Source organism: Podarcis cretensis (genome assembly GCF_951804945.1).
Source record: "Podarcis cretensis genome assembly, chromosome: 2".
NCBI lineage: Eukaryota > Metazoa > Chordata > Lepidosauria > Squamata > Lacertidae > Podarcis > Podarcis cretensis.
In genome coordinates this window covers 67,385,240-67,673,597 of record NC_137171.1, presented here as the reverse complement: position 1 = coordinate 67,673,597, position 288,358 = coordinate 67,385,240, and the positions used below count along the sequence as shown (strand labels likewise).

The following is a 288,358-nucleotide window of genomic DNA, read 5'->3' as shown; positions in this document are numbered from 1 at the left end:
ACGTTTCCTTTTTATCTTGTTCTGAGGAGTGCCTGGATGTGGATATACAACTTGAAGCTTAATCCAGAAAGAACACATGTGATCCAAGTCAACAGAGCATTCTCCTTGAAAATTGTGGGTTCTGGAACTAGTCTTGACCCTGGGTGTCAGTTGTTAGATGTAGTCAAGAGCACCTATGTCCAACTGAGGCTGATGAGTCAACTGTACCCACTTCTGCAGACTTCAGACGTGGCCAGAATGACACACGACTTGGTTACATCATGTCTAAACTATTGCAATGTGCTGTGGGTAAGGTTTCCTTTAAAGAGTGTCCAGAAACTGCAAATGATCCAGTCTGCGGTGGGCTAGGTTGTTAACTGGAGCTGTACATCAGGAGTAGGCAACTCTCTTATTGAAACAACTGCACTGGCTTTTATTTGCAACACAGTTCAAAGCAGCAGAAATAGGGAACCCATGACCCTCCAGGTAGTGGGCTTCAATTCCCAGCATCCCCTGCTAGCATGGCCAATGATCAGGGCTGGTGGGAGTTGTAGTCCAACAGAATCAGCATCTGGTGGGCCATAGTTTCCCCATCTCTATCTTACTGCTTGGGATCAGTTTATCTGAAGATTATCTGAACCCGTTGTCCTATTAAGTGCATTATCATAGGCCCTCCTGTGTGTCCTAATGTCTCCAGAAATATATCTAGTTGGGATCAGCAAGAAGGCCTTTTCAATGGCTTCACTCAGACTCTGGAACTCCTCCCTCTTGAGGGAGGCTCATCTTGTCTCCTCCTAGGATGCTTGAAACCTTCATTTCTAGGGTTGCCATATTTGAAAATTAAAATTCAGGACACCCTGAAAGTCGTTGAGCCTTTTTTAGGAGGATCGCCAAAATTGTTGAGCCATATTGAGCACTTCCCACCAAGTTCAGTCTGTCTCCACCTGCCTGTCTTCTTACTTTCAGCCTGTCCATGGGGTGGCCCTCACTGCCAGCTTCCTCCTCCTTACCCTTGGTGTTGCCTTGGTAGAATTCAGCAAGGAGGAGCATGGGGCCAAAACTAGAATGATTTGGACCTCCTTCTGATTGGCTGTGGTTCTACTGGTTGTTGGTCTCTCTGCCTTCTGCCCTACCAATCCCAGTGGCCACCAGCCACCACTGTTTTCTTTTTAAGATGGTTTGTGGGGTGTGAAAGGGTTTAAGATCTGGTTTTATCGCTGGGAGAGGTCTACTTGTTTCAATGACGACCTTTTATCGTTTACCTATTCTGCTGCAAAAATATTTAAGTTTTGTTTTATTTGTTCATAATTCCTCAACAATCACTCCCTTAAGCCTTTATAAGGAAAGGTGGGGCAGAAATGTTTTAAATCAATATTTGAAGCCTCACTTGGTCACAATATGTTCAGGAGCAAAGTGATCCTTTGCACTTTGTAAATCTCCGCAATTTCCACTGAAGGCTGGAATGCCAATTTGGACACTTCTCTTTGCCGCATGATTCATGTGTGATTATGTTTTCCTTTGTAATTTTAATGTACTGCTGACTCGCATGACATCATCTCTTTTTGCTAAGCCTTCCCTAAAATATGAGCATTCTCATTTGAATTGCCATGACTAAATATATTGGAAGCCATTTAAAGTTCTAAGTGCATTAAACTGGTAACATGCAATTCCTCTATGTTCCTGTTGCCAAGCTGCGTAGTAAAAGTTTATATGATTAAAGCCATTTAATGTATGAAACAGGCACTCAATGAGACTGAGCACACTAAGTCAGTTTTTCCAGTATAACGCTTGCCTGGTTGTTTTGCATTGTCCAGAGTTCGGGAAATGTCTTTGCCAGGAGAATCTGAAATAACCAATACAGATGAATACGAAAAAATGCCCTGGATCTTAAACACATTACCTCATACGCTGAAGCATCTGAGAGGGCAATGTCAGACATGAGAGTCCAAGTATCAATTGTGAATTTTATTTTAATAGATTAATAACATCTGTGGCTACAGTGTGGGACTTGGAATAATAAAAAGAGTCATGAAATAGCTAATGGGTGTTCAAAGTGGACGGTTCAGAGAAGGATGATTAGGAACGGCCTCCCACTTCTTCTGCATATCGCCTAACATGAGTGGCTGGCTTGTGTATTGCATTTTTCATTTGTACATTTGTTTTTCATTTAATACTTCCTAAGACTTGCCTAATTGGTAAATAAATTTGGTTCCTTAACAAATAGAAAAGTCTGTTTGCTTTGACCAGAAATGGGCTTTCATTCTGCTGCTGCTGCTGCTGCTGCTTCTGATTTTTGATTAAAGAATTAGAATGCACAAAACGAAGTGGCCTGCTTTCCCAGGTTTTTACTTTATCTGTATTTATTTTTCATTTCTGTTGCACCTTTTGGACTCACAGCTGTCCATGGAGGCACAGGTCAGTTCTGTGTCCAGGCCAGCTGTCTACCAGTTTCATCTGGTACGTAGGCTGAGACCCTGCCTGCCCACAAACTGTTCCACCAGAGTGGTGCATGCTCTAGTAATCTCCCACTTGGACTACTGCAATGCACTCTACATGAGGCTACCTTTGAAGGTGACTTGGAAACTATGACTAATCCAGAATGCGGCAGCTAGACTGGTGACTGGGAGTGGCCGCTGAGACCGTATAGCACTGGTCCTAAAGGAACTTCATTGGCTCCCAGTATGTTTCCGAGCACCACTGAAAGTGTTGGTGCTGACCTTTAAAGCCCTAAACGGCCTCGGCCCAGTATACCTGAAGGAGCGTCTCCATCCCCATCATTCAACCCGGACACTGAGGTCCAGCGCCAAGGGCCTTCTCACTGCGAGAAGCAAAGTTACAGGGAACCAGGCAGAGGGCCTTCTCAGTAGTGGCACTCGCCCTGTGGAACACCCTCCCATCAGATGTCAAAGAAATAAACAACTATCTGACTTTTAGAAGACATCTGAAGGCAACCCTGTTGAGGGAAGTTTGTAATGTTTGATGTTGAATCGTGTTTTTAATATTCTGTTGAGAGCCACCCAGAGTGGCTGGGGAAACCCAGCCAGATGGACGGGTATAAATAATAAATTATTATTATTACTTCCAATCCAAGGAACCTGGGGTGCCTTACAGGGATCTCCTTCTCCCCATTTTATCCTTGCAATGACCCTATGTGGTGGATTAGGCTGAGAGGCAGTGATTGGCCCAAGGTCACCCAGCGAACTTCATGGCTGAGTAAGGATTTGAACCATTGTCCCCCAGGAGCTGGCAATGGCTTCATGTCCAGTTTGCACTCACATGGATGTGCAGTTTGTGAGAACTTTTGCCTCCAGGTATAAGTAGCATGCATTGCTGCTGTGACTTGCCCAAATGCAGCAGCTTGGAAAGGGACCTCAGGTAAGGATACCCGGCTCCAGTGAGTATATCTCATCCTTCACATTTTCAAATAGGCCACTGGGAAAAGCAGAATACTACACTAGACAGACCGCTGGTCAGATTTCATCTGATACACAAAGCTGTTCTAGCATTCTATTCCATTGGGGTCTGTATATTTCTTTAGAGCATTACAATTTAAACAAAACCATATTAAATTGCATAATAGCTTCATTGAAACAGTTTCTCAACCGCCTCATTTGCCCCACCCCCTGAAGGTATAAGCAAGTGTTTCCCTGAAGCTAAAACCTCTTTTTCTAATTGGTTGAAGAGATTATGTTATGAATGATTGTTAACTCATTTTGCAGGAATTTCATATCATCTACACTGTCAAGTGTTTGACTTATACATCCTGGCTGTAAGTTCAAAAGTGAAATTAATATAAGCAATGCTTTTTGGTTATGGGGCTATGGAATTATAAGAGGCCCTAAAGCCTTGCTTAATAATGGTGTGAGTTTGGCCATTTGATGACTATGAATTGGGTCCATCGCTATGGTTTTGCTTAAAGTGTCACCTGATGGGACACTTCTTTGACAAAAAAACCTTTAATGGTGGTTGATAATTCTTGAATCAGCAATTCACCTGCAAGGTTAGAGTTCTGAGACTAGAGCTCTGCAGATATGTGTGTGAGAAAGAGCAGTTTTCAGTTTTAATGAATATAGACAGAGGAGGGGAGAGAGGCAAACAAGAGTGACAGCTGGAAATTGAAGACGACACAAGTTTATAAAGACCCCTATATTTTGAGGACTCCCTTTCCATGTATGAACCTACCCAAACTTATCAGGGTCTGAGGTCCCCTTCAAAAGATGTTCAGTGGGTGACAAGATCAGGTGCAACGTAACCCCGAAAGCTAATTTACATTTTGCAATATATCGTATTTTTCCGTGTATAAGACTAGGTTTCCCCCCTAAAAAATAATGTCAAAAAGTAGGGGGTGTCTTATACATGGGGCCATCTCCCCCCATTTTCTTAAATCTGAGTCCCCCAGAATAGGGGGCGTCTTATACATGGGGGCGTCTTATAGACGAAAAAATACGGCAATTACAGAATATGAGGCAACTTTTTCTGGAAAATAGCTCATCGTCAATAGCATTCCTGGGTCACCAACATGTTGCCCATGAGTACAATGGCACCTTTGTTTTAAAAGTGATATTTGGTGTCTTAAAAAATAAATAAATCACAGATTAATGTTGAAATGACAGTAAACAAGCCCGTGCAAAAGTGAAATAAACAGATCCCCCCAGTCCTAGCAGTTGGATTGGGTTGTCTGTCCTCTGTGTTATAAGAGATCGAAGACAGGCATTGTGAATCAGACAGGAGTAACACTGGGCTAAAAGCTGACCACCACCCCTTTCTTTGCCTTGCAACTAAACTCTTGAAAGGTATAGGAGGAGGTCAGGAGCAGCTGAGTGGAGGTCACCTTGTGAGATTTCCATGCCAAATCCCCATCAGTCACAATCTCTGCATTTGTGAACATCTGCAATCAGTCCCATGGCTTCCCATTAGGAGGGTGGGGGAACGTCCATAAACACTCATGAAGAATTGTCATGGACATTTATGTTTATCTGCAGGCTATATGAAAAGCACATGTGAAAATATCAGCATAAGAAACAGTGCCAGCAACCAAGAGATTAATCAGCCTAATTGAAATTGCCAACGTTTGCACAATTGCCTCGAATCAGCAGCCAAACTATTCACTCCTCACCGAGGGCACTTTTGCTGGTAGCTGTGGAAGTTCATCTTTTGCACAACATCTCTCACAAAATGATGATATCCAAAGGGCGCAGAGAAATCATAAATAATTTTTAAAAGTAGACATATCTGGGACCTGTTTCAAAATGATGAGCCATGTTCTTAACTGGGCAAACATGGCACAAAAATGCTCTTGACATATACAACTTAAATAAAATGTAAGCTAGCTGTGTTTCCTCAATCACGTGAGGTTCACCGTTCAAGAAGATGCCTCTGCGGTGTTCATGATGTCAGTTCTGTGTACAACATGACAGAGCCATTACCTTTCTCGTTGCTGGCAGAGTCCTAAACTTCAAGGATGAACCAAACATTCATTCTCTTTTGTGTAAGTATCAGTGTGGGTCTCAGGCACCTTTGTAGCATCACACAATAGAAGGCACTGTTAGGCGTCTGCAACAGTGAAAGGTCTTCAACTTGACATTTCTCTTGGGGCATTCAGTCCCAGAAGTCAGGGTTCAACTCCTTTCTCCTTCAAGAGGACTGCAGAGAGACCAGTGAACTTTTTGCTCTTTTCCTCCTGCAGCTTCAGAGCCTGAGTCAATGTCTCTGCCCAACTTATTAATAATGGTAAATGTCAAGTCTTTTTTCCCTTCAGTCCAGTAGCATAGGCCTAAAAGGAGCGGGGCAGAATTTTTTTTGAAATGGTGGAATTCTAAATTAATGTTCCATTCTTTAGGAACATAGTTAGTATATGAGGTTCACAGGTTGATAAACTGGCTCCAAATGCCTCAATAGTAGATCTCGTTGCTTCCAAAATGCCACATACCCACTAGAAACATTAGCGTTTAAGTTAAAATGCTACTATGTAGGCCATGTAGTACTTTCTTTTCCCCTGTCAGCCTGAAGAAAAGTTGTTATCCAAAAAGCAAATGGCCTCGTTTCTCAGATCCAGGTTACCTAAAGGGCTGTCTTGCTCCATGTATCCCTGTTCCTTAAATGGGGCACTGCTGGAAGTGTCACATACCTCACTGGTGCACTTAGAAACCAGGCTTTTAGCATTGTAGCTCCAGCCCTCTGAAATCACTTTTTGGAGAGGAAGGTTTGGGAGATAGATCCTTACCCTTTTGAAGCAGAGTTAGCACAATGGTGCTTGCTTTAAGCACATTAAAACTTGGTTAGATTTGCATCTTCCCTCATCCACCTTTAAATGAACATTCCCCTCAAAAACACTTAGGCTAGAATAAATCACAGACACTTAGCTTTGCAAATACGTGAATATTTTACTTACAGAGTTTTCAGAAGTTACAACAAGCAAATCTCCATCCATTAAAATGAAGATGAAAGATGTTCCAAATGACTTTAAAAGAAATGGAACTGGCTTACTTACAAAAGGACTATGGAATATTTGCATTAGCAAAGATGCAGGCTGTAAAATCTCCCTTTTGGAGGAGATTCAGTTCTCTTCTAGGAAGCCATGACCGCATGGCTTCTTGCTTGTTTCAGGAAGCATAAAGAGAAAAAGACTGAGAAGGTGGGGGGCAGAGGCTGCTGAGTACTGCTAAGCCACACCCATTCTGGTAATTTGAACTCAGGGCTCCGGTTAACCCTTTCACGCACACAAATGTGCTTCAATAACTGTATATAACAACATCACTTACCAATTGAAATGAGACAAGCACCTTGATGTTTAGGCAGTTCCTGAAATAGTTTTTGCTTGAGAAGGCTTTCTCTGAAGTGTGACCCAGTCATTTTATGCAACATGAACTGTACATTTGTGGAAATGGTTTTTACTGTTTTTAGTTTATTGAGTATCTTTGTATTTTATCTTATTACACACTACTTCAGTAGCTTCTGGCTGTGAAACAGTTCATAAATTTGCAAAATAAAAAGGAAGCAAGATAAAAGTCAAGAGTCATGCTCAGAAGCATTGCCCCCCCCCCTTGCTGCATACAAGGAGAACCTTTCGTAGAAGGAGCAACATGGCTTTCTTGTAGAATAACATGGAAAGCAGGTAATTGTTAAGGTGAGTAAACTGCCTCCAGGCATCACCTATGAATAAGAGAAAATATAATTAAGCCATATTACAAAAGCCCAGCAACATATTTAGTTAGCTCAGGATCATTGGAGAGCACTAGACAAACTCTTAACAACTGCTTTCCCCCCCAAAAAAAGGAAAGATACAAGACTGTGCCTCACACTCCTTCCTATAAGGAAAGGAACAGTTAAGGAAGTTGGGTATGTTTAGCTTGGATAAGAGGAAACTGAGAGGCAATATGATAGCCATTTTCAAATATCTAAAGCAGAGGTCAGCAACCTAAGGCCCATGGGCCACAAGCAGCCCAGGGGGGTCGTTTAACTGGCCCACGAGCCGTCCCCAAACTAAGCCGTCACCTGGCACAGTGCGGTGTGGGGACTCGCTTTTGCGGCACCAGAAATCGCATCTGCGCAGATGCCGGAATGATCCAAATGATCCGGTTTGAAGGACCCCTGATCTAAAGGGCTGTCACATGGAAGATGAAGCAAGCTTGTTTTCTCCTGCTCTGGAGGGTTTCAAGTTGGCTTCAAGTTACAAGAAATGAGATTCCGACTAAACATCAGGAAGAACTTTCTGGCAGTAAGAGCTGTTAGAGAAGACAGTGGAACGGACTCCCATGAGAGGTGGTAGACTCTCCTTCCTTGGAGGTTCTTAAGCAGTGGTTGGATGGGCATCTGTCATAGATGCTTCAGCTGAGATGGGTTTGGACTAAATGATCCTCAGGGTCACTTCCAGCTCTACAATTCCATGATTCTAAGATTTGGACAAAGATCCTGAAGATGCTACAAGCACAAACAATTACAAGTTGTAGAATGTTTCATATATGACACGTTGCAGTTGTGTGGCACATTAGTGCACTGTTTAGTGCTTTGGCTACTTCAGCATCACATCTCATGCAACGAAGAGGACCTGGCCTGTTCCGCGCTGCAGGATTAGTCTCCATCCATTAGTCAGGCTGCTTTCCCAGTTCGAGCCATCTTAGCAGGTGCACTTTATTTATTGTTTAAATATTGTGGAGATGGATCTGTTGCTATGCCATGAACTTAGTTTTTCCACAAGCTAATGCTTTATGCTGGGCTAATGTGATTGGTGCACTGTGAAAAATGCTGGAAGCAGTAGAAGAAGCCAGCCTGCAGCTGAGCAAACGATCTTTAATGAATGATTTATTCAAGGAATTTAGGCCTTTCCATCTGACTGTCAATTACTAGTGGTCAAGTTTTGCTTTTTACAAGTCAATTGTTTGACAAAGGCTCAGTGCAAACATACCAGAATAATATTTCAATGTCTTTGTTTTGATGATGTCTGGCCATTCACACAGTTAATTGTGACTTCCCCTACCCATTCAATCTCTCCGGCAGCAATCCTGTACCAATTTACCTGGGAGTAAGTTCCACTGAGCTCAGTGGGACGTACCTCTGAGTAGACATATTTTCAACTTTCAGCTAATCCTAATAAAATCAAATGAGGATGGAAAGATTTAATCATTTAAAAAAACCAAACACCTTACTGCATGATCCGTGAATGATAAATTGGCAAATTCAAAACTGATAATCAAATAGTATTGTTTCTTTATTCTTAATGGATAATCTTTCAGAGTGATGACACTTCTGTACTAAAAGGCTCAAAATTCTGTGGTTGGTATAAATACTATGAAAACAATCATATTTACATACCTGTATTTAACTTGCAACATTTGGATGGGGGGGGGGAGTGGGAGAGTTTCATTATTCAGGAACTGCAGTTGCACCAAAGAAGAACAAATGATCCAATGACGTATGGAAGGTCAGTAGAGAAAATGGCCAAGGGGTTTGGAATATGAGTCCAGCCCTCCTCATCAGTTACTCATATGAAGAGGAAAAGCATGGAGAGAGTCTATGAAGATAAGAATATAAGCACATAAGATGAGCCTATTGGCTCAAGCTAATGTCCCCTGTTCCCACAGCATCTTTGGTCTCACAGTGGCTACCCACATGCCTGTGGGAAACCTGCAAGCAGGACCTGAGCGCAAGAGCACTCGGCCCTCCTGAGGTTTCCAGCAACTGGTTTTCAGAAGCATTACTGCCTTCAACTGTGGAGGCAGAGCCAGCATGTTTTTGGCCCTGTCTTCGTGGCACATATCTCCCTCAGCCCTGCCCCTGCCATCCATGAGTCAGCAAGGCTGTCTGAAGCAAGGAAGCCTTTGGATGTTTACCTCTGCAGGGGAAAGCAGAATCATTGAAGACCACCATCCTCCTGTTTTCTCTGCTAGAAGTTCCATGTAAACTACGGAATGGCTTGATAAGAAGATTAAACAAATTCACGGAGGATAAGGCTATTTGTGGCTACCAGGCAACATGGCGGTGGTCTACCTCTACTCTTGGAGGCAGCATGCCTCTGAATACCAGTTGCTGTAAACCATGGGAGGGAGAGTGCTCTTGGGCGTGGGTTTTGCTTTTGGGTTTCCCACAAGCATCTGGCTGGCCAGTGTGAGAATAGGATGCTGGATTAGACAGGCCATTGGCCTGATCCAGGAAGCTTTTCTTATGTTCTTATGTGAGGGAGGTTCTGCTCCTAGGGACTCCAGATCCCAGCCAATATTGATGCAGTAAGTAAAGAGGTTAAACATGTGGCACAGATTTTGCCCCTGAGCTGCTTTCTCTGTGGAGTCCCCATTAAAAATCTGTGTAGGTGAAATAAAAATAGGAACTTGGTGAGATAAGGACAGGAAACAGCATGTGCTGTATTGCTCCCTGCTACCAGGGCAGAAAGGATCCCCAATGTTAAAAGGACACCAGTCCTAAACATACGCATAAACATAGCATTGGTCAATTATGCTTTCTTCCCACTAACACGGGCACAATCAGCCTCATTGTTTCACTTGAAGAACACCTGAATGGTCCCACTGCAGTGGAACTGGGATTGATTGGAAACAACAATTAGGTCCTGCCAGCTAGGACAGGGAAGATACAAGAGAAGATATTTTCATGCCCTAGACATTTATGCAAATGGCCTGTTTGCCTGAAATGATGGCAGAAATGCAAACAAGGAGGGTAGGGAGAAGGGGGACAGCAAACATTTTGTAGTCATTTTTCCTGCAATCTATGCACAAAGCCCACTTCTATGTAACAAAGTTCCTTTTTAAAAAAATCAGATGAAATGTTTAGTGACAGCAGCTTTTACAAACCTGGCACCCTCCAGATGTTTGGGTCTACAACTCCCATCTGCCATGCTGGCTAGGGCCGATGGGAGTTGTAGTCCAAAGCAAAAGGTTGACAAAGACTGAACAACACCCTCTACTCTCCAAGTGGGGCATCGTTGTGGCAGCATTTTAACAAATGTTCATCTAATCCAAAATATCAAGTGTTTGCATGTCCTAAAATATTGGATACATTAGCACCATTCTTTGAAAAGTTGTCTCTAGGAAGGGCTGGGGTCAGTTCATTTGACTGCTATGCCTATACTACTGTTTTGAATTGTCGGTTTTATTCTTAATTGCTTGTTTTACTTGGATTACGTTTCGTAAGCCACTCTTGGGAGCCTTGCACAGAAAGGCAGGGGAGCCTTTTAACAGAAAGAAAGGAAGGAAGCATATTGCTGGCAGTTATCTCAAAATTTGGAATTCCCCTTGGAATTCTGTCCCATTGAACACTGGACAGGCGCCATCTCCCTTGTCTTTTTAGCACCTACTGAAGACCTTCCTTTGCCAACAAGCCTTTTACACAGAGCTCTTTGCCTGTCTGCATCTACTGGAATTGGTTTCTTTGCTAAGGGCTTTGGTGCCCTGGGCTGTTTTAGGAGTAAGGGTGGGCTATAAATCAGGGTTGCCATATTTCAAACAGTAAAAACCAGGACACCCCAAAAGTAGTTGTTGAGCTTTTTTTTCTTTCACAAAAATGCCAAAACCATGCGATTTTTTAATTGACTTGCCTAAGATCCAGGATGAAGCACCGCCCCTCGGATATCAATTCCGCTTTTGAAATCCTGGTACTTATGGCTGCCCAGTATAAATTTAATAAATAAAATTTAGATTAGATATCTGGATTTGGGCTGCCTAAGTCACTGAAGGTTCTCTGGGAATTCTTTGGTTCTGTTTTTATTTATAACATCTCCTATGGCTACTTTGGGACGCAGGTGGCGCTGTGGGTTAAAGCCTCAGCGCCTGGGGCTTGCCGATCGAAAGGTTGGCGGTTCGAATCCCTGCGGCGGGGTGCGCTCCCGCTGCTCGGTCCCAGCGCCTGCCAACCTAGCAGTTCGAAAGCACCTCCGGGTGCAAGTAGATAAATAGGGACCGCTTACCAGCGGGAAGGTAAACGGCGTTTCCGTGTGCGGCTCTGGCTCTGGCTCTGGCTCTGGCCAGAGCAGCGATGTGACGCTGGCCACGTGACCCGGAAGTGTCTCCGGACAGCGCTGGCCCCTGGCCTCTTAAGTGAGATGGGCGCACAACCCCAGAGTCTGTCAAGACTGGCCCGTACGGGCAGGGGTACCTTTACCTTTACTTTATGGCTACTTTAGGTCCTTGAGCAATGTCGTGAAATGGGGCCTGATCAGTACAAACATTGGGACTACAATCCAGACACTTCACCATAGCAGGACAATTCGTTGTTGAACATAATTTCATAATTCCTGGGTTGGATATAGATCTTGGTGACTAATGATGCTTATCTCCCCAATGAGGTGATTACAATTCTGTGAGTTCTTCACCGTCTCGGTTTTTAATATGATCACCTCCTCATTCCTTGCCTTTTCTGCACCTATCCACCCTTCTTCCCTCTCACAACTAAGTTGGCTTTACTGCTGGCCCAGGGGCAACAGTGGTGGCGGTAGGGAGGGATTGAGGTGTTTATCATATGTGAAATGTGGGTGCAGTCGTTCCAGTATTCTGCAGCACACCACTAACTGAAGTCCTTGAGCTAAACTTGGCAATATAGGGGCAGAGGGGGTGGGAGACTGTCACAAGTAGGGGGCAAATCTGATGCACTTCATTAGCTTGTGTTGGAGTGGAGAGTCATTGCATTGTTTATTGTATCTGAACCTTGGAAAACATTCAAACAGCTCCCATTTTCAATATTACCTTCAAGGAAACTAATGCCCTACAGTGCATGTGACGTTACTGTACTGGAAACAATGTTTAAAATCACATTAATAGAAGTCATTAAAATCGAGCTTTTCCTCTCTGCTGCAGTCACACTCAACCCTTTTTCAATTGCCTTTCGAGCTAAATAATTGTAGTGTGGTATTCACACTATTCCCTTGGTAGCCTCTATTCTAAGCATTGGGGGTATTGTGGTAATGTTATATAATTACAAATGGCAACACAGAAAAGTTTAAGAGGAACCGCTGTGCGTACTTACAAACAGTTGGTATTCTATGTGTAACGTCTCACATACTAATAATCTCTGGCACATTCTTGGACCTGTTTCATAGAGGAGCAGCTACAAAAAAAAATCCTGATGGTAACTAAAAACAAAACAACCCCAAACCATTTATGTGCATGCAGTGACAGCAAAGAAGGTTGCAAAAGTAAGAGAATTTACAAAACAAAACAAAAAAAAGATCATTTACTGGCCCTTGGCCTAATTCTGCTTCATATTTAATCTTGTATATCTTAAAACAATAAGGAATAACATAGGCTGCTGGTGATGTCCTTTTCCATGTAACTTTTATTCTCCATTATCTGCCAACCAAAAAATAAACAGTCGATAACATTCTAGCATTGCTTCTATAGACCAGATTCTAAAAATGCTAGGTTGTTGCAGAAGTCAAGAATGAAGATGTAAACTCATCCCATCTCCCAAAAGAAAAAAAAGTAGTCAAATAAATAAAACCACACATATCAGCTTCCATCACTTTTCCCACAAGAGTATAGGAAACTGCCTTATACTAAGTTTGTTCACCTAGTTCAGCGTTGTCTAGACTGCCTTCCTTAATTAACACTGGCAATGGCTCTTCAGACTTTCAGACCTGAGTGTTTGCCAGATCTACCTGGAGATGCTGTGGATCAAACCTGGGACCTGCATGCAAAAAGCTTGCCCCACCAGTTTCTCATGGCATTTGTCATGCATGCCTATGTGCAGTGTCCCGTGGAAGCAGTCCCATGTCACCTACCATTACTTCTTCTGGAACTGCAACATCCCAGTAAGAGAAAAAGAGTAGTGGGCAGGGCTCACATTGAGTCTCAGTCTTGAGTGTTGGGTCTCAGTATGCATAAAACCCATGATGGGAACTATGTAGAGAAGATGCTATCCTGAAGTATTTTCAATGATCTCTGGTTGGCTGCAAAAGTTATGGATTAATTCTAAGTCACACAGGCATTCCACATGATGTGCAGCAATCCAACTCTAGCAAACTCACTTAGTGAAAAGTAGAGCTAAAATCCTACTCATTAAGGTAGGTGAGAGAGAAGGGGAGGGTACATAATTCATTAATTCTGGAACAGGTCAATATTTTTAGGTGTTAACCAAATCCCCAAATATTTTACTTTTTTCACAACCTCTATCTCTGTCTGTTGTTGCATTGTTTCTATCTTATTTTGTTCCATATTTTTAGCAATTATTTTGGTTTTTTTCTTATTCAATCTAAAACCTGCCATTTTTCCAAATTGTTCTATTTCCTCCAAGACTTCTTTTACACTTTCCAGTGGTTCTTCAATTGTTATAACCAGATCATCGGCAAAGGCTTTCACTTTATATTCATTCTGCCCCACTGTTACCCCTTTAATTGATTTATTTTGTCTAATCGCACTTAAAAAGACCTCTAGGACCGTTATAAATAATAATGGTGAGAGCGGACAACCCTGTCTTGTTCCTTTTGATATTTTTATATCCTCTGTAATTACCTTATTGACTAGCAGTTTAGCTCTCTGTTCCTTGTATATTGCCTTAATTCCATTGAAGAACTCTTTCCCCACATCCATACACTCTAATTTTTTCAGCATAAAATCCCATACTATATTATCAAAGGCCTTTTCTGCATCCACAAACATTAATATCGCTTGTTTCTCATTCCTGGCAGTCAGATATTCCAAAATATTAATTATATTCCTGATATTTTCTTTCATTTGTCTGCCTGGAAGGAAACCTGTTTGATCTTTATGAATGATTTTCAACAGTATCTTTTTCATTCTCTTCGCTAAAATTCCTGCAAATATTTTGTAATCCGTATTCAATAATGAAATAGGCCTATAATTTTTGACTTGTGTTAAATCCGAATCTTGTTTTGGAATCAAAGTGATAAATGCTTCTTTCCATGTATCTGGGATCTCTCTTTCTTTTAAAATATTATTCATAACTTCTTTCAATGGTGTCAACAATACATCTCTCATTTCTTTGTAATAACCTGATGTAAATCCATCTGGTCCTGGGGCCTTTCCTCTCTTCAATTCTTTTATACCCTCCTTTATCTCATCCATTTCTATTGGGGCATTCAGCTGGTCTTTTTGTTCTGTCGGGATCTTCTGCACCTTTTTTTCTTTTAAAAATCTTTCTATTTTCTTTATATTATTCCTTTCTTTATTTTTATATAATTGTCTATAAAAGTCCACGAATCGTTTTCTGATTTTTTTCGGATTAACTATCTCTTCACCATTTACAATGATTTTATTAATTGTGTTTTGTTCCTTTCTCTTTTTAATTTGCCATGCTAACCATTTGCCTGATTTGTTAGCAAATTTGAAGTTTTTCTGTCTCAACCTTTTTATATTCCATTCCACTTCTTTGTTTATTATCATTGCAAATTGAGTTTGTAAGGTCTTGATTTCTTGTTTGATTTTTAAGTTGTTTGGTTTTCTAATTAGTTTTTGTTCATTGTCCATAATCTGCTTCAAAATTTCTTTTTTTCCTTTTTCTCTATTTTTATTCCTCAATGGGTTCTGCTGAATGAAAAAGCCTCTCATAACTGCTTTACTTGCGTCCCAGACCACATTCATTTTTGTCCCTTTGTTGATATTATCCACAAAATATTCCGTTAGTTTCTTTCGTGCTTTTTCTAAAGTTTGCTGATCATCTAATAAGTATTCATTGATTCTCCATCTATAAGTCCTTTCCTCAAAACCTTTTAATTCCATTTTTATTGGATTATGATCCGAGATTACTTTAGGTTGTATTGCAATTTGTTGGATTCTTGGAGTCAGTTCATTCGAAACCCATATTTGATCTATTCTTGACATTGACTGATTTGGTTCTGAATAATAAGTGAATTGCTTCTCCAATGGGTGTCTTGAGTCTCCAAATATCGATCAAACCGCAGTTCTTTTTTTTTTTTAATAATATTTATTAAAAATTTTCCAGAATAAAATGGAAAGATAGCAAGAAAAAAACAAAAAACAAATATGATTTACACTTGGTTTCAGTGGCATCTTTCCCGGACTTCCCCCCCTCCCCCTCTTGTATTCCATTTCCCTTAAATTGATTCCACAGATTCTTACCCCAAATTTTAAAACCTTATTTGTAATTTTAAATAACCCATTTATTCCAAATTAATTTATCTTATTTATCTTAATGAACCATTTCTCCTTATATTTTATATAATTCCCTAAGATCGACCCCATTTCCCTTCCACGAATTCCCCTATTTTCAAACAACAAACATGAAAAAAGAAAAGAAAGAAATAATATATAATTTTACAGCCTTTGGATTCCAAATCTCTCCCCCCCCCCATTCCCCGGTTCCAATCCCCAAAGTTCATCCATTGTCTACTGCCAGCCTGGTGTATCCACGTCTATATCTCAACTCCACTTTGCCGTCTTTTGATAGCTCTTAATTTCAGAAAGTCCAATCTCGAAAAAACTCTCAGAAAAAGTCATTGTTCTTCCATCCAGACCTCTATGTTTAAGAGTCTAACTTAAATTCTATTTCTTGGTCCTTTTAAAGTCTGGATGTTCCAAATACTCCGGCTTCAAATTTGGTCCAGCTCTTATTCCTCAGGTTGCTTTTTCCTGTTCTGCTGCAGAAACCTTCTAATTCAGAAACTTCTTGTTCTCCACAGAGGCTTTTGTTATTCAGGAACATAACTTGCGTCAAGTCCCTTCCTTTCTTCAATAGATAAATCCATTGTCTCCTTTAGTATAGAAACCTCTGTAGACAAAATAATGCTTCGTTTTTGCAGCTTTCCCAAGAGATAACAGATCCTGCTCAAATTCATAGTATTTTTCCACTTGCTGCTACTGTTGCAATGTCCCAGCCTCCCTCTAGAGGGAATATGGTAACTTAATTTCTTTCAAAATCAGACCCAAAAGTCAAATAACTTGTTGCCTTTATTTCCAATAATTTATGTCCAAATTGTAACAAATCTAACCAGCAAAGCCATCGTAACAAAGTTCTCTTTTATTTTCCTGCTTTGACAGCTACTTTGACAGCTGTCAAAGTTTCTGTGTCTCTTCACCAGTCTCTCATAGCGGATCGTTCCCGGTTCCCGGGGGGGTTGCATTTTAGTTCCCACAAATCAGTCTTCTCCTCCAGCACAATTATTGTAATTTCCCTTCGTGAAGTTAAAAATTTTTCTCAGGTAAACAAGTTCATCTCTCGATCTTAGTTATCAAATCCTTGCGTTGAGCCATCTACAACAGGGGGGGGCGGACTTCCTTTTTGCACTCCCCCCGCTCGCTCCAAATTCAAAGATCAAATTTCCCTTTTAAGTCCAATCAATTTACTCACGTGTTGTTCCTTTTAGTCCAAATCCGAAATTTTCAAAGAAGAAGTCGTTGCTCTCCGCCGAATGGCATGCGGCTTCGCTGGGCAGGGGAAGCATTGGACTCACAGCACCACACCCCCCGTCACCCGCTCCGCAGCCTTTAAAAAGGCTCCTTCGCGGGTCGGGGGGGCGCAAACGGTGCCCGCCGAGTCACCAAGTCTATGGGCATCTCCGCCCATGGTTTTTGAGGGTCCCCGCGTCGCCGGCACGGCAGGACCCGATCCCTACCCAGCCGACTCCCTCTGGAGCTCGGAGGGAGTCCGCCATTCGGCGATGGCGCCGACCCGGAAGTGATCTTACTTTCATTCTAAATGCACTTTGTACTGTTTTTACAATTTCTTCTGTTGGTAGCTCCAGCCATTGCGCTATCTCCATAATCAATCTCTCTTTAATATCTTCATTCTGTATCTCCGGCACTGATCTCAGCCTCAGATTCACCTCCCTCTGTCTCAGTTCATTCATAGCTATCACATCTTTAATATCTTCCTGTGCTTTATTTATTTCCATCATATCCACTTTCATCTTCTTTTCTTCCCGTTTCACCTCTTTCATTTCTAATTTAACCTTTTTCATCCCTTCTTCTAATGATAAAGTTCTTTTTGATACCTCTCTTATTTGTCCTTTCAATTCATTGACCATCTCGTCAATTTTTTTGTCCATTTTGCCAATTTTACTATCCACTTGCTCTAATTTTGTTTCCAAATTCTTTTCACTTTGTTTAATTTCTGCAAACATTTTCAATATTTCTGCTTTGAAGTCCGATTCTTGCTTAGATGCTCTCCTTTCTGTTGGTGTCACCCCCTCCACCCCTTTCTTCTGTTGGTGTGCCATTTCTACCTTCTACAACCTCCCTCACCAATCTTTCACCGAACTGCCTTACAGTACAAAACCTTGTTCATTAAATTAGCCAATAATCAATTATCGTATACCAAATTTGAGTGATAAACTTTAAACAATTTTTACAATTTCAGTTATTGATTTATAATATGTCCACTTCCAAAAAAGTAGGTAGTAGAATAGGGGTAGAGTAGTAGTGGGTAAAAAAAGAAAAAAGAAAATACAGTATGTAGAGAGGGGTATCTTTTGAGAGAAGGGGTACCCAGATAAGTAAGTTGTCGAGTTATCTCCTTTTAATAACTTCAAAGGAGAAAAGGAGAAGCCAAATCCAAAATCCAAGCCAAAGTACAGGACACAGTACAGGACAGTCTTCTTGCCCCCAATCGGGCTAATCCTTAATTATAATCTTCTCTTGCGCTTCCTCCCATATAAAATTATAATCCAATTATAATCCAAAAAAATCGTAATCCAAATATTTTCTTTTATAATTCAAATATAATGTCCAAATATATTTATTTTTCAAAAATATTTTTTCAAAAATCCAAATATTTTATAACCTATAATATCAACTCAGAAGATTGATTCTTAATTGTCTAGTTGGTATTAATTCCAGACTATAATTAAATACTTTTAAAGATGAATCAATAGAGTCCCAGAAGGAGTATTCCACGTAGCACACAAAACATGAAGTGGGAGAAGTCAGATTTCCTGTTTCTTAAAAGTATTCCACTGGTAAGGAAAATCATAGAAAAACAAGTTGTAATGTCTCATTCCAACCACTAGGGAATTGGAGTCCGGATAAGTGGCGTAGAACTAAAATTCATATAAGTGTCAGTCTCCAAAGGAAAAAAATAAAAATAAGGGGGAAACCACCTCAGTTCCAAATTATACTATATTTAATTTTTTCTTCTTAAGAGTCTATATCGACCAAAAGATGAAAAGAAGCTTTAATTGTCCCTCTGCTACAGCAGCCTTTTAACTCTTAACAATGGAGTCGAAAGCTTTGTCTTTAAAAGTGAAAGTGGGAAAACACTTCAAGCCTTATATATCCTCTGCTACACCAAAGACGTCTATTTGCCACTATAGTAACTTTCTGATCCCCCTTTTACTGTAATAATCTTCCTGTGTCCTTGTAGCCTCTTCCAAAGTCTCTTTTATACTTTTTAACTTTAGTTCTAAAAGTTTAGAGAGAAACGGAAACAATAGCCGCTAGCGGCAACTCACTTTCAATTTCCAGCTCTGCTTACAATGCTGCGTCTGCGCTGATTCCAGATGACAGCTGAACTCTGTATTAATCCTTTTTAGTTATGGAGCCTTCCTCAATGTTATTTCTTCCAAATTATAATTTTGTTGAGTCCGAATTTCTTAAATTTGAGAGCGGAGCGCTGTTCCTTGCAAGGTCGGGGCTTCGCTCATCGGCCATAGCAATGCCTTCCCGATAGCCTGCTAATCCTCCCTCCGTGCTCTTCACCCCTTTTCGGGGTTACCTGACAGCCGGTAGGTTAGCTCTAGGCACTGCCGGGAACCTGACCCTCTGAACACCCTCCAGAGGCTTTATGGGGGGGGGGTTATTTCGCCCAATAACCCCCCCGTTTCGACCGAAATAGCTGGGATTCCTCTAGTGGAAAAATCCCTCGCTTGCGACGGGCTCGCACTCCACCGGAAGTTCATTCATTAAGAACCCATTAAAGCCCCAGAGCTCTTGAAAGAATAGCACTAATTCCTTATCAGACAGTAGCATACACATTTTCTGTGCCAGTGTGACTGGTAAGGTTGGGATCAGTGGTGGCTGTTGTTTTGCAGGCTGCCTGCAGCAGCTAATTAGGTAGGGTCCAACACTCCAAAGTCCAAAGAAATATTCTTCTTTTTTCTTTGGCGATCACTTGTAGCCAAGTGATCATGGTTTTAAAACATGGTTTTAAAAGTGAGTCCGTAAGTGACTGTGGAGGCCAATTCTGGATCCACGCATCCTTCCACAGTGGGGACATAGATTTCCAGGTGGGAGTTGATCATGGTGAGGGTTTGCCAAGCGTGCCTTCCTCTTAACACGTTTCTCCCTTTCGCCTGAGTTTGAGCGTCTTCAAAGCCCATGCCATCCTTTGGTAAAGGATGTTCTCCAATTAGAGCACTCGCAGGCCAGTGTTTCCCAGGTGTCAGTGTTCATACTACATTTTTTTAGATCTGCCTTGAGGGTTTCTTTCATAGAATCATAGAATCATAGAATCATAGAGTTGGAAGAGACCACAAGGGCCATCGAGTCCAACCCCCTGCCAAGCAGGAAACACCATCAGAGCACTCCTGACATATGATTGTCAAGCCTCTGCTTAAAGACCTCCAAAGAAGGAGACTCCACCACACTCCTTGGCAGCAAATTCCACTGTCGAACAGCTCTTACTGTCAGGAAGTTCTTCCTAATGTTTAGGTGGAATCTTTTTTCTTGTAGTTTGGAACCATTGCTCCGTGTCCGCTTCTCTGGAGCAGCAGAAAACAACCTTTCTCCCTCCTCTATGTGACATCCTTTTATATATTTGAACATGACTATCATATCACCCCTTAACCTCCTCTTCTCCAGGCTAAACATGCCCAGCTCCCTTAGCCGTTCCTCATAAGGCATCGCTTCCAGGCCTTTGACCATTTTGGTTGCCCTCCTCTGGACACGTTCTAGTTTGTCAGTGTCCTTCTTGAACTGTGGTGCCCAGAACTGGACACAGTACTCCAGGTGAGGTCTGACCAGAGCAGAATACAGTGGCACTATTACTTCCCTTGATCTAGATGCAATACTCCTATTGATGCAGCCCAGAATTGCATTGGCTTTTTTAGCTGTGATCCTGTCCTCTGGGGTGTTAGCCACTTTGAACCTCTTTTGTTGACCACCAGCATTACACTTATCATTTTAAAGTTCGGAATAGAGTAGTTGATTTGGAAGACGATCATCAGGCATCCAAACAACAAGACCAGTCCAACAAAGTTGATCTTGAAGAATCATTGCTTCAACAATAGTGATCTTTGCTTCTTCCAATACACTGGCATTAGTTCGCCTGTCTTCCCAGGTGATGTGTACAATTTTTCAGAAACATCGTTGATGGAATCAACGGTGGCAAAGAAATGGCAAAGAAATATTAATCTACCCTGTACACACCCAATGCTGTGAACATGAATGAAGTTCGGTCCGCTGAGATCAGAGGGCATTGACATCTATATTATGGATTTAAACTCATTTTAATTGTCATTTCCACTATCTAGGGATCCCTAGGAGCTATTTTCTGTGAAGAGCTGTAGGGATCTCTGACAGAATTTTCAGCCACCAAACTACAATTCCCAGGATTTACTGGGGAAATCATAGCAGTTAAACTGTTATAAGAATGAAATGACACTGTGGTGTAAACTCTCAATGTGTTTAGAGTTAAGGCAACAGTGACAGAGAGTTATTGGGGCATACAACTTTTCAGGCTTGAAGGTTCATGCATGATATTTTCACGAATATGAACAGAAACAAAGAGAGAGTGCACATTTTTATGCAATGAGTTATTTGTAATTAGGGAAGGCCCCAAAGGAAGACTCTCCCTAACTTGCCCCACAATACTTAGGTCAGCCATCCTGACTGAACTGGCAAAGTAATGGTTGGCAACCACTGGTTATGTTGGAACTAAAAGGAAGGCAGCTCAAAAACTATTTTGCAGGCTTCCACTCCTGTTGCTGACTGAGAACAGAAGTTGTCTCCACAGCTTCAACAAATGCTTGTAAATGTGATTTTTGCTTTCATTAAAAACGGAGTTAAATTAAAGCATATAGAACTTAGAGGTTTCGAGGGGGACTTAACTCAACTTGTTAAAACCAGATGTTCCAAAGAATGGGACATATCCACAAACATAACACATGGAGATAGCTATTCAGAAGTATGTCACTGCATTACTTTAGCTTTACCCAACAGATTTTCAAAAATACATTATATAAACATTCTGCTGAAGCCTCAGTTCTTTGGATTATCTGATTGCCATATGTTCATCTCTCTCGTTTTGTACAATTGAAACTAATGAATGATTCCCACCCCCTTGTACTGGGGCCAGGAATAATGCAGACCAGACTCTGTGTCAGTTTCCCCACCCATTTCTGTCAAAGCATTTCAGCCAGCTCTTCCTTTATTCAGGTATTCTTTGTTATATTTGTTATATTTTTATTCCTCAAAGGAGCTCAGGGTTGTGCTCCCTTCCTTGTTTTATACTAACAGCAGCCCTGTGAAGCTGATGCCCCAAGAGAACCTTAATAACCTGTATTCTAAAAGATGCTCCATTGCATCTCCTGGAGCAAATGCTGCTGCCAGTCAGTACTGGGTAGATAGGTTAATATTATGACTCAGTGTGTTACCGCTTTGCATATTTGATATCAAACAGGCATCTTCACTGTACTTTTTTTGGCACCTGCTAAAAACATTCTTTTTTAGGCAAGCCTGCCCAGAGGCTTAGCATGTTGAGGTGAATTTTAATCTGTTTTAGTATCTTAACTTTATTATGTTTTAAAGTATCGTTTGTAATTTTTTCTTGATTTTTAAAATCTTTTTCTAAACCACTTTAAGGTTTGTTTTATATGTATATCTAATATAAATGAACAAATAAACATTTCATTCATGTTTGCTAATATTTATATGCCACCTTTCTTCCATTATGGAATTTAAGGCAGCATACACAAACGATTCCTGTCCAGGCAAAGATGAAACCCAGAATTTCTTAGCTTCAATAAAGTTGATGTATCATCCACATGTAGACCATGCCCTAGGACTGTAGGACTTCTTTCTAAGGAAGGAAGGGGATTCTGCAATTTATCCCATTACCAGTCTGTATTTGCAACCAATATGCTTCTCTTAATGGAGGGATGGAGAACTGTGGCCTTCCCTGATGTTGGCTGGGGCTGATGGAAGTTCAACAATAACCTGCCCTGCAGAGGTGCCCCTGGCTTGGCTTGGCTTGGTTTTCAGTGCTGCTTTAAGGAAGTACCTCTTTGCTCAGTCTTTTGGAATAGATAAATGACCAGCTGCTATTTGAATGTATCAGCTTCTGTGTTACGATTTCTAAAAGAATATTATTTATGTTTCAATTGGGGCTGACTGGCTCTGTTTTATGTTGGTGTTTGGCTGTAACCTGCCCTGGGATCAAGATGAGGGGGTAATAAATCAAAGGAAATAAATACATAGTGATGTTTAAAATATGACAACAACAACATCCTGTCCTAATGCATAGTTTAAAAAAATAAATAACTCACTTCATGACATTAAACATTAACTGTTATCTGAATTTTAACTTCCTTCACAGCAGGGATTCAGGCAAGGAATTTTTATTACCGTGACGTTCATTGATGAGCTCTCAGGCTACAGATGTAAGGTGGTGGTGGTGAAACTGAATGCAGTTCAATTGCCACATCCAGTGCCCTGGCAGGCTCTTGCCAACGAGGCAGTAGCAATGGTGGAGGAACATTCCTCCCACTGCTGTCTAGTGTTAACATTCTTAAACCATTTTAAAAGGGAGGGAGAGATTTACACTTGCTCTGGAGCATGTCTAAATTCCAGTGGCGCATCCTGTCCATCATCCTGTTCTCATAGGTGGCCAACCAAAGCTCCCAAGCAGGACCTGACTGTTACACCATTCTCCCTTCATATAGCTGGCATTCAGTGAAGGCAGAGCAAAGCCATTGTGGCTAATGACCATGGATTCAGCATGAATTTGTTGAATATTCCTTTAAAGCCATCCTTCAGATGCAAGCAGTTTCCTGGTCTTCCTCAGATGTTTCCTGGTCTTCCTCAGCATGCCTCCAAACACAACTGACACACACACAATATTTTTTTTGTCCTACTGAAGTCAGAGCTCCAATGTCAGTTGAGCCAGGGCATTTGAAGCTTCAGAGGTCATGGGAAGGGGAAATGTGATGTCAGATCTCCCTCTCTAACCTGTACAGTGTTGATCAGTGTTGATAACTGATATGTTATGGCAACTGGGTTTGCATGATCCTTAGAATCATGGAGCTGACAGGTACTACAGCCAGTCCAACCTCCTCCTAATAGAGGTAATCCAAGTCACAGAATAAAAGAAACTGTTTCTTTAAAAAAATAAAAACCCTACTTTCAATTAATTAAGATATATTTCGGTCATAACCCAACAGAGATTCAACTTCTGATGAAGTGGGCTCCAGTGCATGGAAATCTATGCAGGAATATTCAACACAGAGTTGAGTGTCCTCATGCCTATTGACTTCACTGGGTATAAAACACAAATAACTCTGTGCTGAATTGTGGCCCCCACATTCTCATTTTCTTCACCATGGGTCTGGTTTGAGTTAGAGATGCTGTGCTTGGCAGGTCACCAAATGGGTATGTTTACATGAGTGTATGTGCTTGCCAAGTTACAACCACTAGAGCAGCACCCAACATGGCTAGCAATGTTCAACACCACCTACTTTAAGTAAACTTCACTTTGGATTCCCCCCCCCAGGCATTTGCCACAGTACAACAGAGAGCTAAGTGAACGTAAACCCACCGATCATCACAACGGATCTCCATGCAAACCTATGCCTGTATATGCCAAATTAAGGCCCACTGAATCAAATGAGGCTTACTGCCAGACAAGTGGGTATATGATTTCAACTTTAATCTGATGCTGAAGTGGGACCAAAATTACATGTGTGTGTCTCATCTCTGTGTGTAAACAGACCATTTTGGAAGCCAGAACATGTGCATTTCTGCCAATGAGGATGCCAACCAGTTCAAGTCCAAAAGGCATTTCATTCTCTTTATTCTAATGTGCTTATGTTTCCCCCCGAAATGATTCTTTTACTTCTGGAAAACATTTAAAAGAGAAACAATGCAGTTTTTCTCCAAAGAGCGAGAAAGACAGAGGGGTGTGGGAACCATAAAACCAGAAGAATAGAGGAAGGTAACTACATAAAATGTGCTATGGCTTAACTGGACTAACTTATCTCAGCACAGCTTCACAACATCAATTCGTGGCTTATACAGGCTTGATTCCTCTTTCCATCCAATACACTAAGGACTTGCATACTAGTTCAGTGGATTTTCTGCACAATTACAGATTATTGCCATGGCAACCTACTGCATCACATGACAACTTTGTTACCTCCGAGACTAGAAACAGCCATTAAAGAAATACACATAATCTAGTAATGGGACTTTTTACTGTTGGCCTCACATTGTTTTAAGAGTAATCGTTTGCTTTTCCAGAGACGTGTTTTTCCTCATTTTGGTTGTGGTTGGGGGTTTTTTAATCACATACTTTTTTTAAAGTTTTCTGTAGCAATAAGTTCCAGGAAGGTAGCCATATTAGTTTGTTGTAGCAAAAACAGCAGAGAGTTTTGCGGCAACTTAGACTATGGGTCTTCAGCTACATTTTACTCAGAGTAGACCTACTGAAATTAATGGACCTAACTTTATAATTTTGATTAATTTCAGTTGTTTTACCCTGAGTAAAACTTATTTGAACATCACTCTAATAAATTTACTACGTTCATATTGATACTCTCCTTATCCCCAAATGAAGCTCCCTCACAACACAGATTTTGTCCTTCTCCTGCTTCCCTCCTTTTCTTTGTCCTGAAAATACAGATACACCACTAAAAGGAGGTAAATTAATGCCATCATCCAGAACCACCTTCCTTACTTTCTTTTTCTTAAAATAATAATAATAAGGTGCATCTTGGGCCTTAAAATTGCCCAAGAAAGTGAAACGAATCTTCTGTTGTTGAAGCAAAAGGAGACAGAGGCAGCAATGGTGCCTATTCTTCTTAGGTTTTGGTGTTACTTATAAATCGTCAGGAAGCAAGCTTCCTTCTTGCATTATGTAAGAAAGGTTATACTATATTTCAAACAGTAACAACTAAAGCAGATGAAGATGACTTCCAAACAGCTTTAAAGTGCCTCACATATTTAAGTCCTCTTCCAAAGATTGTGAGTGGCCATAAAATGTGTAAAGGGAGCAGACAGGTGTGTAACAGCCCCACTTTCAGTGTCCCAACCATTCCACCTCCAACTTCCCCACATAGGAAGGAAGATCTTAAGAGGGCTTCCAGGCACATTTGTCTGAACATGTTTAGAAGCCACCACACCCCGTAACATGACATTATCAAGGTTTTTGATAGTATGCCCCCTCCTTCCACACACTATGCTATGTCACAAAGAATATAAAAACTTGAAAGCGTTGCATGTAATAATCAGCGCATGGAAGATCTGTCGCTTGTCCTGGTGTTCATCAACACTTCTGTGCTAGTAAAAACGTTCCAGAGTTGTGTGTGCTGTGTGAGTTGTGTTGCATGGGCACACACCATTCATTCCCTCTCCATCGCACTTCTGCAAAAGATTGGTGTTTTATATTTCTAAATTCGTGATAATAAAGAACTGGCAAATAAAACACTGGGAAGTAATGAGTAATGATTTAATGGAGGACTGGTACAGACAAATATGGCAAATCAGTTTAATGGAGAAATTAACACGTTATACAGCTGAAAAATATGGACCTCAAAGATTCATTTCTTTTATGGTGGGAAGGAACATGTTGACAGGAATGTGATATGGACATTATCTCTGTATTTTATCTTTCATGGTGGGCTGACTAAACCAGAAACTGAATGTATGCTTTGTGCACCATTGCTGTTACATGAAATGATGTGTATACATATTTTAATTATGTATATTAATCATAGGGAAATTAATAGACTGACAATAGATTCTCCTCACCCCTATGAACAATTAATCTAAAGGGTTGGTTCTCAAATGGCGTGAGTTATTCATCTTCTCAGTAGGCTCTGCTACCTTAGCAAGTTTTTTTTTTTTAAGTCTGTTTGCCCTCCTTAGGTGTGCAGCTTTGAGGGCTGGCACAGCGTCTCACCTGTGAACCAGCTTATTGCCAGCCGGATTGTGCTCCTGTCACTAAATTGACCAATGGCGGCAGGAATCTAGGGGGCATTCACCTAAATGTGGTGTCAACTGAACAGTAGCAGAGCTTGGCACTGTACCCAAGGGAAGGATAAACACCTGGCCAGCAGGGCCTTTCAGCCTCTCTCTCGCCGTGCCGGTTCTCCCGCCCTAATCCCGCCCAGATTAGGTTTTTTGCCAATGGTACAACCTTGCTATGGACAATGTTGGTCACTGGATTCAGGGGCCCGAAAGGAATTTTTTCCCATCTGGCAAATTGACGCCACCATTTGAGTTTTTATTTACCTCATAGCAATCGTCACAACTTTGTAAGTTGGATAGGCATTGGGTTAAGCCTAGTCTTGGTTGGAGGGAAGGTTATAGCCTCTGTTTGCCCCTCCATAGGTAATGGTATCCTGTTAAAAGGATCCAGGAGGAGGGGCTCCTGGCTGATGCCCAGATGGGGGCTAGGGCCATTCCACTCCAAAGGGGACCACTTGGGGGAAGGCTCCGATTTAACGTAGCTCATAGGGCGTCTCCCCCCATTGGCCACACCCTTAGAAACACTCCCAGTGGGCAGACGGGAGTGACATATGCTGTTGCTTACCTCCATGCCTATGGCCAAACCTTTCACAATAAAGTTGTGGGCTTATTTGATCCCAAAACCCCAATATGCTGTGTGTTGTCTAGTTATCTGCACCTTAGGGGATAGGGTGGCCACGGGGCCTCACCACGCAAGTGCCTCCACAGCAAAGTATCTCTGAACCTGGAACATTTGCATGACAGTCAGAACCTTTCATCATAGCCTGACTGGCCCTCAAAAGGTGATGGTGGACTGAGGTGATTTAAGACATTAAAAAAACAAAAACACTTCTGTTTCTATTATGATGAATATGCTTCCCTATTCTCAACCCTTTTCCCTGATAGTTTCTCAAGCAAAAGTATGTGGATTTCTGAGCTATCATCAACAATTTTTGAATTAAGAAATAGTTTTCTCCCAGGAAAAAGCATTCTGGTTTTTCATGGTGGTGGGTATGTAACTCATTCCTGTTTTCTGTTTCAGTATATTTTCTTTGTGTTAAAGAGCTGTTGATGCCTCAGGGAAAATTCATATACAGATCCTATCTAGAAACAATTCCCTTTCTCTGAGTAATATCTTTATTGTGCTAATTTTACAGGTATTTGCATGGCTTCAGTTCAGATTCTTCTCCTACATACTCTAAAGTAAATGGCGGGGCATCATTTTTTTTCCTTTTTGGCCTTGTTGAGTTGCACTAAGTAAAGCCAGAAAAAAGGAGGAAAGTGATTTGAACTGATGCTTTTCATGTGAATAGCCTCCATAATAAGGAATAAGCAATGCATCTATTATAAAATATATCCCAGATTTGTTTCTTACTGAACCCCCTCCCTTGCCGTTAGTGGAAATTCTGCCTCCATCCAAGTTAGTTTTCTTAATGAGGCTATTGCCTCTTGTAGTTTTTCCTATTTAAATGTTTCTGATAAAGAAATACAATTTTATCATATAGCTTCATTTAGGAACATTTTCAAATTTGAATGCATGCATATTTCCATACCCTCCAGTGGCTTGTATTTAATTCTTGCTTAGCTTTTTTTTTTTTTTTGGGCATGTTTTTCAAGCAAGGGAAAGAAAAGATCAAACCATGTTGCTGCATTGTATAGTGCTTTAATTTCATGCACACGAGGCAAGCATGAGGTCTTTGGTAAAATGTGGTTTTGTAGCTTTCAACCCATATTGTGAAGAGTTGCAGAGATCATTCTTCCTAAAAATGTCAGCTCAGCGCTAAAGCCATTAAAAACAGCAGCAGCAGTAAGCAAACAGATCATTATGATTGTGGCAGTGTTAATCCCAGAGGGTTTTTTTTTTAAAAAAAAAAAAAGGAAAAGTATTAATATATAAAAAAACCAAGAATGGTTTTATATAAATCTATTGGGTGATATTCTACTAACAAGTTCCATCAGGGCAAGGATTTCCACTTGTGCAATGGGACATTCTCTCCCCACTCCCCACCCTGCACACCCCCACACTCACCCTGCTCCAAAGGGTTGGGAGAACCCCTAGAACAGAATTAGGGGGTGCTTGGGGAGGGGAGGGAAGCAAAGGAGGAGAACATTCTGTTGTGGAAGCAGAAATATTTGCACTGATGGAACAATAGCCTTAGAACTATGTTGCATTCCACATGATGTCTATATAAATACTAAGGAATAGGTAAATTCAGCATACCCATCCAAAAGTGGTACAGAGAACAGGATCAAAAATGTTCAAGGGTATCAGAATGGTTGGCAAGCGGCTCTTGTATTTCCTTACTAATGGACAGTTAGTATTTCTTCAGTGGGCACAAATGTCTAGCTTTGCCCAGCTTCAGCCCCATCTGGCTTGACCAATGACCAGGAATAATGGGAGTTATAGTCCAAAACCTGCTGCCTATTCCTCCTCCCATTACTTCCTTGGTCCTATAACGCGTGAAATTTAATTTCTGACTGCAATTGCTGCTCAAACTATAGTTTGCTGTGATGTCTCTGATTTGATCACTAGTGCAAAAAAGAAAGCAGCCAAAAGATGGTGGTTCTCAGGACAGGATCCAAGGTATCTCAAACATTCTGAAATATAATATTAGTTTAAATCGAGGTGACTTACGGTAAAGGGTTGGGGAAAAGGAAAGGAAAATGCATTTAGCTCATGAGCAAAGTTTTTTTTTAAAAAAAGAAGAGGGCAAGAACTCATAATGATTGAAAAATGGCCCGAACATAAACAGGGCATTAGGTAGAATTAACAGACTACACCTCCAAGCCATCAAAAATTCCCGGTTGAATAAAAGATGGTTTTCAAAGACTCCAAGATACCTCAAGGCCAACATCTCTCCTGAAGACAGGAGCTGATTGGAGCTGAAGCATTTCCCTTCTCGATGCATTTGAGTGAGCATTTTAAATCTCCAAAGATTGAACTATAAAGAGAAATTAGTTCATTAATAATTCACAGGCTTCAAGAAGGGGAAAAAAATGTCAAAAGCGTATGCTCATGAACAAAGCTGATGTTGTCCCCCCACCCTACCCAGTTTGGAATGGAGCAACATGTAGGAATGCCATGCTCAGAAAATTTAATTCAGCATTGTTGTCTCCCTCCCCACCCCCCTTTACCCATGTAAGCATTTATTCTGACTTCTTTGCAAGCGCTGAAAGTTCTTCAAATCCCAAATGACTTATGTGAAACATTAAAAGCATGCTATCATCTTCAAGTCTTTAATAAGCTAGGACATTTTCATGGCATAGTTGTTATCCCACAGCTCTTAATTTTTAGTCTGGGAGTTAGACAACATTTCCACAGGCTGCAAAAACAAGTTGTGCCCCTGAATCGGCAAGCTGTATAAGTGTGTGTCACATTTTAAACCTGCGAGGAATCTTGATAGAGTCAGTGCTCTCTTTCTACTACTATCAACTGTTTGGGAGCGGGTGTTTGTCATATAACACAATGCCTATCAATGTATCCTGCAGTGCCATTGTGTAAACCCACAGAGCAGAATACCATCCTATACATTAACAGCGAACGAACTGGCTGCATCCATTTGAAGCACATTACTTCCCTCACAAAAATGCTGGGAACTGTAGCTTCTTCCTCACACAAATAAAATTCCCAGCACCCTTAACAAACTACAGTTCACAGGATTGTTTTGAGGGGGGGCACCATGTACTTTAAATTGATGGTGTGTGTGTGTAGCCGTTATTTGAGTGCATGGAGCATATTGTTTAAACTATGGGATTTGCTCTCTCAAAAGGCAATGATGGCCACCAATTTGGGTGGCTTTAAAAGAGGATCAGACAAACCCATGGAAGAAAAGGCTACTAGTCACAATTGTTCTGTTCCACCTCCACTGTCGGCGGCAATACGCCACTAACTGCCAGTTGCAGGAAAATTCAAGTGTGAAGAGTGCTGAAGGCATCTGGTAGGCAACTGTGAGAACAGGATTCTGGGATAAATGGGCCTTTCTCCTGATCCAGCAGGGTTCTTCTGGGAAGCCTGCAGCAAGATAATGCTACATGACCTTCCAATTCGGAGAGTCCCAAGCTAGACATTATGGGACGAGAGGGGAAAGAGGCATGGGGCTGCTATTTGGGTGGTACCTGCTGTGATGCCTAGTTCCAACCTAAGAACTCCCCTTCCTCTTGAGTAGAAGAAGACCCACGTTTCAACTGGACTCTTTCTGCATCCTTTATCCCTGCTGCTCCTGTACAATAAGAGCGCAGCAATTAATAAAACAGCCCTTGGTTACTAGTTAAATATGCTGTTTACATTTGTTTCTCACTTACTAATATTCCTTGGAAAGATAATATTACTACTGTGGGAAGGAATCTGATGAGAAAGACTGAAGGGGCTCCTCCCAGCAATCAGGAGATGATTATGAGGATAAAACAAAGAAGCATTTATACTCTTGAAGGGCTGTCCAACTGTCCAGACCCTGCGCTGTTTCCAGAACCCTAACACAGCTGTGATTCCCATGAGAATCTGTACTGACTCATACTACAGGCCACTCCTAAGGTTAATCCCACTGGATAGTACTTGGCCTGCAAATCATTGCTCTGTGAACATAATATATTAAAGTGTGTGCACCCCCCTCAACCCACTGAAAAATAACTTTCCCCTACAATGTGAAGTGGAGAAAATTTTGTGAAGGCCTCATACAAGCCTACATAATAATAAAGTTTTCGTTTAGATCTTCTAGGGCCTTTCCTGTGTTCTAAATGGACTGGGACAATCTGAATTTTATTTTTGCACTCTGAAGGTCAGAAACAGGAAATCAAAGTGGACCCAATATTTTGATGTATTTTCAATACATTTGTTTTTATTGTGTTTTTATTCTATTTCATGGCATGAATTATAATCATTGCAAGCCTCCTTGACCGGTCAGTAGGCACGAGAAGGGGGTAACTGAAATCGCCATATAAATATAAAGCTAATTTATTGCATGCTCCTATACACCTGTTTTCAAATGTAAGTCCCATTGAGTTCAATGGGGCTTACTCTCAGGTAAGAGAGAGTGGCTATAGGACTGCAGCCTTAATCATGCTCGTTACTTTCCATGGGACAACTCTGAGTAAATGCCAACTATTGTAAGGGCTCATCCACACTTCCACTTGTCCCGCGCCTAAAAAGCACAGGTCAGAGCAGTTTTCCGCCTGATCCACACTTTCTAGGCACAGATCTGAGTGGTTTCCCCCTTGCCCCACTCCATTCCCAAGGGAGACCTGCTTGTTAGCTCTTGTTGTTGTTTAGTCGTTTAGTCGTGTCCAACTCTTCGTGACCCCATGGACCAGAGCACGCCAGGCACTCCTGTCTTCCACTGTCTCCCGCAGTTTGGTCAAACTCATGCTGGTAGCTTTGAGAACATTGTCCAACCATCTCGTCCTCTGTCGTCCCCTTCTCCTTGTGCCCTCCATCTTTCCCAACATCAGGGTCTTTTCCAGGGAGTCTTCTCATGAGGCGGCCAAAGTATTGGAGCCTCAGCTTCAGGATCTGTCCTTCCAGTGAGCACTCAGAGCTGATCAGAACAAATGACAATCCATGGAAAACACAATTGCTGTTTTAGCCAACTGAGTGCTAAAGAGCACTTTTCCCAGGAGAAAGCAGTGGGACAAGAGGAAGTGTGGATAAGCCCTAAGTTTTGTTTTATTTAACCCAAGATTCCAAAGTTGCTGGTGTGCAGCTGCAGAGGTGCATTGGCTTATTCAATGAACCGAATGAATTCAACTGCAGTGCCTATGGACAGCCATCCTGGAACCCTATGAAGATTACTACCAGGATAAAAATAAAAATTGACAACAAGCAATACCGTTGTGTGGAGTTCAGCTGAGCAAAGCCACTTCTTATATCTTACCTAGAAACAATTGAAAAACAAAGCAGCTATTTAATTTTTTTAAAAAATAATGACATCAGTCATGTGGGTAATAAAACATCCTGCTATATAAACCAGAATTGAATCCTTGACCTTCAGATGTCCTTTTCTAAAGGCCCATCATTCATTCTTCAGGAGCAACTATTTGTCTGCTTCTAATTCCATTACTAGAGATAGACTTCACATATTGGCCATTAAGTTAAACAGCTGTTCATTAAGCTGCTGGAAAAGAATAGCAGCCCAGTCTTGTGTTGCTGCTGGCCAAGGGAAGAAATTTCTGGTCCTGGAAAATGAAGTATTGTGTGCTGGGTCCTCACAAAGGACGGAGGGTAACTTTGTTCAGTCCACATTTTAAAGCAAATCAATCTAATCTGCATTCCCCAGATTTACAGTATATGTGTACTGGATTGCAGTTAGCAATTGTATTGCATGTGTCTCTAAAATTCCGCGATGCACTTTCGGTTCCAAAAATGCATACAAAATGGTGTAGATTTTGCGGGGAGGGAAAGTGTATTTGGGGAAAGGAAGTACATAGAAAAGCATTCTAAAATTATATATTTGGAGGAAATGCACACAAAACCCAAATTTGGAACAGAAGTGCATACATAATATGTACAATTTTCCTGTGACTTTTGTGTGAAATCTGCAGAAACAGGACAGAACGGACTTGTGACTGTGTGCATGCAACACTCGCATGGAACGGAAATAGACTGAACTATCCATCCCTCATTCCCAATCATTCAAAGCCAGAATATGCACCAGCATAATGGTTTCAAGGACCTCTGGAAAATATAAATAATTATAAATATAAAATGATGATGTAATTATTCCATGCCCCATCCACGGATTGTTTCTGTCTACTACCCACAGGAAACAAATTTGTGTTGGGCTGCTTTCAATGCAGGGCCCATACTGAGCCAGCTAAGCACTAGAATACTTAGTAACCATAAGGTGTGTGGTCTTTCTTTCACTAGTAGATGGCCAAAGAAGAAGTACTGTGGTACCTTGGTTCTCAAACTCCGAAAACCCGGAAGTAAGTGTTCCAATTTTCAAACGTTTTTCAAAAGCCGAACATCCAATGCAGCTGTCGGCTATTGTTTCCAGGCCCCTTATTTTTGAATATTTTGCTATACTTTTGCTATAAATTTAGGCATCTGAAGGCCAGGACAGTTGATACTGTTGTCATTAATCTAACTCAGGAAATAGTTCGTAAAGTTTGTTGAACAGAAGCTTTAAAGAACCTTTGAAGGGAAGTGTGTGTGAGAGAGAGAGGGGGGGGGACAGAGACAGAGACAGACAGACGGACAGACAGAGAAAGGATTTTTCAAAACTAACAGTTTTATGAACTTCAAAGGTTTTTAGAAATTAAAATACTGTTGCAATTTTGAAACTGTCTACAGAAAAACACACACACTTCAGTCAGTCCTGTTGCTTTGTATTTGATGACTAGGGCAATATTGCTCACTTAATTAACATTGCCGTGATATATTCAATATCTCTTTCCTCTGTTCAGTTGAGGGATTTCTTAACAGGGAACAGTTGTGCACAGTTTGTCAGTAACAGCCCAACAAATGTAGCAAATCAATTCTAAATAAAGTTCAAAGAAGTGCACCCCTCCTTCCACACACAGAGACACACAAGCTCCCATCACAGATGACAAAGTGTTATTAATGAATAATGGAAGAAAAGGAAGCCTAGAATGGATTTTACACCTGTTATTCAATATCCCAATTAAGTTAAGCAGCTTTTAGTGGTAAATAAAAATAAAAATAACAGTGCATATCTACTCAGAGAAGTAAGACCAGTTAAATACAATGGGGCTGACTCTCAGATAAGTGGGCATAGGATTGCAGCCTATGTTCCCAGAAAGTGGAATTGATTGTAAAACTATGATGGGAATTGTAGTTCTGTAAGAGGAATAGCGGTCTCCTAACCATTCTCAGCACTCTTAACAAACTACAGTTCCCAAGATTCTTTGGGGGAAGTAATAGCTATTTAAAGTGGTATGATGCACAGTGCACAGTGCAAATGAGGCCTCTGCCTCTCGCAAGGTCCAACTGCAATCAGATATTGATTATTCAATAGAATTCCAGCTGCTAAGATATTGGTTGCTTTTTCCTCATAAATAAGTATTGATTTAGCTATATTACAGCTTCTTTCAGTCACTTGGGCTCATTACTTTATTTCCCAACACTTGATTAGGGGATTCTTCTGTTTTCATGGCCTTTGACATGGTATTTATACAAGAAAGCATATCTCAGCGCAGACAAAAAAGAGAGCAAAGACAAAGAAGAAAGAAAGAAAGAAAGAAAGAAAGAAAGAAAGAAAGAAAGAAAGAAATCATACTTTAAACTCCTATGTTGAATTAACTTTACACCTTATTGTACTTAGATTACATGTTACTTAAGTACATTTATTTACCTGCCAATGTCCTTTCTCTCATTATAACGGCTAACATTCATTCTTTGTGGATCAGAGAACAGAGAGGAAAGGAAGAGAAACAACAGCAATTGGTTCTGAAAAATTTCTTCCAACTTTTATTGTCAAGAAGGGGTTTCACCACCAAGTGAGTGAAGTTTTGGAATGGTCTTCCTAAAATAGGATTAAATAATTTCATTATTATTATATTATATTATATTATATTATATTATATTATATTATATTATATTATATTATTACCCACCCTTCACCATAAAGTCCCAGGGCAGGTTGCATCAATTTAAATATAGAATATGAACATTAGTTTAAAATCAATTACAGTCAGAAGAATAGGATGGGTCTGTGGGGGGACACACACACACACACAGAGAGAGAGAGAGAGAGAGAGAGAGAGAGAGAGAGTGAGTTGGGGTAGATGGGTGCATCTTCCACAAAACTATAGGTCAGTGAAGATGGGACACGGGTGGTGCTGTGGGTTAAACCACTGTGCCTCTTGGGCTTGCCAATCAAAAGGTTGGCAGTTCGAATCCCCATGATGGGGTGAGCTCCTGTTGTTCTGTCCTAGCTCCTGCCAACCTAGCAGTTCAAAAGCACGCAGTGCAGGTAGATAAATAGGTACCACTCTGACGGGAAGGTAAACGGCGTTTCTGTGCGCTGCTCTGATTTTGCCAGAAGCGTCTTAAGTCATGCTGGCCACAGGACCTGGAAAAACTTTCAGCGGAAGCTGACAAACGCCGGCTCCCTCAGCCTGTAAAGCGAGATGAGCGCCGCAACCCCAGAGTCATTCGCGACTGGACTTAATTGTCAGGGGTCCCTTTACCTTTACCCTATAGGTCAGTGATGGCCAAACTTGGCCCTACAGCTGTTTTTGGACCAGAACTCCCATCATCCCTAGCTAACAGGAGCAGTGGTCAGGGATTATGGGAATTGTAGTCCCAAAACAGCTGGAGTTTGGCCATCACTGCTATAGGTGGAATCCAGTGTGCCACAAAGACAATTGTTCCATAAGTGGAAGGATTTCTATTTGCACAATTGAATGTTCTCTCCTCACCCTATTCCTTGTTTATATTACAGGATTTTAAATTTCTTATTTTAGATTAGTCATTTAACAAAGGAGAAGAAGTGCAAGTGGTATGCATGAGTCAGGTCCCTCTAACAGGTGCTGTTTCCCAACCCACCAGCAGTTTCTTCCTGTTTCCTTTCATAAGAGCTGCTGAGAGGCTGGAACTATGAAATCCCAGGTGACCCTGCATTTCCAGTGCAAGATGAGGAAGTGGAGAGTGATTCCTGAGACCTTGTTCTGGATCTCATTGTGGCTCTCGTATTATTCACAATAACACACTCAGAGCAGCCTGGTTGGGGGTATCGGCTCCAGAAATGACAACCACCACGTCAAGCTGTTGCCCTTGTTTCTTCTTTTCAGTATTTCGCATCTCCTAGGTTTCTGCTCACTTTCTAGCAAATTTACATCCCAATTTCCCAACTCTAATCCCTCTTTCACAATCTAACCCGGGGTAAGCAACCTAAGGCTGGTGGGCTGGATGCGGCCCAATTGCCTTCTCAATCCGGCCCGCGGACATCAGGAATCAGCGTGTTTTTTCATAAGTAGAATGTGTCCTTTTATTTAATGCTTCTCTGGGTTATTTGTGGGGCATAGAAATTCGTTCATTATTTATTTTTTTCAAAATATAGTCCAGCCCACCACATGGTCTGAGGGATGGTAGACCGGCCCACAGCTGAAAAAGGTTGCTGACCTCTGATCTAACCAGATACTGATTTCCTTTTGACACATCTAGTCCAAGACCTGGTCACCAAAATCTGGTTTTTAAAAAGTGGGGTTTACCTCCTGAAAGTTAAGCCATCAAATCTTTCAAGCTATGCTTGCAGTGCTGTGTTTGTTTTATCATTCAGTATCACTATAAAAAGCAACACTTTTCAAACTTATCTTCAAAGATTGAGATTTTTTCTTAAAAATATAAAGCGGTATAGAAATGAAATGAACAATAATAAGAAATAAAATTAATGTACTTACATAGTGCTCCTGTTCAGTAGGGGTATTTATATTTGTGTGTGTGTGTGTGTGTGTGTGTTTTGAATCCCAAAACATTCTCTAAAACAATCCTAATCAGGGGAGGAGAAAAATATTTCCACATAAGAGTTTGCATGAGGAATAAGTAGTTACTTCATACCACTTTTGCTAAACTAACTCTATGCTTATTCATGTTTATTTATTTATTTTAAAAATACTTCTACACCATAATTTTTATATTTTTAAAAAAGCAAAGCTGTTACACACACAAACTAAAAAAAAAAGCACATAAAATTTAAAATGGATCACCAGATATCTATTGCGTGTCGAGGTCCCCAATACACCCCAAAGGAAAACGCAATTGACACTTAATTTTTGTTTAAATTTTTTGGCATAATTTTGGCCACAACTTTATTCAAATACAGCAATGTGAGTGGTTGCTTAGGCATTGGTAGCACTAACTGCCCCCGCACGGGGACAGCTCTGACATTCGCACCCCCCGCGAAGTCAGGAAGGGTAAGTCACCTGGGGAGAGAGACGGGACTGGGAACCATGCCTCACCTCTCCCCAGCATGCTCCCAGGGGCTTGTGTGGCCCTAGCCCCTTGCCAGGGGGTTTCGGACAAAAGCATGGGGGAGCCCCTGGGTTCCTTTAACAGTAAAACCCTTCAGCAGCAGCAGCAGCATTTTGGGGGGCAGGCACAGCCAAATCCATACCCCCCAGCAACCAATTCCAAACCAATGCCTAACCGCCAACTGAGCACTGAAGCTCATCGCCAAACCACTCACAAATGCAACCCTTCCTTCAATCCCAAAGCAACCGCATCCAGCCAGGTGTCGTTCCCCATAGGGGAAAGATGCACCCCATCTGCCCTAAAGAGGGCAACAGCCTTGAAGGAAATAGCAGGGTGCAATATCACAGAACCACTGTTATTTTATTTTATTTTATTTATTTTTATATATTTTATTTTATTTTATTTATTTTTATATATTTTATTTTATTTTATTTTATTTATATATATATTTTATTTTATTTATTTTATTTTATTTATTTTATTTTATTTTATTTTATTTTATTTATTATTGTATTTATTGTGTTTTATTTTATTTTCCACCGCCTTATTAACATGCTTTCTGGCCTCCTCGGTGGTAGTTTGTCTAGGCATTGGTTCTGACTATCTGCACCTGACCTCAGCAGAGCAGCACTGATGACTGGGCCCCACCATATCATCAGTACAAGCAAACATTGTGGGGGAGCAATGAACCAGGATCAGACTCAAGCGCACCCCAAATGCTCCAGGGACCCTTGCGTGGCCCTACTCCTTGAAAGGGGTCGACAAAAGCATGGCGAATCCTTGGATTCCTTTAAAGGATTACCTTTGCGCATTGGAGGGGACAGGTGCTCCAACCCCCCCCCCCAGACCACCTTGAACCAATGCCTTAAATTATTTTGAGTCCAGGGAGAGCTGCCATCAACTCATCCAAGTCCTCCTGCATGCAGGAACGCAAACTTATGCTGTAAGAAGACGGCAAGTCATTCTCGTCCAGCTGCACCACTAGCACTGCGGGAGGACCTGCACATGTCACACTCGACCGCACCAAAGGAAGGAACTCCTCCCAAAGCATTCCCCATCTGGACACCCAGTATATGTTCACTTGGGCAGGAAGACTGAGATGGCGCCCCAGTCCAGACTCGTCAGCGCGCTTGCCAGCCCAGTGTACAATGCTTTATTTTTTATTTATTTTATTTTATTTATTTATTCATTATTTATTTATTTATTTATTTATTTTATGTTATTTATTTTCCACCGCCTTATTAACATGCTTTCTGGCCTGCTCAACCGCCAATCCAAATGTGCACAGCTGCTCCTATGAAAAAAGGAAATAACAGACAGGCATCAGGACAGACATCATTGGTGACACTTCCTGATGTAACCCTTGTCAGCATCAGACTTCCAATGACCCGTATTCACAATCCTGTCTACTGACAGGCCCCCAGTGTGCAGCCTTTGCAGCAGCCCTATTCAGAAGGAATGAGGCGTGTTCAACGGTAGGCAAGCCTCAGGCCGTAATAACTGGTGCACGACGTAAGCACATTGATGCCTGGCTAACGGGAACCAATTTTCATGCACTAGGAGCGGGCCAGCCCCCAGGGGAATGAAAAGCCAAATATTTCTAGCATCCATAACTGAGCAAGGGCCCTCCTCACCTGTGAGAGGAAGCCTGATGGTGGAACTCCTGCCCACTAGGTCTGTTTTAGAGTTCCCAACTCTAATGACCAGCTCCAAGCAGATAAGGAAAAGTCCTGAAGCAATAAGCCTCCAGACTCTCAGCCCCGTGCTGGTTCCAACACAATTTCCCCAACCCTCAGTGCACCAAAAACGCAATGGAATACTGAAAGGAGTATCGCCTTGATCTTTAACCAGCAGACAAGTTATAACTTGTTGCAGATACTGCATAGGTAAAAATTGACTGACTTCCTGCCCACTGTCGTATGAGGTTGGAGCCTATTCCAACTTTCCAAGGCCCTGTGCACGACAGACTTTATACAAGGGTCTCTGAAAATTAAAGCTTTACTATAACAGACATTGCAGTGGACTGAATACTTCTGCTCTTAAAAATCTTTGACTCATTGCAATATTAAAGGAAGCTCAAAATGGTGCTCCTGCCCAACGCTAGATTAAAATTCGTCCAACAGCGCTGCACACACCCAAAATAAAGCCACCTTTGGGGATACTAAAACGAAAGTGACTCCAGCTAGGCTGGGAACAGTCCTGACTAGCCCCAAAATTAACAAACAGGCAAAATGAGGGAAACCTTTCTACAAAAGAAAGCCCTAATGGGGGCTCTCTCCCTACTGGGAAAGGCAAGCCAAGGAGGATTATGCACAGGCAGCGCTCACAGGTACAGGGAGGATCTTCTCAAAGGGCAGGGTAAGGGGTGGGGTGGGAAATCAAAGAGGAAAAGAAAAGGGGTGGAATTAAATTAATTAAGGGACTAGAGAGGATTAAAGAGAAGGGGGGAAATAAAAAAAATGTAACCAGACAATGAGAAGATCACTCCACAGTCCAAGTGCTCCTGGTGATCAGAAGCACGCAGCGAAAGAGGACGTCCGTTGCTGCGTGCCTTGTATTTTAACAAATACGGCTGTCTATCACTAAATGGCAACATCTAAATTTCCCCAGTAACAGCCCGCCCCTGCTTATGAGTTGGCCAAACCATCTGCCCAGAAACAGCAAGGTGTCTTGGAATCCCCAACCGCAACACGTGCTCTCCGTGATGGAGAACACGCTTTACAGAAATTGTTTTTCTTAATGGTCTACAGAACATGAATCTGGCAGTGAAGCAAAGTTTTCAGCAACTGTTTAAAGATGATAGAAGGTGCGTGCTGAATCCAGTGGCGTAGCGTGGGTTGTCAGCACCCAGGGCAAGGCAAGTAATTTGCGCCTCCTAACACGGTTGGGGCAGAGAGCTGCGAGTGCGAGCGCGTGCCCCCAGATGTTGCGCCCGGTGCGGCCGCCCCCCTGCACCCCCACACTACACCACTGGCTGAATCTCTATTGAAAGAACACTCCCCAGGACTGGAACAATGACACTAAAGGCTCAGTTTCATGTTGATGTCACATGATCTCACTAATTGCAAAGTTTTAAAAATTGGGCTACCTACAGATCTTCCTGAAGCTGGGACATTTACACCACTTGACAGCAGAGAGAGAGCTCAGTCGGTAATTTGCGAGACTCTTAATCAGGGGTCAGCAAACTTTTTGAGCAGGGGGCCAGTCCACTGTCCCTCAGACCTTGTAGGGGGCCGGACTATATTTTGAAGGGGTGGGGAAAATGAACGAATTCCTATGCCCCACAAATAACCCAGAGATGCATTTTAAATAAAAGTACACATTCTACTCATGTAAAAACACGCTGATTACTGGACCGTCTGCAGGCCAGATTGAGAAGGCGATTGGGCCAGATCCAGCCCCCGGGCCTTAGATTGCCTACCCATGCTCTTAATCTTATGGTCATGGGTCTGAGCCCCACGTTGGGCAAAATATTCCTGTCTTGAAGGCTCCTGGACTAGATTACCCTCACAATCCCTTCCATCTTTACAATTCTATGATTCAAAGCAGTTAGGCTGGTAGTTCATCCACTTAAGTTTCTTTTCGGTTGTATCTTGATTTGGGACCTTCATGAGGATTTGAAGCATGGCAGCAGCACATCTGGATTCTGGAGAACCAATATTTCTTAATTTGACTAAACAGCCTTAATTTCTAAGGTGATGAAGGTGACAGAAAAAGAGTGCATGCAGGGCCAGAGACCTTCTGAGGTGCAGAGCCCCCCTGTGGCTAGCTGAAGTGTTATAGCTTTGAACTTTTATACAATTTTCTATGCACTTGAGAGAAAATACATAGCTGTCATTGTCTCATGCAAAAATAATAATTAAGGAAGAATAGTAGCTCTCGGCATGCAAAAACTGAGAGCTAGAAACATTTTAAAACTGAAGCATATGGGTTTTGTTTTAATAAAATGAGCTTTCATAATACATTTTGAGCAACAGTGCCAAGCACTGTTTGACCTGGGCGGGGGTCTTTTCTTTCATTAAATTGTCATTTACCCCTTTTTTGTATTAATTCAGCCAAATCACTAGCATGCTAACTAAACCAAAAGCAAACAGGCTGAAAAGATGTTAGTTTTCCTTGCCTTGCCATAGGATATTGTTTCAAACTTTTCTTTCAGATCGTTTTAGGCAGGACATTCTTCAGCTGTGCTCTTGGCACTAGTAGCTTGTTGGCATGTCATCTCATGAGGTAGATTCCTCCCCAACTTTACACATAAGGGAATTTACATGTGCAACTCCTATTAGTGCTGACATGCTTCTGAGTTAGCAAATGTTTATGTTACTCCCTGACTCACTGTTCATTATGCAAGGGGGAGGGGTGGATGGATGGAACGTAATCTATCCCCTGCCCTCCAAAAATTGGCTCTGGGGACATTAGGAGAACCCCCCAGAACAGCATGAGTAGAGAGGAGACGGGAGATTCTCCACTGAGCAACCAGAAATGGTTTCACTGGTGGAACATCTGTAACAGTGCTGTGTTGAATTCCTCCTGGTGTTACAATATAGTTCATTAGGCCCTGTTATGATAATTATGGGTTCATTTTTTCTCTCTTTATAAGTGGAAATATATAAAAGTGTCCCAAGATCCACATGCTAAAGTAAAATATGTTTGAATCACTGGGATTGGCTTGTCTACAGTAAGGTGGGAAACCTCAGGGTTGGGCGACCAATGCTGTCCTCCAGGCCTCTCTATTCAGTCCTCAAAACTCTCCCTAAGTCACATAAGTCTCACCTCTAACCAGCCTCGCTCCAGGCCCTCCTTGAATGCTTTGGCCTGGATGAAACACATCATTGAAGATAATGCGTCTTGCTGAGAGAGAGAAAGAGAGAGAGAGAGATTAAAAACCTCTGGCTTTTATATAGCTGGAATACCATATGCTCCAACATTTCTGCAATGAAAATAGGGGCGTTCCGAACAACAACAACAGCAACAACAACAACAAAAATCCCACCCATCTGACTGGGTTGCTCCAGTACTCTGGGCAACTTGCAACATAAGAAAACATTAAACATTATAAAACATTATAAAACTTCCCTATACAGGGCTGCCTTCTGATGTCGTCTAAAGATTGTAAAGTTACTTATCTCGTTGGCTTGGGGGGGTCACATAACTCCATACCCTCCAATATTTATCAAATGAAAATAAGGACTTCCTATTCAATATTAGTAGTAGTAGTAGTAGTAGTAGTAGTAATAGTAGTATGTCGCCCATTAAACATTAACAAACATCCCTATACAGGGCTACTTTCAGGTGTCTTCAAAAGGTTGTATAGTTACTTATCTCCTTGGTTTGGGGGTCACATAACTCCATAACCTCCAACATTTCTCCTAAGGAAAAGTGGGGCGTTCAGGGATCAAATCAGAAAGCAGGGTGGCTTCTGTAAATATGGGACTGTTCCTGGAAAATAGGGACACATGGAGTGTCTAGAACACAATATACAAAGGTAAGACACACACTTTGGCCTCTGGCCCCACCCAACACTGGGATGCGGCCCCTGGAAGGTTGCCATGCAAGAATGGGGCCCTCGGATGAAAAAAATGTTCTCAACCAATGTTGTACAGTCAATGTAAATTCCAGCAAAGAGAGGCTCTTGGTAACTCTAGGATGCCTGGAGCCAACTGAGCTTGCTTCTTGCCCACTTCTAAACAGATCCAAACATTTGGCAATGTTTACAGGCCAGTTTTAAAGTCAGGAAACGGACCATGATAAATGCACACATATTTTGTGACCAATGTTAAATGGTTTGTGGTGATTTTTTGGGCATAAGATTTCCAAAAGGAATGTGGTAAATATAATAAGTGGGAAAGTAGGATATTCTATTATGATGTCAAGTGTATTAGGAATTGTGGATGATTTCCAATTTGTTCACAAGGAATTAGTCTGGTATTTAGTATTCAGAGCTAAATTTGCAAACACTTTGTCTATTGAAGAATGGTTAAGAACAATATGAGTCTCATTAAACTAACACATTATGTTAAATTAAGGGAAGAGATGTGGAAAAAGAGTTTATTGATTGAAAAGAAGAATCAGCTTATCGCCTTTTGGAGAAGGTATAATGGATCTTTCAATTCAGGTTTTTTTTAATGTACTCAAACATTATCAGTTATTTTATTAATAGCATGTGCTAATTGTCAGAGAGTTTAAATTTAATACTCTCTGTCAAATTTTATATGAGGAATTTGTATATTATGAGTCTGAATGGGAAAAAATAAACACTGGTCACAAAAAGATGTGCACACATTTAAATGAATTAGCACACTAACAAAAGACCATCTTTTCTCCTGAGAAATGTTGTAAATCTTGAGCCGTGAGACAAAAGCACCTGAATTTGTTTTCCACTTCAGATTCTGTCTGTGGGTAGATTTATTCTAGATCGAAATTCACAGTAAGACTGATTACTTCTGACTTGCTCTCCTTGCTCTTCTATGTGTGTTTTCACATACATGTGTATTGTAGAGCATGTACTTCCTCTTAAGTATAAACCTCCTTTCGTGGAGGCACCAAAAATGGCCTCTGCAATCTCTTGAAAAACCAGGATGTTCCATTTTTCCTGGGGCCCCTGGCAGGTATGCAGATGCTCTACCACTGGGAACTATTACTCCCAAATAAGTGGGTATAGGATTGCAGCAGAAATGGATTTAACAGTGGGTCACAAATACCAAAGAAGACTGAATATATGCAAACCTAAAGGCTAGAGGGGCAGGAGGTAAGCACAGGGCAACACACTGGTTGCTCGTCATTTGACTATGGCTTTGACTATGGCTGCATCCAGACCAGATGATTTTAGGGTTCACTACCCCCCCCCCATTTCTTTTTTGTGCTATCCTTCTCTCCACCTAAACACAGCTTCTCCTCTGCTTGCATAGTAATGAAATGAGGGTGATTCTCACCTAGTCAAGCAGATAGCAAACAAGTTTTGCAGCAATTATACATAACCTGTATCTCAAACTTGCTTCCTGTCCCTGTGGTTAAATTTAGGAATAGTCCATTTGATTAAAGAAACATTGGTCATACTTTATATTACATGCCTGGTGTAAGGATTTAATTTTGACTTAATACGTTATTGATTGCATGTTATTCACCATTTTTTTTTTATTAAAGCTATATTCGTTGAAGTTTTGCAGCTGTGTCAGGACAATATTCTATGCAGAACTGGAATTGTCAACAGGATATTGTTTAGTGACTCTGACATCATGCATTCGGTTACATATTTTCACATATTCCATATCCTTCACTTTAAAAGAAACAGAATAGTTACAGCAAAATGAAGCTGGAAGGGAAATCTGCTCTGTGCTCTCACAAGCCCAGAGCACTGTACTGCATCACATCAAGAATGTGAAGAAATTTGACCCGTCACAAATTTTCTTGTTTAGCATGTCTAGAAATCACGTAAGTTGCCCAAATTCTTTCAGAAGATAGGGGAATGAGCCACCATTATCTGAAAATATATACAATTATGACATGCTTGGCATTTCCACTGGTTGAGATCATGATTAGCAAAGCTTCAACCTATACAGTGTGTGGCAAAAAAATAATTATTATTTTTTCCGATTACTACATTCATTTATCCCTGTGTAAAAGAGGAGTTTCAAGAAGTGAAGTTTCTTTTTGAAAAGCCTTGGAAGCTGAAGCAGGTTATCCAAAAGACAATGGATTTCTGAATTCCTTGTGTTGTTATTAGGTAATGGGTGTTGCTGTTGTTGTTGTTCCTAAATCACAGCTAATTCTACCTTGCAGTTACACCCTCTTCCCATCTGGACCTGTGTTTTCATGTCATCATTTTTTGATGCTGTGAAGACTACTTGAGCGATGACAACGTCAAAGAGCTAAGGAGAGGTGATAGGAGATGGTGAAGATATGAAGCTTTCCCCTCCCTCAAAAAAGTCTGTAATAGCACAAATAGAGAGCAATATTATTTATAAACATTTGAAAGGTAAATGGATCTGAGTTCATGCAAGCTGCGTTTGAAAGTTTTCCCCGGTGTGAAAATCCCTAGGTCTGTCCCTGTGTTCAAAGCTTTCTGTTAGCTTACACTAGTCCTCCTTCAATTACGCTTTCATGCAAAGAACTCTATAAGCCCAGGAGCAGTTATGATGATGCCGACATGGGAATCTGGCAACCCTATGAATACCTTGTTTGTCTCGTTTTACAGTTATATTTGGAGATAGGCCCAGGAGGCAAAATTCCCATCCATTATTCATTCATTATTCCAACTGCAGTGGCACCTAAGGACCCCAAGCAGGCCTCAGGGCCTCATGAGAGCAGGCAGCGTGAAGATGAAGTACACAAAGGCACACCCTGCCCCAGAGAAAACATAATCTAATATTTAAAGAATATGCATCAAGCAAATAAAGAAACAGGGAGCTTGCGAAGTGGTGTGGGGGGGGGGAGAGAGGGGACGAGGAGGACAAACAGGCAGTGTGGGTTAAGACGGCAGGATGTGAATCTGCACAGATACACAAGCTCGAAAAAGGACTATATTAGACTCTGCTGTCATTCTAAAATTCCTTTCCAGTTAAGGAACACAAAACAAAGCTTGTAAACATCCCTGGTACAGCAGATCGAATAGAGCTGCGGTTCCCAACCTAGTGCCTGTGGGTGCCATAGAGCCCTCAGATACCCCTTTGGCCTCCTTTCTCCCCAAACTGTATTTTATTTTAGTTTGAACTGAGGTTTTAGGACTTAAAAAAACCAACCCCACACCACACCATTGGCAGAGCTGGGCTGGCAGGAAGGCCAAGTGTATTGTAGGTATCCCACTCTCTTCTAACTGCAGAATGTCTCTGGGCCCACTTTCTTATCATAGGAAAAGAAAGAAGGGGTCAGAAGCCCTATAAAACTCTTCAGAAATGGAAAGGAAAAGGCCCCTGCTGCTGCCTGGTAAATTCAGGGGAGAAGGGTTGTTTTGCCTATTGGGCGGGTGTACAGTAGAAGGCTAAGTGTTTTCTTAGATTTGTGTGTGTGTGTGTGTGTGTGTGTGTGTGTGTGTGTTGGGCCTTTTCTTTGGGAAGGAGTATTGCCTGGGTTTTGCTTTTTTGTGAGGTGTGGGTGTTATGCCTGTGGTTTTCTTTTGGGTGGAGTAGGGAGTACTCCCAGATGATGAACCTTCAGCAGTAGTATATCTCCATCTGGAGCAGGTCATTTACCATAAGCACCTCCATCATTCAGCTTCAGTTTTCTGGCTGTCATCCAGCCCAATGCTGCTTTGTGGGATTGACTCAGCACAAAGACAGCTACATCTGTTTCAGATGATATAGAAGGACAGAGCTGGGGGTCCTCCACATACTGATGGTGGCTAGGTGCAAACCTCCTGGTGACCACACCCAGAGATTCATATAGATGTCCAATAGCACTGTGAATGGAAGGGAATTCCAGGGGCCTCTAGAATGCAACTGCCGGGGGGCTGAGCAGGAGTCTCCCAATGCCTGTTTCTGGAAGCAACTCTGCAGGTAGGAGCAGAGCCATCATATCGCTCTGTCTCCAGCTCCTTGGCAATTGGATCCCATGGCCAAATCTATCTCTCCCCCAACCCCCATGTGCTAACTCTGAAAAGTGATTGAGACCGCCTGTTAATGACCCGATATCTTTATGTCATGTTCACTTATCAAAGTTGGCCAGCACAGGTGGAGGGAAATAGTGACCAAGCAGGATCACTCTTCGCCGATCAGCTGATGGGCAGGGGATTCACTGTGCCCATCAACTTCCCCTCATAAGGTGATGCCACCTGATTGACAGGTGAGCATATTAAAATGGTTCCAAACTGGAACCCCCTGGTGTGCCAGGATTGGTCCATGAACCAGAGGTTCCTCACCCCTGCCATGGTTAATGGTATCAGAAGCCACTGAGAGATCTCAGAGAGAATTAACAGAGTCACACTCCTCCCAACTCTCTCCCAATGCAGGTTATTAATAAGAGTGTCCAAAGCTATGTTGGTGCCAAAGCAAGCCTGAAACAGCTTCTCCCAAGCTTGCCAAAACTCTCTCAGGAACCTGGTCTAAGCAGTGGCTATTGACAATCAGGAAGCAGTTCTCAGGGTTAGACTTCAGGGTCCATGGAGGGCTTCATGAAGGAAAGAGAGCACCACCACCTCATTTAAGACAGCTGGAACAATCCATCTGGTCTTCTGTGTTCACATTCAATCTCTGCTCAATGGAAACTTCAGCCCAGGTTGAAAATATAATCATTTCTGTCCAAATCAATAATGCTGATGATTTTAAAAAATACACACACACAAAAAACACGTCTGCATTATTTCCAGGGAAGGCATTCAGTGCCTGAATTTGACTTTAGTGGGCAAATCTATAAAATCCAAACAGATAATTTTTATTCTTCTAAGTGTTTTTGGGAGTGGGCTCAAATATGGAAGTGCTGGTATTAATTTTTTTTGTTACAAGAAGCATGGTGGCAAAATAAAAACTGATTTTACATGGCAGCTGAAGGATGCTGATCTGAAATGTATTGGGACAATTATATTTTACAGTTTTCCTAAATAGGGAAAAAGTTGCCTGGCTTTACTTCCCCCACCATTCAGGCCCTTTAATTAAAGCAGTATCACGGATTGCCTGCATTGTAATAAAACTCCACTGCATATCCAGGTACCAAGGGATTTATTAACTTGTACTTAGCTCTAGCAATCAGCAGCCGTGGTTAGATGTGCCTGTTGATGATGACATCATCGTTTTTGGCAGCTCCTTTCTATGAGTGTTGAGTGAGGTAATGTCCCCGGTATTAAAACTGACAGCATGATTAATAATGATGGATTCACCGACTTTGTGTGTGAATGATCGAAATTGGTAGTCTATTCCTTCCACCTGGGATTACTTAGGGATCATCAAAATATTAACTTGGTCATCAGTGGACCCTACACAAACAGGGTATGTTAGGAGGCATAGTTTATGTATACACAAAGTGCAAGTGGATTCCTAGGGAAGATGTTTTTGTGCAAATCATGACACTGTGTAGATGCCAGCAAACCACTGTGATTTTTAGTGGACAGTTGCATTGGCTACTGCAAGCTACCAAAGGCCTCTGCGCCACATAAAGCAGCCCTGCTCATGCCCTCTTAGCTCTCTTGCCCTTGTGGTGGTAGCTGAAGGAGTCCATACCAAGGAGCAGTGGGCTGATGCTACTTGACCCTGTGATCTGCCCATGATTTCAGCCCTGGGTGGATGGCTTAGCCCCGGAAGGCTCCATGGAGGGCATGCATCTGAATCAGTGGGCTTCTGCTAATATATTTACTTTTCTTTAAATATCTATATCCCACCTCAGTCTTGATCCAGGAGACAACATACTTAGGATACAATAAAAGGGCACGCACAAAGGATTAAATCCAAAGTAATAAAAACGGTGGTGACAGCAGGACACAAAACATAATGCACTGAAAGTCATTTCAAATAAGCAACAGAAAACATACTCCAGAGATTCTAAATCCCCTTAAGTGTTTTCACAGGGAAAGTGCCTTTAAAAGGAGGGTGCTGATGAACAGCTAGAAAAAGGTGAGTGTAATAAGAGCTTGTCTGCATCAGACTAAAGGCTCATGGAGTTCACAGTGGCCGAACCAGGTGTTTGTGGGTAGCCCAGAAGCAGGACCTGAGGGCAACAGCACTCTTTGCTTGTGATTCCCAACAATTGGTATTCAGTACATAGGCAGCATGGCTGGTAGACCTCAGTAGCCTCATCGCCAACTCATGGCACCACAATTGAAACACCCCTTTCTCTCATTGTCACCCACTTCACTTTGAGCCTCTGGAGAATATATCAATAATCAGGCAAGTTCAAATCGGGTAGGTATCCAGATGTAGCCATTTGGGGCTCTGTAGGTCAATATTAGCATTTTTAATTGTTCCTTAAATTGGTAGCCACTGACACTTCCAATTGAGTACTGGCTCTTAAGTATGAACATCTAGGAGCAGGCTCACTCCTGAGTTTAAAATTTACAAAGCTAAACACTTCTTGATGGATAAACTGAGTGAGTGACAAAATAATCAAACTACCAGCTTGAATAAAGATTGACTCAACCCACACCAGTCTATGTGCTCATGTGAATTGGCTGCCACACAGCTCCAGTTGACCCCATGCTCCATCTCCTTGTGTTTCTGAGCAAAGAGGTATTGTCTCAACCAAGCTGAAGAAATGGAAATCTGAAATCATGAGGGGAAGGAATGAGCAAACCTTGGGTCATTGTTTAATTTGCTAAAAGAACAACCCCACCTAAGATTCCTTCTGCCATCTGCCAATGATGACAAAACAGTGAAAGATAAAGACAAATATGCCTCAAAGATGGAGCACAGCTGTTGTAAAAGCAGGGAAAAAAAGGCCAAAAGGAGCTACGTTAATAAGAGCAATATGCTTGCTGTACACTCAGCCTAGTGCTACTGAGTCCAGCATTCCACACTTATTTCTTTGCCAGCTTTGTCCTTGAAAATACCTAACAACAATAATACATTGTCCTCTTAAAGCCTCTTACAGCCAAGGGTATCAAAGCAGTTTGTAATCACTACTGGATTAAGTTGCATAGCAGCACAGATGAAGGATTATGGAAACCAAACAGCCAAAAGAGGGAGATCACCATCCATGGTTTTTCTGAGAATGTTTCTGGAGACATGTCAAATTATTTCTCTCATTCATTAGTCTTCTCCATCAGTTAATTCCTAATGTGCTCTCTATTTTCCCATTGACTTCAGCAATGTGGAATTAAGTACTTGTTTAGCAATGCACTCTGGCCAAATATCTGATGACTGTAATCTAAGGGTGTAGTCCTTGTCTTATTATCCTATTACCATGCACATTATTCTAGGTGCAATCCTCCTTTCCAGACTTTCCAAATAGTACCCTATGAGCAAACTCCCATTTGTTGGCCTACAAATGATGCTAGTGTAAAAAAACATACAAAAAAACAAAAAAAACCCAAGCCCAAAATCTCACATCTCTCACAAGATATTAAGCTTTTCCTATACACAACAGCAGCAGCAAGAATTTTATTAGCACAGAAGTGGAAACGAGGAATTACCGACAAAGGAAGAATGGCAATTGAAGCTAATGGAGTATGTGGAACTGGCCAAAATGACAGGAAGAATCCGAGAACAGTGGGACCAAAAGTTCATCAAGGACTGGACCAAATTTGTAAATTATTTGAAAGAGAATTGTATTCAATCAAATACGCTGGTAGGATTGCAAGAAGCTTTGTAAGGAAAAGTACAAAAACCACTGCAGATAAGAATAAGAATGTATGATGTTTTAATGTTTTTGATTTTAAAGCAATGGTTAAATAGTGAAAATGCAGAAATATGAAATGAAAGATAGAAAATCATAAGGAAGGTTTGAAGGAATTCAGGGCCCTAAAAAGCCAAAATGTATAATATAGGAGGAGATATTGCAATGGAAAATGTATAATATAGGAGGAGATATTGCAATGGAAAGTATTATTGTATAATAAAAATGATATGGGGGGGGGGGAATCTCACATCTCTCAACTGCATCAGCAAGGAAGTTGATAGCTAAGGGCAGCCCTCTCAAAGCTGTTGACCTCCAGTGCCCATCAACCCCAGTCAGCAAGGTCAAGAGTTAGGAATTTGTGAAGTTGTGGTCCAAAAACATCTGGGAGTCACCTTGTTGGGTAAAGCTGGTTTTCAGGGAATAATGAATACTATTCCCATTTAATGTTGTGACCTACACTTCAGTGTAATAAAGCCGTGATCACTCCTGCTCTGTATTAAAATATTTGGATATGCAGGTATTTGGTAACCGTTGCCTACTTCCCACTGCCAAGCAAAATATTAAATGTAAAGGTAAAGGTAAAGGGACCCCTGACCATTAGGTCCAGTCGTGACCGACTCTGGAGTTGCGGTGCTCATCTCGCTTTATTGGCCAAGGGAGCCAGCGTACAGCTTCCGGGTCATGTGGCCAGCATGACTAAGCCGTTTCTGGCGAACCAGAGCAGCGCACGGAAACTCCGTTTACCTTCCCCCTGGAGAGGTACCTATTTATCTACTTGCACTTTAGCGTGCTTTCGAACTGCTAGGTTGGCAGGAGCAGGGACCGGGCAATGGGAGCTCACCCCGTCGCGGGGATTCGAACCACCGACCTTCTGATCGGCAAGTCCTAGGCTCTGTGGTTTAACCCACAGTGCCACCCACGTCCATTAAATGTACACAAACACAAATTAAATGTACATTCATTTCTGGCGTGCTCTGGTCCATGGGGTCACAAAGAGTCGGACACCACTAAATGACTAAACAACAACAACATTCATTCCGCCTCTTGTCTGTCCACTCGCCGGCAGAAGCTGCCACTCGCCCGCCCAATTATCGCAGTGTCAGTCAGTCACCAGCCATTGCAACCTATAATACACCCAATAGCCACTGACAGCCACAGCAGCAACCAATCAAATGTCCACCCTATGCACTACCCATGTATAAGATGACCCCCACTTTTTAACATGATTTTTAAAGAAAAAAAACCAGTCTTATACATGGAAAAGTACCGTATTCACAACTGTCCCACCTCCTCCCATATCTGCTATAGTGTCTGTGCTGGACAGGCTTCATAACAACAGCTGAAGTCAGAGCATTCCTACCAGGACTGACTTTCTGGCAGCCCAATCAGTCACATGCTTTTTCTGCTTAGTTGCCATTCTGTAGTGCTGGATTGGGATTGCCTGAGCGGGGCAGAGAGGTGATTGGTCAGAGAGCAGGAGATTGACAGCTATGCCTCCATATATTCAAGGAAGTATAAAATTGTGGGTCAGGAAAAAGTCTGCAGCTTTAAGACTGTGAGGATGATTAAACAAAAACAAAAACTTCTTGCCATTTTTAGTGGGAGGGCTGTGCCCCAGTAGCTCCATATCAGCAGGGTGCAAAGTTGGATCTCTGAGTTTAGTGTGCCATTCCAATCTAGCCCAAAGACATTTGGCTAAAAACATCTTTGTTTTTAATAATATGTGTTTAGTAGCGTTCTTTTGGGGGGGTCATATTTATTGCTATACATACATACCCTGGTAGACTGAGGATGCTGTGCATTTGCTAGCAGTCTGGTATCTACTTCTGGACTGGGTACCATGTTAGCAGGATAGTGCTGAGTGATGTTTTCTGGAGCTGGACTAAAGCAGCTAGAACCCTGACCCACACAATGAAGCTACAATCCTAACCCCACTCAACCTGGGAGTAAGTCTCATGTCTGATTCCACACTTGCTTTTCCTCTGTGCTTTCCAGGCATGTTCCACACTTTGAATCTCCGTCTCAGAGTGCTTTTTGTTTGCTTGAGCTTTTATGCACTTTCCTCATGAAAACCCATTATTTAAAGCTGAACTGGATCAAGCGCCAATCTGCAGAAAAACCTGAATTGCCATTTGTTGTGCTTCAGCTTTAAAGAGCAGGTTTTCATGAGGAAAACTCTGGACAAGGCATGAGGACCTGTGCCTTGAAAGAGTAGAATGAAAGGTCAATGTGGAGATGCCCTCGCTGAATTCAGTGGAACTTACTTTTGAGTAGATATTGTCAGGCCCGCAGTCTCAGTCCCCACAGCTGGAGCCACAGAGGTAAAGTGGGCAGGGCAACATCTGTGACTTTTATCCTACAATAGGCTGAACTCTAGCCACATGCAAGTCAGAGATTTCTACATACACATGCTTCATATACACATCTCTCCATACTACACCTTGGCAAGTATGAGAATGATCAAAGTTCAGGGATGCATTCCAAATGGGCAAAAGCACTCAACCTAGGCACAGAGAAAGACTTGTGAGGACTTAGGGGGAGAGAGAGTGTATGGCCCATAGAGAATCCCCCAGGCTTGAAGATCCCCACTGTCCTCATCAGCATTTTGTTATTGATCTGATGTTCCTATTTCTAGCACTGAGACTTAATTCTCTGCTACCTTGCAGTAAATGAGTGAGCAGCAAAGCCAAGCCTTCTGCCAGGCACCAATTTATAGAACGAGAAATAAAAGAAGATGTAATCAGCATGAGCCATCAAGAATTATAACAAAGGTGAGACATTTCTCGACATCACACACTGACTTCATTGCATTCAATGCTGCTGGGCCAGGGGATGTTTCCTGTGCTCCCAAAACCACAAATTAAATGTACAGTACATTCATTCTGTGTGTGGGGGGAAAATGAAATTCTTTCTTCCTTCCTGTTGGAAAACTCTTTGGCAGTAATGCTTGGATTGTTTTCTTTGTAAATTACATTTTTGCTGTTTTCAAGATGTTTTCCTGACTTTCTTGAAATTTGACCCACTTAACGAGTAATGTAGACCTTGTTTCCATGTTCAGAGGGGAGGGGGAACTCTCCCAGGGCTGCTTGAGAGTAATGATTAAAACTTCCATGTGTGCAGCAAAGTCAGCCACTTTTGCAGAGAGCAGAAAATAACCTCTCATAACCGAAGGACATTTCTCTCACCATTGGATAAACAATGTGAAATCAGGGGCAGCCAATCCTCGTCTCGAGTCCAGAACTAACACCTGATTTTCATATTCACTGAAGAAAGCCATCTGATCACAGGTGAGGCCCTGATCCAGTGTTTAATAATATCGTTTAGCAGGAAGCTCAAATGGTAGAGCAGGTATGTGTTCCTTGCGCTGGCATCATACTGCTTACTCCTTATGAGCACATGTGCACAAACACTCTTGCTCATTCCCCTTGGATACTCCTTGGTCCAACAGTAATATATGCACAATTCCTACCCATTGCAATGGAGAAAAGGCAGAGGAACAAAGGAGACCAAGAGGTATTCATATTTATACATGCTATTTTGTGAACTTCTTGTTTTTATTTTGTTAATCACAGCCTAATGTTGGAGGGGGCGACGTAGCATGAAAAGAGCTGTAGTAGCACACAGCACAGCCTAGTACTGGAGAGGGCTGTAGCCTGCTGAAGTAACCCTCTCCTCAGCAGACCATTCAGCCTTGTTCTTATTTGCATTACCTGTACTACAGTGACCACTTTATCTGCATCCTAGTCCTGAAATGTCAGCACAAAACATTTTCATAGTAAACAGGTGCCTTGTGAAAAGAATGCTTCATCTTCATGGTGTTGCAAAATCTAAGTTATGTGGTGTGGTTATGTCTCAGAGTTGGATACTGCAGCTCTCCTCGGCTTAGCATTATTCATGCATCATTATCACCACCATCACTATCATAATCACAATTGGTGATAGCCAACATTAGCCAAACTCAGCATATACTCAATTGGTGTATTCCAGCGTAGCACTAAGTCTCTTGTTCTGTCAACGCAATTATTCCTTCTTGGGCAATGGAATGTTCTCTCCCTCTGCTTCCCCTCTGCACTGCTTAAATTGCTTCTAGGAGTCTCCCCCCCCCCAAAACCCTCTGGAGCAAATATCAGGAGGTTGTAGTGCACACAAAGGGGGGTGAGAGGGGTGGAATACCATTGTGCAAGCAGAAATCCTTGGTAGTTGAATACTGCCCATTCAGTTTACTCTGAGTATACCATGAATCAGATTCTTGGGTCAAGGCCTCAGCTGCGATCAGAGGACTTCCTTCAGTAAATATGAAAATCAGGTGTTAGTTTTGAACTCCTAACAAAAAGCCACAGAGGCCTCATGGGGGCTGATTGCCACTGATGCCACACTGTTTATCCATTGGGAGATTATATACAATGGATCTACTCTCAATATTACTTAGATGGACAACACCCAATATCTCTAGCATGCATATAGTGTCTTAGAATATTCCAAGTGCTTCATGTAAATGTCTTGAAAAGGAAATACATATATAAAGAATACTAAGTATTTAGGTAGAGCACTGCAATTACTCAAAGTTTTTATTAGTGGTGGGCCTGTTTCCTCTGGCTCACCTCATAAGGAAATCCATTTTCCTGAGTGTTCTTGAAGAATTCTCAGGGTAAACTCAAGGACTTTCCAAGAAAGTTGGCTTGTCCAATGTAAGGGCAAGCCAACTCTCCCACTTCAGTTATTATTTTGTTGCCTTTATACTTAAACTTCCTTCAATGAATGAAGAGAGTGGTTTAACCTCCCCTGTAAAATAATGACTTGCCCAGAGCCGTGCCATGAGTTTCAGAGCTGAGCAGAATTGGTTTGTTTGTATTCAGTATTTGTATACTGCCCAGTAACAAAAGTTCTCTGGGTAAATCCAAGAAACACCACACACAAAATAACAACTGGTTTGAAGACTGAGTTTCCAACTGTCAGTCCTCCACTCAGTTTCTGAACAATATGGACTCCTTGAGGAAGAATCTGATTTTAAGGCTGAGCTATTTCCAACTTGCCAATACCACACTGGAGTTCTGCCAGCAGGGCTGTAGAGGAGCAGGACTGAGGCCCGGAGGGAGATGTAGCAGCTTTTTCACATTGTGGCAACTGCAACAGCCTTTCCCTGCTCCTTTGTACTTGTAGCTTACCACTGCCTCCTCCACTTCTGTTCCTGCTTCCCACCTGCCCAGCTGCTGCAGTGTTGCCACTGCAGAATGCCACACTGACTGTAGCTACCCATGGTGTTGTAGTCTCTGACAAAACAAAAGAGTGAAATCATAAGAAGCAGCTCTGCCATTTGGGGATCTCAGAAAGAGATTCAGGGCTTGGGCTCTGCTTACCCATATCAAGAGATGCCCATAACTCCAATGGGGGGGCAATACAACTCTAGAGAGAGGGGGTGGAGCATTCATGATCAGGGAAGGAGCCTACACACTTTTTGGGAGGAGGTGTTGTTCAAATTTCAATTTACGTGTTCAGACCCAGAGACCTCCCCCCTAAAAAAGTCACACTTGACTCAAATTTTAGTTTTGGTTTTTGGCAGAATTTAGGCCACAACTTTATTGATTACAGTAGGTGAGTGGTTGCATAGGCTCTGGTTCGACCAGCTCCCTGCACCCTTGCAGGCATCGCTCACCCAGGGCACCTGCATAGGTCAGCCAAGGGTGTACACCTGGGTAGGCAAAAAGCCGGGAACAGACTATGTTCACCTCCCAGATGCCCCCCTGGACTCAGGCACGGGCACAACCCCATCTCGGGGATTGACCAAACCATTGAGTCCCTTGATTCCTTTAACAGAATACCCTTCACATAGGGATGGCGAGAGCGTTCTCCCATCCCTATTACCTGAACCAGTGCCTATTCGCAACCTTACAAGTTGTGACGATTTGCTACAAGATAGGCGAAACCCAAATGACAACAGCCAATCAGCCAAGTGGGAAAATTCCTGCCGTGTCCCTGTCACAATGACAGACGACACACGGCGGCATAGCAAGGTCAATCGCAAAATGCCCTAAAAGTAGGGAGAGGTGGGCAGGTCTTCTGAATGCACGAGCCGAAAGAGAAGCTCTGGGTCACATGCATGGGTATATATAGGTCCCTTGATCCGTTCAGACTGTGCCCCATTGGCCAGATTGAACCCAACATCGAGGGACCCACCAATCAGGTGTTGTGGCTGACCAATCTTACCCACCCACAGCACAGGTGGTCAGCCTCCAGGTCTCACCGCAACATGTGCCCCCTTTTAGGGAGGACACGATATATGAATAGATAAACTGAGAGCTCCCAAATAAATAGTGCATATTGATGGTAACCCATATTCTCAGCTAATACTCAGGGTTAAGTCAGTCTCCAACCCAACTGCTGGAAGAGTGGGAGGGAGGGAATAAACAAGAGCAAAGCTTCATACAGTAGGAGAGCATGAGTAAAGCTTCCCATTGCTTTTCTTCTGTCACTGCTGTGGCTTGTTCACAAACTGGCACCAGCACTCCAGACAGAGATGCCTTGCAGGTTACAAGCAAGGACCTTGCACTTCCTGGAGGAAAGCAATTCATCTGGGACAGGATTAAAGCTGTGTTAATGCCAGAGAATGTCTCTGACAGGCAGGCCACCTGTCAGGCAAGCGAGACACATTCTATTTGCTATTCAGATGGAAAGAGAAAGGCAAGCCTTCCAAGTTCTAAAGGCAAAGTAGAGAGCTTTCTGCATGTGTGGTTTATGGAAGTGAAGTGGAGAGGCTGGCATTCTGAGGACTTTTCTGAATGAGAACATAGGGAGTTGCACTATATTGGGTCAGGCAGCTCAGTGTTGTCTACACTGGCAGAAGCTCTCCAGGGTTTCAGATAGAGATCTCTCCCTGCCCTGCCTGGAGATACCAGTGATTCAACTTGGGTCCTTCTGCATGCAAAGCTGAGGCTCTATGGCCCTTCCCCTAAAGAAATAAGAACACCTTTTGCTCCTATCTTTTCAAAGCAGCTGTGGAAGGATTTGGGCAGGGGTTCTGATTTGGCCTGCGAAGCCTTTTCTCCCAAACCATAGCCACCTGACGTCATAGCTCTTCAGTATGTGTCAATGCAGTAACTGTTTCTTTCTCTTGTCCACACCCCTTTGCCAATATTTTCACCCCTGAACGCTTCCAGCAAGTAAGGCGGCAACCAAGTGTCTGTAGATAACAATCTGGACGTAAAGCATTTTCTGTCATCACACTGGAGAACCTATGGTGGGCAGACATTTGGGGACTTTAGGCCAGTGAGTTACATATAACTCTGTATCAGGAATGGGCAACCTGTGGTACTCCATATGTTACAGGACTGCAGTTTCTCCTATTCTTGGAGAATGGCCATGCAGGCAGGGACTGATGGGAGTTGGAGTCCAAGGGCTTCTGGAAGGTCACCCCTGCTTTGTTCAGTAGGTAACATTCTAGCCACGCAAAACTTAAAGGTGAGTGCAGAACACAACCTCTCCATTCTCCATATGGACAAGCAAGACTCATTTTCATGGTTCAAGGGCACATTCTACTCAGGCAAAAGCACACAAGGAATGTGCAGGGTCAATGCAGGTTATGGCTGAAGGAGGGATGTATGTGTCCCGAGAGTGGACAGAGAGGACTAGAGAGCCTCGTTCAGTTCCTTGGCCTGAAGACTCCAGCATCTAGAGAACAGGAGTACTGGACTGGCTCCACTGGTACAATTTGCAGTGTGTTGACCTCATTGCTGCCTTGTCTCTCCTGCCTCCCACCTCTCCCTCCCACTAAACAACAGCAACCTATTTGCCAGAAATTAATGCAGAAATTAATGTAAGCTGCTTCCTGATATGGGTATTGGAAACATTGCAAAAGAATTGGGGTGCTTTTAGGAGGGTACTTCCAGTGCACAAAGAAAAGAAAGACAGTGTTGACACCCCCCCCTTCCCAGCCCACACAAACAAGTTCCCTCACCTGAAATATTCACAGATGAACACAGATTTAGCAGAGCTCTATTAAAATGTGCAGGTAGTTGTGTCAATAAGAAATGAGTGCTTTCTTATTTTATAATACAATGGCAGTGCCTGAAAGAAGCCAAATCTCACATTTATTTGCAGAGAAGCCTACTAAAGCCAGAATGGGTATACAGATGCTTATTGCGTGGACAGGCAGAGTCCCCAGATCCCGAGCGGTCCCCCCCGTCATGTGGAATAACGACTCTAGACAACGTGCTATGGGATTAAATTGGCCACAACTTTATTAAATTTCAAATGTGGGTAGACCTTGGCTCAGGCATTGGGCGTTCTCCCTCCCTAGTCCCCAGCCGGGGACCTAGGGAGCATCAGGGTTATCCAGTGTGTGTGGGGGGGATGGGCCGGCTCTGGAGAACATATGTTCAAGCAGAGATAGCCGCCCCCGTTACGCCGCCGCAGGGGAGAGCAATGACAACCTTTCGGCGTACGGCCAAAGCCTCCCTTCAAAAACCCCTTTAACGGGGAACCCTGGTATCGCCGCCGCAAAGAGGAAGATGGACTAAAGGATTCCGCCCAAGGCCTGATACCGCCAAAGTTGTGACGTTTTGCTACGGGAAAGGCGAAACCTGCCAATGCAGGGAAATTCCTTTCCGGCCCTTTAACAGCGACCTTATCATAGCAGCGCCCGCATACCTGTGGAGACAGGTTAACCTGCAAAACCTATGAAGAAAAGTTAACCTGCAAAAGAAGACATTAACTGAGGGTGGGTAGGGTGGGAGAAGCTCTGGAGCCAAGTGAGGATTACCAATTAAGATCCACCCTCTATTATGTGGGCAGGTAATCCCTCCCCCTACCTGGCCTGGTTTCCCTGGCAACGCTTCCCCCAGGTGGGATTGGGCAACTCACTGGGGTAGGCGGGGACCTCCAGGTATCCCACCTGAGGGAAGGCAAAGCCTATGCTGATGGGGCCACTCCGGATCCAGGGCTGCACGCGTCCACACAAAGGGCGCCCCCGTTTTAAGTGGGGAGCGGTCATTGCGTGGGCAGGCGGAGTCCCCAGATCCCGAGCGGTCCCCCCCGTCATGTGGAATAACGACTCTAGACAACGTGCTATGGGATTAAATTGGCCACAACTTTATTAAATTTCAAATGTGGGTAGACCTTGGCTCAGGCATTGGGCGTTCTCCCTCCCTAGTCCCCAGCCGGGGACCTAGGGAGCATCAGGGTTATCCAGTGTGTGTGGGGGGGATGGGCCGGCTCTGGAGAACATATGTTCAAGCAGAGATAGCCGCCCCCGTTACGCCGCCGCAGGGGAGAGCAATGACGACCTTTCGGCGTACGGCCAAAGCCTCCCTTCAAAAACCCCTTTAACGGGGAACCCTGGTATCGCCGCCGCAAAGAGGAAGATGGACTAAAGGATTCCGCCCAAGGCCTGATACCGCCACCCAAGACCGCAAAGATTGCGGTCTCGCCGCCAAGACTACCTACATCTGAAAATCCCCTTTGCCATCCTCCAACCAGTCTATCAGGCCATGCCTGATGTCGCTCAGCCAACGCTCGTTACCACGGTCCGATAGGTGCACGCCATCGGGCCGAAATAGCTCCTTCATGTAGACTTTAATGTTGGGGTGTTTCGTGACCTGACCTCCCATGCGAGTGATTGCAGAGCGCACTGCCCTATTGATTTTTTCAATGGTGTAATTAAGTGTAGTGGGTTTGATGTTGCTACGCCAATGTAAGCGTGGCAGAAGTTCGGACCAGAAAATCATGATGTTGGGGTGAGCGGCATGTACGCTTTCCAGGTCCGCGATCGCTGTTTTGATCAGAATTATGCTTTTTTGCACGACCAAGTCATTTTCGCCAAGGTGGAGCACAACCGCATTTGGCGGAACGCAAGTTCGTGACGCAACCGAGGGAGCAGGGCATCCCATCGCATTCCACGTTGGCCGAACCAGGAAATGGAGATCTTTGGCTGCAGACCCAGATGTTCTCCACCTGGACCAGTAGTGGCATGGATGGCCGCCCAATGCACTATGCTGTGGCCGAAGATCCACACATGTTTGGGGGTTGAGCCTGAAAGAAAGGATTATATGGTATCTGTCAGTGTCTGCTGGTTGTTTCGAATATAGCCTTTGAAGGCAGCTGAACGCCACCACCCCATTGTTTTTATGTGTTCTGCCGGGAGGCCGCTCGCAGCTGCCGAGGTTGCTGCACCAATACGAAATGAATGCCCGGAGAATTGTGCCGGGTCGCCTCCACAAGCATGGATGGCCTTACGCAATATTGAGACAAATTGGCAACGGGTCATGGGGCGGCCTGATGCATGAATGAGGAGGGGGCCTGGTCCCGGAGGACGTACCTTCAGGAATTTGCGTGTGTCCGCGACAGGGCATGGTCCAGTGTGTGGGGAGGCGGCTAGACTTAGCGTGGAACCCCTACCTAGTTGATCGGTTTTGGAGGCTCGGATTTTGACTTGTATCATGTGTCTGTCAAGGTTGATATCAGCCAGAGACAAGCCCCTGCGATGAGGTGACAATGTGCCCCCTATGCACTCCCCGATATGGAGTGCACCAAAGAAGGCCAGGGAGAAGGCTGCCCTGAAGAGCCTGACCTCATAGTTGGACCAGCAAATACTGGGGAGCGCATCCCAGATCAGCTGGAGGATTTCTATGGTTACTGGCCTCCTCTTATCTGGAATGGGCGGGTGGGAGCAACGCCACCCTGCAATAAGCTTCCTTACGTGGGAGCCAAGTGAGGATTACCAATTAAGATCCACCCTCTATTGTGTGGGCAGGTAATCCCTCCCCCTACCTGGCCTGGTTTCCCTGGCAACGCTTCCCCCAGGTGGGATTGGGCAACTCACTGGGGTAGGCGGGGACCTCCAGGTATCCCACCTGAGGGAAGGCAAAGCCTATGCTGATGGGGCCACTCCGGATCCAGGGCTGCACGCGTCCACGCAAAGGGCGCCCCCCGTTTTAAGTGGGGAGCGGTCATTGTCCTTTTTGGTGTCAGCTTGCAGAAAAATCCCCATCAAATGGCAGGTGAGTTTGCCATTATTTACTGTGGGTGTGTCAAAGAGTTATAAAGTGAGAAACACCTAAAATACTTTCTCCTCCCCCCTCGTACTGTCATGAGAGCACATTGACATATCCTGCAGCATGTTTATTAAAATTCAGCATTGTTCCAGCTTGAATGGCATTTCAATGTAAAAAGAAAAGTAATTTTGTTTGATTTGTACTCTTTTCCCCAATGGCACACAAGAAGGACGTGTGGGCTGAGGATTGCAAGCCTGCTGTTCTGTCTGCTGAAAAATGAATATGCCCCAAGATTTAGTTTCCTGAGATGAAGGGAAGCAAATGATGTGTGCTACTGGCAGGATAGCAGCACATGGGGTAGGGAGAAGGTAACTGGGAGAGCTGAGCAAATGATTAAATCTCTCTGTTGTGTAGGGTGCTAGAGTTGTTAAGTTAGGAGAAGGGCAGTAACTCAGTGGTGGAGCATTTGGTTGTATGCAGAAGGTCTCAGGTTCAATCTCTGATATCTCCAGGTGGGGCTGGGAAGGATTCCATGCCTAAAACCCTGGAGAATCACTGCTAGCCCGTATAGACGATGCTGAGCTAAATGGAATTGTGTGACTCAGTAGCTTCCAATATTAACTTGCTTCTAATGTTTCTTAACTCTCTAGGAAACTTTTTTATTTTTTTGCAGTAAATACAATGTCAGTGGCATAGATAGAAAATGCAGAGGTCAAGTACATTGCCAGTATTCAATATCCACATTCATTTCATAGAAACCATGGAGCTGGTTTCATAAAAGTGTCAAGTTGAAAGAGACCCAAAGGTTTGTCTAGTCCAATTTGAAATTATTCACTTTACAATGGGGATTCCTACTAATGCACCTACAGGTAATTCTAGATAATTTTTTTAATACAATTTTTCTGCTTGGTTTGTTTTAATTTTTGATAACAAGACACAAAGAACCACGTGGAGCAAACCGTTTAAAACAAATAAATAAATAAAAGTGACCGAACGTCCCCTCCCCTCCCAGCAAATAACTGCCGCAACACAGCTTCACAACCAGAAGGGTGAACTTGATCCTACTACACTCAACAGAATTATAAAGAAATTCTAGGACAGAAAGCCTCTTTCGCAGGGCAAGAAAACTTTTGACAACCTGGAGGACGTGTTTTGGAGCAACACCACTACAGCTGGCTTCTCCCCAACTCTTTGTTTTGCTTTGTTTTCCATTTAGCCTGATGGAAGAGTTATGGAGAACTCAAAGCTTGTGAACTATTCTGTGATATTTGGGTTGGCCTAATACGGGATTTGGATTTTTTTTCTTATGGGCCAACACAACTCCCTTTTGTAACACAAGGAGGTCAGTGTGGAGACAATAGGCATTAGTCCTCTCCCTTCATACTTTATACCAGTTTGCTATTGTTCAAAAAGGTTGTATATCTTGTGAAGTATTCTCTGCATTTTCCCTATGCTTTTTGAAACTCTTGTCTAGTGTGATCTCTAATTGCCTCTTTTAATCTAGCCAATTCAGTATACTCTAACAGTTTGTCTTGCCATTCCTTTTTTGTTGGCACAGTTTCTTTTTTCCAGTTTTTAGCAATTAGGATCCTTGCCACTCCTGTGGCACAGAGGAATATTTTCTGATCTTCTCTTGCTATACCTGTGTCCATTATCCCTAGTAGAAAAGCTTCTGTATATTTCATAAAGTTATACTTAAACATTTTTTTAAGCTCGTCATATACTGTGTCCCAGAAGCTTTTGATTTTTTCACAGGTCCACCAAACACGTATAAGTGTCCCCTCTGTTTTACCACACCTCCAGCACAGATTTGTTTTTGTCTTATACATTTTAGCTATTTTGGTAGGTGTTAAATACCATCTATAAAACATCTTGATTAGGTTTCCCCTCAATACTTCAGTGCCCTAAGATACATACCTGGACTTGTTTTGATTAATGTCTGCAGGAGACTTTGTGGATATTTTAGTTGCAATTATAAAAATCTTAATAATTATTCATAAAGTAAACAGTTTATAAGAGGTATATAAGGAGGCCAGACAGATACAGGATAAAGGAAGTCTTTTATTTCGTTGTTTGTATTGTTGTATGTTATGCTCACTCTATGTTATGTTCACGTTTAATGAGGGTGGGTTGTGTATTGGGGGTGGGGGGTTTATGTTATGTTGTAAATAAAATTCTAATAAAAATTTAAAATCTTTTTTTTAAAAAAGATTGTATGTCATTCAATAAACCCTTGATCTTCTGAACAATACATCTACCCTTGTAAGTCGCTTCCGAGGAAACTTTCTACATGTCTGTTCCACATGCTTAATCCTGTCCCTACCCTATCAAAACTTGGGAGGAGGTATCCTAGACTCATTTATCTGGGAATAATGGGGCATTTTCTGAATAGGATTGGCTTTTTTTTTTTTTTTTGGCAAGTTTGAGCATTGTTCTTTTTAAAAAAACCTAACATTAATTTTCCAATTATATCCAACATATTTTCCTGGACACCAGATTGGAACAAAAAGAAATAGATCCACAGTAATAAGTTTATTTTATTTTTTCCAAAAAGCAACTCTTATTACTTTTTATTGAATATTTTTTCTGGCATGAATTGTTTCTGAATATTATTTTTCATAATGTACAGCAGATATTCTGATGCCCAGTGAAGAAACTGAATCTCAGTATTAAAACTTATTTATTGCTTCATAAATAACAATGTTTAAAACTATGAAGAAGAATTAGCCCTACTTAATGTCTACAGCTAATAAATGTCTGTTGACCCATTATGGATGCATAAGGGGGGGGGGAGAATAAAAGACCACTGTCACCTGTGACCTTAGAATCAAAATGGAAATTAAGAAACTAAATGCCTTTCTGAAGGCTTGCTCTTTGTTAAGTCAATTGTTTGTTGAGAGAAATCCTACTCCATATCTTATAAGATCATATCTACATAAGACAATCTAGTTCTGTTTGAAGTAGCTCAGAAGTAGGATGACCAAATATATATTCGAAAGTAGACAAATAAAGCAAATCCTGGGTAATCAGAGGCAAGAGATAACGGACAAAAGCCACCAGCAGATGGGTGAATGTAACACTGAATCAAGACCAAGAGTTCCAAATCACAAGCAGTAATAGGCTAATTTGGCTTAAATCTCCCTCGTTGCTGTGCTTGGTCTTTACAGTCTTTACAGATTTTAAAGCTGAAATGGATGTTTTTGGTTCGCTAAAATGTATGTGTGGGGCAAAATGAGAATGTTGGGTATACTTTTACTGGCCTGTCTGGAAGATAGACCAGCTGCCTATTCTGGACAGAGTGGCCCTCCCTTTAAAGGAGCAGGTATGTACCGTATTTTTCGCTCTATAAGACGCACCAGTTCACAAGACGCACCTAGTTTTTGGAGGAGGAAAACAAGGGAAAAAAATATTCTGAATCTCAGAAGCCAGAACAGCAAGAGGGATCGCTGCACAGTGAAAGCAGCAATCCCTCTTGCTGTTCTGGCTTCTGAGATAGCTGAGCAGCCTGCATTCACTCCATAAGACGCACACACATTTCCCCTTACTTTTTAGGAGGGAAAAAGTGAGTCTTATAGAGTAAAAAATACGGTAACTTGCTCCTTTAATCCAGGGTACTCCTGGATACACCTTTGTCATTGGAGGCCCAACTGACCTCTCAGAAATCACTCTACCAGGTTCATCTACAGCCGTATCTGGATCATGATCACTTGTTCACTGTATTCCATGCAGCGTTTAACCCACTGGCGGACAAAAGTGGGGGTGATCTGCCCCGGGTGCCAGCTGGGGGGGTGACATCGCAGCCGCCCCCACCCGCCAAGGACACTCACCACTCGCTGTGCATGCCCCGAGATGCGCACCACTTGCCTCACACCCTCTCAATACGCGTCACACCTCCTGAGACGCGCACCAGCCACGCCCCCGGATGTACGCCACTCCCGGTGCTGGAGCAGGTAGCTTAGCCACTGGGTTGACCTCAAGACTGGATTACGCTCTACGTAAGGCTGGTCCAAAAGCTCCAAGTGTTGCAGCATGCAGTGGCTGGATGACTGGTGATGGCAGATGGTCAACAGCATGTAACACCTCTCATAAAAAACCTAGACTGGCTGAATAGATGCTGCCAGGCCAGGTTCAAGTTTCTGGTGTTGATATACAAAGCATTGACCAACTTAGGCACAGGATACCTTGGAGGAATGCTGTTACTTATCCTCTGCATACTCTTCCAGCAGAGACTCAACAGGCATCCTCATTTTTTACTTGCAAGCATCCTTGAAGACCTTTTTATGTCAACAGGACTTTGCAGCTGTTTATTTCTTCTTCTTCTACTACTACTTCTTCTTGTTAGCAGCTAGTCACCTTAATGATTATCTGTATTTTTAAAATGTCATTTTAGGTTTTAACATTGTGCACTGCCCATACACACACACACACACACACACACACACAGTATTTCTGTAAATAAATAAACAACAACAAATCTGGAGTTGTGAACCAATTTACCCCAGCTCTAACCTGCAATGTCTCAAAGCCGTCACTGTGGCAAACCAAATAGTAGATATTATAGTAGATAAGAGTTGGGGGAACTGTATAACTGGACTCTGACAAGATTTTTAAGGTTCAAATTATAGCAATGTCATCATTTCAGCATCTCTCCAAAATCAGACTCACCCTCATATATACTTATGAGGCAGGCAACTAAAGAATAAGGATACTGAGCATGTAAATAAATGGTGTATTGGAAGCATTCTAAGCTCACAACAGTTCTGAAAGGTAGTACAGTATTCTCCTCCATGCAGTCCAGGCGAACAGAGGGAAGGAAAAGGCTGTGAAATAGTCTCCTGACAAAGGCTGCCTAGTAAGTTCATGGTTTGTGAGATCTGATCCAGGGGCTTTCAGCTCTCTGATCACATTCTTACATCACTATGCTAAACCAGCTACAACTAGCATCCTCTACTTCATCCTTTAAAATATTATGTATGTTCATGCCAATAAAAATGCTGACATTTCAGTATGCTGATAATGACTCCCAGGTCTTTCTGTTTTTCCCCAGCTAAGTCACATGGAGGCCAGCACTGCCTTCACTGGGGCCCCACCTGATGGCAACCAGGGCCTTTTCCCAAAGCTGCTGCTTGCCACCATGGTGCCACACATTGCCTCCCTCTCTGCTGCTATGATATCACTAGTCTGATATCTGTTGGGCACTCTTCTCCAGCATCAATCTGCCCATCCATTAAGATGAATGGTATGGAGATCTTTGTCTGGGTTTCCTGAAATCTAAAGTGTGGCCGGTGTCAAATGGAGAAACCAACTTTTCAGTTCTGGCTCCTTGACTTTAGAATGCCTTCCCCAGGGAGACCTGTCTGGCACCAAGCAAAAACGGGATCTGTTTCTCCAGGCTTTAAAAAAAACTGCTATTACTAATGTTCTTAAACTTAGAAATGTTTTTGATCTTACTGTCTAAACAAATGGGCTATTGCTATTCTTGTTTGTTGCATTAGTTGCTATGCTTTTTTCTTGGTAAGCTTTATTTTATTAGTTTTTACTTTTTGATGTACTTTGTTTATTACCTTGTTAGATTATCGGAGATTATTTATGTTATGTTGGACATACTGGATATAACTAGTGTAAATAATAAGAAATGAAACATTTCAGCATGCTTTGGAACATAATCCAAATTTGCACTGGGTATCGAAATCCCATTTTTCAATTTGCCAGTATTTATCCTGTGGCTTATCTTAAATACAGACATAGTTCTATAAGAAAGGAAACCCGTCAGATTGTTCATAACTGCATGATTATTCCAGAATTGTGACCTCTGGGCCTTTAAGATAAATTTGATGCTGGAAAGTTCCCCATTGTTTTTCACAGTGGGCATTATTCCAAGTGATGGGGACTGCAGACAACATGACCTCCTCTTGTCATTCTAACATCAAGACAATAACAGCAGCTGATCCAAAGTCTGACATCTAAGGGATATCATTATCTAAGTAATAAGTCAATATGCATGACAAACAACCTTTCATCAAGTAATCACTTTTACCCTTGAACAAGTAAAACAGTATGGAGGACTCCAGGTCAGTGCAACAGCAACAGACTGATCAAATTATTACTGTGACTATTATGGGACTATGAACAAGCAACATCTCCTGACTGCTCACAGAAATAAACAGAGCATGTTCTTCTTTTACCAGCTGCAGTGCTAGATGTGGTAACAAGTGAACAGGAGAAGGCAGTACTGAATGTCATTGCTATGCAAGAGAAAATGTGGCCAGTTTCTGACCATTATACTTTATGCTTTGTCATTTCAATATTAGCGAAGTCGATGGCCCTACAATTTTTTAAGAAGAAAGTTAACATAAAGTTCATTATTTCTCAAAGGAAGCCTTCTGTGTGATCTTAACAAAGAATATATATATATATATATCTTCACATCAGTTGCAAATATTTCATTTCAAACATAAAGTACAATCCCCTTATAATAACCAGCCAGCTCATGCCAAAATTGGTGCCTGCTTTTGGTTATTATATTATAGACCGCAAGGGTTATTGTGCATAATTAAACGGGGTGGGGTGGGGGTGGGGGAGAAACTCTCCAACCTGGAATTATAAAACCGTCACCACAATCCAACAATTCCACTTGATGTGTATTAAGTCATTTAATTTATTTTGTTTTCTTCTTTTAAAGGGAGAGGGGAAAGCAAATGAGAGGAATTTTTTCCCCTGCCTTGTAAATCATAAAAAATGCATGAAGGTTTAAAGCATGCCAGAAACAACCCGCACATTCACTTAGGAGCATATGCAGAAGAAACCTACTGCATTAAAAATAAGAAAGAAGGTTTTCTGAAACTGGCATTGCATTCTATCAAAATAAACACTATACGGCCTTTGGGAAGGAAATGCTTCAGGGAAGTAAGGGGTATCTACTAGTTGCAATGTACTTTTGCTTAAAAAGGGGTGGGGAAAACGCAGTGCATCTGCCTTGTAATAATTTAGTTTGCCAATGCTGTGAATTTTGCAACAGCCCATAAAATCTTTTTAAAGGTTCATCCTAGAGGAGATGGAAAGGTGGAGAAGTATACTTTCCTGTTCTTATGTGTGGATCATGGAGTTGCTGGTGCAATTTCTGCCTCCAGATAAGGCAACCACAGTGTCAGAACTCACCAGGTCAAACATGAGTATATTGAGAATTCTACACATACCTGAATTGTGTCTTGCAAACAATGTGTCTGATAATGCTGGAGGTCCTCAGTTAGAGATGAGACAGCCATCTCTTGGGGATGCTCCAGCTCTAGATTTCCTGCACTGAACAAGCAGGTGGTTTAGAAGGCCTACCTATGGGAACCACCCCACCTCTATGACCCTATGATTTATATAGTAGCATAAGTGTTCACAATGCTTTCCAGGATAACATAAACTGAATATAGGTTCCTGACCCAAGGAGCTAATAATCTAAATTTAAAGACTGCATGTCAGGAGGTTGGGAGGCTCCTTCCTTGGAGGTTTTTAAGTAAAGGTTGGATGGCCTTCTTTCATAGATGCTTTAGTTGAGATTCCTGCATCGCAGGGGGTTGGACTAAATGACCCTTGGGATCCCTTTCAACTCTACAATTGCATGATTCTATGTGGGCAGAAATACCAGATTAAGAGAAAGAATGATGGGAAGACAAAGTATCATTTCAGAGAGAGACAAGGAATGGGAAAAGCAAGGTAAGCAATGGATGAGTTTAAGGAGAGCACTAGAAATCTTCTAATATTTTTGCCCAGGAGTGGGGTAGCAGGGCACTCACATGACAAGATGTTTGAGGGGCCAACAAGCTTAAATAGGAGGGTAGCTACTTATCAGCTTGAGAGCTCATTCAGTTCTGCTATATGAGATAGAGATCAAAATCACTCCCAGTCATTGATTCTCTGGGATTCTGGAATATCCAGCTGCCCATGTTAGGGGCAAAATTCTAAAGCAGTGTTCATAGAATCGATGTGTGAACCAAGAAATACCTTCGTTTTAAAATCTTTGAAGGGATGCTATAAAAATAGCTCTGATTTTGGTGCCAAAACCCTTTCTTGTGCAATATAAACACTGAAAAGTCCTGCAGGTTACCCGCATTCCTCTATGAGAGAGATGTGCCACATGAATGTAGGAACTTCTCGTTGCAAAGTGCTGAGTTGTTTCACTTTTCTTCCTAAGGAGCCACTTCTGTACATACATACACTTTCCTTAACTAGCATCAATAACAACAGCCTCTGTGGCATTTTAAGAGATTAACATATTTATTATGTTATGAGCTTGTGCGGCAACAGAGCTCAGTTCATTAGGTGCCTTTCTAATGAATGGCTGTTGCCATTCACGCTTTGATGACTTCCAGATTTGACCATTGTAATGTGCTCTATGTGGGGCTGCCTCTGAAGATAGAAATTTAGTTAGTGCAGACTACAGTGGTCCACCTGTGTAACCAATACTCTGATACATCACCTAATATCCTGTTCATTTCTAGGTTCAATATTCAAGTACTAGTTCTCACCTTTCAATCCCTGTTTAGCTCAGGTACTGATTATCACAGGGAATGTCTCCTCCTGTGTAGGCACGTCCCCAGTACCAGTTAAGATATTCTGTGGAGGCTCTGCTCCAGATTCATGGGGGCTGGGGGCTGGATTAGCAGATTTGGAAGCAACATCAGTGCTATGGATTTCTCTCTCAAAGTAAGTTCATACAGTTTCCACCTTGCTGGTAGGTAAACACTTTTTTTTGGTCTCAAGTGGCATTAGGGAAAATTGCTCATTTTCCCTTTCTCAGAGGGAAGGTTGGGTGATGGTGTGCCATGCCCCAAAGGGAAAGGCAGAGTGCCTATGTGGACCAATGGTTGGATGCATGTGTCCATTGTGGCAATGGTTAACGGAGAAGGACATGGGCAATTTGTGAATGAAAATAAATTCCCCGTCCGGAATATTGGGTCCAGCAAGCTTCCCAGTTCAGCTCCGTATCCCTGGAAGCTCTGAGCTGGCCTAGCAGAATAATGCAGCGGTCCTGAGTCCATGTGAGAAAGGGATAAATCAAGTCCAAAAGACAGATCGTTTCTTATCTCTAGAAGCGTTTATTTACAAGCCATAAATCAGTCTCTCCATCGGAGACCTCCGCCATTCTCCAAAGACATTCCTCCGTGCTTTCCAAAAGCACACAGACACAGCCTGTCTGTTTAGCTGTGTCTCTCAGCGTCTCTCGGTAGAACTGAAAGTAACTCTCACAGACAAAGCCTGTGACGTAAAGCCCTGCTTCCGGCCCCTCCCAGATGCAGGGCACCACGGAGTTTTAACCCTGTCTGTTCCAAACTCCACAGGCAAGTGGTATATGAACAACCCATCCACCCCTTTCCCAGGGACAGAGATATCCAACCCATCTTACTGTGCTGGGGTGGGTAGCTTGGGCAGATGTAGCTTTCCACCCAGCTCTCCTAGTTGAGCTGCAGATCGTCTTTGGAAAATATGTCTGATTAAGATTAAGCTTTTGCTGGATCAAATAGTAGCTCTCCCAGCATAGAAGAGTAGAAAGCATAGAAGAGTATAGAAGAGTAGAAAACAGCAAGCATGGGCCTGCCTCTTCTGCCTACCTGGTGCACATGACTCAAGTCTACCATCACTGCACATCTATGCAGTGACAGAACATGACTGAACATGCCCTACAGCGGAACGGAGCAGCCAAGCATACTAGGACTCAATTTCTTGACTTTAAGAAAGCCGACTTCATAAAACTTAGGGAAGTGCTGGGTGAGATCCCATGGACAGTAATACTAAAAGGAAAGGGAGTTCATGATGGCTGGGAGTTTGTTAAGAGGGAGATAGTAAAAGCACAACTTCAAGCAATACCAATGAGACGGAAACATGGAAGGTGCCTAAAGAAGCCAGGGTGGCTATCTAAAGAACTTTTAACTGAGTTAAGATTAAAAAAGGATGTGTACAAAAAATGGAAAAGGGGGGAAACCACCAAAGAGGAATTCAAATAAATAGCCAGCACGTGTAGACACAAAGTCAGAAAAGCTAAAGCACAGAATGAACTCAGGCTTGCCAGAGAGGTTAAAAGCAACAAAAAAGGCTTTTATGGGTATGTTCGTAGCAAAAGGAAGAACAAAGAAACAGTGGGGTCACTCAGAGGAGAAGATGGTGAAATGCAAACAGGGGACACAGAAAGGGCTGAACTCCTCAATGCCTTCTTTGCCTCAGTCTTCTCCGATAAAGAAAACAATGCCCAACCTGAAGAATTTGGAGCAAATGATTCAGCAGAGGAAACACAGCCCAGAATAACTAAGGAGATAGTACAAGAATACTTGGCTAGTCTAGATGTATTCAAGTCTCCAGGGCCAGATGAACTGCATCCAAGAGTATTAAAAGAACTGGCAGATGTGATCTCAGAACCACTGGCAGTCATCTTTGAGAATTCCTGGAGAACAGGCGAAGTCCCGGCAGACTGGAGGAGGGCAAATGTTGTCCCTATTTTCAAAAAGGGGAAAAGAGAGAACCCAAATAATTACCACCCAGTCAGTCTGACATCAATACCAGGGAAGATTCTGGAGCATATCATTAAGCAAACAGTCTGTGAGCACCTAGAAAGGAATGCTGTGATCACCAATAGTCAGCATGGATTTCTGAAAAATAAGTCATGTCAGACTAACCTGATCTCATTTTTTGACAGAATTACAAGCCTGGTAGATGAAGGGAATGCAGTGGATGTAGCCTACCTTGATTTCAGCAAGGCATTTGACAAGGTGCCCCATGATATTCTTGTAAAGAAGCTGGTAAAATGCGGTCTTGACTATGCTACCACTCAGTGGAATTGTAACTGGCTGACTGACTGAACCCAAAGTGTGCTCATCAATGGTTCCTCTTCATCCTGGAGAAAAGTGACTAGTGGGGTGCCACAGGGTTCTGTCTTGGGCCCGGTCTTATTCAACATCTTTATCAACAACTTGGAGGATGGACTCAAGGGCATCCTGATCAAATTTGCAGATTACACCAAACTGGGAGGGGTGGCTAACACCCCAGAGGACAGGATCACACTTCAAAACAACCTTGACAGATTAGAAAACTGGGCCAAAACAAACAAGATGAATTTTAACAGGGAGAAATGTAAAGTATTGCACTTGGGCAAAAAAAATGAGAGGCACAAATACAAGATGGGTGACACCTGGCTTGAGAACAGTACATGTGAAAAGGATCTAGGAGTCTTGGTTGACCACAAACTTGACATGAGCCAACAGTGTGATGCGGCAGCTTAAAAAGCCAATGCAATTCTGTGCTGCATCAATAGGAGTATAGCATCTAGATCAAGGGAAGTAATAGTGCCACTGTATTCTGCTCTGGTCAGACCTCACCTGGAGTACTGTGTCCAGTTCTGGGCACCACAGTTCAAGAAGGACACTGACAAACTAGAACATGTCCAGAGGAGGGCAACCAAAATGGTCAAAGGCCTGGAAACGATGCCTTATGGGGAACGGCTAAGGGAGCTGGGCATGTTTAGCCTGGAGAAGAGGAGGTTAAGGGGTGATATGATAGCCATGTTCAAATATATAAAAGGATGTCACATAGAGGAGGGAGAAAGGTTGTTTTCTGCTGCTCCAGAGAAGCGGACACGGAGCAATGGCTCCAAACTACAAGAAAGAAGATTCCACCTAAACATTAGGAAGAACTTCCTGACAGTAAGAGCTGTTCGACAGTGGAATTTGCTGCCAAGGAGTGTGGTGGAATCTCCTTCTTTGGAGGTCTTTAAGCAGAGGCTTGACAACCATATGTCAGGAGTGCTCTGATGGTGTTTCGTGCTTGGCAGGGGGTTGGACTCGATGGCCCTTGTGGTCTCTTCCAACTCTATGATTCTATGATTCTACATGTTAAATCCAAAGCACATAGGCCAAATTTTCTGCCGATCCCGTGATTTTTTTCTTAGCAACACAGGAATGCTAGGAAGACCAAGCCTACACTCAGTCCTCTTGAGGCAGTGAGTTGGATTGGGGGTGGGGAATGTATCATAAGAACATAAGAAGAGTCACTCTGGTCAGGTCAGACCAAAGTCCTGCATTTGGGTCTGACCTCCCAAAAAAAGCTCAACAATTTTGGTCAATCCAGTGGTTGGATCACTGCTGCCAGTGTTTTTATAGTGGGAGTAGATTGCCGTCTCTTGAAGGTTGGACATCCCTGGTCTATGGGAAGCCCACAAGTAGGCCTGTTTTGTGTTGCCTCCTTCTGGACTTCTCACAGAGCAGACACACGAAGAAGGGCCTCAGATGATGATCACAGGGTCCGGGTCAGTTCGTATAAGGAGAGGTGGTCCTCACTGCCTCTTGTGAGAGCAAATCCCACAGTTCTGCTGGGTGAAGAACTATGCACTGTGTGAAGAAGTACTTTCTTTTGTTTTCACTGAATCTTCCAACCTTCAGCTGTGTTTGATGGTCCTGGGTTCTGCTTCCATCTGTCCACTTTCTCCACACCAAATGTTTTCCTTTCTGCACAGGAGAGTTGTGGTAGCCTTGTCATCTTTTGGGGTGTTTATTTCTGCCAAGGAAGGGTATAATTCCCTTTTAATGAGAACACAAAAAGACATCATCCGATTGAATCCCCCTTTTCATATCACAAAAGTACTCCCATTGGGGATTTTTACCCTGGTTTCAAAATATGTGGATTTAGTAATCATGTTCCAGATTTAGGGTTCTCTTTTCACCTGATCTCTCTGGCTAGCTGTTAAGAGAAGGTTGCATAACTGCAACCTCCCCCCTTCCCCCTGTGCTCTCTTTCCCTTAATGATGCCATTTCGTATCATAGTCACTAAGGTTGGCCTTAGTCAGCAATTTCCTACCTTTTGATTTTCTTGCCCCTTTTGTCAATATTCATTTTAAATGCTTGAAGTCAGGCTCCTTTTCAGCTGACATGGCTCCATAGCCTCCCACACCCTTCAGGTGTATAACTGACAGGTGACCAGTAGCGCATCGGGAGACTTTAAATGAATCCCAGAAGGCAGTATTTGTATAAGCATGAAAGGGCATCCCAGCCTTTCTGCTGAATAAAGGATGTGATCATAATTATAGGGAGTTAATACAAAAGGACTTTCTGCTAGCCAGGTTTTTGATCAAAAGATGTGAGAGCTTAAAAAAATCACGTGTATATGGCAAACATGTTGTTCTGCTGACTTTGAGAAGGAGCAGCTGCCAATTAGTGAATCAAAAAAACTAGCCATTGTAACACATATTCATGTCCTTCAGTTTACAAGTGAAATTAGTGATTCACACACATTGCGCCAGAATACATTTACTTCAAATAAGTCCTGTGCAGTGCAGTCCTAGAGATGTCTGCTTGGAAGTAAGTTTCCTTGAGTTCAAAGGAATTTAGATGAAAGTTGAGTGTGCATAGGATTGCAGCACAATCCCCTCTGCATTTACTCAGAAGAAGCCCTATTGTAGTCAGTGGGGTGGAAATGGAAGCTCTTCAACATAACAACACAGATTTGCAATAATGGTGGAAGGACCATAGTGGTAGAGTTTTTGCTTTGCATGCAAAAAGTCCCAAGTTAATAGAATCACAGAATTGTAGAGTTGGAAGGAACCCAGAGGGTCATCAAGTCCAACCCCCTACAATGCAGGAATCTCAACTAGTTCATACATGACAGATGGTCATCCAACCTCTGCTTAAAAATCACCAAGGAAGGAGAGTCCACAACCTCTCATGGGAGTCTGTTCCAATGTTGAACAGTTCTTCGTGATGTTTAGTCAGAGTCTCCTTTCTTGTAACTTGAATCCATTGGTTTGGGTCCCAGCCTCTGGAGCAGGAGAAAACAAACTTGCTCCACAGCCCTTTAGATATTTGAATATGGCTATCTTCTCTCAAGTCTCTTCTTATCCAGGCTAAACATGCCCAATTCCCCCAAACATTTTCACACCCCTGATCATCTTGGTCATCCTCCTCAGCACACCTTCTAGTTTGTCAATATCCTTCTTAAATTGTGGCGCCCAGAATTGTCCACAATTTCCAGGTGTTGTCTGATCAAAGCAGAATAGAGGGGGGCTATGACTTCCCTTGATCAGGACGCTATACTTTTGTTCATGCAGTCTAGAATAGCATTTAGCCTTTTTTTAATTTTTGCTGCTGCATCACACTGTCGAAATGTTAAGCTTCTGGACTACTAAGACCCCTAGATCCCTTTCACGTGTACTACAAGTAATCCAGGTGTCCTCCATCTTATATTTGTGCAGCTGGTTCTTCCTACCTAAGTGTAGAACCTTATATTTTAGGATCCTTTCCTTCATTCTACAAATAATCTCGTCCAACCCTATGATTCTGATTTCAGCCACCCCATCCCAAATAAAACAGCTCTCAAGTACACATATAATCTATTCCTTCAGGAATGCAGAGGGAAGAATGGGCTGGACTGAGAATTAAGGGGGTGGACATTTTTGTGGTATATTCCAAACCAAATTGTATTTCATTTCCTTGCGATTCCCCCCTGCCCCCATCCCCACCCACACACTTCATGATGAAAAGAGAAGTTTATGAGGGGGGAAACGTGGTTGCTGAGGAAGACTTGAACAAAGTTCCCTTGGGATTAAGCTGCTGCAAGACAGATGAACTCACTGAGTGACCTTGGGAAAATCTTTTCAAGGCAAACACTCCTGCTGTTGGAATCAATTTGGGTGGGGTGAAACAATATTAACGAGAACACAATCAATTTAGTTTCTCAAAAAATCATCATAAACCCCTTCAGTCTTCCACAGGAATTGCAGCACCTCACAACTTTAGAACACTTCTCTAGTGTTCCAACACTGAAGGTACTTGGCAGGGAAAACATTGTTTGAGACTTTGAGTAAAAATGCAAGTCACAAATGGAGCTCAAGTCTTTGTACCTCTCTGTACATACACCCAAAATGGATAATGTAGCTTTGGGACAGGGGTTATCATCCCTAAACCGTCTGATACTCTAAGTCCCCCCCTGCTGACACCAGACAGCTGAGGCAGTAACTGAGGTTGGCACTCACCCCACAACCCCAACGTCCACATGCCAGGAACTTTAAAGCTTCTGAGAAGGAGGTCTGCTCTCCCTTTTACAGATCAAAAAGTCATCTGAGAGGTAAATTTTAAGCGGAGAAAATGCTTTCACCTCCAATACCCTCATCCAAAGGTCCTTTTAGGGACACCGACTTTCTTCAAGGATCCTGGAAGAGACAAAATGGAATTAGGCTGTGTTTGTGTCCTCCCATTATTAGGTCCTAGGTCTGCCGCTTGCTTCCTGTCAGGCTCAGCCACCCATCATACCAAAGTTTTGCACCCGAACTCTGCTCTCTTGCTGCAATGTCTCCCTAATCTGACCTCTCTTTCTATTTCTCTATCAACCTACCAACCTACACACACAAACACACACACATTTACCTAGGCTGTTTCCCCTGATATGCAGAAGCCATTATCGTCTCTTGGAAATGGTACATCTAGGAGGCAAAGTACAAATGTATTGTTTTGAACTAGGGATGGATAATTCTGTGAATTATGGTTTCTCTCCGTTTCTTCATCTTAAGTTCAGTTCTCCACATTTTCACATATGTTTGTCATTTTTTTAAAGTTCTCAAATGTTCTTATGACAACCAACATTTTAATGCAAATGTATCCTATTGTACAAAGTTTTGCCCATATTACTTGGCTGGAAAACTGCATTGCAAAAATTGGAGTATGAATCACATTCTTCTCCAGCCTTCATCCAGATGAGCAAGAGGTATCATCAGAGTTCAAGGACAAATTATTTGAGCCAGGCAGAAAATTCTCAAGGAAGGTAATATAAAGCCCTACACAGCTTAGGCCCAAGATCATATTCCCTCCTACACACTTGTATGAAGTTCTGAGCTCTTTGGGGGAGGACCTTTGGGGGGGAGGAAGAAGGAGAGGGCCTTCTTGGTGGCTACACCCAGACTCTAGAACTCCCTCCGTGGAGAAGAAAGACTGGCTCCCTCCTGGTTGTCCTTCTGCCAGCAGGTGAAGACCTTCTTGCTCCAACAAGCTTTGGGGAACTGGCTGCTTTTAATGAAACAGCTAGTGCCATGCTGTTTTTTCATGGTAATTATTTGTATCTTTTAAACATATTTTATATACATATATCATTCTAATTCTATCCGTGTTTAATTATTTTTTAATTATTATTTTTTTGTGTGTGTTTAGCAATTCTTGTTTTTATCTGTAAGCCATGTTGAGTCCCATCAGGAAAAAAGGCAGGGTGTAAATAAATTCATGAAGTTGTTGTTGTTGATGATGATGATACAAAGCAGGGCTGAGAGGGAAGGCCTGGATAGAGGAGGTATGACTGATAAGAAATGACCTGGCGGTAGTCTTGAGGGCTCCATTCATTTTGCCTCTGAGTCTGAGGTTCCCCACCAGCCTTTAGGATCTTTAAAAACAAACAAGCAAACAAACAAACAAAAAACACCTTTTGCAGACTTGGGGGTTCCTCCCAGTATGGTGATGTGTCTCTTTTGCTTATCAGTGGCCAATTTTACATCCACTCCTGCCAGTCCTCAGCGCTCAAACGCTCTCTTAGTTGGAGTGAAGATGATGAAGATGTAACTTGCCCTGCAATGCTTCCCAGCTCTCTCCAGCAAAAGCTTAAGTTCCCCTTTCTGTCAAATACACGGTGAGAAGCTCTTGGGCTGGAAAGATGCCGTCAGTCAAAATGTTGCCTCAAAACAACATGCTCTGAGGTTTGCTTGCTCTGTGTAATTTCAAAATTATCCGACGACAATGAGGATGCTACACATTCCATGCAAAGTTTTAGGATAAAGGGGAAAAGTGACACACATCCTGAGATGCAAATGAAGACAAGCAAAGCCCCATGTATTCCGGATGAAGTCTCTCCAGCTGCCTGTGTTTGGCTGAGGATGCTGTCACTGTGAGTGATTATCCTACAGTGCCTCAGGAAAGGGCTTTTGTTTGTATTTCAGGTAGACAGCTTTACTGCATTATATATGATCCTGGTGATTGTTACCAATATCTGCTTCACCCTAAATACAGTGTGGATGTTCATTGCTTACACGACTGTCATCTCCACCATTCACACACCCACTCAAGGTGTCGCATATTGGTGCCAGCAGTTACAAATCAGTACAAATGAGTCCCTATGTTTAAGAGGTCAGAAATGGAGGGGGAGTGGATTCGGAGCAAACTTTCCTGCATATCTGTGAACAAATCGGAAGAGCCAGTATCTCACAAGCAGAACAGAAATCTTGTCCAGTGGGTCATGTCTATATCTTTGGTAAGACAGGGTTTGTTCTGACAGGCTTTCATCAGATTTATGACACATACAAGTCATACACAAACAAATTTTATCTGCTCATTACGGAGTTTTCCACACATGGCACATTTCAAACTGGGAACATGTGCGAAAGCATTGGTTTTGGTTTTTTGATGAATCTGTTTTCAAATGTCTTTTCGTGTTTAGGAGGGGTTGGAAGATGAAAGAGAAATCATTGGATTTTACTGTCTGATCTCAAACTAAAGCAGCACAGCGGGTGGAATTTAGGGTCAGATGAGCAACTCTTTAAAATGACATGACATCATGAATGTTCTATATTTATGCTCCTCTCTGTAAAGCTCCTATCAAATCCACTCAATCTGAAGGTCAAAATACAGTAGTAGTAGTCCCTGACTGAGCAGTAGGTTCAGCTTGGCACCTGAAAATCAAAATGGACTTTTGTTAAAATATATATATATCCTTGTCACCTTCCATCACTTTGACAGAGGTTGAGGGAAGGAGATCCTAACTAACAAGCAAGCTGTTATCAAGATATGTGAACTAGGACAAAACACAATTGTGTTCTGCCCTTGCTTGCTTTCTGTCAATTCTTGAACTGGTGATGTGTGTGAATATATATATATATATATATATATATATATATATATATATACACACGCGCAAATCTGCTAAGGAGAGTATGATTCAAAAATAACTTAGTAGCACACTGCCAAGATGACAGAGCCATACCTTTCCTAGGATACATAAAATAAAACTGCAAGCAAGTACTTTCTGAGAACCAGTGTGATCCCAGTGAACTGAGGGAGGGTTCGAGCCAGAGCTGAGAAACATGACATGGGTTTTATAAATCAGCTTAACCAAGGAATAGGGGACCACTTAACACACAGTGATTACCCTACAGAGAGAATGCTCTGGTGAAGAAAAATAGTGTGTCCACAGCCTGCATTCATTGAAGTGCAATGCATTTACTTCATAGTATTTACACACAGTGGAAAAGATAGGCATGTGTTTATCACATGTTATGGTGGTGTACATGCAATTTTCCTACAGTAAAGTGATATCTTTGAAGCAAAATTGCCATATCTCTCTCAGTGTATAGCCTTAGGAAAGTCAACCTCAGGTTTTTTTTCTTACCATCCCCAAAATAGGAATATGTATAGTGACATTTCTGAAAGGGGTTGTTGTGAGGATAATGGAGGCAAAGTGCTGCAAAGCATTGTCTTTCCTTACCTTACATTCCCCATAGGGCATGTATAGCATAAATGTGCAGATTTACATTGAATGGAATGAAAGTTTTTCTCATCTATAATCATTTGTTCCAAGGGAAAAATTTGTTTGAAGGGGAGGGGAAGGAGAAATCTGTACTTTTAATGTTGAGAAAACAGATGGAAACTGTTGACAGCTTTCCAACTGGAGCTAATAGGAATGAGTCCTGGAGAGGTGAAGGCAAATGTCAACACGGTGAGTCATTGGAGAGCAAAGAGGAAAAGCAGAAGGCCATGAGATGCTCTCAGATGAAATCCACCTAAAGAAGGGAAGGCAAGTTCACCCCTTGAGCTGCAGCTCATTAGCTTCCAAACCCTTCCAAGCTTGTTTTCAAAAGTAGGTGAACTTTGTGTCAGCATCGCAGCTGTAATTGCAGCTTTCCCTAAACACTGTCTGCTAAAATTCATCAGCTGTTAGCTTAATAAAAAATGTACACAATGAAGCAGACTCCTCTGCTATCAGCATGTGTCCTGGGTGGCATTCAGTCAAATGGAAGGACATTTACGGACAGCTTCAGATTGTTATGCTCTATCAGCAAAATGCTGCGGTGGTTTTTCATAGAATTATAGGAGGAGGAGGAGGAGTTTGGATTTGATATCCCGCTTTATCACTACCCGAAGGAGTCTCAAAGCAGCTAACATTCTCCTTTCCCTTCCTCCCCAACAAACATTCTGTGGGGTGAGTGGGGCTGAGAGACTTCAGAGAAGTGTGACTGGCCCAAGGTCACCCAACAGCTGCATGTGGAGGAGCGGAGACGCGAACCCGGTTCACCAGATTACGAGTCCACCACTCTTAACCACTACACCACCCTGGCTCTCCAGGGAAAGGACCCCAATAGACAGAGTGGAAAGGACCCCAAGACTCATCCTGCCCAACCCCCTGCAATCTCTAACAGATGGCCATCCAACCTCTGCTTAAAAACCTCCATTGAAAGGGAGTCCACCATCTTTTGAGACAGTCCATTCTACTGTTGAACAGTTTTTACCATCAGCATGTTCTTCCTAATGTTCAATTTCCATTCCTGCAATTTGAATTCAATGTTTTGGGTCCCAACCTCTGGAGAAGCAGAAAACATATTCACATGGAAGCTCCATCTTCCATGTGACAACCCTTCAGATATTAGAAGACAGCTCTAATGGACTTGGATAGGACCCTGGCATGGGGTCAAAATCCACAGTTAGTCACTTGGGGTATGTTCCCTATACCAGATACAAACTGCCCTTACTATAATGCTCGTACTAGCTGCTGAACAGGTGGGACACATGGCCACCACCAATTGAAAAATGATGACTTCGCTAAAGCACTGACTCAGCACTGCAGTGATGTGACTAAAGGTGACATCACAATAAAGCTAAAGGCTTCTCTCCATGAAATAATGCTTCTCTAGGGAATAGTTTCCGTAATTTCATTATGTGTATGTATGTGTGTCCTTTAACCAGCAGACGTTCTTCAATCTAAACTACATTAACTATGACAATAGTATGCAAACTAGTTTGCCAGATTAATTGACACACAGCTGCCACTGCCAGAGTTTGTTGCTCATTGCTCATTTTTGATTTCTGTGGAAAATGGGAAATCCAGAAAGAAAGAAATTTCTCCTTTCAGACTCCATTAATTATTTTCGAAGTTCTGGTTTGCTAGAAAATTGTGACAGTATTGTTACAGGTGCAGCACAGAACCCCCACATGTTGTAGAGACAAGCTGTGCAAAATGATTCCCTCCCATGGAATGACATGACTACTGATGTTGTCATTAAAAAAATGTTGGGCAGAGCATGGGGACACAGAGTGCTACTGCCCTAGTACAAACTTCCCAAAACTGATGTCCTTCACATGTTTTGGGCCACAACTCCCAACATTCCTGGCCACTGCTTTCGCTGGCTGGGGCTGATGGGAGTTCTAGTTCAAAACTTCTGGAGGGCACCAGGTTGGGGAAGACTGCCCAACCATTTGGAAATAGAACCAATGCTACTGAATGAAAACAGCAAAACCAGGTAGGCACAATAATTGCATCCACTTCTTCAAGGACTCAGACTTCAATAAATAACTCTATGAAATATTGTGCTGGGAACTTTAACCTTTAACTTTTCCCATTTCCTTTTGTTGCTAAAGAGAATGATATGCATATTCTAGCTTTAAGATTAACTGGGTAGCAATGACTGAAAAGATCCCACTGATTAAAAATAGAATAAAAACTGCACAGACCACAAGAACATTTCATTTTATTGTGCCCTATTGTTTTTTAAAGATTGACTGGAAAGCTACAATTTAAAACCAGCTCAGAATGTGCGCATTGAACTCACAAAACAAACTGGTTCCTGTCGAATTCCCATACCACTCACTGCTCCTGACACTTTCCACTCCTGAGTATGCCAGCATATCCCACTTTTCTAAAATCTGAGATGACCAATTCAAAATGACACTGAGCCTCTCTTGCCTTCCACACATGCTAATGGAACATGGATAAATAATAGCACAACTATTGCTAGAGCTGATCTCTACTGGCAGAAGTAGTCTGACTGAAGCATCAGCTTGTAAAAAAGCTAACATGTCACTAAAATCTGTGTTTTAACTTTGGGGTGTGTGTGTGTGTGTGTGTGTGTGTGTGTGCCCAGCTGTGTTTCAGTTGCATTTATGTGGCTCTGGATTTTATGCTTTTGTGTCTTTATTTTTTCAAATTGTTTTCTTAGTTTTTTTATTGTAAGCCACCCAAATAACTTTGTATCATGGGCTGCATGATAATTTAATAATAATAAAAAAATTACTTTATTTACTCTTTCAAGTGCCCATTCAGCATTCCTGATGTTTTATCAAATGCATGCAAACGGAATTGGTTAGAAATAAGGCCAGATCATTTCACAAAATCGCAGCCCAGCACAAGGGAAGGGCCAGGTTCCATCCCCTTGCACACAGAAGGACCCTAGTGTAGCTGCTGATGTGACTGATCTCTGCCTTAGGCCCTGGGAAGCCATCGGCAGTCAGAGTAGATCCCCTTAAGTACAAACAGTCTAGGCAGCTTCTTGTGTTCCTCTCACTTCAAGAGTTAAACTACAAAATAGGAACTGAAATGGGGGTATTTTTTTGGCAATTATAACACTTACGACACAGGCTACATATACACCATACATTTTTAAAGTGCATTTAAAACACATCCCCCCCCCCAAAGAAACTTGGAAACTGTAGTTTGTTAAGGGTGCTGGAGATTGTAGCTTTGTGACAGATAAACTGCAGTTCCTGGGTTGTATGTTCTTTTAATGCGTGGTGCACACACAGCCACAGTCTAATACAGAAATTACCGTATTTTTCGCTCCATAAGAGGCACCTAGTTTTTAGAGGAGGAAAACAAGAAAAAAATATTCTGAACAAAACAGTGGATGTATGATTTTTGTGGTTCATACTGTGGCCACAGACATGTTATATGATTTGACTGTGAGTTTGGGGTACCCCAATGCAAAAATCCTGAGAATCCATGTGGATCCATGCTTTGTAACCATGTTTTTGCACCATTGCAGCCCCACAAAACAGTGGATGTATGATTTTTTTGGTGCAGGCTGTAGCCATGGACATGCTATGTGATCTGATGCTGAATTTGGGGTGACCCAATGCAAAAATCCTGAGGATCCATGTGCTTTTACCATGCCCTTCCTAGGCAGCCTGCTTTATCTCTGGAGTCCCTTATCTCCCTCCTGATCCCTTGCCGAACAGCTGCTCAGCTGCTTTGTTTCAACACCCCCTTCCCTCTTGTTTGCCTTAGTGTCTTTTCCTTAGATGGAGCAGTTTTTTGCTCCTCCTTTTCTTCTAATTTCTCTCCTCATTGCTTTAATTTTCCTGTCTCCTCTCCTTGCAAGTTCGCTGTCTTTACCTCCCAGGCAGCCTCCTTTATAGCTAGAGTCCCTTATCTCCCCTCCCGATCACTTGCTGATCAGCTGCTGAGTGGCTTTGTTTCAACACCCCCTTGCCTCTTTCTAAAAAAAAGAGCACCATCTGCTTTTGCCCCTGGGCAATTTGGCTCCAGGGACCACACATTCGCTCCATAAGATGCACAGACATTTCCCCTTACTTTTTAGGAGGGAAAAAGTGTGTCTTATGGAGCGAAAAATACGGTACATCATTTCCCAGAATGCTTTTAGAACCTTGCAGGTCCACCCCATGTGAGAGAAGGTGCCTTCCTTTTGCTTACATTTCCAGCAGATATTTGCACTTGTCTTGTACTTTTTTGCGGTCAGTTTTGTCATTTCAGCATAGTCCAACAGCTTGGTTTGCCATTCCTCTCTGGCAGGGACTTTGTAGCATCCACATTGCTGTTGTCACATACATGAAAAGTCTTCTGGGTTTGTTTGTTTTTACAAAAGTTATTTTTTAAAAAAAATTCAATTCATTATACCGGTAATCATTGATTTCAGTGGGCAAAACATGCCTTACTTTGTGCCAGCCTATGGCTATAGTGTACATGTGGACAATTTTCTGCACAACTTGCTACCATGACACATATCCCATGATCTCTTTACTGCACATCTCTTTTTGTCACGCAAGGTTTTAGATAATTACAGATCAACAAAAAGCATGGTAGAAGAACCAACAGTGGGTGAGCATCCTTTTCCTACACCCTATCATGGTGATGCTGGCAGGGTGGAAGGTGGAACTCGTGATTTTTCCCATTTTTTCTCCTATTTTACGGGGTCCTCTTTATTATTATTTAAAAGAATAGCTTCCTGCTCATTTATTCCAATGGGAGAATAATAAGCTAAGACAGCTCCAGAGCTCATGTGGCTTGTTCTCTATTCTGGAGGTATGTCAAGGGAATGTGAGAACCACCCTGGAATTATGGCTGGAGGCTGGCATGCAAACTTTTTTTTTTTTTAAATTCTGTTTACTTACATGCAACACATGAATGTTGCTCTGGCTGCCCCCTTATTCTCAAGTAATCCGGTGAATTAATCGTGAGTAAATGCTTTCAATATTGCAGCCTGTACAAATCCCCCCCAACAAAATTCCACGATCACTCACACCTGATGGGTATTCCCCAATGACAAGAAATGGTGCTAAACTCATGCTGTTATGGAGACAAAAAAAGAAAGAAAAGAATATATTAGTTTTAAAGGGAGTCAAGGAAAATATGTTGCTGTTAACATCACCAGCCAGCCTCCTTTATGTCGATAAGCAGTGCAGCTCAGCCTCTCTCTTGCTGGTCGCAAACTACATCAGCCCAGGACGCAGGGAGAGCAGGGGAGCAAGTGTTGAGTCCTAGAACTGCCTCTGAGATGATTTAGAGATTGACTCTTAAAGAGCGATTCATTATGAGCTGCTGCAGGCTTCCCAAATGTGGAAAATTCCAAAGATCGGTGGGCTATGCTCAGAAAATATCCAATAGACAAAAATGAAATCTAGACAGGCTTTTCTCAGGCAGGCCCTTGATTAGGGTGGGAGAAGAGCAGCTGGGAAAGTAAATCTGTTCTCAGCTCTTTTGCATAATTTCTTTTCTTTTCTTCTTTACTGCTTCCCTTGGCACCACGAGATTGGCTTTTGGAGCCTGGGAAGGAATATGAACAGCAGATGCTGTGCGTGTCTCTCTGTCACAGGGTAGAGCAAAGTAGAAATCGTGGGGCAGAATTCATCTGTGAAATATACACAACAGGTTAACCAGTTCTGGAGAGCCAAGGTCACAGATCTTCCTGTGAAAGGTTCTCTCTCTCTTTTACTATTATTGAGTGGAAATGATTCTGTAAAGCCACACCAGCAGTCCTGCATTTCCTTTCAGATGCACGTGCCCTATTCATGGAGTGGCTCCTTTGTTTTTCTTTGCCAGTATTTTCTTGCTTTGATACAGAATGACAGAAAAACAATACTTTTTTGAAAAAAAGAAAAGAGAGGGAGAGAAGTAAACTTTGGGTGGAAACTAGCACCTCATCAGGCAATTGGCTGACATTAGCCCTCCTGAAATCAATGAATACTGTTGTTGTTGTAGTAGTAGTACTTAAAGGACCATTTGCTAGGAAATAAAGGATCATTCTGAAGTACTGCAAAGTTGCTTCCTAAAGTGCACCCAGCACTTTAGAAGCCGAGCTTCAGGACTGGTTTTCAGAGCCAGGGCTTATGCCTGGAATGCATTAATGACTACAACTGATGAGCAATTGCAACTAATCTATGTCCTTCTAGCATGGTGCTAGACTACAACTCCCAGATCATCCCTGATCATTGTCCATGCTGGCTGGGGCTGATGGGAGTTGGAGTCCAGCAGCAACAGGGGGCATGGGGTGGGAGACACAGGTTCCCAACCCTGCGTTTAAAGAGACCAAAGGCATCCAGGACAAAAAGTGAGAGTTCCCAATTTTTTGAAATACCATGATATTTCATATTGGAAAGTAGTGTAAGATTGTAAATAAATTAATCAATGGTCCATCTATCTGGTAGGCAGCTGCATACACATTCCCAGCCTGAAAAGCTCAGGGCCAGTGAACTTGCTGGTGAAAGCAAAGGTATGGCAAAGATTTGACACCCAGTTCTAGGCAGATCTGGAGAGGGTGCGGACAGAGGTGGAGCAAGGTGGGTGCGGTCCACCCCAGGTGTCACCTCTGAGGGGGAGGTGACAAAATGTTGTGCGGCACTGTGAGAGACCCTGTGGCTTTGGTGTGCACAAACTTCTCTGGCTGCACAATTTTTTAAAAAAATAAAGTCAAACCAAATTTCAATGGAGGGGGTGGCAAGAAATTTTCCATTCCGGGTACCACCTGACCTTGCTACGCCACTGTGTGCAGAGTGTGCATGAGGGGAGAAGTGGGGCGGAGACCTGTTGCACAAGAGGGAATCCTTGCACTGATAGGATGCTTACTTAGTGTTGCATTGGCTATAAGCTGGAAGTTCTATTCACGTGATGTAACTGGGAATCAGTGTGGGGATAGAGAAGGGTGAGATCGCACACTGGCCTTTCTCTCCGTGTGTTCAATGGAAGCTCTCAACAGCTGCTTTTGCAGCACCTGCTCGTGCATGCATTTCCACATGCAGCTAAGCCTAGATAGGCTGAACGTTGTGTAGGGTCACAATGAGGGTATGAAAGTACTGCATTTTCAGAAGGCAAAAGTGCAGCCTCATCTATCCTCTGTCAAGAAGCCTGACATTGAGGGCATTAAGTTTCCAGGATGGAGATGAGACCTAGAATTAATGGCAGTTTCCCCGAATTGGAGTGCTTCCTGGTCCTTTCCCTTCCCTCCACATGTGCCACGTTTTGAAGAGGATAATAGTGGTCCTCTGAATCTATAAAGCCACTCTTGTAATGGAGTACTCGGCAGTGCTTGAGAGAAGGATACGTATGTGTCAAAGCAGGGCAGGAGAGAAGGGAACTGTTGCAAGCACATAATAGTGCTTTCTGAACTTAGGCCTAGTCAGCTGAAAATAGCCTTCAAATTCTAAACTTCTCTCAGTAAGCTAATTAGCTAGCTTGCTAGATATGGATATGTTGATTTTACATTTGACACACACAAACACATTGTCCCCGAATTCCCCCCCAATAAAATTCAATTTTTCTAGTCTTTTCTTAAGCACAAGGGTTAGCCAAACTGCAGGAGACTAATAATACTGATTTCCTTTAAGCAACCACAAAACTCAGGCACAATAAAGGAAACTACATATATTCACTGCCCCGAGGCCTCATTTCTGACCTCAGAGGGCCACTGCTTATGTGAAAGATAATTAATCATCCATGCTGGCTCAGGCCTAGTCTTTTCCCCTGAGTAGCCGCCACCACTGGTGCCAAATTGGGCCTAGCAGTGTAGATGATAAACAGGGTCTGACATTCAGTCCCATGGACCAGCTGCCTGCAGTGGATCACTAGCCGCACTCTGCAAGCTAATTACCTCAAGCTCACCGCTTCTAAGCAGGCAGCCACTCCGCCGGTGACAAATTTTCATGCGCAAGCAGAAGAAACTGACAGTTTCGCTTTAAAACAAACGTTTCTAGATTGGAATATTGATTGCAAGCACAGGAAAATGCAGGCCCTTGACATGAAATTATCACATGCCTTTTATTCAAATTAAAATAAAACTTCCAGATCATGAGGGGGGAAATGGCCACAACAAAAGAAATAAACCCAAAAGAAATAAATTCTTTATTATTATTAAAGAGTTAAAAAAATTACCCCAACAATGTGTGTGTTTGTGTGTGAGAGAGAGGGGGGGGGGCAGTGAAGTGCCACTCACAAGGCAGGCAGCACTCAGACTAACTCTCTTACACATTAAAATATTGCGAATTGCTCTGTTTTTTAAAAAATCTACTGGTGGTTTTTATTAAATGGTGCTATTGGTGCTGATGTTTCAATTTTATAAAATTGCACTGCAACTGATTACCATACTTTTCCAGGTATAAAACGAGGTTTTTTTATTTAAAAATTATGTTAAAAATTGGCAGGTGAGTGATTTGTGGCAATCCCTCCCCCCATAAAAAGCTCAACAACTCTGGGCAATCTTCCCCCATTTTCTTAATCTGGAGTCCCCCAAAATAGTCTTATACATGGGGGAGTGTTATACATGGAAAAATACGGTAATTAAAAGCATGCTATGGGTCCATGTGGGCTGGTGCTATCTTCATACCTATACACAATATGGCCACACTTCTGCCAGTCATGCATTCAGCATCAGGGAATGGCTGTTCCCAATTGCCTTTCCCCATCCTCCTCCAACTTCAATGACATTCATAATACAATTGGTTCCAGAAGAACTCATGAACCCTTTGGGGTTGAGACATAAAAGACTGGAGGGTAGTGGGTGTTGCTAGGTACTAATGCCAACTCTGAGGCTACTTTTGGATGTGAAGTTACTGGATATTTTTTACTTGACTTTATGGTTGGCTTTATGCTTACTAGTTGAATTAGCATGCTGGCTGAACGGTTAATTGTTTAATTTTATTTTGTAGGGATATACTTTTTGTTAGGAATCATTATTATGCTACCGTATTTTGACTGTTCGTTTTTAACGTGAACTGGTCTTGCTCTGCTGGCTCTTTATTGCACCGTGTGCTTGGCCACCCAGCCATTAGTTGAAATAAAGAAAAATCCTTCCCATTGCTGCCTTGTAAGCTTAGGTTTGGCAGAGAGCAGAGCAGAGCTACCAGGGTGGGTATAACCGATAAAAGTATTGTTGTTGATATGGACTAAGACGTCCCTATTTTCATCAGGGAAACGTTGGAAGGTATGCTAACCTATATGCCCTGAGCTTTGTGATAGAAGGGTGGAATAAAAAACCATGAAAAACTGGACTGGTATAACACTAGAGGAAGGCAACAACGTGGAAGCAATTTGTTGTTGTTGTTGTTGTTTAGTCGTTTAGTCATGTCCGACTCTTCGTGACCCCATGGACCAGAGCACGCCAGGCACTCCTGTCTTCCACTACCTCCCGCACTTTGGTCAAATTCATGTTGGTGGAAGCAATAGCAGGAATTAATTTATGTTTTGAATTTTTAAAAGTCTAAATGAAGAGTGCAACTCTGGAAGTAATCCAAACCCCACCTCAAAGTTGATGGCTGAAGGTTTATGTGTGTTAGGACGAACTGTGGATCCCTCTCCACGGTTCTCTGTGATGGAGGCACAACCTCTGCCTGAGGAGGTAGGAAGCTAGCACCCGCAGTCATCTTGTCTGGTAGTAGCTGGTACCAAAATAGAGTGCTTTGCGGTAGGGTGAAGCTGCGCTAGCCAAGGTCCCACTGGATCCTATCCTGACCCATTTTCAGCTGAAAGTACAAACTCTGTGGTCAGTTTTATTTGGTTTTCTTGTAATGTTTTACAGAGAGCAGAGATGGCCTTGCCCTCCCATTCACCCTGTTTCTCTACAGCACTTTTCCAGTGCAGCCTTCCAAACTCATCTATGGACAGATGGAGCTAACATCATGGTACTTTCCACATATACATGAAGAGAAAAAAATGGAGGGGGGGTTCACCCAATTCAGAGATATGCTATGAATTTCATTGTGGCCTATTTGCAGTAAAACCCTGCTGGATTCTACAGAAAAATTTAAGTGAATTACTATAGATCCCCATTTAATTTCTTCCCTTTATCCCCATCCCACAAAATACTTTTATTGATTTAAGAGTTTTTGTTTTTTTAAAAAAGTCAAACTGAAACTTGAAGATCACGCTTGATTGCATGGGACAAACCATTTTAAGTGGTGAGAGTGAGGGATGGAAAAAATGAAAATGGTGTAATTTAATCACATCCCACAACAATGGGGCAAGAAATCTTTCAGGAGCATTGCTGACAGTGATCATCTTGGCATGCCAACCCCCTTGGCTGAGAGGATCCAAGATTTTCCCACTCCCACCCTTTCTCAAACATAGGCCTTGCTTATTCCATATTTCCAAGTACAAAACAGAATGTTGGCTGGTTTGCATTATGCTGCTACATACCAATTAGTTTTTGAGAAACTGGCAGATTAAATATTGGATACATATGAATTTCATATAGTTCTAGAATAATAACTCAGAGATGTTGGTGTTTTTTTGAAGGAAGCAGGCATCACTATTCATTTTCCATATATCACTTAGGAGTAGACTAACTTGACCAAAGCATAATGACCAGAAGGGTCTTTAAAATATATGACCAAGTAATGATGATTGTCCTTCCCCATTTGTCTGCAAATAAAACAAGACCTATCAAATAATACAGTATTCTAAACAAATTATAGATGCTTAAATTTAAGTGAAGAATTAATACCCTTGCATTCCCAAGGTTTAATGGAAAAATCTTAACCTCCTTGTGATCTATAACCTCATGTGATGTCATTTATTTTGTTTCCTGTGAAAGCAGAGTTTAACAGATTATTAACAATGCAGACACTGTGATCAAATAAGGAGTACATATTGGATTAGGATCTGGACTGATAACCAAGCTTAGTCAGGGGCTTGGGCAAATGAGTATGGGTCAGGTTACATGCCTGCTACCTAGAAAGACTGGTCATGTGATGGAACAGCAAAAAACATACATGCCTCCAAAAGCATGAGCTTTTATATTGCATATGTGCAATGTCCCATACTTCTATAATCTTTCTTCTGCTTCATAGAAATTTATTATTCCTTTTGAAAGAAAGCACATAATATAAATTTAATAAACTGCAAGGCAAAAGGCAGAAAAGGGGCAACACAGAGATCTACTGTACTTTTTCATGTATAGGGTTTCTGAACGATACATGTTTGAATTGACCCCATCTTGGTGCCCCACTTCTTCATTTGGGAGAAGTTTCTTTCATACACCCCAGTTGCATACATAAATGAAATAGCTGCTGAAAAACATGTTTGTATATGTTAAGATTCTAATAATTAATAGCGAAAGCCCTGTCCATTGTAATGTTGGTTTTTATTTTTAACAGAAAGTAATTCGACTCTCTGTTTGTTTACTGACAATCAAGTCTCATTGTGTTCAGTGGGACTTTCTTACTATGTATGCATAAGACTGGAACCCTAAGACAATGGACTTCCACCAAACCTATTCTTGTAAGTCCCAAGCCCTAGTCTTTAGTTCCCAAACTCTTATTTCAGCCAGCAAACACATCACAAACTGACCAGGTAATGTCCTCCCCATGATAATGAAAAGTCTGTAAGTTCTGCCTATTAAACGCTTATTGAAGGCACACAAACCATACAGGGGACAGGCGGGAGATGGATTTCCAGAATACAAGTTTCATTCATTATATCAGTTTCATTCAGCTTCTGAAGAAGTGACTTCCAGTATGTAAATGGTTAATTCAGTCTCCAGTGTAGCTTAGCAGGGAGCCATCCTCAGCAGGGATGGATGCAGGGACTCCTGAAATGACAAAGGCCATTGCTCAACATTTCTAACTTTAAAGCTTGAGTCAGTCTTAGATTGACAGCCCTGACAAAGTCCTTTATGCTACAAGCCTGACATGAACTACCAGCTACCCAAGAGTTCCAAACCAAACTCTTGCTGACACAATGCTCCAAGAGCAATATATGGAGGAAGACCTGGGATTTCTTTATACTCATTAATGCATTTCAGCATTAACCATTTTATGTGGAAGGCAATAGCCTATTAGGTTTATGAGAGTCGGTATTAAATAGGTAACCCAGGAGCTACTAAAAATTTAACAGGATAAAATTAACAGCACATGAAACAAGAAATCCACAGCACACTTATGTATGTTGCCCTTTCTTGCATGCAGTTTTGTTAATTGTCCATCAGTGGTATGAAACTAACAAGCCAGGTTTTCCTAAAGTTACAAAAGCCTTACTTGCATAAGGCAATCTGATACCCATCTCAGTGGCAGAACATGGTGGAGAAAGACACAGGTGTCATCAATTCTCTGAAGTATCTTCAGTTTATAAGCAGTTGAAGGCAGGAGGAAACATCCAGAGGCATTCTCCCATACCAAGAGAGCTGTCTCCACTGTCAACCTACTTTTGCCCCTGCTGAATTGTTTCAGTTTTCTTGCCCTTGGAGAATGGAGATGGGTAGCAAGCAGTGGGAGAATGAAACCCTTTGAATTCTGTTTTTAATGGCCAAACCCACCGTTCCACGCACTGAATGAAAATACCACACGCCATACATCTACCTAACCAGCAGCTACCAAAGTCTTTATCTTTGTTTTCTATCTCTCACAGGATGACATTCATAGGGCTATTTCATTTTTTTTTTTTTTTTGGGGGGGGGGGGAAGATTCTTAAATTAGCTAGTAAGAGCTTCAACATTTTGCTATAAATAAGTAATAAAACCGAACGAGAATCAATTGCTCCTCTGGATGTTCTGAGAACAAATAAGACATATAGGGAGGCTGACTCTGTCCAAAAAGATAGATTAGGATTCAAAATTTCATTTTCTTTTTCTTTTCTTTTTTAACTAGAAACACTTTTCAAGAAGATATTTTTAGTGTGCCTTGGGGGAAGGGAGAGTGGGGAAACAAGCCTCAATAGGAAGAATTAAAATGAGTTGGGTAGTAATAAATGCCAACCCCAAAGTGGTATAGCTGTCAAAAACCCAGATTGTCCTAGGCTGGAAGGCTGGTCTATTTCTGTATCCTGGGAGAGCCCCCTGATCTCTCTTTCTCTCTGCTTTGACACAACCCTGACTTATGGAAGGGATTATCCCTTCCTATCAAAAAAGGAAAGCTGCAGAGCAGACACCCGTCTATTCTTCCAAAGCAATGAGCCTGAAAGGCTTCTTTTCAGCCAAGCTCCCATTACCAGCTGCCCTACAGTGAGAAAGCTAAACTCTACATAAGGCTTGTGTCAGGCCACTGAAGGAGCTGGGGCTTGAGGATGGGAGACAGGTGAAGTGTGTGCTGGCGGGTGTGAGGGGAAGGGGAGAGAAGAAGCCTGCACAGACTATGGAAGTGCTAATCCTATTTAGCGCATACAGTATATATTACCAAGGACCGTGTGTGTGGGGGGGGGGTGTGACTGGGGTGAGGGGAGAAACAGGGAAGCTGAGAAACAGCAACAATGACACAAAGCCATTCACAAGTGACTTGCAGTGTCAAAAAGGTGACACAGTCTGCTACTGGCTTGACTCCAGATGCTTAATTCATGTTAAAATAAAAGCATCCTGTGCAAGTAGCCAACCATCCCTCTGACAGCTTGTTTCTATTCAGTACCTTCCACTAGGACCCACCACAGCCTGTTTTCTGTCACTACAGTGACAATTTGAAGCAAGTTGGCCAAATCCGCCAATGCAACGTTTCCATGTAACATCACGCCATTTAAATAATGCTTCAGTGGCAGCACTTGGTGGATTGTGCCCAGTTTCTGAAATTCTCACCTGAATTTTGAAGTCTTGAATTCTGTGGGGTTGCTCCTGAAGTACTATGCCCAATAGACAAAATAAAAACTGACAAATCTCCAGGTCAAAGAACTCAGATGTGAAATTGCTGTTCTTCTAAGAAAGCATAGCACTTCCCTCCCCACCCCCCACCCCTAGGATCTGGGAGTGGGGGTGGCATCCTGGAAATTACAGACTGGTTAGTTTAATGCCTGCCCCTAGAAAACTGGTGGGAAGTATTGTTAACGATAAAATAGCCAACCATAAAGAAAAAGGATTGCTGAAACAAAACCAACATGGCTTCTGCAAGGGCACATCCTTTCCCATAAAACTACTAGAGCTATTTGAGAGTGTTAGAAAGCATATAGATAGAGGTGATCTGGGTGACATTCTGTACTTGGATTTTGAAAAAATTTCAACAAAGTATCTCACCAGAGAGGTAAGCTTAGAGGTCCTCTTGTGGATCAGAAACTGGTTAAGTAACAGGAAGCAAAGAGTAGGGTTAAATGGACAGTCCATTGAATGGAGAGAAGCAGAAAGTCAAGTTTGCCAAGGATTTTTAACTTATTGATAAATTATCTAGAGTTAGGAGTTAGGTGGTTGATGATAGTAAATTCTTCAGGGTCATTAAAATAAAAAGAGAGCCAAAAGAACCTTTCCAAATTGAGCGAATGGGTAGTAAAATGGCCAATGTAGTGATGCATGTTGTGGCAAAAAAAAATTAATAATTTCACATATATGCTCCTGGGGGAATGAACTGGCAATGACTGACCAGGAGTGACATCCTGGGTTCGTAGTGAACAGCTTGATGAAGATGTCAAACTAGTGTGCAACAGCAGTGGAAAGAACAAGTTCCATGCTAGGGATCATTAGGAAAGGAATTGGAAACAAAACTGATAGCATAATGCCATTATACAAAACTATGATGTGGCCATCTTTGGAACACTGTGGACAGTTCTGGTTGCCTTATCTCAAAAAGGAAATTATAGAGTTGCACCACAGTCTGACTGGGGCTGATGGGAGTTGCTCTGCTATCCAAAATATCCTGATTTACTCATTAATCAGTCCCTTGTCTATCCTGAGCCTATGTGGCTGTGGTTTTTTTACTCAGTCCAGAGCAAACTTTGCACTAGATTTCTATGAACTTAAAAGGTCATATGAAACCCCGTTAAATTTCTTCTGGACCTTTAAGGACCCTAAACCTTAAAAGTCTTATTGGTGAACAGTTTGCAGCTATAATGATAAATACTGATAGGTCAAGTTTATTGCTGAATATATATATTTTTATTATATTATATTATATTATATTATATACTATATTATATTATTATTAATGTGTTAATTTTTGCAAGTTAGATGACACACATTTGTTTCATTTCTAGCTTTTGGGCAATTTAAATTAAAACAAACACAAATACAAACATTTTGGCTTGTCACAAATCCTTCACACAGAAAGATTGACAACTTTAAAGGGACTTGAAGCCCACATTTATTTTAAATTACAGGGAGATCAAAGGCTAGCTGGGGCAAGTGATTTGAAATGCATAAGGAATCTTAGGCCGTGGATCTTCTCTTCCCCACACCCCTAAAACTACAAGATGTATTTTGGACAAACCACTTGACTGCTAATGAACCACAAACATGGCTCCTTAATTTGCATTCAGCACCAGAAGAGACCAGCTTCTAATGAGCACTGCTGGTCACCCTTCCACAGCTGCTGAAAGGCGCTTGCTTATTCCTCCAGGGAAGCCGCGATTGGGTAAATCCTCAGGCTTTGGATGGCAAATCACATTGTGCTGCATACCTCTGGCTCCCGTTTCCATCAGCGATGCTCTTGCATTCTGCCTGCCATCTCCAAAGGAATCAAAAGGGCAGCAGGGGTCCTCAGATCCCCATACTGTACACACAGAGAGATTTTAATCCAATTATGCAGCTTCTGCTCAGCAAGAGATGCTCCCTCCTTCTCTCTCTCTCCCCCCCCCCCCACTTTCTCCATTTGCTTTCAATAAAGAAGCTTAATATGTTTGGGAACTTTCCAGAGCTACAGAATCAGCCCTTGACCAAGAGAAAGCAGCAAATCATGGTATGTGTTTAAGTGATGGGGTGGAAATAGCATTGTGATTTCAGAAAATAAAAATAAAATAAATAAAACAAAACCTTATTAAGCAAGCTGTATTTCAAAAGAGGCCTCAATTATTCATATAGCTAAAGACTCTACATAGCCTGTCTCTTTTAAAAAAACACACACCTAGTAATGGACAGTGCAATCCTATATGTGTCTACTTAGAAATAAGTCCCACTGAGTGCAGTGGAGCTTACTCCTAGATAAGTGGGTGTAGGATTGCAGCCATAGGCACCAACAGAGCCCATGAAGCATTGATTTTGTTACTTAACAGAATTAGAAATGCCATCCTGCACCTGCTTTCTTAAGCTTGAACAGATAATGTATACTCATCATAAAAACCATTAAGGAAGCTCCCTTTTATTACCAAGATCCTGTTATATTTAAAGTGTTATATGTAACATGCACACATGCTCACAAAAAGCTACAGAATGTTAACTCTGTTCTAAGAAATGGGCCAATTTACTGCACCTCAGTTGTGGGCAGTATAAAGCCCTTGGGCCACACACAGCGCTGCTGCACAGGCGCATACAGCCTGTGGAGTAAAAAAAAGGTAAGGGATCATCAAGATAAATGGATCTTCTACTTTCCCTTGAGGACTAGTAGGTAAATGGTGGCTCCATCCCTCTTGAAAGGGGAAATTTACCACATTTTACATGCTGGATTTTAGGTTATTCCACCTAACAGAATATCCAAAAAGAGTTCTTAAAAAAACCTCCAAGAGGGCTTTTGTGGATTGCATCCTCAGTAGGAATGAGGGAGAAATCTGATTCAGTCCACATTTAAAGATGAACCTACCTAGTTTGAGCCATTCTGAGAATGGAGCACCTCCATACTTTGAAATTCACACTTCAAGGAATGTGGATGCAGTTCTTCAGCCAAGTAATGTGTACAAAAATACATGTAACCAGGGGAAAGTGTGCATAAAAATCCAGGTGTTTGTGACACCTACGTAACAAAAAAATAAATTCTATTAGGAGAAATTGCTTTGCAAAAATGTGCATCTTAAGGAAGACTGCATACCATCCTGTGTACCTGTATATTAGTGCTAGACGTACTAAAATGCTGGTGTATTTTACGAGGACTTTTAAAAGAAATATTTCAAACTGATGTGGAAATGTGGAGAACAGAACTTTAGACTGAAAACATGAGAACACGATGTGCGTAAATGGAAAATGATTTTCCCATCCCTAATCCTTAGTTGTAATGAGACTTGGCTCCTGGCTATTTATTAAAGCAACTGTTGAAGGAGAAAAGCGTTGAACGTCCACCAGTGCTGCTCAGCACATGGTAAGGGTTCCAGTGGCAGACTGGGGAGAGAAGCAATTTTCACCAATTTCCCCTTCCCTTTGCACCTCTCTAAATTTGGACGATTCCCAAAAAAAGGATCCCCCAAAAGAGCAGATTCAGGGGCATGAGGGTGCTGAGGGGAGGGGAAATTGCCAAAACTTGCTTCCCTCCCCATTCTGCCAACAAAAGCCTTACCATCAGCTGAGTGATGCTGCTGGATACAACCCAATATATATTTCATACGTGTTAGTTTAACAATTTTGGAAATGAAACAGTTATTTTAAAATGCATTGCCCAAGTTTTACAGCTTACTTCATTTTAATTGCTCATTGTGCAGAGGGACAGGGCATTAGTTGTTTGGAGCAATTTTGCCATACAACTTCTCAAAGTACAGACAATTTTTGTACTGCCATTAGAGCAATAAATGCTTTCACTGCCTCCAACTCTGTAAATCCCTAAACATCACAAAAAGCTATGAGTTTCTCCTGCAAGAGATTAGAGATGGGACTTTTGTAGGTCACAACTGGGAACACTAAGAAGAGGTTTTCTACCATTTGCTTACTTTTTTCCTTTTCTCTTTTAATAGTTATTTTTGTGAAATGGATATCCTGAAAGAGGGGGAGAAAGACAGCAAGAAAGTAATCAGTTTTCACTATGAAGAGCTGCTTCTCTTATTTCAGAAAGAGTTTTTGAGTTACTATCAATGAAAAAGGTGTGATATAACCAAATAAAGTAGCAGCAGCAGCAGCAGCAGCAGTGATAATAGTAGTAGTAGTAGTAAAGGTAAAGGGTAAAGGGACCCCTGAACATTAGGTCCAGTCGCGGACGACTCTGGGGTTGCGGCACTCATCTCGCTTTATTGGCCAAGGGAGCCGGCGTACAACTTCCGGGTCAAGTGGCCAGCATGACTAAGCCACTTCTGGCAAACCAGAGCAGCGCACGGAAACACCATTTACCTTCCCGTCGGAGTGGTACCTATTTATCTACTTGCACTTTGACGTGCTTTCGAACTGCTAGGTTGGCAGGAGCAGGGACCGAGCAACGGGAGCTCACCCCATCGTGGGGGTAGTAGTAGTAGTAATGCTAATAATAATAATATGTTGGAAATGATTTCAAGTGATTAATTGCTTTCTTTTAAAAAAAACTTATTCCTGCAACCAGAAGACAATAAAGACCATACAACTATTCATGTGCATGTATCTTTAAATGTTTATCTGCATTTGTGGCATATAATATATAGGTTATATATTTACTCTAATGTAATGCACGCCTTTTTTTGGCCAAATTACATCGCGAAAATTAGGGTGTGCATTAGATTTGATGGCGCATTAGATTTGAGTAAATACGGTATGTAGTGATTACACTGCCTGTTATATACAGCGTGAGTATTTTAAAAGAGGCCCCATGGAACATGTGTACTCTGTATCCATGGGACCTCTTTTAAAGGACTCACCGTGTGTGTATTTTGTGTGTGTGTGTGTGTGCGCGCGCAAAGAACAATTCTGAAGATATGGGTGTTGACCCTCAGAATATTTTAAAAGAAATTAACCATTTTGCTGGGTTTCGGACAAATTATTTTTCTTAGGCATGGAAAATGGAAGCTTGCATCAAAGTTGAAGGCTAAAAGGCAAACAGCATGCTATCACAGACTCCCATTGAGCTTTTCCCTTCTCACCATAATATATAGGTGGACTTCTTCACATCTGAATTTCCCACAGCTTCCTTTTCATAATTCAGAGGTTAGTTCATTGTGAGAAATGGGAAGAAGGAGCCACAAGACCAACTCCTTACTCTACAGTAGCCTGACCAGCAATCAGCTCAGATGGGTGACAGATGGGACTGGCGAGATGCTGCAAGCTTTCAAACTCCTTCCAATGGCTTATAAGGAGGAGTTGTGGAAGCCAGAGAGAGGTCAGAGACAACCAAGCAAGCAACTACCCTGAATCTGGGTGGGTACAGCAACCAGTAGGGAGAGGTTATCTGGACTATCTTCTTCCCCCTGTCTCTGTGTTTTCTTACTTCTGTCTGGCAATAAAATGGCTGATCTGCCCAGTGACTGTCTTCATAAGAGTCAAAAGCTGCTGATTCCCACCTGCCATGGAGCAGGGGAGGTTGGAACGATTGAAACTGTGGTGTTCATGCATAGTGGGAAGAGATGCAAATGAACTGAAGCTAAAACTAAGTTCTCAGAGCTAAGCTAGAATTCAGAAAGGGTGGAGCCCAGGGCAGACCGAACAACAAAATACAGCGGAAAACCTTTAATCTCTCAGTTTGATATGACATTGTTATGTCAAGTATTCTTTCATTGCATTTTCCCTTTTCTCCTCCAACATGTAATTTATTTCAGCTACCCATGATGTGATATCATCTTGTGCCTCTTTGCACTTTTTTTCTTACTTGCCACAATAGTTTCCATGTCTGAAGACACAACATTGCTTCCCCACCCACCAGTGACAGCCTGTGTCACAGAGAGAGTGGGTGGGGAAGAAACAACATTACGCCTTGGAAAAATAGAATTAAATGTTTCAAGGAGAAAGGGGAGATATCAAGGAGAACAGGAAGATGTCATACTCTAACCACCACCGCATATCTGTCATAACATATAGTTTGGCCTTTACGATTAAGCTGGTGAGATGTAGAGATGTTAGAGTGTTGGACTTGGACCAAGGAGATCAGGGTGCTCCTACTCAGCCACAAAGCTCACTGTGGGCCAGTCACTGTCTCGCAACCTAACCTACCTCACAGGAGCGTTGTGAGGATGATTGGGCAACCATATTAGGGACATATGCAGGCCCTGAAACAAAGCAAAACCATTTGTCTACTAGCTAGCACTGCCACCAGTGTCATGTCTGCCTGTCCTTTGAGTAGTCCACATAAGTACAGTACAAGTTGGGGCCTGCCAGAAACCAGCGGTTTCAAAGGTTTTCTGAATCGCTGTGGATGAACATTCCTTTCAAGAACCTCTGTGTGTATACCTGTTATTTTCCACGTCTTGTTTTGCTTTCCATGGAAACGGCTTTCCTCATTTTGGCAGGAAGAGGAAAGGAGGATGTTGCCCACAGGGTCTTACTGTTCAGTCCTGTTTCCCATTGGCGAGAAGATTGGTTAACACACTCCTTTAAAGCAGGTATCTCACTCTATGACACTATAATTAACCATTATTCCTAGTCACTCTGTGGGTGTTTTGATATCCTCTTCCTGTTGCCTTACAGAACTAGATTCAGAAAGTGGCAGAATTCTCTGAGGACAGAAACACATATGTTGCTATTAACTTCAGTCAAGTCTAATCTTTTGGAAAAGAAAATATCTGCCCTGTTCTCGGGTTTTGAATCAGACACCTTTCTCCCATACCACTGCTTCTTAAAGAGAAAGGCTCTTGTGGTGTTGTGTCAAAGCAAGAATGGTCATAATTTAAAATGACAGCTCTAAGGAGCCTCAGTATCCCTAATAGCATCATTAATTTCAAGGGGAAGCCTAAAGTGAGGTATTCTGTAACTTGATCTCTTCCAATAAATCTACCTTCAGAAATTCTCTTGAGCACCAAAGCTTCAGCTGCAAGAAAAGTGCATGGCCTCCCTTGCAGGTTTGGCATGGGGGGCTGAGGTGGGATGCCAATACCTGAGTGACAGCAGCAAGCACATATTAAAATAACAGCAATTTTAATGAGTAAGCTTGCATTTTTCATGTGGGCTTGTCTGCGCAATTTCATATCCCTGGTGAGCAATTTTCTGCCACTGGAGCTCTACTGCAGTTGCAAACCATTAATGGAATAATATTTTCATTGAGCCGCTCTATATGAATGGGGCATTTAAAAAATGTATCCATTAATGGTGGTAGATATCAGTTATATGCTACCATTAAGGGTCTTGGAAATATTATTGCAAAGGTGGTTCTCCTCTGACATATCTTCTCTAGACCAGGGCTGAAGGGAAATGAACTGAAAGTTCTATTTGTTTGGTTCTTTGGGAAGTTGAAATTTTTAAGGTTGACCCTGAACTTCCCAATGCAAACATTCTCATGTTTGGAGTTTAGAGGAGAACTCAGCCCCTTTGCTGAATTCATATTGGGGTTGCAATTCTATCCCTGCTTCTTTGGGATTAAGCCCCATGGAGTTCAACAAAACTTAGTTTTAAGTAAACCAATAGATAAAATTATAGGATCTAAAACTAGGATTGCCTAAGATGCAGATATTGTCATGGAGCTTCTAAGTGACTGCCAGTCTGAACAAGAATCGTGTCACAGATGTGGAAGTTCCAGTATGTGCACAAAACTCTGCATCCTATTTCAGCAGAGAAAGCTGAACTACATGCACGCTCCTCTATACAAGCAAATTCTCCATGGAAATTAAAAGGGAACTCTGCAGATACAGAAGCTCTGTGTGAACCTCCCTGTATTCATGATCCTCTGGGTCATAAGAACATAAGAAAAGCCCTGCTGAATTAGCCCCCAAAGCTATCTGTTTCAGCATCCTGTTTCCCACAGTGGTCAACTAGATATGGTCAAAGCGAGTCATTCTTGTTTAATGCCATTGGTCTGGTTCCAGTTCCATTAAAATCACTAAATTTTTCAAATTCCATTTAAAAATACATCCTACACCCCATAAATAATATCATGAGTTTTACAGTCATTATGATGAAATTAACAAAACAGGAAATACTAGTGAACAAAAATCAAATTTTGAAATTAAGAAACATAAAAATGGTAAGCGTATTTTAGCTTTAGCTGTAGTAAGTAGATATGGTTCAGACCCCCATTTGGTGCTTTAGAAAACATTATCAGATACTTGATCTGAATGATCTTTGTCTCCCTTCCTCCCCTTCTGGCCCCCATTCCCTATTGGAAAATCAAACAATGGCTACAGCATCTTTGATTTTTATTTTTATTATTCATTTCATTTCTATACCTCTTTATAATTTTCAGAACAAATCTCAAAAATCTTTTCTTTTTGGCAGAAGTGAATGAAATTTCAATGTGTGATAAGCCCTCTAGAACAAATGTTGTTTAGTCGTTTAGTCGTGTCCGACTCTTCGTGACCCCATGGACCAGAGAACGCCAGGCACTCCTGTCCTCCACTGCCCCCCGCAGCTTGGTCAGACTCATGCTGGTAACCTCCCTGCCAAATCACAAGTAAATAGGACAGGTGGTTTCATGCTGAGCACCTTTAAATTTTGATTATAGTTGTACCTTGGTTTTCGAACAGCTTAGTTCTCGAACATTTTGGCTCCTGAACGCCACAAACTCGAAAGTGAGTGTTCTGGTTTGTGAACTATTTTTGGAAGTCAAACGTCTGACGGGGCTTCTGCACACTTTGGTTTTCAAACGTTTTGGAAGTCAAACGGACTTCCAGAATAGGTTCCGTTTGACTTCCAAGGTACGACTGTATCATCATCATCATCATCATTATTATTATGAAATAATAACTTTTTTTCAGCCTGAGGGCCACATTGCCTTTCAGGCTAAGGGCCACTTGCCAGGAGCCAAACCCCTCTCTATTCTCCATCCTGTCAAGTGAGGCATTTTGTCACGATTCAAGAACTAATGTCAGACAGACAAATGCTCAAGAAGGGTGGAAAGCAGAGCCAGAGGGGGATGTGGCCTGGGGAAAGAGTGTAGCCTGCATGGTGGATGTGGTCTAGAAAGACCTGGGGTGGGGGAGGGACTTTATGGAGGCCCCACCTGAAGCTCCTCATCCCTGCTGTAAGAAGAAGATGCAATGCCATGCTGTATCACCTCTTGCCTATCATTTCAAATGATCACAACACCACTTGCTCTTTTTCTTTTTGGTAAGAAAGTACCGTATTATCTTTCCCCTCCACCTTTGCATATTTAGAGCTGAGTAAGACAATATACATGGGACGTGGGTAGCGTTGTGGGTTAAACCACAGAGCTTAGGACTTGCCAATCAGAAGGTTGGCGGTTTGAATCCCTGCCACGGGGTAAGCTCCCGTTGCTCAGCCCCTGCTGCTGCCAACCTAGCAGTTCAAAAGCATGTCAAAGTGCAAGTAGATAAATAGGTACCACTCCGGCAGGAAGGTAAATGGCATTTCCGTGTGCTGCTCTGGTTCACCAGAAGCGGCTTTGTCATGCTGGCCACATGACCCAGAAGCTGTACGCCGGCTCCCTCGGCCAGTAAAGCGAGATGCACTCCACAACCCCAGAGTCGGCCACAACTGGACCTAATGGTCAGGGGTCCCTTTACCTTTACCTTTAAGACAATATACATGACAGGGAAGAAAATGAAATTTTGCTATGCTAAGTCCATGCTTGCTTAATGTTTTCAAATGTTAAGGGTATAAGAAAACAGGCTTATGGTGATTCGAACCACTGGCCCATCTATGATAATATTCTCTACACTGATTGGCAATGGCTCTCAAGAGTTTCAGATAGGAGCATTCTCCATGCATACCTGGAACATTTCTCTTGCAAACTATATGTGGTCTTCCACTGAACTACAAGAGCACAACTTAGCCTAAGCAGTCAGAACCTATTAAATTTGCAAAACACTCCCTGGGAATTTTACTAAATATACAAGGTTCCTGTGAGTTGTAAGCATGAAAGACTTAAGAAAATGGAACCTTTGAAGTGCAGCACCTTGGATTTGCCTTCCAATAGCCAGTTTGGATGGGGGGAGAGAATCCTCATTTGTTTTTTGGCACCGTGTGTCTGCTTTTCTTTGTCAATAGTTGTAAGTGGATGTCTGGAACCAAGTGCACCTTATTTGGCGACATAGAAGTGATTACTTCTTTATTTTAGTAGCAGACCCTTGAGGAGCATAACTGAGCTGAGATGAATTATGTGCAGAGCAATGGAAGTTTAATGAATAGAAGGCCAGTGGAATTCAATTGCTGTTGGCACATTAGCACACTTTTTCCTTTGCAAAGTAACTTGTATCATTTTCCGCACATTAAGGGTAAAAAGGGCCCCTTCCACGTTATTTAAGAAGTTTGCTCATTTGAAAAATATGCTTTATAGTTAAACCTGGGTCACTAAGGTGATCTCTCCTTCTCTCTCTCTCATACCTTGACACAAAATCCATATTCAAAATACCCTTTCTCCGCCATGCACATGTATAGCATTATTTTTATTATTATGACTTCATTTCATTTGTTCTCTAAAATGCATTTTGAATAGAAATCAGGGAATGAAAAGGCCCATGCTGATGGATGTGAATTTCAAAACAACAAGTGATTAAAAAAAACCTCAATTCACACATCATAAGAGCCTTCAGGCCTGAGGCTCCCCATCCCTACATTAAAGAATTACATTAAACATAATCAGTAGCTTGAAAATCTGAGTGAACCCAATGGCTTGAAGAACCTGCTCATCTGAATGTCATATCCATAAGAAACGATCATTGTGATTTGAGGACCCGATCCCCGCTTGGGGAATAAAGACACGTGGATACAGTATATAAGGTTAATGGGCAAGGAAAAGGCCACAACTTTATTGATTACAGCACGTGAGAAGGTATTGGCTTAGGCATTGGACCATGGAGAAGGAGTTAACCACCAGTAGGGGGAGCCTGTTGATGCTAATACAACTATTGGCTCTCTCCTGATGTCACCAAGGGTCGTGCCATGGCCCCCCACCACACGGGCATCGGACAGGATCCACGACCGCCGGATTCCTTTAGCGGAATACCCAAAATTGATGGGGTAGGCAATGGCCACACCTTGCCCCCCGAAACACCAACAACACATTCCAACCGCCAAATACCACAAAAGTTGTGACGGTTGCTACGAGGTAGGTGAAAAAAACCAAGAGGCCGGGCCAATTTAGCCAGTTGGAAAAAACTCCTACCAGGCCCCCTGGTCAAACAGGGCGATCAACCAGAGGTCCATAGCAAAGTCTCAAGAAAAGCTAAACTCTAAAAGGGAGTGGTGGGTGGGTGACTCAAAGAAAATGTGTGTGCAATGGCTGGGATGGCTGGCGCGGCCGCATTTGAGCGGCAAGCCACGCCCCCGTCGAGCTTCCCTATTGGGTGCCCAACCAGGGAGGGGCACGGCACGCCAGCCAGGGAGTTGAAGCAGGGGGCGGAACGGGTCCTCGAATCACAACCCATCCCCTCCGTGAAGAGGAGAGGCCTTGTGATTCGAGGACCCGATCCCCGCTTGGGGAATAAAAACACATGGACACAGTATATAAGGTTAATGGGCAAGGAAAAGGCCACAACTTTATTGATTACAGCATGTGAGAAGGTATGTCATATCCATAAGAAACGATCATTGTCTAATTTGTTGTGTTTTAAATATATTGTAAACTACCTTGAGAACTTGGGGTAGTAGATGGGGCATAAATTTTCCCAAAGCACAACGACACTTTACTGGAGGATGGTGAGCTTTGTTTCACTCACAAATATTCCAGAAAACCAAAGACCAGTTTGAAGGCTTCATACTAGCTTGTGGATCACTTGATAAGAACGTGTTTTACAGATGTATACTGTTCTAAGTACTGGTGTATGTATGGGAATACAGGTTTTCATAATGTATTTTCAGGGGTCTCCAGGGAAAGTTCTTTTTCCTCAGTGTGGGTTTGGGTTATCTTTGTTTCTAGAATGTATCTGTAATGATTATGATAATAATACTTTTTATTTTTAAAATACTCCCAAATAATAAACAGTCATGTGGCTTAATGGGCTTGCATAGAAAGGTGTTAATAAATTAATCATTCCCCAATCTTGTGCCCTCTGGATATTTTGGACTATAAGTCCCAGCAGCAGTAGCCAATACTGGGAACTGTAGTCTAAAACATCTGGAGGGTACCAGGGTGGGGCAGGCTGATATAGAAAATGACCATCTTAGAGACTGTAAGTTGTGGATAAGCAAAGAACCTGTGGCAGGATAAAATTGTGAGCAAATCTGAGGAAAAGATTTTGGACAACTTTTGAAAGTAATCCAATAGGGCTCGGTTGTCACTAATTTTTGCAAGATGACAAACTTTGCTGTGGCTATTTTTTACCAAACTTGGGATTCATTGTTCAGTCTGCCATACAAGTTTGTCAAAGGCTTACACTCAGGCACATATATATGTGGCTTCAATTATCTCCTCGTGGTTTCATGATCGTTTTGATAATACAAAAATAAAGTTGATGCCAATGATGTGATTCTCTTTTGAGCTGTGATATGGCTGATAAAAACATATACACAGGAGGAAAAATGGGGTGATGGTAGAATGAATGGATGATTTCCCCCTGTGACTTAGTAAACAAAATTTGAAGAGAAACTGTTATATGAAATCTTTTTCCTTACAGTGAAGAGTAAAATAAATTAAGTTAATGATAATATTTATGCTATTCTGATATTTATGTGATTGTTACATTTAACTTTTCCATATTGTTTTCTTACTTATATACTAATACCCACTGGCCCCACCTCACCCACCAAATTCCCATGTGCTTTCTGAAAGCACAAACTGCTCTACAGATTTTTTGGCCCTCAGTCTACACCACACTGGTTTGCCTACACATTGAGATGTGTGTCAGAATCACATTCCAGTGTGGATGAGAATGTGCATTCCATAAAAACTAATGCAGCATGGCTAGAGCAGCTGAATTTGAAAATGTGTAAGAATAGTCAAGAACACCTCTCTAATGGAACCAGAAGACACCTTCTCTGGCAGAAAAGAGTTTTAAGGCGTAGCTAGATGTTATGCATAGAGAATGCACAGCTGCCATTAAACCTTATCTGCCTTGTGTGATTCCCAGGTAACATTTACTAAAATGTGAGGTCATTGCATTCAGCGACCCTCACCCTCTGGAAGCAGGAGACAATGAAATGCAGCAGAGATAGAAAAATGTTGCACACACTGAGGTCAAGCGTCGAGGGCCTTCTGGCAGTTCCCTCACTGAGAGAAGTGAGGTTACAGGGAACCAGGCAGAGGGCCTTCTTGATAGTGATACCCGCCCTGTGGAACGCCCTCTCATCAGATGTGAAGGAAATAAACAACTGACTTTTAGAAGACATCTGAAGGCAGCCCTGTTTAGGGAACTTTTTAATGTTTGATGTTTTATCGTGTTTTTATATTCTGTTGGGGGCCACCTAGAGTGTCTGGGGAAACCCAGTCAGATGGGTGGGGTATAAATAAATTATTATTATTATTATTATTATTATTATTATTATTATTATTAATTTCAACATCATCACAGATCTTCACATAATATATAGCTAGGCCTTATACTGCTGCCATCACCAAATCACTAAGCAAGTGCTTGAAACTTTACAGTTTCACATGTGTCAGACAATTCAGCAGTGGTAGCAGTACCTTTGGTTTTTCTTCTTATGGTATTTCTACAAATTATTTCTACTTGAGGCTGGGTTGCATTATTTTGTGTACTTTGGCAAGGAAATAACAGGGAACATTGTGATGTGAATGGAAGAGCTATGTGCGTGAGGATGAGTATTGTGTGGCAGGGGCAGCTAATTAAGTACTTGAAGAATTAGGAAAGCCAGACTTGTGCATGCAGTGGTACCTCGGGTTAAGAACTTAATTCGTTCTGGAGGTCCATTCTTAACCTGAAACTGTTCTTAACCTGAAGCACCACTTTAGCTAATGGGGCCTTTCACTACTGCCACGCCGCCGCCACCGCGCGATTTCTGTTCTCATCCTGAAGCAAAGTTCTTGACCCAAGGTACTATTTCTGGGTTAGCCGAGTCTGTAACCCGAAGCGTCTGTAACCCAAGGTACCCAAGGGAAGACCATTTTCAGCAACCACTGCATAGTTACATCCATTCTTAAGGAATCTATAACTTAAGATGTCTATAACTGAGCATTTGTAAAAATGGCTTACCTTCACAGCTATGCAATGGAAGATTAGAAGAAAGGATGGTGGTGTCACTCCAGATGAAACACTTGGACCAATAAGAACCTTGGAGTAAAGAGAGCTGCCAAGATGGCTGAAGTACCATTCTGGGTCTCTGGTACTGTCAAAATGCTTCTCCTTTCCCTCCTCCCACACACTCATCTCACTTCATTATGAGCAGCCCAAAGAGCTGTCATGGACTCTCTTAACACATACACACACCACTCCCCAGAGCTTGGTAACTACCTTGCATTGTCTCTTTGATAGGCATGTAAGAAACAAATGAGGAGGAGAAGATGCCTGAAGGGTCCATTAACATTGTTAGGTTAGATGCGCTGACAATAAGTCGATTCTTTTTGACATGACTGTCGCAGTAATGAAGGTATGTTTCTCAACGACTCTCCTTAATATAAGATAAGATATGGATGGCCCGTGTTTTTCCTCTGACACACGTCCAGTATATCAAAGGGTGGCAGAAGAAAAGGTTTGCTTATTGACACACTAATAGGAGATAAAAGTTTAAGATTAATAGCAACGCTGCCTTTGTCTGTCCCGTTCCGTTTGGTGGGTCCTCCAGAGAATGGAAAATTCGCTGCTCTGGCTTCTGAAAAGCAAAGGGAACAGAGAAGAGGAGAGGGATGCATGGAGGCCACAGTAAAAGGTCCTCCTTTCCCCCAGAGTATAAGGAAAAGGCATGCAGAAGGAAAACGTGTGTCTTCCTGAATGTCATACTACGTTCCATTCTCCGTCTGTGACTCTGGTATTTAGATGGGCTTTTTGTAAAGAAGGAGCACAGCAGAAGAATGGCTGAGGACTTTGTGTACATGCGTACACAGGTAAGCGTAGTTTTTCCTCCGCCTGTGTTAAACCCAAAATGAAAGCAATAAATGGGTTGTTATATAGCCTTGGAGGTCGAACAAGAGCCGTAGCCTTGGGATTAAAAGAGGTGCTGCTATTGCATTTCTCTTCTATAACCCCTTTCCCCCATGCCTTAGGCACAGGCATCCAGACACCAAATGATCTATTTTTTCAACAGTGTGGGAAATATAATGTCTGCTTCAATATGTCTGTGGGTCTAAGAGACTTATGAGAGGGGCAAAGCTTCATGTTATGTCCCTGTGCATGGGGTGGGGGGGAATCGGAGAAAACAGGCTTGAGATTTCCCTGTCAGCACTGAATGAAGCTGTTCCATTCCAGGGATTGAACCTGGGACCTTACACATGAAAGGCAGACACTCTGCCACTGAGCTATGTCCATGTCTGCTAAGAAAACCACAGGTCTTAGGCTCTTGCTCTGGGCTTTTCTAAACTACTAGCAGACAGTCTCCAAGTAACCTTGAAGTCCACCTATCCTCTCCTGACTCCTTGTTTGCCCCAACCTTGGAGCACACAGCATAAGCAGTGAATCTCATGTCTAGATATGCAGATGACACAACCTTGATGGCAGAAAGTGAGGAGGAATTAAAGAACCTTTTATTGAGGGTGAAAGAGGAGAGTGCAAAATATGGTCTGAAGCTCAACATCAAAAAAACGAAGATCATGGCTACTGGTCCCATCACCTCCTGGCAAATAGAAGGGGAAGAAATGGAGGCAGTGAGAGATTTTACTTTCTTGGGCTCCATGATCACTGCAGATGGTGACAGCAGCCACGAAATTAAAAGACGCCTGCTTCTTGGGAGAAGGGCAATGACAGGCCTAGACAGCATCTTGAGAAGTAGAGACATCACCTTGCCAACAAAGGTCCGTATAGTTAAAGCTATGGTTTTCCCAGTAGTGATGTATGGAAGTGAGAGCTGGACCATAAAGAAGGCTGATCGCCGAAGAATTGATGCTTTTGAATTATGGTGCTGGAGGAGACTCTTGAGAGTCCCATGGACTGCAAGAAGATCAAACCTCTCCGTTCTGAAGGAAATCAGCCCTGAGTGCTCACTGGAAGGACAGATTGTGAAGCTGAGGCTCCAGTACTTTGGCCACCTCATGAGAAGAGAAGACTCCCTGGAGAAGACCCTGATGTTGGGAAAGATGGAGGGCACAAGGAGAAGGGGGCGACAGAGGACGAGATGGTTGGATAGTGTTTTTGAGGTTACCAGCATGAGTCTGACCAAGCTGCGGGGGGCAGTGGAGGACAGGAGTGCCTGGCGTTCTCTGGTCCATGGGGTCACGAAGAGTCGGACACGACTAAACGACTAAACAACAACAACTCATGTCTAGCTTGGGGTGTCTACAATAACCGACCAAATTCCAGCGTTCACACTTATGAGGCTTCGAAACAAAGGAGGTAGGAAGTGGGAAGGGATAGGATGGGGGGGGGGAGCATAAACTTAGCATCCAGTTTTATCTAAAGCAAAAAAAGGTGCCACAGTAATGCTGGGGAAAGCATGGATCTTCTGAGTGGTATAAGACCTTGGAATGGACTAGACTGCAATTACTCAGGGTCTTCTTGAATCCTGGCTAGAATCAAAACATGGATCTATTATAAACTTTATACCTCCCAAGAAGTCACTAAGATATACTGCTAAGTTGTAAACCTACAGGACCAAAATGAATTATCATAACTATAAATGACCTGCTTCTAGAGACAAGCCTCCAGGGTGGCGGCAGCTAGAAATCAATCAAGGTGGTTTTGGAGGAGCTTAGCAACATGGAGATGATTGGGCAAGTCCCCTAATTATTTCAGCAGCATAAATATTTGCATCTGCTGATTATGATTTTTATGCTATCGATTTTCATTAGCAAGATTCCTTGCAATCCACCTTCCCTCTCAGAAACACTTTGCCTTTTAATAGACACACAAAGCCCTACAACATAGCAGCTCATTAATGGATATGATAATACCTCAAAAGCAGATATGAACATACTGGATTATACAAGCTTATGCTAAGACATCTTTGATCAGCTTTGTATATTGTAATCTTCATCATCATCATCATCATCATCATCATCATCATCATCATCCACTTCTACATTGGGTGTAATCCTATTTGCCTTCCCTAGGAACTCAAGGAAACTTTCTGTTCCCCAAACCCAATGTCTCCCTCTTTTTCTGAGAGAATCCAGGGCTCTTCACATAAATTATCCAAGTGATCCTTGTGATAGGAGTTGTTAGGCTAGTCTGCTGCATCAAGCCAAAGATCTGTCTAGTCCAGCCTCCAGTTTCTTGCAGTGGCCAATCTCATGCTGCTGGTAAGCCCACAAGTAGAACAGGAGGACAATATCCTTCAACTGCTCTTGCCACTTCCCAGCAAGCGGCGTTCAGAGGTATACACTTCTGAACCTGGAACCAGCAATCATGTCTAAAGGAATTCTCTGGAGTGGTCTGCAAACCATAAATTAGCTCAATATTGATAAGGTGCTTTAGTTTGAGTGTTTGAATCTACTGCCAGTCAATTTCATTGGGTGACCTTGAATTCTGTTGTGTTGGGGTGGGGAGAAAGAATATGTAACTATTGAAGACACTTTTGTTTAAGAAGGCTTTCCACGAAGTCATATTTTGGACTATTAATTCTACAATGGTAGAAATGATTTTATAGCTTTTAGTTTTTGAATCCATGATTTATCTTATTTTTATCTTCTTGTGCATTGCTTTGGTAGCTGTGAAGTGATTTATAAATCTGCAAATAAATGAACAACACTAGTTCTGCCCACTTTTTTCACAATATGCATAATTTTATAAACCTTTACCATGTACACCTTTTCTGACATTATTTTTGTTCCTAAATGCAGAAGCTCCAAATGCTTTGGTGTTCCAATTCCTTGGTCATTTTGGTTGCCTTTTTCTGGAAGCTCCGTTGTAAGAACTGTCCATTTCCATTTACTCCTACATTTATTTTGTTGTGTAGAGTTCTCCTGCCCTACTTTTTAGTCCCAAAGGGCTGTCACAGCTGCCTACAAAAGATTTGCACAAAACGTTCTCATTTAAGTGTAGTACCAGGAACATAAATGACATGATGTCCATATGGTGCCAGGTTTATCCAGTCAGCAAGCCCTCTAAGGACCTCGTAGGCAAGGGATTGGGGCCGAGAAGCCGGAACTGTTTCAGCCCATGATGGAGGCATGTCTACATAGCACTTCCTGTTCTTTAAGCAATCAGTGATCCGTAAGGGAAACTATCTTCCTATCCCACGACTGCGAAATTTTCTAAATAGACTTCTTTTTTTTAGTTCAACTCATAGTGCTTTTTCAGGAGATGACTGCAACAAAGCAAAGACAATCTACAGATATTCACATGCACAAGAAAATAAGAATAAACAAAAAGAAATGTGAGCACTTAAAGCACGTTATCATTTTTGTTTTTATATAAATCATGGGAACTTTTATATTTACTTGATGCTTTATAAGCATCTAAATGTGTGTAGCACTTGACAGAGCATGGAGAGTGGATGGATATGTGCAGCAGAAATATTTGTTGTAGATATCATGGCATGCCTCATCCATAATAAGATTTTTTCCAGATGCTTCTGAAAATAGCTGAATGGAAAAAATCTCGCTTTAAACTAGTACATAACGATTTCCCTTATTTATTGCCTTCAGTTTCCTTTCCATTTTGGCGAAAAGAGACTAAAGTTTTTCTTCTTAATCCAGGTTCTGAGAACATGTATGCGTGCATGAATGTAACACATCCATGAATATAAGGAAGCATTTTAAAACAGGGGTAGCTGACATGGTATCCACCAGATGTTGCTGGACTACCACTCCCATCATCCCTCTCCATTAGCCACACTGATGGACAACATCTGGAAGGCAGCACATTGGATACCTCCACCCTTTCAGAATTCTGCAAAGCCTTGTTTATCTAGACCTCTCTGGCCTGGATCTTTCAACATACTGTACATCTCTTAAATAAATCTATTGCTTTCTACCTTGACAGTCCTTCACCTAACCTCTTACTTCCTAAGCTGAGCAGAGCTCACCAGCCGCTTACAGAATTCCACCCAAGAAATAATATAACAAGCTATGCTTGTTGATTGCTTGGGGGTTCAGAAAAGTTTGTCAAGAACCTAGCAGACCACAGTGTAGGGCTGGAGAATTGTTTTCGACTTGGTGAGGTATAAAATGTGCAGGGCAGCCTTGCTATACTGGTTCAACAGCTCACTAGCAAGATCAACATTCTGCTCCATTCTTTTGCATGAAATAAACAAGTTGGTTAGTTGCTGAGGCCAAGTTCCTTCCAATCCAGCTTCACACGACTTCTTTTTGAAGAAATGCCTTCAGTTGGCCTCTAACCCCCCACAACTTTAAACAAGAGTCTTGCTTAATAGAATTTATGATACTAAAATAATGCTGCATTCTAGCATTATAGGGGGAATCAGGGCATTAAAGAATTCACCATAGCACCAATTTGCTGCCCTTGTAGCACAATAGTAGAATCTTAGTCATCTTTACCAGAGCTGTGAAGTTGGCTTTGCGCCAAAGAGGCTGATTTCCAACTTCCTTGCTCATGTTTTCTCCTTTCCTGGTTCTGCATCAGAAGGTTCCTTTAAAGCCCAAAAATCTATGTGGGTAATGGACTGCGAGAAGCTAGCATTATTTATTTTCATGAAGTCTAATGTAGGCATATCTGACTACCAGCTTCTTCTGCTCCTCTGCCAACCCCTACTCCTACATTGTCTGATGCCCCTTGCTCAGGATGCCTCACTGTGCAATAGAGATTGGCCTTCTCCACAGTGACTTCACCACTCTACAACATAAAGAACAAGGAGTGGGAGAAGAAGCTGCAAGGGCCACAGGAGAAGGCAGAAATTCTGCACAACCACAGCTAACATGTCCATCATCTTCCAGAACCATGAAGTGGGGGGGGGGAGAGATGCCTTCAAGCAGAGAGCCCAAGAAACATCCTGCCTGAGGGTCCAGCAGATTATTCTCTATCCATCACACTGCTGAAGGAGGAAACATGTGAGCCTCGTTGGCTCCATGACTGAAGCACCCTACTCCTTGCCGCTAGAAACCAACTGCACTGGCAGTTAAATCTTCCTTTGGCACTGGTAATGGGAGAGCATTGCCCAGTGTACCAGCCAGCCAGTTTAGGTAATACAGGGCAGGCCTAGTTGAACACATAGGCTATGTACACACTAAAGACACTTTCCCTCAAAGAATTCCAGGCACTGTTATTTACCCCTCCCAGAGTTGCAATTCCCAGTAACCCTTAACAAACTACAAGGCCCAGAATTCTTTGAGGTGGGAAATGTGCTTGGGATGTGCTTTATATGTATATTGTGCAAATCTAAAAAAATGTAGTATAAACACTGACAACTGGGAAACACTGGCCTGCGAGTGCTCCAGTTGGAGAACAGCCTTTACCAAAGGTGTCATGGGCTTTGAAGACACTCAAACTCAGGACGCAAGGGAGAAACACGCTAAGAGAAAGGCAGGCTTGGCAAATCCACACCATGATCAACTCCCGACTGGAAACCAATGTCCCCACTGTGGAAGGACGTGTGGATCCAGAATTGGCCTCCACAGTCACTTAAGGACTCATTGTTAAAACTGTGTTTATGGAAGACAATCTTACTCGGCTACGAGTGATCGCCAATGAAGAAGAAGAAGATATTGTGTACATAGCCCAACATTTACCCTCCAACACCTCAGCACCATTCCATGCTACCCTAGCAACTGCTGCCCAAAGTGGCCATTTTACTCTGCCAGATTGGCCACGGGGGAAGGGAACTGTGGGAAAGAAGCTTTCCCTCTGTGAGGACTTCCCTCTTGGTAAATATGTGCAGGGTTGCCTAAGGCTGTGATCCAAAGGGCAGTAGCTCAGTGGCAGAGCATTTGCTTTGCATGCAAGATGTCCCAGGTTCAATCCACGACATCTCCAGGTAGAGCTGGTAACGAGTGAAACCTTGGAGAGCTGCTGCCAATCAGCGTAGACAATACTGAGCTGGGTGGACCAATGGTCTGTCTCAGTATAAGGCAGCTTCCTAGGTTCATATGCATACCTCCTAGAAAGGAAGTCCCATGGAACTGAGTGAGACTTACTGCTGAATAAATCTGTTTGGAATTTGGCCATAAAAGTGCTGTGTAAATGATTAATATTAAAAACAATCCACCCTTTTTATTTGCAGTAACACAGTTCCCTGTGTGCATGGTGGGGGGAAATAACAGTGAACATAATGAAAGCGTGCCACATTTGGAAGGATAAATCCTTATAGACTGACTCAGTAATGGATTTCTGACACAATCCTGGCACTCATCCATAAAAACCGGACCAGGTCAAAGATTCAGTTTTCTGTGATATATTTTCTTTTCCAAAATATTTATGTACATGTTGGTAAATCATGTCATGGCCCATTGCACGAGCATCACAACATGTTTAGCATAGCATTTGCCTGTAGTCTGAACTTCAGAAAGGATCAGTTTATGGAGTCGTAATCTGGCGAAAGCTTTTCCTAGGTTGTACACCTCAGAATGAGGCATGTGTGAATGGTCACCTGATTTAAAACTCCCAATGTGTAGAAACTTGCATGTCAGGAAGAAGCGTTTGGTCATTCCCTGACACACTTTTTTATATGTACCAATAGCCTTCCTGGTGGGGGAAGCATCCAAATTTGCACCACCCACCCTACATACCCCCTCCCTCTACAGCTTTAAGTGGTACATCTCACTTTAACCGGTACAGGAACAGCTTTGTCATTTGTATGTTTGCGCTAGGATTTCTGCTGCACCTTTCCACCCTCTAAAGAGCATCGTGAAATATAAACATAACACAAACCTCACTTTTATCAACACAGCAAAAGAGCAGTTATTGAAAGTATACTAGAGGAAAAGGAAATCATATGCAAGTCAGGCCGAACTTGAACGATTCTGCTGAATTGACTCACAAATGGAGAACTACGGTATTCAAGTCATGACCCCTGCAAACAAATAACCTTCCCATCCCCAAAGTTAAGTATCTTTGGGGAAACCAGTTATCCTAAGCAGAGGGTTGGCTGTCAAAGTCCTCATGGTCCTTGAAAAGGCCTTCTAGGATTTGAGCTGCCTCTCCTGCCACTCAAATCCTTGCCAGTCATTCTGGAATTTTACAGGGCAGAGCCTTTAGTGCAGGTCCTGGCTAATGACTGACGAAAGAATGTTCTATTTCTTTTTAAATATTTTTGACAAGCAATGTCAGGGCAGAGTTCAGAGTGGTTTCAGATTCCCACAACAACAATGAGACTCTGCACTTTCCCAAACACTTGCACATTTCCTTAGAAACAGGTGACAGACATCTGTGAAGCTGATCTCAGAGCTGGAACGGGCCTGGCCTCACATGCTCAATTGTGGGTGTTCTGCTCTGACAACAGTGAGAAGGATATCGTTTAAATATTTCCAGACTCTACTGCAATTCCCGCCCCCCAAGTGTAACTGGGTGTGGGAAGAGGTCAACTTACTAAGGAACAGAATATGAATGCAGAGGAAAATCAAAGATATTTGAACTTAATAGTTATGTAAAGTTATGTAAGGTACGCTTAAAGGGTTAACTGGAGCCTATGCAACATCCCATCTATTATTCAGCACATTAAAATTAATCAAGCACAGAAAATCGCTTGTCAGGTGGTATATGGGAGCTCCACACACTTAATGTGAACAACTTCCAGAGGACGAGCCTGGGTCAGTTTGCTACAGAAAAAAAGGTTTGTCTTTTCTCTTGGATGTCACAGTAAACCATGGTTTACTATTATGGGAATAGGCCTGCCCCCCTTTGCATTTACATGCTCCCCCCTCATCCTGCAGTGCTGCTGTAAGGAGGAGTTCAGAAGCTTCAGATTCCATTTTTGATTGACTGCCCATTGTCATTTCATCCAAATACAACAAACCTTAAGTATGGCTTGTTTAAAGCAAGCCAACTTCAAACAATGGGTTATGAAACAAACCATAGCCATTGCTTAGGGTAGGGAACCTGTAGCCCTCTAGATGTTGTTAGATTCCTACTCCCATCAGCCCTAGTCAACATGATCAAGGGTCAAGGGTGATTGCAGTTGTAGTCTAGAAACATCTGGAGGGCCACAGGTTTCATAGCCCAGGTTTAGAATTTTTATGTAGCCCAAACTGTGGCTACTCAAAAATAGAAGCTAAGCTTCTGACCTCCTTACTACAGCTGTGCCAGAAGAGGAGAGGGGAGAGGGAAGTGAATGAGGCTGAGGCTCACCTTGACTTGTTCTTGACATGCTAAAGCATGCTTTGAGCACAGCCTATATGGTCTAAGCTTTCATGGGTTAGAGTCGATTTGATTGAATGTGCTACTCCGCATAATCAGAAGGATATCAGTAGCTGATGTAAAATTTCTGCATCTTGAAAAGGAGCTGGAGACCTGAACTGAGGGAGTTTGTATCTTTGGGAAACTGAGGCAGAACAGCAGTAAGGTCAGTGATGGATATATCTGGAGGTAGGAATTGGATAGGGATTAAGAATCAAATCACTCACCTGGATATTAAAAATTCATAATGTTTATTGCAATCCCAAAATAACACACACACAAAACCACCACCCAAATATATTTATTTCCTTCCCCCCCCACACACACACATTTAGAGGGGAAAGAAAAGAATCATTACATGTGGTGTGACTTTTCTGTTTCCACTAAGAAATCACAATTTACATTATATTGTTGATAGTAATTAGTGCAAGTCATTTTGAAATCCACAGCTCAAGATCATAGTCTTATTGGGCAGAGAACTATGGAATTGTAGAGATATATATGGAATAAAATGAACAATGTTCATTTTATCTCTTAAAACTGCCTTTCTAACAGTGTTTAGGTATACTAACAGGCCAAATTTAAAGCTTGCTTGCTTGGAAAGAAGTCCCATGGACTTCAGTGACTATATTCTAGCCTAAGTATAATTGCACATTGAGATTATGAAACCAAAAAAGAGTAAAAGAACTGACAACACTGCCTCTCTCTTTTTCTCATCGAACAAGTGTTCATTAATTCAGCACTCATCCAAGTATATTTGTAATGTTTTTTGGAACAGAAATATTTGTGTTGGAGAGCATCATCCTTTGTGGAAAAAATATATAAAATACAATTTTTTAAAAAACCTCTCTACATCTGTGGAAATCTCATTAGGTAGTTTCAGATCAGCTGGCATCTGGAAAAGATCATTCCTTCTAAACAGAAAAATATGTCATAAATGTCATGAGGGGTGTTGGGAGAACCACATGAAATTAGTTTGGTTCCTCAAATCAGCAATGAGGGCCTGAATTGTAACTGGAAAACAGATTTCTTGAATAGGCATTAAATGGATTTTGGTCAAGGTTTAGCTGAATGGGCTCTACATTAGAAGGAACATGTTCCAAGTCAAAGCGGGCTCAATATTTTAGTGGACAGGACGAGTTCTGTCTTCTCATACTTGCAATGTATTAAAGGTTGTTTTCTATTTTATGTTTCCATTGTGATGAATTCATGGTTGCAATTCTGCACAAAGTTACACCCCGCCCAGTACTTAATGCACACTGCAATTAACAAGATTCAGATTCATGAAACTGTCTGCAAAACTGAAGCTTAACTAATTAAAGGAACCTACAGCAGAATGAAATAGCTTGCAGCCGTAATGGATTGTTAAGTTATTTATCATGTTCCTTTTCATCTTAGGAGTACAGGGTGGCATACATGGGTTTATCCCATTTTGTCTCTACAAAGAGAAATGGATCAGAGTTCTACTTGAGCAGAAATCCAAGCAAGTTGGGCTCCAGTTGGGGCAGATGTGCTTCTGGGTTCCAGTCTCATTCCATATGAAGTGGAGCTAGTGGACCTGGGGACATCTCTGTGCCATGCCATGCTCACTTTGTATGGTGCAGTTTCTTTTTGGTTTTTGAAATATATCCTTGTGCTCACGAAAACAACATATTTCAAGTTGGGGCCAATCCACTATGATCTGGAGCCAAACTGAGATAGGGCTCACACCAAACTTCCACCACTTCCCTGCCAGTGCTCTATTTTTATGAAGCAAAAGAGGCTTACCTTTTGTAAAAGAGGTAACAGGAAGTGGTGGGCAAGAAAGTGGACCAGGAAAGATCTGGCAGGACCATTTATCAGCTACAAATGATGTTCCTGCCAGGCATTATCTACTACCAGGGATTACAGGGTTTGGCTTTATGCTCCATGATCCTCTGTGGAAAATAGGGCAAGCTTTACAGTTGAGGAAAGACCCTGTGAGGTCTCCTTCTTCCATTCATCTACATGCAACCACCCATTATCCCCTCTTCCTTTCCCAAGATAATGTCCACAATACCTGGTGGGAAATGACCTACAGAACATGTTTCTGCTAGGCACCATAGAGGTTATATTCAAGGTTCTCCTGGCCTCCTGACTTTCTGTTCTGCCTCCCACCACTTGGGAGTCACTCCTAAGGTAAGTTGCTTCTAAAGGGGGAAAGATGGAAGAGCAGCATATGGCAGTAGGAACAGAAGCATGGAGGTTTATGGAAAGAGGGTAATTGGGCTTTTCAAATGCCCAAGTTGAACTAATTTGTGGAGTGAGCTAGAGGACATTTCACCCAGTTCTAGAAAATGTTCCCTGAATGCAGAAAATCTGAAAACCACCTACGATGTACCATTTTTCAAATCAGCAAACAATACTTTCACATATTGAATGTAGCTGCAGACTGCAAATATTCCAAGATATCAGCTGTCTGTTGAGTGTCAAATACCTGGAGATATTCAGAGAGAATGTGAGCCACCAAAGAATAGCTGGGAAATAGCGTCACAATTAGCAAAGGGGAATTTGGGACAGAGCAGCAGGGAGATAGAGACAAGTCCAGAGGAATACATTGCTATTAAGTACGCAAATCAAGAACGCAAATGCAAAATGACTCTCATTGACAACACTTATTTATTTCCTTGTTTGTTTTGCTCTTCCCACAGCACAACTGGAAGAACTGTGTGAGGAGAGGAACAATTGCCAGAGACAACTTGGAATAATATCAGGATAAAGACCCCCCACTCATTGGAAACAGGGCCTCCTAGGTACAATTATCTTCAGATACACAGTGTTTTGGTCTAAATTTGTGCAGTGGCAAAACTGAAGGTGATGTACCTCCCGCTGCACCATTAGTGAAACCACTAGCAAATGCAAGGTAAAAGCAGGAGGGTGCCAACGGATTGCTCAGATAGAGCCACTTTCCAGGCTTCAAACCATGCTAACCTTGCACATAGGACGGTGCAGCAAATTTCTGTCTCCCATTTCTTGGAGCTCCAGGCAAACTATCTTAACGAGGCTGTATGACAAGAGCAGGCAACGTATTACCACAGTCCATTGGGCTGCAAATATTATCTCAGTCACTATTGTGTGCCTTGCAGGGCCCTTACTGACATCTCAATCGAGTGGCAGTGTTCATTAACACGGAGAAGCCACCATCTCCTGACTGAGGCTAGAAAACTTTGAAAACAAAACAGGAAAGCAGCTGAAAAGCTCAGAAAACAGAAGCCATGCACATAGAAGTTCTCTAATGTATTTCATGTTTAAATACCATGGTTTCCAATCTTAATATTATGGTTTTGAAGAGCAGGGTTGCAAATTTGAATTTGCACTGGATTTTTGCAGAATTTCTAATATCACACCCACCCACACCATTCGTCAGTTTCTCCAGATAATTGAAAAATCCCAAAGAGAGTTTTTCTGGCTCAAGTGACATCACAAAAGAAATGTGACATGACCCTCATAGCCTGTTATGCAGCTTATCCATGTAAATGTTATGTCAATGATATAAATCTATGAACATGTACATGCAAATTGGTGCCAACCATCCCAAGTCCATAGTATGTACTATGTTTAGTTTCTATGATTTGCTTAACATTGACTTTTTTATATAAAAAAAAGTAAATTCAAACAAGATTGAAAATCTGATCTAAACTCACTCCTTCCACCCCACAGCCCAGGCTTTAGTCATGATAATGGCTTGGAATTTCAAACCTCATGAATTGTACAACTGGAGAAGTTGCTGTTTTCACCATGAGGATTAGTAATGTAATACGACTGTATCAGTGGTGCTGCGCCTTTCTATGCTTAAAATGTATGTTATTATGATGGAGATAGTGATGGTTGTATACTGCAAGAATCTCTGGGGAACACAATGCACGTCTTCACTCTGTGAACACAGACACAAATTGCCCGTGCATAAACTCATGCAAAGGCATAGCTGCTACTAGGCCCATGCAGGGGGAGGAGGCAGGCAGGCACATTGCCCCAGGTCTTGGAGGGTTGGACTGGCCACGGTGCCCCACCAGGGACCAGCTTCTTTTTTGTTTGAGTTTATTCTATCAATACTCCCACCCCCAGGCCTCAAACAAGCTCTGCAGAGGCCTGCCTGCTACTGCAGGGATGTGAAACCTGTCGCCCTTCAAATCTGCCATCCCCAACTCTGCTTTGAAAGGTTGGAGGGAGGGGAAACCCCATAACATATTGGAGGGCATGCATGAGGAGAAGAGGGGAAGAGGTTTCCATAGCACGCAGGAACCTCAGTCATGCCAAGAGACCTTATAGGCACCTGCCTAGTTGTTCTCAGGTCCAGCCATGAAGAATCAAGTCTGCTGTTGTCTGCAGAGGCCCTTCCTGGGTTATGTTCTCTGTCCCTCCAAAGTAACAGAATGTTGGCAACTAGAGGAGGGGTGGGGAGAGAAGAACCATCTCTGGAGGAAGAAGTTTACTGCTTGGAGCTGAACTTGCTATGAAACTCACTTCAAGACTCATTTCACATCACACACAAAAACCATGCAGCTGCTGGGCAGCCAGAATAGGAGAGAGCTAGTGCCTTGATGTCCTTCTTCTGGGCTTCTTGGAAGTTCTTGTTGGCCACTCTGGGGAACAGGATGCTGTGGTTCCCACAGCGCAGAAATAACAGGAGTTGATCCCCCAATGCATGGGCTTTGATGATTCTCCCAGGGATAGTGTCCCACAGCTGTAAGGCTGAGAGTCTTTCCTCTATGCCCTCAGAGTGCTTAGTAAGGTGCATAGTGTCGTGAAGCTACTGACAGTTGGCCTTAAGGACATATGGAACTCAATGGATGTTGCTTATCTTAATTTAATAGGTAGGCCAGGTATTCAATGAGGCAGATGCCCTCCTGGGCAGCACAGGTCATCCTTCAGAGATGATGTCATTGATTTAAGCCAGATCAGCATTTTGATCTGACATTTTAATTTAACGATATTCATACTATCTGAATAAGAGAGAGAAAATGGAAATGTAGAAATGAACAGACTTGCCCCCTTGATGTTACAAGCTGCAAATGAACTGACATTTTCTCATCTGGTCTAAGTGCCTGGGAAGTCTTGGTGCTAACAGGTACATGTTAACAAGGAACATGCTCATGTCACATTGCTAAGTATTTTTGGGTGGCCGGTCAAGCATAGCTGCCTTTCAAGCTGCTTCAGAAAGGAGAAATATTAATAAACTCCTGGCAGCATGCAGATTTGATTGAATTTCTCATGGATCACAGCCCGCCCGCAGCTGTGTGGCGTACCTGTCAAGCAAAGACATTGTTCCATAATTGTTCTTGATGCATTGTGTGCTAATTACCATTGCTGAAAATAATCTCCAAAGATTATGGCAGGCGTCATAAATAACAAGCCGGCAGTTCGACACTGCATTATGACAGGACCTCAATCGCTCTTATCTTTTACTAGAGTGCAGCTTATGCATTAGTGTTACTAATGAATCTTTTTCATTTGTACAAGTGATGTTTCCATTTGACAATGACATGAACATAAAGTGGAGGTTAATTTACTCTATTCCAAGAGGTTCATTATTTAACCTGACGTTGAGGACAAAACAATGTAGCCTAATAGACGGCAAATAGAAATTAGTTGTGATGAATTTTGCCTTTTAATGCTCTTGAATTCAGTGGCTTGTTTGGCAGAAACGTGGCAGGAGACTGCAGGTTGCCTCGCAGGCTCAGTCACCTTATCTGGCTATGTAGCGAGGGGAAATTTTCTGCCCTTTCATGAACTCGCCCTGATAACTTGTAAAACTGCAATGGATTTACAATAACATAAAGGGCTGTCTGTACTAACGGCCAAGCACTGTCACTGTGTCAATTTTTATCAGATTAGTTGGCATTAACGCTGTATCACCAATTGCTTTACAAGTCAAGCCACAGTGAATTGAATTGGATTCGGGTAGCTATTAGAATTGCCAATTTAAACACTCTGAGCTTATCTAAGCTTTAAGCCATTGACAAAAAGGCTTGGTCACTCTCACAACATTTTTCAACACGCATAGGTAGGTGCTCCTAGCAGTCACTGGAATATCCAATCATCGGAGAGCAACTGGAGATCAGAACCTTATCATAAGGGATAGTTACTGAGTTGATGGTGGTAAATGCCCTGAAAGGTAGTAGCTTTCATGTGCCATTGCCATAAATTTTGCATAGAATGGATATGAACTTTGGAGGCTGAGAGGCTATGGAAGGTGAACACACTGCATATTTTCTTTACAGTTAGTTCCAGCTACAGTTTTTCATCTAAATATTGCACAGGACAGGGTGATCACAGAAAGGCAAGGGGAACAGGGCATGGTGAAGTTCTAAAGAGAATGGAATAGAAAAGGTTTAACTGCACCTTTCAGAAAAGTTTGTTTATTCTTTATTGAAATATTTATACTTGGTGTTTCCATCCCTAAGGGACCATTAAGGTAAAGAAATGTGCACCGACCACAAGATTCAGATCGGATCCTGATTTGGTGCTGCAGAAAACAGCTTGCTTTGTAGGATGGCCAATTTGGTTTAGGTATGAATCCAAATCCCAGTTGGGGGGGATTGTTCCTCCTTCATTCACTACCTTAGGGAAATTCTAAAAGATTATAGGTTTGGCAGAATTGAATGGAATTTGCAAACATCGTAGCGCACCCCCCCCCCAATAGATAGAGCTTGGGGGCTTTTGTGCTAGGTTGCATTAAAATAGGGAGGGGATTAAAGGGAATTTCTTCCCTCCCTGTGGTTTCATTGGGAAAATTGTGGAAGTGCCCCAAGAAAATATTAGAAGACTGGGTGTGGGAATTATGGTGAATGTAGGTGGGCAGATTAAGCTCGTGTTCTGCTGAATTGGCACCACAGTTCAGAGAACTGAGTGTAAAGCTGATTTGACAGAGGTGGATGTGTGGACAGAAATACTTGAATGTGCAGAATCTTTGTTGTTGTTGTTGTTGTTGTTGTTGTTGTTGTTGTTGTTGTTGCTGTTGTTGTTGCTATGTCCAAGTATCCCTGCATTTTTGTTTGACAAGCCAGGGGAGAAATGTTTCAGTTTTTGCAGACACAGTATCTGCATAGATGTTGTTGAATCTGAATCACCAAATCACTTCAGAGGTGCCCACTTTGGATTAGGGAATTTTGCAGAGATCCTGTTTTGACTTGAATAAGTGCCAAATCTGTCCAAAGTAGCTCATTTCATTTCTTGATTTGGAATCCACCCAAAACTGTAGTATGTTGGAAAGTGAGGCAAGTTTACTATGGTTTGAGAAAGTCCTGATAACATTATCTCTATGTGGCAAAATTATTGAATTGTTTGTGTGGAGGTTCTTGTTATCTCCGTATAACTATCCTAGGGATATAAGCCCCATATCAAGCCTTGCTTCTTCTTTTTATACCTGAAGGAGCATCTCCACCTCCATCTTTCAGCCTAGACACTGAAGTCCAGCTCCAAGGGCCTTTTGGCGGTTCCCTCACTGCGAGAAGTGAAGTTACAGGGAACCAGGCAGAGGGCCTTCTCGGTAGTCACACCCACCCTGTGGAACACTCTCCTGTCTGATGTCAAGGAAATCAACAACTATCTGACCTAGAAGACATCTGAAGGCAGCCCTGTATAGAGAAGTTTTTAATGTTTTATTGTGTTTTTAATATTCCCTTGGGAGCTGCCCAGAGTGGCAGGGGAAACCCAGTTAGATGGGCAGCATATAAATGATAAATTGGTTGCTGTTGTTGTTAGCTGGTGTATCAATATATATATTTAGAAACTATGAGATCTCAAATATTGATTGTCATAATCAATTGGCTCACTTCTTTTTTCACTTTGTGGATTCCTTGTTGTCAAGTATTCAGGTCCTTTTCCCCCTGCAGCATTAAGATATAGAAGTTTGCTTCTAAAAGAAGCTTGAGGGTTCCAGAATGCTATTGGCATCCTACACAGCATGGACATAGTTGAAGGCCCAGATCTAGCTTGTATCAATGCTTTCTCATCACCTAAGAAGTGTAACTTTGCCAGTAGGTTTATCTAATTGTACCCAAAATGGCACATGAATGCTGGCTGAAAGTGGGAAAGCACATTCCTGAGAATACACAATTCAAAGACTAGGCCGTGCCAATTAACATGTTATCATCAATATGGTTTGAATCAAGCGAATAGTTTCCTTGTTTATTGCAGGAGCATATTGTGCTGTTTTCAAGCAGTGTTATTTATAGTTTGTGGTAAATTAGCAGAGCAATTTGCCATAAATTATTGGAGTCATATTTTTAGCAGTGACACATTGTACAGGACAAAAATTGACCTTTCCCATGCCATAAACAGAAGGAAGGTCTGTGGGGGCATCCATCATAACCCTGCCTTTGGTGATTGCATATCACCGATGCATCAGCTTCTCACAGACCATAAAATGCATCTACTCAATCTCACTTTTATTTTAGTATTTTATTTTATTTTATTTACAACTAATTTAGTTCTCTAGCATTGTCTCTGTATTTTCAGACCTTGCATAAAGAGACCATGGCTTCCCCGCCCACCAACTAAGAGATTCTTTTTTCTTTCCTTATTTTTGTCATATAGAAAGGCCTGAAATATTCATTTTAGGTATACTTCTAGGATATTACTATCTATAATGGGCCAAATATTCCTCTTCCCAAGTGCTTGGTTTACATCCATCTGGAATAGCTCCTGTATAGAGAATATTCAAATGACATTCCTTCATAACTTGTGCTTTTCAGCCAGGGAGAGGGTAGAATCCTGAATCAGCATCAGTATCAATTCATTAGTGGTCAATTCATTTTGAGCTAGACTCTCCTTGATCAAGCTCTTCACTGGCCAGCGGCCTCTGGTCAAGACATCATTCTGCCAGGTCAGGCATCTGTAATGACCTCTCATTTCCCAGCAAGAGAGACTCTCATCAGGTGACAATCAGGGCCTGACTCTCCCCTACATGGCTTTAACATGGGACAACTCCATGTCTATCCTGAGCAAAGTTGCCCAATAAGCAGTGACACTTTTGACTTGTGCAGCTCTCTTCCCCCTTAGGGAAAATTATCCCAGGCATGGTGTTTTCATTGTAATTATTTGTATAGTTTTAATATATCGTAGGTAGATAGGCAGGCAGATATTTTAAATTCTAAGAATGTTTAATTGTTTTTAATGAACGGTTTCCCCCTATGCTTTTAGCAGTTCTTATTTTTATCTGTAAGTTGCCTTGAGTCCCATCAGGAAGAAAGGCGGGGTATAAATAACTATATAATCATCACCATAATTAACTCAAATCACCCCAACATTTCCCTAGCAATATATTATCCAGGGTTCTCTGAATGCTCCACCAGCTGTGCCACTCTCCTTGCTTAGGAAATGTACTGTGTCTGTTGACAGGATTTTCTACTTGCAGTTGATTGCATTAAGTATCTTTAAGAAGGGAGAAACATACTTCCTAATATTCAGCTACCTACAAATTGTGAGAGGGAATAATCCCAGTGGGCAGTGCCGGAAAGACTATTGTGGCTGCTGCTGCTGCTGCATCCTTCATCTAACCACACCGACTCAACCAAGTAAATAAAAGGGAAGAGAATATTTCAGTTCCAGGTTTTGGAGATGAACATGCTCATGAGTCTGCTATTAGCACCTCAGATTTCACTAAGGCTGACCTATTTGTTTCAGAAGTCTTGTTGGGTGATAAAAAGTTCCACAATCTCCCATCACCTTTTTCTCTGCTGCCACTAATTTATAGTCCCAATGGCAGTAATGACTTGGTTATCTGCTGCTGGGCATCATTTTATTTTTGGGCCTTGGCTTCAGCCATATATAATCAGATACAGCCACTTTTTATTGACTTAGGGTTGTATATGCTGCCCATGCATGAGTGAATAAACTTCCACTCGTGCACTGGGATTTCACCTTCTTCTCTTGACCCCTGCAGCCCTCTGAATAGCCTCACAATCTGCTCTGGAGAGTTGGGGAACCCTGTGGATCAGATCTGGGGGTGGGTGCAGGGAGCTGCAGGTGGCCAGAGAGGAAGCTAATGGAGCAGGGCCACTGATATAGTGTTGCCCCAATGGAGGTTCTTGTGCATTTTAACAGTGGCATGACCAACTGAAATTCAGCTGTTGAAGAGTTCACCATCACTGCATGTCCACTGCTAGGAAAAGCAATATCTACTGAATTGTTTAGGTCTATTTAAAGCTTGCTAGCTTACCTATTACATTTACAGTAGTACCTCTAGTTATGAACTTAATTCGTTCCGGAGGTCCGTTCTTAACCTGAAACTGTTCTTAACTAGAGGTGTGCTTTCGCTAATGGGGCCTCTTGCTGCCGCTGTGCCACTGGCACACGATTTCCATTCTCATCCTGGGGCAAAGTTCTCAACTCGAGGTAACTCTTCCAGGTTACCAGAGTTTGTAACCTGAAGCGTTTGTAACCTGAGGCATTTGTAACTCAAGGTACCACTGTATAGCCCAACATTTCCCCAAGGAGCTCAAGGTAATATACATGGTTCTCTCCATCTCCACTTGGGTTGGGGTAAGTAATTGAGACTAGACCAAGGCCACCCAATGAACTTCATGGCTGAGTGGGGGTTTCAACCATGGTCTCCACAGGACTCTAACCACTACATGATACTAGCTTCTTTAGATAGAGGGCCTGCTTCCAAGGAAAACATGAATTCCCCATGGCACCTTGCTATTAAAAACAATTATTTCATAAGTTGAATTTTTTTCAGGCATTTTCAACCTGTCATTTTGGCTTGCATATTCCTTTTCTGCACCATCAAGAAGATAAATAACGCATAGTGGAGTGAACAAGGGGAATGGTCTTTCTGCTACTTTGGATGCTTCTACATGTAATGCTTGTATATAATCAGCACTCAGAGCCAATTGCTCATAAGATAAATGTGTAGGTCTTTTTTCTGATGACTGCTGATCTACACAGTCCAGAAGACCTATTTGGAAGAAAGAGCCACTGTCTTGCCAAAGCCCAATCTAGCAGATCAAATGCCTATAGCAGGGAATAACACTTTAATTAAGTATTTCCTGGTGCACTTCCTGTTTTCCTGATAACAACGTTACAGCTCAGCATGTGAAAAGGCACGTAGTTCTTCATTTGTTTCTACATTGTTGCAGCTGTATAAAAAGCACTGCCATCCCGCCTTGCGCTTTGTGAGAAGTCACCAATCTTGCATGAGACAATCCAGCTGAAAGGGGTTATTTTCCTTGTACTAAAACTGGAGGAATGTTTTGAATAAATGGACACCATGTGCAATTAATACAATACTGAAATAGCAAATGCTGTCATTTGAAATCATATCCATGGAGGGTCCTTATCTATATAACCATCTTGCACATGAATAGAATAATTATGAATTTTTCTTTCCAGTCCCTTCACAGGCACAAAAAGAATATTGCTTCTAAGGTTCTAGGTGTGCAAATAACCACTCACCTTAGAGAATTGTGTGTGTGAGAGAGAGGGGGAGGGAGAGATTTACAATATTAAATATGTTCCACTAAGAAAAGTCCTCTGGATAGTTTGCAATTAAGAATTAAGATCATAAAGTATAAAAATAGAACATAAAATCTAAAACAAAACACAACCAACAGTAGAATAAAACCAGTGGCAGATGATAACAACAGCATAACAGATCTAAACACACGGACACATACAATTTAAGAGCAGTAAAGGAAAGGTAATCTGGCACCAGAATTGTTGCAATGTGGATACCAGGTAAGTATCTCTAAGGAGAACATTCCACAGCAGAGATACTGCTCCTGTAGGCCTTCTCTGTCCCTCCTTATTTCGGACCTGGAGCCAGAGAAGATAATCCAGGGAGGTAGATGTGGGAGGAGGCAGTCTTTCAGGTAACCTGGCCCCATCCATGTAAGGTTTTCAACCTTACATGACCAGCACTTTGAATAGAGGTAGGACATGAACTGGAAGACAATGAAGATGATAAAGCATTGGTGTAATATTACTGGATCAATCTAGTCCCAGTTTCTGGGCTGCTTTCAAAGGTAGTCCCATGTATAACACACTGCAGTAATCCAAACAGGAGTTTATCAGAGAATACAAAACTGTAGCAGGACTCGTTCTGTCAAAGCTGATAAAAGTCAATGAATTCAAAATTTTCAAAGAACATCTTGGTATGGTTTTACAAAATAAGAACCCAAATTGTCCACGGTCAGATGTTGAAAGAAAACTTTAGTGAACAGAACCTGAATTAGCTTTAGTTTTGTGAAGGCTTTCTCCAGAAGATATTGACTAGGGAATACAAAAGACTTCTAAAGTAGCAAATGGATATTTGTTTTCACAGCAACATAGAAGAGAGTGCCACCTACTGAATTGAAAAGCTAAACCTACCAAGGTAGCCATGATGGTGGTAAAGAGGGAATGGAGTTACAATCCAGTTTCCTTGAGCAAAATGAATTTATTCTGGAAAGAAAGAGTATCGTTCCCAGAGTGGTTTGGGTAGCAGTTCTACGATGCTGTATTTTTACTGCATATTATTATAGCATTACATTCATAGTTAGGGTCAGCTGCCATTTCCTGAGGTTTATAACTTGCCTGTTTTAATTAACATCAGGCCGAAACTTGGTAGGGGAGTTAGGGTTAGCCCAGATGTTAATGTTATTCTACAAATGCCTTATATCAGTTAAAACATTCAAAAATATATTAGGTAGTATACATTTGGAGATGTGGTTTTGGGTGTAGTTTTCAGAAATGAAGTTAAGGAAAGGCTTGTTTTCGGGAGAGGGAATAATGCCTTTAATTTTCTTTCTGTATGAATTTGTTGTTGACAGGCAGGTAGGTAGGTTGAGCAATGGAAACAACTTTAGAGAGTTTTTTTTTTACTTCACTCACAAAATAATATAAAAATATGTTTTGTTTTGTGAGTGAAGTAAAAAAATATGATGCATAACTAATTGCGAAGTTGTCCACTGTGCCTTTAATTGTATGGAAGTGATTTGATATGCTTGGAAGTGTATTAGAGACCTGGAATGACCTCCTCATGCTAATGAGATGGTCTCATGACATTGTGAGTAGAATAAAGGACACACAAATTCACGACAGCTTAAATCTCCTGTAGAACGTACTATATAAACAATTCCATTGACTTTGTTCAAGAGAAGCAATTTGTATTTTACCTTGTGATACAAGTGTCTTACGATGGAAAATCCAAGGAGAAAGAGGAAACTATGGAAACATGAGTTCCTGCCCCCGCCCCGCTGTTGTTTCAATAAAAGTTGGTGGCAGTGATATGACCAAAGTAGCACAAGGAAGATCCAAGAGGAAGCATTCTTCACTAATACAACCCTGCTTTGTTGGGCAGTTGATATCATAGCGTGTTCAATCAATGTGACTTGAAGTGGCCAAAATATACTATCTGTGGTTGAAATTACTTAAATTTCCTTATTAAATGCCTCCCAGCACCCAAACTGCCTTGCCTGCCTTTCTTCTCCTGAGGCACCACTCCCTCTTCTACATCCCTCTTTCATCTCTTTCTCTCGATCTGCATAAACTGTGCCACTTTCCTTCTCACTTGGTTTCCAGTTCTTAGCCGCATATTGCTCCCTCAGAATAGTACCCAGAGCATGATTTCAATGAACTATGGGGAGCTGATACAGCAACAAGAAGACCCAAACTATTCAAGGCTTTAAAGGTGAAGGCCACACCAGTGCTGGGCACTGAAACAGTTTAACAGCCTAGATTTGTCTGGCAGGGCAAGAAGCCCAGAATAAAATTTAAGATTTTAACTGATGTAAAGGAAAGGGGGGGGATTTGCCCTGCCAGACTTCAAACTTTATTATGAATCAGCAGCATTCTGCTGGTTGAAAGATTGGCTGCTTCTTGAAAACACAGACATTTTGGATTTAGAAGGATTTAATAATGCTTTTGGGTGGCATGCATACTTGTGGTACGACAAGGTTAAAGTACATAAAGCATTTAAAAACCATATTGTCAGGAAAGCACTGTTTAATGTTTGGATAAGATACAAAGACCTATTGGAAAATAAAACCCGAAGGTGGTTGTCACCAATGGAAGCAAAAGCTTTTAAAAGACTCAATATGGAGTCCAAATGGCCAAAATATTGGGAAATTTTGGAGCAAGAGGGAGACAAATTGAAACTGCAGAGTTTTGAAAAATTAAAAGACAAAGTGCAAGACTGGCTTCATTATCATCAGATAATGGAGGCTTGTAAATTGGATAAGAAAATTGGATTCCAGGTGGAAAAATCGAAACAAGAAACAGAATTGTTAGAACCCAAAACTAAGATTTTGTCAAAGATGTATAACTTGCTGCTGAAATGGAACACGCAGGATGAAACGGTGAAGTCTGCTATGATTAAATGGGCACAGGATGTTGGACATAACATTATGTTTGCTGACTGGGAACAGTTATGGACCACCGGTTTGAAATTTACGGCATGTAATGTCTTAAGAGAGAATATTATGAAAATGATTTACAGGTGGTACATGACCCCAGTTAAGCTTGCAAAGATTTACCATTTGCCCGATAATAAATGCTGGAAATGTAAAGAGACTGAAGGTACATTCTTTCACCTTTGGTGGACATGCCCAAGGATTAAGGCTTTCTGGGAAATGATTTATAATGAAATGAAAAAGGTATTTAAATATACCTTTTTGAAGAAACCAGAGGCCTTTCTCCTGGGCATGGTTGGCCAATTGGTGCCAAAGAAGGACAGAACTTTTTTTATGTATGCTACAACAGCAGCAAGAATACTGATTGCAAAATATTGGAAGACACAAGATTTACCCACTCTGGAAGAATGGCAGATGAAGATGATCGACTATATGGGACTGGCAGAAATGACCGGCAGAATCCAAGACCAGGGAAAAGAATCGGTGGAAGAAGATTGGAAGAAATTTAAAGACTATTTGCAGAAATATTGTAAAATTAATGAATGTTAGATTGATGTTGGACAGAAACTAAGTGGTTACCAGCTGTAATGTAATGTAAAGGTTGAGTAATAAGCTAAAATAAGTTATAACAAGTTACAATAAGGATTTGCTGAGTTAAGAACTTGAACTGGAATACAAAAGGGGGAGGTGAGAGGAGGTCTGGGAAATAAGTTAATGGAAATAAGTAATGAAAACTACATTTGTTTTTGTTTTTGTTTTTTGTACTTTTGTTATGTTTTGTGTATTTTTGTCTTTTGTTTGTTTTTTGTATTAATTTGGAAAAATCTAATAAATATCTATATAAAAAAAGAGAAAGAAACAGTTTAACAGCCAATGGAGATGTTTCATACCAGGCTGTTTATACACTCACGACAGCAATGACCCATCAGCAGATGAATTCTAATGTCCGGACATTTCCCTCTTCCCATTCACCACTCCTACTGCAGATCACCCCAAACGTCTTTCTCTCTCTTTGCACTCTGCCACTCCTATATTTTCTGACTAACACGAGTCTTGGAAGAATAAATTATTCTAATTTTGTCAATATGGCCACAATTTACATGATTTATTCCAAGAGCAGGTTCTGGGGCTCTCTCTGTCGCGCAGTCTGGATGTTTGGGGACAGTGAATATACACAGCCCCAAGCATAGCTCATCTTAAATGATGCTGTCATCTGGCATGACAAGCAAGTGGAACTGGAGAAGCGGAGACCAGATCCCACTAACCGTCCCCACATCCCTTGCATTTGTTGACGGAACTGTTTAAATACAGCCCCACTGAAAACAAAAGTGGTGACTGGAAGAATTGTGCTTCCCTCTGCATTTTCCTTAAAAAAACTTTTTAAAGAAAATTTAAAAAACTCCAACAAAATAAAATAAATATCTTATACTAATGAGAAATGCAATCCTCCAGCTAATTCCTTTAATTTCCATCGGCCGTTTGTTTTCTAGAAGTAAAGCTTTGATTCAGCTTCTCTCATTAGTGAACAGCAGGAAGGCAAGCTCGCAGACGCTAGATGATTCGAGTGGTGTCCTAGTCTTCTTTCACAGGCAGATCATGGAAATTCCTCGGGAATCCCAGACTGCTGCATCTTTGGGTAGATCACATGGCACTTGGCCATTTGCATTTAAGTAAAGAAGATCCTACTGGGTCAAGCCAGTGGCCCATCTACTACAGCATCCTCTTCTCACAAGGGCCAACCAGATGCTAGTGATAAGTTTATAAGCAGGATCTGAGTGCAGTAGTGCTCACCCTTCCTCTGTATTCCATCAGCTGGTATCCGGAAGTATTTTACCTCCAACAGTGCAGATATAACATTTCCTACAATGCACAGGAAGAGGACAACTTACCCGTTCTTTGCCAGGTACCTTTGGCATGGTTATAGCCTTCAAAAGCTATCAGATGTTGTTATATGCTCAGAGGTTGCTGCACATTAGTCACAAATTATTTTCAAGACTTCCTCCTTTGCTACTTCCACAGGCCTATGCCTTAATAGAAGAAATATATATATATAATTTTCTTGCACTACTTACTTGAAAATGCAGGGCAATTAGATCCTTAGCTCTCACTTTCCTCTAAATAAGGAGTAATTTAGCTGAAGCGTATAAGCAGAGTTCTTGCCATGTAATCTGCATCTTGCAGTAAAAACAGACTTGACTGTCAAAAACTGTACTGATTAATTCTAATCCAGCTCTCTGTTGGGGGGGGGGGAATTATTTGACAAAGAACAATTTCTCTTTGCTAAATAGGCTTTGTTTATCAGACTGTTGGTTTGTCCATAATGAAAGGAAAATAATGGGTAAGACCTGGTTCTTTTTTTCTACCAACTTTAGAACAGGATTGGGCAAATGCATGGTGAATAAGGCTATCAGTGGCTACTAACCATGATGGCTATGTTCTGCCTCCGTTGTCAGAGGCAGCAAGCCCTGCACACTAGTTGCTGGTGATCACAATTGGAGAGAGTACTATTGCACTCAAGTCCTGCTTTTGAGCTTCCCATAAACATCTGGCTGGCTACTGTGAGAACAGGATGTTGGACTAGATGGACCTTTGGCCTGATCCAGCAGTCATCTTCTGACACTCTGATGTTTTTCCCACTCCATTCTAATGTGCAAAGTGGGATTTGGGAATCTTAGATCTATTAGCTGCAGATGACTTTTAGACCTCATGGTTTGCAACTCAAAAAGACCTGGGCATTTCACTTCCAACAACAAGGAGGGGGTTCATGTGTGGCTCCTGTGACTTCCTACCCTGTTTTTCGGCAATGTCTAGCTAGGACCTAAAATTAACAAAAGCATTGTTGTGTTCTCCAACGCTTTGCATTACACCACAGAAGAATGTACTCATATGAGCATGCTGCTTATGTTGAATCAGGCTATTTATTTATTTTATCTTGCCCAGCAGTTTAACTAGGTGGCTTTTAAAGTTTCCAAACAAATGTCATTTTACCTGGGATCTTTTTTTCCCCTTCCAGACAAACTATTAAGCACACGGAATGGATGGATAAATGGATGCATGGATGGATAAAGATTATTTTCCAAGGATTCCTAAGCAAGTTCCAGCAGAGGTGTACCTAGGGGTTGGTGGAAGCGACCTCTGCTGGGGGCATAGACCCAGATGGGGCACAAAAGTCACCCCATAAATCTGTTTCCAGTTATCTGTAAGGCCTTGAGTATCCATCTCAGATAACAGATGGGAGCTGAGTGGTAGGAGAAATGGCAAGACGGTATGAAGGTAAAATGATCAGAGAGCGTGCAAGTGAGAATTCACCAACAAAATAACTGCAGTAGTGTGGCAAGATGTGGCATTAGACAAGGTGGCTAGGGGGCGGGCCCACGGCTATCAATCAGCCAAGCATAGAGCAGGCAGCTGCAGATCAGCATCAATTTCTTTCTCTCTTCCTCCTGCTCTCCCATGACTGAGATGAATTCCTCCCTCCTTTCTCCCAAAATCAGAAAAATAAAAAAAATGTAATAAGTGCCTTTTCAAAATTAGAAATTTGTAGGCTTCTCGCCAGTCAGCCACTTGAGGGGAAGCAAATTTACCAGGTGGGGAGCTTAGGCTGCAATCCTTATCTTGCTTACTTGAGAGTAAACTCCACTGAATTCAGTGGGCTTTACTTCAGTGAGTGGGTTTGTGGGGCTCTGGGTCGGTGGAGCACCTCCATCCCATGCATAAAAGCTGTGGCTTTTCACTGGGATCATTGTGGAGAGAAACAGGAACATGTTTGAGGAATACAGTAGAAGTTGTGATGCCTTGTGGTCTCTGAGCTTTGGAAATAGTAAACTTCAAACTGCTACCCCAAAATGAGCATTACTCTTTGACCATCAACACCAGCTAGCTAACAAAGGAAGTTGTCCTTTATTCAACACAATAAGAGGGCAAGGATAAACCCCCTCAAGGGCTGGAACACCAGAGTTACCTTGAATTGCACAGCTATCCCACAGACTTCCCACATGAGTTGTGGCTGATTCAATCTCACACCACTATAGGGAGAGATGAGATAAGGAGGAAGTCTGCTCGAAGGATACTTTGAACTATGCTTTTCATCTTTTCCTCCTTCATCTGGTTCAGCAACAAGGTTCTATTTGGAGCCACATGCAATTTATTCACAGCTAGACTGGTTTCTTTTTTTAACTCTTCAATTTCTATGTTGGTCGGTGGGCCATGCCTACAGTTGTGTGTGTTTTGCACCAACTTGAAAATAACATTGAATTAACCAACTTGGGTTATTTGTACATTTTGATAAATATATTGTTCATCTTCTATAGAGAATTCCTGCATTGAATTTAGACATGTCTGTTGCCTACCAAATAATGATGAATGATGATACACAAGGACTACACTTGTTGCATGCACGGCTCTCGCCATTCCCTGCCCTTCAGCATTTCCCACCTGGGGACACAGACTCACTCTGCCTTAAATAGGGCCGGCTTTGCCACTACTAGACCATTTGTCCAGGCTTCCGCTACTCCCTCCTCTATGCCTTTTGCCTAGCCCCAGTTAAGAGGCAGAGCATGGAAAACAAGTGTTAAGCATGCTGTGTGCTCCTGCAAATCGCAGCAGAGGCTCTCCCCACCACCCACCCTGCGCAGCATTCTCTCTGCAATCCACATATCACAACAGAGGGCTCAGCAACATTTCCCTCCAGACCTCAGAAAGGAAAGGAACCATATTAGAAAATTTATCGAGTATTTCGTTAGATCAATATGGGGTATGATTTAGGAATCCCTGCCTAGGCTCTTTAAATCTATTTAATCAAACCAATTAATAAAAAAAATGCAGAAAGTTGAAGTGTCTCCTCTAAGGTGCATCATAAATATACTCCCTTTACTTAGGCTTTTGATCGTAGCCAGGTAATTAACGGCTTTAGTTAAGTTCGAGTCATTCCCTCATGCTTGCTCCTGGTCATAAAACGCCCAGGGCTACATGTAGCTCATGGATTTATTATGTTTTTCTTGAAGCAAGAGCTTCTCTCACTCCTTTTTCCTTTATTTCACTTTATGTATCCATTGCTTTTGCAGCTGTCCTGTCAGCCACAATGGCTGATTGGCTTTGTGTTCAATGCAAAATTGACTTTCTGGCTCAGCAATAAGCATTCCTCCCCCACCCACCCCACCCCTCCTTATCCTCTTTTTTGGGGACAATGCATAACATCCACCTCTTTCTCTCCCATTCCCATAAATATAAATGAAAGAATATGAGATGCTTTGCCAGAGTTTCCTGATGAAGCCATTGTGCACGCCAAGCTTGGCCCAGTGTTGTTAATCAGTGGGGGGACATCCTCACATCAAGGGGAATGAACTCAATGGATCAGTCTCTACCTTCCTGACCTAGAAGCAAAGGGGATGAAATGATATCCCCCAAGAGGCCTCAAAGGTTCCTGGATCTTCAGCTGTAATACTTCCAGCCTGCCAAGAAAACAAGTGAGGATGTTGCCAGCCCATCAACAGGAAGTTGGGGGTGGGGAGAGCAAAGTGTGTTTCATGCTTTAGGGAAGGAAGCGACAAGAGAGGGAGAGAGAGCATTCCTTCCCAGAGTATTTAGAGGCAAGATAGGAGTTTTTATCTCATTTTGCAATCAAGGAAATCCAGGCTTAGAGAGAGGCAAGGCAGATGAATGGTTTCCCTCTCAACTCTCGTAATGTATATCAATATGTGAAGAATGTTGGCTATAACTCTTGGTATTCAGTGCAACAAAATAAATAATACGGAACAGCAGGAATTGGTTAGTTTGTAGGAATGGGTGAACTGAAACTGAAAATGTTAACAATGAGGAGGCCCCACTGTCTGCTTCCAATAGAGAGTCAATATTATTTCACTGAAAGAAGAGGTGGAGAAACGAGAAGTTAAAGCTAATTTGATTTATCCTTCCAGGAAGATTCTTCAATGAGCTGCACCATCACAGATAGCTGGACTGTGACAGCTCTCAGTAACTGAGGATCAGGCCCCATGGTCAATTCTAATATGGAATAATGCACTGTTTTTACAGAGCAAAGCATATTAAGAGTCAATTTAGGCACTGAAAGAAGCAGAGCTTGTGGTAGCTCATGCTTTGGATTTCGCACTTAGGATATAATCAGGTCCCAAGCGGGGCTCACAGAAGTACAACTGTGTGTCAGGTGGCCACTTATGCAGAAAGAAATGCATCGCCCAAAAAGAGGGCATGGATCCAGTGTAAAATTTATATGGACGCAAATTTGAAAAAATAATTTGAATAGAAATACAGTACCTCTCATCATAGTGGGGGAAACTGACAAGCTGACCTTTGTGCTTACTTAAATCTGCAGTTGAAGATGCTTCCTTTTGATGGGAACCTTCAAGGCCCCTACTGTCCATTCTGGTGGTTCTTTAAACCAGATCTGGACCAGGCAGCCCTTCAAATAGGGGACTCCTTCCTGTAGAAGACTTTCTACTGTAAAGTAGGACACGTGGCCATCCAAAAAAGTAGAGATGGACAGCAGCAGGTGTTCTACCTCAACAGTCAGTTGCTGGGAATCGCAGGTGGGCAGAGTGCTGTTGAACTCATATCCCACTTTCAGGCTTCCCAAGGGCACCTAGTTGGCAAAGTAAGAACAAGATGGTAGACAAGATGGACCAATGGCCTGATTCAACAGGCTCTTCTTATGTTGGCTAGTCATAGCCCCTGCTGGTCCCTTGATTCAATCAAGTTACATACAGGTTTTGTTCTATTTATTTATGAGATATTGTACCCACCCTTCATCATAAGGTTCAAGAGCAGGTTACAACAGTACAGCATATAGTTATGAAAATAGTGACCATTATCAAAAACGGATAAAACTAAGTAGAACAGAACAGTATGATTTCAGCAAAGGCCAGAGTAAGACTTGCGGCTTCAGCATATGGCGAAAGCCATACCACAGCATCGCTGTGGGGAAAGAGTTTCACAATTTAGGGACTGCCCCAGAGAAAACCTCTAAGCCAATGTTCATGGTATTTCTGAGGGTACTCCTGAACTACCAAGACAGCCCCCTCTGCAGATCTTAACACTCAATAAGGTTGGAAGGAATGGGGTCTTTCAGATATTTCAGACATTCAGGACTTTAAACACTCATGTGAGCCCCTTCCATTCTGGTGCCCAGAAACAAAGTGGCACCACCTTAGGTTTCTTATTAAGTTTCACTATCCCACTATCAGATCATGAAGCAATTTACAAGCAAGGAGAAGTGCAATAATAAAATATATACACAAATAAACATATTAAAAACAGACTTAACAATATACTATAATATTACTGATGCTGCCCAAATGCCCAGGAAAATAAAAAATTATTTACCAGGTGCTGAAATGATGAGAAGGTTGGTGCCAGATGCGCCTCCCTGGGGAGAACATTCCATGCATTTAATAATGAAACAGCACAAATATGGTTTTGCTGAGTGTCTAGGTATTCTACACTGGCCAGAAAATGCAAAAGGTTGGGTCCAGTGGTTTCCCTTTGTGCACAGAAAGATCTTTGTTCCAAGGGTTTTTGTAAATGGAAGGAGGAAAGCAATATTTACTGATTCTCCCTTCTCTATGCAGCCCTATATACCCTCAGAAATTGGTTCAAGAGTGTTGAGGAACACTCTGGAATAGCATGGGAGGTAAAGTGGGGTAAGGGCTGCAGGAGAAAGGGGTTTGTGAAAATTGCCTTGCATTTCTGAAGAAATGTCCCATCAATAACACTTGCCAGCAGTGGCACACCTGTTTTAAAGCCATGGCTGTCCTCTTGCCTAGCAACGCATGATCTTGAAAAGATTTGTTCTTTTCAGCCAGAAACTACTCTACTTACATTTTGGCAAAAACTTTTTAAACTTCTCTCATTCCACAGTGAAAGGAAAGGTTATCTGTTGCTGAGCTACCACTCCCATCATACCTGACCACTGGCCACTCTGTCTGGGGATGATGGGAGTTGGAGTCCATCAGGAGGGTCACCACACTGCCTATCCCTGGCCTAAGCAATATTGTGGTGGACATCAGCAAACAAGCTCTACTTTTGCTTTCTCTTGCCCAGCTTGGTACAGAAACCTAGAACAATTGCCTGTCGCAGCCCTTCTGCACTATAATTCATGGTTGGCAATAGGGACAGGAGAAGGAGCCTTTTTAAAGAAAGACAACAAATCCATAGCTTTTAAATTATACATAGCTCTTATCCCACAATTAGTTTCTAATTCAAAAAGACTGCAGACAGTCAGACTCCTATGTAATAATCCATGAGATCGGATTCACATTGAACTGACAGGCTTTGAAGAACAATGTAAAAGGAATGCAAGAAAATCTCCCATCCTTGAGCTTCATCAATACACACCAACAGAAGATTCCTATTCCAATTCATCTCATATTGGCAGCTTTCTCCGAGTATATTTACACATTTTCTTCTGAACAAGGCAGTAGGTGGCATGATTCTGGACTGTACCAAAAATAATAAGAGTAGCATAATTCATATTAGAAACTCTCTTTCCATTTCTTCTTAGCACTCCGGATGTTTACTGAGGCAGGATCAGGAATCTGCTACCAGAAACCTTTTTACATGGGTATCTGATTCCTGACTGCTAAGAAAGAAACGGGATATTTTAAATATGAAATATGCTATGTGTTAATTGCTCATTAGTAATTCCCTGCTTGGCTAGTTAGAAAGGTATATCCCGCCCATCAAGAAGGTGTTTCTAGGGAGGAGGAGCCATAGCTCAGCATGCAGCAGGTACAAGGTTCAATTCCTGGCATCTCTAGGGCTTTTGCCTTGTACATTGGTAGTTCATAGTTACAATGGCACATGTACTCTCTAAGTTTTGCTTCAGGATATCACCAATGAACAAATCTGGTAGCTGTTATAAAGTGTCTTGAGTTTCCAGAAATTCTATATTTCCAAGGCTGGGTTTTTTCATTTTCATGATGATTTCCTGACACACACCTTGCTACCTGTTGATGTGCGAGAAGTATTACAATGTCTGTTACAGAAGTTCTTCTGTGCACCTAAATGTATGTTTGGTCTGTTGTAATCTGTTGTTTATCTCACAACACATGGTGTAATCATTAGTCTCAAGAACAGGGCCAACACTATAGTTCTGTAGGAACTGAATGTTTCTGAACCATTTAGTTGGCTCTGCATATGCCATTAGCAGTGAATGAATTTTTGCAACCTCATTGTGTCTGGCAAGATAATTGTGTACTGGGCAAAATAGGGCAGCCCACTCCAGCAGGATCCCTGCTGACCTGGACTTCTCACCCATCTTTCCTTCAGGGCACACAGATCTCTCAGGTAACTTCAGGAAAGCTAGAGAACCACTTCACTGATGAGGTTTACATTCACATCCCCTCTGTTAACATAGGGCATTTCTCTTGCAGCTTTCAAGAGGTAGAATTTTGATCAGCCTGGAGTCCTTAGAGAATTGGGTGTTCAGATGTTCCAAGTAATTATGGAATGGTGATGCCTGTTTTTTGCAGCTTGAACATGTGTGTCATCTTCTATCTCCTTCAGATCTTCCTTTCTTAATGAATATGACTAAGTTTAGACCATTAATTGCAAATTTTGCTACTTTGAGCAAAATTTAGTTGAATGCCACCCATTGTCCTTATATATCACTATATATAGGTGTTGTATATAACTGGTAAGCTGGTGATAGGGCAACATGGATTGCCAGACTTTATTTATTCTTTCAATAAATTTCTATACTTCCCCTAGCTATAAATAACCTCCGGGCACATAGAGCACGTATGTGACGCCATGTCATAAAGAAATGTGATTGAATGATACCAATGGATTTTTATGTGTACTTTCAAAATGTTTCCACCAATTATACTATATTTTATCCTTTCCAGGGGCTTTCCAACTTACATCTTTTTCAGCTGTCCCTCTCCCAACCCTTTCTTCCATATCATTGATTTCCAATCCAAGTCATTTATAATATTACTTCTAATGGCTATGAAAAGAAACCATTTATATTTACGGCATTATGAGCCATCAGTCTGGACCAGGTCACTTTTCAAGAAATCCTGATCATTTTTTCATCATCATCATCACCATCATCATCATCGTTCTTAATATTAATACTTGCCTGCTTCTTGCAGCTTTTGTAGTAGCATTTTGCCTCTTTCTCCAAATTTCTGTAGAATTGTTTTTAATTAACATTATACATTATTGGGTCTATGTTTGTCTTACATGTTATGAGATACATTCTCCCAAAGTCTTTGCTCTCTGTTTCTTGGTTTCTGTTTCTCTGTATCAAGGTGATCCAAAAGTGATGCCATAAAATTTCTTTTCACGGAAGTAATAGGATTTTTTATTATTATTATAGAGTTAATGAAAAAAGTTTATTTGTGAGAATTCATGTATATGACACTTACAGCATCTGGATCAGTTGTTTTTTTGGTTATCTATTTCTTAAGTATCCTGTTTGAAGAACTATTTATCTTTTCCCATTTTATTCTTTATCAGCTTCAAACCTACAGCTTCCTCAGCTATGGTAGCTCCACAATATACTCCTGTGTGCTTGTTTCAGAATACTGCATTTATGTTTTCCTTTTTATATTAATATTTTTAAAAAAACAGATGAAGGTTTATAATATCGATTACATGTTGATATCATTCATAATTTAGGATGCAATCCTATGGTTCATGGAAAGGCAAAAGAGGCTAGTCAGTTGGCAATGCCAGAAGACAACGTGAGTTTTAAACACACACCATAGAGTACGAATCGGGCTGATCTCTTGCAAACTTGGTTCTTATCCTTTGATTGGAGATGAGGATTCTTCTTTGTCTTGCAAGGGAAGGCGTCGTTGCACAAAATATCAAGCTCTCTCATTTTATCAATATAAAGGACAGTGTTTGAAATACAACACCTAGGAATAGTTCTAAAATTCAGGGGGGAAATGCAGCTCTCAGTGTGTAGAAGTGGGCAATCCCCTGTTGTAGAATTATAAAGCAATACACAGTATTTGTTTATAGGTATCTATCTATCTATATATCTATCATCTATCTATCTAGTTATAGATATTCAAATAAATGCATATGTAAGAAGATATTACATACTAAGCAGTCCATAAAATTATCCACATGCCATAAATATTGATTACGGACCTAGTGCACAATAAATCAAAGGACCACAATCATTAAATCAAAGATTTACACTAGTAAAAGAGCAACAATGCAATTCATCAATTCCCTATTACAGCCAATGATTAATTAGGCTTCAGTGTGAAAGCTTGGAAGTTGGGTTTGGAGATGAAACCAGATCTGGAGGCACATTTTGTGACCTTTTTGTCCCCTGTGAAAATCTTCTATGATAGAAAGTTAGGCAATGGGTGGCTAGAGGAAAACATTGCACCCTTCAGTATACATTCAGACAACCTTGCCCTGAACTCCTCATATTGCCATTTAAGTGGTAGTGGCTTATCCCAGGGCATGGTCTGCTGATGCCACCTTGTTAAAGCCAAGCAGGTCTAGCTCTAGTCAGCACCACAGTGGAGAACCCCATCTATGTTGCCTTGGGATATAAGTGTATTAAATAACAGACCAATGAGCCTCTTTCCCATTAAAGCTCCCCTCTGGCCTCAGTGGCATCCTTACTTTGTCATCATTGTTACTAGGAAGATAAGAAATCTGCAGCCAACTGGGTCTACCCTGCCTGCCAGATTCCCAGAGGAACCAGCACTGAGTGGAATATACACATGCAAGTGTCGTATCTCCACACTTGTGCCATTTTCACATCCAAATGGATATGCCATCTACTGAGACTGGTATTTACATATTCTGCATTGGGCTGGCTAAAATAGTATATTGAGTCCATTCATTTCCATTTAGGATGTGACATACAGACTGGATGCCAAAGCAATATCTACCACAGCATGTTCAGAAGGTGGCAGCATTTTATATGTGTGGAGGGGGGGGGCTAGGTTAATTAGCTTCACCCACATTTTCAGCTCCATAGTCTCTGGACACTAAATCATCACTGACATATTTAGGTTGCCATTTGTTATAGGGGGGGGGGGATTAGGTTTAAACCTTTGCCATTAACAAGAAGTTTTTAAAGAGCCCAGTACTATACTTTCAGTGGGACTCACATTTTGATCCTTTCTAACCTAAGAATCTGATAACTGATGATATCTACAAACTGGGTTGCTAAAAAAAGTCTAGGTCCTCCCAAAGCTCAATTCATCACCCATTGACCCATGGTACACGAGGAAGTACTGCTGTGACCAGTGACAAATTCAGGCACCTTCGATTCTCCTAATTCAAAAAGTTCATGTGTCCACCTGCAGCTAAATTAAATTGTGCCAGCCAGCTAATATGACAGAAATGAGAATCTTATACAAATGGGATAATGGAAATTGCCTCTGCACATTATCTCTTCAGTAGCAGTCAGCTGGGAATTTTTCACATGAAGGTAGGTGGGTGCAGCATACTAAAAGAAGGAAAAGCACAGCAGTTGACATGGCTTATCCCCAGGAACACTGAGCAGAAATGGATCCTTGAGCACTCAGGAGAACCTTGCAAGGAAGTCCATCGCCACCACCCCTTCCCTGCTCCCTTGACAGTTGCCCTAGATCCAAACCACATAAATAAATTTGCCTCTTGGACAGCGGCCCAATTCTGATTGTTTAGAATGAAGGCTCCATCCCTACTCACAAGGAATCCAGGAGGCTCTTGAAGTGCTCACCAGTGGTGGCTAATCTTCCCTGCTATTTCCCTTCTGAAGTGCTGGGAACAATAGTGGCTGGTGTGGTGGGACAAAATCACAGAGCTGCCACAAGATCACTACAGCTTGCATGGACAGGGCAGGATATGACAGGGCGATGGCAAGGCTCGGGCTGCAGTGGCAAGTGTTATATTGCCTCCATTGCTGTCGTTAAGTGTTATTACTCAGTCCCTCCCTACTTTCTGATGTCATTCTCAGCACAAATTCACCAAATGCCAGGCAGTTATTCCTCATTGTGAAGAGGATAGTGGGGTAAAACAAGTTTGCAGGAGGATTGATTGATTTATTTTACCTCACAACTACCCCTGTCAATAGGCAAAGTGAGGCAGCAGAATTTGCACATCATTTAAGGACAGTAAGTTGTCAGTCATGACATTTAACATTTTATCTTTGGGGCCAGCTGCGTCGTCTCTTCAGAGCACAACTTGTTGGTATCGGGGCCTATTTGTTTTATTTTGTTTTTTTAAACTAGCAAATTTCCAATTTTAAGAACAACATTTACAATACAATAAAACGATTGCTAAAACAGCACCCGTACTAAAAGGCTAGCAAACCAAGCAGAGCACAGAACATAACTATCAGACTCCATTTCCAAAGGATTTCTGAAAAAGGCAAAGCTTTCGTCGATATCAGGAAAGCCAGTAAGTAGGGAGGAAGCTGTTCACATCTCTCTTGGAAGAGAGCTCCAGAACATTAGAATGTCCTCTCAAGAAGCCCCTGCTGCTGGTAGGAGCTACTTATTGAGGCATCATTATTGCAAGCACAAGAGAGGGCACTGCGTGAGTCACTGCCACAACCATCTCACTCCTGCTCTTCATCTCTTCCTGTGGACTCTCTCCCTCTTCATATGCTGTCAGTGCCACCTTTATTCCCTTGCTCTGTGCCTCCTCCCTCCTCATCTCACTCTAGCAAGGCCCTAAAGGAGCCTTTCTCAGCTTGAGATATTCTGCATGGGCTGACCAGAATAGTGCCTGTACTGCCTCCAGTTCACAGCAGTGACTAAAAATGTTGCCTAATCTTAGGAGGCAAGTTTAAAGTTACAGCAACTTCAGGTTAATCATAAGGTCTCAAGTAACAAGAGGGTCATTTAGGAGAAGTGGGAGGTAGAAAGTAAGCTACAAAGCTGTAGAAGTAAATGACCCCGTCAGTTTTTCTATGTTCACAGAAGCCAAGGGGTTCATATATGGTTGCTGTTTTTCATTCAGTGGCATTAGAGCATGCAGTTGAATTTAAGGGTATGGCTTTTGTGAGTCAATCCAACCTCATTCAGTTGAAATAAAAAGGTGCACTTTCAAATCTGCCTCCATCAAGATATATAGAAGGACAGTAATGAATTACTCCCAACAATCTCAGCCCGCTCACATCTCCAGTTAGCATAAACAAAATGCTCAGCCAGTGCTACAAAAGAGATGCTTAGAAGTTAAAAGCGCCCTTCAAAGTAAAATTATGTTGTACATCATCCCAAAATTTAATATGACTTTATGCACAATAGCAACATGCCGGGTAATGCAAAGGTATTTCTAAAATAGCTTAATAATAGTTCAATGTTCTCCCCTTTAAAATATGAAAATGTATGTCAAAAAAGGGGTGTAATGTAGCTGCATCTTGTATCCATTGATGGAGGTGATTTACATAGATAGCATTTAACATGCTATCATCATTATCCTATCAGTCTTCTGTCTAACGCAGATGTCTTGAGACAGAGTTCTCAAAGGTAAAAAAAAAAACACCCCAAAGCAACATTATGGGAAGTGGAGTACTGAAAACCAGAAAGAGGAACAGCAAAATTTCAATTAAGTGATTTTTCTAAAAAATAAAAAGATGCCTGGCTCCCCATAAATTTAGCCAAAGAATCAAATGATAAATAGTGGGCATACCAAATGTTAGTTAAGAATATACTACATGCAACCAGAAAGAAAAGTAATGAACAATGTGCTTTCTTGCTATTAGATGACAAGGAGCAATAGAGGCGAGTATCATCAACCTACTGGTGGCACTTTATTACAAAACTCCAAATGACCTGCCCCAGAGGTTTAATGCAGATATTCAATAACAGCAGGGACAATAACAAACCCAGTGGAACAACATAGGCCATGAGTTGAGGTGTCAAACAGCAGCCCCTAAGGACCACCTTCTGGACACAACTGAATAGGAGGAACTAGAACCACTGTAGTAGTATACTCTAAATGTCAACCAAGGCAGCAAATCAATGGTACCAAAGGTGGCCAAGAGGCTCAGGAGAATGACAAAAGAACTTAAAATACCAGTGTATAGTCTGCTATATGAGAATTGTGAACCAGAGGTGGCCATTGCCTATGCAGAACATCCCCGCCATGCAGAAAAGTATGGGTAGAGAGCTCTATGCAGCATTCCTCGCAAACCCATAGAAGCACAGGTTGCAGCCATAAAGTTGCTGAAATCTTATTATGAATTCAACATCTTACCAGTTATTAAAAATGAACTGCAGACCCAGTAGGAATAAGTCCGTGTGAGATTATATCCACAAATGACCAAAATGGAAAGCTTTTTAACATGGGCACAGCCTTCCCTTATATTTTAGTGTGAGGTTTGGAGACTCCTGCATGCAAACATAATATGACTTTATACCTAGAGAATCTAGTGCTTCTAGCGATTTCACAATCACAATTTGGAAGTAGTGAGGGTCAGGGAGGTAATATCTTTAATCCAGTCCTTCTCTATTATTAAAAGCATCACAAATATTGAAATTTCATACCATGTCTATACATTAACTAGTTACCTGAGGCACAAATCAGCCAAAGTTAAGCACTTTTCATTTCTGTTAATTTACTTACTTTTCAACAGAACTCATATCTTATTTCCAAAGTGACGTTAATACATAGATCTTACTAAAACAAGAAAACACAGTGTGACATGTTGACCATATACTTACATAAATTTTACTGTTGCATAATAGTTATTTGGTCATTGGATATATATAATATACTTTAATATCTTATGGTGCATTTTGCATCTAACATCTACTTTAATATTTTTTATATATTATAATTCCTATGATCGATCCCAACTTCCTCTAATTCTATTTTTGTAAAAACAGGTTTGATATTTTGATATAAAGCATTATTGTTGCAAAAATCAATAAAATTTATAGTGTTCCATTTCTGTCTTCTTCCTTTTCCTTTTATTTGTTTATTTTTCTTTATCTATTTGATTTTATTTATTGATTTATTGATTTATTTGACAGAATGCATATACTGCTTGTTTGTAACAAAACCTCAAAGCAGTTTCCAAGAAACATTAAAATTATCAATAAAAATGTTTAAAAACAAGTGATTAAAAACATTTTTAAAAGTAAACTAAAAAGCGATTAAAACATAACAGCATCTACGTGTCTGGAGAGACTTGCCTAAACAAAAATGTTTTAAGCAAGTTCCCCCCCCCCAAAAAAAAAACCCCAGCAATGAGGGAAAATATATGCTTAACTTGTCTTTTGAAATTATTTGGCCTTAAAGTGCTTAGATCACAGGTGGAGAACCTGTGGCACTCCAGATGTTATTGGACGCCAACTTGCATGAGCCTTAGCCAGCATGGTCATTGGTAAGGGATGATGGGAGCCATAGTCCAACACCATCTAGAAGGACAAAGCTTCTCTATCCCTGGACTTGATCATCCTCTCCCAGTGTAGTGCCCTTTAGATATTTTGGGTGACAATTCCCATAATCTCTGACCATTGTCCATGTTCATTGGGACTGGCAGGAGTTGTAGACAAAAACATCTGGCAGGTACCTTTGTTGGGACAGGACCATGTTCTTGATTACAGTGGTACCTCGGGTTACATACGCTTCAGGTTACAGACTCCGCTAACCCAGAAATTGTGGTTCAGGTTAAGAACTTTGCTTCAGGTTGAGAACAAAAATCGTGCTCTGGCGGCGCGGCAGCAGCAGGAGGCCCCATTAGCTAACAATTTCAGGTTAAGTACGGGCCTCCGGAACGAATTAAGTACTTAACCTGAGGTACCACTGTATTTAGTTAAAAGCTCATACCACCAAAATAATAGCAGCTAAAAGCAATAGCAGCATAGTGTGTTTTTTGTGGGGTACACTGGATCTGACTTTCCTTTGAAGCAAAGGCATGGCTAATCAAATGCTTTTAAAAGATCAAGACCCCAGACTTCCCCGAACTGCAACTTTGTAGCCCTCTCTCTGCTTTCCTAAGAGAGGAGCAAACAGATGTCATTGAAATGACAGGATCCTGTGACAGAAATGACAGCTTCAAAAAAATGAAATGCTATGAGACTGACAAGCATTTCTACAGACTGCTGTGACAGTTTATGCTAGAGCATTCCTAAAGAACAATGATCAGTTTCCTAAGGCAGTAAAACCTGTATCCGAATGATGATTTGAGAGTCGGGGTACAAAGTGAACTATGCATTCTAATGCACAAAGAATGCAGCTGGAAGTGTCAGCCTTTGCCGACTTACTCTTTCTAAAACACAACCCTAGCCACTAAACCCTGACCAACTCCCCAGACTGATCACAAACCTGAATGAAGAACAAAAGAAGAACCTGCTAAATCAGGCCAATGGCTCATCTAGTCCTGCATTCTGTTCTCACAGTGGCCAACCAAGTGCCTATGGGAAAACTGCAAGCAGGACCTGAATACAACATATCTCTCTCTCTCTCTCTCTCTCTCTCTCTCTCTCTCTCTCTCTCTCTCATGGTTTCCACCAACTGTTATTCTGCATCCTACTGTTCTCCAACCATGGAAGCGCAGCATTGCCTCCCTGGCCCTAGTAGCCATTGACAGACTTATTGTCCATTAGGCTACTGTGCTTGAATGTTTGTAACACGGCACAATTTTCATTTGGCACCTTTGTTTATTTTTCTCCCCAAACTTCATCGTCAGTCAGCTGCCTTAAACGGAAAGCCAATTCCTCTGGTACAAAATTCATAATGTTTCACATTCCCTATTCCAAGTAAAAAGTACTTAAAAAACAAACAAACACCTCACAATTATAGGTGCTTCTGAAGAAGCTGGATACAAGAAGAAGGCAATTTTATAGCAAAAATGTTTACAATATTAAAGCATCTGGTTTCATTTACATGTTTCAGTTAATACAAATTTGCTGCAATAATGTGTCAAAACTGCAATTATCACTTTCTTTTGGGTGTTGTTTGAAACTACGATCAGTTTTCAGGTATTTTTCAGCCCAGTTTCCAAAACGGCCTTCTGTTCTGACTTTTACTGAAGCAGGAATCTAAAAGGGAATTGATCTTAGAGCTCTAAAAAGGGAACAGCATTCTGCAAGTTTTCATTTGCTGCAATGGATCCTTTGCTGGAGGGGTTATCTCTGCCTTTTGTAAACTGTACCTAGATACTGAATCAAATTCAGCCATCCAGTCAAGATACAAGCCTTTGTCACATCTTACTCACATGTAAAGTAATGGCACTGTACAGTCATACCTCAAGTTGAATGAGCTTCGGGTTGAGCGCGTTAGAGCTGCGCTCCGTGGCAACCCGGAAGTAACAGAGCACGGTACTTCCAGGTTTCGCCACTCACACATGCACAAACACTCAAAATGACATCACACGCATGCACGGAAGCGGCGAAACACAGCACGCACACGCTCAGACGCGCCATCGCATCTTGCGTTCCGTTCAGGATGTGAACGGGGCTCTGGAACCACTGTATTGGGCTATAACATTCAGTTCTTATATTTTCCATACAGTAGTATAGAAGAATTCCGAACAGTAGATATACAAAACTATTCTGCATTCTCCCTAAGCTTTTTTATATTTCTATTTTCTCACAAAATGCAGAGAGATGAACTAATCTCTGCATAACATAAAACATCTCTGTGTGCTTTCTATTGATTAGAATATTGCTTTAAAATGTACTTAAAGTGACAGTAACTTCCTTTGTTTTTCTAAGAACATCAGAACTATCCCTACTATTGTGCCAATTGTTTGATCAACATCATGGGAGAAAAAAGCCATCTCAAGCACACCTAGATTTACTATATACTGGAATTCACTTCAAGCTTTTTAGTATCACTGATAAATATCTCTCCCTATCTGTCTGTGCTGAAGATCATAGGGATGGAGCACTTTTGGTGGGTCTGATCCCAGCTGAGGTGTGCCACTAGGGGCATGAGGTATGGCCTTCTCTGTGGTGCCACCAAATCTCTGGAATGATCCCTGCCCCAGAAGTGCATCTGGCTCCATCACTGATGTTCTTTTCCAGCAGCTGAAGACACACCTGTTTGCCCAGACCTTTGGAAACAGCTAGTCACGTGTCATTTCTATGACTGGTATTCAACTAAGGAGGCTTCCACACATACTATTTATAGTGGAATAGTTGCTGTTTGGTCCAACCTTCTTAAGAATGAATTTGTAACCAATGGTCTGCACCTTTGCTCCCATGTCACTATTATCAGGGAGTGAGTGCCGGGTTTTCCTTTCTGCACTAATGGCAGGCTCTGCCTGAATTTAGAAAAAGTCAGTGGTGACAGTCAGACCCCTAAAGGACCTTTGTGTTCCTTTGGCCAGGAAATGTCAAAGTTATGAGCATGTGCATAGGGACAGCCCTTTTTCAGTGGTGTGAATGGAGTTGCTTTTGGAGGCACGGCTAAAATGCAGCCATAGCCGTTTTCCCTGGACTTGCAGCAGCTTCAAGAGATTTCTCATTCTGCAGCAACGCAAGCCTTGAGTTGATTGAAGGAAGAATCATCACACAGGAATGTCACATATTGTGACACAACGTATACTGCCTGCTAAAACCACAAGACATTGCAGATAGTATCATTTTATTTTATTTTATTTTTTTAAAGTGCTGAACAGCATGGTAAAATATGGATATAAGAATAAAAACAGATTTAATTTGTCTGAGGCATAAGAGCAATGGGAATGTTCAAAGTGCCGTAGTGGCACATGGGACTCCGCTGGGGGAGTTTTCTTCAAGGCAAGAATGCTAATGCACACCATATCATTGTTATTTGTTCAACGTTCTTCCCCTCCGCCCCTTGGGGTGAGGGGGGGACTGGAGGGGAAAGCCTGTGGTCATATCGGCTAGGCTGCATGTTTGCTCAGAAATGACTTCTCTCCCTTCTGGCTGCGCTGCAGATTGTCTTTCAGGTTAAACAAATTTAACAGACAGGATTCCAGCTCGCTTTTCTGTTTGGCTTTTGCTTTGCAAATGGAAGGACAAATGCGCCAGCGGTTCATATCCTGCCCAAGTAAGGGTGCGAGTAAATTCAGCATCTGTGTTGACATTTCAGCTTCTCAGAGGTTAAAAAAGATAAAGGAGAATGGTAGGAAAGGTGACAATCTAATTGTTTGGCTTTACACAAAGGTAATAAGCAGAGTTATGAACCCAAGAGAGTCTTGAAGTATATCCCTTTTAAAAATGTCATGTGGTTTTTAGCTCCCCTTACAATTTACTCTAAGCACATGGCTAATAGGTGCAGACCCTCCAAGTGTCCCTATTTTCCAGGGACAGTCCCAGAATGACAGAAGCTGTCTCAGTTTCTGATTCAATCCCAGAATGTCCCACTTTTCCTTAGGACATCCCTATTTTCATCCGAGAAATGTTGGAGGGTGTGATAATTGTATCGTTTTTGCTATGCAAAGAACGTAAAAGGGGGAGCCCAGCTGCATCATTCTATACATCATTCTATCTAGTCCAGCATCCTGTTACTCACAGTGGCCCACCACCTGTCTAAAAGAAAAAGAACAACAGTAATTATAATTTGAATTAGTGGTATGGAACAGATCCTGCCTGGAGAAACTGGCAAATGTTTTGAACCAAGTTCAAAGCAGCAAAATGAGGAAAGGAAAACTCAGCAGCATTTCAAACATAACTTTTAAAATGTTATGGAAGATCTGAAGAAATGCAATGGAATTTGCTATCACATGGTGTAGTGACAGTCCCTTGCTTGGATGGATTTAAAAGGAGATTAGAAAATTTCATGCAGCATAAGACTATCAGTCAATGGTGGTCATAGCTGCTATTGTGTTGGCCAAATAATGAAGCAAATTAGGTGATTCAAGAGTCTTTCTCCTCTCCTATGTCGAAGTGGTACGTCAATAAAAACCCAGTTGTTCTCTTTTGGTTCTGCTGCTTACAATTCTATTTTTTCCTATAGCCGCCGGCTTTGCAAGAAGTGAGGCTGTCTAAAAATGTGAGAGCACTGAAAAGCACAGGGAGCGGGCCCGTGATAACATACATTGGCACGGGATTTATTTATTTATTTAAAGTTTTTAAAACTTCACTGATTTTTTTTTTTAAACTTACATTGCTGTTATTTGACTGAAAGCAAGCAACTCCTCTCCCCAGAGCTCTTCAGAACTCCACAGGCATCCTTCTAGACAGCGTTGGGGCTATTGAAGGCACAAAATAGCACTGGAACAGGTGGTATGAAGTTGCTGTGTTTGAAAAATTTTGCAAGGAAGAATACATACCAAGCGGCCACCTCTTATTTATTTTAAGATAAGAAAGTAAATGAAATAAATATTATCCTCATGGTGTTATGGGCACAGCTGAAGATAGGGCTTTTGCTCCATAGCAAGTCTAGACCACCGGTAATCAATATGGCGCCTCTGCATGTTGTTAGACTACAGTTCCCACCAGCGCCACCCAGCATAAATGGTCAGGGATGATGGGAAATGTAGTCTAAAAGCAACAAGAGCCCCCTCACATTGGTGACCCCTGGCCTTGACCAATCCTATACATGTCTACTCAGAAGTAAGTCCCATTTAATTCACTTGGGCTATGTGAGTATGAGTATGTGGGTACAGGATTGCAGCCTGAGCCGGTTGTTGATGCTTCAACTAATCATTAGTAGGTAGTGGTTGGCATCACACAGTGCAAAGCACTTTATTGTGAATCAGTTACTATTCATGTGTGTGAATTTTTGTTCCACATTGCGCTTGAGGAAGTTTAAAAATGAGCCTTTCTCCCTTTTAGGACTATGTTTAATAGCAGAAGTATAAAGTTAAATTTTATGTCTTTGGTCCCATAGGCATAGAAAATGAAATTTTAAAAGTCTCTTTAGCATAACCCTGCTATGCTGGGACCCAGACTGCCAAGTGGCTTACATCTTGCTTTCTAAATAGAGAATTATTTCCAATTTATCCAGATGCTGATGGTTTAAATAGAGCTACTGCTTCCTTTCAAGTACCCCAGCCACTGGCTAGAGAAATATATATGTGTGTGTGTGTGTGTGTGTGTGTGTGTGTGTGTGTGTGTATTCTTCCAATTCCAATTGCTGGCTACAGTTCCAAGACTACTCTGCTAATGTGCATATAAATAAAAACTGGGGGATATGCTTTATAGCAATAAGCACAGAAGACATTTCTGCCATCCTGTATGAAGACAGCTTGATACATTACCGATAATATCCATAGTGCATTTAAATAGACAGTCTGGAGGTTCAAGGTTGAACATTTCTGATACCAAAAACATAAATTTTAGTGAGGGGTTTGGTTTGGGGGTTTTGTGATTGCTTCAGGAAAAGCATGGCAATAATCCATTACCATTAGTATAATATAGAACATGCCAACCAAACACAAGACTTCTCCAATCTAGTAAGTCAGCTGCCTGTGGGCAGGACTGTTCCATGTCCTTCTGAAGCCAAAGTATTTTGCAATTATCAGTATTGTCCACATTGATCACACACACACTTTTCCACCACTGAGCTTAGAGCTGTATATGGGTCCCCCCACTCTTTATCCTCAGGACAAATTAGTTATCCTAGCTCAAAGGCAGCCAGTGACCTTAGTGGTTGACTGAAGATTTGGCCATAGATCTTTCCAGCTGAAGTCCAATACTCTAACCACTACAGCCTCAACTGTATCCACATTGAACTGCAAGAATATATACAATTTTATCTATGAACCAACTCCCTTCTAGCTTTCATTGTAATCCCATTTACAATGCATGAGAACGAAATTCATTCAGATCTTGCATTGTTGGCCTGCAGGGTACGTTCATATAGAAATTAAGCTTCCAAGCATTTTTCCCCCTGCCAAAAATTCCCAGGAGTCTTCCTTAACAGCTATTAAAAATGCTACTAAAAGAAGAGTGCACATTTAATAGTCCTAGGGAGCCTAGTCATCATAGCACTTCATGCCTGCAATGTACAAAGTCGGAGGGTAAAACTACTGAGGCCCTGCTTTGCCAAAATGAGCAAATGCCTAATCTCATAGGAGACCTTTCAGGAATCCCATGCTCTCCTTGACTCAGCAGCAACAGCAGCAGCAGCAGCATTTTCCTGTATGCACAAAAATTATCCATCAAATGTAATGCCATTTTAACTTTACAAATTGCATTTTTTCTATGCAACTTTTCCTCCTTATTTTTTCAATTGTTATTAGCAGAAGACATTTTATTCTTCAGTGAGATACACTCCAGTCTCTCAATCACAGATACAAACTGACTGTATTCTTGCTATGGTCATTTTTCCAAGAGACTATTGTAGGCATGGTTTCATGGGAAATTTATAAAAAAAATGGGGGGGGGGAGTCAATTAATCCATCCATTGATCTATCCACTCACCCATCCATTGTATCATCAAGCACACTGTCAATTAATTGCCTGACCCATTGGCTTATCCATTCCTCATGTCGTCCATATATATTACACAGCAGTGTTGATTTTCCTGTTGGGATCCATCTGTTCTTCACTGTGGATCCATAAGCCTTCTCATAAACTACCAAAGTCAGTCACAACAATTCTGTTGATTTCAGCGGGACGCATCACAGAATTTGCTGATGACACATTTTTACAGACATTTTAATGTCTGGTGAAGAGCCTACTGGATCAGCCCAGTGGCCCATCACAGAAGCCCACGGGAAGCCCACAAGCCTGACCTGAGTGCAAGAGCACCTTCCCCCATTGTTTCCATCAACTGGTATTCAGAAACATACTGCCTCCAACTCCGGAGGTTGAAATACCCACCAGGGTTGGTCAGGAGTGGTCTGGCCAATTTCACTGCCTGAAGTGCCACCCCCACCCCCCCGAACTCTCATCAGAAGCCAGCACCACCACTTCTCTTCACTTCTCTAGCATTGGCAGTGGTGGGTGGGGCACCCGTAGGAGTGCTGCCCCATGGGAGGATGCTGGCCCTGGGGTTAGGAGCCATTGGTAGCCTTACCTTCAATTAATTTGCCTAGCCCACTTGTCAAGTCATTCAGGTTAGACAAAAATTATTTAGGGCAGGAACATGGAAAACACATGGAAAACCACAGGCAAGCTTTCTCTAACAATAGCTTGCACACCAAGCTCAGCTGGTGAATGGTACTCCCAGTGGCAAATCTTGGGGTCTCTAATTTAAGAAGTGCCAAAATCTAGTGCCTCTCACACTCCATAGTAAGTCAAAGTTGCAGCCCCGAGGCTCCACACCCAGTATGACTGAATTGGTTGCGCTCTCCTGAATCCACCTCTGTTACTCCATGCCAGTGATCCCACTTAAGCCTCTAGCTACAACGCTGGATCAATAACCACTCTCAGTCTGTGAATCTGCCTTTAGGGCAGCATCCCCCAGTTCCCCAGAAGTTTGGCCATCCTGCTCAATGGCCATGCTGGCGGAGACCAATGGGAATTGTAGTCCAAAACATCTGGAGGGCACTAAGCTGGGAAATACTACTTAAGGGGAATATAAAGGGAAAACAAGGTTGATTGTCACTGCATATTGATGACACCCAATTCCAAATCTCATTCATCAGTTTCAGGGAGACATTAAAACATGATGTGATTGTGCCTGAATTAAACAGAGACTTGCCCAAATATGCTCACTCATAATATTAATGATGCTCCGAGTCCATTAAATTTGAAACATTATCATTACTCCTCTAAATTTTGAGATGTTATCACTACTTCAGAGCAGAGAGATATGGTCCGTATACAGTATAGTTCCCTTTTACACTATTGCCAAATGCAAAGGCAACAAGGTGTATGATCAGCAGCAACATGGAACAAGCATAACTTGTGGCTGAGATCCCACTTCTTCCCTTCTACATTCACTGAACTTGTAGATGGGATGCCCTGGTTTGCTGAAAGGGTGTTCTTCCATTAACTGTATGATGGCTCTGGAGTAAATGTGTATTCATTTGCTGATGTCATTTTGATAGATTGTTGTGGATTTAATTTGTTCTGATTACATTCTGGCTTTGATATTTGTGCTGGATTTTAATGATCACTGGCTGCATTCTGATTTATTTATTTTCCAATGGAAAGTCGGGATGTAAATGTTTTGATACATAAATAACTGTGTAACAAGGAAACTAGTAATTATTAAATGATTGGCACGTGCACACACACACACACAAGGTATTGGTTCTAAATCCAAGCCTTCAAACTTTCTACACTGCTTAAACTTAAAGAAAACAATTTCTCTGAAAGAAAGGAGTATTTAATGGACTTTGTGAAACTTTTAAAAAATGAACAGAACAGTTTGTGAGTCTGATCAACTGCAGTGTTTTTCCCCTTTTATTTTTTTTATTTAAAAAATCCAAATTTGGTTATGCTGGCAGTTATATTCACAAGTGACAATTACTTTGACATTAATTTGATAGCTCAACAGCCCAAAAGTGGTATGGAATCTACTAGTAGCTGGCAGTTTTCATTGTGCCACCCTGTCTACATGGTAACTGTCATCTTCCGTTCAGTATAGTAATGCTATCAGAAGACAGTCTTCTAAAAAAGTTATAATTTATTCCAAATGATTGAAGCCCCCATCCCCTTCTTTCAAGACATAGCACCATGAAGCAGTATTGATGACAGGTCGTTTAACACCAGTTCTCGGTGAGATTAAGTAGTTGTCAGACAGATATCATTGGAGACTTACGGATTGCTTTTGGAAATCATTCTGAATTGCTAACTAATGCAGGGACGTGTTCTTAGATGGGTGTTGATTCTTTTGTGTCCCAATTCAGATGCCTGAAACATTGAAGTTGTTTGTGCTCTCCAAAGTTAGCCACAAATGATTTGTATTGGCCACCACAATACAAATATGATTGTCCTGCATGAGCATAATTTACAAAGGCAGAAGACACCCAAAGCTCCTGGTCTTCCATCTTTTATAGAAAATGTGACCTCTTCCCTATATGTAGCTAGAGGGAATGTAATGAAAGAAGTTTGACTATGATTGACTCATTCAGCTAATATATTCATAACCAGCCTTTCATCATACAAGCCCAAGGTGGTACCTTGGTTTTTGAACAGAATGCGTTCCAGGAGTCCGTTCAACTCCCAGAATTGTTCAAAAACCAAAGCACGGCTTCCGATTGGCTGCTGGAGCATCCTGCAGCCAATTGGAAGCTGCAGAAGCTGCGCCGGATATTTGGCTTCTGAAAATCATTTGAAAACTGGAACACTCACTTCCGTGGTTCGATTGTTCGGGAGCCGAACTACAGTCCCCAAGTACAGTTGCTGTAGCTGGAGTGAAAGTGGAGGCTTAAGGTGCAGCAGAAAGTATAGCTTTGTTAACTGGGCAATAGAATGATATTTATATAGCATTCTCACTTGCTGTATAATCCTAGGAGGGTTTTGATCCTTGAAGTCCTTGGCAGTTGAAGTCCTTGCCATCAGTTGAGCTGAGGCATTGCAATGTATTGTTTCCATTCTGGACCAGGCCCTTGATGTGGCAGCCCCTTTACATCATTCCAAGCATGATGGATTAGATCAAGAAGCATCTCCCATTCTTTAAGGCCATCCCAGCAAGCTGCCCACACTGAAGGAAATGGAAAACTCCTGCTCCATTGACTCAGTTCCCTGTTGACTTTAATGAGCATGGGCACCAACTTGATATTTGTTTCAAGGGGTCCCAGCCCCCTCAGTGCTGAGGGGGCCAGTCGTGTATTGCGCACACACAACATCACATGCAACACGCATCTCAGCTTCAGCGCTCGGCTCCACCAGAGCACTTGGCCTCCTCCAGAGGACATGACTTTGTGCACATTCTGCATGTGATGTCACAAGCATGCAACACACCTGTGATATCACACACGCACAATGCGCCCTGGACCCCCTCAATCTTGGGGGCAACCTGGCCCCTGTAGAATAATAGCACTGTAGAGTTGGAATGCAAGAATCTTTCTCCCAGTGTGGGACTTTAAACCCCCTACCCACCATGCTCTACTGACTGATGAATGCAGAGGTGCCATCCTCCACTGAAAGCCCTACACAACACTTCCCTGTTTATATCAGCCCACCCTCATGCACAAGGCTCAGCGGGTTGAATCCTGGTCTCATTCGCTGGATGTCAGAGGTCAAATATCAACAGTTTGATGCAAGATTACCTGTTGGATGACCAACACTCGTCTCCCCAATTCCATAACTGTAAAAGAGTGATTACAGAGACTTATCTGACAACGGTATTGTGCAATTATTAGAGCGGGGAAAATATCGCTATGAGCTTTCAGTGACAAAACAATTACATCCAGTCACTCTCATAAATACTGAGTTGGAGACAAAGACTTATGAATGGGAAGGGATAATTGTTATTAAACAGAGAACTGGTTCCGTCATCACAATGTGTTCAGCGGCATTCCGTTTCAGATACAGGACTCCTCTTGCCATCCCTAGGTCAATAAGGGATCAGAAGCTAGTCTCATGGTCTACACCAGCCTTCCAGGCATTTTGGACACCAGCTGCCATCAGCCCCAGGCAGCATGGCCAATGGTCAGAATGATGGAAGCTGTAGCCCAATAACATGTGGAGGGTGCCCATTTGGGAAGGCTGGCCTACACCCATATATGTGATATACGTTTACAAGAAGCTGTATGACGTCTTTCACACTTGCACATTTCCAGGAGAACTTCTTGCCATTTCAGAGCCTCTCCTTTGAAAGTCCTCTTCCTCCCTGCCCACCGCTATACCCTGCCCCTCCCTTACACTTTGTGAGACAAAGGCAGCAGCTGTTTCCCAGGCCCTTGACCAGTGGTTCTGCCAGATTAACATATCCATGTATATATATATTTATGCCGGCGAGAAGGAGGGAAAGCGCGACTTTGACTTGGTGCCTAAATTTCCTGCTTCCAAAGCCCAGCTGGATAGCAGGAGTTATAACAGAAAACAGCAGCACAATTAGTTCGGAGTTCTGTAGCTGTCTGCAGCAGACTGCTTGCTCCTATCTCTCTATAGGTGGTCTCCCAGTTCATCAGTTCATAAATAAGTAATTTGAAATGTGTTCCTGGGGGAAATTTCCCTCCTTCTCTCCTGAACAGACTGTACTCATCAGTTTTCCTGTTCTCAAGGTACCCGGTGTTCTCATTTATAATGGCCAGAGGAACTGTGCTGTTCTAATTCCTGCTTCATTACATCTCCTAATGCTTGTTTTCAACAGCTTCACAACTCCACATTTTCTTTATATATTGATAAAAAAAACTCTTTGCATATATTATTTATTGGCACTTTCATGTTAGCTTTACTGCTGATTTAAATGGAATATTTTTACATACCAAGTAAGTCTGTGAAGTTAGGTTTCTGGTCTGAGGGTTAGAGATTTCAATTTCCATGACGGCACCAGTCACTTCGAGGGGAGAACAGAACAACGAGGAAGCAGAATTGTTGTTGCCGGACCATTCCCTTCCACTCTCATCTGGCGCCTTCATCTTGGGCTCTGCTGCCTTCCTGGGATGCTTGCCTGCTGGACAACACTGGCCACAACTGGTAAAGGTACGAAGAAGACAGCAACAAAGGAATATATGGCATGTAGGTAAAAATAGCACATTCCCATTCCCACCTCTGCAATAAAGACGCTGAAAACAGTGCACTGGGGCTATAGAGACTCTGGCTTTTTCATGCCTTTTCAGAAGTGGCTTCAGCAGCTGCTGAAATACCTGCCTCTGGTTATCCAGATCATCTGAGTTGTTTTATTACGCATTGTCTGTGTGGGTTTGCACAATGAAGTCCATGTCTGCTGAGCATCAGTCAAACAAAGCCCCTGGATAGCTCAATTGGTTAGAGTATGGTGCTGATAACACCAAGGTTGCAGGTTCGATCCCCGTATGGGATAGCTGCATATTCCTGCCTTGCAGGGGGTTGGACTAGATGATCCTCAGGGTCCCTTCCAACTCTATGATTCTATGAAAGGGGGAGGTCGAGCACCCTCACTGAGCCACCACTGCTGGGTAATAATCAGGTTGGGGATGGGATCCCAGTTTGGGCCTTGCAGGCACCACATCTGTGGTCTCTAGCCTCTTCCACAGAATCATGATCTGGACATGTACAGTGAGCACCCATGGAAAAGCCATGACTGTGCTTTAATTTTATGTCACCATAGGGCACAGAATTTGTCCAGCAGTGTGGCAATTTCAGTAGCTTTCAGTAGTCCAAGAGTGTTATAAGCAAGGTATCATTTCTTATGAGGTGTAAGTTGTGCTTTTGAATAACCATTTGGAGGGTCCGAAAGTGGCTGTCTAATACGAAACACAAATTCCACAGTCATCAGGAATGCATTGAAGGGCCATAGAAATTTAACCATAGTATGTGAATACTAGAGCTGCAAGCTTTCATCATATTAATCTGTTATTTCCTCCTAATGCTGAGAAGTCGTGTGTGTTTATTGAATTTTCTCTTAGATTTCCTTCAGTATGTCAAAAATTGTACCTATACTGAAGTTTGGGGCATATGTAAACATAATCAGTCAATTTATCAATCAATTTAAAGGCAGGTGATTAAGCAGCTAATAATTCCTTAATAGAATCACAGTATAATCCTTTTTGTGCCTACTGAGAAGTAAGTCTCCTTGGGTTTTATGGGATTTAATGTCAAGTAAGAGGGTATAGGATTGCAGCCTCAGAGCCCTAGAGATTTTAAGCCTACAATTCTAAACATACATGCTAGGGAATAAGTCCCATTTAACACAGTCGGACTTACTTCTGAGTAGGTCCATGCTATGATTGTGGTGTTAGTCAAATGCCTGATTCTCTTTAAAGCTTTGACTGTACCTTTAATTATAGCAACATATTTCAATGATGATGAAGATGATGAACAATAATTTCTCTGCCTCTCTTTTTGTCCATTTGAGCTTACCTTCCATTGGGCTTGGTGGATATGTCAGCAACAGTCCTAATGATGATGTCTGTATTCACCTTAAACTGCATAGTACTAAGTTAGGGATAGCCAATGTTGTGTGCACCTGACCATTGGCCATGCTGGCTGGAGCTGATGGAGATTGTAATCCAGCAGCATCTGGGGGTGCTATGTTGGTTATCTCTGCACTAAGCAGTAGTTAGTAGTTGCATAGGGAGAACCGCCTTTTAAACAAGTAAAGAGGATGAAAAATCTGTGGCATATGAAAATCTTTTCTAAGTCCCCTGAAAAACTGGGAAATAAACAGTAATAATGATGACTAGCATTGATTATTTTCACTAAACCACCACTAAAAGGCTTAATATGAATATGGGAGTACAGTGGTACCTCGGGTTAAGTACTTAATTCGTTCCGGAGGTCTGTACTTAACCTGAAACTGTTCTTAACCTGAAGCACCACTTTAGCTAATGGGGCCTCCTGCTGCCGCCACGCCACCGGAACACAATTTCTGTTCTCATCCTGAAGCAAAGTTCTTAACCCGAGGTACTATTTCTGGGTTAGCGAAGTCTGTAACCTGAAGCGTATGTAACCTGAAGTGCATGTAACCCGAGGTCCCACTGTATTTTGCCTTTCCAGACAAATGGAAAAACAAAACACAGTATTCTAACCTCGCATGAAATAAAATAAAACAACAAAATGGGGGGTGGAATGAATCAGGAAGCAGAAACTGACTCAGTGATAACCATGCCTCTTTAGCAGTACAGGGGTCTGTTGCGTTTTTCACAGAGGTAGGGGAGCAAGATGACTTGTTTTCAGGTTGCAGCAATTTTCAGTTGAGATTAATTCAATGTGCGCATGCAGGGATACTGTCAGTGAGTGAGAGCATTGCACAATTGGTTCCTAACAAATCTTTTGGACAACCTGATTCTGAACATGCTTAGAATTGGCAAAAAAAAAAAAGAGCAGCTCCCCTTTTACACACATAGGCATGTGTGCGTATACGTACACACACACACACACACACACACACACACACACGGCTCTTCTTTCTTATACCCCCAGCTCATTAGTATGCATCTGCTCCCTCATCTCAGCGCCTGCTGTTACCCCCACAGCACATTCTAGGCAAAGCAGGAGAATGGCTGATGGAAGAAGGAATGCGCAAGGGGTTACTTTGCCCCAGGACCCCTTATCTAAAGTCCTCCTCAAAAGAGGAAATGAGTTGATTTGCATTTTCCTACTGAAGCATGCAGAGTGGTGGAGGAAGGTTTCTTGTTACATTATACCATATTCCTGGGTTTGCCCCCAGGCCCTGCTCGCAGGCGCTCCACAGCTCAGAAAACACCTGTATGGCTCCCATTAAAATACACGCTTCAGACAAATCTTTTCAGAGGCTTTCAAAAGACATAGACTAATATTTTTCCTTGCTTGCATGTATTTTCTTTTTTCCTGGTGCCGAAGGCAGAAATTAACCATTTGATTCCCATGTTCTTTCTTGCCCCTCAGAAAATGTTCCTACAAAGACTTCGGCTATAGGCTGAGCCAAAGCAGATAACTTCCTTCTAAGCAAAACATTTGGGAAATGGGCTCCTAGTAAGGCTATTGTAAGGCAAGTCTACATTTTTACTATTTGCCGAAACTGTAACACACAAACACACACTCACACACAGGGAATCCTGTATTCTTCTATAATTATATTTTCTTTTCAAAAGGTTGCTGGAAACTTATCCCAGACTAACTTTGCTCCAATTTTTGAAAGGTTTTTTTTAATGCTTTAAAAAATACATTAAAACCAAGACAACTTTAAACACACACTCATACAAAGCCTGAATTTTTAAAAAGTGAAAAATGCACATTTTTGCCGGATTTTATCCTGTCAATGACAGATTTGGCAGTGTTAATTTCAATTAGTCTATTTGTACAAAATGGTGATATGCTCAATGTGTTGTTGCCTGTACCCTTTTATATATATATATATAATGAGTAAGAGTGGGAGAGATGCAGTTTGTCTGACCACACCAGGTGGCTGCACAACTCACTTTTTGCAGAAACAATAGGAAACTAATACAGAACTCCCCCGAACTCGTTGTGACCTCACCCATCTCCATCCCAGTGAGCGCAGCCCTGCGGACACCAAGAGGGCCCTGCTTTCACTCTTTCTGGCCCCGCCCCTTATGCTGCTGCTGCTGCTGCTGTAGAAGGATCCTCAGGGCTGGGTTATGCTTTGAATGAGCCAGCCATGAACATGAGCATCCTGCCCCCAGCTAGTCTCATATGGCGTTTTCTATCTTCAGCCTAGCATGTGCCCAAATAGGATCCCACCAATGCTCACGAGCTGGAGTTTCTTGTGTTAACGGAAGAAGAACTTTTTTTATTATTAAAAAATAAATAAATGAGCAGATCAACTCTTGCTCTTTCTCTCTGACATACGTGCATACATTTCTTTTTTCTTTTTTAATCCCCAGATAGAAACAATCATTCTACCTGTAAAAAGAAAAAAGAAGGAGGGGAAGGGAAGCTACTTTCCTCCTTTCTTCCCTCCTTTCTGAACATATAGCATAACTGTAAAGGCTAATTATGAAATAATGTTTAAGCCTTTGGGACTAAGACAGGAAGTTACAAGAATGCGTTAAACTCCCACTGCAGCAATAGAAGAATTTGATTAACTAAAGCAACAGAAGCATTGGTGGAAGTTTTCAATAAAGCAAAGTATTCAGAACCCTTCTCTCTCCCTCCCTCCTTCCCTCAAATAAACCCTTGTTATTGATATGCTACGCACAAGCATTTCTATTATTCAGACCAATTATGCAATAAAATTTAGAATTCAGCGTCTGCATACCTTTCTTGTCCCTGGTGCTGAAATCTACTGTGGATGCTCAGGTAGCAGCTGCATCTGGGAGTGCTTTTGTCCAGCTTAGGCATCCATTCCTGATGAGGTCAGGCCCATCCACTATGACACATGCCATAATTAGCCATCTGACAGGATTATCACAATACAAGGTATGCTGGCGCTACCTTGAAACTGTGTTGGGTCCAAATGCAATAGTAAATACAGTGGTACCTCGGGTTACATATGTTTCAGGTTACATACGCTTCAGGTTACAGACTCTAACCCAGAAATAGTACCTCGGGTTAAGAACTTTGCTTCAGGGTGAGAACAGAAATCGTGCTCCGGTGGCATGGAAGCAGTGGGAGGCCCCATTAGCTAAAGTGGTGCTTCAGGTTACGAACAGAACTCCGGAACGATGTAAGTACTTAACCCGAGGTACCACTGTAGTAAATGCATCATATTACACCTGTCCTGAAAGTTTAGATGGGCTTCTGATTTAGTAAACAGAGAACTGGTTTTGTCCCATGCCTGCTTGAATCTGCTGCACCAGTTTCTGTTCTTAATATACCGTATTTTTCACTCTATAGGGCACACCGGACCATAGGGCACACCTAGTCTTTTTGGGGAGGGAAATAAAGAAGAAAAAAAATCCCCCCCCAGTCCCAAAGAGCAAAGAAGCCAAGACAGCCAACGGGATCCATCCCGCTGGCTGTCTTGGCTTCTTCTTTAGCCACGCACAACCTCTCCAGCCAGGAGACGCTGCGCGTGGCTTTGGCAGAAGCCAAGACAGCAAGCGGGATGGATCCCGCTCACTGTCTTGGTTCATTTTTAGCCGTGGGGCTGGGTCCGAGAGCGGGGGCGAGGTTGCGCACAACTTCGCCTTCGCTCCCGGAGCTTGCTGCTATCCGCAAGCCTTCTGAGCCCGGAGAGAACTCCCGCCAGGCTTCCCGGGCTTGCGGATATCTGCCCGAAGCCCGGGGTGCGCTGTGCAGCGCTCCCTGGGCTTCAGGATGCAGGCTGCTATCTGCAAGCCTGGGGATAGCTTCCTGGGGATAGCTTCTGACCCCTCTCACTCTCCAGGCTTCAGCGAAAGCCTGCATTCACTCCATAGGACGCACACACATTTCTCCTTCATTTTTGGAGGGGGAAAAGTGCGTGCGTCCTATAGAGCGAAAAATACGGTAGTGTATTTTTGGAAAGTATTGTATTTTGTAGTGGTTGTTAGCAACCCTGTGTGACTCCTAAGCAATGCTTTTCTTCTAGAAAAAAATATGTGTTGGTCGCCATGAAGTTGTTACATTAAGTGCCATACTTCTAACCAGTGCTTTTCTTCTAGAAAAAATGTGCTGGTACTGTGTACACTTGGGTACCCCCAGAAAAAAAGCACCGCTCTCAAGCACTAGAAAGGTGAGATACAAATTCCTGTATAAATCAAAACAAACGAAAAGCCAGATTTGCCACTGAGTAGACACATAACAGGGTGCATACACCCATAGATAACCCATGCATCTATGTTATACAAATGTTTGTTGCATTCCCAGGTTACAAATGATCTGTACCAGAATGATAGTTTCATAAACTCTGTCAAATTGGGATGGAATGGAGTTTATCCCATCTTTAGTTTGTGGGTTTAGAATCATAGAATCATAGAATCATAGAGTTGGAAGAGACCACAACGGCCATCGAGTCCAACCCCCTGCCAAGCAGGAAACACCATCAGAGCACTCCTGACATATGGTTGTCAAGCCTCTGCTTAAAGACCTCCAAAGGAGGAGACTCCACCACACTCCTTGGCAGCAAATTCCACTGTCGAACAGCTCTTACTGTCAGGAAGTTCTTCCTAATGTTTAGGTGGAATCTTTTTTCTTGTAGTTTGGAACCATTGCTCCGTGTCCGCTTCTCTGGAGCAGCAGAAAACAACCTTTCTCCCTCCTCTATATGACATCCTTTTATATATTTGAACATGGCTATCATATCACCCCTTAACCTCCTCTTCTCCAGGCTAAACATGCCCAGCTCCCTTAGCCGTTCCTCATAAGGCATCATTTCCAGTTTGTCAGTGTCCTTCTTGAACTGTGGTGCCCAGAACTGGACACAGTACTCCAGGTGAGGTCTGACCAGAGCAGAATACAGTGGCACTATTACTTCCCTTGATCTAGATGCAGTACTCCTATTGATGCAGCCCAGAATTGCATTGGCTTTTTTAGCTGCCGCATCACACTGTTGGCTCATGTCAAGTTTGCGGTCAACCAAGACTCCTAGATCCTTTTCACATGTACTGCTCTCAAGCCAGGTGTCACCCATCTTGTATTTGTGCCTCTCATTTTTTTTTGCCCAAGTGCAATACTTTACATTTCTCCCTGTTAAAATTCATCTTGTTTGTTTTGGCCCAGTTCTCTAATCTGTCAAGGTCGTTTTGAAGTGTGATCCTGTCCTCTGGGGTGTTAGCCACCCCTCCCAGTTTGGTGTCATCTGCAAATTTGATCAGGACGCCCTTGAGTCCATCATCCAAGTCGTTGATAAAGATGTTGAATAAGACCGGGCCCAAGACAGAACCCTGTGGCACCCCACTAGTCACTCTTCTCCAGGATGAAGAGGAACCATTGATGAGCACCCTTTGGGTTCGGTCAGTCAGCCAGTTACAAATCCACTGAGTGGTAGCATAGTCAAGTCCACATTTTACCAGCTTCTTTACAAGAATATCATGGGGCACCTTGTCAAATGCCTTGCTGAAATCAAGGTAGGCTACATCCACTGCGTTCCCTTCATCTACCAGGCTTGTAATTCTGTCAAAAAACGAGATCAGGTTAGTCTGACATGACTTATTTTTCAGAAATCCATGCTGACTATTGGTGATCACAGCATTCCTTTCTAGGTGCTCACAGACTGTTTGCTTAATGATCTGCTCCAGAATCTTCCCTGGTATTGATGTCAGACTTACTGGGCGGTAATTATTTGGGTCCTCTCTTTTCCCCTCTTTGAAAATTGGGACATCATTTGCCCTCCTCCAGTCTGCCGGGACTTCGCCTGTTCTCCAGGAATTCTCAAAGATGACTGCCAGTGGTTCTGAGATCACATCTGCCAGTTCTTTTAATACTCTTGGATGCAGTTCATCTGGCCCTGGAGACTTGAATACATCTAAACTAGCCAAGTATTCTTGTACTATCTCCTTAGTTATTCTGGGCTGTGTTTCCTCTGCTGAATCATTTGCTCCAAATTCTTCAGGTCAGGCATTGTTTTCTTTATCGGAGAAGATTGAGGCAAAGAAGGCATTGAGGAGTTCAGCCCTTTCTGTGTCCCCTGTTTACATTTCACCATCTTCTCCTCTGAGTGACCCCACTGTTTCTTTGTTCTTCCTTTTGCTACGAACATACCCATAAAAGCCTTTTTTGTTGCTTTTAACCTCTCTAGCAAGCCTGAGTTCATTCTGTGCTTTAGCTTTTCTGACTTTGTGTCTACACGTGCTGGCTATTTGTTTGAATTCCTCTTTAGTGGTTTCCCCCCTTTTCCATTTTTTGTACACATCCTTTTTTAATCTTAACTCAGTTAAAAGTTCTTTAGATAGCCACCCTGGCTTCTTTAGGCACCTTCCATGTTTCCGTCTCATTGGTATTGCCTGAAGTTGTGCTTTTACTATCTCCCTCTTAACAAACTCCCAGCCATCATGAACTCCCTTTCCTTTTAGTATTACTGTCCATGGGATCTCACCCAGCACTTCCCTAAGTTTTATGAAGTCGGCTTTCTTAAAGTCAAGAAATTGAGTCCTAGTATGCTTGGCTGCTCCTTTCCGCTGTATAGTAAACTTCAGAAGAGCATGATCACTCGCGCCTAATGATCCTTCCACTTCTACCCCACTAACCAGGTCATCAACATTGGTTAGGACCAGATCTAAAATGGCTGTTCCTCTTGTTGCTTCTCCCACTTTCTGGACAATGAAGTTGTCTGCAAGGCCAGTGAGGAATCTGTTTGACCTTATGCTCTTGGCTGAGTTTGACATCCAGCAAATATCCGGGTAATTGAAGTCCCCCATTACTACTATCTCCCTTCCTTTTGCATGCTTGGCCATCTGTTCTAGGAAGGCATCATCTATGTCCTCCGTTTGGCTTGGGGATCTATAGTAAACTCCCACAATGAGGTCCCTGTTATTCTTCTCTCCCATAATTTTGACCCAAATGCTCTCACTTTGGCTTTGAGGTTCTAAATCTTGGATCTCTTCACAGGTATACACATCCCTGACATATAATGCCACTCCTCCTCCTTTCTTGTCTGGTCTGTTTCTCTGAAATAGATTGTATCCCTCCATTATTACATTCCAATCATGGGACTTATCCCACCAGGTTTCAGTGATGCCTATTATGTCATATTTAGTTTGCTGTACCAAGAGCTCAAGCTCATCTTGTTTATTTCCCATGCTTTGCGCATTAGTGTACAGACATTGAAGTCCATTAATCATTCCCCCATGTCTCTTATTTAAGGATTTTTTCCTCCCACCACTAGGTCTGCGTGCTGTTTGCTCCATTTGGTCTATGACATTTGGATGATCATCTTCATCAATTGATAGACTCCTACCTTCAGGAGCACTGTCTCCCTCCCCCACATTAGTCAGTTTAAAGCCCTCCTGATGAGGTTTCTGAGATTTTTGGCAAAAACATTCCTCCCAACCGTTGTGAGGTGCAGCCCATCGCTTGCCAGAAGTCCATCTTCAAGAAACTGCAGTCCGTGATCTAAGAATCCAAACCGTTCCTGTTTACACCATTTGCGAAGCCAGCTGTTCACTTCCACTATTTTTCAGAGCTTGCAGGGCAGCAGCTGAAGAAGGAGCAAAAAAGGTTTTCTTGTGTGTGTGTGTTTCTTGTGGCTGATTAGCTGCTCTCCCTGTGCAAAGGTCAGAGGGGGCAGGGTTTCTGTTGAGGCAGGTGATTAGCTGTGGGAGGAGCTTATCAGAGCTTGCAGGGCAGCCAAACTTGTGTAATTGACCGACAGGCATTACAACTGAGATGAACCATGACAAATGTAATCGACGTAAAACAGCACATGATCAGGATTTGCCAAACCATGGCAGGCAGTTATTAGACCTGCCTCAGCCTGCTAGCTGCCTTCTCCTTCCAAAAGTGAGAAAGAACGGTAGCAGTTACACCTGCCTCGTTTCAAGCCAATCTTTATGGAAAGCAGGAATGGTTGGGCTGAAGCTGCAATGGCTGCTGTGACCCCACAAACTGTGGACTCTGGGAACAGTGGACTTCACACAAAATGTAAGTGCTCTTGAGTCTCTATACAATAGAGACTCATTATAAAAGTAAGCTCTGACCCACAAAGTCCAGTTCTCAAATACTCACAGGCAAACCCTCAAACCAGATGAGTTTGGTGTCAAAGCATCTACCAAATTTAGTGAGTGTACTTACTCCAACCCTCATTTTGTAGTGTCTATATTCTCCAGATATTATGTGGCAGGCACAGAGGGGGTGCCAGGGTTGAGGAGGGCCAGGGCAAGGTCCAAGGTGGCCACTGTGCCACCCTGGAGTCTTCTTGTCTTTCTTTCTTCCTAACTTTTGTACTAGTGTGCTGGGTATGCTGCAAACCAAAGGAGGGCCAAGAGGCATTCTGGGAAAATGAGGATGGTTGGAAGCTACAGCAATTGTTTCCATTTGTATTACACTGTTATAGGTAAAGAGAGAACAGTTTTAAAAGGAAGGATGTCTGCAAGGAGTGTCAGCCCCTGTCAACCTGGTATTTGCCTAAGCATACCAGGTGCTGTTGCCAGGCCAGGCCAGGCCAGGCCAGCCACACGATAAAATGGCAAGCCTGTGGTAGGAGCATGGAGGGAACATTAGTTGTACTGAAATCCAATACAAAAGTAAACCAGCATCCATGGCCCCTCTTCTCTAAGAGAAAGCAGAGCCAATGGTTGTGTCAGAAACTAGCCTGTCTAAGCTAGTGTTTGACATCTTCAAAGATAATATCTCAGTGGTGGAATCTCTACAATCTTTGAAGATTTCAAATGTTATACATGTTAAAGAAAGCACAGATTGACCGGAGGCACACAACAAGACTGACTCAGCTCCTGCAGACTCTGCTCTGTCATGTGTATAACACTGGTATGCGAGATCAATTCATCTGGGATGCTAAGGCAACTTTAGCATGGAAATGGGGTTATCCCCTCCTTTGCATAAAAATCTTCAGCAGGGTAATACACAAGCTACAGTTCAGTTCAGGAGAATTTAATGCAACATGAACTGATGTTAAATAAAGTGGAAAAATAGAGGTTTGCTAAAGTATTTATTTAAATGAAGCACACCCGCTCCATGGCATTACTGCATAAATGTGCAAGCAAACATCAGCAAGGCGGGGGTTTTTTCAATTAAAAAATGAAATTTTTTACATCTTGGAAAAAGAAATGCCAGCATGGCGATCCAAAATAGGTTAATTGTACTAGGTTAATTTACTCGTGGTGTACTGAGTATGTGAACCTTTAACTTACACTGGCAGAATGGAAGTGTTATTCTATATATTCTGCTCTATCTAAGCTATCCTATTTATTCCACTTTATGTAAAGGAGATTTATTAGATTAGGATTAGATTTCTTAAAAAAATAAAATAAGAATTTTTCTTTTGTACATCAGTTGTATGGAACAAAGGTAACAACTGGGCTTGCTGGTCAGAAGGCAGTTCGAATCCCTGCGACGGGGTGAGCTCCCATTGCTCTGCCCCAGCTCCTGCCCAACATAGCAATTCTAAAGCATGCCAGTGCAAGTAGATAAATAGGTACCACTGTGGCGGGAAGGTAAACAGCATTTCCGTGTGCTCTGGTTTTCGTCACAGTGTTCCTTTGTGCCAGAAGTGGTTTAGTCATGCTGGCCACATGACCCAGAATTCTGCCTGCAGACAAACACTGGCTCCCTCAGCCTGAAGCGAGATGAGAGCCACAACCCCATAATCACCTTTGACTGAACTTAACCATCCAGGAAGAAAACAGTTCCATAAGAACGTAAGAGCCCTTTTGTATCAGGTCCATGACCCATCTAGTCCAGCATCCTCTTCTCACAGTGGCTGACCTATGGAAAACCTGCAAACAGGATTCAAGCACAAGAGAACTCTCCCCTCTAGTGGTTTCCAGCAACTGATATGCAGAAGCATGGCTGCCTCCAGCTACAGAGGTAGGGCCTAGTACTGTGTAGGTTTCTGGTCATTGCATGCAATTGTTCCTTTTGCACATTCTTCACTCTGTGTGTAGTTAAACTACGGAACCTGCTCTCACGAGAGGTAGTGGCGGCCACCAAGTTAGATAGCTTCAAAAGTAGTTTTGATAAGTTAACAGATGATAAGGCTATCAATGGTGACTGGCCACGAGGGCTACATTCTGCCTTCACGGTCAGAGACAGAACGCCTCTGAGCATCAGTTGATGGGGATCACAGATGGGCAAGGTGAAGTTGTGCTCAGGAACTGCTTGTGGGCTTCCCAAAATGCATCTGATTGGCCACAGTAAGAAGAGATGCTGGACTAGTCATTGGCATGATCCAGCAGGACTCTTCTTTTGCCTTTGGCCATGGTTGCTGGTACTGATGGAGTTGTCATCTAACAACATATAGAGGGCACCACGTTGGCTACTGCACCCAGAACAGTTGACCAGCCAAGCAACTTCCTTTGGTTTTTTGTAGTTCTCCCCTGAATGACTAACATATAGGTTTCTTTCTCCTTTCTTTCTCCTTTTCTAATAAATACTTGTCCCTTTCCCAACAACTTCCACAAGATTTGACATATTTTGATTATTAGTACCCCAGGCTCCAAAGCAGGAGTTGTAATACCAGTTTCCACGGATGCTAACATCTGTGTGCAGTGTATAAATTTTAAACATTCCAGCCTTGCAGCCGTTACTAGTGGGGGTGTTTGATTGTATAAATACTCTAAGGGCTGCTTCTGCATGCAACAGCCAGGAACTTATATCTTGGAAACAGTCAGAAAGTCAGTTCTCAAAACCTGATCTGTTCTGGTTGGTTCTCCTTACAAAGAATATCAAAAAGTTGGGAAAGGTAAAGAAAGGGACAAGGAAGGCTGCAATCTTATACTCGCTTACGTGGGCCTAGACCCCAGATAAGTTTACTTCTGAGTAGACATGCATAGATATTGCACTACAAAATGATAAAGTGGTAACAACAGGGGTGAGGAGTCTGTAGTCATCCAGAGTGTAGTTGGACTCTGCCTCCCGTCAGCTCCAGCCATCATGGCCAACCGTTGGAGAAGCTGGGAGATACCACTCAGCAACATCTGGAGGGCCAAAGGTTATCCTCCCTGGATTAGAGCATCAGCCCTACAAGAAAAGGCTACGAGACTGATATTTCTATTTACAGAAAATATGACTAGGAAAAGGCATGAACCCTGATTATACCATTATGATCGATGCAAAGAGAGTGACTATGTTAGAGTGACAATGCAAACAGATTCCAGAAAAAGTCACAAGACGTTCAAAGGCTGCATACACACCATACATTAAAAGCACATGGCTTCCCCCCAAGAATCCTGGGAACCTCCCTCACAGAGTATACCTCCCTCACAGAGCTATGATTCCCAGCACCCTTTAAAACTACAGTTTCCAGGTTTTTGTGGGGAGGAAATGTACTTTAAACGCACAGTATGTGTGCAGCCGAAGCACATCTGGGTCCTTCCAGCATCACACAAAATATGTTATCTTACAACGTGAGCAATGATGTTTATCAGGCACTGGGTGCCTGACTTTGGAAGCCAGAGGAGAAAATAACAGAGCTTAATGAGTACTTTAGACAGGATTTGAGGCTTTTTAGAAGGGTTGTTCTTTCTCCCTTGCCGGATTTACAGACTGATAGAGTGAGGTCTGCCTCCTCTATACAGAGAGGAAAGGAATGGCCCTGCTCCAGCGCCTGACATTCCTGTCCCTTCCTCTGCACCATCTCCACCCACACTCTGGGAACTGACTGCCGGGACTATCAAACTTTGGAGACGCACCAGCTTATACCACAAGCATAAAGAGGGAGAGAAAAATACTTCTTTTTATTTGCCGGTATTTCCAGCTTACTTTAAATCTGCCGTCAGATTGCATCAACCAGAACCCTTTTATGGGAGCTTTCCCATCCATTTTTTACTTCGTCCCCTTCAAACGAACTTTCTTCCTCCCTGTTATAAAATTAATTTTATCCTCTTTGTTCATTTCCCTAATCTGCAAATTACATCCTCCTGTAGCCTGATGACTTATACTATTGGAAAAACAGACCTCCTATATATCCCCCACAAAACTCTGCTTCCAGTTTGAATATTCTTTGTATTATCTTGATGACCTTAATCTCTTCTCTTTTTTCCTCCCCTGCTGCCCTTTCAAGGAAGAAGTCAGCACACTAGCAACACTCGGGCATCTTGGTCACAGAAGAAAAGACAGAGGGAGGAAAGGAAAATAGAGAGTTTTGGTTGCTGCTGTCTGTGCAGCCTTTGAGCTTGCTTGCTCCTTTTCTTTGCAATTGCTTTCCTCTCCATTGAACCCCCACCCTCCAAAAAAAGTGAGATGAAACAAAACCATGATAGGGTGGCCGATTACAAATCAAATGAACTACCCTCCTCTACGTAATCTCTCCTTTCCTATTAGAAAGGGCCATGGATACGATCAGTCCAGTAGCCAGAGACTGATGATTCAGGAACTAGTGGCTAATATAGCAGGAGGATGCTAAACTTGCTCTGTGATATCTTTGGAAGAGGGGGATGTTTCCACTGACCAGTCAGCCTTTCTCAACCTTGGGTCCCCAGATATTTAGAGACTACAATTCCCATCATCCCTGACCACTGGTCCTGTGAGCTAGGGATCATGGGAGTTGTAGGCCAAAAACATCTGGGGACCCAAGGTTGAGAATCACTGAATAGTCAACGTTTCCAAACTGAGATTATTATCATGAAACTGCCTATGCCATCTATTCCATGGAAATAACCACTGGATCAAAACATTTCCTTGCATTACCCTCCATTTGTTTACCGATAGGGGAAAGAAGGCACATTTTTCATCCTTTCAATGAACATTTGAAGATGGGGTTGCAGCCCCCAGCAGTGGTTGTGCAAACATTCTACACAAATAAACACGAGATCAGGGAGTGCAAGGAAAGCTGTGAGGGGAAACACACACAACCCCAAAGCCTGGCTTAAAAAAAAAAAAGTTTGGTTCTGGGGACGTGCAATGACATGAAAACAATGCAAACATTATACTTCTTGTGGAGATCAAATGCAGAGATTCACAAATCTGGAAGGCAGCACATTAGATTAGAAGAATGGCAACAGAGCCACATAACCCATTTGCAGACCTTAAAAGGCATCAAATGGCTTGCAAAACAATAAAGAGTTGTCTCATTGACCAAAAAGGCATTTGGTATTCAGAACAGATTTCCTTTTACAAAAGATATTGAATATATATATAATATCAGGAAGAACATGCTGACAGGAAGAGCTGTTTGACAGCGGAACAGACTCCCACAAGAGGTGATAGACTCTCCTTCCTTGGAAGTTTTTTAGCAGAGGTTGGATGGCCATCTGTCATGGATGAGCTAGTTGAGATTCCTGCATTCCATTGGGTTGAACTAGAAGACCCTCAAGGTACCTTCCAGCTTTGCAATTCTAGGATTCTACAACCCTTTACATCCTTTTCAAGTAAAACAAGAGCAACCCCCCTATTGATGAGGGTCAGGGGTAATACTTTTGCATTAGTGAGTGGCATGGTGGAGCTACATCACTCACCTGACCTTCCTCCAGCTGTCTCGGCTATATACTAGGATGGAGAGAGGGAGGGGCAAGGTGGCAGCAAGCCAATCCGGTGCTCCTGCCAGCACGATAGCACTGTGCCAACCTTGCTGCTGCCTTGCCCCTCCCATCCTGGTACGGAGCAGCAACTTAGCTGAAGGGAAGTCAGGTGAGCAAAGTGGCCCCACCATGCCATCTGCTATTTTGCTTATGACACTCCTGGTAGATGTTTGGTAAAGAAACCCAAAACATGTCAAAAACTAAGAGCTTAGAAGTCAGTGTAAGATGACAAAGGAAGTCAGACTTGGCTTACGCTTATATGTGTGAATGAAAACCAGCAGATAACATGCATCTGGCTGAAAAGTGAATGCATATTAAGTGCTTTGAACTCTTGAGAGTGTTATCCAAACATTTACTACTATTACTTCTGTGTGTGTGTGTGTGTGTGTGTGTGTGTGTGTATCATAAGAAACCTGTCCAGTTTTGCAATTCATCAAAGAAGTACTTTCACGCAGGGAAACTTGCAGAAATCAATAAACATGAAGACAGAGTTGATCGCTTTATTCCACAACATGTGTGAGAATTCCAGCAAGAGAAGGAACAAGGAAGGCCACATTTCTCCTATCTCAGTTTTGTCAAGTTTGCAGCGGGGAGTTTTGTGTTTTGGTTTTTGCCATAAGTCTTTTGTGCTCTTAGTTTCTATGACGCGCCAGAGTTCACCTCAGCATCCATCTCCCTACCTGAAACCATCGCTTCTATAAAACCAATGGTGACACCAGGGGAAAATGATTCGGGGGAAGAGAAGAGAGCAAAGAAGAGGCAGAGTGTATTTCTAGGTGGTCGAGTTGTGCCCCACATGTTGAGTTCTGAAAGAAAAATAACCAGGTGGGGGGATCAGGTGGGGCTGCCGCTGCCCCTCTCTGGTGCCGCCCCTGCATAAAACACACACACACAAGAGAGCACTCTTGGCTATACCTAGTGGGGTTTTTTTGGGGGGGAGCAGTGGTACACATACCCCTAAGCATTTGTGATTCTAAGTTTGGGCTCATTGAGGGACAATATTTCAATATGAGTAGGAAAATGAGAGTACCTCTAAACATTTTTTTGGGGGGGAGAGAACTGGCTATACCATTCAAGAGCCAGGAAACATACAAAACATACATACAAACATTCAAAGCAAAGTGTACTCAGTTCCCAATCACTGAGGGACTCGCTGCCCCGAAAGGTCCACCAAACAATGAACTTGAATATTTGGGCTGGGCATCAACAGAGCTGGTTAAGCAAGCAGAGGATAATTTTAATATAATTGGTTATTACGAGAACAAGCTGGCCACCTTTACACCTCATTGGTTAGAATTGTGTGTGTGTGTGTGTGTGTGTGTGTAGAGAGAGAGAGAGAGAGATGGGCATAAATCACTCCAACTGAGATCAGGGGCACTTTCAAGATGTTTAATTCTGATAGAGATCGCTCTCTGTTATTAGGGTCAGCTTTAAGTATTTTGATACCCCAAGTCTTGAGGAGCAGGACAGAAATTCAACTAAATAATAACAACCCCAATAACTTAGTGTTAGTATTTAAGCTGATCTAACTTAAATTCTTTCTTCTTTGGCAGTGGCCTTGGCGTACAGAGCTTTTACCACACAAGGCAATCTCGAAACTAACTTTTGTTAGAAAGCAGCGCCATCTAGCAAGAAAAGCCAGGAATGCTTGCTCAGTCGGCAACTATAAATTAAACCCCTGAATTTGAGAATGTTTTCCAGGAACAGTCTGAAAAGCAGACTTTTTACGGGACAATATACGTGAGCATCTTGTTCTCCCTTTATCTCCTAATGGTTACATTCTGGATTTAGAAACTGCACAAATAATTGCGGAGGCTTTGCAGAGGGAAACTTTCGTTTTCTGGCCAGCTTTTGTCTTGATGGTTCAGGCTTTTTAATCTGCCAGTCCTGTTTTTACCATTGTTTTATAATGGATTGTGATATTTTAATTGTTGTGAACCACTGTGGGTAATATGACCACATTAGAACAGCAAAATAAATAAATAAAAATCTGGAGAAATAAAAAATCCTGTGAATCTGCTTTCCCTCCTTTGACTACAAACACAGTAGGTCACATTCGCACAGTATAACTAGTTATAGTAGCATCTTCTACTGATGAGGTATTGCTAGCCCTGCAACTCCAGTCAAACGTATTTCTTTTATGACTTAATAGTCGGCTGAAACTGATTTGTCAATATGTTTAATCTGTTTGTTAACTGCAGGTTATAACTGTGGATTTTTAATCAGAGCTGCCACTTGTATAAAGGAATTGATTGCTTATAACAATGGCGCCATGCCGATGCATGCCTGGAGTTCAATATTACATTTACAGTGCAACACCCTGTACGTTAACTCAGAAGTAATACCCACTATGTTCAATGGGGCTTACTCTCAGGTATACACTTGCCTACAAGAAAGCCTCCCTGAAATGAAAGGGACTTACCTCTGAATGGTCATGCAGAGGGCTGCAATGTAGGATATTTCCCCACCATGAGCTAATAATTTATCTGTGCCACTTAGCCTATTGATTGATTTCTCTCCACTAATTACCCTCAAAATATCATCCTGTCTTTGATAATGCAAATATTGAAAAGAAAAGAAGAAGACAAGGAAGTGAATACGAAGATGGTGAATGGTGTTAACCTGGCTTGATCCATATTACACTGGAATTAGCTCAGTCATATTCACTCCAAAACAAACTCAAACAAGGGCTTAACACTGTTTTATGGGCACTGGTCAATCAGGTCCATAATAGAGACTTGTTCTAGTCCATAATTAATTCACTTGAAAATTTCACATGCTTATTGCAGGCAATTTGCTTACAGGACAAAAAAAAAGGCAACATTCATTGGATCAATAATTCATCGTGAATTATCCTTGTAGCTGTGCAAAGCCTAAAACGCCTTACTGTACAGCCTTGCTGAGCTTCTGCATTGAGCCATGAACATCCTTGCTTGCTCGTATTTGTATTTTCAGCTTGCCATGTCATAAATATTTGCACACTTCCCCAATTTTCACAGCAATTAATAGTTGCATTTAATGAAACAGTTCTCTAAATAAAATCATTTTGTTTATGGATTTTACTCCTGGGAAGTCTTGCAAACCAGACTTGCCCTATCTCAAACTGTAAAGCCTACAGCAGTTCCTATCTAATTATTAGAGAATCTTAAGGCAGACATATATTTGCAAGCTAAGCTGCCTGATTCTCTGTACCACAATATATCTGTTTCCTTTAATAGTCACACTGCTCCTAAAGACCCATGTTCACAGGGTTTAGTAGTGATCATAGTTGAATGCAATCACGTGCACCCTGTAATGTTGTTTTTTCAGTCCCACTGAATTTAAGGAGCCCACTATTTCCTCTAGTGAAAGCCTTAAATGTTTAAGGCAAATCTGATGCATTTGAATTAGATATTTTCAGACTCCGGTTGAATAGATATAATCATGCCAGTAGCATGACAGTGTAACTATAGTGGTATCATACTTTGGCAGGTTGAAAATGCCCATCCTGTTAAGGCTGCCTGACACAGAGATTAATCTCCATTGGATAAACCAGGGATAGAGAATCTGTGATCTCCAATGTTGTAGGACTCCAGCTCCCTTCATCCCCAGTCTGCATTGGTCAATGGTCTTGGATAGTCTTAACAACGTCTGGAAAGGTTCCCCTTCCCTTGTATAAACAAATCATGTAGCTGGGAGTAAATAAATAGTAGTCGGATTACCCCTTTTAAACACCAGATTACACAACAAGTCATAAGAGATACGCAGAAAATGTGCCAATTATTGTAAGGCAACTATGCGGAACAGGAAGCCTCAGTCAGGAAGTCTCAGGGAGAAACTACCTATGACAACAAAGACTTTAAGGCCATGCATTAAACATTGTATTAGTCTTTCAGGGTCTCTAAAGACCCTCTGTTGAATGGCTAGGCTGTGTTGCATAGACCAGGTGTGTTCTTTCCTATTGTGTGCCATCTGCTGAGAAAGCAAATGTCCATCCTTTGTTCTCTCTTCAGCTGTGACACAGTGCAGAGATCTGGCCCACATACAATCATCTAAACAAGGCCCCACACATACAAAAACCTCCATGCCGTGCAACAGCTATCAGCTCTGGCAACTACTCATGGCCAAAGAAGCCCTCTCTTTGTTACCAGCTGCGGCTCATGCATCCTCCCCTCATGAGCCAACATTTTCTCCTTGAACAGGCAGATAGGTGGAGAAAATTGATACTGCTGGGCTGTTTTACTTCCCTTTTATTCTCTTGCTCAGTTTGTAGCACCCTGCTTGTGGTTAACGCTTAGCTGGAATGAAATATTCAACGCAGCAATAGAGAAATTAAAATAGTAATTTATTTGTCAGACAAATAAATATGAGGCACAGTGGTATATGGTTACCAAGCTCTGGCCTGGCCTCTTGCCATTCTGGCCAGCACTTATATTTCCTTAATCCAGCCCCCTTGCTCCTCCTGTGGCTGCCTCTGTCCAATCAGCCTGGTTGAAATTCCTATTGGCTGTTTGCTAGAGCCAATCACAAAAGATACACCCATTTCCTTCTTGCCCTTTTATGGAAATCAAAAAGCTATATATTCTTCTATCTATAAATGACAAATAAGTAGTAATATATCTTACATGTGTCTCAACAAGGAATCTTAATTACCAGCTCACCTCTTGCCCTCCTTGCCCTATTGCCTTCCAAAACAGATAATTAATCTTGAATTTTTATCTTATGCATATGTCAAAGATTGAGTTCACATCAACATTGAGATCTCCTTCATTTGAAGGTTTCTAAACAAAAGGCCTGACAACCATATATCAGGAGCACTCGATTGGCGTCTTCTGTCTGGCAAGGGGCTTGGCTGGTGCCTGACTTAATTTCAGGATAGTTACAACTCTTACAACTATATGAAATAAGAATCTAGCATTTCTTAAATCCTTTGCATAATTATATTTAAACTAATATATTTAATACATAAATAACCTTTTAAAAGGAAAAGAAATCTTAAAAGGATCTTAGTTTAAGAAACAAACAGCTTTAGAAAAGATTTCCCAGAAAATGTTCTTTTTCTGCCAGCTAGATGCTTTTTCACTGCTCTTGACCTTTTTTAACCTTAGGAAGAAGATATGGCTCATTTTACTATTTATCCACTCTTAATTTGTAGGGTCAGTGTAACCTTGGCTGTCAGCCTGTAATTCCCTTTTTACGACTTTGAGAATTGTTTTCTGCTATAAATCAGGGGGGCCCCTTGTCTAGGAGTAAAAATATCTTGCCAAGGTTTTTAGGCAACTGGTCTTCTAAGACTGGTCTTTTAAGATACAGGCCCTGATTAAACATATAAGCTTTAATAAAAATGCAGGCTTATGATTAGATGCCTCAAGTTGCTTTTCCCTCCCTTTAGAAACAGAATCAGAAAGGACCCTCTGACTAATAAACAAACAAACAAACAAAAATAAATAAATAAATAAATAAATAACTTTTATTTACACTCCACCCTCCCCGGCTAAGACCGGGCTCAGGACAGCTAACACCAAATATACAATACATTAAAAACACAAAATCAAACGATCAAACGAGTTTAAAATACAATTTGAATCACATTTAAAATCAGAATAAAATTAAGTGGTAACCCACGAATCATGACCGCAGGGGTAAGGAATTAAAAGTTCATGAGGCCTGTCCACTTGCTGGTCCCATAGGAGCGGATAGAGAGAGCCCAGGAGGCCACTTACATACAGAATCCCATAGCAAGAAGAGGGTCAGACTGGGCCCAGACCAAAGGCCTGGTGGAACAGCTTCGTCTTGCAGGCCCTGCAGAAAGATGTCAAATCCCGCAGGGCCCTGGTCTCTTGTGACAGAGCATTCCACCAGACCAGGTGCCTCACAGACCCAGCATACTGGGTGTTTGCCAGGACCCACATGAGTCTTAAGGGCTCACCTGAACTGGCACCTAGTCTTCGCCCACCATCACTCACTACCACTTGGGACCCTCACATGGACCCTCACATCAGCGCTGCCTTCTCCCATGCACTTGTGACTGAGTACAGGCTAGTGATGGGAAAGTGTCATTTCCAGTTTCTGTCAGTTTCTCATTTCTTAAATTCAGTTCTCCACATTTCCACATCAGATTGTTATTTAAAATCTGACTACTCGGCTGGGGAACTGCATTGCAAGATTCAGATAAGTGTTAAGAATAGCTGTCTTTTTGTTTGCATCTTGTTTTGGAAAAAGCGAATTGGGTAACTTCCTCTTTAACTGTGGACTGAATCAAATTTCTCCCCTATCTCTAGTGCAGGTTCACCTAAGGAGCAACACTAATAAACAAATTAACACTTCCTGTGCTGTTGGAGATAAAATATGACACCTATCATATGACCTTCAGAGGTAAAATGGTGGCTCAACTCTTGCCCCACCAAGACACCACCACTCTTGGCCCACTCTTGACACCACCACTTGCAAGTAAGCAGACAATGGAGCATGAGGAGGTGAATGACTGCAGCAATGTCATTACCAGGCAGCCCAAGTGTTGGTGGGCAGGGGGATTGGTCAGTGCTGAGGGCACCCCACCAAGAACTTCATTTCCAGATGTTTTCCTTCAAATTCTTGAGCCAGGTTTAGTGCCTGACACCAGTGCATGACACCAGCAAAGACAGTGGATTGAGTGAATACTCAGAGCAAATCCTTTAGCTGTGACCCCAATGGACTCCATTCTACAAAGTTCATGTCATAGCAGAGTTTGTTAGACTTTCAGATTCCACAAGACTTTTTGTTCCTCTCAATGAGAACCGTGTGGGCTTACATCAGTTGGGAATTAACAGAGCTCGGGTTTCCATTATCATCAACCCAGAGCCAACATATGTGCCTTAACCTGTTCAGTGTGGCTAGAAACAAAGAAACAGAGTCTGCTAAATGAGATCACTCAAAATGTCACCATTTGTCATATTTGTTATCTGCTCATGCAATAGGAAATAGTACCCTTCAAAGTAGTTTGCTATGTTTAACAGAGGAATCAAAATTAAGAAGTGTAATTTTTTATTATCACCCATCAAAGCTTTATCATACTTTAAAAACACCTGCTTTCTCCTTCCTGATCCCAGGAATGCAACTTCTTGTGCTATTAAAAGCATGTATGTATAGCCACATGTTGTGGTTGGTCAAAATTCAACCTGCAAAGAATTCACACAAATTCCATCAACAGCTTCCACTAGAATAGGGATTCTTATGAGGGGAAACCCTCTCAGTCCATATAGACAGTCTTCTAGGGGCCACGTGCCTGTGGTGGGTGAGGCCAGAGGCAAAGGTGGGCAGAGCAAGCCGCTTCAGTTCCTTTATTTCCTTCTTGGTTTTAAGCTCTCTACACATTACTCACACATGCAAGGAAGGCATGCTGAAATGGACCCTTGAGTGAACATTTAGCTTCACCCTCCAAAATCATGCTAAATCTTCTCTCCTCACCCTTGCCACTGTTGTATTGAGAATAATGCCTGCATCAGGAAGCCTTCTTGAAGTGTGGAGGCTTCTCTTGCCTCCCTGAATTCTCTAAATCTTGCGGGAAGCTCTACTCAGAGAGAGAAGGCTCCACACCACGGACATTATTCTGCAGCAAGAGTCTTGGCAGGAGAAGCAGGCGTCTTAGAAGCAGAGCTAAAGGAATGGCCCCAAGGTCTCTGTCAGGGTACTTTTTCTCTACATGCAGCTGGCATGCAAAGAGGAATTGGCTCCTCTAACGAACTCACACATCCCAGCCGCTGCAAAAGCACAATGACCTGTCTTAGATCACATTATTCCTGGCTGAGTAGTGGAACCCTTACATATAAGATAAGGCTGAGAAAGTTGAAAGCTTGTGTACATTCTCACCCACCTAAAGTGTTTTTACAAAACATGTCATCAATGATTTCTCAATCATTTTCTCAGCAACAACACTGCAAACTACAAGAGAAAACAGAACAAAAGAGTCCCTATAAATGAGAGGTGTTAAACTGAAAACACTGGCTTACAACATTATCCTAAGCTTTGCTGTGCTAGGAAATAAATCCAGCGTGGAACATCTTGTGATGCTCTAGGTTACTATTGCAGCTGACGATTCATTGGTATATTGTGCATTACTAGGGAGAGCAGGGACTGAGTCACAGAAGATTTCCCCATATCCTATGAGCGATCATACATGGTATTTTGCATGAGTGGAAAATCTCTCTCCTAAGTGTACAAAGACTATACAAAGTGTATAAGATTCTATGTACTGCAGTCATCTCAGTCAACTCATCAGATGTCCAAATTCGGAATCACCTATGAGGAGTAGACCCTACACACAGATCCTTGAAGGCCAGGTTTCAGGTGTTGATGGCTGTGGTAGTGAACCATATTAGTCCACAAGCTTGCTCTGAACTGGGAATTGCTACCGAAGGCAGAAAACTGCAACGCTTCCTTCCCCAAGTCTGAAGTGCATGCATGGAGACACTATGGGTGTGCCCTGGGATCATAACTGCCATCTGGACTCAGAAGAGGATTTCTCTGTATGTGTTGGAAAGTGTCTAACACATTATAGGAGCAGCGCAAGGCACAGAAGAGCGATATAGATAAACGCTTCTGTATACACATTGTATGTCTCAATACACTATCGAAGACTGAGCCAAGCGAAGAGAAAAAATATTATACCTATACGAGAGTATCAGGTATATAACTCCACTTCCTTTGTACAAATTCATCACAGAAATCATTGGAAAGCAACTTCACCGACTCACCAAGGTAGCTATGTGGCGGCTTTGCAGTTCTTATCTTACCGGTGACTCTGTCACAAGGTAGATATAAAAGCCTTATTCTTTCCAAGGAAGGATTGCATGGAAGAGAAGGTTGCAAGGCTGTTGGAAGACGGGCTGTATAATATCTGAAATTGCTAGACACTGGAAGAGAGAAATGTCTTCCTCTCTCTCTCTCTCTCTCTCTCTCTCTCCTTTGAGCATTGCATCCAAAGTGCCAGCTGCCGATGATTTATACACGCTCGTGCTTATTATGGACTACACATAATAAAGAAATGATAGAAATCATATCTGCATAGCTTCAGACAGCTCCAAGAGAGCTGCTGCCACTTTTGTTTGACAAGACATTCAATCAAGAGGAAAGGTTCAAAATATTCCAGGAGGAGCCTTTTGCATTTTTAAGACCCAATATTTGTATCCAGATAACAGAAATCCTAAATGAGTAACATTAGTATACATTCCCCATAAGCTGCGTTCTGTGAGGCAGGGGCGGGGGCGGGGGGAATATTGTGAGCCCGGTTGCCAACATTTCTGTTACGGCTAACATAAACACGTTCGTCATTTTATCATCTCAGGACTAGCAGAAGTATTCCTATAGCCTCTCTTTCTTCCTTTTTCATTTCGCTTTATGAAAGTGCATGAATACCACATTGGCGGGAAAGGCTCATCATGCACTCCGTATGCATGGTTTTGTTAATTGGATGAGAAAGATTCCCGAGCTACTTCCTTTTAAGAACAGAAGAGGAGTCCTGCTGGTTCAGATCTAAGGTTCATGTAGTCTAGCATTCTGTTCCCAACAGCCGCCAGCCAGCTGCTTCTGAGAAGCTTACAAGCGGGGCATGAAGGCAACAGCCCTCCCCTGTGAATCTGGTATTCACTGCCTTCTGCCTCTGAGCACAGAGGTGGTTACTAGATCTATTCCTCCACTGTGAATTTGTCCAGTGCTTTTATTTAATTAACAATGTGCAGGCCAATCCGACTTGGCCAGAGGGAGAAGGGAGATGAACCACCAAAGGCAGAGCCATCTTGGCTTACACTGGTAGGGTAGACATTAGAGTTATTTCCTTTTGTTTGTTCTGCATCATTTTGGGGTGTTCTTTTCATTCGTCTGTTGCAATTTTCCTCCCATAGCAACCTATGGGAGGAAAATTCACTAACCCTGCCCTAGTCTTCTCCCTGGTTTCGGGGTGTTCCAGAGGTATGAAAATTCTATGCTCTGCATCTGCAACACACACCACATGCAGTGATGTGTTTTAAATGTTTAAGTCTTTAGCTGATGTGGAACACATATGTAAAAATAATTATCTTCCGTGAGGTTCCTTGGAAGGCCTTTGTCCTGAAAGGTGTTCACAGTACTTGTCAAGGGTTTGCACCCAACCCAGATAATTTATTTAAGTGAACATTGATTGAATACTCAGCCATAAAGGAAATTATTTAGCAAGCAAACTGAAGGAACTAAAACTTAATGGAACTTGTTTTCCTTTAATTAACCACTAAATCTACTTTAAAAATAAAAACTTAACAAATGAGACACAAAACGCCACATCTTTGCTATAGTGCTAACCAGGCATATAGTTGTTGGCATCTGTCTGCCTTGGGCGACAATGGAGGAGTGTGCCTTTGGGAATGAAGTCAAACCATTGGAGAGACATGTAGCTGTGGCAGTAAGTTGTTGCAACTACTGCTAATAATAACAATATTGAAATAATATTACTGGGGGGGGGGGCTTTCTGGATATGTGCCATAATCTATGAGACTGGATTTCAGTTCTGCCAGGTTCAGATGAGGAGGACAAAGGGCAAAGTCCCACCAAGTCTCCCACTGCTTATGTCAAGCACATGGACCTCTTGGGAACAACCCTGAATCTAGAATAGTTCTCCGGTTTCAGCTTTCAGAATTAGGCCCTCTTTCTTCAAGTACAGTGCTTCCTTTCCAGATTAGGCCCAGGGCACAATATATAAGAGAATAACCCTTAATGTTCATTAAGGCTTGTATTTATACAAGAATCTGAGAATAAATGTGTTTGCTCACACAGAGCAAGAAGCTTTTGAGGAATTTTGCATTTGAGGTTGCCAAACATTTTCAAAACAAAGAATCTTTAAAAATTATTTATGTGATATGTTTTTTAGAAATGGAAATCCCAGACCGACTGGTGAAAGATTAATCAGTGTGATGTATCAGCAGCAGTAAATTGAGGATTTTTGTCCCCTCTCTCTTCTGAAATTCAACCTTTTTCTAAGGGCTCCCAACTAACACTGTCTTGTGCTTTTAGATTAATGAAAGAGAAGTCTGGAAAGAGAAGTCCTTCTACAGTCTCTATAGTGATGGGCAAATCAATTTCTTACGTTTTCTAATATTCCCCACTTTAAATTCAATTTGCCACATTCTACATCAGTCTATTTTTTAAAAAATCATCATGAAAATTTGTCAGAATTTTAGGACAGATTTCCAGTATCGCCATTTTGTATGCAATTTTGCCTAATATGCACTGTTTGAAAGCAGCTTCCCTTAGCAGAATACAATTGTATACCACTAATACGTGCCTTTTGTGCACACTTTCCCCTAGTTTATGCAATGTTGTAATCATTCTTTTTGGAGAACTGCACTGCAAAATTGAGAGAAGTGTGAATTCTGAAGACTAGCTTCATTTTGGTATGTTCAAAAAGCGTAAATTAGTTTGGTTCTTGTTAAAATATGAATCAGTTTCTCCCCCATCCCTACTTTTGTGCACACAGCAACATCAATATGTGTGGATGTGAACATTTGGTTTGAATTACCAGCATCTTATAAGCAGTTTTTCCCTTGAGGAAAATACATTTCTGAACTGATCAGCAGACTCACCTCCCATTGAAGTTAAGACCAATAACAAGAGAGTAGCTCAGAGTTGCAGCTCTCCTTTCTGATTGGGCCTAGAGGAATAGGCAAGCAAACAGGCAACTAAAACAGCCAATAAGGGAGGAAGTGGCAGCACTCTGGCACCCTGTTGGCATCTTGTCCGCAGGCCTCACAAAACCCAGATCCATCACTGGGCAGGCAAGCTTCATTTTCATGATAAGGTTATCAATGGCCACAAGCCATGATGGCTATGTTCTACCTCCACTGTCGCAGGTCCTGCTTTCAGGCTTCTCACAGGTATCTAGGTAACAACTGTGAGAACAGGATGCTGGACTAGATGGGCCATTGACCTCAGCCAGCAGGCTCTTCTTACATTCCCAAGCTTTGTGGAAAGCATCCCCTGAATATATTTTCTTTTAAAACCCCACTAGTCTAGACCACAAGCCAAAAGAACTAGTAAATAACAGCCTTATAAAACCAAACAATGAATGTGCTCAGACTCTTATGTGCAATGAGTGAGAAAATAGTTACAGACCAGCAGATAATACAGTCGAAAACATCTAATTACCCTTATAACAAACTACCGCAAGCTGAAATTGCCACTGCAACAGCAAAGAAAGCTACTTTTTCAGCATTCCCCATCTGTGTGTTAGCAAGCAGGTACTTGGTTTTCTGCTGGTTACAGGAGTTAGCACAGTCAAAGGGAATAACCAGATCTTTCCATCTTATTTCCTGCTAAATAAGAGGACTGCAGCATATAGGGAGGAATTCAGTGTAGAGCTATGGGAACAGCCCAGCAGCGCAAGCTTTTCAGCTTGCCAGGGGGAACAACCTCCCCTCTCTTCCCCTCTGGCGAAAGGATGCAAGAGGAGTTCTCCCCGGCTGCGCCACGGTTTAAGTTTCCTGCGGTCATGTCTTCTGCCGGTGCCGATTGGACAGCGGGGCCACCCCTGGGTGGGGGGCCGCCTGGTGCCAGTACCACAGCCCAGATGGAAACAAGGGGGAGCACCAATCTCTGCCCTCACCAGATCACTGCAGGGGCCCTGATGCCTGGCCACAACGCTGCCCACCCGATAAGGAGAGCAGACTTCTTGGGTTTCTCCCTAGAGCCATTTTCAGGGGTGCAGGGGGAAGGAGTCCCACTGTGCCAGCAGCAATCCTTGTGCAGGTTTCTGTTAGCAGAACTAGTTAGCTGAATCCCACCTATACTAAGAAATGCCCTCACCTAGGCACTCATCTCAGATACAATTCTCACCAATGAAAGGGTATATCCCTATATTGTCCATCTAAAAGGGCAAAGAGCTTCTGGGATAGTTCTATCACACACACCCCTTTTAAACCCCCATTATTCTAGACTAGTCACTAAACGTTCACAGGCAAAAGTCTGTCTCTAACAATACGTAAGGCAGAATGTGCCATATGTAGGCCAGAAAAAAGAACCATAGCAAAGTGATGAAAGTACATCATTTCTTTGCGGCACTTTTCAGATCTGACAGTTAGATAAAAAATGCTTCAAGGTGTTATGTTCCAACAGAGATGGGGAGAGATTTCTTTTTTTAAGGGTAATAATAAAGTTAAATGTAATAGTTTTCATGTATAATTCTTTAGAGAGAGTGGTTTATGTTGGCCTATCATTTGAAGGAGCACCAGTCATTATTAACAGGAAGCGCAGAGAAAGTGGATTTAAATCACTGAAGTAATAAAATTGGAACAAGAGCTAGCACCTTGAAAGGCATTTGGAGAGAAGATTGCATACAAATGCAATTAAAATGATGCTTATAAAATACTAAGATGTTAATTGGGTTTGGTCCCAGAAGCCCCAGCCGTACAGTATGTCAGAAGTTAGCTGGTTTGAAGTTTTAAAAGAGTGGTTTAATTTGTACACCTTGTCCTAATTATGAGGCTTTCTGCAGCCTGTGTATCTGCGTGGTTTATTGTAGCTTAGAGTTTTGTAAAACAAACACACACCAGTTAATTGGGTTATTGCGATGGAAAATTGGGCCGGAGAACTGAGAGCTCTCTTGCTTGTGTTCCTTTACAGCTTGTAATGAATGCCCCAGCACAATGTCAGGCTCAACTGATTTGTATGTTGTGTCATTTACAACTTGCTTGCGCCACTGACCCCAAGCACCCGAGAAGGCTAAGCAGGGAAAACAAAGGCTTGCATGATAAGAGGTTGCTGTGCGAGTGGGTTCAAGCCCTCCAGCTGGTGCACTTTGGTTTTTCCAAACCTAAATAGATTCCAGCAGGGTTGAGCTTCACTTTCCCATACTGAAGAGGCATTTGTCCATGTGGCAACACAACTCTTATCTAGCCGATGATCCTCTTTGCATAACTTGTGCACAAGCATACATTCAACAATGCACAGTTAGCATCAGAGGCAGGCACTTCACATGGGATTTCATAAGCATGGAGGCTGAATTCCTGCCCCTCAACCAAAGAAGAAGAAGAGACGCTTGTGTAAATCAGACTTATCACCATAATTCCTCTCCATGAAGCATCTGGTTTGTGGTACATGGCAGAAGGGGTAGTGTATACCCGCCTCTCCATCGTACAAAGAGGGCTGCAGACGCAGAAGGAATGTGAAGCAGCACTTTATGCTTTCATAATAAAGTATATGAAGTACAATATGTACTCAGTCAATGCATAAAACTGGTTTGTATCAAGAGATCTGCAAGGTGTTTTTTTAAATATTTGAATGTTTTAAATTATTGTATACCACTTAGAAATATTTTACACATTAAGTGGTATAGGAATGGCAATAATAATGATAGCTGTATCAAAATATAAATGAAAATACAAATGAAATTCAGGAAAGTATTGCTACTGAAGCATTGTGGTTAGGAAAAATTGCATTGCGTTCATGACCAATGTAACCCTTGTCCTCCCTGAATTTGTCTACAGTCATACCTCGTTGTGCAGCTGGGATCCGTTCCAGAGCCCTGGCCACTAGCTGAAAAGGACACAGGGCAAAGCACTGCATCTGCATGCGGAGTGGTTTGTGCTTCTGCGCATGTGCAAGCGGCAAACCCAGAAGTAACCCGTTCTGGTACTTCCGGGTTTGCCATGGATGTTCGCCGGAATGGACGCTAGACAAGGTGGACATTCGTGGAGGTATTACTGTAATCTTCTTTTAAAGCCGTTCAAATTGGCAGCCATCACCATTCTTTATTTCCATGTTTATTAGAGTTTCAGAGCATGATACAAATGAAACAAACAAGAATATTACAAGAATCCAAACAGCAGAAAAATAATAATGAAGCCGATAGTTTTTTCCCCATTTTATCTGTAAGCCTTCTTGATTCTGTGGAATATGTAGGATATAAATAAATATAGGTAAAAAGGTAAAGGTAAAGGACCCCTGGATTGTTAAGTCCAGTCAAAGGTGACTATGGTGTGTAGCGCTCATCTCACATCAGGCTGAGGGAGACAGCGTTTGTCCACAGACAGCTTTCTGGGTCATGTGGCTGGCATAACTAAACATCTTCTGGCACAATGAAATACCGTGATGGAAGCCAGAGCACACAGAAATGCCATTTACCTTCCCGTCACAGTGATACCTATTTATCTACTTGTACTGGTCACCCCGTCATGGGGATTCGAACCGCTGACCTTCCGATCAGCAAGCCCAAGAGGCTCAGTGGGTTAGACCACAGCGCCACAGTTGTTATATAAATAAATATAACAACTTACTCCACTGCCTGCCCCGTTTTGCACTTTTGTTTATCTTTTCCTGTCTTCTTCCTTATCACCTTACTTATCTGACTGGAAACAAAAGATTGAGTTTTCCATTATTCAGAAGCCCAAGACTGCAGCAACAGCGGGAACATAATTTGATTATTAGAAGACGCTTTCCTTCCCAAGAACTTTGTACCACCCAAAGGTACATTGCAGTTGTTTTCTTTTAAAAAAGGAAAGTTTAGTTTTTGTTCTACTTTTAGTTACAATTCATCATTTTCATTTCTGGTATGATTTATCGGTAATGAAAAAATCTTAATAAACCACTGATAAGGAAGGAGGAAAGTTCATTGTTCAACAGCAAAGCACACCACAGTGATTTGCTAATGGCACATAATATTGACTCGGTGAAAGGAATATCCTGTCATTCATTTATTATACAGGTGTGTTGATGGCTGTGGGATGCAACCTGTAGATAGTCACTTCTGTGTTAAAGTTGCTTTAAAATACCTCTATGGAGCATCTCCTTGCTTTCAGACTGTCACAGCCCACAAGGGCATCTTAGCTGTCATGGCACAAGCATCTGCTTATCCTGCTTATAGCAAAAGCTGTCTCCTAAGCATAGCAGGTGGGAAAGAGCAGTAGAGCTGGTCATTGAAAAGCCTCTCAAAGTCATTAGCTGCTCAACATCAAATGTTCAGTATTGCACTAGTAATGGAGTTTCAGGGTTGTTCTGATGACCCCTGTGATCCCATGGAAAACATAAACCCTTGCACCAAGAATGAGTTGGGGCACAGCAGGAATGTGACCAAACTGATGGCAGCTGATGCAAAGATTATGTGATGAGATCCTAGCACTGGCGCCAAGTGGACACACCTATCTCCTTTTATACGGGGCATAGGTTGCAAACAGTGGTGTCAGTAGAATAGCTGATAGGATAGGTCCAGTCACAAAGTAGCACAGGGATGTCCTCTTTGTTTCATATAAGGAACTGATATCCAAATCACTTGAGCCTGCTCTTTTTAATTGTCTGCATCACAGAAGGTTTTAATACAATCCTTTAATTTAGTGTTCACTCGTTTCATGATATGAATCCAGGCTTATTACTTTTTTTATCAATTCTTATTTTTATATGACTCAGTCGCTCATATAAAAAGACTACTGTAGGTTATAGACTTTTAAAAGCGATTCCCCATAGGCAGTGTAAAATATGGTGTCTATTCCATGACAGCTTAGTGTTTATTGCTAATTTTGGCGTATTGTTCAAGAGAAACCCATTGAAAGATGACAGAGAATAGATTCTTCGTCTTGTAAAACAGAAAAAGTAAAGTAGCAGTTCTCTTTAAGTGTTTCTCTGCAGTGTTTTTATATCGTATCACCATGGATGTTCCATATAATCCTTTTAAGAAATGTAATAATAAAAGAACATCACTCTTAGAGTGCAAATAAAATGGCGAAGGTTCCCCAGCACCAGCGCCCTTTTAAAATGGCATGTAGAACTGTAATCTTGGTGAAATCTATTGCTACTCTTGATTAATGACCAGTGTGTTAGTTAGCAGATGCTATTTTAACTAGAGAGGAAGATGGCTTACAAGAGTGATTCTTAAGCATGATGATGGAGTACGGAAGAGGACTGGAATAATCTATCACACTGTCACTGATGGCAACCCCAAAAGGAGGAAGCATACCTTGGACCAGGAATGAGAGATGGCATTGTGGCAAACAGTACTGTTGGGGGCTCCTGTTTATCTGAACCTCAGTTGTTGCACCATGTAACCAAAGGTTAACCAAGCATGCATAAAATCACTTGTTATTCCAAACCTCTGGCCGTCTGTTACAGATCTACTCTACATTTTGGGTGGAGAATATTAGGAAAACCTTACTAAGGAGTTAGAAGACGTCAGATCTGAGTTGACTTTACATGGGAGCGGCCATGAGTCAGTGGTAGAGTGTATGTTTTGTAGGTTTGATCCATGGCATTTCCAAATAAAGAGGAAATTTGGAGGGCGAAGGCTGGAAAGTGTTCCCCAATAGCAGCAGCCAGTGGGAAGCCCCCAAATCTGTCGTTCTGAGGGCAGGGAGGATCTGAATTAGTATCCTTGCCTCCTCCCCACAACTTACATAATGTTTTTTGCAAAGCAATCCTAATTTCACATATATGCACACGTTGACTGAACTGGTGGTGAGAGACCAGGAAAGGACCTTGGGGTTATAATGCATAGCTCAGTGAAGATGTCGACCCAGTGCGCAGCAGCTGTGAAAAAGGCAAATTCCATACTAGGAATCGTTAGGAAAGGAATTGAAAATAAAATTGCCAATATCGTAATCCCATTATACAAATCTGTGGTGCAAACACATGTGGAATACTGTGTACAATTCTGGTCACCTCACCTCAAAAAAGGATATTATAGAGTTGGGGAAAGTTCAGAAAAAAGGCAACCAAAATGATCAAGGGGGTGGAGCAAGTCTTTGGGACTTTTTAGTTTAGAGAAAAGGCGAGTAAGATGTAACATGATTGAAGTTTATAAAATTATACATGGCATTGAGAAACTGGGTTTCTCAATGTTAGACGGTTGAGGGTGGATTAGGACTGTCTCCTATGAAGTCCTCTGGCTCTAAGACCCACTAAATTTGATGTGATTTGCTTCCTAGTAAGAGTGCTTTGCATGGCATTTACTCTGGTGCCCAGGGCAGTATCCTAGTGCAATAATTATGCACAGAGCAGCAAATCAAGCCAAAATAAAAGGTATTTTTCTTTTCGCCTTCTATTTCCTGTCTCTGTCCTCCTATCGCTTCTAACATGAGAATAATAATTATATATATATAATGTCTCAGTGAAATACATTTCCCCTCTTAAACTTTGTCAGGAAATCGGGGGGGAAATGATTAATAGAGTTAAAAATTAGGGTGAATTTCCTGACCAGTTTTTTTTTTCTTTTTACACAAGTTAGGAAAATGTTAAAATAACCAAGTCACAACATTTACAAAGGGCCAGAGGTGGCACCTAGGCTTCCAGGGACTACAAAGAAACCATTGCGCTCAGGATAAAGATGAGATGTTGGATACAACTACAAAATAATTTCTTTCCATTCAATATAATAATAGACCCATGGCTGACCTTGATACTTCCCAAAGATGTCTCTCTGTTGTGGGATTGAAATAGGGGAGACAGTAGAAACAGCAGAGGGCCTCTGATCTTTGAGAATTTCACTCACTTGCTGAACTTTTGAGCCACACATTCCAATAAATTCAGCTGCAGATGAACCAGAACTTTATTTAAAAAAATAAAAAAGTTGGAGGAAGGGGGCTATTCATAGTTTTAAAAAAGAATGATGGGGTTCTTCTTTTTTCTTTGTTGTCCCATCTGACTTCCAAAAGAAATCTATGAGGTCCTTGTCAAGTAGAAAATGAAACAGATGGAAGGGGACAAAATGATAAGAATCACATTTCAATGAAACCACAAGCAACAGAAGAGGAAACCTTTAAAGACTCCAAACCCAAAGGGAGGGGAAATCAATGGGATAAAGTAAAAATGCTTTCGAGCAAGTGGATCATGAATGCCCCAATAATAATCTGGAAATATCATATAGACTTTGTTACATTTTCACACCAGATTGATGACGATCAGCATTTAAGATGTAAATGAGAAGCTCTCCATCATCAAAAGGGTTGAGTTATCAATAGCAAAATATGAATTGAATTCCAAATCTGTACGTCCCAGTGAAGTATCTCTAGAGGATGGCCAAGAGTGATCTGCTATTGAATGCCAGTGAGAGAGTTGGAAAAGAAGGTTGTCAAGCACTCAGCCGACAGAAAAGAAGGAATTGAAAGGAACTGAAAAGTCACAACAGCCACAGTAATTCTACCTATGGTACTCTTAATGGAAAGAAATACATATTAAAATTATGAAAGAAAGAAAGACCATATTACATATTATAACTTTGTGGTTTTTGTGTTAAAAAAAACAACCCAGTAGTAGTAGTATGGGAAAAACCACTTATACTTAGCATTCATTTGGAGCATTTCAGAGTTAAAAGCACTTTTCCTGCATTATCCCAGTATAATCCTTACAAGATCAGAGTTATTTTCCGTATATTCCGTATATATGTGAACTGGGGAGCTCCTGGGTCACACTCTGGGTCAGTTCCACCAATGGAGTAATAAGTCCTTCTTAAAAGGGAAGGATATCAATGTTTTAATACACAAAGTAAGTAATTTCATTGTCAAACAGTACATTTAAATAATGAGTTGCCACATACACAGCACTGCACTGTCTCGCATGTGTGTGTGTTTTGAAATCTGGAGAGCATCTACACGGAGATATGTGATTGTGCTGCAGGAATATATGACTCTCGTGACCTGTTTTGGATGTGCCCTTATTGGTGAACACATTGCTTGGCTCTATTCTATTGTAATTGAGTTTGAACGTTATATTCCGTTACAGCTTTTGCAAAATGCCAGAGCTGATAATACACTTGTCTCCAAACTACTGCACAAACACAGGGGTAATGCAACTCAATATCTGTTTTAAAGAGATTAGGTTCAACAAGAGCGCTTCCAGCAGCACGGAAAGTATTTGCGGGAATGTCTGGCTTATTTACTTGTCTACTTGCTAGGTACATCACAAGGATAACACTGCTGTAAATGGAACTGAGACATGTCCCCATGACTCAAAAATAACCTTAACGGTACGATCCTCTATATGTCTTCTCAGAAGTAAGTGCCACTGAGTTTAATGTGTCTAGGATTCCAGCCATAGTATATTAGTAATAGAGATGGCATAAACTAAGATTAACAAACACTACATCTTATTCTACTGTTTTGAATTGAGAACATAAGAAGAGTCTTGCTGGATCAGACCAAAGGCTGGTCTTTTTCTAGTGCAGCATCCTGTTTCTGAAGAGGCCAACCAGATGCACATGGGAAGCCCCCAAGGAAGACATGAGAGGGCAATAGTCCTCTTGTGTTGCTGTTCCCTAGCGACTGGCATTCAGAAGTATTCATTCTGCCTCTGATCCTGGTGGCAGTATATAGCAGCCATCATGTCTTGTTAGCAGCTGGAAAGTCATTGTACTGATATGTTACATGTATACTGATTTTATTTTATTTTTAAGTGCAAGCTTTCAGTTCCTAAAAGATCAACCTTTGCCCAGGCTCCTCCAGATGTAAACAAAACTGACATGTCTATCAGAATAGACATGCTAGAAAAGACTGGAGAAAGCATCAACTTGAAAGATCCTTTAAGAAAAATGGTACAAATTATAAAAGAGGGGAACTCTATCCAGATTTTGTTTTTGTCCCCCGGGCCTAAAACTGGAGGAGAAGTACGTTGTTTCCATTCTGTTAAGCCAGCAAGCAATGCAGATCTACTGAGATCCATCAATCTGGTCATGGTTACAATGCTATTCTTGCAGTCCACGTGAGGTGGTGGTTGTGCTTGATGATTTACAGTGAGCTATGACAGCTCAGCTGCACTTTGTGGAAATTGTTCACTTTCTTGTTGTCTGAAACCCATGGTTTAGTATCCAGTCCAACAACCAAGCTGCCTGTCAAGAGTGGAGAACTCTTCTACCAAGGTGGTCTGTTTGTCTTATACAGGGATATACTACTTTCAGAGGTTGACTTTGTTTTTCTCTTGCTTGTCAGACTGCTTGGCTCAAAGCACCTCACACATACCCCATTGGAACTGCAATAGCATTTTTATCCTTATATTGGGCAATAAATACTGCTGCCTTTTTCTTTTCATGGTGCTTCCACAGTAGAAGACCAACCTGTGGGGACATATTATTCATTCATAGTAGATGGGAGGTTATTGAATGTATTTTGCTGTGCCAGTAAATGATTTGTATTGAGCCACAAGCTTTCATTCAGTAGCAAATATCATTAATTCAAGGTGTTGCTTGTATCTCTGAGCATCAATTTTCATTCAGTTCATCTGGTATCATAAACAGCTGTGCTCCTAAATCACCATTATTTCTTTTCTTAAGTTGTTGGTATACAGTGTTTGGTGGGGAGGGGGGGAGTGGAATAGGCCTCAAAAAACAACTTATTAAAAATGTATACAGCTTATGACAGCCTCTTTCAGAAACACAACCCCTAACTAATTCATGTTCACTTACCCTGCAGATTTCTATTTATAATACTTTACAATTTCCCTGTATTTGTATTATAAATTATTCAGTGACATCAAGGTTTTTATTTTGATGAGGGAATTTTTGATGAATTTGACAGAGTAATTACTTCAGATCCTGTTCAGGATTGCTATGAAAATATTTAATTTTATTGACTCCAATAAATAATTAAAGCAAGAGAGTAGCAGGCATCCTTGAATCACTTATGGCTCCTTGTTTCTGTTTGCTTCTTTCTAATTAAAACAGTAATGCTGATATGTGCACCAATTTTAATATGTTTATGTCCACTTGGGTTATTTTTAAAACATACTAAGAAAGTGTAGCCCACCAGTGATGTCTGGTGTTCATATGGAACTGTTCCAGCCACACCTAATTTCCTGGTCACAACAACCCACATTTTCCTTTTGCCTTTAATATCCTCAGTATAAAAGCTTTTGGTTGGCTCGCAGTGAGCAGAACTGCCCTTACACCATTCAGGAGTTTCCTATTTGAACCACACAACTAGCCCAAGTAGAAACAAAATTTGATAATTAATCTTTTGAAATGACAAGGAATCTCCTTCTGTAAAAGATAATGGGGGAGCTCACTGATAGGAGAGCATGTATTTTTCAATCTCCTAAATAGCAACACTGATTGTGATGTGAAACTCTTATGAATACTGCTTCAGGTGTTAATTTTGTTGCCCCTGACAAAACCCAATGTTTACTGGTGGGGATGATGAAGACTGTGAAGTACCTGATGTTTGAGCAGTGAATGGGTACCAGGACTTTATGGACTGGCTGGCAGATGGTGATGGAGAAGATAATGGAATCAGTCTAGGGTCAGAACCTTGGATAGCTCCTGTGGGAGCTGGATAGAATGGAGACAGCAGGGAGCACTGCTCCAGTGCTGGTCTGAAGCATTCTCAGGCATGAAAATCATCTACAGTATTCCAGCATGTCCTCTCCCTATGGAAGTGGAATTTTCTTGGTTAAGGGCACAGGGCTCGTGAGCCATGGTGATGTTGGTACTGCTCCTAGTGCCTCTAAGGCTGGCATGGTGTCTCCCAGTGCCTCTAAGACTGGCATGGTGGCAATGTCAAGATCTGGGTTTCCATCATGGCTGCCTTTTCAGGTAGTTCAGGAAAATATTCACAGCATCTTGCTGTCCCAAGAGGCCTCCTCTTCTGATGCAGAAGTGTCTGAGCTTCCGTGTAACTATGCCATAATACTGGCAGACAGTGACCAAATGTCGTACACATGGACATTGACAAATTGTCAAGCTAATGTCCACATGTTTACATTAAAAAGGTGATTTTGTTAATTATTTTATCATTTTAAAAACAACATTCTGTTTTCTTTTCTTATGAAAAACTAAGGCAGCCAACAATGAAATAGCAATTAAAAATAGTTACAAAAGAAGGTGGCAATAACAAGTAGACAGCAAAATGAGGTACAAACCTTACACAGCGCTAGCTGAAGCAGCAGCAGCAAGTAATCAGACACCCTGAAAGACCTCTCAGAAAAGCCTATATTTGACCAGGCATTGAACAACCCTTAAAAATGGAGTCAGGTGGGGTTTCCAAGAGACAGCATTCTGCAGAGTTGCCACAACTGAAAAGGCCCTGCACCTTGCAGATACCCACTGTATTTCCAATAGTGCAGGGACACAGAACAGGATCTCTAATATTGCGCAGCACACATGGCAAGGAACATTCAGGAGAAGGCAGTTCTTGAGATACCCAGGTGTCAAACCATTTAGGACTTTAAAGAATTGAGCCTAGAAACCAATCAGTAGCTGGTGCAGATTAAACATCCCTGGAAGCCCCCTTCATAAGAGATTTGAGATGAACGCATTTGGGCTTAAATCTACTTAAAACTGATTAAAGGGCAAAAGGGGCTCTTTCAGGTGAGGGCCTCATTACTCAGCAGCATTCACATCCCTGTCTTTCAGCCAGGGGTCATGTCTGGCATCTGGGTGAAGAGAAAAACACTTGAGAAGAATAACTAGAGAGGGGTAAGCTAAAAGCAGGCTGGGTGAAGCATTCTGCATTCCTTGCCCTTTGTGCTCTTAAAACCAGACCCTTGACTTTCTTTCTTTTTTTACATATGGTTGGGGAAGTTCCACATTTTTTAAACACAGGGAACTGCTGCCTTCACATCCAGTTTGGCCCTAATAGGCACTCACCGCTTGTATCTGACTTGATTGCACATCAGTGAGTTAATGCAACAGCAGACTCTAATAACATGACTTTCAGGTAACTGCAAACATCTTTCTGTGGCAACCTCCAAGAGCTTGTGCAGCAGTGAGTAATGCATTCTGTCACTGAGAGTTGCTGGCGTTCTGGCTGCTCGGCATGTGTTGTGAACAATTCATCTGCACTGAAACCTAAAATCTTGCACCTGACTGTTCCGTTCATTATCAAGCCTAAATAAAAATTCACTGGCACCAACCAAATCGGAAGCATAAACCTGATGTGACTGGTACGCAAAAGCCTAAAGTAGACATGACACCCAGTCGTCTGTATCTCCCTCCCCAACACACACACACACACACCCCTCTGCCTATATAAGAATATAGGCAACAGCCTTATATTGAGCCAGACCATAAGTTCATGTAACTCAATATTGTCTGCAGGGACCAACAGTGGCTCTTGAGAGTTTCAGGTGGGCATCTCTCACAGCATGACCTGGAGATGCCAGAGACTGAACCAAAGACCTTCCACATGCAAAACAGATGCTCTGTCACTGAGCTATGGCTCTTCACAGTAACAGCAGCAGCAGCAGCAGCAGCAGACATGGTAAAGGGTAAAAGGGACCCCTGATCATTAGGTCCAGTCGTGGCTGACTCTGGGGTTGTGGCGCTCATCTCGCTTTATTGGCCGAGGGAGCTGGCATACAGCTTCTGGGTCATGTGGCCAGCATGACTAAGCTGCTTCTGGCGAACCAGAGCAGCGCACGGAAACGCCATTTACCTTCCCGCCGGAGTGGTACCTATTTATCTACTTGCACTTTGACATGCTTTTGAACTGTTAGGTTGGCAGGAGCTGGGACCGAACAACGGGAGCTCACCCCGTCGTGGGGATTCGAACTGCCGACCTTCTGATTGGCAAGTCCTAGGCTCTGTGGTTTAACCCACAGCCCAACCCATGTCCCTCAGCAGACATGAGCTATGAGTTAAAGCAGAGAAATAGCAGAGGAAAGTGCTGTTTATTCCTTTCAAACGACTGCCCCCCTACCCAGAATCTTTTCCCCTTATGGAGAAAAGCAGAAATTTTGAACAGAAAAACAACAGAGAAAGTATGAGTTAAGCCACCAGTTATGCACTTAAAATCCTAAATATATTCAGGGAAAAGATACAAACAAGTGCATGTCAAAAACCTAGCAATCAGTAACTTTATTTTGTCTTTACAAAATACTTTTTTTTAAGTTGCAGAAGGAGCAAACCTAAGGCTGCAGCTGTAGGGATAACTGATGGCTACTGTGAGCTAGGTGGGAACCTGCATTCATCCTGACTGAAAATACTCAACCATTCTCTGTTGAAATGCTGACAGGAATATCAACTATGAAAGAACCTTGTGTATACATACATTATATTCTTGAATTTTAATAGGGACAAATGTACTTAGGCAGGAATAACCAACTGCACAAATATAAGATGGGAAATACCTGGCTTCCTAGTAGTACATGTGAAAAGGATCTAGGTGTCTTAATGGACATGAGTCAACAGTGTGATGCAGCAGCAAAAAAAGCTAACGCTATTCTAGGCTGCATCAACCGAAGTATAGTGTCCAGATCAAGTGAAATAATAGTACCACTCTGTTTTGCCTTGGTCAGACCACACCTGGACTACTGTGTCCAATTCTGGGCACCACAATTTAAGGAGGATATTGACAAGCTGGAACGCGTGTAGAGGAGGACAACCAAGATGATCAAGGGTCTGGAAACTGAGCCTTACAAGGAGCGCTTGAAGGAGCTGGGTATGTTTAGCCTGGAAAAGAATATACTGAGAGGAGATAAGATAGCATCTTCAAATATATCAAATGCTGTAAAGTGGAAGATGGAGGAAACTTGTTTTCTCCTGCTCTGGAGGGTAGGACTCAAACCAATGGCTTCAAGTTACAAGAAAAGAGATTCCGACTAACATCAGGGAAAAACTTGATGACCGTAAGAGCTGTTTGTCAGTGGAACAGACTCCCATGAGAGGTAATGGACTCTCCTTCATTGGAGGTTTTTAAGCAGAGGTTGGATGGCCATCTGTCATGGATGCTTAAGATTTCCACTTTGCAGGGGGTTGGACTAGATGACCCTTGGGGTCCCTTCCAACTCTACAATTCTATGATTCTATACACTACCCTGCCTGAGTGGGCTGCACACATATACTGTCAGACAGGTGTGCTTGGTGTTTTTTTACCATTTTACTCTTTGTGAAACACCCTAAGAATATGATTGAAGGGTACTATAAAAATACTTATAATAAATCATTAAATAGCGTATGAAAAGCTGCTTGACGGTTCATTCAGAGCTAGGAGTTGCTGTGGGGAAAACTCCAGAGAAAACAATGGTGTTACCTGGCATTTATAGCCCTGCAGATTACTATCGGAGTGTGCACAAACTCCCTGAGGTTATAACCCATATCTGGGAATTTGTGCATATATGTATTAATCAGCTGGAGTAAAAGCTTCTGTTAGGGATGTTTGAGGGGCTGGATCTTTGTGGATTCCCCTACAAAATGACCCAATCTGTTCCTCTTCAGCTAACATGTGGATCAGAACTTAGCTATCCACGAGATTTTGTACTCCTTTTAATATTACAACACTTCTTGATAGTTTACATGTGTCATAATATGTGGTTTGAGAGAAAACCAGAAATGTATTCTGAAATACATTTTAAGAGTACCTCCTATGAGGTACTCCTATGAGCCGCTTTGTATGAGGAAAGGTTGTGGCACTCGGGACTTTTTAATTTAGGTGGGAAAGGCAAATAAGAGATGGCATGATACAATTCTAGAACATTATGCATGGCAAGGAGAAAGTAGATACAGAAATCATTCTCTCTCTCTCTCATACACACACACACACAAATACACCCCACTGGAACTCGTGCACATCCAGTGAAGCTGAATGTTCGAAGACTCAGGACAGATAAAGTATTTCTTCATGCAGTGCATAGCTAAACTATGGTATTTGCTCCCAAAGGAGGCAGTGTGTGGAGAAAAGGTTACCCCTCTCCCACACTATGGTCCAAATCTAGATTCTCCTCTCCCTCAGCTGTTGCTGTGGTTTTTTTTTAAAAAAAGAAAGAGACTTGCCCTTTTCTAAGCACATTGGATAAAATTAACAAGTAAGGGTATGCTGCAAAGATGGAATAAAGTACTGTCTGAATGAGGACAAAGTCATTTCCCATTCCATCTCTGGCATGCACTGGTGACACTGGGCCTAGGTTGCTCCAGGGCACTGAATGCTTCTATGGCAATGGGGAGGAGGAATCTGACATCTATTGCTATTCAAAATGGAGAATTATGAAAAGAATTTTCAGAAACAAGTTCACTGCAGCTTTTTTTTAAAAAAAAAAGTTAAATGATCATACATGGGAAAGGCATTTATTTCTTTTACCAAATATCTTCACATTATTTCGCTTCTGATAAAGTGCAATAGTTAAATGTCATTGAATCAACTGTGAATTAGAAGCACCCTGGCTTCAACCTACATATTTTGTTATACCAGGTCAATGATGACACTTTCACCTAGTATAACAAAATACTGCAAGTTATAGATATGAAATGTCACAAGTTATACCATTCTGTGCTCTGCAAATTCAGATGAAAAATCAATAGAAAATCTCATGATACATTTTTGTAGTTTTGACAATCTCCCTTTTTAAAAAAATCTAGAAAAACATTCCAGATAAGGATAGGTTCACTGGCATTTGCAAGCAGATGATCATTTGTGATTATTAATATTATATTGATTGTTGTCAATGATGGCTGCATGTGATTTCCTACCCAGAAAGCAGTTTCCATGTAGAACAAACATGAGCAACAGTGATCTGATGATGCAAGCGTGCCTTTAATTTTCATACATATAATGTTATAGGAAGCCATATTGTACTCAGCTATTGATGGATGCAGTACCGCAATTCCAAACAGCTATAAATAGATGCTTTTGCAGGTATGGTATTGCAGGGACACTGCAATAGAAGAAAAATGCACCAACAGAACTTGAGTGGACAGTAGCCCTGTCTCTCTAAGAAGCCATCTGCAGTATACATTTAAAACAGTACCATACCACTATAAGCAGTCATGGCTTCTTCCAAAGAATCCTGGGAATCATCATTATTAAGGGTGCAGTTCCCAGAGATCCCTGGGAAGAGGGATTGACTGTTAAACCACTGTGGTCCTAGAGTACAATTGCCCTATACACAGATTAATTTAACAGGCATCAGAAACTTCCAATAGGAGCACAGGAACACCTCACAAACCTTCCCCAAACAAAAATGAAAGCCTTACCTTGGGGAAAGGGAAAGAGAAGAGGGCTGGCTTAACCACCATAGAGGAGAATGTTGAGGACTCTTCCAGCTCCCTTTTAAAGTGAAGGGCTGTAGGTCAATGGTAGAGTACACACTTTACACCCCAGGTTCAATCACAGGTATTTCCTGGTAGGTCTGGGAAAGGCTTCTATCTGGAGCCCTGGAGAACCAGGGCAGACAAATGAACAGCTTGGTAGGCCAATAGATGAACTTAGTGTAAGGCAGTTTCCTGTGCTCATAAGAATTGGTTAAAAGCAAAACAGGACCTTTTTAATACACTGTTTTCTAGAATCTCTTGAGGTCTACTCACGCCTGTTTTTTTGGAGCTGCCCTACAATTTATGTATACAACCATCCTAACCCTCAAAAGAGGGGGAGAAAATTAATTTATTTCTATTTATTCCCTGCCTTTTGGTTCTCCAGAGGCCCTAATTGTATTACCTCAGAATTGGCCCTAGAGAGTGTATCTGGAAGCAATCATTGGGGCAAATGTATGGGATAAATATTAGTCAAATGTATATACATCACTCTCATGCATATGTTCGTGGAGTCGGGGTGAGAGGTTAATTCCTATGGGGCTCCAGGCCTCTGCACAGTGCAACTCGTCCCAGGGGATTGGAAGAGTGATTTTGCAGAATCTCCAGCCTCAATCACTGGAAAGATTATTCCCTAAAACAATTTTGCATTTGCATATTTGCTTCCTAGCACTCTAAAGAGGCTCATTTAGTCTGTCACAATGTGATTATCCTTTCGAAACCACCTATTGTCCATTACGAGGGAAATAAGCATAATAGAAAAAGCAATACACAATTTATATTTTAACACAAGTGCTTCTCTCCTCTGAGAACAAGCATATTAACTGTACCGGGTCTCCTGTGTCATTTGCATTTCCTCTTCCCCTCCCTTTTTTTTTAAAAAAAGGGATAAAACAAATGTTAAAATCTCCAATGAGGGGAAAGGCAAAAGGAGGAAGGGGGAATGACTAAAGAGTAAAGGAGTGGAGGGAACCACTCAGGACTGCCAGAAACATGGTGTGTTCAGAAAGGCATCAGCCCTGCCATAAGCTATGAAGGAGCAAAGGGGGCTTTTACTGAGAAATAAAGGTGTAGGAAAATCTCTCCTGACATATATAAAAAGCTCCTTTCTGATTTAATTAGGAGTCGCCAATTGAGATAACCAGCAATGCAGTGGCACTTGTTAAGGAGGGCCACATTTCATCACAACCAAGCACATGGCGAAAAAGCAGGAAAATGGGATTAAGGCCTGCTATAAAGGCGCAGCCTTGGAAACCAGATGGCCTTTCCCGCCTCTTAACATGTCATGTTTTGTTTTCTTTCCAACATTATTTTCAATGTATAATTCTCCCCCGCCGCCTGCTGCTTTGGCAACCGCAAATAAGAATACCATATGTTATGGGTTTTATATTGTCTTAAAACAAAATTTCCCCTTCCCATCTACTCCACCCATGCTTCCTCTTCTCCCAAAGACATCCAGTGCAGCTGATCAATACAAGGCATATTCAACTGATCTCTTTTGTCCCCACCACACTGCAACCTCGGTAATCTTAAATCAGCCTTGCAAGGTAGGCCAGTCTTATTCCCATAGTACAGATGAAGGCCTGAAACAGAGAATGATTCACAAACTCCCAGCCAGTAATTGCATGTCTTATCTGACATGTGAACCAGGGACTGACAGGTTACAATCTCTGTTCTTAGGCACAGCACTGCACCTCTCAATGTTTCAGTTTCCCTGAGAGAAGTAACTCGTGTGTGCATGCCATCAAGCAAACACACTAATGTCAGAAGCAGCCCTCAAAGACAAATATGGAAACAGCCCAAACAGCAGCTATTCACATGGAACTTTTTTTTTTTTAGGCTCAACTAAGAAAGCAATCCAATTTTAAAGAGAAATGTGCTACTTTAATAGCATGTAGGAAGGGATAATGATGATTACACCTTCCTTGGGATGAAGCCTTCATAAATACAATGCAAATTGCATTATACTAATGTAAAAAATAAAGATTCAGAAGAACGGTGAGCGGAAAGGTTAGGATAAAAGAAGAAAGTATAGGATGTTTTCTGACACTTTAAGTTAAGAAACACCATAATGACCAAAATTCATTACCTTAAACTACGGGCTATAATATGCTATCCAATTTTTAACCTCCCTTCCAAGGATTCCTCTTGTGAGATATACTGGATGCCATCAATGCCGATTTGGATTAGAGCGGCATACATGTGCCCTCACTTTCGATTCTATTAAAACACCAAGATCAATAACACAGCATAGCTTTCAGAAGTGATAATAAAACACCCTAAAATATTCCCAGAATACTTCTATAAATAATTTGCTTAGCGTACTTATGTTAAAAAGCTTGTCAGTTACAGCACTCTGAAAAGCTCTAAAAGTACACGCTATCGTATTTGGATTTGATAAACCTCCCGCTGCTTTGGGTCACAGACGGCTACACCATGCACCCAAAGAAATCATTATTTTCCTTAATAAATAAATTACTGGCCTATATTTCATGTATCACTCAGGTCTGCTGGTATCAAGGGTTTAAATAATAAATAACAAATAGCTCCATTCATTTATTAATAATAATGCCTCTTGTCTCCCTTTTTTGCCCCTTTTTTTGTCTTAATATATATCCCCGGCATCGTATTGACTAGTAGTCATGTGAAAGGACAAATAGCTGGGCCACTGGGAACATTTAAAATTTTCCAGTTTAAGGAAACTGTGTCTAAGCTCTGACAGCCAGCTTTACTTTGTCAATTGCTCAGGCGCTGACAGTGTCATGATTGGTGAGTTTCAAAGCCACAAAAACACTTTAAAGCCATATTAGCTAATGGAGCTCCTTCCTCATGCTGTTTCTCAGAAGGAAATGTGCTTAGAAATGCCTACCTAGAAATGCTCACATGAGACCTCCCCTGACCATAATCATAGCTGAGAATTGCAAATTCCTATATCCTTAGTAAGGTAAAAGAAAGATGCTGGTGTTCATAATCCGGGGCTGGGTTTACAAACAATGCAAGTCAACAGGCTGTACAATATATAAGTAGGAATAAATTGGCATTTCCCTTCTGTTTACCCCCAGGAGCAACAGAACAGCACTGCAGATCTGGCTTCCTGCCAACAGTACTGCCGCCGCACACTGAGAAGGTGCAGAGGTGGATGAGGTCACGTCAGGCACACCAGCAGGAGTGCCAGACTGGTGCCACTGGTGTGTCTGCACTGCCCTCCCCTCAGCACTACCCTGCCATGCTCCATGAACCTATGGTTGCGTACACACCATACATTTAAAGCACATTACAGTGGTACCTCGGGTTACATACGCTTCAGGTTACAGACTCTGCTAACCCAGAAATAGTGCTTCAGGTTAAGAACTTTGCTTCAGGTTGAGAACGGAAATCGTGCTCCGGCGGTGCAGCAGCAGTGGGAGGCCCCATTAGCTAAAGTGGTGCTTCAGGTTAAGAACAGTTTCAGGTTAAGTACAGACCTCCGGAACAAATTAAGTACTTAACCCGAGGTATCACTGTACTTCCCTCAAAGAATCCTAGAAACTTATTAAGGGTGCTGGGAATTGTAGCTGTTGGTGGGTGGAAACTGCAGTTTCCAGGACTCTATGGGGGAAACCATGCCCTTTAAATGTATGGTGTGTTTGCAGGCTGCTTAGGGCAAGTTGTGGGGAGCAGGTCCCCACTCAACAAAAGGAGCAAGAGGGCAGGGAACACACAACCATATTTTGAAGCAGATTATGCCATCTGCCAATATGGAGTGGGTGACAATATTTTTTGCTAGAGGGCAAGGGACCGCGAGTCCCTAAAAATACAGATGAGAAAGCTGGCGCACTCCCAGTGACCCAGCTTAATTGAGCTCTTGATGGTTGTGGTAGTTAAGTCACCTTTTGCCCGAATCATTTATTGCCCCCGGCATGCCACTGCCCCCTTTGTGATGTGTGCAATTTGTTATTTTCTTTCATTTGGTCCTTCCCTGAGTCGCCCTCGTCCCCAATCCTGGAGCATAAACACATGGCAGATGCACAATAGGCTGTGCAGAGGCTTGATCTCTGCATAAAGAGCAGGGTCAGCCCCTCGCTGTGAACAGATATTTCGTCTTTGGGAACAGGTTCATGCCTATGTTTCAAGTCCCAGTGACATATTCTGGATTTCCAACATGTGTTACACATCTGCTGGAGCCAAGGATTTATGAAGAAACCTGCATTTAATTTTACTGGGCCCGGGCATTGTTACTGCTGTGTTATGCCCCTTTCATTCCTCCCTCCCCTTCTTTAACTAGAATGGTTGTGTTTGGGTTATATAAAAGCCCTGATTCCAAGTCATATAATTTTATAGGCAAAAGCGGGGGGAGGGGGAAACAACACCCCAAAATGTTCTTTTGTATAGCACCTGAGCTCATTAACAATCCCCCAAATTCCATAATTTTACACCACCATGTGCTGCACATTGTACTTAGTACCTAGCAGCCTAATTTAATTGGCTGGAATCCTCTCAGGGCAGGCTGCACACATACATTAGGGAAATGATGGAACAGGTGGGACCCTTGTCCTGCACTTGATAATCATAGGTTCTTAACCTCTGCACAACACATCTGATGCAAAGCTGGGCACAGGGAGAGAGGTGTGGCTACAGGACCTGGACTGCACTCTTTTGTTAGGCCTCATAATGATGTACGTCAAGGCCCGGATATCAACTGACTGCAGCTTCCAACTCGCACAATGCCTTTTGAAGTAGGCCAGATAAGACCAAAATTGTACACCAGGATCATTTAACAAACAGGGTGTCATTCAAGAAACTCTGAGAAGGAGAAATTCAATGGGAAAGATGAGCTCGTTCCCAAGGAGACACGGGATTCATCCATTTATTTATTTTTTACAAAATGTATACCCCAAACTTTCTGCCTTAAAAAAAAAAAGCACTCAAGGCAGTTTACAGAGTGAATGTTAATAACAAATAAGCATAAAAATACAAACACGATATAAAAACTTTAAGAAAGAAAAACAAGAGTTGGGGTTTATTTATTTGTTTAGACCAAAATATATTCCAGAGAGCATAAAACAACTACAAACGTGACTGGGCCCAGAGTCCTTTTTTTTGCGTGAAATGTTAGACCACCACCTCAAGTGGTCAAGTCAGCCTCTCTAGCCAGGGAAGTATTTTAGCCTAGGCATGGCCACAGAAGGGCTCTCCTGGATGGTTGCCACAGCTGTTTATGAGAAATATTTGTTGAAAACATAACAATCATTTCATTTTTGTTAATGAATGCTTTTGTTCTAGTTTGTGGGCTCCAACATGAGCTCACTACCACAGTGAAACCAAAACTCTTTCAGCTCAAGAGCCGCATTCCCATCTAGGCAACCTTCTGGGGACCATATTCCAGCGGCAGGTGGGACCAGAGGCAAATGCAGGCAGAGCAATGACCTTTGTGCAGTGGACTTCTTTCTACACATGCTCAGACACCACTCTCTACCCTCCATCCAGGAAAGCAAAGGGGCATCGTCAGAGTTTATGGGTGCATCCTAACCAGACAAAATGGTTCCAGGTGGGTGTTAAGGGTGTGGCCTGGAAAGAGTCCCAAGGGCCAAACAGAGAGCGCCACATTAGCTCCTGTGTCTGAGGTTCCCCAACATGGTCTATACTGACTTCAACTCTAGAGTTTCAGTCAAGAGTCTTGCACATCAACGCCAGGGGTTGAACCGTATGCAAAGCACTGAGCTGGGAGGGGCAGACTGGCCATCTTGTCTTCTTACTGCTTTCATCCCTAATCACAACCAGCTCACTGGGAAAAGAACTTCCCAGTCAAACACTGTGATTTCCAGCTCAGACCTGGCGTGATAGTTAAACACTGCCTGGTGAAATGGGAGAGACCAGAACCTACCATCAAGGAAAGAGAATTAACTCCTGTCAATGAGGATCTCAGGTCTACATCTCATCCTCCTCCCAAGAGGGTTCCTAGGCAATTTGGCTAACTGAAGGTAAAGGTAAAGGGACCCCTGACGATTAGGTCCAGTCGTGGCCAACTCTGAGCTGCGGCGCTCATCTCGCTTTATTGGCTGAGGGAGCTGGCCTACAGCTTCCGGATCATGCGGCCAGCATGACTAAGCTACTTCTGGCGAACCAGAGCAGCGCACGGAAACGCCATTTACCTTCCCTCCGGAGCGGTACCTATTTATCTACGTGCTTTCGAACTGCTAGTGAGGCATCTAATCATAAGCTTGCATTTTTATTAAAGCTTATATGTTTAATCAGGGCTTGTATTTTAAAAATGAGCTTAAAATGTTTTATGCCAGGCAAAAGACCAGCTGCCTAGAAGAACCTTGGCAATGTTTTACTCCTAGACAAGGGCCCCCCCTGATTTATAGCAGAAAACAATTCTCAAAGTCGTAAAAAGGGAATTACAGGCTGACAGCCAAGGTTACACTGACCCTACAAATTAAGGGTGGATAAATAGTAAAATGAGCCATATCTTCTTCCTAAGGTTAAGAAGGTCAAGAGCAGTGAAAAAGCATCTAGCTGGCAGAAAGAGAACATTTTTGGGAAGACTTTTCTAAAGCTGTTTCTTTCTTAAACTAAGATCCTTTTAAGATTTCTTTTCCTTTTAAAAGGTTGTTTATGTATTAAATATATTAGTTTAAATATAATTATGCAAAGGATTTAAGAAATGCTAGATTCTTATTTCATATAGTTGTAAGAGTTGTAACTATCCTGAAATTAAGTCAGCCACCAGCCCCCCCTTGTCAGACAGGAGACGCCATCGAGCACTCCTGATATATGGTTGTCAGGCCTTTTGTTTAGAAACCTTCAAATGAAGGAGATCTCTCAATGTTGATGTGAACTCAATCCTTGACATATGCATAAGATAAAAATTCAAGATTAATTATCTGTTTTGGAAGGCAATAGGGCAAGGAGGGCAAGAGGTGAGCTGGTAATTAAGATTCCTTGTTGAGACACATGTAAGATATATTACTACTTATTTGTCATTTATAGATAGAAGAATATATAGCTTTTTGATTTCCATAAAAGGCAAGAGGAAATGGGTGTATCTTTTGTGATTGGTTCTAGCAAACAGCCAATAGGAATTTTAACCAGGCTGATTGGACAGAGGCAGCCACAGGAGGAGCAAGGGGGCTGGATTAAGGAAATATAAGTGCTGGCCAGAATGGCAAGAGGCCAGGCCAGAGCTTGGTAACCATATACCACTGTGCCTCATATTATTTGTCTGACAAATAAATTACTATTTTAATTTCTCTATTGCTGCGTTGAATATTTCATTCCAGCTAAGTGTTAACCACAAGCAGGGTGCTACACTAGGTTGGCAGGAGCAGGGACCAAGCAACGGGAGCTCACCCCATCGCGGGCATTCGAACTGCCAACCTTCTGATCGGCAAGTCCTAGGCTCTGCGGTTTAACCCACAAGGTCCCACAATGCATAAAGTAGAGCTATGATCTTGACTGTATACAACGCATTTCAGATTTTAAACACTGCCGTCTATTTTGTTTTCAGTGAGATGTTTCCTGAAGCTTAACTATTAGTAGATGGAATTAGCACAAAGTTTATCAAATGCTCTGGTGCATCTCATAGATATCTTATTATAGAATCATAAAGTTGGAAGGGACGCTGCGGATCATCTAGTCCAGGCACATCCAACTCCCAAGAGACTGCGATCTACTCCCAGGATAAGAAAAATGGCAGTGATCTACCCATTGTCATTGGAGGGAGGGAGAGCATGTGTGGGGTGGGTGGGTGGAAGGGGAGGATTGCAAAGAGTTATTGAGCTTTTGGGGGGAAGCATTGCCCAGAGTAGCTGAGCTTATTTTGGGAAGGATTGCCCAGAGTTGCTGAGCTCCTTTAAAGTGGGAATGGCATAAATCGGTCACCTAAAAATCCACCGCGAAAAAGACCACACTGTGCACAAGCCAATCATTATATCCCCAATCGTCAACAGCAAACGCAAAACGACCAAGCACAACACGCAATGGATGGGAAGAGCAAGGGGCCCGGGGAGGGGAGTGGACACATTCATTCCCAAGTATTTTCCATCCCACGATTGATAAGGAACCTGCGATTGACAACGATCACCTGAGGATCTATCTGTAGATCACAGTTGACCAGTTGAACATGTCTGATCTAGTCCAATCCCCTGCAATGCAGGAAGAAGCAGCTGACCGAACCTGCAACCTTGATGTTTTCAGCACCATGCTCTAACCAACTAAGCTCTCCAGCTGTCAGATTTTATCCAATACCAAGCACTAAAGATCCAATACTGACTGATACTCTTTGTCAGATAGAGTCAGGTACCAGCTTCTTCCTGTACTGTTAGTTCTTGTTGACTGTTCCAATAATCACTAGAAGGTTGGGTTCAATGTCAAATTGAGGCAGCCCAATAGCTTTAAAACTCCCTGCCTGAGTAGATTTGCCAAAGGCCAATATTTTCCAGGGAAGAGACAAAAATGTTAAAAATAACTAACTAACTAACTAACTAACTAACTAACTAACTAAGTAAGATCTGGTTTTTACAGCTGGGATAAAGCAACTACAGAATATTTTTTACTTCTGATTCTGCACTTTAATTGGGATTTTAATGGGTTTCATTGAATTTTGATTCTAATATCACGAACTTGGGATAGGGCAGACGGGAATAAATAAATAAAATTGCTTAATTAACTCCTAATTAACAATCTAAGCAGGAGATGCCTATCTTAGAATTAGCAGGGTTAGAAGAAAGGCTGAAATTTGCTGTTCTGCCTTGAAGCACAGCAGTAAGATGCACCTCAATGTTTTTGCTTTTAACCTACATTTAGCAAAGCTGTAATTAAGAAGTAACAGAGAAATAGGCAGCTTGCTCAGTTCCTGGCAGTCACAACCTTGTAGCAGAGACAAAGCAGGCAGGGCTGGTTAATGGTAAGTGTCATCAGTTTGAACTTGCTGTGGTTTCCAAGAGCGGCTGTGGAGGTTTACAATGATAGCATCTAGGTACACAGCACTAGTATTCAAATACAGCCTTAGCTATGTTCAGAGAGCTGGATCTAGGTTATAGTCTGTAAGTATATCTGGAAGTAGAGATGGATGTATCTGTCAAATTTCATTTTCTTCCAGCTGCTCATATTTTCAATCTTAATTCCAGTTTGCTACATCTCTGCACCAGTTTAGAGAGGGAAAGTCATCAGAACAATTCTTTAGCATTTTAAGATGTGGTTTAGGTAATATACACCTTTCCAGTGCTTTTTTTCTAAAAAAAATGTTTAGGGGTACTCTCATTTTCCTACTTATATTTAAATATTGCCCCTCAATGAGGCCAAACGTAGATTCAAAAAATGTTTAGGGGTATGCGTACCCCTGCTTCCCCCCAGAAAAAAAGCACTGCGCTTTTCTATGCAGTTATGCCCAACAAACATATTTATGCAAGGATATACCCTAATATCATGTATTTATATATGTTGTTTTCACTAATATATGGCCACTAACATAGGCACTTTTGTATAGTTTCTGGTTGAAGAAATGCACTGCAACATTCAGGAAAAGATGAATTTCGAAGGATAGCTGAGTATTTTGGTTTGCATTTTATTACAGGAAGTGCAGATTAGTAAAATTCCACCCCATCCCTACTTGGAAGCAGCACTAATTGAGCTATGACAGTACAGGAGAACAGGAGAACAAATGTTAAAGGGCAGCAATGTTTTTGTGGAAATGAAGGAATAGGTTTCACTTTTATTTGGTTTCTTACAACTTTCAGTACTACTACACAGGCACGGCCTCTTAACATTTAATGTATTCAAAAGCTTCCTTGCATGGAATGCTTGTGTCCCAAGATGTATGTGTTTCAATGCCTTATCATTTATTTTAAATACATAATCAATGCAAACAATATTCCTTCTTGGTAACAAGTCTGTGGTTCATTAGCCCCTAATTAGCAAGATGAGAAAAAGGAGTGAGAAATACCTTTCCTTGGAAGGAGTTCTTAATGTTTATTTCTTCAGATTTGCCAGATGTATTATGGCCCAGATGTGGCATCATCTATCTTACTTGTGATGTGTAATAACCAGATAAGGACACCTGCAACAGCATGTTTGTCCAATTTCTTTGTGGGCTTCACTTGAGACTGGTCTGGAAGCTGAAGCCAGTGCAGAATGCTGCAACCAGGTTGTTGAGTGGAGAACCTGGGCACATACATACATTGCAGCTGTGCTGAGGGAACTCCACTGGCTGCCAATCAGCTCCAGGTCTTCTTGCTAACATATAAAGCCCTTGGGACCAGGTCATCTGAAAGACCGGCTGCCCCTGTATAGACCTGTAAGACCACTTAGGATCATCTGGACTTGTCTTTTTGCTCAGGCTTTATCTGACCCCAAAGACTGAACCCCATTTTATGTGTCTGAATCCCCCAAATTCCTGTTTTTTATTTGTTTTTATATACTTTTAGATGCTTTTCTTCTGCAGCATTATTGGTTTCAGGCTATATTTTTGCTTTAATGATATTGCTTATTATTTATACACTGCTCTGAGATGTTTAAATATTAAGCAGTTTATAAATGCTTTACATTTTTTTTCTTGGACCTATCTTATGTTGCTACCTTAAAGCAGCATCCTCATAAAGTGCTCCAATGTTACTTGCATATACTGTACTCATTGTTAGTTGGAATATTTCTTCCATACTAATCTTTTATTTATTTATTTTATTTATTTTACTTGTTGTTGTTTAGTCGTTTAGTCGTGTCTGACTCTTCGTGACCCCATGGACCAGAACATGCCAGGCACTCCTGTCTTCCACTGCCTCCTGCAGTTTGGTCAAACTCATGCTGGTAGCTTCTAGAACACTGTCCAACCTTCTTGTCCTCTGTTGTCCCCTTCTCCTTGTGCCCTCCATCTTTCCCAACATCATGGTCTTTTCCAGGGAGTCGTCTCTTCTCATGAGGTGGCCAAAGTTTTGGAGCCTCAGCTTCAGGATCTGTCCTTCCAGTGAGCACTCAGGGCTGATTTCCTTCAGAATGGATAGGTTTGATCTTCTTGCAGTCCATGGGACTCTCAAGAGTCTCCTCCAGCACCATAATTCAAAAACATCAATTATTTTACTTAAGACCCTGCAACTAGAGTTGATACAAGGTAGACTGTGGCTGCTGGTGAGCTCTGCAGTGAACATTTGTGGGCAATTCATAATGTACAAAAATCAAAACAAGGCTTTTAATGAAAACATCTTAGTGCGAGATGTTTGGATTTTGGCTGAGCTCAATTCCCTTTCCGCCTCTGCCACAAGCTGAGTTCACATTTATGGTGCCCGTCACAGAAACTCATGGAAGTGGTTGCAGGGTTCACAGTCACAGCAAGGCCTCTCCATCAACTCTACCAAAGACCAGCTCCATCAGGCTCCTCCTCTCTCAACCACCATCTGCCACAGCCATTCCATCAGGCTATGGGAGAGAAAAGAGACTGCAGCAACTTTGCATCAGTTCTACTGAAAGACTAGCAACATTTGGCTCCTCCCTTTCCAAATTGCTCAATTCCAGCTGGCTCATTACAATATCTGTGTAACTAAGAGCTAGTATATGTCTGCCACTGCAGAAGCTTGGGGGTGGCAGGGAAGAAGGGTGAGATTAAAATGTTTTAAATAAAGAAACTGAGGTGCCATTTGTAAGAATTCTGCAAGAGCACAATGGCCCAAAAGAGAGCTGTTATTATTAAATATATCACATGTCCTGTCCGCCCTTCACATAGTGGGGCCAGTTCTCACTAATAGCATCTCCGCATGAGTGGTGCCCAGCCACAAGCCCAACAGCCTGTGGCACTGCCTCAAGTGCGAACGGGGCAATAGATTCACTGTGGAGCCTTCCTTCCTGGTCTGTAAATAGTAGCTGTCTGCCTCACAGGGCCGTAGTGAGGTTAAACGTACTAAAGATCTACAGCTTATTAGAAAAAGTGCCAGATAAATAAGTAGTTGACACAGTACTCAATTTGCTAAAGGGCTGGTGTTTAATCAGGCAGAGTATAAAAAGGTACCTATTATGCAGCAATAAGGAAAGTGAATTTGGTTATCACTGCAAATATTTCCAGGCACTTCAGACAGATTGTAGACTAATCACAAAATGTGCAATTCCGCAGGGAATAAAACTCTTTAATTATGTGCTTAAATCCCACTGCAGACTTGGGCATCTCTAGCATTCTCTAGGTTGGACAAGAAAGTTTAGCACTCTTTACACGTAATGCACACTGACAAGCATTGTGGGTTGCAATTGCCAACTCCGTTGTAGTGACCCAACAAGACCACTGTTCAAGCCATCATTTAGTGCTATGGGAACAAAACTCTGCAAGCCTCCATTCTCAAATGCTTCCTCCTTCCCTCTCCTCCACCACCACAACTTCAATCACTTACATTTGTATCTAACTACCATTTGTTGGTTTTAGTTTTAGCTATGGTTTATCAAAACAAGTCAAGAATGTAAACCATGGATTGCTACTTCTTCTTTTACTCAGACGTCCTCAGTTTACCCATGCAGGACAGCTGAGAAGGGGGGTTGTTGCCCCCTCTCTGCTCATCAGATGTTCAGACCGATGACTGGGGGGCTATTTTTCATCTTCATCAAGGCATTGGGCTCCACACACCCTAATGCTGCATCTGCCTTATTTATTTAAATTTTTACTACTCTCACCAAAATAAGTCGGTTCATATGGGGACAGAAAAAGTTACTGTGGTGAGTGTATATGGATCAGGCTCCCAAACTGAGGATTAGCTACCCCGATATAAACCATTGTTCAAAGTTGGCTTGTTCAGATAAACCATGGTTAAAACAAATCACAGTTTGTCTCAGTTCAAGGTAACAACAAACCATAGAGCACTTTTAAAAGAGAGACAAATGCCTTCAATCTCCATAAGCCCCAACAATGGTTTAGCATTACATTCAAACAAGGTCATGGTATCCTTTATGTGGCTGGGGCAACATATGGGCGGGATATAAATTTAAAAATATTGTTATTCTTATTCTGCTAAACAAGCCCCCTTCAGACCTTCTAGGACGGTCAGAAGTGGTGTGGGTGCACCTGACATGCATGAAGGCACCCACTCCCTAGTGTGAGCATTCACACATTCTTCTGAATGCTTCAGTGGGGCTAGTTTCAAGGTAATTTTAGAACAATACTGTAAGAAAGGTCACTGTTCCTATATTTCAAATGGTCGGCCAGGGACTTCTTTACCACCACCACAGTGTGTTCTCTTTCATATTTGTATAACTTCCTAACAGAGATTCCCAACCACATTTTGTGGGGCGATCCTCCTCTCTGTACCATCTTTCCTCTGACCCCAAAATCCCAACACAGAACATCATTTTTCTTTACATGTCTTCAATAAGCAAGTGTGGCTTTTATCTGCAACAAATTACCTGGATCTATATTTAACATGTTATTTATCATCTCTTGTCACAGAGCTTCTAGGACAACCTTTTTCTCTCCAGTCCAAACTGTATTTTCACGTATTCTGCAGCTGGAACTCCAATGGAGGTCACTAAAACTGCCTTTGCATCTCTCCCCTGTGCAAGTACTTATTTCTTTTCATGCCTAGTTAGTCTAAAGGTTCTTCAGTGGTGAGACGGCTGTATCTTGAGCCTCCTATACACCATCATTCTTGACAACACTTATATCAGGTTGATAGCAGTGACCTCACACACTGGCAACCTACATCCTATTGTCTTTCAGATATAGTTCAGTGGTGGAGTGGTTCAGCCAAAAAAATCATGCACTTTGGGTTAAAACTATGAAACTTAGCACACACACAGACTGACCTACACTAAATAATTGTATATGGATATTTTTATTTTATGAATTATTTATTTAAAAGTGATGTTACAGGAATTCCTACTGTGGAAGACACAGTCACACCTAACTATTCTAGTTAGTATGTGAATGAATTAAGGACCACAGAGTTCTGATTGCTAGATTAGGCTCGGTAATGTCACATCCCCTCTTCTCCTGAGAGGAAGGAAGTAGGGTTTGTTTCCTGTTTCTTCTCTCTCTCTCTCTCTCATGCTGCACATGATGGAGGAAGACAGGCCTCAACATATGTATGTGCCTCAGACATGCGTCTGAGATGCCTTTGCTATAGTTTTCAACTAAGAATATTTTACCTGCAATTCGTCATTGCTAAGGGCAATGCATGACTGTAAGTAAAGCATATTTTAAACTTACTTCAGTGTGTGGTCTGTTTCTCTGCAGGTGGGGTAAAGCGGGCCAGCTACCTCAAGGAGCTGGAATGTATTAAAAGAAGGTTTAAAAACCTATTCCTATGTGTCATTAAATCTGCCTAAAGATGGGATTTAAGATTTGCTACTGGGGCTCTTTATGTGCAAGCCCTACATTTTTTTAAAAAAACAAACACCAGCTGTTATGTTTGCTAACCCACACGTGTGGGTCTGTAGAGGATTAAATATAATTAATATGTCCTCTTACTAATTCCCATCACATACAACATTGTGAAATACGTTTTGTGTTTGTTTTCTTGTTTTGAATTTATTGTCTGGGAATATCCCTTTTATATTTGTTATCTAATTCAGTTGGGACCTACCACTACCACTAGAGAATATTCGTTTATAAGGAAACGGTGTAAAATTAAAACTCATTTATTTTGAAACAGAAATAGACATGAGGGTGGGTCCATGTCAGGAAATGTTTAGGCATTATCACTGCATGGCATCGAGCAGTAATAGGTAGCAGTAATAGGACTATTGCTGGGTGGTAGGTGAATACCAGCTTTAGCCCACCCTTTACTGCACCTGCTCCTGTTCCTTTACCTGAAGATCTGCAACCTGTTGAGGAGCCAGAAGGCTGAGTCAGCTAGCCCTGACCTGGAGGGCAAGTGTAAGGATTTTGTTGTTCGCAGGGAGAAGCCTATTGTATGGTCAGTTGTTTGAGGATGGTAGCTGTGTGTGTGTGGCGAGAGCACAAATGCAACTTGTGAATGTATAAAGTGTGATTCATGGTGTGCTTGGGTTGTTGCTCTTTTATGTTTTTATTGATTTGCTGTATTGTACTTTTTATTTGTATTTACTGCTGCTTTATTGTATTTTCTTTTGTATTAATCTGTTCACTCCTTTGGGGGCCCTGGCCAAAAAGTGTTATAAAAATAAACTGATGATGTCCATGGCAACTTTGATGCTTTTAACCCAAAGTGCACAATTTGGTCAAAAAAAACCTGACTTAATTGCTTCGCTACAGGAGAACAGTTTTGACCCATAAAGCCAAAAAGGTCTGATCACTATTTAGCTTAGGTTTAATATCTCTAATTAACCTATATTAACTTTTCTTTCCATTATGGTGCATCCAAGCCCTGCTTTCCATGCTCCCCCTTCCATCTCTATGGTCAACCAAAGAGAGCCTTTTGGTGGCACCACCCTTTGCTGTTAAGATGGCATCACTCCAATCCCAAGCTACTTTTCTGCCATAAATCTGATCAACTGTGAGTCTGACTGACTTTTGGTAGCTGTACATGAGCAGTGTGATGCCAAGTGTGTTTACTCAGAGGTACATCAATTTGGGACCACAGCTAAATTTGGAAATGCATTTAGTGGCCACAAGTAAGACATCCAATGATTGCCTTAAATACTGTAAAATGAAATAATTTACCTAACAATATCTCTGTCCAGAAAAGTCACATCAGCTGCTTCCTCAAAGCCTTCTTGAAAAGCTAGAAGCACAGAAACATATCCAAAGGAATACTGTTCAGTAGTCACAATCTGCTGGATACACTTTCTTACATGAGGTTATCTTAATTCCACTAGTATCATCAAAATGCTAACATAACTGATCTCTTGATTTCTAAAGAATTACTTAGCAGTAATCACAGGATTATTTTGATTAGACTGCAGGATCCAAGGAAGTCCCTAGATGGAAGAAGTGGCGGTCCTAGTTGAAAGGAATTTACATAGGCACTTTCTGCTGCCTCACCATTGACTTTCCCCTGCGCTGATTTGTTGATATTTCTGCACAGTGTGGGTCACTGCAATGTCAGAGCTTACTGGCAACTACATCCTGTCTGTTAAAGAGAATGTGGATATATTTGGTTTGGGGTAAAGGGGGAGGTCAGGTTAAAAGTTTGGCAAGAAGACTAATAAGCCACATTTCCTCCATGGGCCACTGAAATCCTGCCTTGAGAACTACACAGCTCCTTTCTCCTCCCAGCTCCCCGCTGCTGGTTTCGGGCCATACGTTCCCATCTCCCATGTAACTTTGCCGTTTCCTAGGAGATGGCATGCTGCTAACCCCACACCTCATCTCCGATGCCTGTGTGACATCACCAGGTCAGCACAGCCATAAAACACTACAACTAAAGCACTGGAGTTATGGCTTGACTCATTGCAATATTAGCAAATCCTAAAGGACGTGTGAACCGGACGATGGACTGCGAGGTTTGCTTTTTCATTAGACTTGTTTTGATGAGAGCTAGACATAGTGTCATTGAATGCAGACATCCTTTTTTCAAAAAAAAAAAAAAAGAGTCCAGAAGCTACAGCAATAGAGGGCTTCACACAGGGTAGAAAGAGAGCGACATTGCTTCAAGAATCAAACAGTGCTGTTTGCTGACACAAGCTGACCTTTTAGTTGCACCGTAACACCAAATGGGTTCTGAAGATATGTTTCATCCCGCAGCTTCAGTTTCAAGGCTGAACTGAACACAGAGTTCTGAAGCAAATCACAGCACAAACAGCTCAGCCCTGCCTGTGTGTTTCACCTCAGAGAAGAAGAGAAGATCCTCCCGTGGAAAGGTCCTATCCTTCTGGATTCGGCAGAGTTCAGCTCCCATTCACTTCCAAGCTCCTCCTACAGAGAGACAACATTCTACCTCTGCTGGCAGTATGAACTACAGAAATTCCATAAATAAACCTGGCAACTGGTTTATCTTTTTATTGCTTGCAATCCTGCACACAGGTAAAGATGGAAGGGAAAGGTAAAATAAGGCTATCAAAGTCAACTAGTCATAATGCATTCCACTTCCACTGTGCCTCTGAATGCTAGCTGCTTGGAATAGGGAAGGGCAAATTTGCCAATTTCAGTTTCTCTCTTATTCCCATTTTTCCAGTCTTAAGCTCAGTTCTCCACATTTCCACATGAATTTGCAAAATCTTGTTTTTAAAAATGCATCAGTTTTCGTGAAAATTTCCCCTCATGCACACATTATTCCTAGGCATTATTTTTGCAAGCAGGTTTCCCTAATATTAGGCATCTTTGTGGTTTTTTACTAAGATGTGATAATGCATATACTAGGGTAAAAGTGTACGTACAATGCATATTTTAATTCACACTCTACCCTAGTATACAGGGCCGGCCCTCGTATGAGGTAAGGTGGTTGCCTCAGGCAGCAGCCTCAGGGGCCAGATCCAGCTGCTGCTGCCACCACCAACCACTCCATTCTGTTGTGCTAGAAGCATGTTATAACAAACCAAATGTGGTACAAGCATTAGAACAAGCAGCCCCAGAACAGCAGCTCTTGATAAAAAGGATTTGTTCCCTTCCACAGAAGCTTCTCACACTTCTAGGCCAGAATGAGGGTTGTGTCTCTCTGAGCCCGACGGTGTCAGCAGTCAGACCTGCAAGCTCTTCATCCAGTTTATGGTCCTCTGCAATTTGAACAGCTGGAGACGAGGTTGAATGAAATGGATTGTTTCCATATTTCTCTTTCCAAAAAAGCCATTTAAGAGAAACTCTTAACATTTTTGGACTGGTTTAATCTTGGATCAAAATAAAAAAAAGGATACAAGCACTGGGATTTTCCATTACAGAGATCCAACCAATCCCAAAACAAATTCCACCACTGTAGAAAGGTGGGTAGTCCTAGCTGACTTGCTACATAACATTCTTCACAACTAATCTGCAAGCTCTCCTCTGTTTGAGAAACATGAAAACTTGTGGTATACATTCCATGAAGCATCAGGATGATAATTTTATTACAGTGGTACCTCGGGTTAAGAACTTAATTCGATCTGGAGGTCTGTTCTTAACCTGAAACTGTTCTTAACCTGAGGTACCACTTTAGCTAATGGGGGCCCCCACTGCCGCCGCACGATTTCTGTTCTGATCCTGAAACAAAGTTCTTAACCCGAGGTACTATTTCTGGGTTAGTGGAGTCTGTAACCTGAAGCGTCTGTAACCTGAAGCACCTGTAACCCGAGGTACCACTGTACTAGTTTGGTTATTATTAGATTTATTACCCTCCCTTCACCAGAAGGTTCTGTGGCAGGTTACAGCAATATAAAATACAGCGTTTAAAACCAATTACAATCTCAACCAGAGCAGGTCCTAAAAATATCTCTCTCAAGTGTCAAAGGGCATAGAGGTGTATTTTCAGCGTATGAGGACAGCTGGACAATGAAGGTGACGGAAGCACCTCTACGGGGAAGGACTTCAATCTGCATGTTATCCTACCTGTCCTGATTCCTTTGTTGCACTTGCAGATATAAATAAATATATAGGGATATTGGAAGCTGCCTTATACTGAGCCCAATGGTTTGCCTATCTAGTTTAGTATTGTCTCTACAGTGAGTTGCAGTGGTTCTCCAGGAAGGAACTTTTCCCAAATCCTCGTGGAGATGCCAGGGATAGAACCTAGGATTTTCCTGCCTGCGAATCATGTGGTCCACCCCTTCCCTTAGTTAAAGGTAAAGGGACCCCTGACCATTAGGTCCAGTCATGGATGACTCTGGGGTTGCGGCGCTTATCTCGCTTTATTGGCCGAGGGAGCCGGCATTTGTCCTCAGACAGCTTCCGGGTCATGTGGCCAGCATGACTAAGCCGCTTCTGGCGAACCAGAGCAGCGCACGAAAACGCCGTTTAACTTCCCGCCGGAGTGGTATCTATTTATCTACTTGCACTTTGACGTGCTTTTGAACTGCTAGGTTGGCAGGAGGAGGGACCGCGCAACGGGAGCTCACCCTGTCGCGGGGATTTGAACCACCAACCTGCTGATTGGCAAGTCTTAAGCTCTGTGGTTTAACCCACAGCACCACCCGTGTCCCACCCCTTCCCTTATCCAGGACCAAATCCCCAAGGATGGGGAGAAATGTTACAGAAATTACAGAAATGTGAATTAGACTGGCAATTCTACAAAACGGTCCCTACATGAATGATGACACAGCATAATCGTCACTGAAAAAATATTTTTAGAATAACTAAAATGTACAAAGCACCGCGCAACATTTAAAAATTAACAGCAGGCTTAAAATATTAAAAAGCCAACAAAGGCCTAGGCAATGCCTCACTAATCAGAAAAGAGGCCCCTGTTACTAATAAGAGTTCTTTGATATGGTACATTCTACAAGGAATTGACCACGGTCTGCAAAAGCTAAAACAAATGCTGTAAGTGATGCCATAGCTGGGGTGCCAAGACAGCAATGGGGAGTTCCTGGCAGTTTCTGCTAGTAGTAGACCACCTCTGAAAATATCTGATTTTATTTCATTTTATTTTTTAAAAAATGCTCCTCACAAAGGAGCCCAGGGCAGCAAAAAAGTAGTAAAACAATTTTTAAAAAAACAACAACACCATATTAACAACCATTCCAGCACAGATGCAAATCAGGAAAGATCTCCACTTAAAAGGTTTGTTGAAAGAGGAGGCAAGAGAACAGTGATGGTGCCTACCTAATACTCAGTGGGAGGGAATTCCATTGGGTAGGTGCCGCAACACTAACAGCCAATGCCTACATACACTGTAAAGAACCGACCTGCAGCAGGGGTATTTAAGGGGTGGGATGATATTTCAGGTCCCAAGCTGTACAGTATAGGGCTAAATACACCAGAACCAGCACTTTGAACTTAACATGGTAGCTATTTTAATCCTGCTGTTAATAACTTCTGTATTGGAATACACACAGTTTAAATTGGTTTCAACTTGCAGCAAATATAGGCAACTAAATATCAAGTAGCCATGAGAGTACACAACACCAAATATCGCTTTTGAATATCATATATAGTGAGAATAAAGAAGCAGCCAAAGCTCCAAGTTTAAAACCAGGGTGCCCAACCTTCCAGAGTGTGAGGGCAGCTGTGGGCATCACAAGATAGCCATTCCACAGATTAAAAGCAGGAGATGCTCAGAACCCTCTCCCTAAAGCAGGCAAAACACACCCCAAAACAAGTAAAACACAAACAAACAAAATGAAAGTGTTGAATTGAAATCCTATGTATGTTTATTGTGTTCAGTGGAGCTTACTCTCATGTAAGTGTGTACAGAACTGCAGCATTAGAAATCCATGATACCTGCACTTAACACTTCCTTTTAATATCAAAGTATTCTCCTCCCACTCGCCCACCCCCAATCCCTTTCCCTTTCCCTCTGCCCTGCTGTGGTTGCAGATTAGCCATATTTCAGAGGAGGTCGTTCACCTTACCTACAGAGTATTTTGGTCAAGGTTGCCGCTTGGTATCTCTCTTCTCCCTCTGCTCTTTCTTCCTTTGCCAACAGAACTGCCAAAACAATAAAAAGAAGGGAGTCAACATCAATCTGACAAGTTGTCTCCTGCTACTCTGATGATAAAAATGATCTTCCTTACACTACACTTTCCTGAACTTGACATCTGTCCTAAATCTCAAGTCATACATACTCCTCTTCCATTAATATGAGTCATCCTACAGATGTCCTTTTGCTACTCTTAAGAGTCACGTCAGAAACAATCATTGACTTATTGTCAACGGGCTCAACCTACCATGTTAATGGTGCCTTCAAAACCTCTCTTTCACCAATCATCTTGTCCTCGACTCAGAAAATCACTATAAAATAACTTAACAATGTTCCTGGATGTGAAGAGCAGGGGGCAGGGGGCTTACATGCTTGCTGTTTTGCATGCAGGTGACTCAGGAGAAGGACAGAGAAATCTGCCCTACATAGAATTCCACTTTCCTAAAGAAAACGTTAAAAGTCAGTGTAGCATCATCTCTCTTATGCATCCACCTGCTGTTTCTTCGATTGTATCTGCCACTCATTCTTACAAGGATTTATGCTGAAGCCCAACACTGTTCATGTAAAATATCAATAATCTCTGTTCATTCAGAGATTTATTTTTAAATCGTGTTGTTTAGCTGCTTTGTCGTTTGCTACCCTGGGCTCCTTTGGAATGTAGAGTGGGATAGAAATTTATTTACTTTATTTACTATTCAAGGTTAATGTACATGTTGAAGCCTCCCTATGACTGGATCCACTCTCCTCCAGTAATGCTTCAGACGAGATACAGATTGTGTACATACACACCTGTAAAGCACATTTTCTGCCTCAAAGAATGCTGGGCACTGTAGTTTGTTAAGAGTTGCTGGGAATTGTATTTCTGTGAGCGATAAGCTACAGTGTCCAGAATTCTTTGAGGAGGAGTGGAACGTGCTTCGGATGTGCTTTAAAAGGCATAGTGTACACACAGCTTTGCTCTGAAGGCACATGAAACCACCACCTTACCAAAGTTAGGCAGGTCTAGATCTGGCCAGCATCTGGATGTGCAACTGCATGAGAACCACATGTATACTGCCTTGAGTTCCAAGACAGAAGAATGGTGGAAGACAGGGAAATAAATAAAATTGAATGACAAAATCACGCATTTTACATTGTAAATGGCCCTGTGATCCTTGGATGAAGGGCAATATAGAAAATGATGATGATGATGATGATGATGATGATGATGATGATGATGATGATGCAGGGAGAAGTTCTCACATCTGCACTGCTGGACCTCAACCTGCCATTAAAAGGGGGGAGGGGATTATGCCCCTTCAGAGTTTCTATATTGAATTCAAAACATAAGGCACTCCTACTCAAAATTTGATTAAATCTTTTTGCTAGAAAACCCCCCCCAAAAAAAAAAAAAACCAGCAGAAAGTGTTTTGCATCTTTTGTACCACCTGTTTCTATATTGAATTCAAAACATAAGGCACTCCTACTCAAAATTTGATTAAATCTTTTTGCTAGAAGACCCCCCCCCAAAAAAAAAAAACCCAGCAGAAAGTGTTTTGCATCTTTTGTACCACCTGTGGTGGAATTCAGTATCATTCTATGACAAATGTTCTGTACGCACAAACACTGCACTTTGCCAGATGGAACTTCTCTCTTTCCCCTGCATAGTGTTTTGGAGGAGAGGGTTCTCCTGATACCCTCCCAGGCCAGTTTGGGGGGGGGCACACAGGCAAAGAAAGGGGTAAAGCCCTGTTCTGGAAGCAGAAGTCCACTGATGGGGTTCATTAGGTGAGTCCTGCCCTGGGTTCAGCAAAATGTGGAGGGCTCCCAGAATGCAGCAGGGCTGGCTTACCACAGTCTGAAGTAACTAAAGTTAGGCGTATTATTTGTGAAGTGACAGACATAACTATTTATAGAGCCCCTCCCCTTAAAAAAGAAAAAATTAGTCCGGAGTCTACAATCCCTTAACTGCACCACAGCAGATGCCTTAGTGAGTTTCATAAAACAGTTTCTATTTAATCCAGTCCCTACAGTTAATTCCTAATCTTTGCACAATGGACTAGCATGGTTGATGGTGACAAATAGGCCTCAGTCTCCATGTATGATGGTGTTTTAGTTCTCTGTCATAACACATTCCTCACACTGATTCCCTATTGCATGAAGAAATACAGTGGTGCCCCGCAAGACGAATGCCTCGCAAGACGAAAAACCCGCTAGACGAAAGGGTTTTCCGTTTTTCGAGGCGCTTCGCAAGACGAATTTCCCTATGGGCTTGCTCCGCAAGACGAAAACGTCTTGCGAGTCTTGCGATTTTTTTTGCTTTCCCCCCCCCCTTTTTCTAAGCCGCTAATAGCAGCTTTGCCGCTAATAGCCGCTAAGCCGCTAATAGCGCTAATCCGCTAAGCTGCTAATAGGGTTGCTTCGCAAGACGAAAAAACCACAAGACGAAGAGACTCGCGGAACGGATTCTTTTCGTCTTGCGAGGCACCACTGTACTTTTTGTGTCCTAAAGCCAGCAAGACCATGAAAGCTATGGGTATATTTGAGAATGTGCCAGCTCGGTCTTTCTGCTCCCTTTGCTCTTCCTTCGGTGTCCTCCTAACTCTGCAGCTGTCAGGAAGCCACCAGAGCTTACGACCTGCTTCTCAAATATGGCCCCTTCCCTTTCTGGAACAGCCAGAATTGCCTTGGTTCTTCGGTGTGTCATGCTGTACCCACCACAAAGCTGGCATTTGTCAGAGGTGGCGAGGGGGGGGGGTAACACTGTGACAAGCTAAGTGGGTCGATCAGCCCAACATGGAGCTGTTGTGGACAAGCCGCCACAAGCGCCGTAACTTTGCAGGCGAAACAGACAGCGACCTCAGCCATAATTAAAACTAATTATTCAAATGCACTCCGCTTCGTGGCGCGTTGCTCAGGAGCTCCCTGCGATGAGCATGTAGGCAGCAGGGCTGTTTTTCTTCATAAAAACTTATGAGGAGCACCGAACAGATTAACAGCTTTAATGACAAAAATTACTGCTTACAACACCGACTTCAAATCAAAGAACAATATCCGCAGACAGATATTTTCATGGTTTTCATAACAATTCATTATAGGTGGCACCGAGGGATTACATTTTTATTTCCCTTGTGTCATTTCCCTCAGACTCAGGTTCATTTCTCTTAATGAGGCAGCGGAAGATAAAGGGCAGTGATGGCTCTTCCAGTGCTGCTGCCGAGTGTGAGGAGTTTAGGGGCACGGTGATAACTGATACTCCAAAGGATGGCAGGGAGGAAGGAGGGGGGAGCGCGAGAGTGATGGGAGGAGATGCTCTCTCTGCCGTAATGAACTAAAATTAAGACATAAATTCTCCCACCTTTGTTCTGACCAGATCTAAGGCAGGGATTCGGCTTTTATTTTTTTAAAAAATGAGGAATAGATCAGTAGCAAAATTATTAGCTAATTAATTGTAAAAGAAACAGAGAAGAAAGGGAAAGTGGTAGGGAGAGCAAAAAGAGTTCAATCTACAAAGCGTTCCAGGGGGGGGGGGACAACCCCCAAAACCCAACAATCCCAAATCAAAGGCTTCCATTTTGAATCTGGAGCTGAGGAAAAAAATAAGGACCATGTTATAGATAACGTACATTTTTATATATGTTAACTTAAGTCCTGCCAGCATCATACTTGACTACTTAGGTTGCCCTCAGAAGCTAGCCTGCAGGTCCCATTCCACCTGCACTTTCAGATGTGAGGCACTGAGGCACGGGTCACTTGATATAGAGCCTCTTCGATTGTGCCACCCCAGGGAGACTCTCCTGGCTCCAACTCCGACACCTGTTGGAAACCAGATCAGCTCAGCCAACATAGTGCCCTCCTGATGGTGTTGGTGGACTACAACTCCCAACATCCTTAACCCTTGGCCCTGTTGGCTAAGGCTGATAGGAGTTAAAGTGCAGCAGTTTCTGGAGGGCACCAAATCAGCTACTCCTGAATTAGGCCTTAAATATTCTATGTATAATCTGGCTATTGGCTTTTCTGCTACTCTTGTTTTATGTTGTTTTTATGTGTTGTTATTGTATTGTTGTTGTTTTGTGTTAGCTGTTGGGGAATCATTATACAGACAGGCAGACAGATGGATAATATGCATACTGATATAGGGAATTGGAACTGACTGTGAGAAGTACATGTGACATATTTAGGAAGTTGTAGGCAGTGTGGATACAATATATGAGGATAGAGAATGTGATATAGGAGATTGGATTCTATACATGGGATGAAATATATTTGCTGCTGTGTAACATACAAAGGGGGACACGGGTGGCGCTGTGGGTTAAACCACAGAGCCTAGGACTTGCTGATAAGAAGGTCAGCGGTTCGAATCCCCGTGACGGGGTGAGCTCCCGTTGCTCGGTCCCTGCTCCTGCCAACCTAGTAGTTTGAAAGCACCTCAAAGTGCAAGTGGATAAATAGGTACCGCTCCGGCGGGAAGGTAAACGGCGTTTCCATGTGCTGCTCTGGTTCGCCAGAAGTGGCTTAGTCATGCTGGCCACATGACCCGGAAGCTGTATGCCGGCTCCCTCGGCCAATAAAGCGAGATGAGCGCCGCAACCCCAGAGTCGGTCACGACTGGACCTAATGGTCAGGGGTACCTTTACCTTTTAACATACAAAGGAGCTGTGAGATGTGATAAATATTCAGGATACCTATTTCAGCCCACTGTGATTTAGGTCGTTTTTAAGTGTCTGGAGAAAACATCCTATGTAACCAGATGGAACAACCATATTTTGACTTTCTGACCCAGGAACAATGCAGCTCACCTGGAGTGGTAACAGTAATCAATGAAGTACATCACTGCATGTGAAATCAGAATCAAATTTTAGTATATGCCTGAGGAAAGGACTATCAAAAACAAACCAGGTTTCCACAGGGCTTACATAGTCCTGGAATCCATTTTCATTTATTTGTTTTTTAAAGAGCAGCCCTGGTGTGCATAAAACGATAGAGAGTATATCTGAGTGTAAGCCAAGTGCTTCTCCCTCAGTGCTAACTATCCACACCACAATTAACCAACCTCTCTCCCACCTAAGGGCTTCTGGATCAGGCCTGCTTCTATTACAAATTTGCGGGTGGTGCTGTGGGTTAAACCACAGAGCCTAGGACTTGCTGATAAGAAGGTTGGCGGTTCAAATCCCCACGACGGGGTGAGCTCCCGTTGCTCGGTCCCTGCTCCTGCCAACCTAGCAGTTCGAAAGCATGTCAAAGTACAAGTAGATAAATAGGTACCGCTCTGGCGGGAAGGTAAACGGCGTTTCCGTTCACTGCTCTGGTTCGCCAGAAGCGGCTTAGTCATGCTGGCCACATGACCCGGAAGCTGTATGCTGGCTCCCTCGGCCTATAGAGCGAGATGAGCGCCGCAACCCCAGAGTCGGCCACGACTGGACCTAATGGTCAGGGGTACCTTTACCTTTACTAAAATAGACATGGCATCATGTTTAAGAGGTCCCTAAATTTTGTATGTTGCAATCTTTGGAGCATTTCTGTATGAAACACCCGCTGTCAAGCAAGATGTTTTTTTGGCCCACCTTCGTAACATTCAGCCTTTCAGTCAGTTAAACTCCTGGGTCAGGACATTGCCAGCACCTCACACATCAGCACTGAAACACATGCTTGAGGTGGTAGACAATTTTGTCTACCTGGGTTCCACCATAACCAGCAGCCTCTCCATCAAAGCCAACCTGGACAAGCGCATTGGCAAGGCAGCTACAGCAGTGGCTCACCTCTCCAAAAGGGTATGGGAGAATATGACGATGACATCCAATACCAAGATGGAGGTCTACCAGGCTTGCATGTTGGCTTCAGGCACCAGGCCAGTTGACAGACCAACTCTGCATTACAAAGAGGTCTGCAAATGTGGCATGAAGGCTGGCAACATAAACCCGCCATTTGGGAATCCCTTGCTGCAGTGCCTGGAGACAGGCAGTCAGATTGCGTATCCATAGCAGGAACCAGAGGAGAAATGACTGCTGGGAGGAGCACAGAGAGAAGAAACGCCATGGTGCATCTGCAGCAGCACAACCAGACGCCTACATCTGCCCCAGCTGCAACAAAACATGCCTCTCCTCTATTGGTTTCTACAGCCATAGCAGGTGTTGCAACCTTCCAACAGTTTGACTTCACGCTCAAAGGCACACTCCTCCATTGTCCCCTGAGACAGACAGATGCCAACAACAACAACAATTGTTGGGTTCCAGCTCCCATCAGTCCCAGCCAACATAACCAATGGCAAGGGACGATTGGAGTAATAGACCAGCAACATTTGGAGGGCACCACGTCATTGACCACTCCTGAGTACTAAAACAAAAAGAGCCATAAAGCTCTGGTTGGAATGAAAACAAAATTAAACATCTCTCTTGAGGCCTTGCAGTCACATCAGGCCACTCCAGCCCTAGATGATGCTGTTTCTCTTCCTTTTCCTTTCATTCAGTTTTTCATGATGACAGGCAGAATGGACTGTGAGATTTAATGATTGGCTTACTCTTACCACTTACATTCTGCATAATTTGTCTTGTGGCAGACAGATCTGTAGCCTTAAAAAAGGCAAGACTTTAGAAAGGCAAACCGTTAACCCTTAAATAGCACCTTCAATCCTTCTGGCACTATCAGGTAAAGAGATATGGATTTGTGCTGGGTAGTAAATTCACTCTTTGAATAGCTTCATTTCGTTACTAGGTATTTATTTCAGGAGTTTCAACCTTAATTTGATTGAGATGCAGGCAAAAGCTAGAAATGGAGATCCCACTTTGAAAATTTGTCCTTGGAAGTCTAAAGAAATTCTCTGTGCAATCTATATCTCATCAGATAGTGGGAGGCTAAGTGTTTCCACTGTTCCTGCCAGAAACCTGCGTTTGTCTTTCCTGGACAAAAGTTATTGCCACCCTGTAATCTCGCTCTGAAATACAGCACGTGGAGCCTACACTGAACCCAATTTACTCTGGCAGATGAATATAGCCAAGGTGGTGGTCTGAATGTTTGGCCTCAAGGCACAATCCAATTTTCAACTGTTTCAAAGCTATTATGTCAAAGGCTATTTGCATAAACATAACAATAGCTGTGGATCCAGGCTATGCAATTCAGGCACGGGAAAGCCTGCCCTCTGGTGCCTAATCTATTTATCACAAGAAGGAAAGAAAGAAAGAAAGAAAGAAAGAAAGAAAGAAAGAAAGAAAGAAAGAAAGAAAGCAACGGAACTATTTGGAACTGTAAACACTTCAACAGATAATGCACTTTCCCATTATCTGGTTAATTCCCCCTAGTACTGTACCACCAAGAATTTATTTATTCCAAGAATTCTGAAGCAGGGAGCCTTCTGTGCTCACTGAGACTCCCTGTGCGATTTAGAATATTGCACAATCCCTGTTCTAATCTGCCCAGGGAATTTCCACAATTACAGGAGTTCACTCTCCATAAGACTACAAGAGCCTGAATGGATCAGGCCAAAAGCCCCTGTAGTTGAACATCCTCTTTCAGAGCAGCCAGCCAGATGCCTATGGGAAGCCTCCAACTCATGAAGGGCTGAAAAAAGAAGATCGGGACATGTTGCTGCAGGAGGGAGGGGGTGACAGGATGCCCCCACTCTTGTAGATACTGAATACCAGGAAAGGGCTTCTATGAGTCATGTATTATCTTTATATACCATACCTACTCACACGGATGCATTTAAACAAATACAGATAGTGTTTGCAATTGCATATATATTTACAGATGTGGGGTCCATTTCATGCAAACATCTTTCTTGCATGGAGGCTGATAAAAACATTAAGTATGCAGCAGTGGCGTAGCGTGGGGGGTGCAGGGGGGGCCGGCCGCACCGGGCGCAACATCTGGGGGTTAGGGTTAGGGGGTGCAAATCCACGGGTTAGGGGGCGCAAATCCATGGGTTAGCGGGCGCAAATTACTTGCCTTGCCCCGGGTGCTGACAACCCACGCTACGCCACTGGTATGCAGTGCCAATTTAAGGAATCTGAATCGCTTTCTAAGTTTTCTCATGCTAGAGAAACAGATGTGATTATTCGGCTTATTACGAAAAGGTCTGTCATTCATTTGATGAGCTGACTTACAGTGTGGGAATCTATAATAAAGCTGTTTCACTTCACAGAGCTGGAGATGTCTCAAGTCACTTCATCCCCAACCATATCCTTACTGACACCCTGCATTCATAATTTGCACATGCATTTATCCTGTTTAGGTGCTGGGTCCAAATATTCCATTTCAGAGTATGGCTTCAGAAAAAGTGATGAGTATTTTTGTTTTATTTTTTAAAATGCCAGATTGAAAGACCTCCATTCTGGAAGAGCTCAAAATGTGGATGGAAACCTTCCCAGTTCTGGTAATACTGGTTCCATCACAAATGGAACCCTGGAGGAAAAAGTGTGTTCTGTGTAGTTGCAAAGCCAAACACACTTCCATTTGTCAAAAGTGTAATGTAACCAAAATTGCATTTGCTATGCTTAGAGTCCTGTGCGCTGTTAAATATGCATCTGATTCATGAGACATAACTTGCCTAATTGTGAGCAAGATTAAAGCCAGAGGCAGGCAGGGGTGGGAGGGGTGGGAGGAACAATCAATCAATCAATCAATCAATCAATCCCAGACAGATTCATCACATCAAGTCATGTGACTCCTTAAACGAGAAGAGACTCATCTTTTCTTAGTACCCTTTTTTTTTCATTTGTTGTGCTCTCTAAGAGTGAGAAATCCTAATCTTCTTCTTCCTCTTCTTCTTCTTCTTCTTCTTCTTCTTCTTCTTCTTCTTCTTCTTAACTTCTGTCTTCTTCTTTTTATTTATTCTGTACAACATGATCCTCCGTGCATTCATACTAGCAGTTTGCCCTGCCATATAAAAAAGAGGGTGTATTTTTTCACACTTCCCTGACTTACGTTTCCTGTTCTTAAACTTGCATCAGATGTGTTATTGTGTTTTATTGTTTTTATAGGTTTTTAACAGTTCTAAGTATGTTCGTTTCTAACTGCAATTTTATTCACATAAATGCTTGGGCACCTTTAGGAGGGAGGAATATAAATTTAACGATTAAATAAAATGAAATAAATTACACTGCATTCCTAAACCTACTTGCTACGGTATGTCTTTTTGTGGTTTTATATTGTAAACCTCAGATATTGTGCTCCACAGATGAAGGGTGATACATAAATGTAATAAATAATAATAGGAATAAGAAGAAGATTCATTTATTCCAAGAATACCTGCTGAGGACTGAATAGTTACTGAATCCGAAAAGAGATAATATTAAGGAAGCTTCTGAAATAACTGAAGAGCATAATACCCAATGGATACCCAATGGAAGCTGCAAAAGGGGACCCAAGTTCTCTTCCTGAATTTTTCCTCTCTACCCCGTGAGTCGAATTCTGAAAGCTCATAGGCAGTGGGGGAACGATCCTTCAAGCCTTTTTCACAATTCCCCCCAGTTAGCAAAACAGAGATGTGTAAATTCACTTCCCTCTCCAATCACCAATGAAGCGCTGTGTAACAACTTATAATGCATTTAACTGAAGGTGGACCAATTTAAAAGTCATTCAACGTAGCTTTAGGCAGTCATCCTAAGCACATTTCCTTGGAATTTTCTATTGAAATCAATGGGACTTGTCTTCCTTGTCTACTTCAGCTCAAGGTGTCACTGGTAGTCCCTTCCAAAAAGACAGCTTTCTTTCCCACTGACATAGCTAAAGTATATTCCTAGGACAGGCCAGTGGTACACAGAGGAGAATATCAATCCCATTTGTTAATGAGGCAGCTGAGGGCTAGAGGTACATGCATCTATTATACCTTGTCTTTTCTTCCTAAATTGCAAGCATGTGGAGGAGGACAAATCCTGATGGGGAGCACAGGAAGTGAAGAGGGGAGGCTCTCCTTACCCAGCATGATTGGAACAACACCCCTTCCCTGTACAGCTAGGGAGCCTTAGGGGAAAAGTCTCCTAGCAATATTTAGGGTGTGCGTTTTTCCAGCCATGCTTTGGGGAACAGCTGTAGCTCAGCAGTAGAGCATCTGTTTTGAAGTCAGAAGGTCTCAAGTTCAATCCCCAACATCTCCAGGTAGGGCTGGGGGAGACTGTTGTTTGCAACCTTGGACAGCAGCTGTTGCCAGTAGTTAATACTAAGCTGGATGGAGCAATGTTTGATTGGGATAAGACAGCTTCCTATGTACTGCGGAAGGAAGAGATAACCCTCTCCTGCCCACCCACTGTGTTCATTCTGAGGAGTATCGTTGCTTAGGTAGAAACAAACAAGACCCACAGCTGTACACTACATTATCTAGTCTAGTTTGGCTAATGTTATAAGGTTGTGCCCGCCCAAGAAATCAGGAAACTTTGAATTCTTCGGACCAAGCAGATAAAACACTTCCTGCCTGTTCCTTCAAGATACTGCATCAGTACAGCTGTTCATTGGATCAGGACCATGTTTATTTTTAACTTTGAAAAATTCTGTATTTTTCATGCCTGCTTACGTACTTTAATTGTCTAGTCCTTGGATTTTCTAGGCTCGGGTTATATCGTTTGATAGAGATCAGGATGTTTTGAATGCCTTTCTGTTGCAATGATCCAGCCATAACGATCCAAGGAGAGATAAATAAAATAAATAAACTCCAAAATTACTCTCACATTCCTACCATTGCAGCCAACAATGCTTTATATCTCAGTTCAGCAAAGATTTTGAGAATATGTTTAACTTCTTGGGTGCATGTTTTATGTCCTGGAAATAAAGGTTTGAGCAGATTACTGAATGGCTTAAATTTCCTAAGGAAGAGTTTTGTGGAATTCCAAAGATTCCAATCACCGCAGAGAAGAGTAGAAATCTGGCCTAAATAAATAGCTATGATCTTGGAATCACATTGCACAACCCACTAATGGCTTTGGCAGGGATTGTGGGTAGGCCAACAGGCTGCCAGAAGTGAGTTTCGGGGACCAGTGACGAAAAGGCCAATTATATTACTACTGCAATTCTTGATAGACAAATAGATCCCTCTAATCCAGCCACAAGTGCAAGATTTATCACTATTAGGTGCAGTACAAGCCTATGCATATTTACTCGGAATTAAACGCCATTGTTTGTAAATGGCCTTACTCCGGGGCACATAGGACTGCAGCCTAAAAGTGAGCCACAGGCTGGGTTCATCACAGTAAACCGCAGTTTAGCATGAGTACATAAGCCAAAGAGGGTCTAGGAATCAGACATTTCCTCCTTCCTGTTTCCTTTCCCTGCATGGCCAGAAAGAGGACTTTGGAAGCTTTGACTAACATTTTTAGTTAGCCAAACCTCTTCCTAGCCACGCGGGGATGTGGGGAGCAGAAGCACACAATTTGGAGACATGTTGTAGGTCATGCACATTGGACTAAACTATGATTTGGTGTGATATGTGATATGCAGCCACAGCCAAGGAGACTTAGCCTGCTTCACACATGCGCATATTTCACTTGGTCTTTTATTGCTGGATGCCTCAACACTGAGATACTCAAAGTGAACGTATGAATTATCTCTATTAAAATAATTATGTCTGAGTCAGGTAATATGAACATTGTACCTGTGGTACTTGTGAACATTGTACTTGTGGTAACTAATCTAACATATAGTTGTTGAGCTTTCGGGGGGGGGCAAAGTTGATTATTTTTTTTTATTTTGCCCAAAGTTCTTCCATTTTTTTGGCAAGATTGCAAAAGAAAAAAGTGGGAAAGCCATTTTTGAGCTATTTTTGTGGGAAAGCAGCAAAAACAGCACTGCTGAAATGGGCTGCCATACGTCCGGATATTTCCCGTACATTTTGCCGGACACTGCTAGAGACGCATGGCAACCCTATTACTGTGGGAATTCCAGAGTCTTTGAACCAAAAAAGACCAGCAAAGGTGTATAACTAAACACACCTTTGAGATAGCTGGACTTCTCAGAAAATCTCAGTGGACGCAGCAATTTGATTGGTAAAATTAAACAAGGTATTACTTGGCGATACACAATTAGAAAAGAACATGGACACATTGAATAGGTTAAGTGACCTAGATGCCAGCTTTGCCACTGACACCAATCAGTTATAATTTTTCAAGATTCCATCAAATGTAGTGCTACTATTTTATTTTTACGAATTGTTTTAAAAATCAAGACAGTTAAATACTTCTATGATTTCCCCCCCATACCTCTGTTTACTAATCTGTATACTACTAATATCAGCTACTAAGAGTATCAATGTCCCATTGTAAAAGATCCCTACCGACTTAACGTCCCAAACTTACATGGTGTTTGTGAAGTCCTTTATGGTCCTGGGATGAAAGAATCTACAGGCACACAAAGTAGCATTGTTCATTATTGCTGTAATCAAGTCTATTCACTGTAGCCCTACTGTAAAATGCTAGCAGGCCTCCAGCTGGAGAGTGAAAAAGGGGGACGGACGACTAATTTCTCCCCTTTCACCCATCACTCTCAGATTAACAACTTTCCCTTGTTTGCTAGCACTCCCCTCACTTGTACCGTGTGCTGTTGCTGAATTCTTTGCAGATGCTAAACATTAGTAAAGCCTGCCATTCGGCATCCTGTTTTTCCAACCCCTCTTCCAAACTCCTCCACGTTTCTCAGAGGCTTTATCAGAAAGGACATTCTTCTGAAACATTGCAGCAAGAGGAACTGACAGCTCTTCAAACCCCAGCTGAAATTCATTTATTTCCCACTGCTTCCTGCATTTACAAAGTTCATTAATGTTTCATCAGGAGGGACTGATTAAGAGTTTCAGCAGTCACGCAGAATGTGACCATTACAACGCTGCAGGTACTGCAAACACACCTGCGTATTAGCATGCACCATAAGAAATGCTCACATACATGTCAGCTATGTCAGGCAGTAATCTGGTTTCCATCTCAATATCCAGGTCATCCTTTAGAATTTCCATTGTGGTGCACAGGGAAGATGCAATTCATTCAGAGCCTGTAGTTGCAGGGTTGGTAGTTTATTCGTGTGAGGGATGATAAGTAACAACAACTCTACAGTGTGAATTCAGCATGAATGAGTTTTGTCTGTCCAGCGTGATCAAGAGATACTACCTGAAATGCATAGGTGCCGTGCTGGAAGGAATCTGAAGGAGCAGGTGGTTTTTTTCAGTCCAGTAGTGGCCAACCTTCCAATGGCAGCAGCCCATAGATAGAACCAAAATTCACATGTCTGGATGCATGACATCTCTTATGCCTTCCTTTCCACTCCAGCACCAACTTCCCTTGAAAAAAAAGCATGTGTGGTAGCTTTTTACCAGCCTTAATTGCTGCTGAGAAAGAAAACCTTCACAAAGATGGCGGCTAAGAGAGAATGGTTAGCTCCAGGGCTAGGCCAGGATGTTTTGCTGCTTGAGCCAAACAAAACAGAAAATGCTACCTGTCACTGAAGCCCCACTCCCCGCCCCGCCCACTGAAGCTGCCTCTCCCTCCTGCTACCTTTGGTGGGGGAGAAAAAGGAGGCCAGAAAGGGGCAGGTAGCAGCAGCGGAGAAGAAACAGGATACGGTGGCGGCGAGTGATGTGACACGCTCCTTGGGGCCTGGATCTGCCACCCCTCCTAATTGTCCCCCAATCTGCTCCCTGGGTGGGCTGGCCCTGGTTAGCCCTTCCTTCCCCAGCTGCAAGCTCCACAAAGATTGACACTCTGTGATGCAGCAGTTGGACTCTTGAAGGTAGCCTTAAACTGGTGCTAATAGAAGGCTGTTTTCTAGTGTAATTGCTGTGTCGGTGGGTGATTTTTGGAGGAAGGGTGTGTGTGTGTCATGCTGCATAGGGTTAACTCCTCCCTCCCTTGCTGCAAAAAAGACTTGCATATCAAAATACCTGCCCACTTCCAGTATTTAGGCTCAAAAACAGCATAATGGTTTCAAGAATACAGGGGAATCGCCACTTACGATGAGGGTTCTGTTCCCAGCTGCCACATGTATCACTGGGACATGCGCAGACTGGATTGCCCCAGTCCACCCCCACCCCACCCACTTTCAGTGCCAAAAATGGCATGTGTGTGTGGCTGCATGCATCTCAAACGTGTACAAGTAGAGAATTGCCTGTAATTGTTGTGGGACTGTGGAAGGGAGTCTCTGCGCTGGGTGTGGAGGCTCCACCCCTGCCTTTTCCTTTTCCCTTTCCTCTTCTATGAAGAAACCCTTTCTGGGACCCCACATTTAAATTCTTCCATGGTCTCCTTGCTGGCCCTAGTAGGCCCAACTTGGCCAGTTAGCCCTGGTGATCATTTGATGTCTACTGACTGAGTTGTTTTGTTTTGTTTTTCCCCCCAAAATGAACCCTGATTTTTTTGAATTTTATTGATATTGATGCTGTTTTATGCTGTTTTTAAGTCGCATTTTAATCAATGTTTTATATTTGCTGTTAGCCGCCCTGAGCCCGGTTTTTAAACCGGGAAGGGCGGGGTATAAATATTATTATTATTATTATTATTATTATTATTATTATTATTATTATTATTATAACACTCTGAATATATTAGTTCAGCCTTTATCAATCTGGTGCCCTCCAGACATTTTGGAGCACAGCTCCAATCAGCTCTAGCCAGCATAGCTTTGAAGAGTATGCGTTCTTATGAAAATAATCTGAAGTCTGTCATATTATAATACAGTGCAGACATCAGTCTAGGAACCCTGCATTACTAGGGGAGCTCAAATGATTTAAAACTGCAGTCCTGAGAGCAAGGACCATTGAACACAATGAAATTAATTTCAAATAAGCATGCATCAGAATGCCACTCAGTCAGAAGAATAGAAGAACAGCCCTGCTGGATGAAGCCAGTGGCCTATCTAGGCCAGCATCCTGTTGGCCAGTGGCAAACCAGATACTGATGGGAATCCTGAAAGCAGGACCCAAGCTCAGGAGCCTTCTCCCCTCCAGCAACTATTATTCAATTGCTGTGAATTGTGTTCTCCACCAATTTTAGTGTTGGCTGTCATCTTCCCCACTCGCCATGCTCTGGAACTATGCTAGGCGGAGGATGCAAAATGGTGGTCAGTCTAGCAACACAGATGATGCCCCTGCAAGCTGCTGCAGCAGCAGAAATACGAAGACTTCAAGGAAAAGGAAGAATGTGTGCTACTGTCACTGCTGATGGTGACCCTATCCACCCAGAATCTGTTGGGAGAATTTTTCCTTCCCCTGGAGAAATTCAGTGAGATAATTCGTTCCCCCAGCTTCAATTAAATCAGGCATGCCCAAAGTCTGTTTTGGGGACCTAATCCAGCCCCCCAGCCAGTTTTATCCAGCCCTTGTGGCACTTTATTTATTGGGGTCAAATCCTTTAAAAAGCTCAACAAGCTCAATCCTTTAAAAAGCTCAACAACTTTGAGGTAAAATTGTAAAAAAAATAATAATAATAAAATGGTCGGCCCTCACTCATGTTCACTTCATCAAATCTGGCCCTCTTTGAAAAAAGTTTGGGCACCCCTGAATTAAATGAATCACACCTATGCCCAAATGATGTACTATTAGGTACAAGATGTGATTGAAATCAAAACCATAACATACCATGCTTCATCGTTAAACCCACTTCAACCAATTTAAGACCACCTCCATCATCAACAAGGAAACAGAGAAAGTATATCAGCTATAGTTCAGGGGACATAATAATAATAATAATAATAATAATAATAATAATAATAATGTGCTGATCCATTCATGCAGCTTCAGTGGCGTAGCATGGGGGGTGCAGGGGGGGCCGGCCGCACCGGGCACAACATCTGGGGATTAGGGTTAGGGGGTGCAAATCCACGGGTTAGGGGGTGCAAATCCATGGGTTAGGGGGCGCAAATTACTTGCCTTGCCCCGGGTGCTGACAACCCACGCTACGCCACTGTGCAGCTTTATGAAGCTAAGAAGCACAGCTCTGTGATGAAGAAACTAGAAGTGCTTGAGTATCTAGGCTTTTAGTGTTATCAGCTTTGTGCATTAATATGCTAATGGCAAAATAAGAAATGTGGAACTAATTCCATGTAATGTAAGACTATCCAAGAAGTGCCAAGACATGGCAGTATCAAAACAGACATGACTGCATCCTTTTTGATATGTATTATACTACAGCACTATGGAATATGTTGAGTTTAAATGGCTTAACAACAAGCTGCTCCAATGTAACAACATTGTGATGATGTAACAACTCCAAGTCCATTTCTAATTTTCACACAGAGGCTGCTTAGCTTTACATTTATCTTTCTTCTCACTAAGGAGGGGGAAATTAGACAAGGTGGTGGTTGTTTGATTCTAGAAACAAAACAAGGCCATGCTTTCCTTTGTTGATTAGCCAAGGGAGCCTAAAAGAATGGTCCATATTTTTTCAAAACTTTTGCTTTCAAAAAAAAATTTTTTTTTTAATTAAACCATCTGGTGGTTGCCAACAACATTGTTTCAGCTCTGGTGGCATGCTTTGTGTGTGTTTGATGTGTCGGCTGATGGAAACCACTCGTGATATAATCATGAAAGGCACTGGGCAGCTTGTTAGGCTGCCTTACACATTCAGTCTATGATCACACACTTGAGTACGGAGCTTTCTAGTTGGCTGCAGAGATAAGAAATATTATAAAGAGCCATGGTGTACTTGGATTTTCCCTGCTTGAGTGTGACAGAGTTCCTCCCAAACTCTCCTGGTGTTGGCATTAGAGCAAAGCTACACCAGATAATAAATTTTGCTGCTGCGGAGATAGGCTTGTGCCAGCAGCAGGCTGCTGCCAGTGCAGGATGGAAGTGGGTGGAACTGGGATGTGGTGGGGAAGAAGTAGGCCTTTGCTGGAATCCCAAGCTTAGTCAGCGATTAATCCCACTTCAGTAGAGGTGTAATGTATACTAAGGTTACCAGATTTTTTTCAGTGAATCCGGGGACACTTTTCAACTTCAATGGATTTTGTATGGGGGCTGATTTGTAAGTCTGGGGACTGTCCCCAGGAAATGGGGACATCTGGTAACCTTATGTTATACTCCCCCAAGAGGTGGAACAAGTGAAGGCATTCCTCCTGATGAATCTCATCCCCATCTCCTCCCTGTCCACTCAATGGAGAATAGACTTCCAACTTACCCCTCAGGCAATCACTGCACATCATAAGAATGTAAGAACATGGCCCATTTAGTCTAGCATCCTTTTCTCACTGTGGCCACCCAGATACCCATGGGAAACCTTCAAGCAGGTTCTGAGCACAAAATCAGATCCCTTTGTGTGGTTTCCAGCAACTAGTATAGTGGTACCTCTGGTTACAAACTTAATTCGTTTTGGAGGTCCGTTCTTAACCTGAAACCATTCTTAACCCGAGGTACCACTTTAGCTAATGGGGCCTCCCACTGCCACCACACTGTGTGATTTCTGTTCTCATTCTGAGGTAAAGTTCTTAACCCGATGTACTACTTCCAGATTAGCAGAGTCTGTAACCCGAAGTGTTTGTAACCCGAGGTGTTTGTAACCCAAGGTACCACTGTATTTAGAAGCATCACTGCCTCCAACCATTTGGGCACAGCATAGCCATTGTGGCTAGTAGCACTGATGACCTTATCCTCCATGAATACAAGAGTTGTAGTGTACAGATTTCACATCAAGATACACAATGTGGCGTTCTGCCCAAGGACATGGAAAAATAATGCAGTCTACTACCCATTTTTATTTACTGGGTAAGCAGTCTTAACCTAGCCCTCAACTCTGCACGCAAGCAGTTTCCAGGCTATTTTCTCTTATGAGGGCAGCTGCAGCTTCTGCAACAAATGCAACAGCTAATTAGAGTTTACCTCACACCTTTTCCTGTGACTCGGCCTCGGGGCAAGGAAAAGGCAAATGAAAGAACATAAAAGAGTTCTTTCCAAAGCCTAAGACTGCATTCACAGAGCAATAGATGACAATCTTCTGTTTATTTAATCTATATACGTATTTCATTAATTTCTAAACTGTTCTTCATCAAGTATTATCTCAGTGTGATTTATAGCCCAAACACCAACAGAATTAAGAAAATGTCCAGCAATAATTAAAGCCAATATTAGCATGTCTTCAGCGGCCTAAAGGGATGCAAACAGCAGAGTTTCTCTGCAGCACAAAGGACAAGAGATCTAATGAAAGTATTGGCTCAGTAATTGACTAGAATTCAATCTGCACTCAATTGAGTCCAACTAGTGGATTTTTAAAAATGCCTTACCCTACAGACTGTGCTGTAGGTAAGTCACAAACTCTGAGTCACCACCTGCTCACCTAGGGAGCGATTTCTCATTGCTAGTGGTGACCAGGGACTGACAAACCTGGCTGCATGCCAGTCTTGTGTGGAAAGAATATAATTTATTTGGAACTTTTTTCCTATAGATCCAGCTACCAAACAATTTTTTTCTATCCTCACCCCCCTGCAGACCCCACCAATTTGGGCAGCAGTGGCAAAAATGAAGATATATAAAGAGACATAAAACTGTTTTTTGTTTGTTTGTTTGTTTAAACCTCTCCAGCCAGCCCAGTACCCTGATGGGAGATGCAAACTGCCCTTACCAGAGTCTGGGTTTCCTTTTACAACAAAGAGGCATGGCGGAGACTGTGGTGTCTTTATTATATATGGTTTATTTACACACACATATACAACCTGTGTCTATGTTGTTGGCATCCATCTGTCTCAGGATATGATGGAGTGCACCTCCAAGAATGAAGTCAACCCACTGCCCTAGCAGCATTGAAGTGACTTCCCCAGGGTGCAAGTCTGGGCAGTGTGTATGGAGATCCTGGGCTGCCTAGATGACAAGACCCCCCTCTCTGCCTCACTAATGTGGTCCAAAAGAAAGCAGAGCAATACATTGGGCACCAGCCTAGCAGCAGGAGTTGCCAGAAGGAGGTATACAAGAGGCATAGGGTTTACTCCTTAGCCTTTTCTTCTCCCAAAGATATTCCGCAAGGCAGCAGAGGTTTAGGATCAGAGTTCCTTCTCCTAGTTGGGCTACCTTCCCAGGTTGATGAACTCCATAGGCCCCTCACTTCCCTCTACAGCATGTGCAGAAACCACCTTCTTGACTGTTGGACCCACGACTGGTCTTGTCCACTCAATCTGCTAGAGCTTGCCTTCACATGCTGGGCAAGTCCCTAACTCACTGAGGGTTTGAGACCCATTGGCTACCCTCACCTGGTTTAGCCAGTCAGTCAAAGCCGATCCTGGGCCACTGTCACATGCTGACAGCTTCTAGAAGTCACAGGTGAGAGCTGAGTGCAGGGTGGGAACCAAAGGTGAACAAACTACCCCAGGAGGAATGTGATGTGTCCCCTGCCAGAGGTTCTACCCCTACCCTAGCACCTCATACATCCCAACATTTATGTCAAGCTCTGGAATCCCATTTTTAATTTTCACATATTATTATTTATTTCTGTCCCACTGTTTCCCTCCAAAACTTTGACCTTCAAGAGAGCTTACAGTCCCTACAGATGCCCAAATTAAAAGTGCATATGAAACCAAATTAAGACTAGTGGGAAGTTACTGGCCACCTTGTGCTTCTTGATCCATGATATTAGTAGCAATGCCAGCAAGTGGCTACTGTTGCATCCAACCTGGCAAGAGAGTAAGAGCCATCTGGGCAAACCTCTGCTAGGTTTTGCTGCTCTAGTGAGCCCAAAGGCGGCGACAGGAATACTAAGCTTAAGATGGCAGACTTTGGCACTGAAGTGCGTGTGTGATGAGACTAAGAGTCCAGAATTTCTGGACATCGTAAAGAATCTATTATCATTTCAGTCACTTTCAGCTACATTGGTTTCATTACCATCTGTCTTCATCCACTGATGCTTCAAGAATTAATACAAAGATGGAGAACATTCCCCTCCCCCACCCTCTGAAGACAAGTCGTTGAATGCAGCCCTTCACGTCTATGATCCCACAGCACCGTAGGATAGGAAATAAGATAAGATCATTAGGTCCACTGAGTTGAAAATAAGGGTTCGTTTCTCAGTTGAGCAATAATTCTCTTTTCAAGGTGGGCGATATTTAAGCAATCATCCCTACAAAATTGGTCATTACCATTGGCTAATGACCAATTTGTCAGCTAATAGCCCAAGGTGAAGCCAAGGGCAGCAAATGCTCTGGCAAACCACTTGCTGATGGCAGTGTGAACAGATTTCAAGGGCATCATTGCTATTATAAACCATGTTCATTGATTTACAACAACATTATTATGGGGGGGTTGGTTAAAAAGCAGGTGCAGTAAGCTGAAAAAATTAATGGCTTCCTGCTGCTTCACAGCTGATTGTCCACCATACACAGTGGATCCTAGAGTAAAATGCCAAGTCTTGGATCGTTTAGACTGGTAAACCAAGTAGCACAGAAGGAAACTGAACAGAAGAGGAAATGCAGCATACTGGAGTTAGTCTGTTTTTAAAAACCTTCACTCACAAAGTACGCTCCACCCACCAGAGGCTTTCATTCCATAAGATATCACATACAACAAAGTGATGGTCCTTTTGCCTTTGTTCAAATTATCCATTTCAGATGTTCTCCTCCATAACTAAAAGCCATCATTACAGGCCTAGAATATATATATTTTTTTACAAAACTACAAAGATGAACCAGTTTGCTGTACTGCCACATATCTGCTTCCCTATCTAGTTCATTACTTGATGGGGGCAAGTAGGGGATAGATGAGAAAACCAGTAGTAAGCATATCTCCTACTATATCCAAATCGATTGAGACAATTTGGTCCATAGTTAACTATCAGGCACGCCAACTTTAGGAGGCCGAGGTGTCTTCCGCCCCCTCAGTATTTGTTGGAAGGGTAGTGCCTTAGCTACAGGGGGTCTAGTTTTTTTATGCCCTGGGTGAAGCCTTTAGAGGGGTGCTATTTGATTGCATTTACATTTTGTGATTTTGTTACACATCATCTCAATATGCCCACACAACAGGCAGTATATAAATATTTTTATTAATAAATAGTAACATTCAGATATATTCAAATACATGATTAAAACTAAGCGGCAGCTTATGACACTTGTCAAACTTCTAAAACTGACCAGTATCATATAAGGCTTCCAGTTCGCATTAAGACTTCACATTTCAGTTTTCCTGTTACAGTTTTCCTGGTAGTAGACTTTGACAAATGGCCATGAGACCATCGGCCAATTCTGATATACTTTTTTTCCACAATGTTGTAAATTATTGTTGTTGTTGTCATAGAGGAAATTCAAACTCCATTCAAATTGTTTGCATTGCATTCATCACAGCCATTTTTGTTTGAGTGTAAATAGGAACGATTCCAAGAAAAGTACAGGTTACAAGAGGCTATTTCTCTAGATTAGCATCACAACATGGCGTGTCGGTATTTTGAGTGTTCTCAGGGGCCTCTTGCAAAGAATCCATCATCATGTCTCATGAAGAGTCCATCAGGAAGAGTATACAGAAAGAACATCAACAAAAAATGTAGACTTTACAACATTTAGTCTTTCCTCACTTGGCAGATTGATGTATTTTGGAAATCACTGCCATATTTAACACAGAGAGAAAAGAAGAAATATTTGAATCAAGGATGATTGCTTACATGACTACTTTTACGTATATAAGATATTTGCTGCAAATAACTCAGTTCTTTTTTTATACCAACTCTTCAAGCCAGAACCAAAAAAAAAAGCTCAAAACTGGAAAATCCTGGCCTGCAGCTTTGCTACCCCTGAATTAAAAGAAGGAACCCAATCTGAGAACTAATTAAATCCCACCATCTGTTCTCCAGACCACCAGATCCATAAAACCTTGTTGTGATACAGTAATGGTTCCTACAAGTGCAGGGCAAAAGTCAATGGCTATGAGATAGATGTCCATTATGTCAGCAGCTGATTGTTTATGACATAAAAAAGTGAAAAGAAATCTATGGCCTTAGCCTGAACTCAGCATAATGTGAAGGAAGGCCAGTGAGGGAGCAAATGAGACCAATGAACTGTTGACAGGGAGGGAAACAAATGTTTCCTGTTGTAGTATTCTATAAACTAGGAGGTTGTTTCTAGGTGCATTCTACTGTTTTCTAGCCCATTGGACTGACCCGGTTTTGACCCTCAGTGACTTTTCCTCATTCTGTGTGGAGCCTTGCCTGTTCTATGGTCTCATATTATACCTGAACCTTCCCAAGTGAGGATCGGACTCCATGGACACAAAGCCAATCCAGCTGAAGCAAAGTCAAGTGGACCCTCAACCCCTTTTTTCTGAGATGCTTCAAGCACCAGATCTTGATATTCTACATCTCCAAAATCTAAGTGGGTAGGCAGTATCTAAAATCATCCATCTGCAGTACCTGCTAACATTACAAGGTATTCAGCCAGCACTGTTCTTCTTTCAAGTGAGAGAGAGAGAGCACTGCACGTCACTAAGGAAAGTCTGCCTGAAGTCCGGATTCCTCAGAAACATTAGCTGGCATGGATCCCATCACCAGGGATGCTGTCGCTGCCTTTCAAGTTACTGGGATGAAACAACTTAAGCTACAACAGTGATTTCCAGGTCCTTCCTCCTTGGCCTGATACATCCTTTATATCCCTGTCTCTATAACTACAAGGCAGAAATCCATAGATCCACCTATCAAAAAAGGAGAAGGTGAGATGAATTGTGGGCAGGTGTGTTCCAGGGAAAGATGCTATGGCAACTGAAACACTACCTGCTGCTGTTGTGACCATCATCGGTCCTTATTCTATTCTGGCATTCTGCTTTTGCTCTCCTCCTAGTTCTTTTCACCCAAGAGCAAAGCTACAATTAAGAGGGAAGCAGTAGATTAGTACCAACCACATGGTTCCCTTGCAATGCTTATGTGACTGTTGAGCAGCAGGGAAGACAATGACTTGCATGGAATAATCAATGGGTGGGAGAGGAGTACTTATCTTTTCCTTCCTTCTTAATTCTCCCCCACCCTTCTTTACTAAAACCTTTTTAATTGGTTCCCACCACCACCAGGTCACTGCTAACTGGGATTCAGAATTGAAGGTGAGCTGGAGTATGTATGGAAGAGACCTGTGAGGGTTTGCTGTGGAGAATCAGTAGGCATGGGAGGGGCAAAGAACCCATTGACTGCCACCCAGATATTTTCCTTATGTGAATATGTGTTCCAAAATATCACATATTACGGTAATTTAAATGTATTTCTTTCCTGGGTCTTCATTGCTGAACAACTGTGACTAGCTCACTTTGATCTTATGTACCTGGGGGAAAGCCCTATTGAGCACAGTGGGACTTTACTTCTGAGTAATGATGAATAGGATTGTGCTATTAATCATACTCATTCTGGCCTTTATACTGGACTGCCGGTTTAGGTTTGGAGGAAACAATATTTATTGCTAGATCTAACTATGCAAGGGTAATGTTCTAGCACTCAATAACCCTTAAAGAATTTACTGTTCCAATTAGGTTGTGAGGCAGGCCAGCTCTCCTGTCCCATACACATTCCTTTACTGTATACAAAAAGAATTCACCGCGTGTAATTATGTATGGGTCTGTTCAGATGAAAGGTCTACTGAGTGGAAGAAGGCTTGTTCCCTCAAAAGTAGGATTGCTACCTCAGAGAACATTTTTGCATTTTTACTTAGAAGCAAGTTCCACTTTATTCAGTAGGGTTTTGTCCCTATGAGATCTGTTTAGGATTGCATCCTAAGAAATGTCAGGGCATGAGAAAATTAAGTTTACATGATCACCACATGGTGATCTGCAGTAACCCCATAATGGGTTCCACATGGACTCCGGATTTGTGAAAAGACCAGCCATGCATAACTCTTGATGAACTGTGTTAAAAGTTCCTTGTAGTTCCACAGCTGATGTATTATATAAGAAATCATGAAAGAGTCACAATGAAAAACAAATTCATACAGAAATGAACATTGTTTATGTTATTCTGGACTGCCAAATTTTAGGATAGCATTAGACTGTGTGCACTTTTCTAGCTGATTTGATGTGGGTTGTTTCCTGTTTTGAAGAATTCTGGTTGTTATGGACATACGGTTTAGTTTTTTTATATATAATTATCAAAAGGGTATTGTAATTTTCCCCATGAGGTAACAGCAAAAAAAAAGCAAGCATGGTGGAAGATATTTACTGAAATTTAAAGCCATACAGAAAGAATTGGGCTTAAGCCTTAAACTGGCCCTTGATAGATTTTGCTCAGCCTATTACAGCTTATTACTATCATGCTCCTGATATTCTGATATAACCAAAAGTTTTGGCATGAATTAACATCAGCCAACAAATGGAATCTCAGACTCAGTTACACACTAATTTGAAGGTCATCTGGTATCCTGAGGTAGTTGCTCTTACTTCCCCCTGACCTTGCATCTCCTAACACAAATCTCCAAACTGGGATGACTCCAAAAGAGACAGACTGTTTAACCAGAGATTTCAGAATGTATATTTTGCCTGTAAATACATATCAATCATAATAAGAATTCCAAGTGGACATTTCAACCCAGTAATTTTAATGGAAATGAGGCTCTAAATCTGTATTATCGTGCCAAGAAAAATGAAGCTATTTTCACATTTCAGTTACCTAATGGACTAGATACACATTTTCCTTTGTCTTGAGGAATGAGCTGCAAGCGACAGGCTTTGCCTTGGTTGTTAATGGTGTTAAATCCTATTGGCTAATTCATGGCAGTCTATGGTGAGGCCTGCATGAGGGCTTATTTGTTTGTTTATTTATTTATTTAAGAAATATTGAGCCCCCTGTTTATTATAATAATCCCCAAAGCCGCGTAACGTGTAATAACACAACTCGTAAGAAAACCAAAGTTACATAAAACCTGGATCACCTAAAAATAATAACAAACAAATATGGCAAAGGCTTTCTGCAGAGCTGTTATTCTGCAGAACTGTCACACTCTGAGCAATGATTCAGTAATAGCTGCAGGCCAGGAGATCTACAGGCATAAGCAGGGCCGGGCAGCCCATGAGGCAAGGTGAGATGATCGCCTCAGGCGGCAGGATCCACAGGAGCAGCAGAACCAACCTCCAAGGAATGCATCACCTGCTGTCACAGTGGCAGCCGTGGCTGCAACAAACTCCTTGGAAGCTCCGCCATCTCAGCAGCACCCCCACCAGGCTGCCTTTGAAGCAATTTCTCGTTGAATAGCAGCCACTGCTGGTCTCCTCTCAGCAGGAGGAAATTCTGGGTGCTATCCTTTGAGGTCTCTATGCCCACCCAGCATGATTCACAGTGGGCCCCTTTCCCACAAGGATGCCACGGCCACTTGTCACTTCTTGTCACAGCCAAGTGCCACACCAACAGAAAGAGAGAAAGCACATTTGTGCACACTCCAGTTTTCCATGGGATCCATCTGTGTAAACATTGGATCCTGTAGAAACAATCTGAGCCTTGAAAGGCATGTAGAGCTGAAAGAGGAAACAGGAAAGAGAGTCACTCTTCCAACTTCCTTCTTCAGCTCTACGTTCTTTTCAGAAGGAGGAGGGAGGGACAGGTAACCACCCTCAACACCTGGGATATGATTTGAGATGGCTGGCTCAGAGGTTTTGTATAGCTCACCTTCTAGAACCAGTAGGGTCTGTCATGCTAAATTAGCCCTTAGCCTTCCAGTTTGGTGTTGTCGTTCTGATGCTGTGTGGTTTGGTTTGGTTTGGTTTTGTATCCATGTTCCTTTGTCCCTGCCCCTTCTTGCTATCATTTGGGTTTTGAAACCTGATTTATTTAACTTTACTTGAAGTTAAATATTTGTTGTGGGGTATTACATGTACTTGTTGTTGTTGTTTAGTCATTTAGTTGTGTCCGACTCTTCATGACCCCATGGACCAGAGCACACCAGGCACTCCTGTCTTCCACTGCCTTCCGCAGTTTGGTCAAACTCATGCTGGTAGCTTCGAGAACACTATCCAACCATATCGTCCTCTGTCATCCCCTTCTCCTTGTGCCTTCCATCTTTCCCAACATCAGGGTCTTTTCCAGGGAGTCTTCTCTTCTCATGATGTGGCCAAAGTATTGGAGTACTTAGTTGGCCTCAATCTTAAAGGCAGTGCCCGACTATGCAAATTCCACTCTCCTTTTTAACCCTGGAAACTTTGATCTCAGAGGCTGCGTATAACAGCAGGCACCATATCCACAATTTTTACCCATAATCAAGTTGATGCTTGAACTGAAAACAGCAGAAACTCTGCCTGAACTGAGGCTGAAGCATCTGCTCACATTGGGGTGAGAATGGAAAATGTGTTTGTAGGCAGGCCCCTGAGAATGATTGCACGAGGTGCTCTAAAACTGGCCCCATCCAACAAAGCTAATAAAGGGTGTCGACTGCAATTAAAGAGCTTTGACGAGGAAGGAAGACAATTGGAAACATAAATTCATTCTGTTGATCCGGCTGGCACTCCAGTGAACGTTTACTACTTTTTATTCCTCCTTTCTCATGGAGCGCTTGTTTTAAAAAGAAAAATGGCAAAGAATTAACTCTAAGCTTGCAGTTTTATTGGGTTTGCTAGAATTTATTGTAGTGCCAGAAATTAATTTATGGATAATAGCAAGCTTGGGATCAGAAAGACCATGATGTGAGAATGAAACAACAACAAAAAAATCTACCCTTGAAAATATTTTAGCTGGGGGACAGGGGAGAAGAAGAAGAAACAATGGCCTAACTGTCAGTGGCAATGGGCAAAAAAGGATAGCAAGCTTTGCATACAGCGTTAGAAATAAGTTTTGCCTATAATAAATTGGTAATGATTTAAATGTTACACTGCGAGATCCGAAAGCCTGTTAGACTTTGCCCTTTTGGCTGCTATAGACATGGTTGACTCTGAGCTTGTTTTTTACTGTGTCTGGAGACTTTTTCAATAAATAACTTTCTGAAAGAAAACGGTTGCTCATTCTTCCTTTGCCTCTCTTGAGTGCCCAGGTTTTTGTGACAGTCAGAGATGAGAGATCAATCCCATGTGACAACTGGCCCAAAACTCGGTGTATTTACTTGCACTTAATGGATTGCATCCACTGTTTGAGATGATCAAATGAAGAGTCTAGTTCTGGTTAGCAACTTTCTTCTTTTCTCTCCCCTGAATTTCTTTTTTAGAGCCTAGATCTACACTCTCTGGTGCTCTTATTTGGTCAGTGGGCCAGCTTACTTTTCTTGCCAGAGAAACTCATTCAAGTTAATTCCAGAACTTAAGTCGTAATTCAGAGAAGTCTGATGCACGAAACGTGTCTACACACACAAGCCATTCATGCATGCACGCAATGCACCAAAATTGTGTGTGTGATGGCTTGTGAATATTTCAGACGTCTCCACTTCCATGAATACCCATGTCCCATCATAAAGGAACATTCTAATTGCAGAGGGATTCTGAAGATTCTTATGATGCGGAAAACAATATTGCCGTTGCTAACTTTGATGGATGCTTTACTGAGCCGCGAAACAGCAAGTTTATCTTGACCAGCAACATGGAGGCATTTCATATGGGATGTATGGACGCCAAGATGGTAGCACAGCATGTTCTCTTTAGGGACCTGACACTGCTGAAATAGGATGGTAATATATTTCAGAGGAAAGGTAATTTGTTCTTTATTTGAGCAAGCATCTGGTGTTTTTAATATTCAAAAATGCTGCACGTTGCCTTCAGTTTTTGAATAGAGGAATATATATCAAATTAAATAAATACATACTGGAATTTTACTTCTGTTTATCATTAAGGGATGCTATGTGCTAACTTTCAGGAGTTTTATTTTTTAAAAAAATATTGTAGAGTCTGTAAATGCCACTGAGGTTTTTGGCACAGAAAACAAAAGTTGCTTTGACTTGACGTGTTTGTGATGTCCTGTTCCTGCCAAACTCCTCCTTCCCATCTCAGTGTGAGCATAGTAGGGGTCCAGATCAGAAGAGAAACATTTTTATAGAGGAATGATAGAATATGGAACAACCACTCCAGAAATAATCAGCACAAATGCTGCTGAAAGTCATTTACTCTATTGAAGTAAGCTCTGCATTCCTGATTTGCGTATTCATAAAAACCTGGTAATTTCTTGAAGGTATGGGTTTGACTGATGAAACAACTGATGAAGGCATCTGACCCCTCAATGGCTGTGTACACATTACTAGCTTAAACTGCTAATCCTTGTCATTATATATTTTACATGGCTGTTTATTTGTATATATTTTAATTTTTTATATATGGATGTTTTATGATGGCCTATACTTGTAATGCCTAAGAAAGGTCTGGCAAAGCGAGTAAGCTTAAAATGCAGCTGTGTCATTCTTTTTCTCACTTCAGATTAAAGCTGGTTTGGGGGAAAATGAATTTGAACGTGGGTCTTTCTCACATCAAAATGGGAAATGTCCCACTGCACTACTGATTCTGTTTGAAAGAGGCAGCATGGTGCAATCTACCATTTAATTGTTCCCCATGTTACAGAGACCCTGCTGGCCACAATTAAAAGTTGGGCATTCAGTATGCTATGAGAAACTATTCCAACGGAGATTCAGCAGGTGCCCTCACTGCTGACTCTCAGATATTTCTTAAATATCGTTTTATTCTGAAAGGCCTGTTCACTTTTTTTTTTTCCTTAGGATTAACCAGTCATTTCAATAATTGCCTTGTATTGCTTTTGTGGTACTTTATGTTTTATTGTATTTGTATATATTGTTGTACACCACCTTGATAATTTACATGAGATGGTGCTATATAAATAAATTATATATATATACATGTATATGAATATGTGTATGTATGTATGTGTGTGTGTGTATATATATATATATATATATATATATATATATATACAGAGAGAGGGGAGAGGGAGAGGGAGAGAGAGAGAGAGAGAGAGAGAGAGAGAGAGAGAGAGAGAGAGAGAGAGAATTGATGGATATTGGTTGTGAGACCTGATCTATGCCACACTTCCTCAGACCTTAAGTCAGAAAGGAAAAAGGGGGGATGCACTTCTCTTTTTATAATCATAGAATCACAGAATGGTAGAACTGAAAGGGACCCTGAGGGTCATCTAGCCCAACCCCCTGCTATGCAGGAATCTCAACTAAAGCATCCATGACAGATGGTCATCCATCCACTGCTTAAAAAACCTCCAAGGAAGGAAAGTCCTCCACCTTCCACCGTCAAACAGCTCTTCATTCATATTCATAAAAATGTGGTGATGGTGAAGGTGATAAAATATACTTTACCACAATAATTAGGTACTTTTTGTGACCAAAATGCACATTGTTCTGAAGTAAAGTTATTGTTTTACCAATGGAAATAATTGCCCAGGGCTGTCATCATATATTGGGGCTGGCCATGAATTTTAACTTGGATCTTCAAATTATCTTAACCTTCCAATGCCTTCCAGAAAATGTGAGGTAATACTTCATACGCATTTACTGTAGGGCATTGTATTCCTTTCTGAGACCTTTTACATGCAAACGAACAAAACTTGAAAAAAGAAGGAGAGCATATAATGGCTTTTAATGTAAGGCGTTTCAGTGTAGTTATACATCTGTCAGAGTCATAAAGGAGTAATGGAGCAATCCTGCTTTTGCCCAGATGAATTTCCCATGACAGATGATACTGGCTCATCTTTTGTGCTAATGTTCGGACTCCCAGTATTTTCCTTTCACCAAAGCATGGGTAAAAAAAGCAAAAGAGCTCTTGTTTTCCTTGGGACATTTGTTTCCAATTTTGCAAACACCATGAATGCGGTTATTTTTATAGCCCTGTTATGAAAGCATGGTATTTGAGTCTTCATCTTGTAGTTAATTATAAATCATTTCAGAGCTGTGCTGCCCACAACAAAGTTCTCAGACCCTGAAACTGAATCATTTGTGATCGCTGCTCTCTCAGCCCCCTCCTCTCCCGTGCTGTCAGATCCTCTTTGAGGGAGGGAGAGGGCGTTATTTTAAGATGTTGTTATTGGCTTGGAAATACATAAAGTGTCAGTTCCAAAGTCTTTTTTTCCCAGAGCAAGATAAACTCCTTTGGATCATCCATCATTAGGCTTTTGCCTTACTTGACAGGACCCCACATTTAAATGCCTTTGCAGAACCATATCTGATGGATTATGGGAGGGTTGTCGTTTTTCATGAGGATGTATCATGAAAAGCCCCTTTCAGAAGCATTGGGCTTACTCCCAGGTTTGCTTCTTTTAACACTGAATAGCAACACTTCTTCTCCTCTCTCTCTTTTTTTTTAAAAAAAACCCTCTACCTTGCTTGATCTTTACTGATTTAGGTAAAAAAAAAAATTTTTTTTTTTAATGATACATGAGATTTCCCTTGCTCTGTTTAGCTGTTTCTTTTGTTTTTAACATTTATAGTTCAGCTCTTTTGAGGATTTTGCTGCTATGTTAGGCTCACACGTGTTCTTCAAAGCAAATTAATAGGGTAAAAATTCAGGTCAAGAGATCGCATCAAGTTCCGCTAAAGGAAATTTGTTAAAGCTCTTTCCCACTTGTAACCTGCTTCAGGTCAGCTCTGATTTGAGAGCTCTTACGCAAGTAAGGAATTCAGTCAGATTCTATTGCTTTTATTTTAAAACATGAAAATCCAGCTTTCCCTTAGAATTTTTTTAACCATTTAAAAAAACAACCAGCCAATCCAGTTCACTAGCATTGCTTGGAGTTGGGACAGGAAGGGGGAAATTAGGGGGCAGGGGAGGCAACAGCAGTGGGCCCTACTAGGGGCCTTGAGCACAAGGATACCAAGCATTGATGTCAGCCTTAAACATCAATGCTACTAGACAAAATGTAGAACATTTAGCTTTGCTTGATCATATAGATAATCATGGGGTTAAGGTTCTGTATTAAGGTTAGACTGATCCTTGGGTCCCTCCAACTCTATGGTTCTATGATTTCCTGTGCAGTTTCCTTTCTCAACTACTTATAATTCAAACTCTGGGATACTGTTCCAAGAAACATTTACATGTGATAGGAAGATGAATGGCACACTACAAAGAAAGGTTTGTAATACACGGCAGAGAAGGTGAGGTCAGACTGAGACCAGACCCTTGACATGGAGGTTATGGCTCGGGCTTTGAACAATCCCCAGCAGGGGCATTGAATAAAATCCCTCACACTGATGCCTAAGATTCATCCAGTATGCTGGCAGTTTGCCCTCAGAGCCAGAAGACCCATGCCTATAACAGAATCATAACCTCAAGCCCCAAGTCAGGCTTTTGTAACCCTTTGATGCACCCATTCATGATTATGTGGGAGAAAAGGGAGATGGAAAAGGTAGAAATCAGTCTGGTCAACAAAGGCATACCACATACTTTAAAAAAAACAGGATGGGAAATTATTCCCTGCACTTTCATTGACTGTATAATCCCAGATCCCCAGCTCAAAACCAGGCAGTTTCCAACTCTTAGGTCATCATTCTGTGCCATGGAAGTTTTACAGAATATTTTCATGGGAATGTGTTAAGCAGGCTCTACTGGGCAAACTACTTAGTCTTTTCTGACAGGAAACCCAGCAGTGTAATTCAAAAGCTGGCAGCTTCCAAAAGGAGACATGCAGGGAAGCTAGGAAAGGGCTTCCCCTAGGGATCTGGCTGGCCACTGTGAGAGCAGAATGCTGGACTAGATGGGCCACTGGTCTGATGCATCAGGGATCTTCTTACCTCGCTTTAAAAACAAAGACAAGAAGCTATATGAAACCAAAAGCTCATTCATTGGTACACATATGGCTCCAAAACAACATGAAACTAGTTCTGTGAGCCCCAGGAAACTTTAAGTTTGTTTTTCTCAAACAGCATTGCACACACAGACACACACCATTTCAAGCTGCTTTTGGAATTGATGGAAGTTTCCAACGTGGTTTGTGATAGGGCATGGGAAGAAGGAGGAGGAGGAGGAGGAGGAGGAGGAGGAGGAGGAGGAGGAGAAGAAGAAGAAGAAGAAGAAGAAGAAGAAGAAGAAGAAGAAGAAGAAGAAGGAGGAGGAGGAGGAGGAGGAGGAGGAGGAGGAGGAGGAGGAGGAGGAGGAGGAGGAAATTGAGGCAGTCCACCAGGCTCTTCTTTGGATCTCAGCCATAATTTAGATCATGAAATTTAACTAAGCGGAAAGGTATTCAGCCTATAAACCCTCAAATGGCATTAAGCTGCTTTCTGACTGCTGCCCAATAATATGGCAATAAAACTCCTGAAACATCATTACAAGTTAGTGCTCTCAAAAGTAACATGCCTAGACAAAGCAACAATGACAAAGATTATCTGTTCATGCACACTGTCATGGTGGGATCTGCAGTTACTGTCATTTGACACAAAATAGGAAAATGGACCCCCAGAGCTAAACTACACAAGCAACAAAACTGCACAGCCAAGATAACTTTCCTCCCTGCCAGTATTGTGGTTACAGAATAGCCCCTTATATACTCAGAGCAACAGCATATATCCTATACCTGACAGTACACAGACCCACTTCATAGAGGGAGTGTGTAACATCACAGTGAAGCAGCAAAACACACCATTATTCTTTCCCAAATGCTGGAGGTTAGAAGATAGCTTAAGCCTGACAGTATCTGATCTAATTATATTTTTATTAGTGGGTTACCAAACTCTCAACATGAGCACACACACCTGTCCTGAACCCCAGGCCTACATGGCAACAAGTCAGTATGCAAAGTCCAAATTCAAAGTCCGAGGGTTGAACCATACAAGTGAAGTCCAAAGCCCAAAATCCAAAGTCCAAACATCAGGAAGCAAGATTCAGGGTCAATCTAGGTAGCCAAGTCTGAAGTCCAGCAGTCAGGATACAGTCCAGAGTCAAACCCGAAGCACAGCCCTGGCACATCCAATTCAACATGGGTAGTTGAGCAGACATAGCATCTCAGCTGTCTGGGAGGAGGGGTGTGATTCCTCAGCTCTGAACAGGTGAGGATCACAAGCCTCATCAAGCCCAGGTGCTGCAATCAGCATGCAGAGTATAAAAGGGCAGCAGAGCTGAGGTGTTTTGTCTGCTCAACTGCTCTGAACTGCTGGCTCATTTCTGACAAGGGGTGGCTAGACTGTGGTCCTTCGGATATTGTCAAACTCCAACTCCCATCAACCCTAACCAGCATGCCAGATAGTTAGGGATTATGGGAGTTGTATCCATTGACATCTGGAAGGCTAAAGGTCAGCCACCCCTTCTTTAAGAGTTTCTGTATGAGCCTTAAGGAGACTAAATTTCCCACTATGCTCAGGGAGAAAGGATCAGAAAATGCAAGCGAAAGATGAAAGTGAAAGAAAAGAGCTATAGAAAGAGGCACAATAATACGGCAAAGTTTTGTATTCCAAGGACTACTTGGTACGTTCTCCTTGCAAAGCAGAAGTTACAATAACTGTATCTACTCTAACTTTTATTATGAGAGTTTAGAAACTTTTATTAGTTTAAGTGAGATTCTAACAAAACTCCAGAGGTGCAAAAGCCCCTGCTTAGGCTATATATCTCTGACCGCACACAAAAAGAATTTTTTTGGGGGGGTGATTCCTTTGGGATGACAGTGTTCAGAAACTCACTGATGGCTTTGCTTTGGAACCCACAAAAATCCAAGCCAGTTCTGAAGTTCCTTAGCTGCAGAACCTATGTGAGGATGCACAGACAAACGTCATGCTGCTTAGGTGATTGGTCATGATGACAGTAGCGCAAGGGCAGCTTTTGAACACATTTACCTGTACCTTGAAACCTAGCTCTGTATAAGAAAAAAGAATTTTATAAAACATGTGCCAGAAGGTTCCAAAACGTACCTGAACATAAATACAAAGAAGGTTGAATGTGTCATTTTGTACTTTAGAGTCACTAAATGCTATCCCTGTGAAGATACTGTACCTTTGTGCTTCAATCCAGGTAAGCTCATGGAACAGAATTTTAAATAGGCAGGGAACTCAGAGGCAGGAATAACATAGAAGATTTGCTTAACAGGAATTTAATTTCTTTTAAAAGCATGAATCTAAACCAAAATGTACGTAGCACCTACCTGAGTTATGCTCCAAGACTGAACAATTCAGATTCAAACTCAGTACAGGTGCCACAGGGTGAGGAACTTTTTCCAGGCTGAGGTCCACAATCTCATCTGGTCAACCTTTTTAGGGCCATGTGGCAGTGGTAGATGAGGTGAAGAAGAGTTTGGATTTGATATCCTGCTTTATCACTACCCTAAGGAGTCTCAAAGTGGCTAACAATTTCCTTTCCCTTCCTCCCCCACAACAAACACTCTGTGAGGTGAGTGGGGCTGAGAGACTTCAAAGAAGTGTGACTAGCCCAAGGTCACCCAGCAGCTGCATCTGGAGGAATGGAGACACAAACCTGGTTCACCAGATTACGAGTCCACTGCTCCTAACCACTACACCACACTGGCTTTCTAATAATAATAATAATAAATAATAATAATAATAATAATAATAATAATAATAATAATAATAATAATAATAAATTTATTATTTATACCCAGCCCATCTGACTGGGTTTCCCCAGCCACTTTGGGTGGCTCCCAACAGAATATTACAAACATGATTAAACATTAAAAACTTCCCTAAACAAAGCAATGGATAGGACCTTTACCTTTGTATACACCCCTCTCCATCTTCTGTCTAGGTCCATGGTTCATCTTCTAGGTCCATCTTCTGTCTAGGTCCAACGTGTGGCACACGCCCCACTGGGGGCAATTTGATTTTTAAGGGGGGCAATTCAAGAATGAGTTATTAACAGTTAATGGCCTTTTAGGCTTCCTCCACATTTTGAATAACAAGAATTATATGTCATGGGGGAGGGGTCAGGATTTTAGAGATGCTTAGGTGGGGCATGGCCCAAAAACCACTGATCTAGGCAAACAAGTGACATTATCAGAGTTCAAGGACACATTCTAGTCAGGAGAATGGGGTGCAAAGCAGAGCCAATGAGAGGTGTGGCCTTATGGGGGAAGGTCTGGCCTGGGATGTGGTCCAAGGACCAGCTAGAGAGTCCTGTATGTTCTCTCTCTCACACACACACACGGTGAGAACAGGGCTGGCCAAATGTATTTTGTTGTCTGAGGCAGAACAGCAAATGGAGCCACTACCCCCACAAGCCAAGGTGCACAGTACCTAAGGCCAGACAAGACAAGTAATTTTGGCAACTGGTGATGGGAGGGCAATAGCCTTCACCTCTTGCCCCCCCACCAGCAATTGGTATTCAGAGGCACATTGCCTCTGATCATGGAGGTAGCTGGTGGCAGTCATGACTAGTAGTCAATTGTCATCACTACATTTTGGGATACTGAATTCCATAATTTAGGTTTACACCGTATGTAGTTCTATGTATGTAGTCCTTGTTCTAGTGTTATGAGGAAGAAAAAAATTATCCCTATCCTCTTTCTCGCCATGCATAATTTTAAGCACCTCTATCATATCCTGCCCCCCTCACATTTTTAAACTAAAAGGCCCCAGACGTTGCTGAGAGGGGAAAGTGTCTAATTAAGACTAGCGTGGTCATTATTTGTTCAGTACATGGTGGAAACACACCTGCTCCCGTTAAACAGAACTGCTGTGGCTTATGGAGGAGGAGAGAAGGTTTCTTTTTTAAAGTCATCAATCTCAATTTTAAGCACAGTAAAAGCCCAATTATATCCTAGAAGAGCAGCAACAGATAGTATATGCTAATTCAGTACCGTTGCAGCCAATTACACAAACTTCACAATATTTTTAAAACAATCAAATCTGTTCCTAATTAGCATGCAGTGGCAGTTTTATTTTTTATTTTTTAAAAAACTCAATTAAATTAAGATATCTGTAGTGTGACCAAATTTTAAATAAACTTATCTGCAGAAGTGACAACTGTGTGTTTGCAACACGAACCTACCATCTACCAGACATGGGTAGGTGACAACAGGGGCAATTACATAGCAGTGGAGAAGAACTAGGAATTTGCATAGGAATCATGACGAAAGTGTGGAATATAGGCTCTGTTTTACACCATATCTCCTGAAAATTCCAGATTAAGAAGCATGTACATACTTCTTGTTAACTAGTGCTGATGCAGAGTTATACGTGCTATTATTGTTATTTCTGTTGTCTGGTCCTTGACCATAATAAGGACTGATTGATTGATTCATTGATTGATTGATGGTTCATTGGTCCACTCTCTCCTCTTGTGCTCTTATTAGCTATTGTGGCTTGGTGCTTTGATGGTGAACGAAGCACAGTCATTGGTCAGGGGTGATTTAAACCATTGTAAGGGAACCAGATATGCCTAAACCAATCTGCTCTCATATAAAATGGTTGCTTGATTGTTGGGGCCAAATAGATTGTGGTTCCCTGTAAGAAGGAAAGGGGAATTAGAAGTAGACATTGAGATGTAGTCGGCTTCTGGTTAAAGACTGGAATGTTCTGAGATCAATAGCAAAAGTCATAGATTCGAGAAGCAAGTTGGAAATGGAACAACGGAGTACATGGACATTAGATCTGATCTAGTAGGGTCTCCTTATGCTCTTACACATGCATATCACAGGGCCTCTTCACATATTACGGTATGTGCTGGCACTCGCAAGTGAACCACCCCAGCTCCCCATATGTAATGCAAGCATTTGTCAACCCTTTTGTTGCAGTCATATATTGCATGCATGTAAATACACATTGACACAGGTGGTGCTGTGGGTTAAACCACAGAGCCTAGGACTTGCCAATCAGAACGTCAGTGGTTCGAATCCCTGTGATGGGGTGAGCGCCCATTGCTCAGTCCCTGCTCCTGCCACCCTAGCAGTTCGAAAGCACGTCAAAGTGCAAGTAGATAAATAGGTACCGCTCCGGCAGAAAGGTAAACGGAGTTTCCGTGCGCTGTTCTGCCACGACTGGACCTAGTGGTCAGGGGTCCCTTCACCTTTAAATACACATTGCTGTATCCTGAAGCCCGTTTTCCTCTTTTCAGCCCTGCTAAAATGTCATTCTTTCTATTGCTCTGCTCTACCTACTCATTCTGGGCTTGTCCACACTTCTGCTTTTCCCATGCCTGGAAAGCACAGGTCTGAGCGGTTTTGGCTTTGCCCTGCCTTTCCCCCAGAAAATCTGCACTTTAATGATAAATTGGAACAAATGGCAATCTTCAGAAAACCCAACTGGAAAGCAATGGGGCAAACGGAGGTGTGGGAAAGCCCTCATTCTCTTCCATGTGTGACTTCCACTTCTGCCTCTTCCTGTTGTTTTTCATGATCTCCATGTGCAGAAACAGCACTCATTCCCCCTTGTCCATCTACTTCTAACAACCTTGCCTTATTTTCTCAATTCTATACTTCCCCTCATGCTTTGTTACCTTCTCCAGTACTAACAAGCTCCCTGCAGTGCGCCATCTTTTCTTCTTGCCCTCTGGTGCAAATTCTATGCAAGGTCAGATCTAAATGAAATCCAAGAACATAACGCAACACCAGCGCAAAGGAACTCCAGCTAAATACCATCTGTGTGCTCATGTAAGAGCCTTCTAAAGACTGTAATTTGGGTTAGCATCCGAAAATAAAATGCTATTCTTTTTCCTGTAAGTATTTTGTTAATCCTTCTCCAAAAAAAAAAAAAAGTGTTTCTGTTTTATTTATTGTTCAGTTTTGGCAACCAACATGCACCAGGAAGGTAAATTGCTCTAAAATTACAACAAATGATCCCAGGCTTTTACAAATTTAAGGTAAAGGTAAAGGTACCCCTGCCCGTACGGGCCAGTCTTGACAGACTCTGGGGTTGTGCGCCCATCTCACTTAAGAGGCCAGGGGCCAGCGCTGTCCGGAGACACTTCCGGGTCACGTGGCCAGCGTGACGAAGCCTGCAACTTAATTCTGTCCATCGCACAGCATCAATAACTAAATTAATTATTACTGTTTTAGATCTTGATCCCTTGCATCATTAGATGTGAGATCTGCTTACAGCTGATATATTAGTATTGGTTAGGGATAGGGAGGGATCTGTTTCAGTGCAGATGTACTAAGATTGTTATGTACTGAAGTTCTCACCCTGGGCCAGCAGGGGGATACTGTAGATAGTTATGCAAATAAGGGATCGAAAGTGATGTTCAGTGATTGGATAGTTTTAGAAAATTGTTACAGTTACGTTGTACTGGAGCTCTATATAAGCAGGCTGACTGAACCCTTCAGTTCAGTTCTGTTCTGGCTGTGAATAAACAAGAGCTGTTTGAAGAATCGCTGTGTCGTCTGATATGTTCACCCACAACTTAACAAAGATGACCCTATATCCCCAACAGGCTTCTTCAGGTTCCAGTGTATTTTCTGATGCAACATATGAGCTTGTGTGGAGCTTCTTGGGCACAGAAGATGTTTGGAGCAAGCAGCAGTGTGGTGTGCTAGAGGTGGTTGCCTCCTGGCAGGTGCGTTGCTGTGACTTACTGAGTTGAAGAGGGGGCTAGGGTGGCAGGAAGGGAAGTGCAGGGCAAACACACCAGCAGGGCCAATCTGGTGCTCCAGCTGGTGTGTTTGCCCTGAACCACCCTCCCTGTTGCCTTGCCACTCCCCCTCTGAGTAAATAGCAGCAACTCAGCTGCTAGGAGGTTCTGTAAGCATCTTCACCCTACCACATCATCCACTACTGACTGGAGATCTTCCCACTCCTCAGGGCATGAGGAATTACCAGGGGCAGAACAATATACCAGACCTTGGAGGACAGAGTAGATAGTATGCAGCTAGAAGGACAAATGCTATGGCTTTTTAAGTAAAATTTGTGTTTATGTATTCACAAATAAAAAGTCACTAGGGGCACATCCATACCATACATAGCTTCCCGCAAAGAATCCTGCAAACTGTAGGTTTGGGGGGAACTGTAGGACGCTGGCAATTGCAAAGAGTAATATTCTTCCCAATATTCTTTGTGAGAAGCTATGTGCTTTAAATGGATGTTGTGGGTGCCTTAATGTGAAGGGGGGACACCAGGCAAACTTAACCATGAGTAAGGAGTCTCAGCTTTGCTGTCTACGTGATTCATCCAGAGGAGTGCTGCATCTGCTGCAAACAAAACCATATGACACAAGATCAGGTTAAGTTAGCAGCAGGAGCCTGACTTTCCTGCTGAGAAAGGATCTATTTTAGCCGTGTTCAGGGAGCCAAACGGAGCAGTCAAAACAGATACAATGCCTCTTTCATCTGTATTTGGCAAAAGGGAGGTTTAGGATATTATTAGCTTCCGAACATCCCCGCTGATGGAGAATTACCTCATTACTTTCTATGCAGCACGTATAACCCTGCTTGGTTTCTCAGGAGTTTCTCTGGGATCAGAATTCCTCCCTTGGATCAGGTGTAAAGCGCTTGCATGTGTGTGCCTCTTTCTGCCAAAAGCACATGTGCTGCGACACGTGAACCAAAAATGCAAAAAGCTTGCTAGTGAGCCAGGTTCCACACCTGGAGATGGGCAGGTGCAAGTGCACATGCTCTGAATCAGGGGTCAGCAACCTTTTTCATCTGTGGGCCGGTCCACTGTCCCTCAGACCATGTGGTGGGCCAGACTAATTTTTTAAAAAAATGAACGAATTCTTTGTCCCACAAATAACCCAGAGGTGCATTTTAAATAAAAGGACACATTCTACTCATGTAAAAACATGCTGATTCCCAGACAGTCCGCGGGCCGGATTGAGAAGGTGATTGGACTGGATCTGGCCCCGGGCCTTAGGTTGCCTACCCCTGCTCTAAATCAATTTTTAAGACTCTACTGCCCTCAGCTCAGAAGGCCAGACAGTGAAGGCACAATGAGGTCATTTTCCCCTGCTGCATCTCAAGCCGCATTTGCAAGGGGTTGTTCACATCAGAGAAAGGGGCGGAGATGCGTTCATCTGATGTGTGTGACCACCCCCACTCCACCCAATGTTATTTGTGCATGCATAGTAATCTGTGCATAGGCAGCTGCCTCCTCAAATGTTCACATTACTGCTTGCTCCACATCTAGATTTCTGGTTGGCTGAAGCTGGATTGGGGAGGGGGGAGAGATGCAACCAACAGCTGTATTTGTCAATAAATTACAGGGTCGTTATGGATCCTGGTGCATGTATGAATGCAGCTTCAAAAACTAGTTTGTGGAATGCATTGGATGAATATACTTCTGCAAACATTGAGGTTCCCCAAAGCCTGTTGATATAGCTGGTATCTGTATGAGATTTGAAATAGGTTTTTTTAAAAAACCCATCTAATTGTTTTAATTGTTTTTATATATGCAACTGTTTTAACAGTTGTTATATGTGTAATTGTTTTATACTGCATTGCGAAATCACTTCAAGATGCTTCATGGGAAGTGATTCATAAACAAATAAACAACAACTTGAAGACACCAGGTTGAGCTATGGGCATGATCCAGTAAGGCACTCTTGAGATAACACTGATTTCACTGGAGACTGAAGCACATACCCTTTTAACACACTGGCACACAGAAATCGATTGGACTTTAAAGTGCTAAAGTCTGGCTGGGTTCTACCATGTGTTTACTGTGTGCGGCTGTTCAATATCTGTAGCCTTCAAAACCTCTGATACATTTTTAGCTGAGCCAGAGCTAAAAGATTATACTCCTGCCAGCCAATCGGGGAGAAGCTGGAGCTTTAACAGACCTGGCTTTGTTCGAGCCAAATTACTGTTTTGTACAGTCATTTCTTCTGCAGCTTTTAAGCACAATGGAAACTGTTACGGTTGTTTTAGTGATTGGTGGAGTAAACCGTTGTGTATGTAGCAGCACCCGGTCAGTGAAACAAGCCATTGTTTTGCATTTGGCGCCATGTTCCAGTTGCTCCGCTAGATGTCAGCACAGAGCACAGATCCACAGCCTGGATTTGATTAACAGCTTCTTAATGCGCTCCACACTTTCTTGTGGCTGCTGACACATGCAGGACCGCTTTTCTCCTTTACCCTCTTCTGACTTCGGCTATGTTGAAGCCCAATTTATAACTTGGGTGCCTTCTGTGTGTCACTGGAGAAATGACAGTGGTGCTCTCTTGACAAGGTTCCTAGAACAAGAGATCTGCATGGCTGATTGACTCCGCCGTGGAGAGTGGAGTTAAATGTCCGCGGAATTCTCCAGTACACACTGGCTGCTAGGATACCAAAGAACTCCCGGTCAATACACTACTGCTCACAATCAACATTAATAATTTAGGTCTCGGCTATGCTTGCAGCCATTTTATCACCTTGCATTCTTCTAACGGCATGGCTCTCTGGAAATGCCCCAGAATGCACCTCTCATTCAACACACAGTCTCTATTTTTCAAGCTCCTCAGATGTCTACAGTGACTAATCCCCTACCTTAACCTTATGGGTCATTTACACACACATGCACACAGTTGAGCAGCTGCTTTAAAATGGTTGTTGGTGTGAGGTGACCAAATGCTAGCTATGTTGGCAGACCTTGCAGCTTGGGTGAATTAGATTGGAATAATCACTTGCAGCTTGCAGAGTTCAAAGGCTGTATTCATGCAGGAACTATTTATTGGTTGGATGGAGATGAGAGAGAGCAGACAACTTGTCTCAACGAGTTGGAAGAGAACAATAAACAAAATGACTCAGTTTTTAGAGGTGGAGTTAATTTAGAGAGCTACAAACAAGTGCTAGCTGGATTGATAAACAAACAATGCCCTCTGGTGTTTTAAAGTTACACATGCATTACTTTTGAACTCAAGAGAAGGAAATTTATTTGCTTTTCTCCAACAAGCTATCCTTTAGGCACTTCTTTCAGGCCAGCATCCTCAAATGTTAAGTTTGGCATTGAGGGTAGGACCTATCCTTTGATCTTCTTCTGAGGTCCTCTTATCGGTCTCCCATTTGAGGGAGTTTGGAGGGCAGCAACAAGGAAGAGGGCCTTTACTCTTGTGGCTCCCCACTTGTTGAATGCTTTCCCCAGTGAGGTCTACCTGGCACCATCATTAACATCCTTTCATCTTATCTCTCCCCCCAGGTATATGATGGATCACGGTAAATGTTCTGCTGTCTACTGCTGGGGTTTTTTATGGGTCATTATAATAGTGTTTATTGTAAGGTATTGTTTCTGTTTTTATGCTGTGCCTTTGGCTCTGAATCTTAGAAAGACTTAGACTCTGAATCTAAGCCACTTAGAGACCTTTTTTGTAGTAAGTGGCTAATAATTCAAATAAATTAATGGACCAAATCACAAAAAGCACCTGCTATTCAGGAAGAGCATATCTGGGATAGCTCAGCAGGTCAAGCATGAGACTCTTAATCTCAGGGTCATGAGATTAAGAGATTAAGATTGAGCCCCATGTTGGGCAAAAGATTCCTGCATTGCAAGAGGTTGGACCCTTGTGGTCCCCTCCAACTCTACAATTCTGTGGTTCTATGATTTGAAGTAAGGGGATAAATGTGAAGTAAAGTGTGTGTGTGTTTGTGAGAGAGAAAGGGGGGAGGGGGAGAAAGAACAGTCCCATTCCTTTTCTGAATCCCCAGGGGTCGAGGGAGCTGGCTTTCTTGCCAGCTATCTGACAAAACGCTTTGCATTCTAAAGGTCAGGTCTGGGATGACACCTAGGAGTAGCTACTAGGAGCATGTCATCTCTCTTTCTTTCTGCTCATGCCTGGGTGCCCAAGCCTGTCCTTCCTCCCCTGTAACTGACATCCCAGCTCTTCCAGACACAGGAGAGACACTGCAAGAGTCCTAGTGTGAGCTGTCAACTTGAAAACAGTGCAAGTGACGCTGGGAGTGTATTGATGTGTATTATCCCTTTTTACTCAAGGCCAGGCTGTACTTTTCACTCGGGGGACCCTCCCTTCCAGCAAGAATGTGATGTACAATGAAGAAGAAGCTTCACAACCCCAGCTCCTGTGTTGTTATTTCGCACACACACCCCACACCAAATATCCTTTTGTTCAGTTACTTGGGAAAAGGCACTGTCAGTATGGCGTGCACAGTGAGAGCCGAGCTAGCAGAGATATATTTCTTAATACTACCAAGCAGTCTCCTCTGGAATGTAAGGGGGCTTTCCCCTCCCCTTCCAAGAGACCTCTCTACCCGTTTTCCAGCAGGCTATAATTCATGCAAGGAAACACCCGGAATTATTTAACTCTTTGCATTTCCGTGAGGGAATCCATTTTCCCCAGTGACCTGCTTTGACAATTCATCTATTAGCAGGTGTGAATCTGTCCCCAGCTTCCCCTCCTTTTCTTCCTCCCAGAAGCCCAAGGGAGCCACTGATCACTCTCTTAGCAGAAGGAAATGTGCTATCAGAGGCAAGGAGGCAGCAATAGACTCCTCCGGAAAATAAGGAATGTTTTGTTAAGGTTTCCCTCCCCCACCCCACCCCATCCACCCCTTTTTAAACCAACAAAATGGTAAAACTTATAGAAGTACAGAGGGTGCCCTGACTGAAAAGCAAGGAAGGGCTTTTGCTTTTTGAGTGTGCTTCCTTTCATATGCTTGGGTGGAGCGCATGTTTTGATGGCATGGACTCAGGAAACCACCAGAATTTCACAAGAGGTTCAGGTTAGCAGCCCCTGTTCAGGCTGCTTTTCATCCAGTTTTGAAGCATTACTGGATGCGTTGGGAAAGAGATGGCTGGAGCACAAGCGCTCGGTAGTGTCATTATGGACATTATGGGACTGGCTCCTGTGCCCTTAATAATACAGGTACAGAGCTGTAGTTTTAGGTCATTAGGGCCATTAGGGCCATTGCTCTGTGGTACAACACCTGTGCTCTAAGTTCCACACTGGTTGCCGATTTGTTACCAGACCAAGTTCAAGGTGCTGCTGTTAGTATCAGTTTACTTGCAAGCTTTACCCCATGTGTGGCCATTCAGGTAGGTTTCTTCACTGCACTCTTTCATTGCCTGCTAAAAGCATTTTTGTTTAGACAAGCCTGGGGACGCGGGTGGCGCTGTGGGTTAAACCACAGAGCCTCGGACTTGCTGATCAGAAGGTCAGCGGTTTGAATCCCCGCGATGGGGTGAGCTCCCGTTGCTCGGTCCCTGCTCCTTCCAACCTACCAATTCAAAAGCACGTCAAAGTGCAAGTAGATAAATAGGTACTGCTCCGGCGGGAAGGTAAACGGCATATCCGTGCACTGCTCTGGTTCGCCAGAAGTGGCTTAGTCATGCTGGCCACATGCGCCGGAAGCTGTCTGTGGACAAACGCTGGCTCCCTCAGCCTATAGAGCATGATGAGTGTGCAACCCCAGAATCGTCTGCGGCTGGACCTAACGGTCAGGGGAACCTTCACCTTTACCTTTACCTTTTACCTAGATGTATAAAAAGTTGATTTGAGTTTTCAATCTGTTGCGACTTTAACTTTTTCAAAGTCTTAAATTGTTATTAATTCTTCTTACTTATCATTTGATGGTATGAATTTTATGAAATAAATGAATTAAGTGCATGTTTTGCATGCAAAAGATCATCAATTTAATCCCCAACATTTCTAGGTAGGGCTAGGAATCTCCCATCTTAACCTCTGGAGACCACTGCCAATCATCGTCAACAGTGCTGAGCTAGATAGACGAATGACCTCATTTTTTCTTATAATGACTTGGTCTAGGTCAGTTTCCTATGTAATTCTGTGAAATGTTTCAAGCTCAGCTTCCTCCCTCACAGAGCTGAATGGTTTTTAAGTGAGGTGAGTGTACTTCACTCGCCAAGATTTCTATATTACGGGCTCATAACTAACATATTTTTCAGCCTTTCCTAGTTTGTTGAGGGCCTATTTCTATATTTAGGCCTCATCAACCAATAAGGAAGCAGGAAGTGCCAGCCAATCCGGACCTGTCAAAGAGACCAGAAAGAAAGTGTTCAGAAATTAAGGGAAATTTTCCTCTGTGTAGGGGCCTTATGCTGTGTTATTTATTTTAGAAATTCCTTTCAACATAAATCCCCAGGGCAGCTTGCATAAATGGAAATTTGATAACAACTGAAATATATGTAAAACAAATCAACTCTATGAGAAGGAGTGGGCAAGTTTCTTGTAAGATAATTTTCTGTGCAGTGGCCTTATTTTACCAGTTTCAGTGTAGCTGAGGTTACTTCCTTTGCCTGTAACCTCATAAGCACAGACTCAAAAAAAAAAAAAAAAAAAAGTCTGGCACATGCTCAGTGAGCACATGACAGGGGAATGGCCAACCATGCTCCTGATGTCAGTTCAGTTGAAGCGCACATACAGCTATTTATAGAGCTTTCAAGCACAGGAATCCTGAATGCGCAGGTTTCTGGATCATATGTGTATTTGCACATTCAGTGGAATATAGTGATGCCAGGAGACTCATGGCCACAGCAGCATGTCAATATCAGCAGCTGACATTTAAAGCACATGGCTTTCCCCCAAAGAACCCTGGGAACTGTAGTTCACCCTTCACAGAGCTACCATTACCTGTCCCCAGGATTCTGTGGTGGAGGCCATGTGCTTAAATGTATGGTGCGCATGCAGCCATGGTCTGGCTCAGCCCTCACACTTTCATGGACTTTGTGAGGGTTTTTGTGTGAGGTGTGCTATAGTAGCATCAAAACGTTTCCTAAAAGGCTGCGCTGTCTCCAATCACACTGTATTTTACTTCTCACGCCACCTATGCACTAACCATTCCTCACCCCAAGAATTGAGAGACACTTCCACTGGTCTGCTGCATTGACATGAGGGTTGTGTGGCTCTTTGTGACATCTTTTTGTTTTTGTTTTTATGGTACACAAAATATATTTCACTAACCTTAGTATAAATCTGTATGCACATTTTGTTCCAGAAGAGGAAGTTTGGGTCCCGTTTTTACATATATATAAATAACCCTTTTCACTGCAGGCAGCAATAATAGGGCCTGAGTTTTTGTAGAAACCCTATTTAGCTTAGTGGGACTTACTTCTGAGTAAACATGCATTGCACTCCACATGATGTAGCTATTCACCTCAAGTTTCTCTCTTCTAGGTTAAATTTTAGAAGATTCTACCAATCTCTCTCTCTTTTTTCTTATAATGAATTTTCCTTCATTATTCCAATTTGTCTTTTTCTCCTAATCCCCATTTGTCTTTACCTGAGGTTTTTATATATATATACAGAAAAAAGGTTATTATTTCATGTGTTGCCAAAGAAGAACAATAGTCCAAAAAACGCAATATTATTTATGACTTCCTAAATCTTATGCTAACACCATCCTTTATTAAAAAAAAAAGTGTGTCCAAATGAATTGATGCCAAGCGTGTATATAAATACCTGTTGGCAGGTTGGATTAATGTGGAATGTAGGTCAAAGGCACAGAGAAAGCAGAAACTTCCTAATTAAGGCTACAATCCTAAAGCACATTTACCTGGAAGTAAACCTAAATGAACACAGTGGGTGGCATGGCACTGCATCTAAGAGAACCTGGAAAATAAGTGAGAAGGTCCAGTGATCGCCATCCTTACGTAGGAAATAGAGATAAATGGGGTGGAGGCGGCTGAGAAGAGACAATGGTATTAATGGTGCAACCCCACTTAAATGGGTACAGAAGTGAAGCCTAAAATAGTGTGTGGGTTTTTCGTTTTTAAATTCTGTTATTACATGCCACCCCAGTCTCGGCTGGCTCTTTTGTGGGCTATAGCAAGTATCAGAGACGATCACTGTATAGCCAGCCAGAAGCTTCTGCTCAGGTAGGATCACAGGCTACAGTATGAACCTACCGACATGAAATGCAGGATTCTGGCAAGCTGCACTTCTCTGCCAGTTCCATCTTTCTTTATTACAGTACAATAATAATTCTTTGTCTAAAACTAAGCTGGGTGCCAGAACTGTAGAGGTAGCTACCGCTCCACAGTTGTTCAATTGATTTTTCAGTCAGATTATTTTTTTATTTTTTATTTTTACAAATACAAATGTCATACAGAGCTCCAAATCATAATTATTGACATTCTTCATCAGTAACAGTAATTGAACAACAAACTCAGCAAGCTGTGGTAAGGCTCCTGTAAACGGTTTAATGGTTTATTATGACTCCAGGCTGCCAATCTATCTCTTTCTCTTCCTACTTAAGTCACATTTATGTTTGCAGTCCACATGTAATGTGTTCTCCTTTTTTTTTTGAAAACATATTTCCCCCCTCCTTTAACAAGCCTCCAAACCAGCAGGAACATGCTGCAAATGAGATACAGCATCTCAGTGTGGCCGTCCTAGGAAACACATATTCAATAAATATGCAAATCAATTCAGATATACATCTCTCCTCAGGTGGGAGAAGTTGTGTGAACACAGTCAAGTTTCATTTTAAATTGACTTTGCTGTTGAAAAGAATAACACTTTTTTAAAAAATGAGTTTAAGATGCATATGAGAGAAAATTAAGAACACAGGAATAGCCTGCTGGATTAGGCCAATGGCCTATCTAATCCAGCATCCTGATCTCACAGTGGCCAACCGGATGTCTGTGGGAAACCCAAAAGCAGTGCTAAGATGTATAAGACTGAATCAGATAAATGCTGGAGATGCAAAGAGGTTGAGGGAATGTTCTTTCACATGTGGTGGACTTGTAAAAGGGTAAAAGAGTACTGGGAAATAATCCACAATGAACTGGAAAAAATGTTTAAAAGTACTTCCCCCCCCCCCAAAAAAAAACAGAGTCCTTTTGGTTGGGGATAATTCAGACTGAAATTCCCAGGTGTCAAAAAAGGTTATTTATGTATGCTACAACTGGGGCCCGTGTTTTGCTAGCCCCAAAAATGGAAAATGAGCAACGTCCCAACTAAGGAAGAATGGCAAATTAAACTGACAGAATATGCGCAGCTTGCAGACTTAACATATAGAATAAGAGAACAAGAAGAACATATGCTTAGAGAGGATTGAAAAACGTTTATTGAATATATGGGGGGAAATTGCGTACACCTGAAAATGTTGGCAGCATTAAGATAAATTCAACACAACAATGTAAATAAGTTTTGATGAATGCAGTAATGGAATACTGGATGATTTAGTTTTTGTAAAATATGCAGGGATTTATGGGATGCAAAATGAACCATGGAAAGTGAAGAAGGGAAGTCATTGGTATTTTCAGGATGTTTAAATGAGTATTTTAAATTGTAAAACAGAAAATTTAATAAAATTAAATTTATATATAAAAGAAACCGAAAAGCAGGACCCACGTACAAGAGCACCCTCCCCCCTGTGGTTTACAGCAACTGGTATTCAGAAGCATTAATGCCTCCTACCATGAAGGGAGAGCATAGCCTTATCATCCACAAATTTGTCCAATCCCCTTTTAAAGCCATCCAAGGTGGTGGCCATCGTTGCCTTCTGTGGGAGGGATGGAACTAGAGATATAAAATTTCCAGGAATTTTGAAGCCATGAGAAAAAAACGTTTCCCCCTTTTTTTTCTGGAAAAAAATGGAAATTTTGGAAAAATTGAAAAAAAAGTTCAGGGTGGAGTAGTTTTATAAACTGCGTGAAACTCAGTGTATATAAAAGTATTATGCTTGCAATAAAACAGGTAACCCTCCCCCTTTCCCCCCAAAAGCAACAAAAAAGCAAGAAAACATCAACATAAAAGATAATCAGATTTGCCCCTTAGCACCAACAGCAAATAAAGTTAAGATCCACCTCAGTTTTTAAGCTCCATAGAAGGTCTTCTTCTTTTTAAAAAGAAGATGCAACATATACATGCAGTTTATTCTATCTCATTTTCTGAACTACTGCTATCATTCTCCATTTCTTCTTCCTCTTTGTCATTTTTCTCATGGACTTCTGAAAAAACAGCTTTGGGGGGGGGGAATGGGAAAAACCTGTTTTTTCCGGGGGTTTTCCAGGCCTTCCCATCTCTACTTGAAGACAGCTGGGGCAAAGTATAAGGCAATTTTTTTGCGTGCCAGGCCCAGAAGTAACCAATATCTAGTTACTGAATAGTATGTTGCACTAAGGCTCAAACTCTGTTTGAAAGGAAAATGTGTGTGTGTGTGTTTAAAATTGAATTTATTATTATAAACCGCATGATGGTAAGAGAGCTTTCTAAACAGTTTACAATAATATACAACAGTACATTAAAATGATTGATAAAACACAGTTAAAAGCAGGTATTTAAGAGTACTCGAAAGATGATTAAAGTCAGCAGTGGTTAAAAGGAAGTAAATCGCATGCAGCTTCTGTGTTCAGTTGGGCTGGCCCTAACAAAAACGTTTTGAGCAGTTGCCAGAAAGAGTACAGTGAGAGCACCTGCCTGGTGTCAGTTGGCAGGGAGCTCCAGAGTGTAGGTGCTGGAAGGCCTGAGGGGAAAAACAGAAGGGGGGGCACAAGTTTTTCCCCTGGTTTTTTCCTAAGCCATTTTTTCCAGGAAAATTTTTTTTGGGGGGGTAGTGTGTGGAATATTCAAAGTATATCAAACTATTTTTTTCATTTTTTCTGGGGGGGAAACGGGAAAAAACTGGGTGTTTTTTTCATTTTTTCCGGGGGGTTTCCAGGCCTTCCTATCTCTAGATGGAACTTTGCGCTGCATGAAGAAGTGATTTCTTTTATCTATCTATCCTGAACAGGCATAGGCAAACTCCGGCCCTCCAAATGTTTGGGACTACAATTCCCATCATGCCTGACCACTGGTCCTGTTAGCTAGGGATGATGGGAATTGTAGTCCCAAATGTCTGGAGGGCCAGAGTTTGCCTATGCCTGATCCTGAACCTTCCAACCTTCAGCTTGACTGCATGTCTATGAGTTCTGCTGTTATGAGAGAGGGAGGAAAACTCTTCCCCATCCACTTTCTCCATGCCATGCATAATTTTATAAACTTGTATCGCCGAAGAAATTGCAGAATAAAAATTGAAATATTTGAGAGAAGGGTAAACGAGCGCAGGCTGAAATGTGAAGGTTGTGTTGCAAGAGAAGGGTGGAACGACAGATACACCAGAGTTATTGCTGTAACTGTTGAGGAAGCAGGAGGGACAGAAAGATAAGAGACTCACTATGTCTTTTGATCAAACCAGTACAAACTAGTAGAAGGATCGCCATATATGGACGTAAATGTCCCTTCACTTCCCTTTGCTTGTAAATGTATAATTGCTTGTGCTGTTTTTATATTTGGTGTGCCCGCCCCACCTCAGTAGCTAGTTGAGATTCTGTCGCACCAGCCTTGCACAGCCTAACTAAATGTTCTGCTTTACTGACAATTGGTAACTGGATTTTATTGGCCATCCAGGCTGAACCCACAGGGTATTGGGTACTGAGCCCCAATATTTTCCAGACACCATCATGTCACATCTTACTCACCTTTCCTCACAAGTGGCAAATGCTGCAACCATCACTCATAGTGTTGCTCCTTCATCCCTTTGATCATTTTGGTTGCCCTTTTCTGAAACAAAAAAATTCTGAAGTTCTGTTATGGGGGCAGAGGAAAGAGAAAAACAAAACAGAGCCTGCCACTCTGTGCACTAAATACAAATACAAAGGCTAGTTTGCTAATGCAACATGTCTTAGGAGCTGGATGCCTGGCAACAAACCACTGCTTGAAAAACATCCTGTTGCAGTTGCAGGGGGAAAATGGCCCTTCATTTTCTTACAGATGTATTGAAATGAAAAAAAAAGGGAGGGGGAAGAGATGGAAGGGCTGTGTTAGAGCATCTGCTTTGCAGATGGGTCAGTCCCTGTCATCTCTAGGTATGGGTAGAAATATTCCCTGCCTGAATCAGTGTAGACAATATTAAGTTAGAAAATGGTCTGATTCAGTAGAAGCAGCTTCCTATCTTCCAAGGAGCTCAGGTGATTCGATGATGGATCCTCTATAACATACTATCCATAGGCAAGATATAAGGCTCTCAGTGTAAGCAAGGAAAAATATGAAACTGTGATTTTCTCTCCGGCATGGTTTTCTCCAAGAAAACTAGCTGCACAAACTATTTTCCACAGATACAGGTAAACAACTTTTTAGGGTATTGATCATACAAAATCAATGTGGGTTCTTTCTCTCCCCCTGTCCTTTCTCCCATGGCTAGTAGCTAATGCCTTTGCAGTTGTCAGTCACTGGACTGTGATGTGCAGTTCAAACAGCGTAGCTGGGAACAGACAGAACTCTCAGAGATGCTGCTCCATCCTTTTCTTCACACACAATCACATAGGTAGCCAGTATGTGACTGGACTGAAAAATAATCTACTTTCTAAGGGTGTTCCAATAACCCTATTTGTGCAGATTTCTCGGCAGCAGACTCATTTCCATATTTGCCGGTTGCTTTCCATGTTAATTGTACTCCATTTGAGGGTGAGAAGAGGAAAAATATTCTCCTGAAGATTCCGAACCTGCTGGTGTATATGACGTGTTGCCAGAGAGAACAGCTAACACAATGGGCTGTAATGAATTCAACAGGCCAGTTATACATCTCAAAAATTTAAATCTGGATACACAGATAAGGTAGTTTGAGGAGGTGGGGAGAATAATCCTAACCCAGTGGTGTGCGGTCAGTGGACTAGGGGAACTAGGCTAGCCCCCTAAATGTTCCTCTGGTGTCTCCTGCCCAAAGCCCAGGAAGCTTCTGCCTGGTTCATGCACACGATGTCACCCCCCCCCCAAAAAAAAAAATGCCCTCGCAAGTTGGTGCCTCTGGCCCTAACTGTTGCCCTATGAAAAGTTTCACCTCACAACACTTTCCTAACCTGAGGCTGGGTGTATCAAAATGGTGGAAGATGTCAAGCAGTTTCTTCCTTTTTATTCCGCTTTCCGCTACAGTAGCACTGGGCTTGCATCCCAAGGTATCTGGCCCCTCTGTAAATTCATGGGGCATCACGGAGCTGAAAAGTGACCGGTGTTCCACTGCTTCCTGTTCAGTGGGTGGCTAAAACAATCAGATATGTGGAGTTCCACCAAGTCAACCTGAGTCAGGCTCTCCCAACACTTTCTCCCTGGCTGCTGGTACAGGGAAGGAAAGGGTGGTATCTGGCCTGTTGTGATAGAGAACGACAAGCTCCCCTCCTAGCATTACAAGGGGACAGCAAGATGTTGCCCCCTCTGCTGCCCCCTCTCCTGCAGCTCTTTGTCAAGCCCTACCTGGGCTTTTTAGCTCTGAAATGCAGAGTGCTTTTGCAAGCAAGGAACCCCTTGACCAGCATTTTAAAACAGAGCTATTATCTGGGAGGTATATATGAAGCCATAACAGTGACAAGTTGGTACAGAGCTGGGTGGAGTAAGGAGAAACCTGGACAAGTTATGCACATTTCCACTGTGCCTTGCTAACCGTACATGAGTATGTAGCTCAGTCACTCACAGGCACACATACGCACAAGCTCACCTCTGTCAGACAGCTGTTCTGCTTCTGTATCAGTTCTCTAATAATATATTCCCCTTGCAGTGGAATGCCATTGCCTCTGGCAAGGTATCCCTTTTACTGAGGAGAATGCAAAGCTCAAAAGCCTTTAGGTATGAAAAAGCAAGTATTCTACTGGTGCCTACAGCTAGTTGTGCCTTTGTGCCTTTTCTCAATCGCTGAAAGTACATATTCCTTAAAGTTTCTGGTCAGTTCAACTCCATTCCATGGCAAGGGTGACTCATTACTGATCAGCACCAGGCACACATGAATTTAGCATCCTGTAAAACTGTTCCTTTCCTGCCAATTCTCACCTGGCTTTCACAGTTCTGCTAAGATTCAATACAGTCTCTGCTGACAGAACAGTTGTATGCTTCTTCACATTCACTCGCTGGATCATTGCCTTATTGTGGTGAGTGGGCTTGCATGTTCCTATGATCATTGTGAGCAAAACTGTCGGGAGTCTCATACTCCCAGTAGGGTCACCCAAGGTGGTAAGGTCAAGGGGGAAGTGCTACACAAAGAATGATCCAAGAAGTCCTCAACAGCAGAACAGGTGGAAGATAACAAGCGGTATGTTACAATGGCTGGGAAGCCAGATGAAGGTAACAGCAAATAAGAATCTACCAGCCTTCGTGATACTCATACCATCGGAACAGAGCCTTACTGCAAAGACTGTGTGTTGGTCAGTGTGGACTGATCTCCACACATAAAACATATTCACGCACAGGTGTCGTCCAAAAACCCATCCCAAACCCAAACCCCAAAAGTCCCATAGCAATTGGCAAATGGTAACTTAATCTCCCCTGTTGTTGCTGCCAACACCATGTGCATTTCTCATTATCTGACAAAATAATGGATTGTTAACAATACGGGTATGATGATGATGATGATAAATGACAAAATGTGCATTGTGTAACGCTTTGCTTCTCACAACAGTAAATGCTTGAGCACACACAATAGCACTTTAGTTCAGTAACAGACAGAAATGTGTGCAAAACAGACACACACCCAAATTTTGATGCTATGGCTGAGAAATTAATAAAACAGTAAAATCACTGTGACAGAATAGTGCTGCCAGCACAAAGCAAGCAGGTGTGTTTGTGTGAAACAGGCAAAGGCAATAATTTGATAATAATTAATAAGGCAAACTAGAGCAGAGAAGTTAATAAAATAATAAAATCACTCGAGACAGATGAAAGAAGACTGCACCCTGAACTTTCCCGTAACTATGTTAAATGGAAGGTGTAGGGGGCACCCACTGATTCCTATAAGAACAAGCAAGCAACACTTAGTCAAACAGAAATGCATACCATAGCAAGATTAAATCCAAAGGAACAAAGTAAACATGGCAGCTACAGTTTGGAAGAAAATGAGTGGGGTATAAATAAGAGGCTGGGTTGGAAAGTTGTGTGGTAAACAAAATCCTCCAACTCTTTAATGCTGCTGCTCCTCAGAAACAGAACAACATCCACAGAGCAAGAAGACCAAGACCAAGACAATGTTTTATTTCTGTCAACATCCCTCCCCACAAAGCACTGGGACTGGAGAGCCTGGACAAATCATTCCCTCTTATTATCAGCCTGACCTGTTAGTCACAACACAGCAATCTCCACTCCTTCTCCTCACTCATTTGCTCTGTCCCCACCCTGGTTTTTTTCCATATACAGGATGTTAAGTTTAGAGACTTTGGTTTCACTTTTTGCAGGCACCAGGGGCAGCATTTCTGTTTTGCAGAAACGCACAAGTGCTTTGGGAGGTTCCGCTTTGACTTGAGGCACCTTGTACAGATTGTGCTTTGCCTTGGACAAGCTCAGAAAAGCCTCTGAAGCACCTTGCTTTGGCTCGGGATTTGGGATTCGTCTAAAGCTGCTGGACAACCCTAATAAATACCACTGGCAAGTAAAAATGGGTGCAAATGAGTGACTTGAGGTAGGGGCAACAGTGCCAGCAGCACAGTCCCATGGCAACCACCAGTGCCAGCCCAGATTGCCTGCTAGATTCCATACTTGCTGTTATTTTTACAGTTTTCACAGGAAGCTGCTTCATATCAGGTCAGACTCTGAGGTACTCTCTAACCAGAATGCCTACAGGGGTTGAGGCTGAATGTACCCCCTGATAGGCCATCACCAGAAGTAGTACTTGGGCTATGTCCAACTCGGAAGCTCTGCTTGCACAACAGACTCATGGGCATGCAACAAAACCTCCTCTCCTTTCCTCTCCCCTCCAGCCCCTCCTCCCTGCAGGCCTTAAAATCAACTCCAGAGACTTGGGGGACCATCCAAAGCCTATTTTGGGGTGTGCAGGTGAGGAGAGAAAATGGCAGTCCTATTGCACAAGCAGAATTCTGCTCACATAGTGCTGAATACAATTCCAACTGTAGCTTTCTTACCCTGTATTCCTGAGCTTTTGATCTGCACACTTTCCCCAGACAAGGGAGATATTTCTCAAGTCAAGAGATGTGGACATGCTTAAAATGATGGCAAGGTTGTCCCCCCCCCCCTTTCAGGACAATTGTATTGCAGGAAACTTTGTTTTTCCTTGAACAAGTTACATTGTTACCTACTTAGAACCAAGGGCATGTTGTAAAACCGTTGGCCAGCTATAGTGACATTTCAACAACCCCATTTCCAAATATTCTATTTCATTTATTTAATTAAAAATCCTATCTACACTACCATATGAGCATGTGGGTGGAACTAGATCATGATAACTCATCTTTGGGGCTTTCCAGCCATTTATTTACCCTCAGCCTTTGTTGCTATTAGCCAGAAAACAGCCGTTGGGTGCTGTAGTGTATGGACAAATTCAACTCTTTGAGTATATCACACAGAGCAGCAACAATCTCTGAAGGCTGAGCTATAAATGAAATAAATATCCAGCTTTGTTTATTGTGCATGGCCAGGAGACTGATAAAGGATTTGTGTTCCCATACTTAAAGACATCTATTGTTCCAATCTTTTATTATCATTATTATTATTCTAGTCCCCCAAAAAGGAAAGGAAGGAGAGAATGCTTTGTTAAGCTACCAGAAGACTGCCAAGTCCATGGAATCCAAAAGGCACCACAGAACTCATGGACTGCCCAATGGTGCCAAACCTCTCTGCTTACATCCAGGACTTGGCATCACCGATAGTGCTGTAAAATTTTCTAGCAAAGCCCTATGGAAAAAGACAAGCCAACCAACTTGGAGGTCAAAGTTTCAAACCATGCAACTTATGGTTCTTTTTCTTAAAAAAAATCAGAGTTAAGGAGTGATATCCAAATATAGTCATACTCAAAGAAGACCTAGTGAAATTAATACTTATTTCAACGTGTCTACAGTAAGCACCATTAAGTCTGCATCCAACCCAATGAGGCTTAGCTGACACCTTAAGACAAACAAAACTTATGGCATAAGCTTTTGTGGACCAGCATCTACCGGTACTTCATCAAATGGATTCTGGCCCAGGAAAAAACTAGACCTCCCCCCACCCCTCCCAGTATTTGTGAGTTTTGTTTTTAGTCTGTTGTTATTTTGACTTTCCATATGTCTCAGATTATTGTTAGTTTTTCTTAGTGATAATTTTATTGTTTTAATTTTTTTTTGTAAACTGCTTTGAGGTTTTCTTAAAAACAATCAAGCGGTGTATAAATTTTATGAAATAACCAAATTAAATAAGTATTCACAGTGCCACAAGACACTTGTTTTTTCTACAACTGACTAAAATGGCCATCTCTCTGCAAATTGTTCCCAGTTTTAGTTATGCATATGTTCAAAGTAAGATGGGCATACTTACAAATGTGCAGCAGTTTCAATTTTCTCAGTATGTAGTGCATTTTGGGATGCCACCTGTACTGTTAATTGTGAATAATGGCTCAAGTACCTTTGCGTAGACACTAACCCCAATCCACAGCATGTTACTATTAGGACACTAAACAAAATGTCACAGAGTGGCAGTGTTTCAGGCTTCCAAGGATTATTTAATAGATTTGTAAACCACTTTTCAAAAAAACAAAATCACAATAGGTTTACAAATAAGTACCAAAACACAATCAATAAAATAAATTATATTGGTTCACAACAACGAACTAGAAAGAATCCCACTTATTTTCTGAGTCAATCTGTCACAAACAGGAAGGGATTTCTGCTAATATATCATAGCATTAGCTCTTCCAGGCCAAAGTCTTCTTCACCAGGTGCCTCATTATGTTTTAATATTATTTTAGTGCAATTCTGACAAAATTCAATATTATTTTAGTATAATTCTACCAAAGTCATGCTTTTCTACTTTGCATTCAGAATTCACTATGAACCCAGGAGTATGATGGACTCTGAACTTTTCTGGCAAGCACCTAAATAAACTATTTAACTCAAGCTCAAACAACGTATCATACAGAATTCCATTATTCTTTCCCTTGGTATATTTTAAAAAAAAAAAAAACTGAATCAGCCTGGGCAAGCTGAAACCTGAAGCAGAGGAGGGGTGTGTGGAATGAAGCAACTTAAAACCTTTCTTCTTCAACTCAAAATCCTTCCCAAGCCATTTTTTATTTTTATTTTCTGTGACTGAAAGATATGAGTTCTCTATATCTTCCCCATTGCCTTCCTCTAAAATATGAAAAAAAGCAGCCTGGGGAGTGTAATTTAATAACTGCAGAAGAAAGAGTTGCCAACTTCTTCTGTCCCAGATGCTGCCTGCCCCAGGACGATTCATGCTTTAAAGAAAATAAATAGAGGAAAGGATCACAGGAAAGCAATGTAATCTGAAGTTTCAGATTTGGCTGTAAGCCAGGCGTAGGCAACTTAAGGCCCAGGGGCCAGATGCGGCCCAATCGCCTTCTAAATCCGACCCGCGGATGGTCCGGGAATCAGCGTGTTTTTACATGAGTAGAATGTGTGCTTTTATTTAAAATGCATCTCTGGGTTATTTGTAGGGCATAGGAATTTGTTCATTTCCCCCCCCAAAAAAATATAGTCCAGCCCCCCACAAGGTCTGAGGGACAGTGGACCGGCCCAGGGCTGAAAAAGGTTGCTGACCCCTGTAAGCCAATACCCACTTCTATGGAAGTAAGTCATCGAACACAGTGGGCTTTACTCCTGAGTAGACATGTCAAGGACCACAACATTAATCCCTTAAAATCAACTAGCTGGTATAAACATGCACCACCACCAACAAAAATCTGAGTTTTCCTATGCAATTTATGTAAACGGTGCCTGAAAGGCTTAGTCAGGATTACAACAAGGTAGATTTGAGGGATTCCTTTAAATGACATTTGAATGATATGTTTGTGCTTCAGCACAGCTCCAAATGGCTCAGCACTTCTGATGGATTCACTGAGGTTTTGCGGGGAAGTACATGTCAGTGACAGCAAGCCCTCAGTGTTAAAAGCCAAATAGCTTTTGAAAGATCTGATTGCCAAATGCTTCCCTTTTTATTGGCTGTGTGCTAAATCCCATGGATGGCTTCACTGGATGTACAACCATAAGTGAGTTCTGTCCCAGGGGTGAGGTCCATTTGGTGACTTAAGTGCAGTCTCTTGTCATGATGGATTTTTCCACAAATGTACGTTTTTCAAGTTTGCATGTCTTTTGTCAATACCTCAGCTCTCTGAGGGACAGGACGTCAACTTCCTACACTCTTATGACTGACTGTTACTAAAAACCCGTCTGCAGTGGCTCTCTGAAGCCTGTTTGATGGGGAAAGGTTTCTGACAACTCCTGCCTCTCTAGAGTTCATACCTTGCTGATCCTCTTCTTATTTTATTCCTTCTTCTCGATAACAAAACCTTTCATTCCAGGTAGCACCATTTATCATCACTTCCCCCGCCCCCTCCCAATGCCCCAGTGTACCAAAAGAGATGTGCAGCAAATAGGTTCCCCATCAGAAAACTCTGGCAAACCAAGTAGTTTAAGAGATTAACATTTTTCCCTCGAGGTCTCAAATCTTGGAGGCGGAAGGCTTGCATTAACTCCATGCCAGCATGAGAAGTAACAAAACCCATTCTGTTTGAGGGGGCCAGGGAATTAAGCCTATTACAAAATCATCGGGACTGCTGCTGGCTTATGAGCAGAAAGGCCGTGACATTTCTTCAGTTGGTATGATTTTTTGTTGTATATGTCTTCTGGCAAGGCAAACCTTGCAATTATGCTAGACAAAAAAAGGCTAGGCTTAGCATCGTTTTGCTCCATTAAAACAAAAACACTCTGGAACGAAGGCAGTGGGCTGCAGGAGTCCAACTACAAAGGCATTTTAAGTAGATCCATCAGCATAAAATCAATTGCATTAAAACATACACTCTCTTCAGGCAGTAATTCACTCAAATTATGTAGTTCTCCATCACTCCAGAACCTTAAATATTCAAAGCACCTAGCCCTGGGTATTCAGATAATATTCAGATAATCAGAACTCCATAACATTGGCAGTATTAATGACTTTAACATCGCCATGCCATGCTTGCCCTTTAATACATGTTTTGGACAAAAAGGGAACGAGTGTTTCTGTCGGGCATTTCACACTGGAATAATGTGTTGTTTTTGTTTTTTAGTCATTTAGTTGTGTCCGACTCTTCGTGACCCCATGGACCAGAGCACACCAGGCACTCCTGTCTTCCACTGCCTCCCACAGTTTGGTCAAACTCATGCTGGTGTTAGTCCCATGTATTAGCAATATGGAAATCTAGTCAGGTATGGCTGTGCAGATTCTGAATCCGTATAGATTTAGTAATGGGTGGGTGAGGGCCAATAAACCTGAATCCTGACAAGAGGGAGGCCAGGTGGTTCCTCTGTCCAGGAATTAGGTGTACATTCTGCTCTGGGTAGGATTCACTTGAAGGAACAGGTATGTAGCCTGGGACTACTCCTAGATCCAGCATCAATGAAAAGGAACAAGGTTTTCCAGCTTCAGATGGTATGCCAGCTATGACCATACCCGGATAGGCATAGCCTTGTCACAGTGGTCCATGCTCTAGTCCATGCCCTGACTAATGCACTAAAATGATTGGGATCATTTTAGTGCATTAGACAGGGAGCTGCCCTTGAAGGCAACTCCTGCAGAATGCTGCTGCCAGAATTTTGACAGGAGCAGCCAGAAGAGATCAATATTACATCAACTCCCAAACACTAATGGCTACCTATTTGCTTCTGAGACCAATTCAAGGTACAACTTGGGACCAATATATCTGATAATCTTCCTTTCCCTATATTAGTATGCCTGTACTATATGATTGGCATTCCACTTCGCATCCACTTTTAGGGGAAGCTCATTCAGTGTTAACATGGAATAAAGCCTTCTTTGTAGCAGAGCACTGTTTGTGGAATACTCCCCTGCTACAGGTATGTGTGATGGGTGCTGAGACTCTTGTCATTTTGCTGCCAGCTGCAGATGTACCCATTGACTCAAGTTTTACACATTTTCAGCAACAGCTTAATCTCAAGGTTCAAGCCCCACATTGGGCAAAAGATTCCTGTTTTGCAGGGGGTTGCAGCAGTTGTGGTCCCTTCAAACTCTATACAGTCATACCTTGAAAGTCAAACAGAATCTGTTCCAGAAGTCCATTCGACTTCAGAAATGTTCACCTTCCAAAGCGCGGCTTCTGATTTGCTGCAGGAAGTTCCTGCAGCCAATTGGAAGCTGTGGAAGCCCCATTGGACATTTGATTTCCAAAAGAACATTTGAAAACTGCAACACTCGCTTCCGGTTTTTGATTGTTCGGGAGCCTGAACATTTGACTCCCAAGGCATTCGGGAGCCGAAGTATGACTGTAATTCTATGATTCTAAGGGACTGTTTTAGCCTTCTCCTGTTTAATTGCTTTTGATTGCCTTTGTTTGCATGTGTTTACATGTGTTTTAAGAACTAGTTTTGTTTGTTAACATTTATTTTATGTTGTTTCCTGTCCTGGTATCAGTACAGGTGAAGGCCAAATTATAGATTTTTTAAATAAATAAATGGCAGCTATTTGAAGATGCTGCTTGAAATGTCAGTACGGTACTGACTGAAAAACCTAAAGTTGAATATAGATGACCATTTACCACACGAGTAATGTATCACTGTAATGTAACCACTTGGTAAGCTAGTCTCCACAATGTCCTGCTAAGTGGCTCAGAGAATTTTACCACATGTGTTATCATGCACTATAGCAGGAAGGTGGTGGAAGAAAGGAAATAGCAAAAATTATCTTCATAATTTGGCAAGATGTTACAGGGGCTCAAAACAGATGCACATTCCCCATGAAACAACTTACCACGGTGATTCTCCTGTTGAATTCTACTGTAGGTACCACATGTAACATATGGTATGCACATTTAACACAAAGGGACTTCCTTCTTAGTAAACATAAGCATGGTTTCACTGCTCTATACAAACCACATTATTTTAATGTAGCACTGCACAAAAAAAGCAGGCATGCAAATCTGGTGACTCGGTTAAATTGTGCAGTCTGAAAATAAACTGGTGGTTTAATTCGCACTTTTAAATGAAACCTCAGTTTGACCTTAGCTATGAAACTACTAGTGACCTTTCTTATGCTTCTCATCAGTCCCTCCTTTGCTTTTAAATAATAATATTGACTTGAACTTGTTTGCGGTTGGTGCTAATAGGGTCAAATCAATTTAAGTGCAACACTTAATATATTCCATAGGCAGATATTTTACCAGTGCATTGAACTGTCATAGTAAGCTGTAACCACCACCACCCTCCACACACTTATACACATTTCCTTATTTAAAAAGAACTATACTCTTTTTTTAGAATAAGGTATTATTTCTTTTCATGATACATCATTCCAACACAACTTGCACTGCTATTAGTTAAGATGTCAATTCAGTTTCACACCAGTTAAGTCTTATTCCATTGGTTCCAAATAAGCTATTTATGCCTTTGAAAGGCTTCTTACATCATGCAGAAATTATACATATACTCATGCATACTACATAGATTTGACAGAAGGATGCTGCCTGTATGATCATCAATCGCATAGCATTAAGTCTCGTGAAGGATCTTGCCTTTCCCCCTTTTTTGCTGCGTTGCATGACTGACAACACACACATCACCTTCCTTTGTCCCATTACTGCACCCATGCACAGTAACTATTCTTAAATATAGGTACTTACACTGTGAGTATGACTGCTTTTCAGTTCCAGCTCTTTTTTCTTAGTTTCTAGAAAATTTCTCTGACCCACAGACAGAGATCATTTCCACCCTTCTGTAACCATTTCAGTGTTAATGTTAATATTTATTTTAATCACAGAACAGAACAGCAAGTCGTTTTGTTGGGCAAACGGAAATGCTCGTGCCAATGGAAGGACTGGAAGAGTGTGATGTTGAATATGACCCTTTTATATTTACAAAATGATCACCTGTTGTCAACCACAGAATGTCAACAACCAGTGCTGAGAGTGGTATAATTGCATTTGTTACCAAAGGCATGTTCAATACCATTGCAAAAAGTGTACAGTGGTACCTCGGGCTACATATGCTTCAGGTTACAGACTCTGCTAACCCAGAAATAGTGCTTCAGGTTAAGAACTTTGCTTCAGGATGAGAACAGAAATCGTGCTCTGGTGGCGTGGCAGCAGCAGGAGGCCCCATTAGCTAAAGTGGTGCTTCAGGTTAAAAATGGATCTCCGGAACGAATTAAGTACTTAACCCGAGGTACCACTGTATTTAAAAATGGTCCCCTAGATCCCAGTCTTCTAATCGGGTCCCTACCATGCACTCCTCTGCAAATTTTCACTGATCAATTCCCCTCTGCTAGGGCCTTTACTCATGCAACGCTCTCTCAACTTTAGTTACCATGACGCAAGAGCCAAAGGCTGCATTCTAGAAATGTTCTCCCCTAAAAACCAGTCCCTTGCATCTTGTTTTTTAAAAGTTGGCTTTTTAAAATATTGCTGCTTATTTCTGTTTTTGGTATTCATTTATTTTATTATTTTATTATTTTATTTAGTGCATTTGTACTCCATTCCTCAGGCAAAAGGGCTCCCAGAGCGGTTTATACAGTCCAAACAAATCAGCCCCTACAAATATGCTTGCCTTCCACACACAAAATGACACAAAAGGGAAAGGGGGCAGGGAGGGAAGTAAACAATAGTAATAGTGAACAAATAGGTCACTTCCTTCCCCCTACCTTCAACTCCCCCCCCCCAAAAAAAGAAAAATACTTCTGGCCCTAGTTGCATATGATTTACCAGTAAGTTCAGGGTTGTTTGTAGGTCTGCAACAGAATACTATCTCTCTTAATCTGTGTCTGTGTTTCTTTTTATAGTTGTTGCTGTGGTGATGTATGTGTTCTGTACGACTATGCTATACATACACACCAAAGAACCCAGACACAGAAGTGGAGGCAAGGCTGAACCGGGAAGCAAACAAGGAAGTGATATGCAGTTGTATCACTTACATAAACTCAAGCCTAAGTTACTTACTGTAGGGCATGGGATCCAGGAGCTTATTCCAAATGTTTGTATTGCTATATTTCCTTAATCACCTGCAATGATGAGGTTAGGATCTACACGCAACACACTTTTTAGAGAATGCCTCCTCTCCCTCCATGCCTCATTGCAAACTCTAAGATTGACCAAAGGTGCCCTCTTTGAAGCACTATCCTTAAACCACATCTGGACAGCTCCCATCTAGTTATGGGGTTCCTTTTCAGTCAAAGGCTGAGCATTTGGGGGGGGGAGTTGAGATACTATCTGTTTTTGCTGACTTGAATATTAGGGTTAAATCAGCAGAAATGTGCAGTTTGGGCTGCATTCTAATTGATTTTATTTTATTCTGTTTTATAAGGTACAATGCAGTTTTTCATCATTACTAACCCAGTTGTTACCTTCCAAGGTACCTAGTAAAACCTACCCAAACTTCTTTCCCACCACACCCATCCTTAATTATTTTAAAGAACGGTGAGAGCTTCGGAGACCAGATACGCAAGCCAAGACTTGAACATTCAGTGATGTTGCAAGATATTCCTTAGCCTTCAGTGTGCTCAGTATGAGTGTCAGGAGGGCTGTTATGTGGGATGAAGTAGTTAAGGCACATCATGATCAGCAATTATCATGAATGAAACAGAGCATGAGGGGGAGGGGGAAATCTCAAAATCAACTCTATGAACACACGCTTATGCAACTCTAGCAGGTGAAATCCCATACATTAAACCGGGAAATATACACAGAGATCCAGTTTTCATGATGACTCCCTGGTTTTCATGATGACTCCCTGGTTCTCCTTTGAAAAAGTTTGAGGAATAATATGAGGCACAAAAAGATGAAGTCATGTTTGGATGAGAAACTTAGTTAGAGAAAGGATTTATGAGTATGAACTCTGCACTGTTCATTATATCATAAGAGAGTAGTTATAAAAACTGCTTAGTACTCCTGAATAGCTGTGTAATAGCTGAAGACAAATCATGCAACGTGTTGTTGTCAAGTAGGGTGAGCCAATATTCTCTTGAGATAGTTTTAATGCCTGAGTCCCCATAGCCTTCCCTTCCATTTGTTTGTGATTTCATGAGAAGAAAAGGAGGTTGTGCATGTACAGCATATATGATCCTGACAATGCCCAGGTTTTAATCTCTGGTTTTCTTCTGGAACTCGCTTATTTAGATTTTCTTGAAACCGTTTCTTGAATAGCCTAGTGCCTTTTGAAGTTCAGCAAATCCATACAGTTCGTTTCTCCCTTCCACCCATCTCTAACATGTGCCAACATCAATTTCACCCTCTTCTTCCTCCTCCTCCTTGCATTGCTTGAACCAATCAATGTTAAGCTTTAGCTTTAAGGACCAGGATTCTGATTTGTGGTTATCTTTGTGACCATCACGTTTCTCATCTGATAGTCAAGACAAGGGAACACAGTCCACCAAAGTTATGGAAGTGCAATTTAAATGTTGACAGAAAGAGACTACAGAAGGAATGGAGGAGGACAACCCCCCCCCCACACACTTTTATATCAAGTTTTATTTAAAAGGTAAAGGTAAAGGTACCCCTGCCCGTACGGGCCAGTCTTGACAGACTCTGGGGTTGTGCGCCCATCTCACTTAAGAGGCCAGGGGCCAGCGCTGTCCGGAGACACTTCCGGGTCACGTGGCCAGCGTGACATCGCTGCTCTGGCGAGCCAGAGCCGCACACGGAAACGCCGTTTACCTTCCCGCTGGTAAGCGGTCCCTATTTATCTACTTGCACCCGGAGGTGCTTTCGAACTGCTAGGTTGGCAGGCGCTGGGACCGAGCAGCGGGAGCGCACCCCGCCGCAGGGATTCGAACCGCCGACCTTTCGATCGGCAAGTCCTAGGCGCTGAGGCTTTAACCCACAGCGCCACCTGCGTCCCTCAAGTTTTATTTACCTACCTCTATTTCCCCTGAATTGCTCCCAGTTCACATCTAGTGTGAAATGAAATAATAGATGCTAACCCTATGTACTTTGAAAAGGAATAAATAGTTGCTCTGAATCCCATAAATATTTGTATTCTCAGTTTAACACTGATTAGTTGGGGGCATTCTGAAACTTGACTCATCCGGCATTATTGAAATCCAACATGAGAAGTGTGAATCCTTTGGGAACAAAGATAGTTTCAGTGTTACAAACTAGCTGTATTAGTGCCATTGTAAATACCAACACAGCTCTCTAATATATGCATTGCAGCTGTGAACATCATTTCCTTTATAGCGTTATGGCTACCTCAAGTAGATTTTCACATTCTTCTTTTTTCTTGGTATCAATCCAGACAAAATGATGAAGAACAGGGAAAGGCTAACTGAAATAGCTTAGAGAAATAGTGAAAACACAATAAATGAAACGTTTTAGGCTGATACTCTGCTTACTAAAAAAAAAAAGCTGGAAATTCCTATAAAAGGCACAAATAGGGAACCTCTTCAAATATGTTCCCTGAAGTGCTATCAGTCTTTAAATAC

General features: G+C 42.1%; 1 protein-coding gene and 1 long non-coding RNA gene across 3 annotated transcripts; one reads left to right on the top strand and one right to left on the bottom strand.

Annotated features, from left to right (window-relative positions):
* Window positions 1-76,797: 76,797 nt before the first annotated feature.
* LOC307211598 (uncharacterized protein) lies at window positions 76,798-235,761 on the bottom strand. 2 transcript variants are annotated; one of them, XM_079968348.1, is made up of 4 exons: window positions 235,689-235,761; window positions 223,368-223,439; window positions 159,898-160,105; window positions 76,798-76,897 (listed from the first exon to the last, which is right to left on the bottom strand). In XM_079968348.1, exons 1-4 carry the CDS (start codon window positions 235,757-235,759, stop codon window positions 76,889-76,891), a joined length of 360 nt encoding a protein of 119 aa, XP_079824474.1. In that variant the 5' UTR covers window positions 235,760-235,761; the 3' UTR covers window positions 76,798-76,888. The 2 variants fall into 2 exon arrangements, 1 of the variants encoding a protein (XP_079824474.1); XR_013836523.1 differs by lacking the exons at window positions 76,798-76,897; window positions 223,368-223,439; window positions 235,689-235,761 and adding exons at window positions 91,608-92,023; window positions 164,313-164,376.
* LOC307209785 lies at window positions 108,274-113,064 on the top strand. The gene is made up of 2 exons (XR_013835772.1): window positions 108,274-108,583; window positions 112,782-113,064. It is a non-coding gene; the product is annotated as an uncharacterized lncRNA (long non-coding RNA).
* Window positions 235,762-288,358: the final 52,597 nt, after the last annotated feature.

Bases quoted from the DNA above. Each gene is read 5' to 3' on its own strand.
- LOC307211598 (XM_079968348.1), bottom strand. From the start codon at position 235,759: ATGAACAATGCTACTTTGTGTGCCTGTAGATTCTTTCATCCCAGGACC. The intron at 223,440-235,688 runs GTAAGTTTGGGA...TTGTTTTGGCAG, and splicing joins AAGGACTTCACAAACACCAT to TTCTGTTGGCAAAGGAAGAA. The intron at 160,106-223,367 runs GTAGGTAAGGTG...TACCTTTACCAG, and splicing joins AACCTTGACCAAAATACTCT to TTGTGGCCAGTGTTGTCCAG.